Source organism: Chaetodon trifascialis, chromosome 11, assembly GCF_039877785.1.
Source record: "Chaetodon trifascialis isolate fChaTrf1 chromosome 11, fChaTrf1.hap1, whole genome shotgun sequence".
Taxonomy (NCBI): Eukaryota; Metazoa; Chordata; class Actinopteri; order Chaetodontiformes; family Chaetodontidae; genus Chaetodon; species Chaetodon trifascialis.
In genome coordinates, this window is record NC_092066.1 from 11,410,745 (window position 1) to 11,645,592 (window position 234,848).

Genomic DNA, 234,848 nt, shown 5'->3' on the forward strand with positions numbered 1-234,848 from the left:
ACAAATAAGTGTCTGACATTATTATGGAAAGAATCCATACAGAGATACTTCTTTGTTGATGAGTAAGATCTGTTTTGCGTAAGCAGAAACAGCTGTTGTAGCGCTGTTGCCAAAGCCACCAGACTCCATTCAAAAAAACAGTAATTTTAGCATTTTTAAAAAAAACTTCTTCAAATGCATCAAAAACAAAATAAAACTCGACAAAAACCTTCTTGGATCACCTTTTTAATGTTTCGGCAACAATTACTAACTCTGGATTGGTTGAAATAAACTTTCAATTCACCGAATGGTTGAGAGGAGCGAGAGCGCTGGCTGACGTCAGAGAAGCAGAGGGGGAAACAGCACATTGAGTCGGAATGTTTAATATTTTTACACTTAGACTGACACTACTACGTAGACATAAACATGTCGGACTTCGTTCTTGGTAAAAATAAATAAATAAATAAATAATAGTAACGTACAGCACAATGGAAAATGATTGTGTGGCTCCTGTCCATCATGAAGTTCTTTCAGCAGGCACCAAAACAATGCTGCTTTTTTCCCCCACAATCCAGTAGTCATTTACATATTCGAATGTATGGGTTTTTCAACAATTTGAATATAAATTAGAATTTAGGATATTAATTGACAGCCCTACTCCTGATTTTGATGATCCCCTAGTTTTTTGTCTGGCGCCATAAGATGATTTGTAATAACTTTTATTAGCCCTTTTTATTTAGTGCTATCATCTGGTCAAAAACTTAATATATGGTGCATGTCCATATATCTCAGAAAAATATCCCCATCAGCTTTGACTTAAGTTAAATGCTAAGTAGCAAGTGTTGGCACACTAACATGTTGACCATTATGCATACTATTAACATCACACTTACTAAACATTAGCACATTAGCATTGCCACTGTGAACATGTTAGCATGCACACGTTAGCATTTAGCTAGTGCTACTGTGCCCAAGTACAGCCTCAAAAATTTGTTAGAAGGGCTGTACACTCATATTAGAATATAAACTGTATAATGTGTCATATACTTCAGTTATCAACAACAATGCAGCTACCAATGTTTTACGGTCTATTCGAGTCTTAGTCTCATTAAATTATTGCTGTTATTTATTTTTATTGTTAGCTCTTTTTAGGATGCCAGGTTGGTTCAAGGCTGAAATCTTACGTATGATTAATGAATTTATTAATTCATCAAAACCAAACCACCACCTGGTTGTCACTGCAGCGCCATTTTGCCAGCCTCCTCATTTCTAGTCACACCAGTTTGTGTTGTTATTGGCTCGAGTAACACACACATCAATACAGTATGTTCCAGCGGAGTGCTTACCTGTGTGGGGAAGTCGGATGAGGCGTGGAGATATGAAAAGAGGAATGGTAACTGTAGATTTATGGGTGGCTGTGCACTGTTCTCAAATATTTTCTATACTCTTAGTCAGGTTTTCCTGTTATTCGCCTGAATTCAAAGGAATTAAAGCTGAAGAAGTTACAAAATAGAAGAACTGGGTGGCGATGTCATTTGATAGATATGAAATTTTTAAGTACTTCAGTATTTTGAGGTTATGCGTCTTTACAGGGGCTTTATTAGCACTTAAAAATCTCCTTAATCTCACACGTACATCTCATTTTTTGGCTGCAGACCAAGCTTTGATGCCTCATTACGGTAAAGCTTTAAGGGAGAGGCGATTTCCTCAGGATACAGTTGCTTATCTTCTCCTGAGTGTTTGGAGTTTACATATGCTGCATGCTTTTCACAGGCTGTGTGGATGCACAGGATTTCGCGGAGCCATTTTACAGCCCTTTGTTTTCTGTTCGCAGTCTGTGAACATAAGAGGGTGTTGGCTAGGTACACACTACAGAGACAAGGTGATTAAAAATGTCTATACCCTATTTTTAGGATGTGTGCATGTACAGTAAAATATCATCGATTTCCAATCAGTCAAATCTAATTGTTCCGCTCACAGTTCAGAAGCTAGCGGCATGGCATTCTTTCGTCTTTACCACCCAGGCCATATGATGTGAATCAGCCATTAAGCAAATTTTAGCAATGCTAGTATGCTAAACTAAGATGGAGAACATTGTAAACATTACACATGCTAAACATCAGGATGTTAACATTGTCATAGTAAGCATGTTATCATGCTAATGTTAGCATTTAGCTCAAAGCCTAAAATACCACCTCACAGAGCTGCGAGCACGCCTGTGGACTCTCAGTTGTGTTTCTGTTTCTGTTGGCCCTGTAGATACTGCTTGCTTGTCTGGCTCTTTTTACTTTTTTTACTTCTACTGTTTGTTTTACTTCCCTTCAGCGACTGATATCAGCAGCAACAAACAAACCGGGACACATTTAGACAGTTTATGTTTCAAAGTTTCATTTGGTTCTTATCAGGAAGTGATAATCTGCGTGCTTACCTGTGTGCAAATGCACAAATGTCAGGTTAACATTTGCCCGCCAGCTGCCAGCCGACACCGACGCCGGCGCCCGGTAGGGTTGCCACCTTTCAAAAATGAAAATAAGGGACGCCCACCACAGCTCCTCGGGACCATGACCACCACGTTTTATTTTGTGCCACTGTTTGTAGTAAAGGGGTGATCAAGAAAGCAATTAGTCATACTTAAAGCTTGAAATGCTTTATTACCACATTCTTTATTGTGCAACATTGTTGCATATAAAGTGCTGTTAATTAGTATTAGTAATGAAACATCAGGCTGAAGGAGATGGGAGATGTGAGGTCATTTCCTGTGGCGGGCAACTTGACCTTGTATTTCCCGAAGAGATCAGTCAGCTCCTGCTGGGTGTAGTTGTCCAACTGAAGGTTGTATCGGAGGGAAAATGAGAGCAGTGAATTATTTAAAACTCCAAAACAGCTTTTGCTCATAGTGACTCAAAAAGAAGCATTTTAATCTTATTTTGCTCACACCGACCTGAGTGATGACTTCCTCCATCTCAGCCTTCTTCTCTGCTGCGCACTTCTTATCGGACATCAGCTTCTGGAGATGGGCTGCAGAAACAAACAGCTGTGATAGTACGTGACACACCGAAGAGTTAAAGACAAGAGATGAACACTGATTTCATTCTACCCACATGTTCAACCCTGATTCCAAAAAAAGGAAAAACAGAACACAGTCATTCGCAAATGATCTGTGTTTACTGACATCAGTAGCACAAAGATCCCATGTAGTAATCTCCTTCATACAATCATGTGTTCACAAAGTGCTGAACCTTGCTCCATCCTTACTTGTGAACGACTGAGCCTTTCCAGGGCGCCTCTTTCATACCCAGCCATGACATTCTCACCTGTTACCAATGAACCTGTTTACCTGTGGGGTGTTTCAAACAGGTGTTTTTGGAGCATTCCACAATTTTCCCAGTCTTTAGTTGCTTTAGTTAGTTTAGTCCCAACTTGTTGAAATGTGTTGTCGCATCAAATTCAGATTCAAGCATATATTTACTAAAATCGATGAAGCTGAAGAGGTCAAAGCACAAAATTATTCAGCAGGATGACTTAATCGTCGTTACAGAGTCAGCTAAAGATGTCATTTGACATTCATAATCCCAAAGCATTACATAACATGACTCGGCATATTTTAGCAGATCCATTCCATTTTCAAGTTTGGTCATGTTATTTCTTTTCAGCATCTGAGCCAATTAGTCTCGGAGTCTTTCAGGAACTGACATTTGCTTCTTATATCTCAGATTTCCCTCCAGCTCTTTGGAAATGTATATATATATTAAAAATAAACATTTTCTCTTAACAATATTTATCGATTAACTGTTAATCCATTAGTGTGATTTGTTCGTTAAATGGCCATTTATATTGGCTGATACTGCTGTATATTAAATAAATGATCATTCATCCAACTTTAAAAGCTCAACATCCTAAACAATCAATCAAACCACAATAGTCTAATAGTAATCATCAGAAATATGTCAGCTAAGACGCTACATTGTTGATCCGTTAATGTCAGGAAGCACCCAACAAGCCATAGCTTCGATGAGCCATAGACGAACGCAGTCAATTCGCCTGGTCTAACAAGCAATTGATGAAGCACTGAAAAAACACTTTAAAAACCTTCTCATGGTCAATTCTTTAAGCCGAATTACTCAGCAGAGCATACTGATTACTTTCCCAGATGTACACTATTACTTTCCTTTGCTATGGGTGAGATGGCAGGTTGTCATCAATAGAACTGCTGATTGTGGAGAATCTGCAGCCTGATGAATGTGGATAAGTGGGTTTGTCATTGAGGTACAAACCAGTTCCACGTCGTTTCACATTTTTAAAGAACCCAAAGCTAAAGGAATAAGTTGAAGTTTTTGTTTTTATATTCATTCCTGCTGTTTCACACCAAAACACTGCTGAATTTGAAGACCTGAGTTTGCACGTTCTTTCATCTTTAGGAGTTTCCTTAGTTTCCTCCTTCAATCCAGAGACCTGCAGGTTTCCATCCATCCATTTTCTATGCCGCTTATCCCTTTCAGGGGGGGGCCGGAGCCTATCTCGGCTGTCAATGGGCGAGAGGCGGGGTACACCCTGGACCGGTCGCCAGCCGATCGCAGGGCACATACACACAACCACTCACACTCACACCTAGGGGCAATTTAGAGTCACCAATCAACCTAATGAGCATGTTTTTGGTCTGTGGGAGGAAGCCGGAGAACCCACGCATGCACGGGAAGAACATGCAAACTTCACACAGAAAGGCCCGACCCAGGAATCGAACCTGCGACCTTCTTGCTGTGAGGCACGCACACTACCTGCCGCCCTACCGTGCAGCCCGACCTGCAGGTTTGAAGAATTAGAGACTTTCAGTATCCAATAGATGTCCAGGGTGCATGCTGTGCAACCCTAGTGCATGTTGGGATAGGCTGCAGCCGCCCTAAGCTCTGCAAAGAATAACCAGTGTAAAAAATGGATAGATGCATGTTCATTATGGACATTATGGACATTATGGACATTATGGACGTGTTTGCATTGTCCTCAAACCACTGTGGCCGCTAAACTGCAATGAAGGGTTTTGCCTGTGGCTCAAGATGTCTGTTCATCATCAGTGGAAATGCCACTGGTGGATTGTAACTACTGAAGTATATTTACTCAAGAGCTGGACTTTAGATGAAGTTTGAGGTAATTTCTACTCCACTACAGTTCAGAGATAAATCTTTTGCTCTCTGCTCTGACAGCTTTAGTTACTAGTTATATTTATACCTTTTCGTTTTAACAGTGTTATCATTTGAATTCATTTTAAATCATTTTGAAGTTTGGACTATTGGTTGGACAAGACAAGCATTGGGAAGGTATCACTCCGGCCTCTGGGTAAGTGCGATGACATTTCTCTCTATTTTCGGGTTTTTTACAAATCAGTCAATTAATAGAGAAAATAATCAGCAGATTAATGCATAATGAAAATAATCATTATGTGCAGTCCTGTAGAATATAGTTAGCATGACTGATAATAACCTAATGATATAATTTATAATAGTGTAGCAGTCACAGGGGACATTTTTCTGCATTGAGTACTAACAAACAAACAAACAAAAACTTTAAGTATATTTTCTTAATTATACTTACATATTTTTACCCAAGCAACCTTTTCAATACAAGACTTTTACTTGTAACAGAGTATTTTAAAGCCTGGTATTTGTACTTTTACTTAATTAAAGGATCTGAATTCTTCCTCCACCATTAGAAAACACTGCTGCCAGACCATATTATGCTCCACACCAGGCGTCAAGTGATCAGTAGCTTTAAAAATTCTGTGGAAAAATTTGCACGAGCTACATGGAAATATAGTGTAGCTGCAAAAAAAATAATGAACCACCTGGAGTGGATCCACTGTATGTCACAGCATATATGTAGACAACACCAAAGGGACTCTCTGTCAGCAGGAAATTGCTTGGAGTAGGTACAGTGATGGGGGTGACTGTTTTGATGTAATTCTTTTGTGTTTCTCTGGAGGTTTATATGGATTGGAGCATCCCAGTCTGTCGACATTCAAAAATCGATGTGGCACAAATAAGAAATTGAAAATAGAAAAATTTAAAGAGTAACATCGTCACAATCCTGGAACTGTTGGAGGGCAAAGCACAGCGTGGAGGAAAATGACAAATGTATGTTTTTTGGAATTTGGAAGCTGCATTTTCCTTTATTCAGTATACGATTACTGTGAGGGGGAAAAAAAACAGCCTTGATCTATTTTGGATCAATACAAGTGGTCGTTTGGTGAAAAAAAAAAAAAAAAAAAAAAAGTACAGTACATTTCCATTGCTTTATCATGTATCAGCATGAACCAAAGGTGCCAACTGTATATTACTAACAGCTACAATTTATCACCGAGTTAGCATTTTTTTACAGACTGTAAGAGGTTTATAAAAACAAAGCCTTACGTTGCTGATACAGTACATTACTACCCTCAAACCTGTTCCACACTCACTAAACGCATAAAGGTGTGTGAGCAGATAACAGAGTAGACTGAAGCTGTTGCATAAACCAGACCCTTTGCAGCTCTGTCAATTATCAGCTTGTAATCACATGTTTTTCATTTTATTCCCTGCATGCTCTTCTCTACCTTCCACTATTTCTGTCCGAGCTCAGTATCTTGCACTTGCACTGTCCCATGCAGAGGGACTCTTTAGGACAATGGCAAGACCTACAATTGCACTTGTTCTTCACGTTGTTTGCCTCTTATGTGGCATTTCCCTTTGCTTGGTGAGAAACTGCTTTATTTTGTTAAGATACTGCTGCATGATAAGAAGAAATTTGATTTTAATGCACTTGAAAATGAATAACATTTACCTTTCAATTCTCTTTTGTTCAGCCCACAGCAAAAATATTAGGTCAGTGGTCCTTTTTTTTAAAGCAATGCACAGACTTTTCTGTCGCTTTCATTTGAAGTTTCTTCACCTTTATTTGTGTCATATCCACGTACACAGACTATGATGTAGACGGTGGTCGGGACCTTGACATTTTTGACATCAATGAAGGTATGCAAAAAGAAAGATGAAAAGACCTTTTTCTTCCTCCTGTTTCCAGATTAAGATTCAAGTAAGTGCTGTAAACCACTTGTCTTTGTGTTGGTCTCCACAGAGGCAGGACTGAATCTTATAGAGGGAGACATTGTGCTTGATGGGGTATGTTATTTTAACTGTTTAAATTTTCAACCTGCACAGCTGAAATTTGTTAAATGAAGCCTAACTCTGACTCTTTCCTGGTTGCTTTTATTGTCCGCCACAGAGGCAAACTCGAAATTCCATCATAGGGGATGAGTTCAGGTGGCCAAGGACGATCCCATATGTATTGGAAGATGACTTAGGTAAGAGTGCCTAAATAGTGACTTCCCAAGAGCTGCCGAAGTTCACAGACACTTCGAAACACTACATTCAAATGAAGTTTTACATACAGAAAATATGATCAGTTTATAAAATATGTGGTATTGTTAATGAGTAAACTACCTAACACTATATAAACCAGTTATAGTCGCTCCGACTTTACCAGCTTTAGTATTAAAGTACTGCTTACATATTAATACATAAAAAAAATATAAAGTTATATCATTATCGAATAACAGGATGAGTAGTTTTAAGTTTAAGTTTAATTGAGTGCATCTGACTCCAGACAAATATACATAACATAGAAAACATTAAATATTTCTTCATGTCTTGTTATGACGATGCTTTATGGTTATTTCCACATTTTGACACCTTGATAGGAATGTTAAGATAAAATAAGATATGATAAGATAAGGTAAGATAAGACTTTATGAGTCATTACAGCCAGCAAGAAGCATTAACAACAACACAAAAGGATCAAGATAAAAAGTGTACACGATAGAGAATAGAAAAACAACTATGTATATGTACATTATGAACAGATTCTAAAAATACCAAATGCCATAAAAAAATCATACTGTCCATAAAAAGTACTATTACCAATATTCTTATGGGGAAAAAAAAGGTGTGATTTCAGAACAGAGATAGAGCATGTACACCACCGGGTCTGTACTGTATGTATGATGTGACACGTGAGCCTCATGGGAGTAATCTTGAACCTTTAGTCGGTCTGTATAAATTTATACTGCATTATGGTCAATCTTAAAGGGGAGCATGGAAAACCTATTTTTCCATCTTTGATTTATCATCTTCTCTGCAGAGATCAATGCAAAAGGTGTGATTCTGAAGGCCTTTGAGCAGTACCGGCTCAAGACCTGCATCGACTTCAAGCCTTGGACCGGAGAAGCAAACTACATTTCCGTCTTTAAAGGCGACGGGTGAGGCAGGAAGAACTTTTACACCTATATGGTCTGTTTAGATGGAAAGACAAGCTGTTTTGTGTCACAAATTGTGCATTGTATATATTAAGTCATTAAAAAAGACATTTTGGATTGTACCGGATGTTCGTAAAAGCAAAGTTGTTGTTTTTTCCAAAAGCTGCTTCTCCTCCGTGGGAAACCGGAAACTTGGGAAACAGAGGTTGTCAATAGGAGCGAACTGTGACCGCATCGCCACCATCGAACATGAGTTCCTTCATGCTCTGGGTTTCTGGCATGAGCAGTCCAGGGCAGACCGCGATGATTATGTGGAAATAATTTGGGACCAAATCGTAGAAGGTATTGAACCCCTCACTACTACGCAGCCAACACAATTAAGATTGACCGCTGCCCATTCATGTTCCCCCCATTCATCCCTTTATGACATGCTTACTTCATGATTTCCTTTGGCATGCGCATGATTATATCTGTGTCAGAAGGAGAACGAGAGTAAAGGAGCTTTAATACATTACATTTATACAAGCTTATCACAAAGTTCGTATTCTAATGAGTTGGAAAAATCACTTCAGTTCATGAAGTGTTCAAGAGGTTTGTTATGCAGGAAAGCACTTCATGCTACAGATGATTTATTGCTTGTGTGATAATCATGTGTATGCCTTGTTTTCTTGGCTGCATAGTAACAAAAAGATATTATCAGCTAATATAACTGATGTCAACAAGGTCTAATATCAGACTTTGTATCATAGCTGGTAAATCAAAACTACTTTTAAAGACTGAGAGTACCTTATGTCAGCAGTCTTTTATCAAGGCTTTAAACAACTCTCAGATGTTGATAATCAACTTTTATGAGAGATCCTAAACATCTCTGATATCCACCCGTGCATTTGGAGAACAGAATAAGACATTGTGATAATGAGTTTAACAGCACTGAACCCTTTATTTCTATGTGATCTACAGGTAGACAGCACAACTTTAACACCTACAATGACACCACCTCCAGCTCTCTGGGCGTACCCTACGACTATGGCTCCATGATGCACTATAGTAAAACTGCCTTCCGCAAAGGCACTGAGCCCACCATCGTCACCAAGATCCCCGCTTTCAGTGATGTCATTGGCCAGCGTATGGAGTTCAGTGACAGTGACCTGCTCAAGCTGCACCGCCTCTATCATTGCAGTAAGAATCAACAAGAAACATGTGTTGTGTTTTATGATCTGCATAACAAGAGTAGCATCATCTTGCACTGCCATTATGCTATCGAATGTGAATGAGTCAAACATTCTCTTTATTGCATGATCAATGAGTTTATAGCAGCTCAAAGTCCTACACCTCTGTTTGCGTGTTCATGAAATGTCTTCTAGCCACAGCCTCCACGTTCCTGGATTCATGTGACTTTGAACGTGAGAACATCTGTGGTATGATCCAGGGACAGGGGGATAAGGCAGACTGGGACAGGGTCACTGAAGCTGCTGGAGGTCCAAACAGTGACTACTCCAACATGGGCAAATGCACTGGTGAGAGCGATCTTGCAGGAATATACATGTTTACATACATGTACGAGGAGTAACATGTTTCAACGTGCAGAAAGGCACACAAGGGCTGTTTCAAGATAGACTTGAATCACTGCTCTGTGATGCGTTGGCCCGTATAATCATTCTCTGGGCAAAGTGCGTTGAAATAATGCCTCGGTACTGACTTAATTAATCAAGTGAAATTCTAATCTTTAGGCTCGGGGTATTTCATGCACTTCAACACCGGCAAAGCCAACACTGGGGATACAGCGCTGCTGGAGAGCAGGCTCCTTTACCCCAAAAGAGGACACCAGTGTCTGCAGTTCTTCTACTACAACAGCGCCGGCCCCAGTGACACGCTGAAGATCTATGTCCGAGAATACAACAAAGCTAACCCCACGGGAAAACTGCGCATGATATCAACCATAGATGGTGAATGTGACTAAATTCCTCTAAAGCTCAAAATATACTATAACAACTCTGTTTATGCAACGCAGCGTTAACTTGCCATTCAATAAATTCTGTGTTTTTACCTCCTGTGCCGTAACAGGGGCCCCTCAGGAGCTGTGGCAACTGCACCACGTGAGTCTAGACGTCAAGACAAAATTCCGGGTTGTCTTTGAAGGGGCCAAGGTGGGTTCTGAGTCCTCAGCAGGAGGACTCTCACTGGATGATATCAACCTCTCTGAGACCACCTGCCCAGAGTTTGTATGGCGAGTGAAAAATTTCAGTCAAGTTATGAACAACACGCCAGCAAACACACCAATCTACAGCCCAACATTCACCTCTAAGGAGGGTTACACCTTCCAAATGAGACTGTTCCCTAGTGGTAAGGGAGACAACCCTGGTCAGTTGTCAGCTTATGCTCATCTGGTGGCCCGTGAAGGGGACACTGGACAAAAATGGCCATGCCCCTGGAAACAGATGACCATGATGCTGATGGACCAGCACCCACACATCCAAAAGCGCATGTCCAATCAGCGCAGTGTCACCACTGACCCCAGCAAGAACATAACAGGTGCAGTTACTTTCAAAAACATTCAAATTACTTTTTCTTTTTACGCAACAACAAATCATGAAAATAGTGTTTTTGCTGAGATACTGTAATTATACACCCATTCTTTTCGATCAGACTCAGACCAGCCTTTCTGGGACGACCCTCGCAAGGTGGGCGTCGAGGTCAGGGACACAGACGGGTCTACATATTTCCGAGGGCCAGGCGCCGGCACTTCAGTGTATCTCACCCACCTCAGAGCCAGGAGCAGGGATTTTATTAAGGGAGGAGACGCCATCTTTCTCCTCACTATGGAGGGTAAAACCACCAGATTACAGTATAAATTCAATAGATTGCAACATAAGAAAGATTGTGTGTTCAAAGATGTCAAAGATATAAGAAGTGTGCTGCCCTAAGATTTAATTTTTTTCATGAAGCCACATCCATCCTGTCATACATTAGATTAATTACTCATTCATTAGTATGCTACATACTCATCCCTGCCATCCACACAAACACTATATTTGTGGGGTCATGTATACCAGTGATTCTTGATTACATCCATGATTCATATGGCCACTTGTAAGAAAAACACTACAGTCAATCATGTGATCCAATCATTGCTTCATTTCATGTTCTTTATATGCTTCCTCACATGGATCCAATTAGCTGCTTTCTCATTTGCTGTCCCTCTTCAGATGTGTCTCATCTGCTACAGACCGTGCCGACAACAATTCCCCCACCCACACCAAACACAGCCGTCAATCTCTGCAATAACATTGAATGTCTGAATGAAGGAGTCTGCGTGGTGGACGAAGGGAAGGCTGTTTGCAGGTGGCAAAATTCCATAATTCTGTCCAAAACTACATTATGTGCAATGAACAACCTGTCATATGTTTATGTACTGCTCATAAATGATAAACAGTAGGGTTAAAGTGAAGCTTAGCTCTGTCCAAAAGTAGTGCAGTAATGCCTTCAGTTATTCAGTTATATAATGTTATTATTTTATTATATGTGATAGTTGTCCTTGGACAGGGTTTAGACCTTCAGACAGAGCCAGGCTAATCACTCCCCAGCGTTTCCAGTCTTTGTGCTAAGCTAGGCTAACTGCCCGCTGTGGGTCTTCTCGTCTCTCTTATGGAGAGATGAGAGATTTCATCTCATCTTGTTCCATTAATTTGAGTTCTTCTTCCAGCAGTTTCACCCTGTGTACATGCTGTATGGGAATGCCTTCTGATTTGTCCCTCTCCTCCTCATCCTTTTTCTCTGCTCTCCAGGTGTGCTGTGGGCGATGACTGGTGGTACTATGGGGACAACTGTCAGCACAAAGGCTCCACCGAGGATAAAACCATCCTTGCAGTCGCCTCGTCTCTGTCTGTGCTGGCAGCAATGCTTGTGATTTTAATAGTCACTGTCATCTGTGTGAAGAGGAAGTACAAGAAGCGCAGCGTGGACAAAAGTATCGTCATGGGAAATCAGGGTGTGACTGCTTAAGATTTTGACTTTTGAGATTCCAAACTTTCCAATCACAACAAGAAGACAGACTTTAAGTGAAACAAATCAGTGTCTTCCAGTTGAATGCTCATGCTAAATATCTTGTCTAACAGACTTTGGAATTTTAGATTTATTGCTTTTGGCTCAAAGGTAAAGCTGTTGCATGCCGCAGATCATAACATTGTATGATATTGCCCCCTTCTGGTTATTTAATGTAAATGTGAAGTCTTTCATGTCAAACATCAAAACCATTCGTGATTAAAAAACAAATCCAAGACTGCACTTATACTCACAAATTTAAAATTTATTATACCAAAGACAGGAACATCTGTGTTGTCTCTTTTCCATGTGGATATATTTGTTTGTATTACTGAACTTGACACAGTCATGCCGGTGATAACAGTTACTGTAGGAGGGAGGTGGGACTAATATTTCGTGTGAGTGTGCATGTATGTGTGCATGTATGTGTGTGTGTGTGCAAATGTGTATATGCGTGCATGCAAGTGTGCATGTAAAAGATCTGTTTATTAGTGTTCATTAGATACAGTGATGACGACAGGACATCACAATCAAACAAAGTGGAGCAAACCATAGCAACTCTGTGTTACACTGCATGGAATGTTGGGGCTTCCGATCTGCAATTGCACATATACAATTGTGTGTGTGTGTGTGTGTGTGTGTGTGTGTGTGTGTGTGTGTGTGTGTGTGTGTATTTTTGGGTCTATGTTGTAAGATAAAGGGGTCGGGGGGTGTGACACCTCCATAACAGCAAAGTCTTGGTGAACCTCACATCCTTCCCACCACTAAAACCTTCACCGACATACAGGTACGCAGTTCCTTTAAAAAGCATCAGTATACAACATTTCTCTTATTTACAATCATTGGAAAAAAAAAAAAAAAAAATCACCATTTCTCTCAGAGAAGATTAGTAAAAGTGACTGAGTCACCATAAAGAGTATGCAACTCCTAGGAGTTAGTATTTAAAATTTCTACAAAAAATTTCTATGCCATTTTACAGGCCAAGAGTCATGATTTACTGAAGAAATACAGTATTTTAAGTGCCATATCTACAACAGTTAAGTGTGGTATTACTGGTGTACCATCCGACATAGTTCACTGATAATAAAAAGATTATGTGTCTGTTTTTAAAAAGTTCTTTCAGCAACTTCACTGCTTTCACATTAAAAGATATGGTAAGTTCTTACAAAACAAACAAACAAACAAACCATGGAATTGTTATCCATATTAACAAGTGTTGTGGCGAGCTAATGCTATTGCAAAGAGACTAGTGTTGATTACATACTCAGCTGGTTGTCTAATGTAAAAACAACGCTCCGAAGTCTGTGAGAAGGGCACAACCACGGACACCGGGAGCTGTGTCCACGAGAGGGTTGAGGGTCATTAAAGGGCTCATTTGCTTGTTTCATTCTATGAGTTGAAAGGGTAAAAAAAGGGTGGAGCAGATTACAGTGCATGGTTCTTCAATGATGAGGCTGTGTAGTGCGAGGAAGGCTGTTTTGAAAAAGCATGGTCAAACTTTTTCATGTGCATTTCACAGCCTCCTGCTGAAAAGATCAATGGCAGGCTTCTGTGCATGCTGTAGCTGGGAGGGAGAGTAGGCTGTGGTTGGTGGTGTTGCTGTTCAGAGAGGGGTGTCATAGTAGTCCGTGGGCTGATCGGTCCCGGGCGGCTTCTGCTGTCTCTGCTGATGCTGCTTCATGATTTCCTTCACCTCCTCCTCCAGCTCAGGCGGGATGATGAACTGGTCGTCTGGGTCCGGCTGGGCCGGAGCCGTGAAGTAACCCCCGGGCTTCTTAGAGGGAGCATCAGCAGCCACCTCAATGAGGTTGTGACTCTTTTCCTGGCGTGCCACCGACCCATTAACCCTCCTCTTGCCAGCCAACTTTCCTCCATCCCCACCTCCTGCTCCAACTCCCTGCCATGATTCGTCTCTCTCCAGCCCGTTCTCAGCGTCCCCGAGGCTCATGTCGACGCCTTCCTCCAGGGGCTCTGGGGTGCATGGCGGTGGAGGAGGTGGGGGAAGCGTCAGCAGGGCGCGCTCCTGGCTGGAGGACAAGGGTAATGATGTTTGAGGTGACAAGGAGGAGGAGGAGGATTCTGCTTTGAGGCAGTGGACATCTGCCTCTACTTCCACGCGGCTCCCGTTGGAGAAAACACCAGCGATGGGTTCCTCGTCCTCGCTGTCCAGCCCGTTGTCAGACAGGGCGCTGGAGAAAGTGGCACTAGACAGCTGCCTCTGGAAGGAGCCGGCCAAGCAGGCAGGATGGAGGGCACAGCAGCTGCGAGTGGAGGGCAGCTCTGAACCTGGGAACAGGTAGTGGCAGGGCTGGGTGGTTGTGTGGGCCTGCTGGTGCTGTAGGGACAGCGGGTGTGCCTGATGGTGCAGGTGAAGGTGAGGATGGTGGGGCTGGTCGTGCAGAAGCACCAGGGAGCTCTGCGGTGGCTCATCCGACGAGGCCGTGGAGCCCACTTCGCTGCTCATCTCGCTGGTACTGATCTCGCTGCTGATTTCGCTGCAGGAGGAAGGCGGCACTGGGAGGGAGCCATCTGAGGGCCGCTCCTTGATGGCAGAGGATGATGGGGGATAGGGGCCCAAGCCGGGGCTAGGGGGAGGCTGCGGCGCCTCGGAACAGCAGCAGGAGCAGCAGTCTTCGCTCACACTGAGCTGGACCACAACAGCGCTGAGGCTGTCCGTGCAGCCGTAGCCCTGCGCCAGCGTGCACAGCTTCTTAGCAGCAGCAAGGCCATCGGGGACGTTTCGAACAGCCTCCACAGCCTCGGTGGGTGACACAGCATCCCACAGGCCCCGGCTACCCAGAATGAAGAACTCATCCTGGGGGGTGAGAGTGACTGTCTGCACGTAGGGGCAAGGGATGACGGATGGGTAAAGGAAGGAGTAGCCCATGATTCGTGTAGAATCGGTGACGCCGTTCACCTTGTTGTCCTGTGGAAACAACGACAATTCAGTGCTCGTGTGGTGCACATTTAAAATCATTTGATTTAATGTAATCGATTTCAATGTACTTTCAAGGATCTCTACCTCAGTGATGATAGCCCTGTGCTGCCTGATCCTGCGGTACTCCTCCTCAAGCCCCACGTTGTGAAGCAGTGACAGCGACAGGGGCTTTCCATCGCGGCACAGGATGGCTTGGCACTTGCCCACATTGGCAGCGGTGAGGGTGAAGCAGCCGCCGGGGTCGGTGGGGTCATGGCGAATGTGACAGAGAGCTGCTGAGCCACCCAATTTCTGCCCTGCGGTTCCCAGTTTTCTGTGGCGGCAAAAGAAGAGGAGGGCAGAGGGAGTATTTAACATTTCTACTCTCCATCAACCAAATTGTGCAGGTTGTAGTTTCTGCCGAGGAGTAAAAAAATGCAACGTAATGAGCCCGCCGTGTACCTTTGCATGACGAGGAAGGTGTTGGTCATGTAGTCCTCTTCGCTTTTGGTCTTGTGCAGTTCTTCAGCCAACACGTCGTTCATCGTGCACTGCAGAAGGTAGGGCACTTCCACATTCCTGTCCCCATCAAACACGCCGTACAGAGCCTCACGACTCCCGCAGAAACTGTTCACAGAGAGGGCCGCGACACACAGCCTGAGAAGGAAACAACAGACGGGCATCTATGAACATGTGACTGCACGAACTGGCCTACTGAGCATTACTTGTGGATATGGGTATGAGGAATTGCTTGAATCTCTTCCTCAGCATTCACATGTTTAATGAAGTTTATAATCCAGCCCATACTGAGATGTGACTACACATTCATGATTTCAATAAGCTCTGCTTCAACGCGTCCTTCATTTGAGTCATCTGGTTTTCACCACGCATACTCAAGAGGTCTGGATTAGTGAAGCTTCACTGGAAGAGTGTGATACTGGTTGTTTTTCCATTATTGACTGAACTGAACTCACTTGTTCTTGACGCCCGAGGCCTCTGTGTAACCATGACTCCACACAGCAGGCCCACCAGATGTCTCATTCGACGAAAAGGTTGGAGGCGGATCAATACGGAAGCAGCGAATATTACTGAAAAACAACAAAACATGAAATAGATTAAATTCACCGTGACATTTAGAGGAATAAAGATCCATGATACACGACTGACAGTCTTTTATTTAGGATATTTACTAACAGGTGGTTTCTATTGTAAAAGGTCACTTTTTATTATGGAAACTGCAATCATAACAATAAGTGATGTCATAGAAAAACAGCATATAAATGCAAAGAAATTCAAATCAAAGCATGAAAAAAGAATAAAATACTCCCTGTGCAAAATGTAGGCTATATCACAGTCAGATATAGATGCAGGATGGCACTGTGACTACAGCAAACAGACCTACAGAGAAATAATGACATACTTGAGCTGCTCGAGGGTCTTGTGGTCCAGGTTGAGACGAGGGTTTCCGGTCAGGTCCAGCTCCTGAAGCTTGGGAGGCAGATTCTCCGGCAGAGTGATCTCAGTCAGCTCGTTACAGCCCAGATCCACGCACTGACGACAGAGAAGATGTGAATGCTCGTGAGCATGCACGTGCAGCACGAGCTCGGGGGCTCGTACATAACACTGAACACGCAGAGGTGCGCTACTGTCTTACTTTCATCTCCATCAGCTGCATGACCTCAGGAAAGACCTCGATGGAGTTGGAGTGGGCGATGAGTGTGTGCATTCGCCGGCAGTTCATGATGGTGGTGGGCACAGTCTTCAGCATGTTTCCGCTCAGGTCCACCTCCTCCAGCTCCTCCAACTTGGCCATTTTGCTGAAGAATGAGGAATGAGGCATTGGGTGAGTTGAGCACGTAGAATGATTATTAATTAGTCAATAACAGCTTATTTATTTAGGAAGGAAAATTTGCCAGTCAATGGTTCCTCCAGGACAGGGAGAATCGCAGCCTATTTAATGTTTTCTATCCTTGTAAAGTGAATCTCTTAAAAAGAAAGTATATTAGTATCTATGTATATGTTGGCCAGTAAGTACAAAAATACCACAGTATGTAAAACACAGGCGAGTGAGCAGAGCAGATCTTCACCTGGCCGGGAAGGTCTGGAGATGGTTGTAGGCCATGTGCAGAACACGAAGGTGCGTGTGGCCCGTTAGCATGGGCACACACTTATCTGTCAGCCGATTATTGGTCAGGTAGAGTTCCTGCAGGATGCTGTGGCTCTCCTCTGATAAGCTGGATGGCGGCAGGTGCTCCATCTTATTGGCTGATGCATTTACGCATCGTAAGCTGAAAGTAAATATGAAAACACTGACTTCAGATGGGAAAATGAAAAACAGTGAGCAGTCACTTTAATCACAAACTTCTGCATGAATTCCTGCTCCTGTGACCCCCATTAAAACCCGCTCCCTCTCCCATCCCCGTGCAGCCTGTTTTTTATTCGCCTGTCATCCTTGCCCTTGGATATCTTGTCCTCGGTTAAAATCCTATTCATAATTTCTGCCATTCACATTCATACACCTGCATTATTCCTTACGCTTAATGCTTTTGTCAAATGTTGGCTGCATTATCTCATAGAAAAAACAAATCACTTCCAGCAGATGATTAATGCTACCTGTCAGATTTGAGGAACAGGTTGCATGGCAGCTCCACCAGTTGATTGTGCTGTACGTCTAAAACCTCCAGCAGAGGGCGCTCCACTCTTTCAGGCAGCTTCTGCAACTGGTTATGTCCCGCACTCAGCTTCCTCAGACTGCTGCTGCATAACAACCTGTGGCATGAAGAGCATACAGACAGCTGGGTAAGAGCTACAGCATCAAGGATACTGGTCTCTGAACCTGCAATGATGTATAAGTAGACAGTGATATGATTGGTGAGCAGGTGACACGCGATTCTTCCACGCAACTGGCTTGTGAATGCATGGACTGTAAGAGACGGAACTGAAACAGTTATGGAAATGATAATGCAGGAGGAGGAGAGGGGCGAGGATGAGGATGTGAAAACAGAAAATAGCAGTGCCTCTAGCGGAGCCTGCAGCTGGAATTCATCATCCTGACACTTAACGGGTAAAAAATAAATCTGCAGACAATGAGGGGGGCAGAGGAAGAGAGAGAGAGAAACGAAAAGAGAGAAGCAGAGGGAGGACAGTTGACAGAGATGACGCGAGACAGAGAGAAGAGGAGGAAGTGAGCAGCATCTGAGCTGACCTTCCAAAAGGCTATATAAAGAGGGAGAGAATGGACCAAGGATGTGGAGGTTACAGGCTATCTGTGTGATTTATGAGGCCCTATGGGGGATAGATGAGTGGCCAGCAAAAGGGCAGGAAGTATAATGCAGCACAGTACGCCATTTACAGGCTTATGGACGCGTTCTCTGAGAGGGAGAGACTCACCGCGCCGGGAGCTCAGTGATGAGGTTGTGGCTCACGTCCAGTACTTCCAGTTTCTTAGCTTCACACAGCCAGTCTGGCAGGGACTCCATATGGTTCCTACAGGAGGGGGGGGGGGTTAATGATGATGATAAATGACGTGCAGTTTATAAAGCGAGATACCGAACGTGGATTATAATGCACCAGAATACTGCATGTGTTGGAATTCCCATCAGTCCCGCTCTAGAAAAGACAAATTAGCAACTTCAGCTCTGGTTAAAAAAAATTGGCTCCCCCCTGCAATATTTTGTAATATTTCTGATTCACTTTGTCAGATAACTGAGGCATCAGCTGTGTTATATTTCAGACAAAAAAAGGCATTAACAATTACGACTATAAACAGATTTTCCGAGCCGGGACGCTCTCTCAGAGGTTAAGTAGAAAAACTAGATTCAGCACTTAAAAGCAGACTTTTTTTTCCATTCCTTTTTACTGACCACAAAGAAGCTGTACAGTAGCTATCTTTCACTTAACAACCAGAGGTGAAGGGTCAGGGCTGACACGGTTAAAGCATGACAGCCCTCTAACATCAGCTCTGATAGTTCACCACACTTTCAAAGAGCCGTGCGCAAGAGCGGTTACAAGGTCGCGGTTACAGCGCTTTGCCCTGTTTCTTGGGCAGAGAGGATCTACTGTAAATGAGCCATATTCTCAAATGCTTTTTCCAATCGGAGCCGCTTTCCTGTGTGTGTGCTGTGTGGGATTTTTCTCACCTCGAGATGTCCATGTAGCTCAGATTAGAGGGCACGGGGCTGACATCTAGCCGTCGCAGCTCTGTATGGAGAAATCAAAACACATTAACCTACAGCAAGGACAGACGCGGTGCACTACAAGAGCAGGTAGATGGGAAATGGAGGGGAGCATTTGGGACGAGGAGGAGGAGGAGGAGTAGGGGGGGTTGTGATGACAAGTTGGAGAGGGATGATGGAGAGGGACAATGAGACTGCAGCACTGATGAGAAAAATGAATGCATGGGAGGAAATGATGTTATATGGGAAAAAGGCGAGGTGAGATATATGTTACAGACTCACAGAAGCAGACACACATCAGCAATTTCAGGCTAGAAACCAGTCAGGTGGGGGTGGTGATGTGAGAGGGAAGGGGATCTGTCATTTCTAACCACAAACGATAGCCCCAGCGGAGAACGGCAAGTCCCGCGTGCCAAAACCCACCGTTGTTGGAGGCGTAGATGCCTTTGAGCAAACAACCCTTGGCCTTGAGGCTGGCGATGCGGTTCCTCTCGCAGTGGAGCACCTCCAGCCTGGGGAAGACCGAGGCGTCCAGGTCCGTCAGCCTGTTGTCCCTCACGTCCAGCTGGGTCACGTGTCTCAGCAGGTCAGGCTCATCTGGCACCATGCTGGAGATCTTATTCAACCTGACAGGGGGAGCAGGGAGGAGGCAAAGGTTCAGCTCCAGCTGGATCAGGTTGAACTGCGCAGGCTGCGGCCTTTCTTGCGAGGCAGGGAACAAGCCTCGGGTGGTGGCTGATATATTGCACGGCTTCTCGAGCTCTGTTTAGCACTCAACACTGGTGGAAGTGGGTTTTGATTTACAAAGTGACTGGTCAATTTAAATGATTACCATTCTGTCACCTACTGATTACATCCACCAGTGTTTAAGCATTCAATGACTAGAAAGCATCAATGCCACAAACACATAGGACTTAGGAGACGTTAATACATTATTCTGTAAAAACATCCAATCACATCTGTTTGCCTTGATGGACGGGCACAGAGCGTGATGAAAAGAGGCATCATGAAGTGAAACTGTGATAAAAAAAAATGCTGTTGTGAAACAAAAAAAGGAATTTTAAACTAAAAACTACCGGAATGAAACTGATGTGATTTCCTGCTGATCTTCATCTTATGTGACAGTAACTAATATCTGTGGGTTTACAATCATTCCCACGTGCTGAGCATGTTAAACTATTCTTTAGTCAGATTGATCGATAATGAAAACGTGAGTTAACTGCAACCCTAAACTCATCCCAACACCACTGACGCATTTCCCGGATCAGCAGAAACAAACAGCTGCAGCACTGACAAAAAGAACACATCCTCATCAGAGATACCACGTGATCTTTGGCCACGCAGGTGAGAACGCTGGAAAACGTATTTACTAACCTTGTCCAAGCAAAGTCAGAAGGAGTGAACTATTAACTGGAAATAGTGCAAGTCACTGCAGCTCTGTGCTTTAGCAAACAATGGGAAGACACCTGACGGAGCCACTACAGGCAAATGATTTCCTGATTCCGTGCCGTCTGCCTGTCTGCTCGTGTTTTGGCTCCTCTTTGTGTTTTTGTTTCTATCATTAGGAGGATAACATGTATCATTGAGCGCACTGCTTTGGCCAAGCATGACTGAGGACGCAACATGACGCCTGCTCTTGACAAAGTTGTCAAACTTGATCTTTTGAAACATTCGGAATAATCTGCCTGCATTGTCTCACCTCAGATCGACGTGTTTGACGCGGAGCAGCCTGAAATTCTGCAGGACGAGTGTTTCTAGATTGTTTCCAGCCATGCACAGCTTCTCCATGGAGGTCAGCTGCTCCAGCACCTGGGGCACATGGTTGAACTGGTTGAAGGAAAGGCCTACGTAGCTTAGCCTCTGGAGAGATCCCAGCTCACTGGGCAGCTCATCTAGACTGTTGCCGTCCAACAGGAACGTCTGCAAACTGAGAGAGGAACGCCAGATTAGACGATTGACCCTGTTTGTGAAAGCGGGGACAGGCGGGGTGGCATTTTATCAAAGAATTATCTTTATCTGGGCTGATATCGTAGCTCAGGATCAATGCCGTTGTGCCAATCGGGACTTTCAGCATCCATAATCAGGACACTTTGTGTCCAGCAGATGGCAGTAGCAGCTTGAATGCCCTACTGGCCACTTCTGGAATTTACAGGCATACCAGATCATTCCTGCAGATTAACTTCTCATGTAGCCCACATACCTGTGAGCTACATTTTGAATGCATTTAAAACACACGTAGTCTCCACATGTCAGTACAGAACCAGCCATTAAATGACTCCCTTCATCTATCGTATTCCCTGCTGTCGCGGTGGGGTAAATGGGACAGAATAATGTTTCCACATTTCATTTAATCTGATATATTTTTACATTTTGCTGACATTCCTTTAAAGAGTGAGTCAAACGGGGCTGAACTTGGATCTCAACCAAATCTCTAAACCGCTCTGAGCATTCCCATGAGGCCAAAGATGGTTTCCAGCCAGAAGAATCAGATTTGCTGCATCCTCTTAAAACATTTTGGCTCAGAATTCCAAAAAAAAAGTCTAGGGGACAGAATAACAATGTCACGAACTAATTCATTTCAAAAATGCAATTCAGTAATTCATCAAAAAAAAACCATCAATATCTTACTGGCAATAGAGTCCTCAAGAAAAATATGAGATTGAACTGTCAAGATTGCAAAGAAAAGCTAATGTGATGAGCAAAACTGGATTCCCGACAACAGACCGGCTCAATAACACGCTGAAAAAACTTTTAAAATAACAAAGAATATAGAAATGAATGTTTTTAAGTAACAACAAGACCAGCAGTTAGAGACGAGGGCCAGGCCATGATCCAAAAGGTCACAGGCCAGCACCACAGATGATCAGCCCAACTTGTGTCGCTGTTTGCTCACATAGCAAAGTACACCGCCGTGGTTGTTATGCCACGTGCTTGTTGCCAGGTAACTCCCACATTTGGCTATGTAAAGTTTTGAAACCCAAAGCGGATAAAATGCGGCCGGTTTGTGAAAGAGTTGACCGGTTTCCAGCCCTGAGATGGCATTACTCGACAGTAAAGAGCCTGGACAAGAGGTGGATGATTACCAACATTATGAGCCAATAGTAAGGAGAGGTGAGGTAAACAATGTAAACAGAAACATAATCATCAAGTAGGAACAATGAGACTTTAAGATTAGGATCTTGTGACATAAATACAACTGGTTCTCATCATAGTTCACATCAGGTCCGTCTCTGCCATTATCTTCCTGCTGTTACTTACTTGGCCATGGCTCCCACAGAGCAGGGGACAGAAACCAGGTAGTTACAGCTGAGGTTGACCTCCGTCAGCGTGGGGATGTCGCAGATGGCCAGGGGGAACTGACCGAGGTGGTTGTTGGACAAGTTGAGGCTCCGCAGACGGGAAAACCTGGAAACAGAAGGATAAAACTATGAATTCGGAGAACGTGGAGAAGAGAAGAGAAGAGAAGAGAAGAGAAGAGAAGAGAAGAGAAGAGAAGAGAAGAGAAGGAGTATGAGCGAGTGACTGGAGATGTAGTTGTGTCTTGTCAGCATGAATATTGAAAGAGAGTAGAAGATATTCATAAATACATTAATGAATATGTCCATGGTCAATGTAGCAAAGTATAGCTTACGCTGAATTTGTTTAGGTGAAAAACACACGGCTTGAACACGGCCGTAAAGGAAGCCTTCCTCAGCATCGGGACTAAACCTTCACGTTTTATTGTTGAGCAAACAAGTGCAGCTTTGACATCTGTGTTGTTCATTCAAACACCAGTGACCAGTGGCATTTGGAGTCCTATGGCAGAGTGGTGACCTTCAGAGGGGTTGCAGGGGAAAGGACTCTCTGGACTTGTCTTTATTTATCCACCTACACACACACAGACACACACATGCAACCTGCTATCGCCTATCATGTGCACAGAGAGAGCAGCTATGGCACGGCGGCGATGGGCAGCGCGCCAATCGAGCACCGCAGGCTGGAGCAGCTGCTTCAACTGGCACGACTTGATTTCCCTCGCTATGTACACACACTGGTTAAACACACATGCACGCAGTGTATCATGGTGATGAGGAAAAAGGCAACTGAGACAGACGTCAGGGATATTGATCAGGGTGGCCAAGTAATTCCAGCTGAGGGTGACTCCTGCAGGCGGTGGGTGGGGGGTGGGGGGTGGGGGGTGTGTGTATTGGGGGGGGGATGTCATTCCACCATTTAATCAACCTCTGCAATCTGCTGAGTAACGCTCATGCCCCCTCCTCACAGTCTCTCCTTGTCTGTGTCGTGCTGTCCCGTCACGCCATTCTCTTCCCTCATTTCTAATACTGTGTTTGTGTATTTAAAGCCGCGCTAATCTTTATTAACAACGGATCAAATGACAAGGTGTTGCTCACAGAGAATTATCACCCAAATATGCAGTTCCGCTTAGATCTACGGAGCATTTGTTGCTAATGTTGTCTCTCATCAACTTCAAATCTTTCTGATAAACCTAATGTACACAAACTACACCAAATCAAAGGCAACCTCAGCGACGACATGCTGAACGTAACGGAGCTTATAGCAACTTAAAGATACGTTTCAAAAAGACCGGAGACAATATGTTTCTGTTGTGTTGACGTTTCGACTTGTTGCACTGCCCCCAAATAGCCCAAAAGCCCCGTTAATGTAGGTTTAAAGCTGCTAATCAGTCGTCAAGTAACCCTGTGGTTCCCATCAGCTCTGTGGAGCCTTTTAGCCTTTTTTAGCTCATTGCGTTGGTCTTCTGGTTGGTTTCCAGACATTGTGAAAGTTTTTCAGCTGAATAGCACTGTATGGCTTCCCAGCATTGAACAGCAGGCCTGGCACAGTCAGCAACGAGCTGGAGAACGTAATGGAGCATTTAGAGGCTAAAAATATGGATCTGTTTCTGAAGAGTAGGTGAATGCTGCTGTTGCTCTGTGTCTGCTGAACGTGTAAATAAGCAAATGTAAGCGAATACTTTCACCATATTAACTTTAGCAGGTGACAATATGTCGATATTGTGTTTTTAGCTTCTTCTGCTGCCCCCAAATGACCAAAAAGCTCAATGAATTTATCTTCAATCTCCCCATCCCCCCCTTTAACCTCACATTCTGCCACTAATCTGTCCGACTTTCCTTCCTCTCCATTTCCCTCTCCCTTCATTTCCATTACGGTTGCGTCCTTCAGAACCTGCTAAACTATCATACATATGTAAATAAACAGGCCAAAAGTTCAATCATATTCATGGAACGTGGAACACAAGCGGCGACCTCTGTCTCACAGAGAGAAGCATGCTGGGAAGAAAGTCCCATGCCAAAGTAAAGAGCTAGTATCCCAGAGAACTGATTATGCATATCTGATTGGCAAATCACCCACCAGTTAGTATTTGGCCGGAGAGAAAAGAGAGAGTGAAGGGGAGAGGCATGTGGCAGGTTCACACATTCCATTCCTCTTGGAAAAATACAAAGCACTATGACCCCATGTTAGATGTCGGAGAAAGCCAGTGTTTATACTGCAACAAAAACAGACTCTCACACAACTGTCCACACCAAAACACATACACCCACATTGACGGAGGCTGCATACACAGTATTATTGTTCTTGACTGCAGCTCCTTTGACTCCAGTCTCTCAGGGGCAAAGCGAGTACTCAAGTATCTCCGCTACATGTTTTTTGTCAAAACGCCTCTATTTTCAGCTAACTATTCATCTCTTTCTCATTACTGACCTCTTTTTCTGTCGTGCTGGGTCAAACGCGGATGAGCCTACTTAGGTTTGGCAAAGCTAAATGGATGTTATCTCGCTTGACCAGCAGGGGAGCTGTGCGTCGCTCACTCTGATTTAAAAACTAGTTACTTCCCTCGTGTCGTTTGTCTTTTTTAATGCCACTCATTATTCTGAGGATTAAAAAAAAAAAAAAAAAGATGATTGGGAAAATGTGGCAGAGCGACATGAAATCCTGACCTCCGACTCATTCAGAATTTTCTCTCAGGAAGATGCAAGGTGTGCAAGATTATACATGTGCAGCCACGCGCACGCACACTCCTATTGGTGAAGTCATCTTTTAAAAAAAAAAAAAACCCAACAACAAATGCCATACTGTATCAAGACTCTGTATGCACTGACCTCAAATCTGTAGCCTGCAGCCACGTTTCCTGTTGCAAGCAGCTCTCTCTCCCTCGCACACATACAGACGCTCCGTTCTGCAAACGCTGCTAACATACTCAGATTCACGCAACTTACTCACTTAAATAGCAATAATCTTGAAGTAAAGGCTGTGACAGGCGTGCACATGCAGCACTGTGTGTATGAATGCACACACACACGCACAGAACACACACATACGTCTTGGCTGTGGGCTTTAATCTGGGACCATGATAAGCATGCAGCAGATGGTGCCCACAGAGAGAGAGAGTGAGGGAGGCCAGGCACATTAAAAGCTTCCCTGCAGACCCATCTACCCTTCTGGGCTCTGGGCTCGTTTGGCCTAGCCTGGTACAGTACAGCCCTGGCTAGCCTCTTTGGTCCCTGCATGCCAATGGCCCCGGTCCTAGACTGCTCAGGTCGATGGCTTGCAAATTGTAGGCAAAAGCTAAAGCTGTCCAAACCAGCCAGCCATGACCCGCTGTGTCCACTGTGTAAGTGTCTCATCTCTCCCCTCCTTGTGCAACAGCGCAGCTCCTGTTGTGCCCAAATTATTCTAAGCTTAGCTAAACCTTCTCAAGTCTCATCTTGCTCATCCAAACCACCCTCGACCTGTGACGCCTCCTCAAGTCTGTCCACTCCTTTCTTTTCTTTCGCTCCTTCCTGCCTCCTTACAGTTTTGCCTCAGGTGTGTTTACTGTAGATTTATGATGCCACCGTACCTCTGCAGCTGCTGCAGCCGCTGGTCTGCGGGCAGGAAGTTGTGTTTGAGGTTGAGGTGGGTGAGGTCCTGGCTGTAAAAGAGGTTGGGAGGAAGCTGCTCCAGGCTGCAGCAGGACAGATCGACCGAGTTGATTCTCTGGGACACCATCTAGATGGAGGTGGGGAGGAGAGGTAACAAGAGACAAAGAGGAACGTAGAGTTAAACCAGATTATCTCTACCGCACAAGACTTTACTGCTTTACTGTGTGTGGAGCTCGCTGCTAAGGGGTCAAATGTCATTCAATAGCCAATCTTCTTAGGATTAGAGAGTCAGGAGAAGTCGAGGGAAAGTCCAGCAGGTTAGTGAGCTAACATCACACATTACATCACTGTGTAATCTAGTTAGCCGCCAGTGCACATGTGACCATTTGTAGTCAAATTTGCGGAAACATACAAGCGGCCATCTAAAATGAAAATGGCAGCATAGGCGTCTGCATCGTCTGAAAGGAGAAACTCTACAGTCCGTGAACTCGAGCTGTTCAGAGCGGAGGCTCAGCAGTCGTCACTGGGGCACGTGCTGCCTCGTTCCAGGCTTCTATTCTGAGTGGCCCTCTGGGTGCTGGTGACATGCGTGTCCCTGTTAATATTTAGAAAAGAGGTTTTCTGGCTATGGCCTACTTGAGTTCAAATGAGAGAAAGGAGAGAGGGCCATGAGTGGTGTTTATGCGTCTGAGTGCACCCAGAGACACTTTGGTTACATACTACAGAGCAGACAGCAGTGAAATATGTGCAGTCGTCTCCCCGCTCAGCTCAAACGGGCAGAGGGATCATGCAGCGCCGCATTTTCATACTTCCAACTTGCAGTCACGCATGTTCTGATATACAGTACAACGCAGCTGACCCGTAAGTAGCGCCTGGGAGCATATGCTTGTGTTCTCCTTCTTCTTTCTCATGCACACACAGATGCACACACAGTACCTTGGCGGCGTGTCTGTGCCAGCGCAGGTGCTCCGTGAAGCTGTCGAAGCTGACGTAGTAGGTTTGACTCTGAGGCCCCGCCGAGCTGAAGGCCAAGCAGTGATTGTGCTTCTTCACCTCCTCCACCTGCAGCAGGACACACACGGGAGTGATACTACAGTCTGAGACACTGACCGCTCACTCGTCTGTAGAGTCAGAGTCAGAAAATAAAAGGAGTAGCTGACACATGTCTCCACAGATGTTAAGTGCTTCCGTTGAAGGAAATAAGCTTAATGGCTGCAGGGTAGACAAATCCAGTGAACCAGAAGCCCACTCATGAAAATATATGAGGCACGCATGATCATATAATGAACACGTGCGGGATATGACCCAGAGTAAATGTATGTGAAATTGCTTTTTGAGACACGCAGAGTCACCCACACTCAAGCACGTGGTCTCTGTGAATGAGTGGCTGACTAGTTAGGGTGTTTGAATAGAACACTGGCACGCACCAACTCGCCGCACACAGGCATATGCAGAGGCAGTGTTTGGATGAATGGCTGACTCGAGGTCATGTGCTGTGTGTGAAATGTTGATAAACTGGGTGTGTCAGGCAGACGGCTAGAGAGGGCTTTCGGGAGAGCACTTGGAGCTTATTCGCTGCAGATTCACAGATCCATAAACCAATAAACGGATCAAGGTCATTTTTCAGGGAGGCACTTTGAAAAAGTACAGAGAGAAATGAGGCTGCTTGAATGTTATGGCGCTCCATTACACTAAAACATTACAGCATGTCTCGATTCTGGATTAGAAATGGACAAAAACACCCCTGCAGAGCGCTGGAAACATTTTGAATACTAAAAAGCAGCCCGGCACCATTTCTGTCCAACCTTGAGCTAAACCGAACAGGAAGCCGCGCTGGAGGTCGCACTGAAGGACAAACAGTTGCTGAGGGTGAAATGTCATCGAGACCAAACTTCATTTGCAGAGAGAAATAAGACTTTATCAGGTCGCTCTCTCGTGATAGGACATCGTGAATTTATGATCCAAAGCGTAAATGACACACAGTAACATCGCCATAAAAGACCAGGATGAGAAAATAAAAGGTGACGTGATGCCGGCAGTGCCCTGCTGTGGCGTGACTGAGACGTACTTTTCCTCCAATGAGCGGCAGGATGTGCATCTTCCCTGTCTGGCTCTCTTTGACAGAGGAGACGATGAGGCAGGTGCCGCACAGGATGACCTGCCGCCTGGTCCAGCGGTTGACCGGCAGCTGGAGCTTCCCTTTCCGAACGTTGTATGTCCCTGATAGCTGGACCCGCTCTGAGCTCTCGATGCTTTGGGGCTTCCCTGAAACAGAAAAAGAGAGATTATATGCAGTTATAGAAAAGTCAGGGGATCACCAAAGTCAGCGGGCGTCACCCTCTGGAGAAAATGCATGTGTGTGCATAGTTTCATGACAATCCAGCCAATAGCTGTTGAGATATTTCCCTATGGATGGCTGCTAGCATGGCTAAAAGCTAATATTATGTGTACCTTCCTAATAAATGATGCCACAAAATGAGAAATAAACCTGCAGCGTTTAGCAGGAGGGATCTCACCGCAACACCATCACAAAGCAGGGTTAGCATAAGATCTAAATGCATTCGGCACGACTGTCAGTCTTGGATGTCCTGCTTTGCACACGCAATTGAATGGTCTGGACTTGCATTCGGCGCGGCTTTACGTTAATAGAGTCTGAAATTCAATACCAGGTGCATCTCTTCTAAATTACGCTCTTACAATTTCTGAGCTGCCTTTATTCAGTTCTGCCCATCTGTCTACCTCTCTTCCATGCACTGTCCTCCTGCTTCACTGCCAGCCTGCCAAACCTGACAGTCAGGCTGCTTATCAGGCGTTGTGTCAGCCAGGCTGTCTTATCGTTCTGTCTAAACATCCACCTGCTTTCTGTCTACCTCCACCTCCGCAAAAACCTCCCCAGGCTGGCTTGCTCTGTCCTCCTCCCCTCCCTATCGTCTCTCCTCTATCAGTCCAGCTGCCTGGCCTTCGGGTTCCCCATTCTATCTTTACGTTTTGGTTTTTTTTTTTGCTCGCAGCATGTTCAACCTCACTGTTTTCCCATTCGGCCAAGATTCATGGAAGCTTTCCTTTCCAGGCGACAGATGGCCTTCGAAAATGTCTCACATCCCGTGGCCTACTGTAAACTAGCTGCATCCATCTTGAACTGTCTCTTTCACACATTTTTCACTTCACTCCAAACACACAGACCGTAGCGGAGGGTGGCGGTGGAGGTGAGCTAAAAAGAGGAAAAAAGAGTCAGTAGGGTAAGCAAGTGCAAACTTGCACACGGTCTCATGGCTTTAAATAATTCAGGCCTTTTGCATGCCGACTGTAACGCAGTGGATTACTGTACTGCACATTGCTCACACTCAGCAGAGTTTAATAATGTTCTGATCAGAGGTCTGCTTCCTTGGGCTGGTGTGGCTAAACCTGAGGTCGTGACAGTACATAGATATCTTATTCCACAGACTGTCACTAGCTTACGACCCACTGAATTCACCCTCTTCAAGATACTGAGTTTTATACAAGCTGAAATGTTCATTTTGAGCCCGGACCATCCCTCTGTGCGACAAGCTAATCTCCCCTTCACAGCAGAATCAATGGATATTTGCTTTGACTAAATGCTGAGTGTGTAACATGACCACACTATTGCTAAATGCTGATCATGAGTCACGCCTGACTACAGGGGAGAGCTGTCTTGGTCCGCTTCAACAGCAGAGACGATCATACATAAGCAGACATAAGAGCCTGTGAACAACTGTACAACGTGCACAGACGCAGAGGTCTTGCTAATTCAATTTTCTGAGGAAAAGTGAGAATGCTACAAACTCACATGTTAGGCACACGTGTCAGGCCTTCCCAACAGCATGCATAACATAACACAGCTATGCTGCATTAATATTTATTCTATAACGAATGGCAAACTCCAGAAATTACACGTCCTATTTTGAAAAAAAAAACAACAAAAAACAAAAAAAAACAATAAAGCAAAAGTAAAATCCATTTGTGTTTAAACTGCTGCAACACCAGTGGGTGGTTCTGGGGAAAAAAGATATGTGTCTTACTCCATTAAGTGAAGGACTATTTATAAACCTGCCTCCAGGCAATGCCAACTTAAATATGGTCCTACAACAGCAAAAGCAGTTCACACTGTGCACAAAGCAGTGAAGCTATCTATAATATACTGTTTAGGGCAATTTAAGTCACAGAAAAGCACACCAATGTTCCTAATTTCTCTCTGTGCTCTGGCAGTCTGCCTTGACTTCACAGCAGTGATCAAAAGCTGGCAATCATAAGGTAGAGATAAATATGTTTTAATGAGCAATCGGGACATGAGGGACGTCTGTAATAGTCCGAATACTCAATCATGTGATGTGCTTACAGGTTAGCGTTTAAAAGTTCTGCTGAAATTCAGTTTGGTGTTATTGTACATTATTAGCAAGTGCACTGTTTTACCTATAAAAATGTTGAGCTAACATTGACAACAGCTTAAATGTTGTCATTTGTACCAAATCCCACAAGAAAGGCGTGGAGTGATAATTGTGGCATTTCCAAATCACAACTTTAAGGAGGAAATATCAAAATTGATGGCGCGACATTTAAACAGCCATGAACAGTCGTCAACACGTCATCTCCACCAATGAGTCAATCTGTTGAACCGCCAAAGTTCCCGCCACTTTCTGAGCATCAGACAAGTGAAAGTCACTTTGTTTTGTCTTACTTCGGCTGCACCCAACACCTCTCGACGCTCCCTCCCCTGTCCCCCTCCCGTCCGCTGCTGAGCTCCACGCTCATTTAACTGCGCTCCAGAAACGAGAGGAGTGCGCAGGGAGCAAAGTGACCTGCAGGTTTTATCTCTCTTCAAAGGGTCATTATTACTGTTCACTCCACATGAAATGCTATTAAATGACCGGCCATTTCCTGCTGTTAATTTGAACCAGGGCACGTAGCTGTACAACAAACAACAAACAGTTCTGCAAGACAGCGGACGAATGTAACAGGTGTCCTCTTTCATTTTCACTTCCAAATAAGTGGTTTAGATAAGTGAGTTAAATTGGGAGTCTGAGGACGGAAAGATAAGGAAGACAAGATAAGAAATACTTGCCAGCACGCCCCTAAAAAACACAACACATGAAGTCTCTTTGTCACTTAGCCTGTGGATTATTTTCTCAATCAATCGGTTAGTCATTTGATTGATAAAATGTCAGAAAATAGTGATAAAGATGGTCCTTCCCAGAGCCCATGATGGCGTCCTCAAATGTCTTGTTTCGTCCTCGACCCAAAGATATTCAGTTTACTGTTGCAGCAGAGTGAGGAAACCAGAAAATGTTTACATTTTCTGAGGCTGGAATCAAAGAATTTGGACTTTTTCCAGAAAAAACGACTCAATTAATCAATTATCAGAATAGTTGACAACTAATCAATCAATGCAGCTCTAGTATCTGCTCCAAACCTAAAGAAAAGAATTGGAAAATGAACGCAGCGTGGTTCACCTAAATCTTAAAATCCAGGATAGAGCCATCGTCAACCAAATTTCATTCAAGTCCACGTGCCGTCTCGCTAACAGAGAGGCAAACTGAGCGGTGCGACTCGAACAGACGGGTTACCCCCTTTCAACTTCGCCAGCTGGCCGAGGTAACCGGCAGGCGCATATTTTCATGACTGAGCTTAGGAAGGGGGGTATGTGTTGCATTAGACAAATTATTCACAAGCTTTTAGCCTCAATATGTCACATGGGCATATTCCTACTATTTTTAGGCCCTTTGTTGGAATGTGCTCTCTCCCACACAAGCATATGCACAAACACACGCACCCTACTCCTCCTCCTACTCTTCCCCTTGCTGACATGCACACACTGACACAGTGACAATGATTAACCATCTCCATATGTGCATCCATCTAATTGCCCCCCCCCACCCCCGAATGTTGATGGACCAGAACTGTGCAGAGGGAGAACAATACAGACAGATTGAGTGGGCTGCTATTGTGATGAGAGAAGTTTGAGAGCCTCTTCGCCGTTTTACAACTGCCTCACGTGGACGTGGGACGGCTCGGATGGAGGCGAGCGTTGCAGTCTGGCCATGGGAATGCACGGTGGAGGAAGCAGGGAGATGGGTGGGACTCCCACGTGAGCATCCTGTTTACGGGGGTGGGCCAGAGGAAAGCAGGAGCTCTTGGTCGCCCTCCAGTAGGGGAAGGAAATTATAAGAGACAGTCGCTAAATTGCAAATACATGGAGCACAGGCCACCTACACTAGAAATATTATGAGCAGCGGTGATATTAGTCATGCTGGTCATCCCATAATCTATCTGGGTGATGCATAAGATTTGAGTTTAAAAATAACAGACAGGCCCTGCAAGGTGGGTGTGTGCAGAAGTCATAATCTATTCCTAGACCTACTGTATGTGGGAGCAGGAGTACTACAGTGTGTGTGTGTGTGTGTGTGTGTGTGTGTGTGTGTGTGTGTGTGTGTGTGTGTGTGTGTGTGTGTGTGTGTGTGTGTGTGTGTTACTGGAGATGGCTTCCTTCCTTTTCCCCGTGCTCAGGAAAAGAGTGCTTCCCTGTTCGCTATTCCTGTAGAAACTTCAAGGCGCAATCAGTGAATCGAATGTAAACAAACAGGGAGCCCCATCGCCAAAAATACATGGGCTCAAAATTAGAACCCGCTCTAAAAGGTGTGTTCACATCACTGATGTTTGTAATGTTTAAGAGAAACACGATAAGCTGTAAATTGAATTTATTTCACTATTCAATCCACTGAATGCAGCTTTGCGGGGACTCCTTGGTCTAGATATTAAAAACAAACAATAAATCAATAAATCATTCTATAGTATCTCACGTTCTCGGTAGATTAAGTGTACAAGTGTCCAGATTTCAGCTCATATTTGAAAGTCTGGTTCGTTCCTGCGTAGTCTGATTCTACATCGTGGCGCCATAATGCTTGAAGATGCAGCATTTCTAGCTGCACCCATGTGGCCTTTAAACACATCATGTCTTATCTTCAGAGCAAGCGTTTGCATGCAAAGGCGACTTATTTGAATTCATGCCACAATGAGCTTTGCTTCCTACTGATAGACTACGATCATTTGCATTGAGAGGGAAACTTTCAAGATGATACATCCTAGAAACTATTTACTGCTGTGACAGTTTATCTTATGGTAACACACTGGCACTGCGCAGCTCAATCCAGCACGTCAAGCCTGTGAAACACACATTATAGATGCAGAATGAGCATGCAGATGTGTTAACAGCTTCAACCTCAACTCAGAATATTGGTACAGTCTGTATTTATATTGTATATATGGTGTATTTTCCAAGTCAACCGCATCAAAAAAACAACTCCTGGTTGCTTAATGTCAGTAATGTTTCCACTGACAGGCTACAAAGCTGCCTCCCAGATGCCCTGCTGCCCTCGTTATCCATCACAGTTAGCGATCAGCACCCAAGGCCGACCTCTCTCCATCCATCTCCCACTTAACAGATCAACACTTCTTTCTTCTGGCTCTTCTCGGTAATAACAAGGACACATCCCTGGTTAATCATCCTTCCCCGCTAAATGCAAACCGACATAAGCACACCTCCACTGCAGGACTGGGCATGCCGTACCGTAGGGCATCGATGACCCACATCTGTCACAGCGGAGCACAAGCATGCGTACACACACACACTTGTTTATTCTATAGGCGGCGACAGATGTGATGTACCGGATGGCAAGACTCTGGGACTTATAATATAAATACTTCTAAGCCTACACCGGGCTCCTATATCTCCAGAATCTTTTTTTTTCTGCTTCTTTTGAAATGTATCTCCACTGAAGCATCTCACTATTAGGCCGCATGTATAAAAAAATGCATATAGGACAGAGTTATTAACTCATAGAGAGCGAAGCAGAGTTGAGGAAAGTTGGGGAAGACAGGATATAGAACTTGGTGTAAGACAGAGCGATGCCAGCTGTTACTCTGCGACACAAATAGCTGCACTGTCCTCCTGTTACAAAACACATGCTCACACGCAACGTCAAAATACATCTCCTTAAAGGTGTGTTTGCAGGCGAGGGAAGTATGCGCTACCCACATCTGATCTGCTGTGCCTCTTTGGCCAAATCGCTCCACCTCTTTATTTGTTTCTCCGCCTCTCCTCCCTCTCTCTCTCCCTCATTCTCCGTGAGGTGATTACTCAGATCCAAAGCGACAGGCCGTGTTAAGCCAACTGCCTGCTCGGGCAGCAGTCGACGAGCCTCGCCGGAAGGTGGCAAAGGCCATCGCGGGTGATGGGCTGCTCGCTGCACTCGCCTCCATGCTCCACATCTTTCTTGGCATCACGCTCTCCCTCTCTGCACCTTTCGCAATGATGCACGTGTTGAAATGTGAACGTGCAGGTGGCGAAAAAACACAGAGCGGAGATTTTGGTGGAGGGCCATTTAAAACCCCAAAAGTTTCACAGTTTCTGAGATGAGTGATCCTTAATTAGGAGCTTCTTAATCCTACAAACACTTTGAAAGACCCCAGATGTTCTCACCCAAACGGTCCATAGAGATAGAGATAGCAGGGGCTGCCTCCCCCTCCGGGACTGAGGAGGTGTTGATGTGTGAAATGTGTCAAGCTGTCCTTTGTGTAAAAGTGATAAGAAGATGAGGTACGTGTTTGCATGGGAAATAAGTGAGATGTTCATGCATTATCGCCGTGCAGCACAGCGTTTGCGCATGCCTATATATGCCCTTACTTTGAATCATGTTCAGTATAATTATGCTGTGTTTGCGGAGTTCACTTTTTAAAAAGCTCAGATGCAGCATTTTGTTTAGGGTTTTGAATATTTTGAGTGTTAGGGAGGCAAGGGTCCAACACAGCGTCCAGCAGTCAAAACATCGAAACACGTTGTTTTTAGCCAAGCAGCACGGCTTTAAGGATGGCAGCGTCAGTCTGTTCAGCTGGTTCACCACTTTGGCCCTTGGTCAACTATTTGATGGGCGGCCATGAGATTTCATCCATTTATGACTTTTCCTGTATCGTCACAATGAGATTGACATCTGTGGCTTTGAGTAAAATGTCTCAACACAACAAACAGGCTAAACAGCATTTTAGCATTTAGCTCAAGAGCACTGCTGCGCCTCAAAGAGCCTCTGGACTCTTAGTCTTGTTTGAGTGGCATTTATCGTTGAAGTCTTGTCCAAAGGTGCTTTATTGATCGACATAGGCAGCAGAAATGTGCCTATAATCTAGCGCATCAATAGTCTTTTTTTTTTTTTTAATTTAGATTATTCTGTTGGCTGACTTTCTGGGTTTTACTTTGCTGTTTTGCAGCATCCAGACAAAATAACCTTGATCAGACTGCTGTTGAGTTTAGAATATGTACAGCATAATAACGCAAACTCAACTCAAGAGTGCAGTCAACAGTAAAATCCTGATAAACAACTGTAAACTCTACAGTGTTTGGACAGCACCACAAGCAGCTGATTAGCTGGATGAGTATTTATTTAATCATCCATGTTGCAGCTTGCTTTCATTATCTCTTTAATTAATAAAACAATTAAACGTGATTAAACTGGTATGCGTTGTAGATGGGTTCAGACACGTGCTTGTGAATGTAAGGGATTTTAAAAAAGGGGGGGTGTTACACTACAGAATATTAATTATCTGGAATGTATTAAAACAACATCTAGCACATAATTCAGGATAGCTCTGTGTGTGTGTGTGTGTGTGTGTGTGTGTGTGTGTGTGTGTGTGTGTGTGTGTGTGTGTGTGTGTGTGTGTGTGTGTGCGCACATTTATTTTTTTTCGTTCTCAAGAGAGTGCCTGCGATCCCTCTCGGAAAAGCTGAGTGACACTGCTTTGTGCTCCTGTCTATTGTCAGACACTGAACATCCTTCAGCCTAAACAGTTCGGTCGAGGTGACGTTTCGCCTTCTTCTCTTTCCCTCCCCTTTCCGCCCCCCTCTCGGCGGGTGAAGCAGCATTAGCGAGCGGGGCCAACGAGACAAGGGGCTCAGGGAAAATACGCTGCCGGGGCGCAGATGACCATGAGATGCCCCTCCATCCCCGGAGAGAGGGCGGAGTGGATAATTAATAGTTTGATGGATGCCCTCAAATTGTGATAGCTCATCTCTCTTCAGCGTGTCATCAGGAAGGACACAATCAGACAGCAACACACATGCATACACACAGACACAAGGCAAAACCTCCTCTTTCAGTCCAGTGAAACACATCCTGAATCCAAATGAGGTCACAGCCTGCAATATCTTCCCCATCAAACCATTATTACCCTTTGCCCCTGGGGAGAAGGGAACTAAACAGCCCTCTGCTATTAAAGGCATTGTACAACTCCAGTTATCAGGTCAACGCATTACCACCCACCACCTGCGGGGGCAGTGTGGGGATTCATTATGACAGGGGGACGACTTGAGGGAGGATTTGTAGTGTGCTCTGTAATGCTGAATTATCTTTTCCTTTTTTTTCTCTCTTTTTACTTGACCCACTTGCACACTCGGTTGCACTTCTGCATTTTTAATTTCAAACATTTTCTCCACGCGCAGCAGAAAATGCCCACTACACTTCAGCTCCTCACAGATCGGCTCACGTTAACCTGATGCAAATCCGCGTTTATGGGCAGAAGCCGAAACAGATGCAAACGATGTGTAAATGTGCAATCATAACTCACGCGCCTGACAGCTGGAATGAGGAACTACAATAAGAGAGAGCGCCCCCCTAAGAGGTTAATAAATCACGTTTGTGCAGCTATGAATTTTTAAATGAATGACTTATGTGCCCTTAAGTGAAAGAAATAACAGCATTTTCCATCAGCTGCACCGTCCTTCACACCACCCGCTGCACTAAGAACATGCTTCATCATGTAATTCAATCAATACCCACTATAAATAGACCCATATGCAGAGGATGGGGGGGGGGGGGGATTACGTTATGGATGCTTCGGATGGCAGGTGTTGGCATCAGTGTGTGAAAAAAGAAGAATTCCCCCAGTGATTCCCTCTGTCAGAAGAAGGGTTGGATGCTGACGTACATACAGTAGATGTGTGCTCCCTCTCTGCTCTCTCCCCCTCTTCCCAGCTCCACTCCTGCTGCTGTTATGTAATGAGTGTGTGTTACGAAACCTTACATCGGAAAACACGAGCCCACTGATCAGCTAGTTCAGAGCACACACACACACACATATACACACACACACACACACACACACACACACACACACACACACACACACACACACACACACACACACACACACACACACACACACACACACACACACACACACACGAGCTCTGGGGATTGTTTTCACCCCCTTGTCTGTGTGAGCGAATGCAAATGTTGTCACCATAGTGGACAAAAGCGTCTGCGTTTGCTCATGCATACAATGTGTGTGTGTGCTTTTGTGCGCACGTGTGTGTGCATAAGAAATTAATTGAATATATGGGTTTAAATCTGAGTGCGACTGCGAGGCTGCGAAAGTGTGCAGTGCTCCCAAATGAATTATTTAGTGTTTTTCGTGGGTGAGCCTGTATATAAAATACATAAATAAAAGCAAAGAAAAATGAGGGTCCTTACAGGAGATTGTGATGCAGTACATGCGTAAATACTGGGAGCAACGCCGGTGGAGAAAGGAGAGGGGTAAGAGAGAGAGTGGGATGGATACAGAGAGAGAGGTGCATAGGATGGAAAGAAATGAGGAAGTAAGATGAGGCCATACAGGGATGGCAAAGATGGAGAAAAGGAAAAAATCCTGTACACACACATAAATACATGGATAAACAGACAGAAAAGAAATTGGCTACAGGCATATCCTGTCACCTCAGGCAGGGAGACTGACGAGAGGACGAGCTGTAAGGCGAGGTGAGCAAGTCAGCTGTAAAAAGCCTGATTCCAAAAAAATAAGGACGCTGTGTAAAACAGATAAAGTACGATGTGATAAATTGATACTTTTTTGACATGCACTGAAACAAAAACAGTACAGAGACAATATATTTAATGTTTCACCTCATCAGTGTCATTGATTTTAGTAAATATCTGCTTATTCTGAATTTGATGCAGCAACATGTTTCAAACAAGTTGGGACAGGAGCAACAAAAGACTCCAAAATCACCTGTTTGGAACCTTCCACAGGTGAACGGGTTCATTGGGAACAGGTCCTCTGTCCGCAAATGATTGCCTTCCGTCATTTATTGATTTTACACAGCGTCCTAACTTTTTTGGATTTGGGATTGTAAATTAAGACTGCCACAAAATAAAACCCTCCCTCCCAGACACTACATCCTCTTGCGCTGACAAAATCAAATATTTTGAATTGTATTAAATCACGCATGAACATTAAAGGATAATTACAGGCCATCATGTTCTCCAATTATGATAATGTATGTAATCTGTGTGAATGCACAGTCGCAGCGTAAACAGCAGGTCAAAGATGAACCAAGAAGGCAGTATGTGAACTTCGATGGACGAATAAAACCGACAGCTCGGGTGTCTTTGTTTCTCTCCCAAATAAATCTAACCTGTAGGTGTGCTTAAAGTTGAAACCCTTAAAATTCCCATCATATCAAACCCAATGCTTGATTCTATGCCTGGCTTTCACGTATTCTGTTACAGCCATTAAATGTATTTCAACTTATTATTTACCTCTACATATAGTAGATTACGCTATCAGTGGCGGGGTCCGCCATCGCCATGCTGGGTTCAAATGGTGCACACATGCGAAAGGGATACACAGGAAATGGTACATAATTGGTGGTCTTATATGTCACATAAGCATGTAATTAGGAAGAGAATACGTTTCTAGCAGGAAAAAAATTAATGTAAAACAATTACAATATAAATCTTGTTTTATGCCATTTCATTTTTGTCAGGTAAAAATTACCTTTAAATCCCTAATTATCAGTTGTTTTTCAGAATCTGAGCACAGCAGGCGGTCACACGTTGCACAGTACTTCAGTTAATTAAGGGAACTTGGGATCCCAGAACCATTTTAGATCTTCACAATACAATCCACACAGTCCTACAGCGGCAGATTCCTTTAAACAGAACAAAGGCATTTGTTCATCAGCACAGATGCTACAAGAGAAGCGGTAAGGTCTATTTACTGAGGACGGGGAAACAAGCAAGCTAACAATAGATAGCATCACACAGAGCCAGGCTGATTTAAAGCAATGATCATGCTCTTCCCTTTCTTTAAGGTTAACAGCTCTGACGCCTCTCTCACTTCCAGCGAGCGTCTAATATCTTGCCAGCGAAAGGTCTGATGCATTCTCCGTCAAGCCCTGCTGGTGTTTATGTAACGCTGTTTCATGTAGATTGACTTAAAATGCATGATAAACGTGTTCATCGGGGTGAAAGAGGACGGCTATTCCATGATGGGGAAAAATGAATTACCGGCAGGTCATGAATGCGTGAGAAACAAACGGGAGGCTGCGCTTTCACACACAAGATGAAGCGAGCCCGCACACGTGTGAACAGAGTTAATGTTGTGTGATAGTAAACTGGCAGGAGGGCCAGCGTTACGCAGTTATGTAATGCGTCTCTGTCTTGCTTGCGCACACGCACGCACACACTCACACAAACACACACATAACACAGGTTATGACCGATAAGGTTTCAATTATGTGTGCATATTTTAATGTTTCAGAGGGCAAAGAAGGTCTCAGCCGAACTGAAATGTATTGTTTTTCCTACTTATCGTCCTCCTGAAAGTATATAATGTCAGGCTTCAATATCTCCGACTGCCACTCTAACTCTCCTCTGCCCACTTTCTTCTGCTCAGATTTAAATTGCAAGTGGTTTAAGTGTCGGCCCTGGCGAGGAATCACCATTTCTAGCTCAGCTTACTCAGGACCTGACCTCTCTTTCTTCACACCACAGAGCCTCAGCCCTCTTCTGAAATATGTCAGCACGGGGTCCATCCTGCTTAACTGTCCTCAGGCAGCGCACGGAGGCTCGGGGTTGCTGATAATTCTCTCTGGCCTGCCCAAAGAGGAGGAGAAGTGAAACGAGAACTTCCAGAAAAAGACAGATAATGTAGTGCATTAATATTAGAGTCCTGTTCAGGCCTCCTCTGCGTTCAGAGCTTCCTCTCCCGGCCCCCGGACTGGCACACCCATGCCCTGGCCCCACCCACAGCCCATGCACATGCCAGCGGTCCCTGCAGTGTGTCCTCGGCACAGCCTGCGCCATCACGCTCAAGGATACGCTGTTGACAGCTACGGGTCACTGCAGCCCAGGCACAGGGTGGCACACACTCATGAATGATGCAGCACTCGCCGTCAGTCCTACAGCTCTCTCACCAGCTCATGAGGACACATAATCAGGCAATGCATGCACAATGGCACAAAGGCGGGCCGCAGCGCGTAGTGGAGACGCGATTAAGGCAAATCTAAGACGCCAACCGAGTGTCTCACAATGCTGTGCTCGCTTTCTGCCCGGTGGAGCTTTTGAAAAGGTACAAACTGAGACATATACAATATATCCCCACTATGAGCTCATTTATGCCGAGCGTCATTCTAGTTTTCATTCCCATTAAGCTGGAGCACTTGCGAGAAAAGAATAGGCCCAGATATCTTCACTTTCAGTTCCTCCTATGGATCAAGTTCCAAACTGCTCTATCCCGCTCTACCAATAATGCAACCTGATAGCATTAGCACTTCCTGCCTGGTACATTCCCGTACCTATCAAAGCCCACAGATCCAGCCTGTGAAGATGCATTAATACATATAATGCAGCATTTCTTTTATAACATTGCTGACTCAATGCCAAAGACAACACAACCCCGATGATGTCCCAAGGGTTATTTCACCAGACCATGGAAATTCAACCGTTTTCACACTGACTACCACTTGTCAAGACAAGTAAACCGAAATTCGTTTGCAAACTAGGTTGAGAAATACCAAACATGTTGGCTCCAGCCTCTGAAATGTGATGATTTGCTAAATCACTGTAATACTGAGACATCACCTCATGTCTGGGACACAGTGACTAGCGTTTTTCTCAAATTTTTTTTGGTCTGATTAGTCAATTAATCTAGAAAACAGTGATTAAACTCCAGTAAAATAGTCTAGCCTTCTCTAGTTTGAGCAAATATTATACATTCTGCCACAGCAGGAAGAAGAAGTGGATAAATCCATCCGACTGGCGAGATCAGAAAAGGGTGATTATAAGGCTGCACACTTTTTTTTTTTTTAAGATTTACCCACATCGTGTGAGAAGTTTCTCAAACACGCATATTATCTCATAATTTGGGCCACCGGTTGCTCATCAGCACTGTGTCACTTCAGCCTCCGCATTCTGTCACTCAGCAGTTGCTAATGGCCTGTATACAGCAGCAGCCTGTCTCTGCAGCACTCTATACAGCCTTGATAAAAGTGCAGCGCCTTGTGCTGTATGGAGGGCTTAAAGAAAGCGAGAAAGAGAGGGGAGAGAGGCATTGTCATCTTAAGCACCAGCACAATAACCCCCTTCCCAGACGCAGAGGTTTAGGCTTACCCACCTCGCATTCAACCCCCCTGGGAAGTGCATCAGGGGAGGGTGAAACGTGAGAGCCGGGCATGAAGGGAGAGTCGTGATAGAGGAGCGAGCTGACAACACCTCCCTCTGATACCGAGGCTAAAGAGGCGAGATGAGAACACTAATTGGCGAGCCGGTGGAGGTTTGATGTCGCGCAAAAAGGTTACAGCTGAATGTGGCGGAGCGCGCATGCATAAGTTTATGTGAGTGTGCGCGTTCGACTGTGTTTATGTGCATGTCAGTGATTAATTAGCTTGCAGGGACTCCCGCCTGTTTGTCGCCCTGGGTTTCCCTGTTCATTTGTACCACTGCATTAATAATGCCCGTCGTTGACAGAAAAGGAGCGGGGACATTTTACATTCTGAACTCGCCGCTCTCAATCCCTCACTCTTCCTCTCCTCGTCATTCTCACGGCCCTTTTTGACAAGATCATCATCGTGGTCAGTATTGTCTTTAACCAAAAGCGCTTCCCAGAGTGTCTCCAGCATCATAAATTCTCTTTCTGTAAACCTGACAGACTACTGAAGCTGTTCAGGAACAATGTCCACAGTCACATAAGAGAGGGACAAGCCCATAATGCTCATATACTGAGGACAATGAGCTTTACAATATCCCAGCATCCACAGTTAAACATAAGAGCCCAGTATGCTATAAGCACAGTGGAGTCACCAGAACCAGCTATGCTAACAAAGTTATACCTGACTGGGAAGTAAAAAACTGTGACCTGAATTACCTTCTGCATTTCAGCAAGGCACTCCACCAACACTAATTCAATTAAAATTTAACTTCCAAAATTAAAATTTTAAGTAACGAAACTCAACGGTTGATCTTCTTTTCTCTCCAAAACGGAGGCGATAAGGGAGACTTTTCCAGCCTGAAGGCCGGCATGTGTGACCATTAGGAGGAGAAAATTTAAAAGGTCACAAAAGAGCAAAACTGCTAAAAGATAATCAGGTGGATCCCTTGTGTCGCAGCGCTGGGTGAGGCCGTTGCTATGACATTTAACGATATTCAGCATCGCATAAATAAGCTACTTGCTAATTTATGAGTTTCAAGTGTGCATTACATGGGCATAAAGACCCTGACACTGAAAACTCAGAGGGATTCAAGCGTCAGTTCTGAGGGGATTCACACTGTGTCGGTGTCTCCTTATTCTTCATGTTACAGTGACAGTTGTGATGTTCCAAATCTGTGACAACTGCCCTTTTTTTCCCTGCGTATGTGCACAAAACAAACGCTAATCGGCTTTTAATACACATTCATTATATAGTGGAATTAGAAGCACGGTAACGCGCAGCCAAGCGTGCAAGTACAAATTCACATGTTCCAGAAGATAAACCAGTCCGTGCTTTGAAAGGATGACAAGTTCCGAGTGAGCAGATGTGATTTTATGTCCCGTGTATGCACTGAGCATGTGCTACCAATCAACCGAGTAGACAGATTCCTGAGCAGAGAAAAGCAGATTTAAGTAGGCGGCAGCAACATTTTCATGGATACAGTACGAGAATAGCAGTGGAGTGAGCAAGAGACAGGGTGAATACCAGAGCAGCGTACTGTACTGTAATATCATGAGGAGTGTGTATGCGTGTGATTGGTGGGATGAATATTCTGCTGCACGGACCGAAAACCGCAGTCTGCTCCAGGCTCCTGTCTGAACTTGTTTTGCTCAACAACACGGATCTGAAAATGAAGTATTTGACAGCATCTGATATGACAAATACACCAAAAGCTGATACGCTTTTTAACCGTTTACTGAGAGAGGAACGCACTGCAGCTTTAATCAGTTAGCTCAATTGAAAGTGACTCAATCGCTGTAAACAACACAAAACGGCGGCTGTGGGACAACGTGCGCCGTTTGTTGCAGTTTTGCTAACAAATTTGACCCAGCTGATTCCAGCTTCTCATCCATCATAATGCATTATGCATGATGCCAGGAAACTGTCTTTATGGGAGCAGCGCCTGGCGACAATGACATAATTTGTAGCGCTGATTGTAATTATTAACCGCTAATCCACAGTGAAAGGCAGTCGGGCCATTTTCAGTTCCTGAGATTTTCCCTGAGGGTAGACCACTGACACACAGATAGGCACATCGCTGTTATTGTTTGTACTTAACCTCTAATGCCATTCATTATCAGAAGCTATGAAGGACTTGTAGCTTAGCTAAAGCTGGCGGCGAGCCACCGGGATGTTGCAGGCATCCAAGATGGTCTGAGACACTCTGTATTAAAAGCTGTGGCCTGCCTTTGGTCTTGAAAAAGAGGAGTTATACAAGCAATAATAAAAGGTAAGTAACAGCGCTGGTGTATTTCTAGTACAGCATTTCTTCCTTTTCTGTATCAAGAATGCATCTGATGGGCAGCAGCAGCCTTGTGGTCACTGAGAGGGAGGTTGTCCGTGAAGACAGCAGCTACAGAGTCAGTTGTTCTCTAATCCCGCAGAAGGACAGGCCACAAAGTAATCAGACCCCAGATCTGTGGTTAAAGCTACAATCAGTCCAGCTCAGGAGCAGAGAGAAAGGAGGGAGAGACAGAGAAGGAGGCTTTCACACAGGAAGAGTGAAGGTGAAGGGGGAGCGAGAGAGAGGCCGACGGGGACGGCATCGAGTGAATGAATGAGATTGTGATGTTGTTGCACATTCCCCTGGTCCCACGTGCTCACTTTTCTGTTTCTCACCCCCCCTCCCCTCTTTCCTTTTGTTTTGTTTTGTTTAAAATTTAACAAGGTCTGGAACAGCGGAGGGCTGAAACGGGCATCCGGGGTGTTTTGGCTCAGCTTCATGTCACATGCAGGGGCCATGTGAACACAGTGGCACCGAGGGGGGGGGGGGTTGAGGGGGTGCCCGGGGACGTGAGGGCAGTGAGAGAGTGAGAGGGATAGTGAGAAAAAAAAAAAAAAAGAACTAAAGAGGGGAAGTCTTTAAGCGGAGGGACTGGGAAGCAGTGAGAGCTGGGTAGTGTCAAGATAACAGCGTTTATGAGACAGACGCCACAAATGAAACAGGAACTACAGACAAAATAAGACTCGCCAGCAAAGGGTGAGCACGTGCAACAGAAAACACAATCAATGCAAAGGTGAAGGACATGGCAGAGAAAGTGAGAGGCGGCTTCCTGGTGCAGAAGGTGACAGCTCCGCCTTTTTTTTTTTTCTTTCCCAGGGTCTGGGTGATAATCAAACTGCACAGCTAACAGCAACACACAAGCAAGTTGCCATGTTAATGACTGAGATGGGCACGTGCAGAGATGTCTGCCCCAAGTCTCTCTGCACTGGAAAATGGACTTTTAGTTTCACCTGTCTCAGCACTTACTGGCCCACCAGTGTAATAGATACACCTGTGCAATGTAATACAACCCGGTACAATAATCCCGCAGAAATCCTGTTTATGAAGCATATAATGCTTTGCTTTGGGACATTTGTTCAGCTTCTGGAGAAGATAAATAATAAAGAACTTTGAGGTACTTGCACCTGAGTATTTGCATTCATTCTTCATATTCAAGAGAAATAATATGATGCATTGTTATAGATTAAACTAACCAGCAGTAGATAAAGCAGATAAAATGAGCTCCAATCTGACCCGCAACAATAAAAGCTGCTTATACATTAACGCATCTGTTCTAGTGATCCATTTGTAATAAAAGAACTTTCTGAAAGGTTGTTCCCTGTTTTTATGTGTGATACTTTAAACCTTCCGGTCCTGACTGTGAGGCCACTGATTGTGAGGTCGGTGAAAAAGAGCTGTGACTGACAAATGAACATTTTGGGCTGACCTGTCTTACCTACAGTTTTCTATTTACACGTCCAGCAGGTACGGGGCAGCATCAGCATTCATTGGGAGTTGTGCTTCTGGCCACCTGATGAAGTTTAATCCCAGTATTCACTCTTATTCTGGCTCTGTTTTTGGTCAACTCCTGTGGGAAATATCTAGCTCTCAGCTGCTAAATGCTCCACTATGTTCACTAGCAGGTAGCATACAGAGGGTTTTTGCCTGCTGTGGTGGGTTGGAAAACCAAGACAATGAGCTTACATGAAGTGTGCATTTCTTATATACTGCAGATGAACTGATTAGCTCTTTAAACACTGCCAATGCAGCACCACAGGTCTACTGTAGTACATCATAGAGTTGGGCGGTATCCAAATTTTGATACCGTCAAACTTGCCCCACATTTTCCCGGGGTATACGGTATTACCGTGACTAATTAAAAATCACTTTGCAGGGCAGCGTGACATGCGCGCAGTTCAGACGGTCAATGCTCACGCAAAGAAGCACCAGTCCTAACTTGTAGCATACCAGAATGACGGGGAGATACTCAGTTAAAAGCCTCTACCAAGCATTGTCACCCAAACGAAACATAATTCATACCCCACAAAATTATATGCGCATTTAACGACAAACACGAAAACAGCGCACATCAATGGCACTGCATCTGCTGATTTCACCACTTCACGCAAACCACCAAAGCCCGGTATCATATGAAAGCAGAGAGTCTGATGACCACGAGGATGTCTGCCTCCTCACTGTGCGACGGAAACTCGGCGAGCTAGCAGCCAAAGAGTACCAGAAAAAAAACTTCGCTAAATCATAAAGTATGTTTTACCTTTGCTGTTTTGTGGTCAAAAGTTATATTCCAGCCCGAAAAAACGCTGCTATGTCTCCTCCTATGACTCTGCGTTAGTTTGAGATCAATCATGAAGGGTCTGCTTGTTTACATAAAGAGGAGGAGGTTTCTAGAGTGGAGGGAGCGCTCTTCATGCAATAACCTATCTCTGGGGTTGCTTCGTTCTGGATCGTCATTGGTGTTTCTATGGTGAATGTGGGCGGGTCGCTGAGCTATTGACCAGCGCTCCGTCTCATGAATGAGCAGAGCGCTCACAGAGGACTCTGCTGAGCAGCCCGAAGTGTTATTTTACTGTTTTATTTGCATTTCGTCCTTTTACAAGAGCTAAGAACAATAGCAAGCAGAAAAAAGGCTGAAAAACTGTTTTCAACAGAGGAGTTTCTCCGTATGCTTGGACGAGACAACGGTACTCTGCCCAGACGCGCCCATATGAGCGCCTGGACATACCTGTGTTAAAACATCTGTAAAACTGCTCAGGTTCATTTTTTTTAGCATGTAATTTTGCACAGTCACCTTTTCATTGAGTAAAAATTCAACCAGATACACTGAAAGGAGTGGACTTCATTTTTGTTATGACGATGCTACAATTATGTTAGACCCCTATAGACCTATATGCGCAGCATTTTTTTTAATGACGGTAATGAAACTGATACCGTTGCTTTTTTTAGATACCGCAGGATACTTTATATCCGGATTACCACCCAACCCTAGTACATCAGACTGCACAGGTGTACCTGGTGACTCAGCGTCAGTACTGCAGAAAAGGTAGTAAAACACTGGAAGTGCATTATCTACAAGACTGCTGTGCTGTGGATGTACCTCCAGGATCAAAGTGTGGTAACTGAGCACTTTGTTAAGTTGCTCCTGCGCATTTCTGGAGCTGGACCTGCGTCCTTCCGCTCGCTTTCAAAGCCTCTCCCTTACGAGACAAACTTGCCAATGAGGAAGTATCATTCCTGTGCTTCAGCATTTTTTGATAGAGATGAACTTTAAACTAGGTCATTTCATATCAACAACTGCTAGAGCAGAGTCCACAGACAGCTCAGCTCCACCCAAACACAACTGATCTAGCTGCGTCCAGAGGACACAAACAAAGATTCGGGGACAGTTAGGTCACGCTTGGTCTGTTTCCGCGATGCATGAGGACAGGTGACCCAAAAACAAGCCGATTCTGTCCTTTCTTAAATACTAAATGTGTGTTAAAGAAAATGGAGCACTAACAAATTGAACTTTCAAACGTAATTCAAAAGAACCTCTCCGGAGACCGTGGCTTTGTAAGACAGATCAGTGCGAGCGCCACTGAAGCGGTGGTATTTAAAAACCTCCCGTTCAGGAACTGACACAGTTCTGTCCTGTACACTCACAGGCGAGCAGGCCCTGCGCTCCCTAATCGGAATTTTTGGGCCTCTTTAATGCTGAGGGTTGCAGATGTTGCCTGGTATTAGTCCGTGCTGCTGCTGATCAAAGCTGTGGAGAGTGAGCCCCCGCTGGCCTGCCTCTAATCCCCCCCACCCCCCACTCGCCACCCCCCTCGCACATGCGGTCGGGGCAGGGGCTGGTGTTCCACTCGGGGGACAGTCAGCCTTACTCCGTGACCCCGCTGAAGGGAAGACCTTTTCACTGCCCCTGCTAGTGGAGAACACCACCTACTCCACAACCCTCCGAGGTTTCCGGGGAGCATTCGGCACGGGCAGTCTGACAGACAGCCGAGGGGCCGGGCTGCTCCCATGAGGCAGGAAACGCTGCTGCCCTTCCCTGCCCCCCCCCCCACTTCCCTATCTCAGAATGTGCCAGCAGGCAGACAGGAGTGACATATCAGCATGACATTGTTCAGCCTACATTTCGCCGCTTACCACAACGAGAATCTTAATAGCGTGCCCCTCTGTCTCTTTTACCGCTTTCACTTCCACGAGCGGCACGGTCTAAACACCAAAGCACGCACGCACGTTCACTCAGAGACCGTGAGAACGGGTGATTTTAAAAACTTACAAAAATACTTACCTGAGCCTTTTATTAACATTTTTTTAAAGGCAAGCAATAAGCTGGGGAGAGATGAAGAGATACGGGAAGATAAATGGAAACTGTCAGATGGTGTGAGGGAGGAGGAGATGCAAGGAAAGATAGCGAGAGGGAAAGGGAGGGGGATCGATCATGAGAGAAATTGAGAGAGGGAGGAAGATTCGGCGCGAGAGGAGGGTGGGAGGATGTCAGCCAAGAAGGCAATCTATATTAGACGGAAAACAGTTCCCTTGGCTTTAACGGCTACAAGCTGACACCGTCATCCTCTCCGTGTCTGCCTCAGTAGACACACACGTGTGAACCGTCGGAGACCCGCACATCCAGCTCCACGCTGAGGCTGTGCGGCCAGCATTTCATTTAAGACCACTTCTACACGTGTGGCTCGCACGTGAAGAGACATGAAATACATAAATCTATTCGTTGATTTTTTTTCTACATATATCCTGGGCACATGCATACACTGCCGGTGAACGCAAAAACCTCAGCACACACCGACACATGCGTACTGGATTTGAGCTCTGGAACGTGTGAAATCTGATTACACAATTACATAATGACTCAGCAATAGGCCATTTAGAAAGACCATTAGCTGTCAGGCCAGGCCATGGATGTGCAAAAGGCTGAGGCAGGAGTGTTTGCATACATGGAGATGATGCAGTTTTGGTAATCAAAGCCACATTTTATCCATTTAAGCGACGCTGGAATGGTGCGATTCACAAATCCCCACTGACCAGTAATGCATCATTTGAATAGCAAAATTCATTCAAACTAAATCACCACGAGGGATTTCTCATATTGTTATCAGGATAACCGGTGGCCGATGATAAACAAAAAAAAAACAATGATAAAATCGGTGCAGACTGGTCTCCTTCTGCCTTTGAAAATGTTTTCATAGAGATGCAAGTGTGAGCGTGGGAGCAAGCTGGCGAGTTGACTGTACGCAGAGAGCGACGTGGCACGGACAAGACAGAGAGAGCGCTCCTCTGCTTAATAGCTGCCACAGCCCGCTGGAGAAAGCTGGGAGCTTCATTAAGCCTTTAAACCCTGCAGAGTCCTTTAAGTCATCACGTCAGCAGCCGCTGCCTCCTCAGAGAAGGGCCTGAGGTTAGAGAGGAGGGACGCAGGCCCGAACCGAGATTCCTCCGAGCTTTCAGACAAACTGAAGCATCACTGTAGGCTAAAAATGTTAACATCTTGAGTCGACACGCTTCCATTTCTGACGCACCCGCTCGAAGTTGAAGGCTTTTTTTAATTGCTTCTAATATTGATTAAAACTTTAGAGTAAAAGCCAGATATTGTGTTTATCTATTATTAACTCCACTGACAGTAGGGTGCGCATGTCTGCTGAACGTGACCAAAAATTACATTTGGAAGAAGCAGAAGAATCAAAAGAAAACTGCTAAAAAAAAAAAAAGCGGGCAGGAAGTGAAAAAGGAAGCGTAAATACGAGTCCGCATTTAAGGGATATTTTACCGTCTAAGTCTCATATTAACACAGTGTTCTTGTCCTTAAAAATATGATAATCTGTCATTTAAAGAGGTTGTAGAGTTAAACCAAGGGATGACAAAGATGCAGAATCTGTGCAATGTTAGCCTTACAGCTGTAACGGGGCCCCAAAGCAATAAAATAGTATGTGAATTTTGTAAATAAGCACCTCAATAACAGCAAGGCAACAAGCATGGAATCAAAATTTGCTGTGAGAATTATTGCAGAGAACACTTTATATTAAAAACATGCAATAAAAACGGTGCACCCACCTCTCAATGCTATTTTGAGAAAGCAAGAAATCACAACTTCCTGTGAAATGACAACTTTTACCTTTTTCTTCTATAAATGTGCAAACCTATAAAAACGTGTAAGCAGGTACGCTTTTGTTTTGTAAAAGCAGAGCCATTATCTGCAGCATTCAATTAGAAATCTCCTCTTTTATTAGTTCTGCACGAACAATCCTTCCCGCCAAGTTCACCTTGCTGGCAGACACTGAGAAAACAACAAGGGATTATTACCTGAAAATTGGGTGCAGCATGTTGAAACTGTTATCGAGCCCGACTTTGTTTCACAGGAGCCCGAGCCATAAACCTGGCGGAATTAATACCTTGATAGTTTCTAGGCCAGTGTATGCCAGTGGTCATTAATTTCGCTCGTAAAGCAGGCCAAATCTTGACACCACTTTGGATTTACAAGAAACTGCTTTTAAAAAAGCAAGCATCTCAACTTTAATAGGGTAAGTAGAAAGCTCACTAAAACGCAGTGGGTATGCTGAAGTGCATGGATGAGAGTGTTTGCAGAGCTGAGTAGCCTAATGAATCTAAATAATTTAGTGTGCTGCTTTGGTTTGGTTAAGAACTGCGGGCCCTCCGCCTCCAGGGAAACCCTGTGCCAGTGTGTGTTAGGGTTCAGTATGCCATTTCCTTTTCTTGTGAGTGTACACAGACACATAAACACTACTACCTCTGGGTAAGGGACCAGAGACACCCAGGCAGGGGGCAGCTTCATTACCTGCTGAGCTGAGGATCTCCTGTCCTCAGAGCAGAAGCCCTATTAACTGAGCAACACTGAGCTGAACCCAGTACTTCTACGAGAGCGGGCAATTAAATCAGGCCTATGCCTCCAAATGTCGGGTTGAACAATATGCAAAACATAAATATATATTACAATTATTTTGACAATTTGTGATAGGAGTCACGATTTTTATGGGAGTCTGTCTCCACAATATGATTTGCAAGCTGGGGCATCTCTGCAGCACCACAATGCTTCATATATAACGGCACACTGTGAGACATTTTACCTTTATCATAAACTTGCAGCTCCTGCGAGTAGGATATTGCACTTGGCCACACTGCGATAATATTTCAATTAATTCTTCAGGCGTACTCAAATGTACGGTTAGAAAAACCTGTTTAACAACCTCTCTTGAGGAAGTGGACTTTTTTATTTAAAGCTATGGCATCTCGGGCCTCTCAGCAACAGAGTGTGGATGTATTGACTGCATGAGTCTGTGTATGTTTTAAAAAAAAAAAAAAAAAAAAAAAAAAACCTCTTTACCCTTGTACTCAAAACTCTAATAAAGCTGGCTTGGCATTACAAGAGGCTCCTGTGTGGGCAGTTCTGAAAGGATCACTCGTCAGCCTGCCAAAGAGGACAGCGGCCCTTTGATCTAGGCGGACTTCTGTACATGTGTATGTGTGTGTGTGTGTGTGTGTGTGTGTGTGTGTGTGTGTGTCTAGCAGGGCAAAGTGAGTTCTCTCATCTGGCCACTGCAGAGCCTGTGCACTCAAAGCATGACCTGAACCCTTCAAAGTCAAACTGGCCTCTGCATTGTCCAAAGGATCTGGCAAGACGCGCCATGGCAACTCCTCAACTTAACAGCCTCTTCCCATCATCCTCCTCTGCTTCCCTAATCACGCTGAAGGCTGAACACCTCATCCGCCGCTCTTCTTAAAGATCCAGCACAGTCATACGCTTAATATCTGTGTCACATCTTGCATTAAGGCTGCACAGTGCTCTTACTGAGCGACTGAATAATAAAAGAGTTTAGATACTGGACTTCCTGTATCAAAGGCCACTCTGCATGCATGCATGCACAAGCAATGCAGACAAAAAGGCCCTCAGTGGGACTGAGGTCTACAGTTGTGGCAGCTGCGCCTCAGAGTCGGCCAGCAAGTCAGCTGAGACCGGCCCTATCTCCCCTATCTGAGCAGGACAACCAGTCAGTCAGTTCAACATGTGTCAGCATGGCATCCCCTTGTACACCCCACCCCACCCCACACCCGCTCCACTTCCTCCTCAGCAGACGTGCCTGACATTCTAGACGAGCCAGCGTACATTCCTCGCATGCTTCCATCGCGTAAGGAAACAGCGTTAGAGCAGGCCAGACATGTCACAAGAGCATCGCCTCTCTCTTTACAGTGAATGCATCTGTGTGGCTGGAGGAGAATTAGGCCTTTTGTGCAGACTGCAGCCTGGGTGTTGCATGGTGTTATTGGCTGTTGGCGGGGGCGGCCTGAGAGGGAGCTCAGGTGACCACAGTTAAGCTGTCTCACATGGGATGTGGAGGCGTCGCCCTCGGAGGGGCATCAGGGATACTTTGGCGGCTGCTGCTACTGCTGGTTGAGCTCAGCTGACTGCACAGGCTCGTCAAGGATTCAGTTGGGGGGGTTTTGTTTTTCTTCCCTAAATGCACATCCATCCACATGAGCCCCAGTGTGCCTGCTCACGCAGCCTGCCATATGATGCTATCTAAATGAAATCATTCTACCTCAAGCAAGCCAGGATTCAAGAGCACGATAGGTCATGAAAGGCATGTGACTGTGAACCGCAGCACATGTGACCATTCGCAGCTTCGCATTGAGTGACCTCTAGTCCAACAGCCTCTCAGGACAGGAAGCCAGGGAGTGTTAGTGGCTCTCTTGTCCATACTACAGACCCCAAAAACGGTTTATCCTCAACTGTCCTCACCAGCGGCAGCGGTGGAGGCAGTGGCGTGGTGAAGAAAAGGGCTTCCTGAGCTTTGGAGGAGCACGTTAACCCAGCTTGGCAGGCAGTTAGTTAGTGTGACAGTAGCCACGCTGGATGCCAATAGGACAGGCGCTGTGCAGCATCTCAATGACCAGAATTCACTGGGTCCACAGAGAGGGTTTATGGTCCTCCAAGCCATACCGCTCCCACCCCTACTCTCCATCCAACCACAAAGGCATTCAGCCTTTTCATTAGGATGATAATGGGGCAAAAGCCGGAAAGGGCCCCATGTCTGAGCACCATAAGTTGTGGCGATGGCTTTGTGGCGATGTCATGCGTGTCCATGGGAGCACAGTGTGCCGCTACGGTCCGACAAAGACAATCCCGAACGGGTGAAACAAAATAAAACAAAAAAAGACCTGATAATTTAAAGGAAGCCCCTGAGGTAAAGGTAGATCTGGCAAACCTGCAGCCTTTGGACCATGACCTCACTGTGACCCACTCAGGCCACCACACAGTTAAACCTGATGGAAAGCATGCTTAGGCTAGACTTTTAATAATAACCCTCTGAATGTGCTGCCACAGTTATCAGCAAAGGTCCTGCGCTACACTCACCTTGCCCGACAGCATTTGCAAACAATGTGTGACAGTAATATCAGCAACATGTGGGCCTGGTCTTGTCAGTCCTGCAAACTCTGAGCTCATGCTACTAACTTTTCTGCACCCAGAGCTGTTCAAACTGAGAAACATGCATTATCCTCCTGTCTCAACAAAAAAGGAAATAAATTGTCGCTTTGCTTCATTTGTGCTCTGTCCTGACGTACACCTGCATGAATGCACCTGCTTCACTGAGTGATACAGGTTGACCACCTGTTATAAACACCACAACCTAAAGATCGCAGTCCAAAATCTGCAGCGTGCCACAGGGCAAGGCCTCAACACGTCCCTGAAAGAGCAGAAACAAGATCACGAGACAATGATATCATATCTGAGTGCATCATTGAACTTACCTGCATAGAAACGCAACAAGGAGCCAATTTCTGTGTTAAGGCCTTCCTCTTGAACTCTCCACGGGTCCTTAAATCCAAGCTTAAAGAGAAAGTCATTCTGGATCTGCAGAGGCCTCTCATCTGGGCTAAGCCTCCTGACAGCCTCGCCATGCAGCTGAACATACAGCGTGGGGCTGGAATCACAGGGATCCCCATTGTGATCTGCTGATTTTAGAGCACTTTGGCCACAGTCCGGATCTTGGATGTCAGGTGTATTACCTGTAGTGCAGGCCCTCGACAATGAGCCGGCACTGCTGCTGGGTGGCAGGCTGCCCAGACTGTTTGGATTGAGTCTGCTCTCCGGGTCCATATTGTTTGCCATGTTGTTTAAGTGTTCCATGTTGCACTGCTTGTAGCTGGCAGCGACAGCACCGATCCCATTGGTGTGATGTTGGGAGATGGGCTCCAGGCTCGAGCTGGATGCAGGACAGTCCAGCTCCAGTTCGTCCGAGGAGCTGCCGTACATGTCGTGGCCCTCTGTGGCGCTATCGAACGAGGGGCTGAGGATGGACGCCTCCGTGCCCAGGACCATGTCATCGCTGAGGGAGTCCCTGTGCTCGCTGAGCCGGGCCCCGGAGCTCAGGTCATCAAACGCGCTGCTCTCCACATCTGAGCCAGAATTTAATCCATAGCTGTCCACACCATTCCTGTGCTCTGAGTCATCGTCATTGGGGGTATCCATGTTAGAGTTAGAATTTAAATCTGACAGCGAGCAGGCTATGTTGTCTTGTGACTCTGATTCGGGGGTGAAAAGTTTTCCATCAACGTCCTGTTGCTTTTGCCTCTCATCTGCATTCTCCATGAGCAGCAGTCTCAACCTGTCACTCGGAGGGCCCCTTAATTCTGTGGATTCCAGGGGAGTCAGGTGGTTGCATTTCATACTAGAGTCTTCGTTCACCTTGCATGGATTATCATTATATTCGTACTTCACATTGCAGTTGCCATTTTGGTCAGTCTTGGGGTTATCTTTACAAAAAATGCGCATAACGGAGCTCGACTTACTGCAGAGTTTACTCAGACGGAGCGCCACCTCGCCGGCTGTCGTGTCCATAGTGCAAAGGACCGGTCTGGGATATGAGGGCGTCAGTCTGTCGTGGACATGTATGGAGCCCCGGTGGAGATCTGCTCTCACCCACTCGCGATCCGCGGGCTGCAGCTGCATGTTCTGTCGGTGCTTCAGCAGAGTCTTCCTGTCCAGACTCCGAGTGTGTAAAGACGCAGAGGACAGGGCCGAGTTCATCTTGGCGCCGCAGGCGGCGGTGACAGCTGAGGTGGCGGTGGCTGCAGCTGCGGCGGAGAGGTTCCTCTTCAAGCGCCTCCGTCTCAACAGGAGAGAGCTGGAGTTGCTGGATGAGCCCCGGCCATTAGACGCCACGGCTCGGTTTGACGCACTAGATCCCCCGGCAGAGGCGGAATGAGAGAGTCTATTCCCGTTCTTCGCATCTACGCGGGAGGGTGCCAAATGTCCACCGCCATCATCCGCTGGAGTCCCCCGGGCGACAGACAGTCCGCTGGGCTTCTTCATTAACTTGGTCGCGCCTCCATCCGACGCGCCATCCTCAGCGACAGCCTGCACACTTTCCATCTCTGCCAATGAAAAGTCCCCCCACTCTAAATAAATAACGGTGCGCACTTGGTTACACCTCTACATTTAAAAGCCTGAGTACGTGCCCGACGTGGTAAATGTCCGCCGACTGGGCGGTGTTGCCGACTTATTCCGCTGGCAGTCATTCACTTCTTGCCTTCCTCTCCCTGTCGGGGTCTCCTCCGCCGCTCCAGAACAAACATTTTACCGATTCAATCCGCTGGAAAGAGGCTGGGCGCGCAGGGACAGATCAGGGCGGAGACGTGACTGTGCGTCCCATTTAGACCAAAATACAGGGCTGGAATATGAAATGAACGTCGGCCGACCTCCTACGCAAATGCTCACTGATATATATTCATGAGGAGGACACAAGATGGGGTCGCCAACAACAACGCGGTGGATTGTGGGAAGTGGATTGTGCCGGTTGGCGTCCCGCTGACGCCGCCGTCGGGGAGGACGTGGTGGCACGAATACATTTCCCAGGGAGCTTTTCTTCACTTCGGTCAAGTGAGGCGGCGAACAGATGAGAGGCGTAAACATAGCTCGTATAAAATGTTTGGTGCGCGGCTGCAGAAGTGCGGCCGATTATCTGCTGCGGCGTTTTCTCCGCCGACGGATGATCCGCGTGTGCGCACAGGAGGAAAAGCAGCGCATCGCTCAGTGGAGTGAAGTCAGTGCGCGCATGGAGGCGAAACTTATCAGCTGTCAACTGTTGAATATCAGAGAAACTTTCATTATGAGGCCCCACAGGAAGGTGCGCACAGTGCAGTTAACGCGCTTCCATTAAAGTCCGAACAGAAGCGGCGCCGCAGGTCTGTTTGTTGTAGACTGGCTGTGACTCGGCAAACAACTGGAGCACCATCTCATCAGGACGCCATTTCACAAGGCCATCCAGCCCGGATCATCCACAGGCTCTCATTCTGTTGTGTTTCTCGCCATCTAGTGGGGCAAACCGCAATGTTTGACCATAAACTTTTTTTTTGTTTTGTTTTTCCTGTTGAGGGCGCAGCCGCTCTGAGCAACAGGAAGCCGCTGCGCTCCGTTTTTTCAGGTCAACTTTTCTTTTTAAAATTAGTTTAAGATCAACGGGTTTGTGCTATTTATTTATTGTCAGATTGCATAAAGACATGACTTTTGTGACAACCAGTGTGGAATTTACTTCAGTATATTTACTCAAGTATTGTGCTTAAGTTCAAATCGAGTATTTTCACGTTATGCAACTTCATGTTTCTGCTCCTCCACAGCGCAAATATTGGACTTTTTACTCCACTGCATTTGTCCGACAGCTGTAGAGGAAGATTTTGGGTGATTTTGAAATTTTCTGATAGAGTGAAGGATTCAGTGTTCCTTCAGGGGTCAAGAAAATTCTTTGTAATTAAGTAAACTTCGAAGAGTTGGCTGGAAAATGCATTGTCACAAAGCTGAAAAGTGGACTTTTTAGAGATGTGTGGTTCTTATAGGACAGCGACAAGCAGACAGTCATTTAGATTATGATGCATTTCTGCACATTAAACTACCCAACAGTACATAAAGGAATTAACATTAGCTCAACCTTCAACACAGTATATTAACCCAAAATCACATTAATAGTAAAACACTGACGGGGAGTGTTTGTCTGTAATTAGTACTTTTACTTGTGGTACTTTAAGCACATTTTGGTGATAATATTTGCATAACGTTGTGAATGCAGGACATTGTGGTGTGGCATTTTCAAAGTTTGGTGTTCAATTATACTTTTACTTAAGTAAAAGATCTTTGTACATCATCTGTGTCCCACGTTACATAGTGGATGCTCAGGGAGGATGTACTTTGTTTGCTTTTCAGGATTAAGTAAATTCTACTGCTTTACCTAAAGAAAGAAAAGAAAATATTAATAAAAAAAATTGGATTGACTGGAAAGTGCATTGTCACAAAGCTGAAAACAAGGATCATTTATAGACTTCCATAAAAGTAGAAGCAAATGTTTTGTGATACTGTGAAAGGTTTGCTCATATCCGCAATGCTTATAAGAAATAAATAAACAGTCCAGGGACACCTTGTCAAGCCCTTTGAATCATATGGACTGTTGAGTCTTATTCCCTAACTTCAATAAACTTAATGTTCCAATTTCAAACCCAGATCAGCCTCAGTTACTGCATGTGAATTCAGGAGAAGTCTATTATGGTTATAAAGTGACTTTTTAGGTAGAGGAAGGCCTGGAGAAAGTACATGGAACCGTTATGTTCAGTGTTTACTTCACAGCTCCCATTGTGGAAAGTGCTCCTTTGGGGGTAAATCATAGGGATTCATTTCAAAGTTTATGACATTCAGGTCTCAACACAATACTCACATAGTTTTTTTCCTCACTGTAATCAGTCCTCTGTTTATATGGTCATTTAAAGGTCCAATGGCAAAAAATCCTTCACTGCACATATGGGCACCTGACAATTGTTTGACTGGACTTTTATAAAGTAGGTACAGACCAGGTCCTTCTCTAGTGGTTATATTTAACCATGCAAGGTCTGTTTTCATAGTGTGAAGTTTACATTTTTAGAGTCACATGAGCAGATTTGTGTCAGATCCCCCTCAGTTGAAAGTGAGACAGCTGTTCATTCAAGGTCCAACCTCTTACACATGTGTATGTGTGCCACAATACTACATTCACGAGGAATTCTGAACTACCTGAACATGCACTTAATACAAATTTGTTATGAAGTGCAGTATAATACAGGCTTTACAGAAGAATAGGAGTAAAATGGGGAGTTAAGTCTAGAAGAAATGCGTGACGCAGGATTGGCTGATTGCAAATACCTGAGAAAATTATAATTTGGATGCAGAGGAGTGTTAGAAAATTTAACACTGGCAAAAGAGCCTGCTGTCATAAATACCACGAACTCACAGGAATGTGTCAGTATCAGGAAAAATGCTCAAAATTGTGAGACGTGAACTGTGGTGATTTTTCTTTTAGCTCAAAAATGATCATTCGAACAGTGCAAATGCATTCAGAAATGGAATTTAATTGTCATGACGTATCCTCTACATGGTATTCTGTATTTCAAAAATGAAAAAAAGGAACACTTTTAAATTGGTTGAGTTGCTCCACCGACATGTAAAAGGAAACAGATTATTGCTGAATTCATGTTCCTTGATTCCAGCAAAATGGAAAAAACCTCATGCTCGGCCCAGCGGCTCAGGTTTGTTTCTTAGAGCTGAAATGAGAACTGGAGCGTATTTGTACAAATTCATTCCTACTTATGCTCTACTGTACTGAACCTATGGACGGAAAATTTCAAACGATGGCATGATGCTGGAATCACACAGAAGCTGGTTCTAACACAAAAATACCTCATATTTCAAAGTCTGTGAGATTAGATGACCCAGTGACACTTTGATTCTAAAAAAGGAGCGATGTGACATGATCTGTGTACTGATTCTGAGCTGAAACTGCTCCAAACTCTAACAAAACCTCTATTGTTTCACACAGAAACCATAAAGTGCACAACAATTTTCTTTATGTTCTCGGTTCCCGGGTTTTATTGGGTCATCTAATCGTCACCTTGAAAATAAGAGAGAACACGTTTTCCTTTGCAGACAGATGCATTATAGTAGGCGGCCGACAGCCTTTCACCTTTTCTTCATGTGACATGAATTTCATATTGCGACTTTAAAAGTAATACAGTAAAAAATAATAAAAATAGTCTGTGTACATAAAGCTTATGGGCGTTGGAATACTGGTGTAGGATCAGTGGTCAGGTAACAAGAACGTTAAAGTGAAGAAACAGAATGGTCACAGATCAGAAACCTAACAATATTTTACACACTTGAGTCCTGACCTTAAAACAGTGACCATTGTAAAGCCAAACTCTTAACAGTGCAAAGAACTTTAGCAAAAAACACTTTAAAATCCTGACTCAATGCATCCACTGAAATCCTGCTTCAAAACTGAGAATGCGTCATCCCGCTCGACCCGAGACTTGAGACTGAATCACATCTTGTCCGACTGTGTTCGTAAGCTGCGAGAGCTGCTTTTGGTGGCTCCGTCGAGAAAAATTCTGAAAAAGTCCTCCTGAATAAAGCCTTCTTAAAGTAAAGTAGAAAAGAAAATTAAAACCCTGAAGTGAGGCGTAGTGTATAAGCATAGTAAAAAAAAAAAATGGTGGGGAGTACACCTGTAGTTTAATCTTTTCTCTACAAACAACGGATATTGCTTGGTCAAAAGCTTATGAGTAGAAAAGTAAAGTGTATAATACAATGCACATTATGAGCGAAGATCATTAAACACACTGCTGCAAACACAAAAAAAAATGGCAGATAACAACGCGGTGAGCCAGCTGTGGCGCTGGGACATGTAAAAACATGTCAATTAATCACTTATTATTTAAGTGCCTCTATCAAAAAACAAAGAAAAAACTAGAAAACCTTACTGTGGCAACACACTGGAGTCAGACTAAATCTGCCAGCTGCAATTTTCACAATAAAATTCCTAAGATTGTGACATGAATGAACCCCAGTCAAGCATGATTCTTCTTTAAACTTTCCTTCCTCAGTATAAACAAAATGTACATTTGGAGAGAGCGCGGGCTTTGGCCCAATCTCTCAAATTCACAGTTAGCAATTAGATGTTCAACATTGTCGGTACAGTGGGAATTGCACGTTCGAGGGAAGGAGAAGGACTACATAGTAATGACACAGAGAAGACTCCAGGGGGTGCTATAGCCTAGGTAAAGCAGAAGAAAAAAAAAATATTGCACATGATTCTAATGTTGGACCCCTCCCTCCCCTCCTGTGTGTCTTTCTGAGCCGTTTCCAGTCCCAGCAGGTGGAGTGAAGATGGATCTCCTGCTGATGTATTGAGCTCAGAACAGTCTCCTCCCTGCATCCTTGCACAGAGATGTCCATGCGGGCTAGAGGAGTCCGGAGTGACGGCATAATAAAGAAGAGGGATAAAAACACGTCCACTGAGACAAGTCCACTGGTGTTATTGATGAGCCAAGGTACAGTTGCCCTCAGTTAGGCTGTCGGAGGTGGCGATCAATTGCAAACAAAAACCCTCCCGCTGTCCATTCGCCGCAGAACTGAGCGCCTGCCTGAGAGCTCAGCCGAGAGGTTTCAGAGACAGTCAGGCAAATTCCATAAAGAGGTGATGTGAATCAACTGGAGTCATTTATGTGCTACTACAGTGGATGGAGTAGTGGGTGTCTGCATCTTGGAGCGTAGTACCGACTCAGTTGTGTGGGTCTTGAAAAGGCATTTCAGAAGACATGGCCTTATTGTAGAAACGGGCACCATTTTACTGTCCAGCACTTAAGGTTCTCAGTGGGGGAGAGCGCCGGTCCGGCACTGCTCGAGACAGTGAGTGGTGGTCTACTATGGTCTGTGAAACCTGAAAAGATGGACGGAAAAAGTATTGTTTCAAACATTTCATCGCGTTTCATCACCCCAGCCAGAGCTCGTGGCACTGTACGGCCAACGCCTCCGGAATACAAATGTCCGCAGCCGTGCACAAGCTGATCTTAAGGTATGCAGGGTCACGTGGGTGTTGCACATTACCTGGTTAAATGGCGACTCGACTCGTGCACTTCCATCTCATTGCTCTTAAAATCATTGAGTTCCTTCCGTATAGCTGCCTGCAGAGGACAAACAAGAAGGAAATTTGAGAAAAGCTGCAGAGGCTTAGTGCACAAACGGCAGCCTCGGAGCCCTGACTCTACCTCCTTTTAGCATGCTTCATGCATCATTTAGGCTTATCTCAAGGCCATGAATGATTCTGCTGAATTCTCTTCCCACATCACAAGAGCCCTCAATTTCCTCCTCTTTAGACATCTAAGAGCATGAACAATAATATACAATCAGCTGCTGGTCTACTTGGGCCATCAGCTGGTGTTTTTACCTGCAATGAACTGGTGATGGCAGGGATTTACATATGTGAAAATACACATAGAAAAAAGCATCGAGATATCATTTTTAGTTTCGACCAGTACAGGTTTATTTTTAGAACGCCGAAGCTGCACAGTATAACGCGGTGATGCAGGCTGAGAACGTACACATTTCCAGCACGAAAAATCATAGAAAACCCTGGAAATAAAGCAAGCAGCGCTCCGATTGTTTCAGTAAGGAGACACTGAGGGATGATTTTTTTTTGAAACCCTTGAACCACTGCGTACCTCAGGTCTTTAGTGACCCAGCACTTAGAGAATGCAGATTAAACCAAGTATTAAAATCACATTTTTAATATGTGTAGTGAAGACTTTGATTATTAAAAAAAAGGGTGTTCAGTGTATTATTTTGGTGAAATGGAAGTTGTCACTGTAATGACATTTATGAGTCCAGTGACTATTTTCCCGTGAGAACACTTAGAGGCTATTTTTAGAGAGGAGCACAGAGGACTGATAGAGAGCTTCATCACATGGTGCGACGACAATCACCTGAAGCTCAATATCAGCACAGATTCAGCATCTGACCTTGACGTTTGACCATCAAAATCTGATCAGTTCATCCTTGAGTCCCCGGGGACATTTGTGCCAAATTTGAAGGAATTCTGTTCCTGAGCTATTCGCGAGAATGGGACAGATGGACATACGTACGGATGGACGGACGGACAGCCTGAAAACATCATCCCTCTGGCCATGGCTGGCGCCGACGTGGTGTCAAAAAAAAGGGTTTTGAGCACAAACCAAAGCTGTTTCCCACTGATGTAGTTATACACAGTCACATTTGCCACGATGCCCAATGAACCATGGCCTCTAAGTAGCACTGCTGGAGCAGAGGAGGGCTGAGTGCCTTGCCCGAGGGCAGTATGACTGCAAAGTGTGGATGAGTCAAAGTTCCAGGAAAAAAAAAAAAACCTGTGTTCTGTGTCTTTCTTAATAACCACACATCCCCTCTAAAATGTTATGTGTCACAGTAATCCCAGCCAGGTGATGTCACTGCTTTTGCTATTCAGCATGACTCAAGGGGACGTGTCTCCGGCCTTGGGCAGGATGCTTCTGCGACAGGAGAGCGAACAATATTCAAATCTGTGCTGGATGGTAGAAGCAGGAAAAAAAAAATAAGTCAGCAGAGCAGCGCTGCGGCTGAGGGGTCCTGAGGCTCTGCTTGTCCGATTACTCTCTTATGTAAGGGGAGCTGTTGCATAATCAAAACACTGAATCCCTGTGATTTCCACATGAGTGGTCCTCAGGTGTGACCTGGCGTGCTCAGAGCTGCGTATCGTCAAAGCAAAGGAGACAGCTTCGTTGTTCCGTTAAAATAAATAAATAAATAAATCAAGAACTCATTAAAAGTCAGAAGCATAGACCGCTGGGCAGTGAGCAGCAGGACTGCTCCGGGGTGTTTACTCACAAAGGGGAACCGAACAGCTGAGGAAGAGCTTGCCGGAACACAAGAGGAGGAACACATCCTCCTGCCGTTACTCTCCTGCGTCGCGGGTTGCATCATTTGAGATGCGGGCGGGGCGTGACGGTGAAATTTGAAAGCAGGGGAGGAGGGATTCTTGAGATTATTTAAAGATTATCTCCATTTAATTGTAAGATTAGTGTAAGTGATACTGGCCTTGTCAGCTGCTGTGAGCCGGGTCCAGGGCTTATCTGCCCGCCTGTCATAGTCCTGGGCATCTGACACCTCCACATAGTCACTGAATCGGATGAGAATTTTGGCCTGTCTCAGCTCCTCTACAGTGGGCCTCTGGCTCAGCTGGAACAAAAGCAAACAAAGAGTTGGAGAACAGAAAGCTCATCGCTGCCACGATTAGCAGCTTTTCAGCATTTGCATATATTCCAAGTCGTTATGGAAAGACTGGACTTGCACATGCAGTATTTCTTATGCAGGTGCGTCAGAGAGGAGAGGGGTTATATCGCACTGCTGCACACTGCACGCAAACTGCTCCGGCAGTCAGGACATTTATTGAATCAGTGCATCAAATTAACATTTCAGCTCCTGCAGATCTTCTTCAGAGTAGGAGTTCTTTACTAACATCACAAAGGACAGACTAGTTTATCACTTAAGCCCCTTCAGCTGTGCACCTCATGCCTGCAGCTGAATTCACTGATAAGTGTCACAGTGTCCAGCTGACAGCGCTGATTACACTCTGATACGACTCATGATCTGGATGAAAATATGATGTGAAGCCCACGAAACATTTGCTCATTACTAAGAATCTTAAAACAGGCTAATAAATGCATCAGAAAGAATATGCATCAAAAACAACACATCAATCGATAATTAAAGTATCATAAATGTGCCAACATCAGGTCGCTACATCGACCAATCACAGTAATCGGTGGCAGCTATTCAGATGGTTGGAAAACAACAAACTGCAGCACATAAATGGCAGATGCAGAAGCAGTGGTGCTATTAGATTATCTGCTCATCAGAGAATAAACTGACACGTTTGTTTTTCCACATTAAAATGATCCATTCGGGAGAAATCCTGATGCATTCTTTTGTTAAATCTTAATTTAAGGGATCCTGTGTTTTGTTAGCAGATATTCAAAATACAAGTCGGTCGCTTACATGTGCAATGTTCTATGCATGTGCAGTTAGTGTGATATACAGTATAGGATGAGCATTTTGTTTCAAACACAAGGCACCCATGATTGGAGGGCTGTAAAGTTTCCACACTGTAAACAAAAAGCATGTGATGCATACAGCCAATGCCTCCATCAGCTGTGAGATTGTTGTTTGGTGCAGCGTGTCCGCAGGTGAGCTGAAAGTGCTATAATCTAATTGAAAGTGATGGGAGCGTGCTCAACACCTCCCTATGGGGTTGAAGGATTTGGCAGGCAACATGCTAAAGGGCCAAGGGCAACAAGGACACCGGTGTCTCCTGGGGAGACCTGAGAACTACAATAACAGGCCTGCAACAAACAAGACTTCTCACTACAGATGAGTCACTGTCACAGTGTTAGTTTATCCCAGCCAACGATGTGCCCCCTCCAAATGCTTAGACATCAAGTCAGGGTTCGCACCTTTGCGGCTATTTTGGACTCACCTTTCGCGTTAGCCTTCGTTTTATCTCCCTCTTCTCCTCCATCTCCTCTTGCTCATTGCGAGCTGCAGAGAATGAAAGGGTGAGTGTTACACCGCGAGTACAGTCACACGCAAACAGTGTGTACGAACAGTTTGGAAATTACTGAAAGGGGAACAAACACGTCATTTGCATAATATGGCTCATTAGATTCACACTAAACTGGATAAGTTTCTTAAAGCCGAAAATAGCTTCCATCATTGGGTGTTTAATACTATTAGGGATGGGTATCAGGGGACAATGATTGCTTTGTTCCTTTCAACTTGTCTCAGGGCTTTTCAGGCCATGTTTATGATCAAGCGATTGACCTATTTAAGGATGTTACAAGGAGAATATGCTGATCTCTTCAAGTGCTTACATCTCCCTAAAATTCACCCATGTGTTTTCCTATATATTCAAAGTCAGTTACAGAGACACAAAGGCTCAGAGGAGCGAGTTAAAAGGAGAGACGAGAGTAAACAGGAAGCATTCTGGGACACTGCTCCTGTTTGCAAAAGCACCAGCAGTCAAGCTGCATTTGTGCTAGCGCTGAAAACTCACTGTGTCGATAGTACTACTCAAAATTTTGGATTCCAGACGGTGCCTCTCCTGATAATAAGGCCTGTTTGTTTAACCTTGCTACTGTATGTGTGAGAGTGATGAGGAGGACATGACTTGTCACTCATGACTCCTTCCACTTTTTATTTTCCTCCTGCACTCTGCCAATCATGCAGCAGCCTCTAGGAGAGCAGGAACTGCTGGCGAATCAGTCTTTGATGTGAGAGCCGCAGAGTCCCAGGCAGCAGAACTGCCTCTCTCTGATACTGCATGTGTTTGAGCTAAGAAACCAGTCTTCCTGGACATGAGTCCTCGGGGAGCCCTGCTGCCTGCATGCCTCAGATGAAAAGGCAGACCAAGGAGGAATAAAAGGGAGAGATGTATGCCACTAGCTTTCACATAACTAGGCCTCTCGATTCACCAGGCTGCACTATACAAAGCCTGCATGCAAATAAAGGCTGCTACAAATATGGAGGCATGCTTCCCTGCAATGTGTTGATTTTACAGTTAGAGAGGGCTTTTTTTGTCACTGTGATAAATTGACAATTGACTTCAGCAGCTTAGAGATAATGTTAAATATAGACGTTTGAGACACTCACGTTTGAGGATGTTCCTCTGTTCCAGCTCCTCCGCAGTGGGTCTCTGACTCAAGCGCCTGGTTAGAAACATGCATCCATGGTCAGCACATAATCACAGGCACTAGGTCAGCAAGGCAACACTGAACCGACATGAGAGGAAACGCTCGTGTAAACCTACTTTACATGTAATATCGTCATCAACAACGTTGTTCAAAGGATAATCTGTGTAAATACCTCACCGGTTCTTCTTCTGGGATACACAGAAAGCTGCTCAGTTTAGCTTTTTCTTCCCGACATTTTGCCCAGTATTCACTTCAATGCTTTGACAGCAACTCCCAGCAAGGTCATCTCATTGACATTTTGACTCACAGCATGAGTACTTTCACAAGTTGCACCTTGGGCATTAGAGTAAAAAGCGTCCCAAACTGAATTAAATATACATCAAGCCAGCGTTTCCTCACTGTGAGGACAACTTATTTATGAGCAACGAGATTCCATGTTGTTGTTTTGCACCGTTAAAAGATTTGCATCTTACGTAAGCCCTTCATAACAGCTTGACAGGTGCACCAAAACTCAGTCAGCCATGATCACAAATCCCTCTCCTCCAACTGAATGACTGTATGATGATATGCTGGTGCAATGCAGGGAAGACGACCAGTAAAAGCCAGGTATTTGTGGAGACTCAGCTCTCATGTGATGCTGAATAAGGGCGAATGGGACGATGACGTGGTCACACGGCCACTGAAAGGTTTCAACGCTCAAGACGGCTACAATAAACCTACAACACACATTTACACGTGGACCAATGCAGTCCTTTCTACAACACCTGAACAGATACGTTTTGCACAGATTATCTCCAATTTTCTCAATTTGTAAGCGGTTGAAATGACTAGGACACCCAAAGGCAATCACTGAAAGGTCATGCTAGGTGCTTTCAACTGGGGACTCTTATTATAGCACTGTGTCAGGACCCTGCCGCAGTAGACCTAAGTGCGGGCACTGGATCAATGATTGTCTCCATCTCGTTAGATCTGACAGCCATCTGGAGCCGCTCAGCCCTGTGAGCTGCAGTATGCAGGGTTAGGTCTGTGCTCAGACCGGCTTGTCTCATCTCATCTCGTGTCATTTCTTCTCCCACTAGAGGGAAAAGTCAAGACACAGAATCTCAGACTGGAGCTCTCCGCCTCTCAGTATGGCCTGAGCTTTATATCAGCCTCACAGCAGCAAAAATGCGGCTGCTGTAAGTAAACACATGCAGATTAGTCAACAAACATCTGTACGGAGGCTCCTTCCAAAATGATTTCTCTCACAAATGGGTTTATTTCAGGCATTGTCATTATCAGCTAAGTGCCTGCCTGCCTGATCTGTGCAATATGAAGACTAGAGACATGAGTATAATGAGATTATATAAGGAGTTACACAAGGTTTTATAAAGTGACCAATATGAAGAACAATTTGCTTAAAGCTGCACTAATCAATATTTTTTGATTAACAATGAATCAAATGACTAATATAATGTGAAAGGGGTCACTCATGACAAATTCACAAAGAATTAGCATCAAATTCTGTAGTTTCCCACAGCTCTACAGAGCAGTTTAGCATCTTTAAGCTCATTGTTTTGCTTTTATGTAACATCTCCCTACTTTCACCAATCTCACTTTCACAGTTTAAACAAATGAGATTTAGCCTGCTCATTTATGAGCTTTAGAGGTGCTGGCAGGCAGATGTTTTCTGTCTCATCCTTCCTCAAGCCTTTATGCGAAGCTAAGCTAACCCTCTGCTGCTGTAGCTTCATATTGAAATGACAGACACGAGAGTGGTATAAATCTTCTCATCTTAAGGCCTTGACACCACGTATATGGATATTTTTTATGGCAGATATCTTCTCCTGCACAGCCTTCGTTTCACAAGACATGTCCGTACACACGGGGATGAAAAGATATTTCCAAACCCTCAAACAAGCATGCCGGGCCAGTAGGTGGCGATAAAGTCTACATCAAGTACAAGAGAAGAGCGTTCTGAGCTTCAAGAATGAGCGACTGTACCTCTGGCAGTGATAATTTAAAAAAACAAACAATAGCATTTGATTATTTATTTATCAGTAGTGATTGAACACCTTTCTGGCACACGGTGTAACATAAACTAACCAGTAATCTCCGTTTTAATGACCAAAACGGTGTTTACATGTGAATGAGAGGCCCAAACACAGGTGTGGCTCAACTCTCAGAAAGCAAATACTTCCCAAAATGTCAAACTACTCCTTTAAGAGACATAAACTACATAATACATAAAAAAAGAACACACTAAAGCAAGCAAGGATCCCGGTAAGAATCAGCCAGTGTCACAGCATTGTTTACCAACTGTCTCAAGGGCAGAAGCAGAACTCTTCCGTTCAGTTTTCACCCTTGAGATAAAGGGTCTCGAGGGTTTCTCCAGCAAATCAGGTCAACAGAAGTGAGTTGAGGTCAGCGTGTCCTTGAACAGCATTATCATAATCAATTGTGATTGGCCTAGCAGAAGCGACAACATCGCAGGACACAATGCTGTTGGCAAAAAGCATGAAATTAGGAATTGTGCATCAGACGACACTGTGCAAAGGACACTGTGACAGAGCTTTTTGGGAACATGACAACCAAGCAGGCAGCCCTTCTGGGAACATGCGCTGTGTTCCAATCGCAGTGGGGAATAGCGACTTGCGTGCCAACGTCTCTAGATGATACTCCATCCCTCCCTTGCAACCATATTTCCCATGAATCTTATTATACTATCGCATACTAACGCATCATTACATCCCCTTCACTCAGGCAACTCATGTTCAAAGAGAAGAGTGAAATCAAATGAGGCCTGTGAGCCGTTGGGGAAAAAACATTATGTTGTTTGATCTGTTCAATTTCTAGAACTCACATTTATGATCTGAACATATGTACACAAATTCCCGTGATTTGTACGCACTGCACCAGTGTAGAGTGTGTGTGTGTGCGTGCGTGTGTAAACTGCTGGTATGAAGTGGCTTGCGTGGTGCTGCTGTGTGGAGGAGTCGGGTGGAGATAGTTTGGCACATGCATCACCGTGGTGATTCAATCAGCGAGGGAGGAAGTCAGGCAGGAGGAAGAAAGAGGAGAGAGAGAGAGTGAGTGAGAGTGTGCTGGAGAGAAGAAAAGAGAAGAAAAACGAGGGGGGGGTGATGCATCGCTGAAATTAGGTCAGCTCCATTTTCAGAGCCTCATTTTAACAAGATAAAGCGTTTATCCTTATCGGATGTAAGAAATGAAAAGATTGAGGGGAAAAATGAAAGGATACAAAAGTGTTTCGACAGAAAAAAAGGCTCATATTTGCATCAGTTTTGGACTGAGTCACGGTTCCATCAGCCAGGATATCGGGCCGTCGGCAGCCCAAAGTAAGACAAAATGCTCGATTTGGCTAAGAGGAGTCGGTGCCGTTTTCAGGCAGCTGCTGTCAAGTTGGCAGCGAAATCAACCTGGTTTACTGAAAATATTTGGCCCATGAATTGTGCATGTCTGTAAATGCATGTGTGCGACGTGCCTCACCTTGTGAGTTTGGTGCCTATCTGCTGCCTAGACTCCAGTCTCTCCTCATCCGTCTGCATTGGCAGGATGTTTTTCTCCTCCAGCTCTCTTTTGGATGGACGGTTACTCAGCTTGATGGCCAGAGAGTCTTTCCTCAGCACCTTCTGAGCCAGGGTACCTAAACCCAAACAGCAGTGTCAAACATGAGAGGAGCTGCAGGCATGAAGCATCGACCTGTCGCCTCATTTACCAACATTACTTTTTTCTTCATTCTACTGTCTGTTTCAGTTGTTTCATATAGATTATGGCTTACATTCAGATGACACAGGTTAAAATAAAAATGATCGATGACACTCAAAACTGAACTTGTACATAAACAGGTATAAAATCTTGCCATTGCTGCCTTTTTACTTCAAACGCTGGCATCTTTATTTGACAGTTTTTGATGCTGACGCTCGAAAAACGTCAAAATGAATACTCCCCGGCATTTATCATCTAAACTCCAGCGATTTGCTGTTTTGTGCAACTTCAGATGCCTTCACAACACATGAAATATTTACCTATAATGTTTCCTGCACCCTTAAGTAGCCCTCATATTTTCAACGCCCCCTTTAATTCACGACGATTCCGTCACGCACGGCCAATCACAACCTTTAAAAACTCCAGCATGCTCTCATGTGGAAACCGGGATACAGTGTCAAAGATGCGAACGGCTTTGCACAGTTCAGCAGTTTTGCAAAGAGCGTTTCCATGGATGACAGCATGATGCTGGATACACTTCTGTGAACCTAATTTTGGCCCTGCTTTGAAGGTCAAACAGCATCTGAGTTCCAGGAGCCTTCGGGTGAAGCTAGCAGTAGTGTCGATCAGGATTAGTCAAGCAAATGTGTCATCATGTCTGTAAACAAAACCAACAAAATCGACAAAGACTGTTCTCCTACCAAGGCATGTTTTTTTTTGGCGCTCTCCACAACCTGCCTTTTTCTTTATCTTTAGCAACAAATAGATGAAGAAAGTCCCTAATAGACAGATTCTAGGTGTCTGCTGGTACATTTAAAGCATCTCAGAGAAAAACAATATCGATCCACCGACTTTGCAATCAACTTCATTTGCGCAACTTAAACATCCAGGGTCCCTCAAGGTCACCATCACTGCTGCCACTCACTTGTAAATATGGAGTCGTCGTCTTCATCGTCGTCCTCGTCCTCGTCATCATCCACATCGTCGTCCTCGTCCTTATACATGCTGGGCAGATCTTCGTAGTCGGACTCGTTGGGCATGTTCTCCTTGTCGTCCTCGTAGTCGATGATCACGGACGGCGGTTCTCTTCTGTCCAGGGGAGCACACTGAGCAACGCCGTGCAGAGCAGAGCTAGCAGAGTGAAAGGCACCAAATCTGGGCATTAATGTAATTTGCCAGTTCTTATGGCCAGTTCATTTGGATATGCTGGGGATGAGTTTGCCCATCCCCCTGACAGTGACATACCAGCTCATCTTGGTATTACTGAAACAATAACCCTCATAAACCTCTTCAATCCAGAAAAAGCAAGTGATTCAAAACAATAAAAGGGGCTTCTGGTGCATGATAACTTAGTGGGATTTTAATCCAGATATGGCGGACGAGGAGATGTTTACCTCCACATGAATGAAACTGGAGTAGAAAGAAAACACACCGAGTACAATTCTGTGCAGACCTACGCAATCCCATGCAGAGGAAAAGACTCACTGCTTGTATAATTTAAAACAGGGTGATAGAAACGAACTTCACTTTCAGGAGCACACACACTCGCATGCAGGCGCTGACCAGTGACAAATCAGATTGATTAATCACAGTCTAGTTGGGGCTTCTTATGATGAGCCACTGTTGCGTAACCATTTTTCAAGCTTTCAGACTAATTGCAAGCAATGTCAGGACCGTTGCTTCCTTATCCCCTCCCAAATGGCTTCGGTGAAAAGAGATCCTAATGTAAGAGGTTACATAATGTCCAATCCGCTATCCTGTCCCTTTTCTCCAAACATGAAGAAACGCAGCTCTTGTAAAGAGCAGCTGGTCATGTTATGTCAGGCCAACTGCTGGAGGGACGCCTACTCCATGAGCCTGTGCCCACACATACACACATTTACTTCAAAATTAGGCCATGTTGCCCTGTGAGGCAGTGTGCTGATTTAGACCTGTACGCCAGCACTACACGGCAGCATGCGACCTCAATAACACCAGGATATGTTCGAGAGTAGCGGACAAGTCGCCACAAAAATAAAACCTAACAAACAGAACGCTTTAAGCTAATTGTAGTGCTTTTTTCCCCAGTAATTACTCTGATTAGGGCTGTTTGGGCTGTAGCCTCATCAAATGAAGGACAGTCATTCTTTATAATGGAAACATGTTGTCAAAGGCAACATTTCTACACGGCCAATCAGCATGCAGCTTTAACTTACACTGGGGAAATCTTTTATATTTCGGCAAGAAACACTGACATCGTTCCTCAGATCCTCCCAAGACATTATGTGTGATGCACAGACAGAAAGACAAATAAAAGCTGATCCATAATCCCTTCCTGCCGTCACTGGCGTACAATCAGATTTGACGACCTGAGCCCTGACGGCTACTAACCTTTCAAACCTCTGCATGGAGAGCGCCAGGGTTTTATTGAGCTCCTCAATGATGCGGCTGGGCGCGTGCAAGCTGCCGTACTGGAGCTGGAGTGGGTGACCGTGGCTCTGGTGGAGACTGGATAGGCCGGCGAGCTGAGAGGGCAGCAGGGTGCCGTGGTGGAGGGTCATGCCCTGGGATGGGACGCACTTTTGGGAGAGAGCGCTGAGGGGATTGGGGGACGGAGAAGGGGACGAGTCCAGCCCCCCTTGAGGCACACATATCATCACTTTCTTGGGAGGCAGGGGTGGAGAGTGCTTCCCCCCGGGCATACAGGGCAACTTCATTGGCTGGCAAGAATCTAGAGAGAAAAGAAATCGTGTATAGCAGGACAGAAAGGCCGACTGTGGAACATTTCTACTGGGTTAACTTATCGCATCCACGACACTTTGCTAGTGCAGACAGATAAACAGAGTTCATGGACGATCAGATGAGGCTCAGACCTCAGTGCAGAGTGGTGGGAATTAGGCCAGGGTAATGCCACTTCCCTCTGACTGACAGATTGACTGTGACAGAGAGAGTCCAGCTGCCCTGACCACAGGGGAATTTAATGAGACTACTATAATCCTGTGCACATGTATGGCAACGCAGGTAGGGTTTAGAGCAGCAGCGGTCATGGCTCATTTATCAAAACAAGTACCCGGTGTTCACTGTGAGAGGTTTCCTGGGGTAGTGAAATTAATAGCAGTGGGGTCCAACAAATACTGTATACTGGTTTGGAAAAAAGGATAAACTAAACCACTGACCTGTGCTATGGTTTGGGATCCTAGAGAAAGGCTTTGGAGGGAGAGCAGGAGGCTGTTTGTGGTACAGAGGCGGCTTGGCGGGGGTATCCTGAAGGTCACCTGGGTAGGTGACAGATTTCTTGGTGGACAGGACCATAGAGGATTTAAGAGAGGGCTCCTGAGTGTAGATTCCGCCGTCCATCGAGGATCGGAACTCAACGGTCGCTAAACACAAAAGAAGTTAACAGTCTGTCAGGTATCGAAAGCGTGTTCGACTGCAGCAGAAAAACACTGCGCAACAAGACTGTTCAAACAAAGTTTCAAATGAGCTTGGAGACAGTGTGTGGGGGGGGGGATTCGGGAGGCTAAGACTGTTTAGAGGCTTTTATCGGCACAAACCAGACCAAGGAACGGTGTCAGAACTTTGGTTTTTGCGTGATCACATTTTAAAGCCGACAGTGTAATTCACAGTGCTGCTCACAGATTCTGACAAACGCTGCATTTATACTGGGAGCTCTCGCCCAGAAGTCATCTTTACCGAGCAGTCTTTTAAACAGAATGACTGATTGTATGATTCGAGGTGCGAGGTTAGTCTCCAGATATTTGAACGTTCAGAAAGTCTTTCAGGGGATGTTTTTTGGCCGTTTTTTCTGCCATTAGCTGAGACGTTCAAGTGAAAAGTCGCTATTGTGACCAGCTGTCAGTCAGCTCGACCTCAAAAGACCCTCGTTTTGAAGCACCTCCATTAGGAAACATCAGCCATTGAGATGGTGACTAGACTAGTGTTAGGGTTTGGCTGGTGTGTGCCACGTTAAATCCAGGCACACGCAGTGCCAGTCAAAGACGGCGTCCAATCAAAGCCGATTACAATCCAGCAGCCAGTCAGATGAAAGGTTAACACGTTTTTGCCAATACGGGATTTTGTTTCTTTTTAATATATTTCTATTTTTGCCTCTAAGGATCTGTTTCTATTTTGAGTATAGCAGAGCAGAATGAGTTTAGTCTTATATCTATGCATCAGAGGGATGTCAGCGCCACTAAAATAATACAGCTTTCATCGCTGTATAGTAAAAGTAAAAATAACCACGGCTGATCTATCAAGCTGTGCGCACAAGCTTTTTTTTTTTGATTATGGAAATTAGGTTGTCACTGGGCAGCAGAACTGAGCACACCAGGCCCCATTAATATGCATTCCAAGGAGTGGCACAGTTATTATGCAAAAACAAGGGAGGTAGCTATTCAATTTATCAGTTTTGGTCAATTTACTGAACTGAACAGTGTCTATTAGCGTAATGTGCACATAATAAGAAAGTACTTGATTTAGTTCGCAAGACATTTGTTCTCGCTTCCATATCAAAGAGTGTTCTTATTTCTGAACACCGTCCAAAAAGCTCAATTTCTAAAACAATGAAATATAAAAAAGGGCCTCATATTTCCTCACTGGCGCTCACGTCTTGGTGAGAGTCAGTGGACTTTCTCAGCTTCAGCAACTTTGTTTTTGATGTCCTGAGGCACGGAGCACCCTGCCGTCAGACTCAAATATACTGCCTGGCTGAGGATAAGGGGCGTCTAAGGCACATCAAATCAAGATCAAAGACTTTAGAAAAACCCTACAAAATTTCTATAATGAAAGATTATATCTCTAGATGCCCTGTGCCAAATATTGAAGAGTACACTTCACAGACGACTGATTAATGAGGAGATGAATAACTGAAGACCTTCCAATTTAACACGTCTACCCCTCTTGCGGCTTCTGCTTTAAACCGAGACAGTTTCCAGCTCTGTTAAATCAGACTGTAACTGCGTAACATCAGCTCACCTTTTTCAAAGATCTCTTTCAGCACTCCTCTCTTGATCAACTCATCTCTGCTCTGTCGCATGGACATCTTCCTCTCCAAAGCTGAGGGGGGAAAGAGAATAATGTTTTAAGTTATTTGAACATTGGTCTAACCTTTCAGCAACACAGCATGAAACTGAAGAAGATTTCCAGACATCTAGAGGTCCCCAGGCAAAATAGTTTGCTATCACGAGCCACGGCTTTTAGTAGATTTTCACCAGTGATACTGCAAGATAGCAGGGCATGGCTGTCAGAAAAATATCCATGCATTGAAAGATCTTTTCCCAGTTGTCCTGGTAATATTAATATAACGTTTCTGTTGAAAGCATGAGAACTGGTTGATAAAACTTGGAAGATAAGGAAGGCATCATTTCAGATTTTTCTTACTGTCAACAAATCCCATGAAAAAACTAACCGTGTGTTAGTCTTTCCCTGCGGCACTCAAACCAAACCAGTTTGTTCCAACTGAAGCCATAAACCTTTTAAGAAGGTATTGAGCAATTTCTAAAAAAAAATATTAAATATCTGGGACCTGCTGGGACCTTTTTAAAGCAGCTGGGAAGTATAGTTTTTATCCAAATAAAGAAGAAGAAGAAGAAGAAGAAGAAGAAGAAGAAGAAGAAGAAGAAGAAATAAATGCATTAAATACATTTTTACTGATCTACCTTTACTGTATACATCTTTTGATCTTTTATCATTTGACAGCAGCATCAAAAGCCTGGATTTTGTTGTAAAGATAATTTGTGAAAGTGTGACTTCTCCTCAGAAGACCTAAAGCTGGAAAAAAAAAAAAACTGGGCGTTGATTAACAAAGGAGATGAAAGTAGGGGGAAGATATTCCAACAACACCTCTCATAGTAATGCATTATGCACAAGAAAGCATGTCCCATAGCTATTGCTTCTATTTTTAGCTTCAAAAGTTAACATCTTCTATCAGCACGCTGAATAAAAGCGGCTAAAAACCATGCTAGCACTTTCCACCCCTGCATAGAAACCAATTAAGAATGTGAAATGAGGATCAGCAGCAACACTTGAGCACACTGCGCGGTAATGTCCCTGCAGGCCTCCGTAGCTCCTGCTTAAGAGGGAGATCACAGATTGCGCCATGTGTGCTTTACATATGACCCAGGAGTCGTGTCCCAGCTCGATCAGAGGGCGGTGCGTTCGATGCTAATACGCCGTCGCTGTGGATTCGTGAAAATACTGACAGCTTGACCTCTCTTTTCCTTGCTCTTAGTCACATCACAGCGGATTCAAAACCAACTGCTGAGAGTCCAAAATTAAAAACACAAATGAGAGTCACACAAATGTCAGACGGGCAGGCCTGCGGGGCAGAAATTCGGATACTCTGCGCTTCAGTGTTCGAAATTCCCCTAGCAGAGCAAGTTATCACCAAACAGTACGCTCCATTATGAGCTCCTTCAGGATACCAGATGTTCAATATCACTCCATACTTCAAAAGTTTCCGAGCAGAAGCCTGTTTAAGCCAGCTCCAAGCCAGGAATTATTTAAGCAGCGAGAAATTTGGAGGGGAAAAAATACGTGACCAAAATACCACCAATGTGTCACACAAAGAGTGGTCTCCACTGGAGCTCTACGACGTGGTGAATTGAAGGGTGTGAAATGAAAAGAAATTGTGCCATTTTGTAGATGCTGCTTGGGATGCTAATGCTGGCAGCTCCATCAAAAAGTCACTTTTCCCACAGAGGCTGCAAATTTAACATTATAGGTCAAGTATATCAAGGGGATAATATACGTATCAAAGAGTTGACCCAGAATCAACAGAGAGGACATTTTCTCGCTGAGAGTGGCCGCAGCCAGTTCACCAGATTGTTTCCCCAAAAACACTGCAGGCATGAAGAGGCAGCCAGACATCACAGGTTTCACTCCTCTGTACCTGTGCATTCTCAAACTTCATTAAAATTTACAACAGCTCGCAAACTGAAGAGGTTTCTATTAATGATGTCTGCCAGTTGAGCGGCGTCTAGATAACAAAAAAAGCAAACCTTACTCTGAAAATTTCATCAAAAATAGGAATGTCTGCACCTCTGCAGCAGATTTCCATAGAACTCCCACAACCCTCTTTAACTGAGAAGCAACCAATGCGCTTTTGACTACAAATGTCAATGGCTCAGGATTTGTTTTGATCTTTTTTTGGGACGTGCTATATGAAAATACTGTTACAATAAAGCTAATATTTGCAGACTCCATCCATCATTAAAAACCTGCATGAAGTCATCTTCAATCAGACTTTGACGTTCCTGTTGTGGGTTATTAAAAAAATTATTTGTCAGTCTTTTTCTTGAGACACGGTGTTCATCAAAATCATCAGCAGCAGCTCTTTACTGGAGAGGGAAAACCCAGGGTTAAAGGCTGACGCGAGGCTGGCAGTGCTGTAATATGTTCAGGGATTATACTGCTGTTTCATCCAAAGTGAAAAATAATTACTCAAAGCTTTATGACATAACTGCTGTACAACGGGATGCGCACAGTTACGTAATACAATTAACTCAAAAGCCTTTGCGAAGATGCGTCTTCAGATTTGACAGATATTGTGCGGCCATGAAACAAAAGAGGAAGGAACTGTTAGATTTCACTAGATTTCACTTGCACTAGGCAGACAGGGAGTCAGGAGTTGAAACACTGGCTGGTCTTGTGAAAAAAACAACATCTTATTTAATATTTAATGAAGTGCAAGAAGTAGAATTTCATGTTCATTTCATCAGGAAGGTCCCGTGAGAGCCATGAATAAAAACAGTCAGCGTGGATAAAAAGCTGCCAGTCACACCAAATATTTCATACCGAACTTTGATCGTGAATATGACAAACTGGATCACCACAATCTAAATCTATTGTGTATGTACATTCAGTGTACAGCTGAGGTACACCACTTGAAACATTAAACTAATGCTTTTACAGGCCTATCCACTAGGCAACTTGAGGGGTATGAGGGGGGATGTTGTCCCGTTTGCTAGCAAAGTGACCAAACTGCATCCCCCTTCTCCCTCCCCTGGTAGCAGAGAGAGCGTAGGGTTGTTAAGTTGAATATGTTAGTGTAATCTGCCTGAGTAACTGATCCATTTTCTGACTGAGCTTCGTCTAAGTTAGCATCACTCACTACATTTATATGCAGTCAAGTAACCCTTTCACCGGAATATCAGCAATAACCTGGCAGGCGCACAGCCATGTAAACGCTTGAAAAATCGGAATATGCTCATATTCCGGTTTTTAAAAACCCGAATGTGACCCCTGGGTTACTCCTTTTCTAACCCGAATATTTGGTCACGTATACGCCTATCGGAATATCCCCATCGAACGGTATATTAAGCATGGATATGGATGGCACAGCTCCGGCTCCATTTCCTATTTCTTTACGTTCTCGCCTTCCATGAATAAAGAAAGTGAGACAGAATAGCGTCAAGTACTACTGGTGGGTCAGAACCAGCACCAAAGCGCAAACGAAGGCGACTGCTACCGGCACCGGGCTGTTCATTATCCGCAGTGCGGCTGCTGTTGTTGTTGTTTTTGAAATGACGCGCGTTGCCTCATGACGTTCTCCGTGCGTCGACACGTTGTCCGTGCGTCGCTGTTTTGAATGGAATATCCCAATTGATTAGCCCTGTTTGCTCACACGTGTAAACAGGTTATTCCGAATGTTTCAGAAACCGGAATATTGACCATAACCCGAATATTGACTGCATGTAAACGTAGTGTATGGCTCATCTACGTATTGATAAATCCGCAGAGCTGTCCGTGATGCTCAAGTCGCAGATGGATTTGTAATTGCATTCTCTCAGTCCTGCTCTTTTGTCAGTTTCATCATGACTCTATAATATTCCGTAAACTATATACTATCAATATGCTGTATGATCAAAGTGACAAGTCGCAACATATGGAAGAGCGAGAGGATCATAGAGACACGCTGCTGCCTGCAGTATTCCTATAATATTCTAATAATATTTATGGTCGTTCAACAGCATCTGTACTGCTGAAAATACACCCCCAGACCAAACCACAGCGAAATATTTTAGGTGAGCATGACTACAAATGTAGTTTTTACAATCGGGTTTCAAGTTGAGTTCCAGCCCTGGCCATCCCCCCTGTTACAAATAAACAAATCACTGACTGGCGTTCCAATACCAATGAACACAATGCAATCATTCATATCCGAGTATGAAAAGCAGAGGCCGTCCTCTAAATCACCTTGATTATCAACCAAGTTCTATTTTGGACAGTCCACCACGGCCAAAGTGGCGTCCAACACTGCAGCCACTCAGTCTGCACCACGATGAGAAGATTAGACACTCATCAGGGAGACTCAGCTGAGAGCATATTAAATCAAACTGGCATATCTGAGCATAGCCTGTATTGATCTGAGAACACTACACTTAGTTTTTTAGAGAGAATATATTCCACTGTGAAGTGACCCAGATAGTCAGAACACATCCTACCAACCCCGAGGCTTAGTAGCTCAAAGTGGAGGCTTTTACTGAGGCAATTCTCTCAGCCTGAGCCTCACAAAAACTGTATTAAAACTTTCATGGAGTCTTTTATCAATGAGAGGCTCAAGCGTTAGGGCTCACGCGTCAGAAGCCGGGATACGGCTAAACGAGACCTTGACAGTTGCGAAGGATACGGCAAGTTTGGAATGTGTTTGTTTTTACTCTGCACGCAGGATATAATTAGCAGGCAGGGAGGAAAATCTGTGATTCGTTTTATTTTTAAAAATATGCTAATAAACAGCGAGAGCAGCGCATTAGACGACTGCTGATCATGAGGAAATCTGCTAACTAACTGGATTAGAAATGAAAGTGAAGATAACATCAGACTACCACATGCGCGTTCTTTTGATGAATCTCCACCTAGCGCGATCTCTTTGTGATACAAGCTTGCTGGAAGCATATACTGCGCATGATAAGACATCCAACTGTCAGGCCCTCCCTCCTTCCTTCCTTCCTTCCTGAGGTGAAGAGTACAGTCCCCAGAGCTGGCCTTCATCTGCTTAATATCGCGACACATTCATAATCCTCCACTGTGCTCAGTGTCCAATTATCTATGACAACATCTGCATGCCCAGTGGCTAGTCTGCTCCCTACTGACACAGGAAACATAATCAACAGTGAGACAACTGCAGAGACAAGAAGACAGCACGCAGGGACAGGAAAGTCCGAGATCACAGCAGCGCAGCAGGAGTCGCAACTATGCCCTTAACATCAACTGTGCCTCTAATGAGATAACCATAAAGTGCTACTGTACAGCACATCGTCCCTGTTTGCTTAAGCAACAGGTTGACAAATGACCAACAACCTCTGGAGATTTCAAGCAAAAGCTCAAGCTGCCAGCTGACAAAGCATTAGTACATTAAATTAAGTATAGGTCATAGTTACACGGCAGCAGATTTCCCGCATCTGTTAAAATAAGGTCATCCCATTCCAGGCTTTAAGGGCTGGCATTGACGGTTTAAACGAGGGCAAATGCACAGCAGTGTGTGCACAATGTTCCATTTCAAAGACACAAATCACTACCGGGGCTGCAGGTCAGCCAAAGTCGATACCGTTTCCCAGATTAAGTAAGATGAGTTTTGTTCCTCTCAGCACAGCTCGGATCACAACAAAACGCTCATTACAAGAGGACTGAAAGTATGCGAATAATTACTCTGAGCTATCTTTCTGGGATTAGGTGTGATAATGAGCAACAGCACTTTTTTTTTTCTTCCATTTTTACTCTGATATACGATTTTGTTAGTAAATGGCATCAAGAACGCCTGCTCAAAATCCACTCCATGCTTCAGTCCGTTGTTCGCTATTCATACATACCACTGGATTCAGGCCTTGCGCTGCTCAAACCGATGAATGGAATATATTATCTGACACTTAGCCAGCTGACAACAAAGTGCATTAGACATTCAAGCAGGTGAACATCATCATGTATACCAGCACAGAGTAGCCTCCATTTTGCAGATACTGCGACTGTGAGGCTAAAAAAAAATGACATCTGAAGCTTTCAAAACACAGATGTTTTAAAGTTTTTTTATATTACTTGCTCATACAAGATACGGTTTCATACATTTTGATTTAATGAGTTGTGGCACAATTACAGTGAAGGGTCTTTAAAGTGGCGTTAATCCATTTTTGGCCACTAGGAAACCCTAAAGATGAGCATCACAAATTGGCAGGAATTTGAGCCATTGTTTAAAGAAAAGTATTTTTTAGTGCAGCTTTAAATCTCCATTTAAGTGCAATGGTCCATGTGTTGACCGCTATGGTTCAAAAGTCCCTGAGCCACTTCCTGTCATTCCGATTTACTGCACCGGCTCATGCTCGTCTGACCTCCACTCTCCCACTGCCTGCTGCACGGATGCAGGGCACATTCCTTTTATTTAAGACTTCATGCGTCTTGTTGAAATTGATGCGACAGTGTGCGTGTGCTTGTGCGTGTGTGTGCGTGTGTGTGTGTGTGTGTGTGTGTGCGTGTGTGTGTGTGTGTGTGTGTGTGTGTGTGTGTGTGTGTGTGTGTGTGCAGTTGCAGTGGCGTCACTGTGGCTGAAGCACCTGCCTGATCTTTGGAGCTGCTCGCAAGATTGTGCATCAGCTACTGCTTGAAGCAAGGCACAAATTCCACTTAGAGGCCACTCCAGTGAGATATGCTGGTGGGGCATTATCCACCATGATGCTGCTATCAAAAGGGACTGAATAGAACAATGACAGCAAAAGAATTATTTGGAGACAGCAGCGTTATGCATACAAAACAAGTGGATAACAAAAGCGATGGAGAGAGCCGTTTCGCTCAACTCCACTGTGCATTAACACCATTGTAACAGAAAAAAAGGCCTTTTGTTGCTCAGCTCTTGATTACTGTCCTTCACCAGAACTGGGGAGATGCTGTTATCATAGAGCGTACATGACTGTGCCAATGAACAGACAGCATCTCTATGAGCGTTTCATCGAGCACACGTTCTCTATTAAATACAGTAAAACGTCAAGAAATCGAGCATTTAGCCCTAAAAATATAGATTTCGTCAGCACTTTTGTGCCTTTCTAACACCACTTAGTCCAGAGAGACTGCTGAAGAGCCGGGGGGACCAGTGTCTGAGCAGAAATGCTAACTACAGCCAAACAGCACTCTGGGAACAATAACAGTCAGAGTCTAGCTGAAAGGTGACACCGACTGAAAAGTCAAATGTTTTGTGCTTCTGCGAAGTGATGACAACACATCACATTAACCCCTGTGATCACATAAGAGGCTGACCGGCAGCGAGCGAGGAATGAGGCAGTCACAGCACAACATGATCGAATCAGACAGAGACTGATTCATTCATCAAATTCACACCTGGAAGATGCTAATTCAATAATGTCGCCAAATGCGAACATCCAGCCCTGTTCAGACCGGATTCAGGCCGACGAAAACAAGAATTCAGCTTCCAACCCGCGAGACGCCGTCTGACAAAGCGCCTCCTCCTGTCCAGTGGGCTGACGGCAGGATTCAGGATGTGTCAGCCAAGGAAAATAAATACAGCCACATCTGAAGAGAGCATGTCCTTCGCTCGCCTCTGACAACACTAGGCTGCGAGATCAAAGGAACTCTAAAGAGGCCTCAAAACATAAAACTCCAACGCTGCACTTTTGCTGAATCAATTTGCTGCATTTTCAATCACCCTGGAGACTGAAACTTAATATTTTTTTTCTTTTGGCCATAGGACATATAAATGAATTTCTTTCCTCAACTAGACAGGGTATAAAACAGCAGGAACCGCAGTTGTTTATGATGCATGCGGCACCTGCGTGTGTGTTTTTTGTGCATATATTAACATAGAATTAAGAACAAAATGTCACACACCAGCGGAGGTCTGCTTGAACTTCTCGCTCTTCTTCTTCCTCCATTTCCACGGCTTGAGGAGGCGTCCCAGAGTGGCAAACTTGCTCCGACGTCGGATGGGTGGAGTGTGGGTGCCAGAGATCGCGGACTCGGAACGCATGGCGGCCAGCCTCTCTACCTCCTCAGCTGTAAGGGAACAGAAATAAATAAATAAGACAGGGTCTACTTCAGGTGAGGATGCAGAGGTGGGGATATTTTTGGTGATTGTGCAGGAGGGTTTGCAGTGAATGCAGCAGACACTTTTGATTACAAAGATCCAAGCAGGAAGGATCTGTGCCAAGTGGCCTCCTGAATTCCCTCGTAACTGGATGGGGCTGGGAGAGGATAAACAAACCTGCATATCAGATAGCATTACGGAGGATACGCTCCGAGTCTAAACAGTTTGAGGCTGCATCACACTGAGCTGTTGGCATTAGTTTGCCAAAACACTCTAAACAGACTGATAAGCACCTCATTAAGAGGAAATCTTTCTACTCCTCATCAAATATTCAGAAGGCCCAGCCCTTCAGAGTTTTATGCACCGTCGGACATCAAAAGCGAGCGCGTTTATTCCAACACAAAATATTAAATGAATGGTGAGGACATGCCATGTTTGAAAGATGCTGGCTACAAACAGCCCCGCTTACAAAAATCTAGACAGCACACGCACAAAATGTGCCCGATGTGATTAGAAAACAAAATCTGAGGTTTTAGCTCCAGGGGCAGAATCACAAAGAGGCATTCAAACTGAAATCTCTGACTCAGTGCAGACTCACCCGCTTGTGAACAGATCTGAAAACTGTGAGCAATGCTAGCAGCAAATAAAGATGCACCTTTAGATATGGAGCTGTTTATACGCTGCTTTCCAGTCTGCTTACTACAAAACTAATTGAACAGACCTTTAAGAGATATTAAAGTAGTCTTTCAAAAGCAGTGTAAGTCAAGTCAAGTCAGTCTTATTTATATAGGCCAGACTCACAAATCAGTTTGCCTCAAGAGGCTTTACAAAGTGTCCAGCATACAGCACAAGCTGCCCTTAGATCCTCGATTCGGATAAGGAAAAACCCCCCAGAAAAAGCCTTTAACAGGGAAAAAAACTGGAGGAGTAACAGAGGAAGGGTTCCTCTCCCAGAATTTGGCCAAAATAACATGCCCGGACTCTAACAGTCAAACAGCTGAGGACAATCATCTTGTAAGAACAGACCAGCAAGCTATTCACTGAAACGACAACTTGATTCTCCTCACCTAAACTGCAGCAGCACTCACTGGCTCATACAAACGTTTCAGATTTCTGAGAGTAATCTATCATCCGTACCAACTTGCAGAGACTTAACACTTGCCTGAGATGGGTAATCCATCATGTCTGCTTTCATTTTCATCAAACTTACATCATCATTTGCACGGTGCCTCGGTAACATAGTCTTGCACTGTCAGACGTCAGGATTTCTGGCCCTGTGGGAGCAACGATAACCCAACTTTGTCACCAATGAAAGCAGACGTGTCAGCTCACTTAGATGGATTCAAGTGTCTGCAGGGAGGACGGACACCAATGGCTGCCTATGAGGTAGGAAAAACCAGACAGCCAAAGCACAGAAACACCGAAAAGGCCATCTGGATGTGTGACCTCAGTTATCAGAGACACCTCATTGCATCAGATCATCACCCATGACGTGCCGTCAGGGAACGTACTGGTTGTTTGTTTTGCATCGCATTCATGATGTTTGCCAACACGGACACATCACTTTGCAGGCAAGCCACCTCCCCAGGGGCAGCATGATAAATAATGTGACAGTAATGCAGCGGAAATCAGTCCCACGGAGCGTCACTCGAACGCCCCGGTGCCTCAGAGCCAACCGTCTGGCAACCCTGCCACCACACCACTCTATAAATAGCTCTACAGTCAGTGCTGATCGAATCCAGCAGAGGTTCAAATGACTTCATTAGAGGTCCAAAAGCCAGATAAAGACAGGAAGTCACATCCAGCAGCCAAACCACAAGCAGCTCTGTGGGCTGTACACACCTTTAGCAAGTTAAGAAGGAAGAAATGCTCACAAATCAGTTGACAACATCAAACAATAATGCAGCCAGTGCTTTTGGTGCATCGTGTGAAGATGAACCCTCTGCGTCCTCTCTACACAAAGGGTTTGTGTCTATTTGGTGCAAAGGACTGACCAACCAGAACGTCTTGATGATGTCATTAATTACAATCTCTTGACTGGCAGAGGAGGAGAGGTGCTCAATCTGCAAAGTAAAGAGGAGAAACTCATCTTCAAAGAGTCCAAACAGCCTCTGCCAAATTCACCGCGCTGCATGTAACCTACATCCTCCACCACTGTAGCACAACACGCGAGCTGCTTTTAATTAAAAACACTTGTTTGCATACCAAGATGGCAGAGTGATGATGTAATGACACTGAACTGGAAATGGCTTTGTGCAAACAGCCTGCACACCCAAACAGCCTGCACACTTCCATGCCATTTTGAATGCATCTCTAAGCTAAATAGGTCAGCTGAAGAAATGCAGAAGTTTCCCACATTATAAAACCAATTCCTCCGTATTATATACATTCTGCAGACGCAAACCAACAAGTAGCGATTCCAGCCAGAGCCTGAGCCTATAATAAGAAGTTCTGATCCAGTCAGGCAGTTTCACAGCAGCTGCGTTCACAGGTAGGCACCGACCCACTTCAGGTTACACATGTCGGGCACGCAAAGCGCAGTTAATGATCGGAGCCCTGAGGCATGGCAATGGCCACATAATGAGAGCACATCCTGCACGGCAGTACCGCAGGGCTACTATGGGCGAAACCATACACGGCTTAAGAGCCTACTCACCGTCCTGCGTGTCGTTCCCGCGACTGCAATTGCTGCAAATGTGCTTTATCTCTTTCCCGATGTGACAGTGGATCGTAAAGGGTATGTTGTTGTTGTGGTGCGGATGCTGGCCGTGCCCTTTCTTGTTGCCGAGAGACATTATTTTGACCAGGCTGAACGCCTTTTTCTTAGGCTTCTCCACCGCCACGGGCGTGTTTTCTCGGCAGCCCGTGGTGAGCCAAGTGCCGTGCATGATGGTGGGCGCAGGATCCACCGTCGGGTAATTGGCCGTCTTGAACATTGGGGACGCGAAAACGAGAGCTTGTTACGACGGCGTGGATTTAAATTAAAGGGCCCATCAGCTGAGTCCTACCTGACCTACTGTAGCAGCTTCCATCTACCCCAAACCAGGCGTTTCTCTCTGCCGTGTCCCCACACCTTTACCTGAGATGCCGATACGAGCAGCCGCTCGGCTGCGCAATGAAAAAATCGCCGCTGCTGAGGGGAAAAAAGCACTACTGCTACATCCAAGTCAGCTAATAATAAAATAGAGGGTGAGTAGTGAATAGCAGTGACTACCTCTCCCTCCCTGAGCTGTAGACTGCAGTCAGTTGTAGCTAATCCACGATTAGTGGAGCTGAGCAGTGCGCGCCTGTGATTGGCTGCACGGTGCGCTCCTCTATAGGCCAGCGCGGACGGGGAAAAGTTGCTGGTCTGATAATAGGATCACAGTTTTTTTGTTTTTTTGTTTTTTGTTTTTTTTAGCAAGTGACATTATATGAAAGAGCCTGTCTGTATTTAACAGCTAAGCAGTTAAAGCTAAAATCATCACTGGGTATGTCGTAAGCATAATATTGGCTGAAACAGTGAGTTATGATATGATTTGGTCTAATCAACATATGCAGGCCTATTATTTATTCAGAGGAGTTAAATAATTAATAGAATCTTTACTTGTGAGCTCAGTCTAGGTTCATAAGGACATAAAAAAACGGGAATGGAGCTAAAAAGAAGTTAGTGGTTGAACTGATTTCCTTCAGCAGATTGTTAGTAGTGAGTCTTGACTTCACACCTGTGTGATCATAGGTGACTGGAGCCAAAACAGTCCTGTGGTATCTCAAAGCTGTTATGAGGGTTTTGAGTTGCCAATAATCATGTACAGTTGTCTGTACGAGACACTTAATTAAGATTGAGATGTATACTGTAATAAAATCCATACTGAGGTCTATTATTGTTAAAACTGTTGCTGTAAATTTTAGCAGTTTCCTCTTGGATCTGCTTTTTTTTTTTTTTTGTCAAAATGGCTGAACTTCTCTTGAAATAGTGAACGCTCACTGTGCTATTTAAAACCCTAAACCAAGGCTGTATAGACAAGTTGACAATAAGTTTATTTGAAAAACTGCCTTTTTTGATCTATGGCCAGTGAGAGTTGATTCATCAAGGCTGAGTGTCTGAGGAGGACCAGCTGGAGCTGAGTGTCCTCTGTGAGCAACTCATATACACCTTCTAAAGGTCGAGTAGATGACTGAATTATGTTTAAATCCTCACCAGGACGGCAGGTTGAATCACACAATGCTTACTTTTGCGTGAAATGCGAGCATATGAAACAGCTGCAGGTTAGAAACAATGACCTGCTGGTATGTGGGGTCACATACACATCAATTAGGATTGGTGAGCAGGATTTAGTGGCCTCTAGTGGTGAGGTTGCAGAATGCATCAACTGAGTTGTTTGGTGGCTGCTAAAACATGAAAAAAAAAAAAAAAAAAAAAGCGAAAGGGCTCTCATTGTTTGGTTTGTCAGTTCCAGGATACTGTAGAAAGACTGCAAATAGGAGAAGCTGCTGCCTGTGTAGGTATAAAGAGTTCATTCTGAGGTAACAAAAACACAATTATTCTCATTTTCAGGTGATCATGCACTAATGAAAACACAATTATGAATATTACATTCCATTTCTGTCAATAGATCCTCCTAAATCCTATACTGGACCTTTGATTTATCCAGAAATGACATCAGTGGATAGCAAATTAGATGTATGTCCACATTTGTCCACCCTGTCACTAATGAAAAACTCACTGCAAAGACTAAAACATAAAGTGAGATTTCGAAAGTCAGTTTTAATTTCTGGGACGACTGAGGTGAACGTGAAAAAATCTAATTTGGGCGTAACAACACACAAGCGTTAAGAGAATTAAAATCAAAGAAAAGAAACGCAGCAGAGGGACCATAATCAGTGATCAGAAAGCTTAATACTTCAAATGAAAGAGCTCAGCTGAAAGTATTAAATATTCTTTCTTTGCAACACAATTTCCAAATAGCCACTCGCTTGATCCCTGAGCACATTTTGGGGTAATTGATAACATTAACAGCCGGTTAATGAGGCGTTAATCGTGGAAAAGATATCGGACCCCACGGCATTTCCAATCACGTTTCCTACAGAGCAGTGAATGGTCTTGGGCCGGGGGTGAGTATCTTTGATGTTCCTTCAATGAGCTGCAGCTTATTCCAGTGACATCAAAGCCCTCTCTGAAATGAGGGACAGAGGAACTTGATTTATTCCCACTGTGGTGCAATGCAGCAGCTGCCCTCAGTTGCCACTTTCCGCTGCAAAGTTTCACTCTCTTGCGCTCATATGCGTTAAAAGTTTAGGAACACTTTGCAGCAAAGAGTCAGAGGTTAACGGATAAAGGGGAGAAAGTGTTTGCCACTCATGAGGAAGACAACACTGCAGCGAAGTGTGACTCTCTTCAGTGCATACTGTTCTGCCTATAGGCCTTGAATTATCCTAAAATGTACCGCAAACGCAGGCATTGGCCTCAAAAGCATGTTGGCCTCTAGTACATTAGCCGACTTCTTATTGAGCTTGAGGCCCCTTCGACCTCACTTTCCTATTAGATCATTCTTACAATGATCAGATAATTAAAGCTACAAGACAGGTCATTTGTTGGCTGCGAGGAAGAACGGTCACATGTGGCAGTGTGGTTATGTAACTGCTGTGTCAGGCAGTGCTGATCAGTGCTCCGACATCACTTTGGTTAATTCATTAGAGAAGAAGGGGTGAACATGCATAACTTGATGAAAAAGACTTAAAAGTGATTATTTTAAATGACACTAATAGAGAAAACTCATTGTTCATGACTGACAGTCCCTGGATTTGCACTGGAATTTCAAGCTTTGTTTAACTTAAAGATGCCCCCCAGACATTTTTTAAGATGTCTATAAAATAGTCTGAATAATAATGTGTGTCTGATGTTTGTTTCCACATCAAACTTGAGTAAGCTGAATATTGAACCAGGATCGACTTTGGGAAACTCCACTTCCACTTTCAGCAGACGAACGTAAAAACTGACTTCTAGTGTTGATCTGTGCACATGTGTCATTCTGCACAGTGAAGCTCAAACATTCAACTGTGAGGAGAAGAAGAAGAAGAAGAAGAAGAAGAAGAAGAAGAAAAACACATTTCTGAGTGGAGGGGACTTTAAATATTAACACGCTTTAAGAACAAGAATCAGTCTACTTAAGGTCAGACCTGCTAAGATTCAATTTGCAATTAGCTCTCACCCCTTCCTGACCACAGAAATCATTACCTGCCTCCCTCTTCCTGCCTAAGAAAAAGCTAATTTGATCAGACTCATTGGAGAGTTTGTGGCCATGTGGTCATCTTAAGTCTGTTTCAGAGGCGCTTACATTGATTTTTTTTGTTGTTTTGTTTTGCGTGTGTGTGTGAAACTTTGACCAATTCAGCATAAAATCCCGGGGACTCGGCACTGGTCTTCAGAAACTTAATATATTTTCCTGTGGTTGACAACATACCTGACACTTGTCAAGAACTGTCACAATAAACTTAAACTGACACAGTAAGCTGATCCAAAGCTGCTAAGAAGTATTTGCCAATCCTCTCTGACTCACATCTGATGGATATGTTGGCTCACAGTGTCGATGCCATGTAGCCTCAGTGAATGTTAGTTATTATGTACCAATAAAAAGCAGGGAAAGCGTGATTTCATCAACACTGATTAGAATAAAATTAAAATACACTGCAAAATGGGTGGTCATTTTCCTTTCTTTCTGGGTTCTGCTTTGAACTGGTTTCCATGGATGTGGCGCAGGTTTAAGGCTAAACAATCTTACAACTTCCGACTGAGCAGCCTGTCACTACAAATCTGCTGTTCCCGTTCTCCCTGTATCTCTCTGTCTCTTCCCATCTGTCATTCTCTCTCTGCATTATTATCTGCCTTGCTCTCCCATAGTTACACACACACACACAAACAGTACCACACTTCCCTGACACAATCTAAAAGAGAATTAATTAGATGGTAAATGTGCGGTGCCTCGCCTTTCCCCCCTTTTCTTATTTCCTGCAGGGAAACGTGAATGATAGTTACGCAATTGTAATCTGTGAGGAGAATGATTCCTCGCAAATCTTTTATGCAGTTCTTGGCTCCACCTTCAGCGCTGAGCTCAATCTTCCTCCTGACAGGCAGCAGAGTAATGTGACATGATTATGTAAAGTCCACAGAGTGAGTGCAACACGTCAGGAGTGAAACAGTGAGGTGCTCCTTTGGAAAAGGAATCAAACACGGACACAGAGCAAGAGACAGACAAATGTCAAATGGAGATGGAAATGCATCCACTTGTTTGTCTTTTTTTCCACAAACACTCGTGGAATTTGACAACTTTCCCTCTTGACATTAATAGTCACTGTGAATATAATTCTGCTCTGCCTCTGAAGCCAACAGAAATGTTCATAGAGGACTGTCACAGACTGTCAGGGATTGTGGTAAGATGCTTGGGACTGCAGTTGCAGAAAACTGTAAACGGATGACTGCTCGCTTGTCATCTCTGTTATAATTCACTTCTGTCTGTCTTTGCCTCCTCTCCTCCTGTCTCTCTTGCCCTGTCTCAGTATGTTTTCTGCATTGCTGGACGCATTGTACAACTTTGGAATTTCAAGTTAACAGGTGTTAACATAAACCTGGTGCTACCTGATATGTTGTGCACCTCATATGTTTTTCATCTATAGATTTTTTAAAATATCCTCCTGTTTTTGCATTTTAAATTGCATTGCATTTTTGCAGCAGGAAGGTAACATAAAAAGCTTATGATATGTGAATAAAATTGACTGAGCTAAATTGGGCAAAAGTGTGCATGCAATAATTTGGTTTTACAAAAAACTCATCTACAAAACACTTGACTTGTATGTAGACATTGTATGTTATTGCTCATTATTCCTTCATATATATATTTATGTATACACCCACCTTTTCTGCACTACTTTACAGTACATAATAGTTATTTATTGTGTTCTGCTGTCCTTTGCTTTGGCTGTATATCTTCCTGTATTTTGTTTTTTGTGTTAGAACATTAAAAGGAACTTAAAAACAGGAGTTGAATTCCTTGTATATGTAATAACATGTTTAAAACGTTGCAATAATGGCTAGAAATAAAATACATGCAGGCATCACATTAGTATTTATATTATAAGTTGCTGCAAAAGTCCCCAATAGCAAATAAATGCTGGGCTTGCTGCAGGGCCAGCTGAAGGAGGCTTCTTCAGAGGTGCCAAGCTTCGCCCATGTTGCAATGCTGCCATCTAGTGGGCTACTTTGGTAATTTAGTGACAAATTTATAACACTGGACAGTAAACGTGCCTCTTTCTTCACAAAACCGAATGTGAATGTTACCTATGGAGACAAAATAAGGACAAAATTGTGTCCACGACCCTGCCTTTGTTGCTGTAAAAATGCCATGAATATTATTAAGAGAACCGTACGTTATTTAAAAAAAAAAAAAAAGCCTTATGAAACATGCCGCTGCCTGGCACGTTTGTGCGTAACGACGTAACGCGTCGTTTGGAAAAAAAATATCCCAAAGAGAAGCGCGATACGTCGCACGTAGCTTCCATGTTCCACAGTCGGATGTTGTCGTGTTGCTGTGATTGTAGCGAATAGCCTGCTTCAAATGCTAAAATGATGGTGTCCATAACGCCAAAATGAGCACGATGTCAATGGACCATGGTGAGTGTTTGACACTCAACTAAACCGACCTCCATTCAGCCCAAACTTGTCCTAACGGTTGATAAGATTGCGTTATGTGATGTTTAGGGTAACTTAAGGCTAATGTTAACGCAAAATGTGCAGCACTATTAAATGGTCATTTATTGTAACTCAAAGACAAAAACAGCCGTCTCTGTGCTGAAACCTGACAGTGTTAACATTTGTCTCCCTCAGGCTTCCTTCCCCTTTCCTCTCTCCGTCTTATCGTCCCCCCTCTGCAGCTTGTGTCTGCGGCTTTGTGGGGAATCGTGAAGCAGGGGGCTGTGATGTACTATGGTCTGCTGGAGGAGTTCGTTAGCACGGTGCTGGAAACGGTCCCTGAACTACTCACGTACACAGAGAGAGTCCAGCTAGTGATGGGTCTACGTGCAAAGGTAACAGTCAGGTAGTGGATGACTTAATAAGTCTGCTAAAAACTTCTGCAATCTACCAGATATGCTAGTGATGGAATGTAACTAAGTACATTACTCCAGTACAGTACTTTGGGAAATTGGACTTTATAGTTGTTATACTTGTGCATACAGGGAAACAAGGAATTCAAAAGGTAGGGTCTGAACACAGGCGCTAGAGGCAGAGTAGAAACAGATCAATGAATTTATTATCACCAGTGTCCAAAAGTTTAAAGAGGCCTGCAGGATGATGAGGAAGACACAGGTCAAAACCAGGTAAGGCAGCCCAAACAGACATACGAACACGAAAGAGAGCAGGCAAGAACAAAGTCCAATAAAGAGTCCAGTGGAAGTAAATCCCCAAATCAATGGGGAATAAACACCAGGAAATTCACGAGGTGCTAACAACACAAGGAAGCAGCTACAAGGCTAGACACACAAGGAACTAAGATAAACTGGGAAGAAGTGAGGGGGAAAACACAGGATTAAATACACAAGGGAGGGAAGGCTAATGAGCGTCAGGTGAAACTGAACAATCACAAAGGCGTGAAAACACACAAACACAGGAAGTGAAGCCAAACATGTCCCATGAGGAGAGTAAGCATCAAAATAAAGCAGGAAACAGACTCAACTCAGCCCCAAAACCAGAACAATACGTCTGTGACCTCGCTACATTTTAAAGGGAAATATTGTTTTTGTTTTTTACTCCACTTAATTGATCTGACAGCTACAGTTACTGCAGGAAAAGACAATTAAAATAAAAACTTAAAATAAGGTGAATTGTATCAAAGTTGCTAAAATTAGCTCCACCTCCACCAGCTATAACAATAAAATGCTGTACAGTATGCTTTAGTCATGGTAAAATACTGCTATTACACAGACAGGGGTCATTCTGTATAAGAGGTACTTTTACTACTGATAGTACTGTTACTCATAATGAAGATAATTACAATTTTTCTACTTTTAGGCTAATGATCTGAATGCTTTGTCCAGCGCTGCTTGTCTGACAGCTGTTTTGAGTTCTAAACCAAAACTAAAACTTAATGTGATCATTTTTGTTTAGTTTGTGTTGAGTATTTCAAGGCAAACTGCTGCATTTATGCTGACTACCACTTATGTTGTTGCAATTGGGTGTTCTTGAAATTAGTATTGAAATATTTTTCAGTATTTTGTCATATCGAGAATTTATTCACTGCAGAAATACCCTGAAATGTCGTGGTATTATTTTAGGGCCATATCACTCACCTCTAATATTTTGTGTTATGCACATTTGGAATATATGAGGAAATGAAACTGGGGCTAAGTGTTAATTTCAGACCATTCAGTTCAATAAATCAGGTGAGTTTAAGCATGTTGACCTCACCACGCACAGACTCCTCTTCTGCCCATGCATTCTTTATGTATGGTACTATTGGTCAGATGATGCCACTTGGAACCACACCTCCACCTCACAAAAGTTGACAAAACCACCAAATGGTTCCATCTCGTTTCGCCACCAGGTGGTGCTAGAGTTGTGCCGCAATGATGGTTTTGCCAGCCCACAGGCCGTCCAGCCTCATCTGAGCAGAATAAACGCCTACATTACAAACCAGGATAAGGAGGTTGGTGCTCTTGTTAAACCTCCATCGCTCTTTGTGTCATTCTCATTTGATTCATTCTTTTTTTTATTCGCTTTTGTAAGACTTCCAGTTCTGAGGTAGAAGCATCAGTGACAAACTTCCTGGAGCTTGTTCACACTCTAGTGGATGATCAGTGCCAGAGGGATATCTTTTATCAGGTGAGTTGGTTTTTTTCTATATCCTATGTTGTTGTTATACATGCTTTGATTGTATTTTTTGTTGGTTAAATGTCTTTTTATTGACCTGTGCTGGCCTCTCAGTGCTTTGTAATGAATACCTTTCTTGTTATCTTAGAAAATCTTCCCAACAGTGTTTGGTCCTAAATATGACGCAGCCCTACAGGCTCTAATGAGAAAGTTCCTCTTCAATCTGCAGAATCTGCTGCCCGTTCCAAACCTTGAACAAGTACGTGCACTGCAAAAAATAATCCTGGGATAAGTATAAGAAATAAAGAAATGATCATTTTTTAACAGCTTCAGGTGTACAACTGCATCTATGAAATATTCAGTATGTCAGCAGTGTGTTTGTTGTTTCGCACAGACGTAATTAAATGTTCATGCTGTTATTCCGGCCTACCTATTCTCTACAGAGCATGTTCGTTGTAGCTTTACACTCCTCTGATATGCTCTGCTCATACGTAGAAAATTCAACAAAACTCCAGTGCTTTCAAGGGTTGCAAGTTAGTTTTATAAGCTGCAAAACCCGTAAAACCGTGTGTGGAATCAGCTTTATATTAGATGTGAGATATCCAGTGGCTATTAGTTTTCCTGCCTTCAGTTATTTGTTATCACATGTGCATCAATGCATTTATCTGTGGTTTCCACTAGTTTTCCCTTCTTTTTGAGATGTCGACAGACATGCATGGATATTTAGAAAAGCATTAACTGATGCAAAAGCACACAAGGAAATGAACAAAATGTATGATTCCTGAAATGCGCAGCGGAGTTTGAATGTGATAATATCTGATATTAATTTGAACTGCTCTGCTCCATTTCAAGACTTCCCTTTGGCTCAGTCTCTCCCCTTCTGTCTTGAAAGAGTGTGTGGACTTCATGAATCAACCTGAGCCCCTGCATACACTCATTCAGCATCACAAACATCATGGGCTCAATGTACCACAAGGTAGCACGCAAGGGAGTTTTCACACTATTCCTGATTGACTGTTGTATTGTTCATTTTTCTTCAGTGTTGGTGTCTGAAAACACAGTTTGTGTCTCTTTTTTCTAGTTTTGTCTCCCACTGCTGCTGATTGCATCCTTTCCAGTCTGTCCTATCACCTACCACATATGGACAGTGAAGAAGGAGATGCACTTATCAAATCTGGATCCCCGTGTGTCTCAGAGGATTGGCACGGAGACAGCTTAGCTGACATTGAGTCAATAAAGGAGGAAGAGGAAAACTTTAAGGAGACAAATTCAGAATTGTTGAGGAATGTAGGAAGAAATGGGGAGCAGCATCACGACGATCTGACCGAAGACCAGGGAGCCTCTGTTGAAGTGATCCTTCAACCTTTTGACGAAAGTGAGTCTACTGATGACGATGGCGTGGGCAACAAGTGGTTTCGCCATTTGAAAACTGACAGTAGGACATCCTCAAAAATCTTCAAGTGTCTTATTTGCGGCCAAGATTTTGGTTCCCTAAACAAACTGAAGAAGCATAAGACTACCCATAGTGTTTGCTTTACAAACAGAACGAGTCAGTCAAACCCTGTGAGCCAGAGTAGCTTCTTTGAGATGATACATCTACATCCTAGACCAAAGACTAATGCTTCTAGAAATGCAGCTGAGCTTCCGCCATCGCCAAGTGTCACAACACATAACCCGTCAAATTTGAGCCGTCTTCCGAACTTGAATTGGTCTAATGACGATTATAGTCTTGTTTGTCATGTTTGCGGCAGGGTTTTCACTTACCAAAAGAACTTTGACAAACACCAGAGGACTTGCATGGTCAGAAGTAAACGACAAGCAAAGACAGACCAACAGTGTTCCACAAGCTTAGCTCATCACTCCACACCAAACCCTGTTGATAAGACCAAAGAGTCTCCTACCGGTGATCCTGAAACTGGGCCTTCAAATGTTCCTGTACCCCAGGAATCAGCGTCTTCGCCCTCACCTCAAAAGCAATCATGTAAAAGAAGCAGTCGTGCCAAACAGTGCTCCATATGTCGGAAGATATTCACCCGATCGACTGACTTGATGAGGCACATGAGATGCCACGCTGAGCAGGGTCCTTACCTTTGTTCTTATTGTGGGAAAGACTTTGACAGCCATGAAGACTGTGAGACACATCAGGAGGGTAAATGCAGAGCTTCAAGCAAGCTTTCACAGGACAATTCCTTGAGCAGCGTAAAGGAAAGTAATCAGGAGAATCCTGTCATTTCAGGTGATACAGATCAGGTCCCAGCAATCACAGATGCACCTGCTATGCAGCCGTGTAAGTCAAATCTGATGTGTCAGGAATGTGGCCAGGGTTTTACTTATTACAAGAGCTTCGAGAAGCACCAGAGCAAATGTGCCAAAGGAGCTCCTCGAAGGAAAAAGCGAACAAGCATGAAGCATTTCGTCATCAGTGGGTGTAATTTCCGGTCAGCTGACAATACCAGTTCTGAAAGTGTAAAAACTCCAGTGTCTGCAAACCATGCAGATGGACCCCAGACAAAAGCTCGCGCCATCAAGTGCACCATGTGTGAGAAGAACTTTTCCAAAATCGTCCTCATGAAAAGACATTATTCCAAGTCACACAAAGTTCGAGGCTCATACCCCTGTCCTTTGTGCAAGAGAACATTTGTGAGGCTGTGCGAGTTGGTTCGACATCAGCAAAACAAAAAATTATACCAGTGCGCTGCCTGCAACAAATGTTACACAAAGCCAGGACTAGATTATCACGAGAAAGTACATACTGCGAGTGCAACACCGCATATTTGTGAAACGTGCGGGAAGAGCTTCAAATGTGTCGCTCATCTGATTATGCACCAGAGCAAGCACAAAGAACGGCAGCCTAGTGTTTGTTCCTTCTGTGGGAAACAGTTCAGTACAAGAGACTGTCTGAAAGCGCATATGGTGAGGCACACAGGTGGTTACCCGTGCCCAGTGTGTGGGAAGAAATTCTATCAGAAAACCTACCTGAAGTGGCATTTGTACAAGCACTCGGGGCAAGAGCCGTACCTCTGCGACACCTGCGGGAAAGGCTGGCCGAGTGCAGCTCAGCTCAAGCTTCACATGGTTCAACATACAGAGGAAAGGCCGTTCAAGTGTGACGACTGCGGTGTGTGTTACAAGAGGAGGTCCCATTTGATGGCCCACCGCAGAGCCAAACATATCCGGCTGCGGCCGTTCGTGTGCGAGGTTTGCAGCAAGGCCTTTAGATTAAACAATGAGCTGTTAAGGCACATGATGGTTCACACGGGAGAGCGGCCCTTCACGTGTCCGAGGTGCGGCAAGACGTTCACGAGAAAAACTCGCCTTCGAGAGCACAGAGAAAAGGCTTGTCTGTGACCCCATGCTGTTAGTGCATTAAAACTGCTCTTCATTTATGTGTCGTACTTCAATCTGCCACTGCACAGTGCATATTATAAGTTCTGTCATCAGGTGTGTCTCAATGCTGCATATTCATGATGGCTTTTATAATTAAAATATGCAAATAACTCACAACATTTTGTCTGATATGTTGAATGATTTTCATTCACTGAGATTAGAAGCAGTCCCCGGTCCTCACGGAGTGTGTCAAATCAAAGTCTTCTCTAAAGTCTGCTCATGTCTACAAGGTTTCCCTGAAGGCTACAAGAAGCTCAAGGCTGTCTGATAGAAGTAGGAGGAGGCAGACTCCACAATTTGGGTAATTTTGGGTTAATCCAATCTGACAGTTATAGCGCAGACTGTTAGAACAACTGCTGAAACACTCAAAGGGCTATATAATGCTGTGACGTCTGCTGTGACTTGCTTAAATAAACCCGGGAGACACAAAATGAGTGCTTTTCTTATAATCTCTGAACAGGGGCTTGGCTTTGCACGCATGTGAGTGGAGCTGAAACAATTTGTCAACGGGGAATTAATAGACAATTATTCTGATAATTGATTAATTTTATTTTATTTTTTTTTTCAAGCAAAAATGTACATTCATACAGTGTGTGGGGTTAGCTTCTTAACTGTGAGGATTTTCTGATCATTGTGGTTCTCTATTTTTCTAAACTGAATCTTTGGGTTTGGACTGTTTGTCAGACAAAATGTCATCATGGAAAAACATTTCTTCATTGCGTCCTGATGCTTATAGACCATGCAAACAATTGATGAAATGAAAAAATAATGGTTAGATTATTGGAAAATGGAAATAAGAAGTAATTGCAGCCCTACATGGGAGTATCAGCCTGCCAGAAAAAAAGCCTTTAAGTGTTGCAAACAATTTGATTAAGGAGATTCAAGTTTCTGAAATGGGCTCCATGCACGATCAAGTTTTTATTTAGGACCACATGGTACATAACTCATAGTACATCTTACATTCGAAGGAGGGTCAGACTTCAAAGTAACAAATTGGTTAGGTGTTCAAAGAAAAAGAAAAGTACAGAGGCTCCTTAGTAAGAGATTTACATTTAGCCCACTCGTTAGCAGTCAAATAGTCCATAAAATAATTCCAGCTTGCCCCTTGTCAACATAATCTCACATGATGCTGTTTCACTCATCACAGCTTTCCACTTATTAAATGTTGGGATAGTAGGTGCCTTCCAGTATCTCAGAATAATTGTGGCAGCTGAGGTTGTCCCAACCATCAGAACTGAATGAACGCTTCTGATCAGTTTTGGAGTTTTTGTTTTATCTCCAAAAGGCATAAACGTGGAGATACTGGCAGGGATATTCCTACCCGTGCCTCCAAGAATTTCATTACACTTTGCCAAAATGGGTTGACCATAGGACATTCCCATACGAGATGTATGAATGTGCCCACCTCTGTCTTGCATTTCCAGCATGTGTAGGCACTTATTAGTCCTACCCTGAAAAGCCTACATGGTGTCCAGTAGTACCGGTGTAGAATTTTATATTGAATGAATTTACCCCTGATATCCTTAATATATTTACCATTGTCAGTTACAGTCCGTCTCCATGTATCTTCATCAATCTGACAGTCAGGGTCTCTCTGCCAAATTATCCTCAAATTGTCACATGAGCTGCTGGTTAAATAAATTGAATTAGTATAAAATGTTGATGCTTTATGGTTACGTGGACTTTGGATATAATCAACTATTGGATTGTTGGTATTATTTGGCTGACACTTCTTCATTAAGCGATGTCTAATCTGCAGGTACCTCCAAAAATCACCCTTGTCATGCAAATTGTATTCCTGGGCTAATTCAGCAAATGATTAAATGTGCCATCTTTATAGAGATTGCTTATTGTGTGTGTTCCATTGTCTAACCATCTTCTCCAAAATACTGTTTGTTTCCCTATTTTTACTTCTGGGTTTAACCCAGTGAGGCATATTGCCGTCTGTAATGTGAGATCTTGTGGATTTTATGAACCTTTGCCCATACCTCCCTAGAGTGTTTCATGCACAATCAAGTTTAATGCTTTTCCATTGAAATTTCAGACTGCATGTGAACTTCTGCCAATCCCTGAAGCAGCTTTAAGCTAGATGGAAGATACCAATCCTTTAAGTAAGTAAACCACAATGTAAACATATTCCATTGCAGGTAAAAGTCCTGCATTCAAGTCTTTACATATTATTACTGATAAATTGTACATACACATCTCAGAGTCCAAACAAGTTGGGATGCTACGTAAAACAGAAATAAAACAGAATGAAATATTTTGCTAAACCTTTTTGACAGATACTCAATTGAAAACAGTACAAAGACAATATATTTATTGTTTTACCTCATCGACTTCATTGATTTTTGTAAATATCAGCTTATTCTGAATTAGATGCAGCAGCATGTGTCAAAGAAGTTGTGACAGGAGCAACTAACTAACTACTAACTATGTGGAATGCTCCAAAAACACCTGTTTGGAACATTCCACAGGTAAACAGGTTCATTGGTAACAGGTGATCGTATCCCAATGTGTGGAATCAGGGTTGTACAATCATAAACGATGCACATTTCTTTCTTAAATGACTTCAGTTTCTCGGTTCAATGGTCACTTTTCTGTTTATCAACTAATCGATCGTCCAGTAAATCGTTTCAGTGCCACACACTTGTGCAGCAGAACACTGCTGCAGAAAAAGCATTGCTCCACCAGGGAGCAGTGGTGCTCCAGGGGCTGCCTCAGCTTCATCAGCCAGAGTCAAACTGCATTACATGTACTGGGCCTGTAAATGGACTCACTTGTAATATCTCAGACCAGATCCTATGACATGGTGACATGCAACAAATGTGTCTGTGAATTTCCTGCTGTCAAAATCAAAGTGTCTTTTGGACTACAGAACATTTTTACATTGGACATTGCTCTGTATGACTGTAATCTTGTAATGTCTCAAGCATCAGACTGATTTTCAGCAGAACATAGAGGAACCGTCAGTTTGGGATTTTCCACTTCCACTTCGTCTGCTAATTAAGAAACAGTGTTGCAGGCAAGGTGACAGCAGCTTTTGGGGGGGAAACGAACATTTCTGTAATAAGCGCACAGTAGGGATGCAAGGACATTTTTATCAGTCCTGCTTAATGAAAGGTGCTTTGAGGGAAAAGGGAACACTCTATACTTTCCTATTTCAAGTCTTTTGACAGGGCTGTGGACAGGACGTGCTACACAACCCAAATTATGAGGCAATAAGGGTTGGTTATGTGCTCATAAAATTACACTACTTGACAGCAAGCTTGTGAAAATCCGAAGAGAAGAAAGTCCCACTAAATGAAAGCAATCTTCACCAGGCTCTGCAGCACTTCCTGCTAGGCAGACTGTGCCACTCCTCTGGGATCTTCTGGCTGTCTCCGTCTGCAGAGACACTCGGCTTTTTCTCAGACTGAGGCCTCCAACAGTCCTGCTCGCTCCCGATGAACACCACTGTATGAAGTGGACTATCAACTAAAGAGCTTTGGTCCGCTCTGGCCTCTTCTGGCTCTGCTGAAGTTAAGACTAATATCTCCTGGTCTCAGGCACAGGTAGCTCAGCATTATATAACATGTCACATTATAGAGTTTTCTAGTTACTTATAAGCCATGACTGCTGTCATAATGGCAAGTGTTACTAGCGAATAATTCTCCGCAGACAATGATACAACAAACCACACAGTATGAGTCATTTTAACTGTGTAACAGCTTCTGGTACTGATACAGTAATGGCTCTTGATGTGACCCCATGCAATCCCTAGTTTTCTCTCAGAACATGGACAGAAATGCCAGCATCATGTTCCAGCTTTTTAGAAATATTAATAAAAGTATTTTACCTTCTATGAGAAAATAAAAACTGCCTGGTTGAGGTTAAAGAAGCCTTTTTGCTCAAAAGCTGGCGGCCCAGGTGTCAAGGTGACAACCATGAACCGCTATGTCTCTTGTGTTGGTCCAGCCACAGACCTTAGCTTCCTTAGACATTGCCCTTATCTCTCTCCAATCCTTTCCTGTATCTATATAAACATCACAACACTGACACTTAATATACTAATAATTAGCGACTCAAGACTAAATTCTGCAACTCAAACTTAATTCTGATGAAAATAAGCTCTCAATTCTTGTCCTCTTAGTCTTAGAGATCATGTGTCTGAGAAACATGACATCTTTTTTGGGGTTGCACATGGAGCTGCCTCGGTCCATTACTGTTCTCACTGTACATGCTGCCACTTGGTGACATCATCAGAGAGCACAATGTATGTCTCTATATTTACGCAGATGACACACAACTGTACATGTCTGCTGAACCAAACACGCTGCAGCCATAGACTCCATCACTGACTGTCTTTTGGCAATAAATACATGGATGAGCAGTAATTTCAAAAGGACAAAACTGAAATCCTACTTGTCAGCCCTAAAACAAGAAGAGAAATGCTGTTAAATAATCTGGGGAAATTAACTTCCCGGATTAAACCTGAAGTTACAAGTCTCAACGTCACCCTGGATTCAGATCTAAGCTTCAAGTCCCACATCAACAAGGTGAAGAAAACTTCATTTTTCCAACATAGAAACAAGTCAAAGTACAACCATTTATAAATCAAGCTGACTTGATTACTGTAACACACTATATACTGGCCTCCTGACAAAAAAAAAACAACAACACTGAGACTTCAGCTCATTCAAAACTCTGCAGCTCAGATATTAACCAAAACCAAGCGAGGAGAAAGCACATTAGTCCAGTTTTAGCTGCTCTGTCCTGCCTTCCTGTAACATTCAGAATTGATTTTAAGATCCTCCTCCTTGTATACAAAGCCCTTAATGGACCTGGACCAAAATACATTGCTAACTCCTTTTTTCACTATTTGCCTTTAAGAACACTGTGATCATCTGCTACTGGTCTATTGGAGATTTCCAGCAACAGCTGAGAGAAAATTGGGGATGCAGCCTTTATACATTATGCCCCAAAGCTCTGGAACTCTGCCTATAGATATCAGCAAAACAGCTTGTTGAATATTTAAAAAAAAAAAAAAAAAAAGCTAAAAACTTACCTCTTCACTTTAGCTCTTAACTAGCTACGACCTCCTGATACAGGCCTGAAACGTCTGTGCTTTGCCTCTCGCTTGTGCACTGCTGCACTTCTTTAACTTTATTTTATTACTGTTTTTCTGTTTTATTTTCCATCTTGTGTTATGCATTGTCTTTATTGTCATCCTTATTTTATCTTATTTTTACTGTTTTGATCAAGTGGATTTTATTCTCCCATCTTATTTTACATTAATTTTCTAACCCCATTTTAAGTCTTTTTTATGGGAATCACTTGTGATTTACTTGTTGTAAAACACTTTCAACTGCATTTCTTGTATGAAAGGCGCTATACAAATTAAGTTTATTATAAAATTCTACAACTAAACGTTTGCCTTTAGATTTTTTTGTGTAGTTAGTTTGAAAGCACATATGTGTCACAGAATGTTCTTTTGACATGCTTTGCTGCATTGCATGTCTGTCAGAGTGTATAGGACATTTAATTAACTTTTATATGTGCAGATTGTAATATTTACTGATTTGTAATGCAAAAATAACTACAATATATGGTGGTTACTGTTACCACCAAGATGTTAAAACAGATTCAGATCTTCTGAGAATGAACATTTGCAGATGTTGCCACAAAATGTATATAAAGAGACATACAGTACTGTATTTAACTGACTGCATCCTTAAATATGTGCTGGCAGTAGACTGTTAAGTGTTATTCTAGTTTCTAAGAACATTTTCCTTCTTTACAGTTTTAAAAAGCTGTAATTTAAAAAGTCAACATTTTAGTCATTATATGATGTGATTACAAAATCAGTACTAGGATCGAAGCAAAATGTCCTTTTGGTTCAATCACTTAATTCCGCAGAATTATTCATTTATTCTGTAGACTGTTAGTCTGTTTTTATACAGGCTTATATAACTGTCTGAAAAGTGCAGGCATAATTAACCATAATGTTCAATGTAGAGCATACACAGTACATCTCTGTTCCTATTTGAAGAGCTTCACTCCAAAATAAGGTTTATACTATAACATAAAGAGCAATTTTTATTCCATATTGATTATTCATGTATGACAACATGTGAACTCATTCTGGATATCTTAATATTGTACAAATAAATATGGCAATGCTTTTCTATACTGGGAGTTGAAATGTTATCAATTTGTGGTTCATATAGTGACAAAACATTTGAGGATTGACAAAGACTGAGGGGTGTCAATAGTCAAATATGGAATACCACGTCAGCTGTTAATATAAAGGGTTTCTTTACAGAAATACTGACCAGGTTTAGAAGCGTAAGGGAGGAAATTTTGAAGGACTGCTGAGTGGTGCAATGCAGCTTTGATTGAATTGAGTCCCAGGTTTGCAGCAGCATGGAAGGGATTCTGACTCTGTAAAGTCTCTTACTCAGCAGAAATGTCCTTAAGAGCTGGTGCACTATGGGAGCTGCACTGGTGATGCCAGCAACAAATACTGTTCTGTAGACATTCATCATATCCACTTGATGGATGTCCATCGTTTGTCTCCCACCTGCCTGGCATTATCTCCCTGGGAATATACATTTTGTTGTCACTGTAGATATCACCCGCCTATCCTTCACACAACAGACTGGGTACAGCATGCTGCCTCCTTTGTTTTATTTCCTCAACAACCCCACAGAATTCATTGAATGTTGCTTTAAATTCAGGCAAACCAGCATTAAAGAGTAACAGCGATTCAGGCAGAGCTCTCTCCTCCAAGCATAATTGGTCCTTTACCCCTCTCTGCCCAGTGTGCTGCCACACTTACTATAAATATGGCCCATAAGCACATCGTCATGCAGCTTTCTTCAGCTTGGGAGGCTTTTGAAAAAGGCGTTATTTCTCAGCTGGCGTGTGGAAAAGCACATCACAGCCAAGTGCTTTTCCCGCACTTCCAAGTGTGGCAAAGAGAGAGAGAGAGAGAGAGTGAGGGAGATGAAAAGAAAGCAGAGAGAAAGAAGGAGGGAGAGATTTTGGGAAGATGCAGCTTCCTGCGGGCTCTCATAGAAGACACCTGCCTGTCGTTTCCTTTGAACCGTCTTGCTACAGAGGTTGGCAGGTTTTCTGGCCTGGCGACACTGATGGTTGATTGAACATTCATGCAGCAGGAGCATCCAGTAAAGGTCCTGGATATAGCACTGCTATTCTTGCTCTGATTTTCCCACTCATGTTTTATTCAGACCTGGGATGCTTCGGCACAAGAGGGCCTATGTGCAACCAAGTAGGGAAGATGGATGCTTGGTTGTCTTTTGAGATGCAGGGGTGTTAGTGCATCATGTGATGGTGTGAGACGTCAGTCGTGTGATGTGCGTGTGTGCGTTTGGGAGAGAGAGGGCTGGTGGAAATCTCCTGCCACTAATTATCAGCACTTTGTTAAACATTTGTGCTAATAGCCTCTAGTGTTGCTACAAACAACTAAAAACATTACAAATTCACCAGCCGCTGCACTGGCGCCGGTCCATCTAGTTAATCTGAAATTCTCTTTCCCTTTGAAAAAACAACTGACGGCTCGAATTTGTGATTGCAAATTCTGCTTGTTCTTGACCTTGTAGTCACATTTAACTGCTTTTTGAATTCCAACAAAAACTGAATCATATGACCAGACTTTCTTCCACAAGAGCGTACATGCAAATCATTGCCCAAATGATTAACGGAGTAGTGAGACACAACACAGAATATCTGCACACATTGAGGCTACAGTGAAATCTGTCCCAGTGCCTGTGTGAAGTGTTTCTCCGACGTACTGTAAATCCTCTGGTAAACCCTGCTGGCACACAGAGCTCTGCAGCAGAAATTTGTCCCATCCCACCATGCATCTGGGGTGTATTGATCGTACTCTTTCGGACAGCGGTGCTTACTGTACACAGGGATTGCAACACAGAGCAGCAGCAGCAGAGAGAGAGAGTGAGAAAAACAGGGAGTGGTGGGTGGTGAATGAGTTGAGTTTAGCTTTATTTAGCTTAATGTGGCAGCAACACGCAGCCAGACTTGAACATTGGATGGTGATACAGGGAGGGCATGTACATGTCCATATACTGTGGGTTCCTGCTTGCATCTCTGTGCTCATTTAAATGTGTATTCCATCTAAACTTGCAGGCACATTTGAATTTTAACACACACGTATACACATCTGTTAGGGAAGTACCCCATATCATGTCTCTTCCAACAACTGCAATGCAGCCTTGTCTGGGCTTCAGCTTCATCTATTTGCATTCATGACAGGTATAATGGTGGGCACTCCAGCCATCGGTGTCCCCGCACCTCGACACTGCACATGGCATCCAGCTGTTCAGCACAATTAACATCTGTACAGTGGGTGTGCTGTGTTTAATATTTCATATTCCAGAGCAGACCTGAGAAGACCCTAAGCCTCTATGGACAGGCTGACCTGTGTGCTGAGGCTGCAAGGTGCATGGAAAAAACACAAGAAAACATATTAGCAGCATTCTAAAAATGCAATAGGTCACATGATTATAAACATTATATTCATGAGCTCTGCCTTCAAAATTCTGGCATGGCTAGAAGCAAGTTGTATTTACAGAACATCTACCTAGATTGCTGCTTTATTTATTCATTTGTTGCACAAATGAAAAAAGCAAAAAAGAAAAACTCCTGGTTATATCACAATATAAATGCCTGAATGTGCAGTATTCACAACTGCACTGTAAAACACGACTGTAATTGCACCAGACAGTCAGTCAGTCTCTTATATCAACAACAAAGGAGTATTACTAAAAGGAGAAGAATCAGAGAAAGAACGGATGGAGACAGAGTAAAAAGGGTTAGGCTGAGTGTGTGAGCAGAGATGTAAGGAAACTCAAAGATGTCTGGTCTCCTTGGTAGGAGGATGTTAGCGGAAAATCAAGAGCTAGCTCCTGTAATTGGGAGAGTTTCTTGCGTGTAGCAGCAGAGTGCAGACAGAAAGCAGATGGGGCTGTAGTTGAGCTGCTGAATGATGGGAAAATAAAAACAAGCAGACAACCTCTTCGAGTGAGACGGATGCTGTGTCAGCAGGCGACACACGCGCATCGCACTAACAAAGGGACCACTATGCATGCACACGTCATGCTCACAAACATGCACAATGACATGTGCACGCAAATACACATGCACACGTCTCTGCCTCTTGGCTAAAAAACCCATAGACAAGGTCCTTAGATAAACGATGATGGTTCGTGTTCCACTAACTGTAATCTCTCAGTGTGTGTGTGTGTGTGTGTGTGTGTGTGTGTGTGTGTGTGTGTGTGTGTGTGTGTGTGCGTGCGCGCGCAGAGGCAGTAATGACTGAAATCAAACTTGTGATGTAGGTCAACCATCCATCTGCACCTGCATCCTCTAATGTTTCATGACAGGTGACAGGACCGCTGATAGCTGCACAGTAACTGATGCCATCATGTTGTTACGTCTTTGTGACTGTGTGCAGGGCCATTTAACTGTGGGGCAAACTAGATTAGTGCAGATGCTAAACAGGTCAATGCAATAAAGCAATGTTTCATACATGCGCTCTGATTCCATTACAAGCCCGCAGAGTAGTTGCCATTTGTACGCTGCAAGCCTGGCTTCTGCAGACGTCAAACGTGCAGCAGAGACTGCATCTCCAAAGCCGCCACTGATCCATGTATGGGCCAATTAAGCGCAGTCTCAGCATCTGGGAATGAAGCGAGGCATCAGCTGTTTAAACACTGAGCAGTCGAGTTGGCTTCGAACCCTCGACTCGTCTCCAAATGATCACAAACTCACCGCACATCAAAACGAATTACACAATGGTCTTATTGAAGCAGGCGCCAGACTGGCTCTTGATTATAACGTGTTGGATATTAAAGTGTATTTTTCCTCCCTGTGAAGTAGCGGCTCATTGATAAAAAAAAACACGGATTCAGTTGTAAAAATGTTCAGTGGCTCTACAACGAATTAGTCTCCTCAAAAACATCGACTTTGTGTCACTCTGTGCACACTAAATGTTGTCATTTTTAGGATCTATGTAGAAAATTAGGCTGTGTTTTAAACCATTATAATGATGCTGGGAAAAAAATAACAGAACAAAGAGAAACCAAAGCCACTGTCTTGTCCAGAAGAGATAATTGCTTAGTTCTTGTTTCGCAGCCTTGGCAGCCCTGGTCATTTATCATTATTAAGCACCTGGGCACACAAGCACCAGACTTTTGGTTTCCTTGGCAATAAGCAAGCTAAATCCTGCTCCACTTCTTCAGGTGGAAGTGAGTCAACAGCGCTGTTGTACAAATCGCCCCCGTACCATCCTCATGCTTTGTATGAGCTTGTTGTAGAGTAGGGAATAAAAAAAAGAAGGTGCACAGAGACAAATGACAGTGTCCTGCCATTGACAACAAGCTTGTCTCCACAGGCCAAACACTCATTGGCAAGAGCAGCCTCGAACTACAGAGGCTTATCTGAGATAAACATGCTGGGAGTCGTTTTTATTCAACATTCACTCATGCAGGAAAACACAACCGAGCACTCTTGCTCTTTTCCAGCAGCACCCTGGCTCACACTGCACACCTGGGAGCTGTCAATACAGCAGCTACACAGTTTGGCCACTGAGCAGCTGCACTGGAGAGAGGCGCAGTCACTTTACAATTACACTGATGACCCTGTGATCACAGCCCCTAGAGTCTGGACTGCTGCTGTCCTGACATGAGATCACACAAACTCTGCATGCTGGCCTTCTACATTCAAACACATTAGCGCTGAAATGATTAGTTAATTCATTGATTTGCTGGCTGCTGTTCAAGCGTGATAAAGATCTGCTGCCTTCCTCTGTTTATATCTGTGGTAAACTGAATACGTTTGGGGTTTGTGATTGTTGGACGGACAAAACAAGTATTTAAAAGTGTTCCTTTGGTCTCATGCAGTGACAAAAGGACAACAGATATTGACTGATTAATCTATAAAATGATCTGTAGCTGCGGCCCTATGCACACACAGTTTTTTCCATTCAAAAAGCTCGGTCATTACAGCAGAAGACCCTAAACTTTAGTTAATTTTCCACAGAAAAATAAACATTCCTCCAAAAAATATTCAAATCACGTTCTTCACATCAGTACATTCGAGCTACCACAGCTATCTAAAGACATTATTTGACATAGTGTATCTCCCAAAACCTACATTACACGATCTGTAAAATCCCTTGGCCAACATCCACAGTAGACTATAGGCGCGGTTCTCATCTCACACATTCGGCTGAGTGGATAGATGGGTGTGACTCCAGCAAGCAGATGCTGGAGCAACGATACATAAATAAAGTTGCAACAGCTCTTGGGACTAATATGTTTGGTATCCTATATTTCAGAACATTGGCATCAAGGGAACAAACAGCGTAGGACTTGTGATGTCATTATAACACATGTGGGCAGACTCAAATCACCCCAGTGAATGAGCTTAATAGGGGAGAAGCAAATTTGTGACCGACACAAGCATCAAATATCCTTCAGAGATCAATAAAGGACATGACTGTCATTAGATCTGTTTTGTTTTCTCAGTGACACATTCTGCTGGATGCAGTGTGTGTCTTGATTACACTGGTGTGCAAAAAAGATCTGAATCCTGTTGACTCAGTCAGCATAAAATGCCAAGTCACCATGGTAACAGGGGATGCAACACGCTTTGCAAAGGGTGATGGAGCCAGAGGGCTATTCACCACGAGCATCATCGCGGGATCTATTACAACTGCTTAAAACGCGGTGATTAAAATCTACAAAACAACGCCGAACGAGCCGGATAGCTGCCCCATCTGATTCCGTGCGCCACAGCCAGAGCTCGAGCTACTACAGGTCACGTTGAAGCTTCTTCATATTATGTAACTGCGTTGAATTACAGTGGTAGCAATTACCAAGCGCTGCCGAAACCAGAATGCACACATGAAAGGCGTTTAAGGCTGTAACATTGCTGTCTCATATCTGAAGCCCCTCAATGTGTTTTTTGCGCCAGACGCGTCAGTAACCTCCAGCGTTGGTCCACAAAGTTGCATAACATTTCAGTCACATTTCCCGCTGCCTTACAAGAATATTCACAGACTGTCCATTAATACATTTTGGAGGGATGAATCTGACAGGAAACTATAACACCAGGATTATTAGCCTGTAGGGACATTGTTGTAATTTTTCATTCGCGTAAAGCCGGAGCGTATTTAGGCAATAATCCCCCCCTCGCCCTCCCACATAAAGACATCTGGCAAAACAAAAAGCATTTTTTGGGGGGGCAGGATGGATGGATGCGCGCCTACCTGTCCGCAGGTTGAAGGAGAGTCGGGCTTCAACAAGATATGGGGTGTCGCTCTTGGAGCGGAGTCTCCTTATCGGTCTGCGGTCTGTGCTGCTGTCTGGAGTGGTCGCCATCAATTTGAACCAGTGTCCGGGGATGACTGCTGGCCGACCGGGGGCAGGCGCGCAACCACGGCCACTCACACACTGAGAGGTAGCTATTGAGGGAGAGGAGGGAGAGTTCACACACACACACGCACACATACACACACACACACACACACAGAGAGAGAGAGAGAGAGAGAGAGAGAGAGAGAGAGAGAGAGAGAGAGAGAGAGAGAGAGAGAGAGAGAGGGAGGCGTCGGTGGAAATCTGGCATGGACACAGTGTGAGCAAAAAAATATAAAGATGGCAAAATATGAGATATGGAGGAAAAACAAAGGCAGTAGCCTACTAAACCAGGAAATCTCACTTTTTGAAAATCTAAATCAAATGTATATCTTGCAGCCAATATAATCTCAGGCTATACAGTATAAAGGCCTTCAGATTGAGACCTACCAACTAATCTGTGTTATTTTTCAAATTCAACATTTGCTTTAGCATAACTACTGCCAGTATTGTTTTACATGATTAGATACAAATTATATTGCCTCATATTTTTAATATAATTCATAATATGAATAAGCATGATTAGATATTATTTATCACAATTTCTATAACCAAGAGCATACTCTATACCATACCACATAATACTACAGGGTATACTATTAAAGATAAGCAAACACCAATAATAGCTATATTATATGTATGAGAAGATGATAGGGTTCAGTTTCATGTGATGTGTGATATGTTCAGTTATGTTCACTTCAAACCTTTAACTGTCACACAAGAAGAAACTATTTTTGCATCATAAAAGTAATAAATAGTAACACAATCAGACTTAAATGGTGTACCATGAATCGTTGCTTTGCCTCTATCTCGAGCAGGAGAATGAATGAATCATCCTGAATGAATCTCACTTACAGCAGTCTACCGCTAGATGGCTCTCCTGAGCTACACTTTTTTTTCTTCTTTTAATGTCAGTTTCTTTGCTTTTTTCCCCCCCAGGGCGCTTTACGACAGTGTGATGCGTTTACGGCCTGCCATGATAATTGCAGTGATAGAGGTAAACAAGCAAGCTCGGCGTGTCTCTCTGCTGCGGAAGGGGAAATTTCATAAAGCGAGGTAAAAACGATAAGGTTAGTAAGGCAAGTTGGTTTAAATAAACATGTTTCGATCCTGTTTTCAGCTGATATTATCTGTAAATACACGTTTGGATGCGCACGGTAACGTTAGCTCCAGTATGTGACAGAGAGCTAACTTTGTGTACAAGCAACGACATGCTAACGTAGCACATTGAGGATTTAGTAAAGGATTTAAAGTCGACTTCTGGTACTGTCAAGACATTATCTTACCAGAAGTAAAGTCGCCGGTTGGTTACCTTGGAAGAAATCAAAGATGAAAAACAGTCATAGCAGTGAGAGCAAAATAGCTGAAACTCGTGAAAACATGCAGAATGTCAGCAAATCTGACTCAAAGTAGGAGTGAAATGTAGTCTTTTATACTTCAGGCTGGTGAGTTGTAGTCTTTTATACTTCAGGCTGGTGAGTTGTAGTCTTTTATGCATTAGACTGGGTAGCCTGTAAAACCTGTTTCGACACACTTCAAGTTTATTCAGGCTTGCAGGACGCGCCCAATTGTCTGTTTTTATTGACTGTTTTATTGAGGTAAACTTTAAAAACAGCCTCTGACCTTTACTTCCATCCTGCTCGTTTTGACGCAGTTTCATGCACATCAGTTGCAGTGTCAGTGCCAGTTGTCAGGCTTCCTCAGCTTGCAGGGTACATTTAAGACAATAGTATCACTGCTCTGGTTGCACAATCAGATTACATGCATTCTTGCAGCTAACTGAGATAGACGCTTGCACATGCACATACTCACATCTATTCAGTTATCTACTTCAAATAATTTTTTCACATTCTGTACAACAGCATCACGTATTACCTGCTGTGCTTTTTCCTTGCAGTGACATAAACAAAACAAGACATGTTTTTGATGGCTGCTCCATTACACCCAGTAGTACATTTTGTGCACATTATACCCCAAATGTAGTGTGATGTATTTGGTATCTTTGCAAGCTTTGAGATCCCTGTTAAAGGTTTGGCTGCACAAAGTTTGTAAAGATCTACATTTGACTTTAGTAGAGTGCAGAGAAAATCTACACATCTGCACCACATACTGGAAATTAAAACAACCAATTGGTGAACATAAAGATAAGAGTAAATTGTGGGACTTAATGGTACTTTTTTTTTCATTGTGTCTTCTCTCACAACAGTGACAATGCTCCTCCAAAGTCGAGCTGCGTTTGCGCTTGGTCTGCGCATGTGCTCCACTAATGTGACGTCCAGAGGACCCTTGATAGACACAGCAAGGCCCAGCTCAGGTAAAAGGAAAGCAGTTAGGTTTCTGTAATGCGGGTAAAAACATGTTGAAATGAAATGATTGTAGTAACACGTCACAATGAGGACCCGAAATATCAGCATCTAGGAAATGAGTGAAAAGTCCATCAATTGTCCATTAATTAGAAACAATCATGTAGTTCCTGTGTAGTAGATATTGATAAGTTACAATTGATTCTATGATAGACTCTTTGTTAATGAACCTAATAATTACTTATCTGTAAATTTGCATACTGACCTCTTTCTCAATTCAGTTGTTCCTGACTCACTAATGAAAAATCTGTGGCCAGAACAAAACACTATAATATATGACTCAAATCTTGTAACGCTACCAGCTGTACTACAACTACAACTACAAATACCCAGACATAGTATTAGTGGACATTGTTGGGAGCACTGTTAGGCTTATCACAATTCAACTCTGACTGCAATCATTTTTCAGCATCATTAAATCATTTCCATTCACCAGTATAAAAACAGCTGGATAAATCTGACAGAGCTGTTATATTTCCATCTTTTTCAAGTCTTTTTCCAGCGTTTGAGGTTTGACTGGCGCTCTTTCAATGATGTCATCTTGCTGCTGTGGAGTGGAGAATTAGCACCACCACCTGTTTAAAAGGATTTAACTTCTAATATTTGCATAATATCAGTGAATGGAAATAGACATTATTTAGCTGCTTTTTTATAAATTTGGATAAAATCATCACTACATGTTGATGGAGACCTGGCTAATGTCAGAAATATTGCAACAAATAGTGAAGTAGGTGCATTTCCATCAGCTGGTTGAGGCAAATAAACTGTCAACCTGAGCACAAAGTTCCAGTGTGAGGTAAAACATGGAGGTGGTTTATAGCGGCAAAAAATGAACAGTAAAAGACAATTAAAGCAGTTATTTGTATGACAACTAATCATTTCATGATCGTGACAGACGTTGGAAATGATCATCTTAAGATATGTCTTCCCCTGTTTGATGGTAATAGATGTTATAGAATGATTTAAAAAGAATATCAAGACACTTAAAAAACACTTGAAACTTGATTACATGATGCTTTTCCTTTTACTTTCCCAGACATGTCTGAATTCCGCAAAGCCTTTTCCAAAGCCAAGCACATAGCAATCATCACGGGGGCAGGTGTGAGCGCAGAGAGCGGAGTACCAACCTTCAGGGGAGAAAATGAGAAGTGGAGGAAGTGGCAATCTCAGGTAATGTCTTAAAAAGCAAAACACACACGTGTACACGTCTGTATTATTATTGTTTATTTTTGTGATTTTTGGGGGTCTTTTTATTTCGGTCAAAGTTTTGTGTTTGCTCTAATTTCCAGCTGCGGTTCAGAGTTGTTGCTGTGGAGTGGGTGTATTTTATGTTTACATAATAGATCCTCACAGCTCAGTGGATTGATGTCAGCAGAAACAGCCAGAAAAGAGAGAAATGGTGTTTGTTGCATAATCTGGATTCTTGTCGTGGGCTGCAGCAAGATTTACCTTCAGGAAAGAATCATAAAATCATCTTTCTTACAAAAAATGATAATCTCGCTCCCTAATTTAGGTGTTTAAACTTTATCTGTGTTGTCATATTCTTGCCTATGAATGCTACAACTTCGATTATCACCTTTGTTAGCCCTTGATTTCTGACCTTAAACGTACCACCGCTGATGCTTCCCCAGGATCTGGCGACTCCAGAGGCCTTCTCTCGCGACCCGTCTCGGGTCTGGGAGTTCTACCATTACAGGAGGGAGATGGCTTTGAACAAGAAGCCCAGTGCTGCCCATGTGGCGATAGCGGAGTGCGAGGCCCGGCTGAAGAAGCAGGGACGCTCCGTGGTCGTCATCACCCAGTGCATAGACGACCTCCACCGGCAGGCGGGGTCCAAACATGTGCTCAAGGTTCATGGTGAGAGGCAGAGCTTGGCCAGACCGACAGACTACTAGGCATTAGACTAAAAAAAAGAGACATTTCACAGGACATAAAAGACGAGATCATAATAGTTGTGGAATGATTTAATTGAGAAAGGCTTTCTGTTGAACTGAATTCTAATCTTAAAGGAAAAATCTACCTCAAAATACAAATGACATGTTTTTCCATCTAGAAGCAAAAATGTAGATGATTAATTTCCCTGTGGGGATTAATAAAGTATAACTAGTTAAATAATAACAGAAATCCCGAAGCTGCTCCATAGTCAGTGATTACTGGAAACTATGACAGGGCTGTATTTTATCCCATGGTTTTACTGGGATATGGAAACATTTTGTGAGTCATAGTTGTTGGTTTGTCAAACAAACATCCCATGAGCCTGCAGAGTTGCTTATTTAATGTCAGTGGACCAAGAAAAAGAGTCTTGTGAAGACATGATATCAATTGTTGATTCTCTCATTTGAATTGGTAGTCTTTGTCTTTTCTAAGGTGGATTATGGCCAAAACGGTGCTGAAGCATTTGCTAAAATCTTGCTTTAATTAACTATGCGTGAGTCAAGATGCAAAACGATCATTGTCAACAAATTCTGTGGAGAGGGAGATGTTTTCTGTGACTCCGGTGGGCCGAAATGACAAACAGCTGTATGTTTTTTTTGTGTGTAACTGCAGGCAGTCTGATGGAGACGCGCTGTGTGAGCTGCGGAGAAGTGACCGTGAACAAACGAAGCCCCATATGTGCTGCCCTAAAGGACAAAGGGTAAAAGGTGGCACACACTGATAAACATGGAGGATTTGAAACCTGATCTCTTCAGTTTGACCTGTACGTTATGTGCTGTTTAACCCTCGGCGTCTCTTCGTGTACAGGGCACCTGACCCAGATGTTGCTGATGCCCAGATTCCTGTGGACAAACTGCCAAGGTGGGATTACTGTCACTTCATTTTAATGAGGGCCAAACAGGTGCACCAGCCTGAAAACTAACCCATGTTTCACGTCAAAGTGTGTAATAGACCTGCCGATCCAATAGACGCTGCAGCAGACACCGCAAACAAGGATTGATATTTGAATTATTCCATTAAACCAAAAGCAAAAAGACGTCAGGGAGCTGGTTTGGGCTCAGTAAACATTAACTTAGTGTTCAGTAAACTGTGGTGTCTCTGCATACTCCTGTTTGCACTCTTTAGATAAGAGAATTAAGTGCAATATTCTTGGGCTTTCTTATGAGACATGAGATGTATTAACCACCGTCTCCACCCTCCACCTGCTCCACTTTGAGCTTCTGTTGGACCTGCTGCTCCATCCTCCTCAGCGTCCTCTCTGTCCCAGCTCTCCCTCACCACCTGTTGCATTGGCTTACATATATATATTTTTCTTAAATTGTGCATGTCATCAAGTCGCCTCTATTTTTTTTCCTTAGAACTCAGTTGAATTGTTTAATAATACAGGTAGATACAGCAATAGGTCATTTTTCTTAGGTGGAGTGAAGCTCGTCTAGTTACATCATCATTTTTTGAGCTCGGTGGGAGCTCAGACAAAAGTGAACCGTGCCCTCTGACTCTCTTTCACTCACAGATTGCACTGATGTAGCAACAAGCTGCTGCCCTAGAAAATCAGTGTGAGAGCAACTTAAACAAAGAGCACAGTGCAAATTTACTCTCTGCAGCTCTGGCCCCCATGACTTGCTTTTATCATGCATTGAGGTAACCTGAGGGGGGTTGCACTCAGTTCCCCTGTTCCACTGTACCATTGACTGATGGTGAAGTCAAGGCTTCCACATGAGGTCAAATCTTGACTTACCTCTCAGAGCTTAGGCTGACAAGTGGGCCAAAGAGTTGCACGCTTAATGGAAATGCACACATTATGAACAGCAACACTGAGAGCATGAGTTCCACCACTGAACCATAAAGAACAATAGAAAAGCGAACAATCCTGCTTTAATTTCTCTCAGTTTTTTCTGTACGTGTGACCCTTGATCACTGAATTACAGAGGGCAGAAAATGTCCCTCTGGCCAAACGATCTGTGAACATACTGTACGTCTGTACAGACTTCTGCTTCTGTGTTCCGGCCAATTACTCCGTGATGAATGCAGAATGACACAGTTAATCGTCTAAGTGCTGTTTGGTGCTGCTATATCAAGGTGTGACGAAAGCGACTGCCACGGTCTGCTGAGGCCCAACGTCGTGTTTTTTGGAGAAACTCTGGATTCTCACATCCTTACCAAGGTGGAAAAGGAGATGGAAACCTGCGATCTCTGTCTAGTGGTGAGTGTTCCTTATGTTTACATCCAAGTCATGTTGTGTAATATTATTATGTAAACCAAATATTTGCTGAGAATCTGTCAAAGATTGGACCTGGAATAGGGTGACGCCGGTGTCATTGTTTCCTGTCGTTAACCTGTAGGTGGGCACGTCTTCAATCGTTTACCCCGCAGCCATGTTTGGCCCCCAGATAGCGTCCAGGGGCATCCCAGTGGCAGAATTCAATACACACACAACACCAAAGACTGAGTACTTCACGTAAGTCTGACAAGAAACTGAGTGCATGTTGAAAAATAGAAATCTGCACCGTCTATCTGGTTCTGTAACAAAGGAAGTTAGCCTGAAAATATATGAATTAAAAGTGAAACCAGACCAGTGAGTCATGATGCATGTGCACATTGATATTTACTGCCACCCACTGGCAGCACTGGCAACATCCCAGTTTTTTTTTTTACCTTCAATCAGTCGCCCACTTCAGGGCACTTTCAGCTCAATGAGTGACCTTCCACGTGTTAACCCAAAAGTCTGACCTCCGGTGTCTTCTTGTTTTTCCGCGTGTGATGTGGCGCAGGTACCATTTCCAGGGCCCGTGTGGGACTACGCTGCCTCCAGCTTTGGCGCGACATGAGTCAGAGGTTATTTAAGAGCCACAGGATTGACTTTCCAGACAGCAACCAGTGGCTTCTCCTGCAGACTAATGCTTTCCAAGGCTCGGGGTGCGGGGTTTCATAGCAGTTTTTCATTCCAAATATTTGCCTTAAAATCACTGTTGTGGATGCTTGGTAGAGGGGGAGTTGTACAGAATGAAGCTTTGAAACGGACCTCTTAATACTTGAATACATTTCTCGCTTAACTAGAAATGGAATATTGTATGTTTTTCTTATTGTCTGCTTAGAGTTACGTGAGAACTATGCAGCTTGGTGTAAGAAAGGAAATGCACTATGTATGTAGTTTATTCTCATAGGAAAATATCTCACATATCAGTGGGTATTGTTATTCTTTCTTTGGTATTAGATGCTGCTGAGGGGTTGTCACATTTTGGGTACACCATGCTCTGAAATGATGCTGTAGATTAGAACGGTGGTGAATGTTCCTCTTTTCTCTTTCCACCGAATGAACAGATGTACAGAGCGTCACGTAATCTTGTGCCTTTCAAAACTGTTTACACAACCTTGGCCAAATGCTCGCTTTAAACCTCAAGTGCAAGTCAACCAATGTTACAGAGATTTAGCAAAGTGTACAGATTTTGCTTTTGACCAAGGACCGGGGGGGGGGGGTTAATGTAGCCTGAATCAGCATTATTTCCCTCTCGTGAGGTTTGACTGTGTTTATTATGACATGAGTTGAGTTACATGTCATGGATTATTCATGATACAGTTGATACATTTTTACAAATTTCAATGTCTGTTAAGAAATGAATTTATATCAGTACATAAATAGAGATACTGTAGTACTATGGAAGCAATTATATAATGTGTTAAATAACATGATTTCCTTTTTTTAACAACTTTTTTGCCCATAAACCTCAATTTCTTATGATGTATCCTATGATTGCAATTATACAAACCATAATTATTAAAACACTAAATACACACTTTGCTGATTTTGTTCGTTACTGTCAAAAAAGCCACCCGAGGCTTTTTGTGAGACGGAGTGGAGTGTGCTGCAGTGTGTGTGCCCAGAATGAACAGTAGATGCCAGCATGTAGCTTCCTATCCAACCGTAGATTATGCAGCAACATATAACTGTGCTCTGAAAGGCGCACAGAAAGCAACCTTGTGTCCTCGTGGATTCTTCTCTTAGTATGCATGAGCGAGAGGAATCGCAGACTTCCGTACCTCGAGGCCATCGGCGAACTCAGAGTTGTTACAGCTGAGCCGAGCCGAGGAAACAGAATCAGCCTCAGTCGTGTGCTGCTGAAACTGGGCTCAGTTTGAAGTGGAAAACAGTCCATGACGGACATCTGTTGTCCCAACTGATCCCTTTCAGGGGTCTCGATTAATATTTTTTTCTAGTGTTAATATTTTTTAGTATTAATATGCCTGTGGACAAAATTCTCTTCACAGGTTTTATTCTTTCATCAGACTGTGGCCTGGCGCTGTGTTTCCCAACCTTTTTGCCTCGTGACTTCTTTAAAGGGCGGCTGTGGCACTCTCATTATGTGTGTGTGTGTGTGTGTGTGTGTGTGTGTGTGTGTGTGTGTGTGTGTGTGTGTGTGTGTGTGTGTGTGTGTGTGTGTGTGTGTGTGTGTGTGTGTGTGTGTGTGTGTGTGAATGAATGGGTGAATGGAGGCAAATAGTCAAGCGGTTTGGATAAAAACTCTGTATGAATACATTTTCCATTCAAAGCAATGTCAGATTGCAGTGTTACCAGTTACATATGTCTACCAGCTGTGGCCAGTTTTCTTTGTTTTATTAGATTTTTTTTTAATTCAGAAGGAAAATACAAAGATAAGGGGCTTAAAGGAAGGGACCCAGCTCCCCAGGTTTAGAAACACTGGCCTAGTGCATCCTATGGGCGAACAAATCAGCTCCTAAAAGTGTTTATCTTCATTGTCTGACTGCACTAACATGGTTAAGTCATTGAGTGGAAATGGGAGGGACAGAAGGTTAAGAGTCATTTAAATTAGCGGTGGAAGGTTATGTTCATTAGACAGTGTTGTGATAATGTAATGATGGTCATAAAGGAATTATCTCAAGGGAGCTAGGGAGAATAGTACAGGCACACACACATACTGGTAGGTAATGCAGAGGAGTCCCTCAGGGGGTAAGTTTGTGTCATGGCCACTGTACACAGTTCCTCCACATGCGTGAAATGCTATTTCCTCTCCATTATTATTCCACTGTGGCGCCTCACCACTTGCGTTCTTTGCTCAACAATTAGCATCCAAATCAAATCCTTCTGTCTACCATAAAGTATCTTCACCTGTTAATGTGTATCATCATCATCATCATCATTGCCGTGATTAGATTTCCTCATTTCCTCCTCCATGACCGCCGCTTCCCTTCAAGGGGAGTATGAGGCCAAGTCCCATTTGTCATCAGGAGAAAAAGTACATGGAGAGGCACTTAAGAGAAATCTCAGCCGTCTGATACAGTCGTTTCTGAGCTGATGTGAACAAGGCAGTCAGAGAGCTGACAACTCCGCTCTCAACTCCTGCAGCTCATTCATGAATGTAGTGGGGAGGGATGAAATAGTAGAAGTGAAAAGGTTCTCGTCTGACCCTTCGGGTTAATAGACTCATCATCACTGATGGCAGCTCTACAAATATCCCTCTGTCTCTTTGAACGAGGGGCTAGATTGACCGGGAGATGGCATCTGTGTGTGCTTTTAATGTGAGTGTCTGTGTGTGTGATTGACTCCGTGACTTATTTCGTTGGAGTCTCCGTGTTTAGGAAAAGCTCAGGGTGGTGTATGATGCCCAGCTGGATGGGTGTGTACATGTACATGTGTGTGTGTACATGTATTTGCACCGGGGGGGTGTTTGAGATTGTGCTGCATGTGTGCACTGGTGTGATTTTTCTTTCTGTATGCAGACTGGCAGGAGTGTCAGACCAAACCAGGTCAGGCTGGGTGAGGAGCCGTGAACATTACACAGATATGCATACTGTAGCTTTACAGTAACGCAGAGCGAGCCGATGTCCGTTAGGCACAGCTCGTGCTGCCACATCAGGACTACAGTATCTGTGTTTGGAAGCAGGAGTATTGTTCAAATGTCACACAAAAAAAAAAGTGTGAAAATAATGACCAGAACAAGTAAAAGACATAGCGGCATTTTAAAGCTATGGGGTCACTGTCACAACATTCGGACCCAAAGAGGGAGATATCATTTGCTCAAACACAATTTCTTAATGTCACAAGCAATGGAGTCACAAGAAAAGGCCACATTTCAGTAAAGCATTGAGGTGGTTCACTGGATCAGAGTATTAATGCTTAAAAAAACGTTTAACACTTGCTAAAAACAGTTTTAACTGAAAAAGGTTTCCTTATGTTCGTTCCATGGAAATACAAGCTGGAATACAATCAAGAATCGACTATGCATATAAATTCTATTATCATGCTCTTTCTAAGCGACAACCTTCCCACTTACAGATTGCACAAATCCATTTTTGATTTCAGTAAAAGTTTCAGCATAGCACAGTTTAAAACGCTGAAATGGTTAAACACTGCTAGCAGGGTGTAGATGTGTGCATTAATGCCGAAAAGGCACCAGACTATTTAGAGGAAAACATAACCAGAGGCTTATGAAAGCCTAGGTATTTTCTATTTATAGCAATTCACAACACTGGAGTGGAGACGAGGGCTCGTCTCACATGCAGACTCACACACACACACACACACACGCACACACACACAGAGCTAGCAACACATACTAATCTCTTCATGGTCTCCTCTTACTCACCTTTCCCTGACCTGTGTGTGTTTTTAACAGACTTGGCAGTGATAACAAAGGTTTACCGTTAATCCCTCCGTTGCCATGAGAACCATCATTATTTAAAACTATAACAGCGGCTCTAATCACCCTCCCCACACCCCTCTCTGAAAGACCCACCTGTCCCCCTCCCCACAGCGTCACTCTGGTCTTCTGGCCGATGAAAGCTTAATGTTCCCGCCATGAGATGAACGATAAGCAAGGTGTGAGGAGGAGATTTCGTACCCTGGCTGAGGTGTCGCTCCTCTACCCACAGCATATGTCTGAAATATGCTGATGCTTTTACTTCTAGGTAGTCTGATTGGGAGGGAGCTGTTGTTTGAGAAAGGTTTGATAGAGGCTCAGGTGCAAGCTAATCTGCTCTAACCCCGCGCTAATTAGTATCAAGGCCAGCGGCCACTTTCTCCTGGTTATTGATCACCGGCCCCGCCTCGCCCAGAGAAGTACTTGGATCTAGTGAGAGCAGCAGCACGGGGTACACACAAGAGGAAGCCGCCCCCTCCCCGCCTGCTGGATCTTGTTTGTGTCTTTGAAATTCAATATCCAGTCCTATTCAACATCAGTCCTCCCCAAGTGTCGCTGAGTCTCATCCGTTATACCTCCGGTCGACCTGCTCTGTTTTTTTTCTCTTTAACTGACTCGTTTTACCTGCCCAGTATTCATTGTATAGGTGTCTCTTAACCAGCGGGATCTCCACGTGTCTCGTTGTCTCTCTCTTGCTTTCCCTCTTTCTCAGCTCGCTTCTCTTTAAATTGAAATACGACATACGCTTTTTCTAATGCGTTTTAATAATTTCTACAGTGTACAGTCAGGATGCCTCCAGCTGGCCGAGAGGATTAGAGATTCTTTCGAAGGGCTTTACAGCCAATTTACTCTTAATCATCCAAATTTACATATGTCCAAAGTTAAACGATTGCGACTGAACGTTAGTGTGGAGGACAAACAGTCTCGTCTCTTTGCTGCTGGAAGCATATTTTTGAATGAAAGTTTATTCAGTCCAACATTTGTCGTAGGCTGCTCTCCAAATCTCACTTTGGAAGTAGATTTGAGGAAAATACACAAACCAAATTCTAACATGTTAGCAAACAACTGTTTATAGACACATCCAGCAGACATGCAGCAGCATTAGCATTCATCTCAAGTCCGTCTTGCTGCTTGATTCTTCGGCAAACTCCTGAGGGAAATATCTTCGCCAGCGAGTGTCTAATGTTGTCACACATGCAGTGGGTTTGTCAGAGCCTTCGCACTGAAAACTGTTGAAGCTGCAAACGAGCTGAAAGATGCTAAAACGCTCCATAGAGCTGAGCGGAACTGCAGACTGTGGTTAAACCGGGTCCTATGAGTGACACCTTACACATTACATTTGATCCATTATTAGTATAAAGATATTGATCAGAGCAGCTTATAGTTTCATACAACCTGTGTCATATTTGTAGTCAAAGTCACCGCTCACCAAGCAGATTGCTGAGGCAACTAAGAAGTCAGAAATACGAGCAGTCAGATAGAGATTTTACACAATCCCCCAAGTTTATACAGTATGTAATAATAAGTACACAATAAGTTGTAATTAATCGTAATGTCCTTTAAGTTCAAATCTTAATTTGGTAGTACTTCTTACTATTTTTCTGGTTTAATATTGTACTAGAGCTGGTAGTTGTCTCTGTCTGTCTGTCTGTCTGTCTGTCTGTCTGTCTGTCTGTCTGTCTGTCTGTCTGTCTGTCTGTCTGTCTGTCTGTCTGTCTGTCTCACCTCATGTGCTGCACAGTGAACACTTTGAGCACTGAAATTCAGTGCAGCACGTGATACTTTGGAAGCCAGCCTTTGTGGGAGGGGACAAGGCACATGGCCTGGACACAAACACACACACACACACACACACACACACACACACACACACACACACACACACTCACACATTGCCTCTCCCAGATTACTTGAACTATCAGAAGCTTTAAGAGGATTTCACAATGGGAGCGTGCCGCACTCGAATCTCATGCACCTGATGGCTATTGATCCATTATATGCTTGCGCACAGACACGCATGCAAAACAGGCACAGTTGTTGCTTGTTGTCACTATAAACAAGCTTGTGACCTTGCTTTTGCATTTTTCAGTGTTAAGTGTTGTTGGAGGTTCTACTCTGCAGTCGTGCGCTCCTCTGAATCCACGTCTGCAGTACAGTACTTTTAAATAGCCTCGCCCCAGTCTGTCTGCACCACAAGACTGAGTTGCTGAATTTCAAACAGCTGTCCACACCTTAATAAAGAGGAGTTAATATGCTAAGAAAAGGGAAATCCAGAGAATGCCACTTTCTTTACAATTTTCCCTCATAGTCTGCAGTCGAAATAGATGTGCCCATGAACAGTGTACTCTAGCTGTTGGGCTTATTAGCAATGCTGATGTGAGTGGAAGATTACAAGGGTTGTGCTGTCTGTAATAGTGGAGACGGAGATGTGTAGGTTGATAAGCAAAAGGTTGCAATCAGCAGGCTGTCATACGAGAAAGCGGGATGATATCATTTATAATGTTTAGGGAAATGCAGGTACTGCATCAGGATTACATTTGATAAAACTACCTCATGTCTTATTTCCTTGTCTCGCAACCCCTGCTTTGATTTATATTTCCCTCTCAGTCTGGTTTAAAACAGTGGTCAGTTTCAGGAAAAAATACCTTATCAAGATTTAACCCTAGAAGCAAAGTGTAAGATATTGACTTTTACCAAGGCTACATTAAATATTTAGTTGCGTTTCACACAGGATTTGCCTTCCAATAGACCTCTATAATTTAACCTATCACACATATTATTGGGTGGAAAGATTGCAGAATGTTTAGGCAGGAAAAAGGAAACTTAAGATCAGAAGCTGAATACTGCAATGTGTTTGTTAAACTCTATATTTGCAGAATTATCCCAAAATGATTTTTTAGTCCACTGGCTGGGGATGAGTGCACTGATCCCAAAATCAAGACTCACTTTGTGAATCACTGATGCTGATCGCACTTTTTCAAACAACACATGCTGCATGTGTCCAGTTATTATTGGCACTGTTGTTATGACACTAAAAGCAAAACACCAATAGCAATTAAAGTTATGTGCCATCATCTGTCTGCCTACCTGAGAATGCATTTGACAGACATGACATCTCTCTCTCTACAAACAGCTGAACCGTGTTAAAATACGGTCCAAACCTGTCCGACGACCTCGCTGTCACTGGACTGACAGGTGCATCAACAGATGAATTATGTTTGAATCATGTGGAGCAGCATCGCTTCTACATTTATCTGCTGTGACTGTGGTCGTGTTTTTAGAGAGGGGACAAATCACCCTCCGTGCTGAATGAAGGAAAAGCTCATGGATTCAGCCCCCCCACCCACCCCCCTCGAGTCCAGCTTTGATTTGGTAATTATGTGTATATTACGTTTTCAGCCTTGACAAATGGAGTTGTGCAGGTTCCTGCTCTAGGCTGGATTTGGACTCATTTCTTTTAAGTTTACGTGAAAAATAGCTGACTTGTGGCCATATTTGATTTATACTTTCCATTCTTTCTCATAAGTAAAGGAAAAGCATTAGATTTATCACCATACTGTAAACTCAATATCAAACAACATCATGCATATAAAGCTCATACTCTCCCATCTTCTGCCGTGTTCTTTTCCCTCCCAGATAAAGCCGTTTCTCAGAGGAAACCAGGAGCAGCACACCTGACTGACGATTGTGAGAAAGGTGTTTTCTCTTTTTCCTTAGCACATTTTAATTAAGGCTGACATTAGCTAATTCACAACATGCATTGCGGGGGCCTCTTGGGTCTGCCTTGGCTGTTTCATTTGCTGGTGTTGAGCCAATGTGTCTGTGATTATGAGACCAGCAATGCTTCAGCCACATCTGGACACTGGAGGGACTTGCCAGCTGCTGGGCTATCATTACAGATGATCACTTGATGACACCGAGTTTGCTATTTAGATGGAGGCAGCAGCTCTGAGCGTTCATTTTCATATGCTCTGCTTTCTTTAATTCGTCTGCTTTCTACCCTATTGTGTCCCTCTCCTGGTCCAAACCAGCGGTGTGCACGCACCATCTGTGTCCACATGCAGAAACATCCTGCTGGTTGGAGAATTAAAGGCTGTGCAAATCTTTCTGAAGCCTTTTTTTTGAGAGGGAAAGAGATATTTCTCGCTGCTTAGTCGACAGGAAAAGCCACATTTGAGGCATGACCAAAGGCCCAACATGAAACATTTGCGAAGATCTTTTATGTGCCATAGATCAGCTTTTGGAAAGAAGCTATACAACTGACATGTGGCGGAGAAGATTTTAATTGCTCCAGAGAGCTCAAGCTGTTGAGTCATCAAGCTGTTATTCAAATACTGATTTTTGCAATGTAAATATGTCAGATACATAATCAGCTGTTTTACATCATTTCAGATGCTCAGCTGTTTCATGTCTTTCAGTTTGAAATGTTTTTTTTTGTGTGATGAAAGAGCGAAAGACAGAAATAGAAAGACAGGCATAGGCGGAGGAAGTGAAGACGATTTTTAGTAGAGAGGCACACAGCAGGGAGCAGGCTGCTGTCTCCTTGTCCGATGCCCTTGGAGTGCAGCTTTGTGGTGTGAACTCCCATAAGGCCTCTTTTTGTTCTCAGAAGATGAGGGCTAGCAGAGTGCGACCGTGCACTTACACCTGAAGCCATCAGGAGCGGAGGGAATAACACTTTTATACCTTCTGCTTTCATCCCCCGATGTTCCCGGCCACAAACAGGCCAAGAGGTCCTCCTGGAAATACTGCACGCCTTCACTCAGATGCAAGGAAACCAACTGTCAACTGCGGTCAAAAAAACAAAACAAAACAAACAAACCTGCATGTGCAGATACACAAATGGCAGTTTGAATGCCAGATTTTCCTCTTGTTTGAATGCACAGACTGACATTTGCATCAAAGGAATATGTGATGGCTTGCAAAATTATAAAACAGCAGCTCTCATGATTGAGATTAGGTTAGGAGCTGCCACACAGGGAATATTGAAATATTGATCAGGGCGATGACAGGAAATCAATTCCAGATTAATTACACTCTGGCCGACAGACTATAAATGACGACACATTGTTTCATTTGCATATCACCTCTGTTACCGTATCCTGTTCACTGACAGCCACACTACACTAACACACCACTGTTCGTGTGTCACCTAATGAAGTCCAGAACAGTGACAAATAAAATGCTTGTAGATAAGACAGTTATGTGTCCTACATCCTGTGTCCCACATCTTTCTCTTTGAGGAGCAGGGACAGATAACGCAGAGGAGTGAGAGTGGCAGGCAGAAAACAGGGGACGGTAACGGCTGCTGCGGACACGAGCTGTATCCCGACAGATCACTGAGCGTGACAGCAAGTGTTTAGTCGTTTGTTTAGGATTTAAGAGTTTGTATGGAATCTCTTATTCTGGCAAGCTTAAAGCTCTCCCAACAAATTTGTTGCCAATTTTTCTTTCTTTCTTTTTCTTCTTCTTTTTTTCCCTTTACAGCATTCTTAGATATTAAATTTAGTTGACTAACTGTATTTCCTGTGTTTGCTGAATCTACAAGGTGACTTAATTTCTGTTGCACACACGTATACATACATTGTATTATCATTTATTCTTTTTTTATTTTACCTGTTTTGGATGGACATTTACTTTCCACTCTGAATATGTGTGTGCCACATGTCACAATTCAGAAGCCCAAGATGATCTTAAATGTCCAAAACTCACAGATAGTCAGTTTACAATGATATAAAACAGGAAAATCAGAGGGCTCTCACATTTGAGAAGCTGGGACCAGAGAATATTATACCAGAGAATAAACATTTTTCCTCTGATAATCAACTTGAACAGTCAACTGATTGTCAAAATTGATGCAGATTCATTTTGTGCCACTCGGCCCATTGATTGATCCACGAATCGTTTCAGCATCAAATGATCTTTTTGTCCTCACAGAAACTGTTCGAGGCTATCACACAGCATGCAAACGTCTTATTTCTCCTCATAAAACGATCACTTTGATGCTTCTCCATGCCCAGGCTGGTCTTTTACACAGCACCACTTCTCTTTTTTTCTTTCTTTTTTTTGTTTCTGAATTTGCTCGGCTGCCAAATACTTTATTCCTCTGTTTCTCTTTCCAGTACAGCCCATTTCTCTCTCACTTTCTTTACCTGCCACACTGTATACACTCATTCAATAGCTGAGTTAGATCAGTGAAAGCCAGAATACTAACAGCTGAGAGAAAGAAAGGGAGAGAGAGGGAGAAAGAGGGAGCTATGGGAGGGGAACAGAAGGCATGTTAGTGTCCTGGTAGAGTGCTGGACTTTGGCATCCATCTGTCACTTTCTTACACCCTCCCTGGCACTGACGGGTCATGGCAACGGCAGCCTGTGACGGATGACTAATCTTCCCCTGGTAATGAATGAGACACCACCCCCTGAATGCCAAGAGGGTGCTGATGGTGAGGGTGGCTGCCTCACTGGCAACACAGAAATCATATGATGAATGGTATGCAAGCATGATATCCCGTGCCCGTGCCAAGCATGTAGTAGCTGCCAGCTTAGGAGAATCTCTAGAGAGAATTTCATGAATCATGGTCTGCAAGCCCTCATATACAGTGCATCTGTTAATTCTGCTTCTTTCCTCTCCTCCTCTGTGTTAATGCACGGGAAGGAGACAGGAAAAGGGGGAGAGCATTAATGAATCAACACGTGAAAAAAAAGAGAAGAATTTGATTATGCAGGCTTTGCTGCGGGAAACATGTCATGTGTAGGTGGAACAGAAAAGGACGTTATGGATGATGTATGCACTGCCCTGTGAGGCTGGTGAGGGGAGCTCTGCAGCCGCGCCAGTCAAATCGTCTTGACTGTGTGTTGAGTAGCTGAGACCTGTCTTATCTTCACCTCATAATGCGCAGGCGTGATCCTATCTGAGCCCCGCAAAAAAAAAAGAAGAAAAAAAAAAAAGCTTTTACCATTTGAACTAGGCGTCGTGTGCGCTGCTCCTCATGTGGCGCTCAAACGAAAAAAACTGAGAGGTATTTTGCAGATCGCATGCAGATACAGCCGGACCATGAAGGTTTCTGTGACAGCGGATCTCTCCGAACAACACAATTCAACCTGTGGATAGTGTGGAGCGCGTCTTGTGGCCACCGGCCAGTCTCGGCTATCTGGGACGCTCAGCCTCCAGCCTGCTGTGCGCGTCTTCCGCCGTTGGCTCCGGTCTGTGTCGGCGTGGGATCCGGTGTTCCGTTTGACCTAAGCTGTGAGCAGGTATTCAGTTTATGAATGGCACTGACATGGAGGAAATACCGTTTCAGAAAGTCAAAACCAGGCGGAAGAGAAGTCACTGTCCACCGGGTGTCCCCTTGACCACCATCGTGTGTGAGGACGAGTTCGACTGCAAGGAGCTCGAGTCCCTCTTCCAAAACTACAACCTGAAGCTGGAGCAGACGTCCACTCTCAAAGCCCTGGCCGTCCTCATCTTCATGTCCTCGACGCTGGCCGTGGTGGAGTTGCTGTCCGGCCCCAGCCTCACCATCTCCAAGGGGTCCCATCCGGTCCACTGTGTCATCTTCGTCTCCCTGTTCATCGTAACTAATGTCAAGTACCTGCAAGTGACTCAGCTCCAACAGATTGTCAACCTGACGCTGCTCTTCGGCTTCACTTTCTCCTTCCTCTGCTGTCCCTTCTCGCTGGGCGCGATGGGGATGGAGCCCCCGACGTCCCCGGAGCAGGGCATGTGGCAGCTCATCCTGGTCACCTTCGTCGCCTATGCGCTCCTGCCCGTGCGGACACTCTTGGCGGTTGTGTTGGGAATAATGGTCTCCATCTCGCATTTGATTGTGACCGCCACCTCTGTCACAGTGAAAACGCAGAAACTGTGGAGAACGGTACGTGCATGCTTACACGTTCATTACTGCTTTGTATGTTGATGTTTTTACCATGAATAGTCATATAATCATCATCACTTCAGCTTCATCTGCATACATGTGCCGCATAATGAGATATGATATAGGCCCATGCGGTGGGACACACTATTTAGAGTTCAGTTCAGCACCAGGGACAGTTCCCTGGGGTTGGACTTGATGGGATTTGCTCAGGCTTTGATCAAATTGGACAAAACTGTAATTCGGTTATAAACAAGACCAGCTCATGTCGACCGCAAAGAAGAATTTCAGATGAGACGCATGACCTGAACTTTTGGTGGCATGCGGTGGATAAATGCAAAGTGAGACGGTGTGAATTTCTCCTCAAACACCTCTTTCCTCGCCCTCCCCAAACTACTAAAACATCACATCGCATCTACATCTTTACTGAGGTGAGGTAATAGTGGAATACTGTATAGGCCGTAGATGTGGCGATGCATACCTGCAGGCCCCTAAACTGAAAACACACACACACAAAATGAGTAAGCAAAGCAGTCTGTGCTGTATATACTCATGGCTGTTTCCCCTGGGATATGATTCAGTCCCAAAGGAGCTGGCTGGGAATGAAGCACCAGAGTGACATCCTGCTAGCACCAGAAGTAGGGCAAACAGAGGGGCACAGACACACACTCACACACACACTTTCACCACACTATATGCTTCAGTTATGAAAAAGAGGGCAAAGTCATGCATGCCATTTCCCGTGCTGAGATAGAAAGTGGTACACCACTCCCAGTACATTTATATCTTTGCACCTTTTTCTGTCACAATGGAACACACACACTCAGATTTCTTGACTGTCATCAGGTGTGTAAGGAAAGAAGATATGTCACATCGCTCAAACCCTCCAGGGGTAATGGAACATTTCTGCCTCCGTGCAGCATATGACATGAAGATTGTGCATTTCTTGGGCGACGGAAATTGAGACGTGATCAGTTCATCACGCCCTCGGATGATGACAGCGTATTCGCCGAGGAGATTGTTTTCCTGTATGTAGGCTATGAGATACCTGCATTGCCATGTGAAGGACAGTGTTAGCTGGACTACCGGAGATAGCTAATCCATTAAGCTTAGAGATGAGCTGTGTGGCATGACCCCGCACAGCCCCGGCTTGCACCAAACCACCCACCAAGGTCCCAGGCACTCAGCCTGTAGGACTGTCTGCTTTCATGGCTCTGTGTACCTGAAATATCTTATTACTGAAGCGAGTGTTGTAGAGAATATAACCTGAAGAATAGGTTATATCTTGCTGTGCGTCTTGATGTCATTACTGTCTAGAATATAGAGTCCATTCTTTTTAGTGCCACATTTTCTGGATACATCAAAGAGTTTTTAGTTATATATCAATATATAACCTTACATGTTGAGATAAAGCTTGGATTAGACAGAAAATAAAACTGAGCAATCATTGCATTAAATCCCAACGTAAAGCTCATTCACTCTATATTAACAATCATGAGTGATAATATGCAATGTTATAGTAAGATATCTTCTAAATGTTCTAGACATTGCAATGCTACAGGAAACAACTCTTTCACATTAAAGTTAATGTGAAGGTTGTAATTTCCTCACTGCATGAGACAATAGGGAGCTATATCTTACTAACAGTGAATGGATAAGAGTGAGTGCAGCGCTGTAAGGTGTATTATTGCCACCTGAAGGCAAATTAGGGTTATCACCACAGATAAGCAGAGAAGCGAGTGTTGTACTCCACTCAACTCAGATGTCCTCGTTGACTTACTCCAGGCTGTAAAGTATCGTTTGAGCATGTTGACACTCGCCAGCGCTGCTGCCAAGCACAAAGACAGACTGCTGTTGCCAAAAACAGTCTTTTCAAGGCAATCCATTATTCATCGGGCTGGGAAACATGCCTGTCTGCGGCGATAGAAGTTTGTTAAATCGGAGAAGTTGTGTGTGTGTGTGTGTGTATCATGTGAAGCTTTGACAGTGTGTTCATGGTGCTCAATGAAAAATAAATACCCAGATTTTTTTCTTTTTACAAGTGAAGTGCAGTGTAATTTGTAATAGTATTTCTTGAGGTCAAGCATGCGCTATCATTGACTCCAGCTGCAGAAAACACTCATGATGAACGACCAAAGATACGACGAGAATGAATTCTTTTATTCGCACAAATATATAATTACTGCCCAGGGTGACAGCTTGCTACTCCGCAGTCTAGAGGTGAACATAGGACGTTGTTTGGCTTGTGTACAAAGTCATAGTCAGCCGACCTCAGTCAAGTAGAAAAAAAACGCTCTTTTACTGTGTGTCCTGCACAAGGTTGAAGCAGTCATGCTGCTGTGCATCTGCTGTGATGGATGAGCCACAGCACGGATTCTCAAATGTTTTAATGTTACAGACTCCAAAATAGAGAAATGTTAGGCCCTGTCACCCTCTCACCTACCCCTCGCTTAGGACGATGTTTGTTCTTCTGGATTTAGTTTTCAATCATTTCACATTATACATGCAGGAATCAAAGTTGTAAAAGTGCAATCTATTATTGGACAGTGTATACTCCAAACCAAAGAGGTGAAAATGGGAGAGTTTATTGGGATTATATATAATTCTGTAAGGGTAATTCTGAATTCTGTGCAGGAGCTTCCCAGATTAATGAATACATACACAACAGATATGAAAAGAAAGAAAAACACTGAGCAACAACCAAAGCTTAAAATTCATTAAAAATATGTGCAACTGATAATGAATACAAAATAGACATAGTGACAAAGTTGTGCAAAAGGCATAAAAAATACTATATTACATACAAATACCCCATTTGGGGTACCTGAACCCTGGTTTCAGTGAATGCAAACACACAGATTCACAGCATCTCCTTATGGTGTCCTAACACTGTATGAATTTAACTAAAGAATTAAAAGTGTGACTTTCATGTTTTCTGTTTGCAGTTGGTTGCCAACACAGTGCTGTTCACCAGTGTCAACCTGTCAGGGCTGTTTGTGCGCATCCTGACAGAACGAGCCCAGAGGAAGGCCTTCCTGCAGGCTCGCAACTGCATTGAGGAGAAACTCCGCATGGAGGACGAGAACGAGAAACAGGTACAGGCACCTGTACACTGCTGGAACTGCTGGTAAAATTAGATGTTTTTTTCCTGTCCCACCCCACCGCCACCACCTCTCTCTCTCTTGTGCCGTGAGTCATTTCGACACATTATTCATTTCTGTTAGATTTCATGCCTTTATGTCTGGCACATTTCTTATCTCTACTAACACTCTGTCCTATGATAACTTTGTATAAATGTATACTTAAACTTACTTTATCTTTTCTCTCTTTCACACACATACACACACACACACACTCATACGCACAGGAGCGCCTGCTAATGAGTCTGTTGCCCAGGAACGTAGCTATGGAGATGAAAGAGGATTTCCTGAAGCCCCCAGAAAGGATCTTTCACAAAATCTACATCCAGCGCCATGACAATGTCAGGTAGGATTCTCACATCAGCACAGCACAACTGCAGACTAATCCCATTGATATATAAACCCCTCTCTGCCGTGAGTGAACTGAACTAATGCAGCTTTTAACAGTGGTATTTGGAGAAACTATATACTCCTCATGGGAGAATTTCCAGCTGAAATAGTGGCATTAACACTGTCTTTATGCATTATGGTGCTAAAACGAAATAAAAGTGAATAACTTGACCAAACATGTCCTTTGGAAAGAACACTGAGCTACACAGTGTAGTGTGATCTGACCCAACAGTGTCTGGAAACATTAACACCGCCCCAGGCTGCAAAGACTGAAATTCTTCACATTGAATACCAAGGGTTAGCCAGAGCCTCACTTATTATTAGTCCTGAAAAGTCCAAAGACATTAGGTTGCACTTTCCATTTGTTTAATATTGGCGGCAAATTTTTTGAGTTCTTTGCTGTATGGGCAACAAGAACTAACCCAAATCTGGGCATATTTTTGCTGGGCTAAGGCTAATGCCAGTGGTGCGTATGCCAACTTCTGGGTCGTCATATCTCTGTAGCCCCCAGGGAAACAAGGCGTTTAGAGTTAGATTGTTGGATCCCACTGGGGAATAGAAAGGCAGCTTAAGCCATGCTTAGTCAGGAGGAGATTCCTCTGGCACTTGCACTATGTCCTGCACACTCGCCAAGCTCCCAACAGTTTGGAAAACCGTGACGGTTCAGTAAATCTCCACCTTCTTACCGTTCTTTCATCCTCTTTCCCCCCAGCCGGCCATTTTTTACTTCACCCTCCGTCCTTCCAGGAAACAAACCAGCTGCAAAATGTTGCATCTTTGCAAGAAGGAGATAATTTAGGGTAGTATAACCTAAAGCAGCCAATCAGATTTTTCCTGAACTGATTCTATGTTTTCTTGATGTTTGTTTGTAAATACTATAATATATACTCAGGTAAAGTATCCCCTAATCATACTTAAGAGAAGCACTTAAGTAGATGCACTTAGTTACAATCCACCACTGACACTTGCATCTGGGGTCGGCTGTGATTGACCTTTTGACCCTTCGTCGCTAACGGGTCAACAGCACGTTTGAAAATGTGACGTTCACTGCTTCATCCTCTGCAATTCATAAACCAGATTTTCTCACTTCTCCTTTACATCACCTACTTCAATCAGCATTTCTTACCGTATTGCTAAATCTCCTTTCTCATGCTCCGATTCTTCCTTATTTCCTTTCCTCATCTCCTCCTCTTCCTCCCTTCCTCTGTGTTCTCAGAGCAGCAGCAAGGCTTGAGGAGGAGAGTTTGCTTAGCCCCGGGATTAAGTTGCTACAGGGGATTAAATGCAATGGAGACTAAATTCTTGTTGCATAACGCTGTGTGTGCGCCTGCATGCATGTGTGTGTGTGTGTGTGTGTGTGTGTGTGTGTGTGTGTGTGTGTGTGCGCGCACACAGTGGTTAAATATGGGCACATCTCAGCGGAGCTCTGCTGATTGCTTTTGTGCCTTGAACTCCTTCAGATAGCGCCACCCTTTGAGAGCGATCTAGACTGGATGCAGACATGATTTATGTGATTTGGGTGGACTGTAATTAGAAAGTAAACACTGTGCAGCACAATGTACTCGGAGTTTTCTTCATTATGTTCTGAGACTGTGGGCAGTGTTTGATCTGATTAAAATCCAGCCTAGGGGATATTGTAGTAATCACTCACTAAAAGAAAAAAAAAAAAAGTGACTCCAAAGTAACAAACCTGAAGTTTATTTAACAGGGTATGTGGGATATTATAGCCCAATATTGACATAAGCTTTAATTATTTTTAGGGTTTGTAATATAGCAACTGATATATTTAAAAAAGGCATTATAAAACAAGCTGAAAACAACAGTGATTCCTATAAGGAAAGGACATCTTTAAACCACCAGTAATTCGTTCAGAATTGTTTCTTAATTTATCAAATCGCCTCTCATAAATTGCATTTTTATTGTTTACGTGATTAATTATGTGAAAACAGTGCTAAATTATGAACAAGCACTGTTTAATATCACATCGCTCTTTTAATGAAAGAGCTTTCCGATTCATCATCACTTTATAATTTAGAATCTGCTTTAATCCAGCGTGCATATTCACCACTCTTTGTTTTTTTAATTCACATTTCCTGCATGTCTATTTATAACTTTTCATTCCACCGTCACGCATACAGCAAACACACAGAAAAGGCTCGTTAATGGCAAATTTCCGGCAGTGAACATATTCACTTTACAAAATAAATGTAATGTTGCTCAGTTGGAAGGAAGCTTTTAAAGACTTTTATTAAAAGGTTGCATTAAATCATTCCTAGAAAAAACAAATGAGTTCACTGAGAGAACGATCAGAAGACTCGAAATGATGCCACTCTGTCTCCAAGATGACCTACTTGGGTCACTGACAGGAGGTTTTGTAATGTTTGCAGATGCGATCGCCAACAGTTTCTCCTTCTAAAATGTGCAGTAAGCACCTTACACACTCTTCTGCCTTACACCATTTATTGGCCTGACGTCAGCACACACACACTGCCCACACACTGTCGCTCCCGAGGGGCCCGTCCATAGTTATCCCTTGAGTTGGCACGTGGCCTGTGCCGTCTGCTGTGTCATTAAATTGAAATCACATCAGCAAAAATTGCTATAGTAACGCCTCCCACAGAGAGAAAATTCAGATTAGCATAATTGGGGGAATAACTTTGCTTGAATATGTGCCATTGGAGAGAAAATAATGGGTGAGGGTGTGAGGGGGGGGTCGAATTAGACAATATTGGATATTAGACAAGTTCTAGTTACCAAGGGGAAAATCATGTTTGTATTACGTGGCTTAATTGTTTGAATTGTAGCGCTTTGCATGCTGCAGATGAGTTTACCGAGTCAGAAACTTGAGTCTGGGACGAGGTTTTGACCTTGAGCAGAGAATATGGTGCGGTACAGTCCAGCAGGTTTGGTGGTAGGCAATGGCTGGAGCTGGAACAACTTATCATTCAAAATCAGACACAGACGTTCACAGTCTGCCATCTCTGTGGTCCGACTCATAAAAATTACTCAGTGAAGCTCAATGCAGCGGCGAATATGTCAAATATCTAATGCTGTGCAGTTAAAAATAAGCCCCAGATGTTTGTGGTATTAGCTGCATGCTCAGCACACATTCATATTTGTCTGTATGATTTAGTGTCCGTGCCGTAGCACACGTAGATACAGATACTAATAAGTATTCTTGGTTGTTTTAATATATATCCCTGGGTTTTTATACCTTTATGATGAGCCAAGCGGAACAAGCTGCTCGTGTTGGGAAGGTACTTAATCATGAGCATTTTTATGAGCTGATTATGCAGTTACTAATACAAACATTTGTGCCTTTTTGGGAACGTAGCAGGATCTTCTGACCCGCATTGCATGCCGATGGCAATACTTGATGATGGCATGACACTAGATGTCTGTATCTTTGTGAACGAGGGACTGAAAAGCCTGGTTCAAGTTTTCTGCTGAGCACCATTTGAAGGGTTCCTCTGGTGCGTAAATCTTCAGTGGCGCAGCGTTGTGATTCCCGTCCTGGACTTTGAATGGAACACAGGCCTCGTGCTGCATGCATGGAGAAAGCGGTGTGCATGTGGTTTAAATGAGGCCAAAAATAACTGAGTGTGGTGAAGTTCACACGAGGTCATGAGACACTGTGACCATGCACTCGACGGGATGGTCTCTGCAGCACGTTATGGCTGGTTTATGCTTCATGCACAGCCGCACTTACGAGCCTCAGCCGTTCTATCTCCTGTCCAGAAAAATGCAAAATATGTGTTTGACCTTATGAAAATGCTCCAACAAAAAACATAACCAACTATTTATTGAAGGAAAGCAGTTGCAGCCTGTAGTTTGGCTGCAATGATGCACATTTCACTTGAGTTACAGAACAAATTTATCAGCTGTTAGTCCAGTACCGACTGAGAAAATAAGGGCCATTTTTAAGCGACATGGACATGAAACCATTTCTACGATATTGTCTCATAAAAGAACACTGGAACGTAAGGCCTACTCATCGTGATAATTGCAGAACCGCCACAGTCTGCTGTTTCCACCTGTCGAGCAGCCAAACGGACATTAGACACCAAACATGAACCGAGACACGTGTCACTTCGCAGGAGTCTGTCAGCAAGCAGACGGGGATCCTCCTAAACTGTGCGTGGAAGGAAATTCTCGCCTGTTTAATGTGAGCACATCAGAAAGACAGAGTTGCAGTATAGGTTTTTCAAAGTGAATTAGCAATTTTTAAACAAAGCACTGACAGTTCATTGACTCTCTTCGCATCTATTACCAGTACCCTCATCTCCTTATTTAAGCCCCATCCACATATCCAACTGGTTTTTGAATGATTTCTGCAGGTGTGACTGTGAAATGATGACTCATTGTACAAACTGCTTGTCTGAGTTTACACCTCAGTCCTTTGAAGAGAATGACAGGAGCCTGGAGACATTTGGGTGAAAGTTATAATCTGCACTGTTAACTTTTTAAAATTGATCTTTCAAGACAATTCATGAGAAAATGTTTCAGCTTTGAGTCTGGATCGAGCATGAAATGGAATTTATTGTGATGAGGGGTTTGAGGGATTAAATAAGTGGACATACTGTATGTCGTGTGAGCTGATCAAAATGTATTTATCCAGCTTTTTGCTCTATTGTTGAGTAATTAAGTATGAACACTAAAGATGCTTCGACTGCATCCTTACGCTCTTAGATGTTTTATTTATCCACTGATATGAAATGCGTTATAGCATCAGTTCAGTTCTTTTAAGAGGTTCAGTGAATTAAACTTTAAGTGCTGACATTAGCGCGGTATTTAACGTTTCAATTTCTTGTCAGCCACAGATGGTTGCCAATTAAAACATTCGAGCAAATTGAATCCATTGCCCCTCATTACCGTGGCATCTGTCAGACAACTAAATGACATTTAGCTGCTCCCTCTTAGAGATCCAGCACTCTGTCATATTGTGAAAACTCCAGCCCACATGCAGACAGCAGTCAGCCGTCAGTGCGAGAGCCGCAGACATGCAAGTTGTTCAAGACAGTCAGAGTTTGATGACTAATCCCCTTCACACCCTCCACTGCCGCCCAGCACTCAGGGCAAATCCTTCACGGTGAAAGTTCCTGCTCTGCTCTGATGCAGATTGATAATGAGTCGTCTCTCAGGCGCAGGAGGACCATATTAAGACAAGAGTTTTCAACACAAGTAACCTTTCCTTCAGGGCCTGTCAGGTGCAAAGTGTTGCTGAGCCCATGTAGTAACATCCTTTATACAATCATGTGTTCACAAAGTGGTGAACCTCGCTCCATCCTTGCTTGTGAATGACTGAGCCTTCGAGGATGCCCCTTTCATACCCAATCATGGTACTTGTCAGTGTCCAGGCTGAGGGTTCTGTGGTTGGAGACGGAGGATGGCAGTGTTGAACTGATGTCTATGAATGTTGACATAAGATGTTTTTCACCTTTTTCTACAAAGCCACGTGATTTTAGACATCTGAATTCATATTCAACTCAGAAAGTTGAAGCCAACAAGCCAGGCTAACTCACTTCCTCTCAGACAGTGGAACTAGACTTTAGTTTTGGTTCATGTTATCTCAATACCTGCTGAGTCATCAGCAACTCTCACACACTCACTCAACATTTTTTTTCTGTGTGATGACGTTATTACAATTCTGACCACATCAGCGCACAAGTAAGAAAAATGCTCTAAATATAAAAAAGATTTTTAATTTCGGTTCAGCTTTAAACCTCAAGCACTTTCAGCCAAATATACCAACTGTCAAAAGGGAATACAAGTTGACCTGGAGACAGTGACAGTGCCTTGATGGTTGCATTATATCCCAGAACAGCTCCCCACCAGCTCCTAACAGGACATGTCTCCACCTTGATCCCCACGAGAATGCTCTTGCTTCTATTTTGAGTCGCTCTGCTTGACTGCGCCGCCAGTCATTTAGAGAAAGGGGCAGGCTCTCTCTCTCTCTCTCTCTCTCTCTCTCTCTCTCTCCCTCTCTCCCTCTCTCTCTCTCTCTCTCTCTCTCTCTCTCTCTCTCTCGTATTTTTTAGGTTTTGCTGCTTCAGGTCATTAATTTGAATGTTCAATTAATTTGCTGTAATCATTTTTTCCAAAGAGAACGTCCAAGCTGACTTTGGCTCAGGCTTCCCAAATGTCATTTTAAACAAATTCCTGGGAGCTAATCTGATCAGGCGCACAACGACGCTGTTTCCCGCATACAGTAGAACACGTGATGAATAACCTGCACCGACTCAAACACTTCTTTCTCCCTCTCTCTGTTGCAGCATCCTGTTTGCAGATATAGTCGGCTTCACTAGCCTGGCCTCCCAGTGCACAGCGCAGGAGCTGGTTAAACTGCTAAATGAACTGTTTGGAAAGTTTGATGAGCTTGCCACGGTGAGTCTGTTACCCTTCCTTGAACACTTATGCATCAGTTGGTCACTTTTGGCATAGAAAGCTGCTCTTTTTCTCTGAGTGTACACAAGGACGTCTATGTGTGTGTGCATGCGTGTACTGCTTTGGCCACAGGATGTTGGCACATGCCACTATTGTACCAGCTTAGCATGATGTCAGAGTGAATACTGGAAGCCCATATGATGCTTAATATGATTATCCAGTGCTTTATTTGAGGAAGAGTTGACAGACCTTTTTAATCTAGGCCAGATTTACCCGGGGCTAAACCTCGCCTCCGCTCTGGTTGTGTGAATGAACTGAAAGAAGGGGCTGCTGTTGTGCTTGTCCCAATCTCTCTAGGTTTGCATGTGGGAAAGATTTCAGCTCTCCCATCTGTCAATATTTCACTCTTTGTGATTTTGGTGCTGAAAATCCGCTCAACTTTTACTGTAAAATTTGATAGTCGCTTTTAAATATGTGAGGCTATATACTATAAGCTTTTACTTTACATTCAGTTTTATGGGAATCAAAGCACGTCTGCAGAACATCGCTCCCTCTCCACTACTTTCAGTTTGGCTGACACGTACAGTATCTTTGTTTGGTGAGAAGGTTGAGCCCCTGAGCCCCTGCAGATCGCCCTGCCACAGCCTTATCTACATGTAATCTGGCCTCTATTACTTACACTAGGCACATGCCCTTGTCAAATCCATTAATCCACGGGATTACAACTAACCCTTTTTTTGCTTTCATAGAAGGTTTTACTTGGCCGTGTTGAAGGCTTCTATTTTTAACTTGTTTGTTTACAGGCACAAATTTAGAACTGACTAAAAACAGAGCGCCTCCTGTTTGGCTTGTTATTATCAAATAATTGTCAATGTCTTTCCAACTAATCTTGGATCAGTTGCTTTACCTGGTTCTTACTGTTTTGTATGTCAGCCACGCTCTGTCTTTATCCTACAGAAAGTTGCGGTTCCCCCTGAGATGCTATGAGCCCAAACGTGATGAGTCCCTGCGTCACACACATACACACACAGATGCACTCTCATTTATAAGTCATGTCAACAAGTCAATGCACTTTAATTCAAGCTTTTTTTCCTCTTCGTTTCAAAAATGCTTCAATGAATTTAGCTTCAAATGATGCATCACAAGCAAGTTGGGCTAGAAGAAATGCTATCTTGAGCCACGTCAGTTTTCTTGCTGTTGTGACTGGAGCTGTCTCAGTCTTCTGGTTACAACTGAATAGATCGGCCTGATCTCCGCTTGGCTGCTAGCTGGGAGCCTCGTGTTACGCTGAAAGGCTGTCCCCGGCCATGAAACTTGTCGTCAAATGTTCTAGCCTTGCCCTGACCCAAAGCCCCACTCATTCTGATCCACTTTGGCAGGAAGTGGCAGTGCCAGTGACTCATAGCTGTGGTCACTGTGGGCACTCAGACTCTTCTCGTTCCATACGAAGAGCGGGCGATGCCACATGGCCACTGGGCATCATCTCCTAATACCATTCCAGCACCATCCCCACACCACCTGTCCACTCTTTGGACTTGTCAAGCTGCATGGGACGTGGGCCAGGAACGCAGTGTTCTCCTAAAGTGCTATTGATGTAGTAGTCCAAGTCTCCTCTCCTCTCCTCTCCTCTCCTCTCCTCTCCTCTCCTCTCCTCTCCTCTCCTCTCCTCTCCTCTCCTCAAGCCATCCAGCTATTTTTTTTCTAACAGAAATGAAGATAAGGCTGCAAATATGAACCAAGTTTTATCAGAAAGCTTCCACTCACTCATGCTGTCTGCAGTCACACCTCATTTTAACCTCAGGTGGCTAACAAACACTTAGACATAAGCTCAAAAATAGACATTTTAGGAACAGTTTGCTTTTCCATCTTACACAGCTGCGTATTGGAGGGAATTTCAAACTAATGTAAACCATCACAATCTTTCTCCTCCTCCGTTCTCAGTTGTATGAAGCTGAGAATAAGCTGGAAATTAGCTTACCTTATTAAGTTGATGTGCCAGCATGTTAGCATATGTGCACATCCAGCAGACAGGGAGCAACATTAGCATTCATTCAGCGTCATGTTGTTGGCCTCTTGGCAAAATAAAGTTAAATATTGGCTCTGGTTTTGGCTCTGTTTTTGGTCTCTACCAGCTCTTGAGGGAAGAAGGTGGCTCGCTTTCCCTGGCTGCCATTTGGTGCTGGTCAGGATTGCTAAGAGTGGTTAGAGTGAACAAAATCAGTGAAGTTGCAGGCTATATGACCAAGACAAACCAAAGCAATGAGCTGAAGACTCTGCAGATTCGGTCGATAATTCGCTGCGTTACTGCAAGCGCCAACTGTCGCAGTAAATATAGCAATATGACACATTGTTACTATCAAAATAGTGCAAGTCTAAGAAGTTCTTTCTCTGACTGAGTGTACCAATAATTTGTCCCCTTGTGTGTCATGTATTTCAAGTGCAATGCCCGGAGAGAAAGACATTGTATCCAATGACTTGCATTAGCCTGGAAAGCTAACAGTCTGTAATGGATGGAATAAAGCAAAAACCCTCGGGTCTTGCATCACGTTTGGATTTTAAAATTTGTTGCACTAGTAAGAGGTTCAGCCAGCCTGGATTCAGGTCTGAATTTTAGCCCAGCAGAACTCTACTCCTGGAGTAGACTCCTGCCATTATTTCCAATGACTTTCACTGCGCTGAGCAAAGCCTTGCTTGTGCCCAAAGTTCAATTAGGTAGAGCTCGCCGATGAACTGCTGAGCACAGATCATACAGTAGATAGAGAGAGACAAAAAAAACAATAGTCTTTCTTTGCTGTACCCTGCCATATTAAGTAAGGGGCTAGCTTGAAAGTTGAAGTTTACAGGAAACCCACTCAGTGATCAGTATCAGCTGTTTGATTCCCACCACCCACAAGAACACAAGCTGGGAGTAATTATAACTCTTCACCGCCAGGCTGAGAATCTGCAGACTACCGCTGAGACCCAAGAGAAGGCGCAAACATCTCAGGAAAGAAATCTTCTCACTGCTCAAACTTGGTCTTTGTTGAAGTAGTGAAAATCTAACAGCAAGACTGGCACACAAAACAGGCACATTATTATTCCATACCTGGTGGAAGAGATAGAGATAGCTGCACTGTAGAACTGGTCTTTACAGAGAAATGGCATTTTCTCTGTCAGTTGTCGTATTTCTTTGTGAAAGTTTTAGTACAAGCAACATGAAAGATTTACGCAGCCTTCGCAATGATAATGGGAATGTTTGTTTTTCAAGAAAACTAACAAAAGAGGGAGATTTATTTCAAAGAGGGATAACAAGAATGTAAATTGACACACCAACTGGTCCCCCCTCGCACTCGATAAACACTTCCTCTCCCTGGCTGAGTTTCCAACAGTCTGTCCGGCACCCGAAACAACAGTTTCTGTTGTGAGAGGGACTCTGTGATTAATTTATGGTTGTTGTGATGCTATATAACATTAATAGCTCTGAACAGGATGTGCTTTTGTGTCCATATGCATATGTGTGTGTGCGTTGTAGCTGTTTCCATGGCAGAGTTTCACAAAGCTTTTTCATTCTTGTCTCTCCTCTTTTCTCTCCTCTCGCAACACCTCCCTGCATCACAGCTTTAAGACTCCTCCGCTCCTTGTTTCTCAGCTTCTTGATTGACATGCAGCAGCCTACTTCCCTCAACTGTGTCTTTTATGCCCCGTGGTTCTCTGCACTCTCTCTCATGTTTCCATTTTTAGGATGGCTCAATGATGTATCTATCTGCTGCCTCTTCCTTCCTCGACAAGTCAGAGTTCCCGTTTTCATTCACACATATATGACTGTGAAAGCCGACAAAATCGCCTGCATCACATGTGCAGTGCATGAATGCGGGCTGAAGCTGACATAAATCACCGCCATATTTGTATTCCTGAATTGCTTTTTTTCCCCACTGTTCTTAAGAGACTAATCCACCCAAGGAGCATGTGTGAGATTCAGTACAATTATTCCCTGTTTAAACACTATACTGTAAGTAATTCATTAACCGGAACAAAGACTCATCTAGTCATGAGTAATCTGATGACATGCAATTTCAATTATAATCTCTGTGAAGAAACAACAATGGAAGAAAATTGTACTACAACCAATTATATTTCCAAGAAATTCTGCAAAAAGTTAACTTTAAAAAGATGCCTCCAAATGTAGACGTGATAATTTGTACATCTGCTGGTTTATATAACGCAAAATTCAGTGCCAAGAGAAGTTTAACAAATACAACTGGTTAGGACGCCAGTAAAGAAATGTCTTATTTTTAAATGAAGCACAAGGAATGTTCACTGCCCACACTATGACAGCTGCCTGCCGAAAGCCAAAGTCTGGGTATAAATACAACTCAAATAACCCTGTTTGGGTTTCTCTCACGAGCAGGTGCAAGGATCACTGTCAAGTCCTGCAGCCTGCATGTGAAAAACTGTGGACTGAAGCAAAACCCAAACCAAACAAGCCAGCTTTGAGCTCTCGGTGGAGGAGTAAGGGAGAATAAAAGCTTCCGTTTCTAGATGATGATGACTGTCATTGCAGTGACCATAAAGACACTTGCATTTCCATAAGCTGGGAGACTCACATGAGGCAGATTTTAAAAAGCACTGTCTAAACTGAAGCAGCAGAGGCCAAGATATACTGACCGTCAGTGACCAATGCAGGTCAAGCTCCAAATGCATTGGGTCCTACACTTCCCATAATACATCTATTTTCTTGTCAGACCCTATCTGACTAGTAAACACACATAGAGCCTAGGCTTTTTTCCATTTGCTAGAATAAATGTTGGCATTGCACATTTCTCAGTTTCATGTTGTGACTGCTGTGGTTAAGGTCTGGTTAGCTTTAGGTATAAAACTCTCTTGTTGAGGGTTAGCAAAAGATCATGTTGCGACTTAAAATATGCGGTTTTGTCGCTACAAACATGGCTGGAAAATGTCCAGATGTCTTGTTGAAAATGCCCTGTTTTGTTGCCACAAACATGACTGGAAAATATCCAGACTTCCTATTAAAAATACCCAGTTTTGTTGGCACAAACACAGCTGGAAAATGTCCCGATGTCTCCTTAAAAATAATTGTTTTTGTAGCCACAAACATGACTTGAACAGCGGCCTGCTGCCTGGCAGTCACTGTTCTTAGCTGTTGCTGAGCTGTTTGCATTTTTATTGGGAAATAATCTGCATATTTTGCATTTGTCATATTGGATTAAAATCTGACTGAATCTTTTAATTATCATTAGCTTGTTAGTTTCATTACAGCTCCTAAGCATGGCTCTGCTTAATGCTGATTTCAAGGGAAGGCTGTTCCCAACAAGTCAAGAACACTTGCGTAGTGTTTTTTAATATTGTGACAGAAAAACACTGACGAAGAATAAAATCACAGCGTGTTCGTCTCACTGTAATCTTGAATCACAGATCAAGCGTCAGTTTAGTCTCATAGAGAGAGACGTTGTTTGTGTAATGAGATTAAGCTTCACAAATTCTGTTAACCATTTACTTATTAAGGCTTTATTTTGCTTCATTATGGTTAATGTTAGATTGTCATGCTGCATTACAATTATTCACTCCAGATTATGATTGAAGATAGAACCTCAGAGCTATTTCAGTGTGTGTGTGTGTGTGTGTGTGTGTGTGTGTGTGTGTGTTTGCAGTATTTCTCACAAACGTGGGGATATTTTTTATATCATACCAAGAAAACAGAGCTCCTCAGTTCCAGTGCTGATCAAGTGTTCAGAAAAACAGTGCCATCTTTGTAAATAAAACAGTCTTGGAACACTGAACATTTGTTATTTGTCATATCCGTCATATCTGTTAAATATATCTATAGGTTTACTTCACAGATCTCCAACAGCCGCTCGCTGCAGCCCACCAGGTTGTGGTGGGAGGAGGAAGCGTTGATACATTATTCATTTGCTGGTGCACATAAATGATTGTATATGAATGCAGATCAATAAGAGAGCTGGTGACAAAGAGGTAAATGGGTTAAGACGAGAGGAAATGTCGAGAGAACTTCTGGAGTACTCTTAAAGATTTTACAGAACAGAGGGCCTTTGCAATGCATCATTGTCAAGCTTTATTGATGAAATGTTGGCATGAAATAATTCAACAAACCAAGGTAGATTAAAAAAATGTGGGTTTTTTGTATAAAACAGTGTAATCGTTTCAAAATAGAATTAAGAAAAGTGTTAAAATTGCTGTAACCACACGGTGAAACAGCTGAAGACAGACAGCAGCAAACAGACTGTCTGTCTCGTGTCCTTTCCACCCCCCACCCCTCCCACCCACCGAGCTACAGGAGTGGAAACCCTAATCTTTGGTCTCATCAATAATGTGGACACAGCACTGATCTTTGTCTCTGTACGACAGACAAAGCGCGGTGTGTTCTGCTCTCTCCTTTGAGGACCTGTAGGAAATGAACTGCTGCTTCTCTCAGCTGGCTCATCTTTTCCTTCATAATCATTTTCTGAATGCTCCCCTTCCTCTGTCCCTTTTTGTCTCCCTCTCTTTGTCTGTGCACACTGAAGTGTTTGCCAATTTGCATCTCTGCAAGCGTACGGGTATAGTGTATGTAAGGTGCCAGGTAAAACAACTATACCTGCCATCAGTGCATTCTGACCTCACTGAAAACACAATATGAAAAACTGAAAATCTTAAAAATATCATTGCTTGTGTTTCCTTTCTAATGGAAATTGTGCCTATAATACACTGTACCCATCTTTCCTCTATGCTGATGACCACCCAGATTGGCCACAATACTTCAGTCACGTGACGGTGGTAATCCAGCTTGTGACTGAATCAGCTCCTAAACCCTCCCAGTGCAGATTAGCACAGGAAAAGTACAGAGTAGGAGACTCTGTAAGCACCAGGGCTTTCCCTGCTTCCTGTAGCTTCAGCTATGCCTCCCTGTAGCGCCATCTGCTACTGCTCCACTATGACCTGAGTTACCCCGAAGAGACCTCATCGGCTCTGTCATAATAAAAAAAAAAAGTTTTAATGTCAGATGAAGAATTTCACTCGCTAGCTTTATAAGTGAATAGATTAAGACCCAGTTCACAGGATATTAAATTTTAATTTTTAAGTATCGTCTTTTTCATCCTGCGACTCTGTCTTTTGACATCTGTTCAGAGGTGAAATGTACAGAGTGAACAGAAGTGAGTTCAAAAAGAAGCTCGGTATTTTCAGCTGTCAATTAGAGGAAAAGAAACACAAACTTTGAAGCTGAGATATTTTGCTGTTAATTATAGCACTGATCTTATTCCACTGACCATAAAAAATTAAATTAAATTAAATTTTGTTTTTCAAGAAGAGATCAAATAAGATCCCCAGGAAAGAAATTAAGAATAAGGGCAGGACAAGCAAGAAACCAGGGAGGCTGATAAGAATATGCGAGTAATAATATAGCAAATTTAGAAAGGTATACACTACAGAGGATGCTCAAGATCAGTGTGTGTTTCATCGTATTACAGACCAAAATCAATATACTGTCAATATATATGAAATATAGATGCATATTCCTTGACTATATATTATATTTTTGCATGATAAATCTAGTAAACATTGTGCAGAAATAACGCAAGTTAATATGAAATGAATGACCAGCGTATTAATGTGTGTAATTATATGTTATATATTGACGTGATGATATCTCAGATAATTATGAATTCCCATTTGAGATCGATAGTTATTATTCCAATTTTAAATTCAATATTTTAACAGAAAATGCAAAACTACAGATGGACGCTCAACAATCTACAACTTAGTGCTGCTGAGTGTTCCTTCCTTTGCACCTTTGAGTCGAACAATATATTCAACACGAGCAGCACGCGTGGGTCCGTGCCGCTGAGCACTCAGAAAGCATGACCGCAGCATGGAAAACTCCACGAGGCAAATAGTTGCCGCCGACGAGCCCCAGCTATCTGTCTTTTCTGCAGCTCACATGGCTCGCATGTTAAAAATAGAGCATCCGTCTCGTCATGTGCCCACCAATGTGCATAATTATGAGTCTTTGTGCTCTTCACATGCATGGCCAGTGATCCCATTACTTCCATGGAAACAATAAAGGGTTATGAGAAGGCGTCCGCGGTAACCCAGTCTCCCTGGTAAAATGAATGTCTGTTGCTTACATCGTCTAATAATGGGTTATATTTGTAAGCTGCCTTTTCACGCCACTGCACATTGTCGCCTAAGTGAGAGTGACTCACCTTATTCCCTGATTTGGAGCTGCATTGTGGGAACCGTCTCGGTGCTGGAGTAAGTTCAAAGTCTTAAGAGTCGGCATGGGATGATGAACATGCACTACATATATCAGCGCATGTGTCCATGGCATCGTGATGTGTTGTACTCTGCCTTATTTACCTTATTGACTGCCTCTGCATGTATTTATTCATTCATTTGACCACATTAGTTTCTCCTATACATGGAGTCTTTGGGTTGGGTGCCTCCAACTGTCTTCGTCATTTTAAACTACACAGCAGGTGTTGCCAGTGGCGTATCTTTATGTGTACGTTGTCAAACATCCACACTGGCATAAAGCACTAATTGAATCCAGGGGTCATTTAAGAGTATCAGGCCATTTCAACAATTTATGCATTAAACATCACTTCCTAACCAGCCAAGCGGTGAAATGCACAATCATGGTTTGCTGACTCTAAAGAACAACAAAATAAACAACGTAATTTGCCTGAAAAACTTGAGGGATGGCATATTTTTACATATAATAAACATTACAGTGTTATGTTGAGGAGGTTAAATTGAAGGTGAAGCTCATTTTGAAAGGCAATAACTCCTGCACCATAAACTCAATCAACCTTGGAACTTGCAGCAACAGATAGCTTGAAGCAAAACTTACAAATTACTCCGATGGATACGGATCAGCGTAATCAGTGTAATGGATAAACTATAATTAAATGTCAGAATTGTAAACTCAAACGCCACCAGTGCAGTTCTGATGAAACTGAAAGATTTTTGGTTTGATGACTGTTGCTGCTCTGTTGCAGTGGTTTAAACACTAACTAAGCTGACGATCAAAGGTTAATTTCTAATCCTATGAAAGGCCATAGGTGCTGCAGCACGACGGGATGATCTCGTTAACTGACTGGGCCCTATAGGCGCCGAATCACGATTTCACTCTACTTTGATTGGCAGGAGAACCACTGTCGCAGGATTAAGATCCTGGGGGATTGTTATTACTGTGTGTCTGGACTGACCCAACCCAAGACTGACCACGCCCACTGCTGCGTAGAGATGGGACTGGACATGATTGACACCATAACGTGAGTGTTATGCAACTTTTGGTATTATTTCATTAGTGTCAACATCATCATCTGTCCATACATTCAGTAGAATATGCTGCCACGCCGCAACCTTCCCTTTAATCTTTATTTTATTCTAAATACCTTGTTGACCGAGTACATGTTGAGAGATTTCCTTCAAGCAGGGCGAACTGCGGCCTGATTAGCCATGTGTGCTGTGAGTGAATTCTAACACTGAACACTCGAGCGAGCAGAACCACAGTTGGCGGGGAGAAAAGGCTGTAGGAGAAAGAAAATAAGCTATTTTACTGAGCTTGAAAGAGCTTGTTTTCCCCACCTTTCCTACAGAAAGTGAGAAGTTGAGATGCAGCAGCAGATTAAATGAGATACTTTCATGACTTGACTGGAAGACTGCTAATTAAGATTAGGCTTTTTGCTCAACACTGATTAAATGGATATGCTCAACTTAGCAGTCTGTTTTGTTCTTTAGTCTATTTTGGTATGTGAGAGCAATGGAGGGCATTTTTGAACACTGCTTGTTCTTGACAGATTTCAATACAGTATTTACACAGAGTGCTTACAGTTACAGATTGTAAATTATTCTCAATTTAGGATGTGCGTGATGCCTTTATCTGACCTCAGCTATTATATGTAAAGATTACTTTTCAATATTTTGCACAAATTGCAGCTCTTGAAAGACAATATTCTCATTTTGACAGACATATTTATTATTAGTATATGTATAAGTCTTATTCAATAACTGTGTTAATGTCACATTGTGTTTAATTTCTATGCTCCTCCCTAATTATATATGTACCATAGATACGGATACAGATTTAATCTTACAACCTCACTCCAACCCTGCATGTGCTCTGCCCCTGCAGGTCAGTAGCCGAGGCCACAGAAGTCAACCTAAACATGCGCGTGGGCTTGCACACAGGTCGGGTCCTGTGTGGAGTGCTGGGCCTCAGGAAATGGCAATATGATGTGTGGTCCAATGATGTGACCCTAGCCAATGTGATGGAGGCTGGAGGACTACCTGGGTCAGTAATGGACACTTTACATGGGCCTCTACAGCTATGGACATCAGTTTTCTTTTACTGTTCTATTTTGGTGCTCTGGAAAAAGTATCTTGACTGACAAGATCACCCAGATTTGACTCTTGAAGTGTAATTGTACAGTGAGGTGTGCATATTTCTGATATTGCCCTGTACTTCTTTTCAAATAAGAGTCTGCAGTAATGCTTGTGCTTTAAGAATAATGGTTATAGTTTTAAGACAAATCAGGAAAAAGGCACACTGTCAAGGAAACAAGTGCACTAACCTCAAGCATGTGTACATAAGAGTATAATTAAAAGACTTGAGCATAAGCAAAATGACCTTTGTGCAGCATTTTAAAGGAAGTTTCATCTTCACAAAATGCCTGCAGGAGCATGTCTCCTGTAACATCCTCCTGCAGACGACCTACTCAGAACTGTTTGTGCCAAATGCACCTAATTTCTGCAGCTTGCGGTGGCTGCGAGACTGCTCGATAATGTTGTGTATTATCCTGTCCTGCCTGTCCTTGTGTTCCACAGTAAAGTCCACATCACCAGATCTACGCTGGAGTGCCTAAATGGAGATTATGAGGTGGAGCCTGGAAACGGACACGAAAGGAACGCCTTCCTCCAAAAACATGAAATTGAAACCTTCTTTATAGTGCCATCTCACCGACGGAAGGTATCGTATTGTAATTCTGTGCTGAGGAATCTGTATTCAAAATACTACACATTTCTATGAGCCTTTAGCAGAGGAGAATGATGACAGCATCACTTGTGTCTTCAGATTACACTTCCTATCAGACGCTGGCCTTAGCTGAACCTTTTATTACCTAGACAGTGTACTGTACACATTAGCAAAGCTTCTGCAGGTCGTATGCTAATCCATATTAACCTCGTCTACTGCACGTGGTAAGTCAGAGTAGGCTAGCTTGAAAAAGCAGGCTTATCTTGAACAGTCTTTATTTCTATGCCAAGATCTGCACTCAACCCATCCTTCAAACAGAAAAGCGGTGTTGACTCGAAGCATCCAGCATCACATGATGAAGCTCTCGCATATTTGTTGTTGAGCTGATTTCACTTCCAGCCTGTAATGGATTGGACTGGGGCTATAAAGAAGAAGAAAACAGCCAGCGGCGTCTATCATCTCAAATCTGCACATTTTCCTCCAAACTTACAGAGATATGTGTGTGTCAGTGCATACACATTAACACGCGCATCTCCAACAGATGTGCCACAAGCAGCTGGAGAGGGAATTTCAGTCTTGTCTCTGTATTACTCCATCAGGCCTCCTCTCCTCTCCTCTCCTCTCCTCTCCTCTCCTCTCCTCTCCCTCATCATTTCTTGCAGCAGGTTCCACGTTATGCAAGATAAGGCTTGCACATAGGTTACATGGATCCTTATATGAACCTGTAACATCTCAGTTGCGTGTATTTTTCTTTGATATGCGGGAGACTTCGCTAATCCTCTTAATATAGCTGATGGTTAGACTTCATCGGAGGCATGGCTCAGAGAAAAATGTGGCCTAGCTGAGCTGTATATTTTACTTGTTTAGCTATTGTGCCGTTAATCACTCCTCCTTAGGGACACATTTCCAACTTTGTGTATCGAACGAAGCACGAGTTTCTTGCTACAAATGACAGATATTTCCTCAGCGTCTCTAACGTATGCTTAATCTTTATCGCTGTCTCTAAAATAGCTTTGTGAGAGAGAGAAATGAGGGCAGCAAAGTCCTAAAACTAATAAAATCACCTAAGGGATTGACCTTATTTAAACCACCTTCTAGTTAAATTCCTGAGCCTGATGATAATGATTGCATGCGTGTGTGTGCATGAGCGTGTGTGCACGTGCATACTGTCCAGTGCCTGTGCATGATTTATAGGCCCTTACATAATATATATCACTGTGTGGGTTATCATGACTAAATCCTTGTTCCCGTTTCTTATCTGGTGACAGATATTCCCAGGATTGATTCTTTCGGATATAAAGCCCGCCAAAAAGATGAAGTTCAAAACTGTGTGCTACTTACTAGTGCAGCTTATGCACTGCAGGAAGATGTTCAAGGCTGAGATTCCCTTCTCCAATGTCATGAACTGCGAGGACGGTGATAAGGTATAAACTCTCAGTGTCTGTGTTGACGTTTCTGTGTTTGTTCGTGCTGTGATTTACTGAAATAGAGACAGAGATCTAGAGTCTGAATGTCTAGAGTTTGCTGCAATAGTGAAAAATGTTAGGTAAATGCTTGTTTGTGGCCTGATTTCTCTATTTAAGACCACAATTCTTTACTGTCTTTATGGCTTTGTTTTAGCATTACAGTGTAAGTATAAGACATCTTCAGCAACAGTATTTTTCAGGCATATGCTTTCTGTAGAAATATGTAGAAATTAAGAGGCATTTTAAACTAATCTTCTTTATATTAAACTTGGGTGTCTTGTAAAAAAGACACTTCAGGTCATACATTTCAATGTCCTGAACATCTGGACTTGGCAGATCCACAATGCAAATTTGTATGGGCTTAAGAGTTGAGCTGTGGATCATCCAGTGGGTCATGGACAAACATTAGAGAAGCAACAGTGAGTGATCGTGGATTCCTTCATGGTTTAGTGGCTTTCTTAATGTGAAATCTTGGACACACAGGAAGACATTAGCATGTGCAACGGATGCTCCCGTATCCATGTTGCTTTGTCAGCTCATTGAACATTGCACTCATGCAGAGATATTTGCACTGCAGCCAGTGTCGAGTCCAATAGTGCTGTTTGATCATTCCCAAGAAGTCATCCAGTAACGTTTCCCTTCGACGGATGCAGACTCTGAATTATGTCTGAAACAATTGAAAGATCAGTCCAAAATGAATCACTAGATATTTTGATAATCAGTTAATCATTCAAGTAATTTTTTTAGCAATCATGCCACGCAGTCACCCTCTCAGTTGTGAACATTGGCTACTTATTCCTTGTCTTAAGTTATAATGAACTGCATACTTTTGGGCCGTCAGCTGGGTAAAACAAGCAGTTTGGTGGTGTCACCTTGTGCTTTAGGAGATTGTGGCATTCGCTATTTTCTGACATCTTATAGATCGAATGATTAATCGAGAATATAATTAGCAGATTACTCGTAATGAAACGAATCATTAGTTTTAGCCCTGCTATGAATCACAAACTCTCTGACAGTTGACTCTGTTAGTGACATTGAGGTTACTGGTTGGAAATTATGACACCCAAAATTCCACTTCATCGATGTCACTATCCAAGTTTATACATCTTTCCATGCTTGCACTTAATGCTTCAGTAATTTTTTGTTATATAAGAGAATGTTTGACTGTGTGCAACTGAATAGCTGAGGTAGCAAACTACAGTTTAGGAGAAAATAATTCAGGATTGCAGGTTATTCAAAGCTGCATTCAGAAACTTATTGTTGCAACTGTACATCTTAGTCAGAAAATAGATATATGGCTTTCACAGGATGTGTTCTTTATTGTAAGAGGAAAGGGAGTGAGGCTATAATGACCTCAGCATGTTGCTCCTGTCGGGCACAACGCAGCATTTCCCCCACATATACAACCAGTGACACTGGCAATCTGGCCAAATGTCAAAGCGCTTACTTGACCTTGTGTGTCTGAAGAGAAATCCTGTGACCTGGCAGCTGTACAGTTCTTACACCAGCTGTTTTAATCCAGATTTTCAGGTGTGTGTGTGTGTGTGTGTGTGTATTTGTGTCTGTCTGTCTGTCTGTCTGTCTGTCTGTCTGTCTGTCTGTCTGTCTGTCTGTCTGTCTGTCTGTCTGTCTGTCTGTCTGTCTGTCTGTCTGTCTGTGTGTATCCTTTGTATTTTTCTTCTGGTCTGGACAAACAGCCGATCACATCATCAAATGTAGGCACTCACTTCCCCCAGAAATGGTCCCCATAAGGTTAATGATTCATTTTATGGTTAAGACTGAGATCGGGCTGGTAAGGCATGCAGCAGTTATGGTCACAAGCATCAGGTCATTAATTATGTCCAAACATCGTCTTCACAAGCATAGCATCTCTGTGTAGCACACCCAATATGTCATAAGTTTGCAAGATGTAAAGCATTTAATATAAAAGTTTGACAACTTCCCACTTTTATAATCCAGTGAATCCAGTAGATCTTGGCCCCACACTACACAACGTCTCCTCTTGAATCTTTATTACCAGTAATGGTGACACCCTCAGCTCATAGACAAAAGGCAGAATAGCATAAAACAGACAAATGAAAAAGGAAAAAGTGGTGATAAGTGAAGTCATACATGCACCTTCTGCTGAATGGTGATTTCATATTCAGACCACACACACTTGAATTGTGTGCAATGACATATGCATTCAAGGCACGGAGGGGAGTGATGTGAGGGACAAGGGATGAATGAATAGGAGTTTTGGTGCAGCAGACATGGCTGCATGATGTGTCCTGTGCTACACTGAGCACAGTATGGAACATAAGGAGAAGTCAGCATCTGCAGGTCACAGTTCTACCGCCTCATAAATAACAAAAGAAGAGCATGAGGGAGGCACAGATAAATAAGGGAATGAAATGGGGGAAGAGAAAGAAGAAAGGCTGGATGGAAGGAGGGAAGGATAAACAGAAACAGGAGACCCAGTGAGGAAGATTAAGCAAGGATGTGAAGAAGGATGTAAGGATGAATAGACTGGAGAAGGGGAGATAAGAAGGAAGTACAGAAAAATAGACAAAACTAAGCAAGAAAAAAGGTGGAACAGACAGACATGGAAGGGAAGACGGAGGTGAGGAAGACTATACAGAACCAGGGAAGGTAGAAAAGAAGCAAGAATATATGGAAGCAAAGGGGGGGAACTGAGAAATAATAGATGGAAACAAGGGAGGAAAAAAGAAGCAAAGAGTATATGAAAGCAATGAAATAAGTTAAGAGAAATATACGGAAGCAAGTAGAAGAAGAATAGACAGAGGGAGGGAAGGACAGGAAGAAGGACGAAAAAAAAGAAAACAAGGAAATAAAGGAAGTCCGTGAGCTGTACGCATTCATGTCATGTAATGATCTCATGAACACTCTTGCTCACTCTTTGCTCCCCTACTGTGCCACTGAGTTACACAATCCATCCAGCATGTTCATGTACACACACCTACAACCACACACACACACACACACACACACACACACACACACACACACACACACACACACACACACACACACACACGAACATCCACTCTGCCATGTTAACTATCTGGCTTTGCTCCAATACCCAATGTTTTGCAAAGCTGCTCACTTTGGCTGCTGAAGACACTCAGACACAGCGGGGTGCATTCAGTAATGAAGTTAAGTGTGAAGGCAATGTCCTAATTTGAAAGTATAATCCGCTGCCCGTGTTTATTGTTGACTCTTACTCACCCTTGTTCCTGATATGATAATACTCCAGTATTGCAGAGAATACAGGGCGCTTCATTGCAGCCATTTATCTCACTGTTGTTTTCCAAGTTCTGCATTTTCAGTGAAGATTTCTTTCTCTAATCCCACCAGCGGAGAGCTATGCGCACGGCTCCACAGAAGCTGAGGAACCGTACCAACACAAACCAGGCTAATCTGATCCAGAGCAGCCCCAGAACCCGGGTCAACCGCTACATCGGCCGGCTGATCGAGGCCCGCCAGACCGAGTCCGACACGGCAGACCTCAACTTCCTCACACTCATGTATAAGTGCTCTGAGCGCGAGCAGAGGGTGAGGCATACACGCTGTACCTGTGCAGTGAGCTGTTGTGGATGAAGCCTGTGAATGAATACTCACTCTTCTCTGCTCTCTGGCGTTACACAGTACCACCAGGTTCCTGATGAGTACTTCACCAGCGCAGTGGTCCTCTCTCTGATCCTAGCTGCCTTGTTTGGCCTTGTCTATCTTCTCATCATACCACAGTACGTACAGCTGTCCTTCTTCTTCTCTCTATTGCTGTTTCGCTGCATTTATCTCTTTCAGTCGCTTAACTAACCCTGCCGTCTTCCTCTCTCTCTTCTCTTTCCACTCAGGGGCACAGTGGTGCTAGTCCTTCTCGTCTTCTGCATCTGTTTCCTTGTAGCTTGTATCATGTACCTGCATATCACTAGAGTACAGGTAAATACAGCTGCTTTCTCATCCTCAGCCAACCTGAGCAGAGATCTTCCTTTTCATTTGTTTGTTATGCACATGTCATCTTCTACTACTGACAGACTAGTCCGACAAATCCAGCAAGTTTAACTTTTCCTCATTTTAATTTTTTTCTGTTATGATTCTTCTTTTTTTGCTGACTAAAGAGAAATATGTAAATGTGTTTTATAAAATCTTGTAATAATGATTCGGTATTCAGTGGCTTCATGATTACTTTTTAAGCCGCTCTGCTGTATTTAAAATCAGGTGGTTAGCTTAGTCATTTCAGCTTTTGTCATCCTCAAACCTCCTGACTGCGAGGGCTACACTTTGGGGGCTTTTTCCGTTCTTTACTCACTGACATAGAACAGTTCGTACAGCGACTAACACACTTTGTCCTACTGTAATGCCAAGCATTAACTCATATAGAATACGTACAATGTAAATGGTGTGTTTCATCACTTGATGTTGCTCCCACGATCTCCTTCGTCTGACTTTTCTTTGTTTTTGTCTCTCAGTGTTTTCCAGGGTGCCTGACCATTCAGATCCGCACTGCTCTCTGCATTCTCATAGTGCTCTTAATCTACGCTGTGGCCCAGGCCTGTGTGGTAAGTGGGAAATGCAAAAATGTCTTCCACACAGAAAAATGTTTTGAGATATAACTGCTTTAAAAAGCATATGCCTGGGTGCTTGACTGAAATGCTTTATTGTTGTTGTAGATACTGTAAAATTGAATAGTCCATCCTCTAATTTATTTGCGATGGACTGATATTAAAACAGCTTATACTCTCTGATATGCAATCCTGCTAAACTTTTTTTGGAAATGGGCAGACTGTTAGAGCAGGCTACCATGAAGCTTCTCTCTCTTTAAATAGCCCATCACCTTGATGCACATGTGTCTTCCTGTTCCTCTGTCAGGTGGGCTGCATGCCCTGGTTGTGGGGTAGTGCCAACACCAACAGCTCCATCGTCATCATTGATGTGGACAGCGGCGCCAACCACACCATGGCCGAGCTGCCTTGTGACGGTGCCCGCTACGCCTTCCTGTCCTGTGTGGTGGGCACACTCACCCTGGCACTTTTCCTGCGGGTCTCCTGGCTGCCAAAGATGGCGCTAATGCTCCTTCTGGGGGTGCTGTATGTCACCGTGCTGGAGCTCAGCGGCTTTCGCAAGACCGCAGGGTGAGGCTCACAGCGCAGCATGACCACAAAACACCACACAGACACACACGGTGATGCATGAACACTTCAGTTCGTCTGCACTTTTTATTTCTGTCATTTCCTGGAGTTGCATGAACACACATCCCTTTGGAGTTTGAAGTGAGAGTCCCCGATCTAGTTATGATTGCGTGTCATAAGAGTATCAGAGGCAAAGATTGGCTGTGAATGACTGTTTGTTTGATCCAGAGAAGGAACAGATAACCAGGAGTTAAGAAGAACATTTACAGTGCCGAGATGTATGTGTGTGGAGGAGTCTTTGCTTGTCTGCAGCCCACACACTCTTTCATTTACCACCCTTTGATGCAGCACATGTGCTCATTAGTTCCAAATCAGAAGGCTGAAAGGACAATGTGGGCTGGATGATGGGAGCCCGTTAGCTGTTTCAACCCAGCACCGAGGGGCCCGGCCAATTTTGTTGGAGCTCAAATCATAAATGCGCCCCTGAAAAGTGATTACGTGGAATTTGTTAAGCTTATTAGGATAAAAAATCTCTTTTGAACAACTCATTTTCTTTAAACGAAGTCACGCTTCAGTAAATAATATGATATTGTATGGTTTGAAATTTCAAGCATATTTAAGATCTTTCATTTACACATTTTCTTTTATCTCATGTTTTGTTTTTTAGAAATCTATTTTCATTATTTATTTAGGAAAACTTCACTCATGATTGCTCTCCACTCTGTGGGGGGTCCATCCAACCCTAATGTGTAGTTTTCTGTGTGGTCCAGTCCAGTGCTGACTTGTGTGTTGGTCTCTTCCACAGTGGGGGGTCCTTCCACATCCGGGGCTATGAGCCCATCCTGTCTCTGTTGCTCTTTGTCAGTGCCCTGGCCCTCCACTCCCGGCAACTTGACCTCAAACTACGTTTGGACTTCCTATGGGCTGTGCAGGTCAGGGAGTGTGTATGTGTGTGCTAATGTGGCCATACATGTGAAAGAGGCAGTATTCAGATCCTTTACTTCAGTAAACATACTAGTACCACGCTGTGAAAACACAAGTTAATGTCCTGCACCTAAAATATTACTGAAAAGGAAAATGTACTTAAAGTATTAAAGTAAAAGTACTTAATGCAGAAAGATTTTCCCTGCTACTGTTGCACTATTTTGTATTATATTATTAGGTTATTATTACACATGCATTAATGTAAAAGCAGCATTTTGCTGTTATAGTTGATTGAGGGGGAGCTGATTTTAAATTGTTAGAATTGCAAATAATAATTTTCTTCATCTTGGATTCATCTGCTGATTATTTGCTTTGTAAATTGTCGCCTTCAAACTCCTTATTTTTTACAGCCAACAGTCCAAACCGCAAAATTATTAAACATACATTACAAGTATATAAAACATACAACACATTTTCACTTATCTGAAGCTGGAAACATGAAGCGGTTTTGCATGAAAAATTAATTAAACGATCAGCAAAATTGTTGCAAATTAATTTTCTGTCAATCAACTAATTGATTAATGGACTGATCATTTAAAAAAATGAGGGTAAGATGCTTGTTTTGGCTTGGATTCACTGGACATCAAGAGGTTAAAAAGAAGGAACATTGTGCTTAGCAGGACTGAAGTGCTGAAGCTGAATTTTAAACAATTTAATCATTTAACAAGAAGCATTAGTGGTGCAATGTACCCATTAAAAATCCAACTGTAAGACACCTAGTCCACGTTATAAGGCTCAAAAGGGTTTTTACTGACCCCATGTGGTGAAAATGTGGAACAAGCTCCAGTCCTCACTGCTGTGTGTTCTGTGTGTGTGTGCTGCACTTACTGTCAGGCGGAAGAGGAAAGAGATGGCATGGAGAAAGTCAAGCTGGACAACAGGAGGATCCTCTTCAATCTCCTGCCAGCACACGTGGCTCAACACTTCCTAATGTCGAACCCCAGGAACATGGTGAGCCTCGCTAATAGGCAATCAGACAGACAGACAGACAAACAGGTAGATAAACAGACAGAAGAGAGAAAAATGATGGACGTCTTGAGATTTGTTTCTATTCTTTATTCTGTGGTCTTCCTTTTTGCATTAGGATCTCTACTATCAGTCCTACGCACAAGTTGGTGTCCTGTTTGCCTCCATCCCAAACTTCAATGATTTCTACATCGAGCTGGACGGCAACAACATGGGAGTGGAGTGCCTGAGACTGCTGAATGAGATCATCGCCGACTTTGACGAAGTGGGAACGGTCACTTGCTTATTTTAACTGTGAACACAGGCCTCTGGGAGCTTTTAACTGTGTTGCATTGTGTTTATTTGAATGTGTGTTTTGCAGCTCATGGATAAGGAGTGCTACAAAGACATCGAGAAAATCAAAACCATTGGCAGTACATACATGGCAGCTGTGGGCCTCGTCCCCACCATTGGTACCAAGGTGGCATGTCATTTTGTGTTCCCGTGTGTGTTTGCGCATTATAATGAAGACAATACGAACAATCATATCGTGCATGCATCCAAACTGCTCTGTTTCCTCTGCAGGCCAAAAAATCTGTTTACGACCACCTGAGCACAATCGCGGACTACGCCATTGAGATGTTTGACGTTTTGGATGAAATCAACTATCAGTCATACAATGAGTTTGTCTTGAGAGTGGGTACGTCTGCCCTTGTACTGAACAATTAATTCAGTCACAAAGAAAATCACAGTGTGACTATGAGAAACCTCAGTTCAGCATCGATTTGTGCTGACATTTCCTCATGTTTGCGCAGGTATTAATGTGGGTCCAGTGGTTGCAGGCGTGATTGGGGCACGGCGACCTCAGTATGACATCTGGGGCAACACGGTCAATGTGGCCAGCAGGATGGACAGCACTGGAGTACCGGGCAAGATACAGGTATCCAGTGCATGTTAAATCACAATATTTATCTAAAAGCGATTTAGCGATTTTTGATCAACAAGACACCTTTTGACTGTCTCCTCTTTGCTTTGCATCAATAGTTGCACTGCAGCTGAATTTGCAGCTTGTAGCTTTATAACAGAGGTGGGCAGCTGGATCATGAATCAGGACCTCAAGTTTAAAGTATTTTGATACAATAAAACTTATGAAGTTCATATGTTATCATATAATGATAAAGCAATAAAAATAAAAGCAATAAAATTGTGGCATTAAACATAGTTTGAGGCCCAGTAGCTATCCATAGAATATCAGGAAAATAGTTTTACTGCAAGTTCATCAGTTTTATTTTGATATTAGATTGAGCTTTGTGTTTTCTTACAGTCATTTTATCATAGGTGCATATATTTCCTTGTTTTTATGATAAAGGTGACTGAAGAGGTGTACCGCCTGCTAAATACCAACTATGACCTGGTGTGTCGTGGCAAAGTCAGCGTCAAAGGTAAAGGTGAGATGCTGACCTACTTCCTGGAGGGGAAGGTTCAGGGCGTGGGCACTGTGACCACTTCTTCAGTGGTGCGTTCCGCCAGCCTGGCGCGCCGGATCCACTCCTGTGGCAAGACCAGCGTGCCGACCAATCTGGGCAGCGTCTCCTCCACCGCCAGCCTGACTGCTTTTGCCAGCATGGGCAGCAACATGCAGATGAACACCGCCAACAGCAGCAACAGCCAAGCAACATGCCTGCCCTCCCCCTGCGTGCCCACAGTGGGTGAGGAGGACGAGGAGGATGTAGAGGTGACAGAGATTCAGATAGAGGCTGTGGCAGCTGTTGCAGACATAGCAGTGTAGGATGAAAGACGGCAAAGTTGAACTTGAATGAAACATGGAAAGAAAACCCTGGTTGGAGGCCTGAAGAAGACAGGGCTGTCCAGGTATTTCCTATAAATCCTGAGGTACTGGCACACCCCAGAGTATGCTCATTCAGGATACAAACATCCAGAGAAATGGCACGGTGATACGGACAATCACACTTGCTTTTAGGGATTTTTAACTGCTTGCCACTCTTGGAAGACAAACATGAAGTGAAGAAGAAAGAAACCCGGAATCCTCTTTTCTCTATTCCAGATGATTAGATTTGTGGTGTTGCTGGGTTCCCTCAGATCCAGGTATAATGTGCATCTTTGTTTCATATGTACGACATATTCCGCCTACAAGGAATATGTGCATTGATATCCAGAAAAGGACTGATCATGCTATTGCTTTTGCACTGTCTTTCTGATTATGCCAAGGATACATTGCATTATTTACAGTGTAAAACTGTGTTGTTTCTGTTTTTGGTGTATGTAAGCATGCATGTGTGTACTTGTGAGTGTGCGTATGCATGTGTGGTTAATTCTGAATTGTAATGAAACAGCACAAAATACTTTTTATACTCGGAGCTCACTGGATGAAATAAGCATCTTTTTGTTTTGTTTTTTTAGACATATTTACAGTCAATAGTGCATGACTTTTTAAGAGTTGACAGCCATAGTAACAGTCCTCCTGTTGAAAGAAAACCAAAGTATTGAGCTTTCCATGGAGCTTTAGTTTTACTGCTTCTATTGCCTCACCGCACATGAGAGAACATGTTGCAGTGGGTTCAACATATTTGGCGCACAGGACTTTGTCAGACAGCATCGGTAGACTTAAAAAGTGTCTTTTCGAGCACCGGGAGAGACAAAATAAGGGTTCCTCAATACCCACTTATATTGCCCTGATTCACAGTTTAATGTAATGTGGTATACATGCTGAATGGCACTGATGAGGCAGTCAAGGTGTGTACACTTGAAGAGCAGTTCTACTGAGATGGACGTGTCCTTCTATGGAAACTAGTGAATGCCAAAACGACGATCAACATCACAGGAAGGACCAGTACACCCTTATGCATGGTGCAAACATACATGTCCATTACAGCATTCATCCACACAGCAGACAGTACATGCAGTACATGAGCACACACAATAAGCACACAACTTCTGCAAATGCACAACTTAGTCCTTTAGCGTACGCCTTTCCAACGCTCCATTCACACTGACGGCAACTTTGATGCCATGTCTGTCATACTGTCGTATTTCAGACATGCTACATGTACTCCACCTTCTTTTCGCTCTATCTTTAAGCTACATTTTGAGTTTTCCTCAACAAATATGAGCTTTAGCACGTCTCTCAGATGCAGTCTCAGACATACGGGGCGCTTCAGATATCTTTCTAGCCTATATCTTCGTCAACGTAGAACTTTCACTTGATCTGCAAAAGTGTAAATACATCATGTTTCAAGTTTTTGCCTTATTCAATAAGCTTACAGTGATTGCAACCTGCCTTTTTAGATATATTCACTTTGATATGCAGATCATACTTTTTGTAAATAGCCAAAAGCTGTAAACTATGTTGTATCTTGTACAGTGTAAAGTTGGGTAATTGAATATTTTGTAATAAAGACAATATTGGTGTATAAAATATCAAATGAGTACGGCTATGAATGTCTAGAAGTGTTGCTGCTGAGACATAAAGCAAGTAGGTGTTTGGGATTGTGGTGCAGGGTGCAGACGAAGGTCTTCTTGTTGATTTTTAGGCATGAGCCATATGATAATTTTCAATCTGAAACACAATATTTGTCCCTCAAACCTCAAACATAGCATGCAGCACAGCAAACGATCAGTGGGTAACAAATATAACTTTTATGGGCAGTTTTCCTGTTAGTTCCACTCTGTAAAATTTCATTTCTCACACCTTAGTTTATGGCTCTTAAAATAACAGCTTTCACTCTGCACAGCAAAATATGGCTGACAGTGACACATTTATTATGCCAATCAGTGTCCTTCCACAGCCCGCAGCCAGATGAATGTTACTATGTCCCAAACACTGAGCGGCCGCCAAAATTGTTTTCCCAGCGTTGGGGTTCACTCAGTGCAGCAGTTAAGTCAACAAACGCCTGGCTTGCTTCACCATTTTCAGTATAGTACAGCCTAGGAAGCATTTTGCTTTTTCTAAATTCTGCTCAGTTATTCACAATTTGAGATGAATTATAATGATGTAGCCTGAAGGAGGTCTGCCTCTACGGAGAAAAAAAAACCTTAAAGAAAGTTCAGCTGCTGTTATTACCGGCATGGTCCAGTTCCCTGACTCCAGGCCGAAGTTGACATTAAGCAATAAAGGGAATCCAAGGTAAATGATGGGTCACAAACAACCCTCCCCCTGGTGTCATCAGGGCTAAAAGAGGTCATGATGAGTAAATTAGGTTGTGGCGTACATTAATGATTACATTTCATTCGGTTGCATTTCAGCAACCAAGAAAGGAGTAGAAATGAATGATCATGCAGGATCTGTAATTGTATAATAACTTGTAAGAAGCCTCACTGTCTGTAATTTTGAACTAATGTCCATCCTCATAGAATGTCTGCAAAGACTATTTATTTATTTATTTTTATACATATTTTAGCATCTCCATCCACATTTGTGAGTGTGCAGTGTGCTTCTTCATTGCCTTTTTATTTCCCTACACTTCTTTGCATGTTCAGTTAATGGGATACTGTGTCGGCAGCAGATAAACAAAAACAAACAAACAAACAAAAGGTTAAGATATCCTGAACTTTTCTAGAATGACAACAACACAGAGCAAGTTATGAAACTGTATTAGTACTCTCTGTGATGAGTAAACTGGAGTTGATGGAGTGTCCCATTAAAAAAATAGTTATACAAAATCTATTACAACACATTGATTTTACTATATTGAACCTTTGGCTCAGGTTATGTTGCTTTATTTTTCATTTTCACATAGCCTAGTCCACACATATATGGGTACTTCCCATAATAGATCTTTTTCATCCAACAAAATGCATTTCAGGTCACCAAAAACACAGCTTTTAGAAAACTTCTTCCAAGGTGAAGATGTTCAGAAATTCCTTCTGCAGTGTTGATGAGTAGACAGGGAAGGGAAGTGTGCACCGTTAACCTCCTTCGTTTAACTTACGTGAGGCGACATTTCGTACAATGAAAGCAAAAGAGCTAGGATGCTGAGTGGAAAAGAGTCCCAGTTCATGGTTTCCTAACTTTGGCTAACTTTGCCCAAGTCCACACGTTGGCGGATATTTCTTAAAACTGGGGTTTTTCCTCATCCAAAAAACTCAAGAACTGTTTTAAAAAAATTTCTGCCTATACGAAAGCACAAAACACAAATGAATTACTGTCAAGAGCATGCCAGTCAGAAGCCTGAGGTAGAAGTAGTCAGATTAGTAATTGTGTGACCGGGGCTTGTCCAAAGGCAGTGACGATGGCGGAGGAGTGTGTGCCGTGGGAGAGGTGGACTGTTTATCACATTATGTAGCATTTACGTGTAAACATGCAAAAAGTCCTGTTATCAAGGTTAGCAGCAGAACTACGTGGCCATGTCCTCCATTACACAAAATCATCTCATGTAAACAAATAGAGAGATAACAGCACACACTCTGACGTCACAAGCCGAAACTCTTGTCTGCTCCTCAACACTGCAAAAGGAATTTGCAGGAGCTTCGTAAAAGCTCTGGTTTCACTGACCTACAGCTGCTGCTGTGTGTGGACAAAAGGCCAAAATACATGAAAAAAAAATCTACATTTGACAAATATCAGCGTATGCGTGGACTAGGCCTTTATTTTTAGGTATAACTCCACTTCACTATCAGTCCACACATACAGTTTGATCCCTCTCTTCTTACAATGGGCAATAGCTTTTATCAGGCTGCTGATTGGTCGGGCTTTAGAGTTAAGGTTATATCGCCACCTGTGTGTCTGGCCTGCTCTTAACAACACTTCTTTTTTTTTTAGAAGTATATAGGGAAAAAGCCTATTTAAAAAAAACTACCTGCGAGGTGTGGACAAGCCCAAAAAAAAGGTCATTAATTTTCACCTGTCACCTGCCTGTAGTTAAGATTCCACACCTGATTTGAATAATCCACTAATGAAGACCTGAAACTGCAGGATTGCTCCATATCCACAAACCTCAGTCATCAAGCTAAATGGACATTCAGCAGCAAAATGTGAGTTTTAATGAGTTTTTTAGTGAGTTTTTTTGCTTTTTTGCACAGTTCAAAAATCCAACAAAATTCACCGTTAAAGGATTTCTAATATCCTCTTTGTTTGTAAAAAATAACAACAGAGGACAGATCTGGAGCCGATACAGGAGGAATCAGAGGAGGATGAAACTGAAGGAAGTAAAAGAGGAGAAGAGGAGGAGGAGGAGGACAGTTTTCAAATTCAAGACGGTGTGGAGACAGTGGAGATGATGGCAACAGACGATGATGATGCTCCTGCACTGAGGGTTATGAGACCAAGGCGACTGTGTCGTTCCCACAGCCAGGAGAGTTTTCCTCGAATGCGGCCTACCAGGCATCGCAAGGAGGAAATGAGTTATTTCTCTGTGTCAGATCGGAGCTCACGTGGAGTGGATTTAAGTGATGAAGGTACTACACCTAAACAGGTGAGGTTAGGAAACAAAAAGTGGTCCAGCAGTGGTGAGCTGAGAAGAAAGGTGAGTATTTTGGCGTGGTTTACATTAAAATTAAATATCTGGCAACACACAGCTTGAATGGAAAAAGAGGTGGCTCTCTGTTGTTCTAAGACCTCCACGATCAGACTGCAAAGACTCACACCACCTACACCGTCAGCGCAGGAGAAGACGAGCAGGAAAAGGCACAAGAAGGAGCCTCTGGATGTGAGTGTTTATTTGAAGTTTTCATTTTAACTTCTAAAAGTGCAGTCTCTGCTATAATGTTGTTTTTTTCATCAATGTCCTTTGAAGAAGGGTCTGTTTCCTGAGTGGGTGGTGAAGCTGATGAGAGGCATTGAAGAGGCAACCACTCACCAACTGCTGGTTGAGTAACACTCTTCACAGGCCTCAAGGTCAGCGCGGAGCACGTCGGGCACATCAACCGATGACCCCGCTCATCACGGTTAACATGCCATGATGAGGGCTGGCACTACTGAAGAGTAAAGTCCATGTGAAATGTGCAAGAAACTGTTTCTTTTTTATCATTATCAGTGAATAAACAAACATAAAAAAACAAAACAAAGTACAATAATAAAGCTGCGTGACGAAGGCATTTGTTCTACTAGAGATGTTTTTGTTGTACTTAATTTTTTGTGTATTTTGTATATTCTCTGCAAACACTCCCACACATAGTGGGTTGAGGTTTATTTAAGTTTAAAGGACATTTTGGAAAAGGTTATCTTTCAGATCGTTGACTGTTTGATTTGACTGCTATTTATTTAAATACGATTCATTTTCAGTTAGGTTTGAAATACTGGAGAGGTGAAAGTATTAAACCTTGGAAACACTTATGCAACACAGATCTGATACTGTTTGTCTCATGATACATGACTGTACATGTAACAGCAAAGAAAAAGGAGACCAAGGACATTTCTATATGCACATACTGTAAAGTAGCTCTTTTTGTGAGTAAGGCCTCATCCACACTGAATGTTTTCCATAAGGTGTAAGAAGTACTCAGATCCTTAAGTCAAAGATGATTACATAAGAAAATATATAAAAATATAATACATTACAAGTAAATGTCCCTTTTTTAAGCAAAGGCAGTAAAAGCAAAATGTACTTGTATCAAGTATTATGCAGAAAAATGACCCCTGTGAGCACTGTACTTTGTATATTACTGGATTTATTTTTTAATGATGCATTCACAGAAAGCAGCATATTTTAACTCTAATTTCCCTTATTTAAATTCAAAACCAATTATAACTTTAAATAACCATCAAATACGTACACGCCGCCCATCTTCTCATCATTTAAGTGTTTTTCATTGCACTGAAACTCTCACTGCCACCAGCATCCAGGACCCTGACTGACCATAAATGAAGAGTCACAGCTGAATATTCATCTCCACCATCTCATCAACATGAACATGCAGGAGTTTATGGGAAGTTATGCTGTCGTAAATAATAATAGAAAATACTTTGGTAAATAATCCTCATTACTTTTTTGGTCTTTCCTGGTTGAATCTTTGTAAGAACACACAGTCTGTAGTTCAGCACAAGACATTTAGAGATCAGCTCTCTATTCAAAAAACAAAAATGAAAAGTTCAGGGTCACAGAGTACACAGAAATGGTGGTGCTGGTGTGTACATCACACAGAGCAAATCCAGGTATGTGGCATTTGCCATACATATAGTTATGACAAATACTACACTAAAGAACCAAGCAATTACTACCAGCTTTCTTCAGACAAACATGTTGTGATTCTGGCAGAGCGATCCATAATGTTAGGGTTATGCAATGCTAAAGGGGAATGATCTTGTTTATCTGTCTGCCTGATAAGAGGAACCTTCACCAAAGACACGAAAGGGACAAATAGGGTTTTAGCGTGAAAACAGTGTCAAAGCAAAATCTGTCAGCATTACTTCACAAACTAAGTGTTGGTCAACACCACAGCTTTTACAGTACATTCACCAGGCATTATCTCATAGCCTGCAGCTCCTTAGATTATGTATTCCTTGTTGTTGGTTCATAATGGCTTTATTGGTTCATTTCTTCAAAAAGCGGCGTTCATGTGATTGTTGTCATGACCTCAAAGGTAAAGGCACAGATCAGTAATTTGGTCATCCGAAAACAGGGTTGTTTTGATGTACAATCACTTTATGTTCCAAAGTCAATGTTGACAACAGACCTTGTGAACCTGGATCTACGCACGTCAAACAGGGTCATCCACCGTTTACGGCAGCTTTTTTAAAAAAAATTTATATCTGTGGTCAGTGTCAATCATTAACACCTCTGGAGGCCAGATCTCTATATAAATACTGCAGGTTCAAAGAAATGAGTTTAAGGAAAAGTACAGTCGCACTGAGCAGTTTGCAGGCACAAGTCCAAAAGGAAAAACCTATTTATCTGAAGAGTGGAGATGCCCGGATTATACGAGAAGCTTATATTGGCAGCAGCAGTGTCCTTTCTGGCTGTCTGGGCCGCGGCGAGGGCGTCCCCAGTGGTGGGGCCGGAGCCCATCCGCTGCGTCCCCTGCACGCAGGAGAAACTGAACAGCTGTCCTGCCATCCCGGCAGACTGCCAGCAGGTGCTGAGGGAGCCTGGCTGTGGTTGCTGCATGGCCTGCGCTCTGCAGAGAGGAGCGTCCTGCGGGGTTCACACAGCCCACTGTGGCGAGGGTCTCCGCTGCACTCCCAGGCCTGGTGAGGCCAGGCCGCTCCACGCTCTGACCAGAGGACAGGGCGTCTGCACTGAAGATCTGGGCCAAGGTAGTCTCAGAGTTTCATAGTTGTCTATTTTCACTGTGAAAATTTGACCTCAAAGCAACACAGGAACCTGAAAATGTTCAAATTTTCTGATTAAAAACAGTATTCTCAAGTCATTGTTTTTGTTAAAACCTGTACAGAGGAAGCTGATGGAGTGACTGGCCATGGCTCCCTGCAATACCTTTTGGGTGTCAATGGCCCTGTTGACCCCCAAGACACTGCCGAGGGCCAGGAAAGTATCAAGGCCAAGCTCAACGCGATCCGCAACAAACTGGCACATGAGGTGAGGAAAAAACATCAATCTAATGAAGATGATTCAAAGTAGTTCACCTTCCTTCCACTGGAGGGAGCACTTGGTTTTGCAGACCTTTGGATTTTTGACAGAGATAACTTGTGCAGTATTTGTTTATATGCAGTTGTAGTTCTCACTGTTTGTCTTTTTTTCTGCACAGGGTCCCTGTCACATTGACCTGCATGCAGCGCTGGACATGATAACCACCTCACAGCAGAAACTGGGAGAGAAGTTCACAACTTTCTACCTCCCCAACTGTGACAAGCACGGCTTCTACAAGGCCAAGCAGGTGAGGCTTTTAGGGTTTCAGAAAATGAGATGAACTCCACCTGTTGGAAGAGATTCATCTGTAAACTAGTGGGTGATTTACTCATGCGGTTTCCCATCTCTGTTTCTCCTGCAGTGTGAGTCATCTTTGGTCGGGCCGCCCGCTCGCTGCTGGTGTGTCTCTTCCTGGAATGGGAAGAGGATCCCGGGATCGAGCGACCTGCTCAGTGACTCAGAGTGTCAGCAAGAAGTCACTCACTGAAGGATGGACTCTGTTATCACACACACACACACAGAGACATGCACAAACACACACAGACACAAACACAAACAAACGTGTCAGGAAATGGTGTAAATCAACTTGCAACCACCTCATGAACTGACTTCCTTTTACAAAAACACACTCATTCACATAAAATGCAACATCCTATTTCAGAGGAGGAAATTTCCTCTCATTTTATTTACATGATGTATGTATCAAGACTTATTTATTCAGTGCCTGTATATTCTTACTATCATTAACCATTTGTCATTTTTAGATTTTTTATATGTTTGCCTATTTTTTTGTAAATAGGGCAACACTGTATACATTTGTGTTTCTGACTAAATAACTCCATTGCTCAAAACCACAGGTCCACAGCTCTGCCAAAACCTCTTCAGGTTTTTTTTTTTTTTCTTTTTTTTTTAAATTCATTCAAAAATGGAGCTGGGCACGGCACGAAACAACACAGCCGCTCATTCATTCGACATGTTGACATTGTCTGAATGTATCTCCATTGGCGTTTCCTCAATGGGTATTGGGGGAAATACTTAAAGTGCCGCAAGTATGTGCATGGTGGCCAAGCACAAACATATCAGGACTCATCCAAGCCACTGTGAGGTTTGGGATGGGATGTTCTGCATTTGTCTACCTCTACTGGTCTCTGCGGGTCCACAGGTTTAGCAGAGGATTGCCGAGGGCTCGTCTCAGCTACATCTTTCTCACATTTGGGACTTTTGTCTTTTTTTTGACCTCTTCTTGCATATATTCACGTATTTATTATGATTCACTCGTGTGTTTATGCTTTTGCTTGGTGCTGACCTTTTGTGCAGTGAAGCAAATTATTTGTGAACGCTACTTGCAAGGAATGCTGCTCTTCCATTATTCGTTTTGTTGTACATATTCCTCTAATTCTGTGGATATGCATCTAATTAAAATGTTATTTCAACCTGATGGGCTCCTGATTGCATGTGTTTTTCCACAGTTTCGCACACACTCAAGGCAAGAAAGGGCAAGATGAAGAGGAAATAAAATTAAAATGCAATACCTGGATAATTTTATACTGCCTTTATTAAGTAAAAATAGACCTCTGAGGGTTGCATTGTACATGCAAACAGCGTATTTACTCAAACCAAGGCAAGTGATGAACATTATCACCGGCTACACAGAGATCAGAGATAACGGTCTGTGGCCTTTATCCCGAAAATTCAGCTTATGCAAAGTGACAACAAAACAGTAACAACCACAGCACAGATGAAAGGAAATGTCTCTCTTTCTGTGGCTTGAGATCAAGCATAAAAAAACTTAAAACGCACTGTAGTGTTTGAGCTGCACAGTCCAGCATTCCAGCTCCCCGAGGGGCAGGAAGCAACCGGAAAAACGGAATTCATAGGAACAGGAATTCATAGTAAGGCACCACATGCTTACTCTGAAAGACATTGGCTATTCATACATACAGTACATACATTTTATGGTTGTGGTGACCACACACAATGTCTTTATAACAAATCACGAGCATACAAACTACGATTACACATCACAAGCATGTACACATGTGCAATGCCACTTAGTTGTGCGTAAATGAAGAGCGCTCTCATCAATGTTTGTGACAAGTACAGAATGTCTTAGAATCAGAATAAGGCTTCTGAGGTCAATTCTTGACGTGTCCTCCTCTCAAAAGTTGCCCTGCATGGGTCAGAGACAAACAGCTTATGAAGAATCCGTCCATCGACACGGAGGCTTTTTTTTTCCTCCCGGTACCTCTTCCTCTGCTCCCTTTGCCTCAGAAAAGGTCCCACAGGCAACAGATAGAAATAGCAAACATCCATATATCGGCTGAGCCATCTCTTGACCTCTCTCCCAATATCCTCAGTGTCTCCATTTGTTTACAATTCTTCTTGCGCTCACTCCCACCCTCCCTCCCTCTGTCCTGCTCTGCTCCTATTGGCTCTCGGAGTTGTAGTACTGGGCGTCTCCTCGCTCCTTTCCATCAAAACCTGGCAAAGGCTGCCCGTATTTGTCCACACACCAACAGAAGCCTCGCTTTCTGCCTTTGGATGGACGGCACTGAAAATGAAGGAAGGGACAAGGTGAAGGGAGGGAAGAGAAATACGGGGCGGGGGGGGGGGGGGGGAGCAGCTAAATGTGCAAATCCAGATGAATATGCAGCATTATGGGTAACAAGCCACTTTACTCAATGAAGTAGAACAGCGATCGTTAAGAGGCATTAATGGTCAGACTGTGCTGAGTCGACGCAGCCTTGGTTATCCAACACGCTGTGGTATTTTGAGCTGCTTTTATGGTCTACCTCCTGTTACACACACATATAGAGACCTTTAAGGTAAACAGAAACCTGGTAAAATATTTGCTTAGTCCCGTTTGTGAACAACTGAGAACCAAGATCTATTTTCAGAAGCTGGTGGCCAGTACGAATCATCTGTTGCTGATTATACCCCACAGCTCCAAATTATGGGTACTACAAATGACTTACAGAGTCTGTGGAGCTACCCAAGGGCTGTTATTTTACTGCCAATTTTACTAAAGGTCAACCTCCACTCTAGTAAAACATGCAGCCATTCATTTCAAGAGCTAAAGCAACTATGCTGCTGCTCCACAGAGGAGACAGAGCTGATCAGGAAGGAAGCCATCCTTATTTATTTCAATATTTCTGTGGAGTTTGACTGGGAGGCTGATCCGAGCTGAACTGGGACTCTCTCGTTGTCAGACCACTGTTGCATAGGAGGTATAGCAGGAGGTGATGTGTTCAATTTAGCTGCAATTCAAAAGTAGGAGAGTAATTCAGTAATCAAAATTGTAAGCACAGTTTCCTGAAAAAAGTGCTTCTGCTTCCAGCACTAAATGCGTCCAGGTAGTTTTTCTCCGTAGAGACATTTACTGTTATTAAGAGCTGTAATAAGACATGTTTTTGCTCAAAATCATGCAAACATCCAAATTAAACTGGCCAACGTGAAATGTCTGCCACTCCTTCAGCACCTCGGGGCTCAGCGTGGTACACTAGGTCCATTCTACATAAACAGAGACAATGAGCCTGGCGCTGTGAGGCTGGTTATGAGACGATTGCAGGTCAAGGAGAACACTTCCATTAAGCAGGAGGGACCACTGTGTTACAAGAAAAGCTGCCTCACTGATGCAGTGGCCCAGGAGCCCTAAGTGCCTCCATATGAATGCATCAGAACCACTCATTTATTACAACCCGATCGTGGGTGAACCATGTGAGCGTGGGGATGGCTGCAGCTCTATTTCTGTGCATGCCTCTCAAAAGTCCAGCAATTATGAGGGGAGCGCATCGGGTGCCGGTGGCCACCTTGACGTCTGTCTCCCTGGGAGGGTTCCTGTTAAACGGCCATCGTCCCAGCCGTCAACCCCGCTGGGGTTTGGCCCCTGCGGTTCCTGTCTCCAGAGGCAGCGGCTAGGGTCTACCTCACTGGTGTGGTGGTGCAATGATGAGGCTCTAATAACTACCGATGAATACAGGAGGACAGCTACAAATCTGTAATTGGGCTGCAGGAGACCTAAAGTTTGAGTCACTCGACTTCAGCATTGAATCTTTATTAATGCAGCATGTAGAAAAGGAAATGTGGGTTTCCTTTTTGCAGCCTTTCAAAGTTGTAAACAAGTTTTTTATCAAGTAGATGTTTAAATAAGGTGCAGCTTCTCATGAAACTGATGGATAAATCTATGTTTTTAGCATATAGTTAGTATCAAATGTTTGTTTTTTTTACCTGCTTTTTCTTATAGAAGCCCTTCTTGTCACAGTTTGGTATGCGGAAACCTCTGGGGTTGAGAATGTCTGTAATCTTGAGGCTGCTGAGAATGCTCTCAATCTCTCTCCGACAGGGACCCTACAGATGAGGGAACACATAAGCAGTTACTTTCTCCAATACTTCAACATCTCCAGCTCAAACTTGTAGAAATCTGAGAGTGCAGCTGATGTCGTTAGCGTGTGCTCATTTCGCTGGGTGATTTTGACATGAAGTCGTGCTTTTGTTTTGTTTTTTAAGATAAAGACGTTAACAAAGCTGCATCACACACCGCTCTGCTGTAATACCTAAACAATGGTGGCTGCAAAATGAAAGAGGTGATGGATGAGAAATTAATTCATCTCACCGACTTGTAGCAGCTTAACAGTTTGCCAAAGCTGCTTAGAACTCTTACACTTTACACAAAGGATGGGGGATAAAGTGAATTCAAAAAGCTCAAAGAAGGAGCCAAAAGGCTTGTCCTCAAGTCCAAGTACTCCAGTCACTAATCAAAGCAGCCAGTCAGAGCCCATTACTAGTGTGTGCTCACTTCTCTGGCCAAAGAGGAGATCAAAATAGCAGCAGGGCTTCCCAACAGGCACTCACATAGGCCAATCCATCATTCATTGGCTCCCAGTACACCCGGCACGCGGACGCCTTGTGGCCAAACAACCGCCTGACCCAGGTCAGCCGCAGGGCCATCGTACCCGCTCACTGCTATGCCATTCTACTGCTCACGCTGCCTGCCAACCATCAGCACCGCTACCCAAAACATTTCATCACCCGCAGGGGGAGAAAAACACCAAAACACAGAGGAAGAGGAGAAAAACATTCCTCCAGTATGCTCTGAAGACAGAAAAATATTGGTTGTGGTACTTACATACTCAGGCTCCTGTTTGGTCTCCAGAGAGAAGTTTTGTTGGTCTGTGATGAGTGGTCCCGGCAGCTCTTCCATTTTAAAGCTCTGGGTTCGCTTCTGCTGCTCCCGTCTGAGGACGTCTGACTTGGCAGAGGGGAAGAAGGGGTGAAGCGGAGGTCTCAGGGGCCCCGCGGGTCTGTGGGTGCTGTACGAGATCTGAGGGCCTGAACCGGTGGAATTCCTCTCCTCGTCCTGAGTCTCAATAGTCTCTGCTAAAGTTTGAGAACGACACGCTTTTTTTCACATAACAGCACATAAGGATATACAATCTTCCATTTTAGGAAGCATCTTAATGCTGATTCAGACATACTGATTTGATTTTAGGAAAATGGATGTCACTTTGAGTGATCCATTTTTCAGAAGCAGTACTTGAGATGATGTGTATCTTCAGATTTTGGCAGGAAATGAACAGAAATATGAAAGATGGCTGCCACCACTTGAACCACTTGATTCCACATGTGTTTCTAGCCTTAAACCTTCAATCCCTGAAGCTGAAGGTCAGACGGAACTCAAAATCATCCTGACCTGAAAATCAACATCTAGCCTTTGCTAATGGATTCGGGGAGGTTCAGGTCTTTGCACTGAGCTGCAGAAGGAAACATCTTCCTGATAGTGAGTTGCACCTCTCTTTTGCACCATCAGATTCTAGCTCCGATGCTTCAACCTGCCTCATCCTCCGCTCTCTCTTTCCATGAATGAAGAGAATCTGTTAACTAAAACCATCAGTAGTTGTTGCTTTCAGCTGGATTTCTACTCTAATTGCATGTCAAGGAATTAAAAGTTGATTATCAATTGCAAACTGACCGTACGTCATTATAGAAACATCTTCCCCAAAATGACAATTAATTCTGTAACTGTATCAGCACATCTGTCATCAAAAGCTCGTAGATCCAGTGAAGGTGATAAATAAACAGTATGAACAGTTGTTGCACATTAATATGCACGTACACGTTTGAATAGATCTTATACCTTCAACAGCGCTAAAGTATCTGGAGCGCGCACGGGACGCACAAGGCAAAGGTGCACGCATTTGCAAGACTTACCTGGCAGCTCATTAACCGGAGGTGTTGGTCTGGCGGGGGGTCGTTTATTAGTAGCGTTTGCACAGATCCCCCGTCCCTCCAGCAGAGCCTGCAGAGGTTTCGTCTCACCGGGCTGATGCTGACAAGTCAGTCCGGAGCCACATCTCCCGGTGTACACGCCGCACGGCTGGCCGAAGCTCAGCGCGCAAGTCATGCAACAGCCGCAGCCCGGTTCGCGGACTTTCTCGGCGCAGTCTTTAGGTAAAGGTTTGCACAAAAGCCGCGCTCCAACATCACATGGCTCGCATTTGATAACCGGTCCGACCGCACTTGACCTCCGGGTGAACGATGCCAGCACAAAAGTCATGCAAAGTGCGCGAAAACAGGAATCCATTGTGGCGTCTGAGCGCGTATGTGTGGTGTCGAAGTGAGGAAGTGCAGTGTCCCACTGTGGTGACTATTCACTGGGCAGCTTCCCTCTCATTCACATAAAGCCACCGGACAAAACATCTCAATATATAGACCCCAGTGACTGTAGTCACACCCCCGAATAGCTTGCGGTCTACTGATGAATTGCCTCGGCTCCGTTATTCCTTTAAAGCCGTCAGAGCTTCAGCATGCCGGGGTTTGCGCAGACCGGGAGAATAACATTTACGGTATGTCTCTGTAAAATTAATTTTGAATCAATTAAAATTAAAAAAAGATTAAAAAAACAATAAATTGACAACTTTGTAACCTTAGATGTGGGATTTAGTGTATCTGAATAAATTCCAAAATATAATGCAGTTGTCAGGCTGTTGGAAATATTTACTTACTCGAGAGAAAAATACGCACAAAAGTTTCTAATGTGCATTAATTGTCAGTTTGAAAAGCTCACTCACAGGAGAGGTTAAAGCATCTGCCATGCTAAGATTCATTCATAGGGGGCGCCAATAGTGTGTATGTGTGTATGCGTGTATGTGTGTGTGTGGATGTCAGGCATTTACAGCTGTGGTGCAGCTCTGATTTTTCAGCCATTCAGTAACACTTAAGAGGTTTGAATGTCCTCATCTGCTATATGTCTCTGTGTTTTGTTTTTTTTTCTTTGCTTGTGTGTGTTTTTGCCTTGCAGCGAGCAAGCTATGTCCAGTGCCTTTGCATGTGTGTGTGTGTGTGTGTGTGTGTGTGTGTGTGTGTGTGTGTGTGTGTGTGTGTGTGTGTGTGTGTGTGTGTGTGTGTGTGTGTCCACTGCTCTGCAGGCTGCTGTACATGACCCTGCCTGATCTGTATATGGTTTAAGCTCATAAACCGTGACCAATCCAAGCATAAGGTGATTATTTCAAGCTTTGATACTGTGGTAGCAACAAGAGTGCAGCCCTCCAACAGATGACATATAAAAGAATGGAAACAAAGCCAGTGGTGGCATGTAACTAAGTACAGTTACTTGAGTACCACAGTGCATTCATAGCTATATGTATTGCTTTGCAGAATAATACTTTACATACAAAAATCTTGTAAAATGTTATATATTTTTTGAGCCAAAAAAATCACCACTTTGACCATCTAGAATATTAAAATGCTTTTTATAAAATAATTTATCAGTACATCATCATGTATAATAATAAAACACTAGAAGGGATCGGTCCCCATGATGAGTACTTTTAAAACTCCCACGACCGTACAAAACATGATTTTATGTACTTTATTACTCATGACCTTATTAACTGTGGGACAACATGAACCTAATTTATGCTTGTATGCAGGTCATATGATGAACATATAGTTTACCTTTATTTACCTCAAATCTTGGCATTTTCACGTCATTCTGCAGAACCGTGGCTTCAAAAGGCTGCAAATAAGTAACATCAATCTGAGTTGCATATTTGATGTTTGCTGAGTTTTATAAATGGACAGTAATCAAAGGGATGGAATACTATAGTAAACAGGTTTCATGCAGGCCAGATGAAAGTCAGAGTGAAATTCAGCCGCAAGATCTGCTGCTATCAGTCCATGCAATCAGCCTTGCTCAAAACATGGAGGAAATCCACCAGCTGAACATAATTCAAGGTGACCTGCCCATATGTTATTCAGCGTGTACAGAAAAAAATGCACCTCATGTACCTGTTCCTCACACATACAGTAAAGCAGCGGCCTCTGAACTCATTGTTAGGACGTGTGACATAGTTGGGCCTGTTCTAGTCGTTTGTCAGTGCTACAAAGCAGACCTTAAAATAAGGACACATACCGCACATGTAAGTGAGAAAATTCCTGAGTAATTACATCTGTAGTGTTTTTAGCTCCACTATTAATTGGTTACAGATGAGAGAGGGAATACAGGCACAAAATGTCCAAAATACCTCAAAAGAATAACAGCAGGAGAGGTGAGGTGTACAGTTCCTCTTTGCTGTTGAAATTTCTTGGAAGCCAGTGTCAAATTGGTTGCCAACAAGCCCTGGCGTACTGCCGCCTGTTAACAGACAGGTCTACAGCAGAGCAGCGCACAGTGGAATGCCAAACATTTGTTTCATAAGCTGAAAAAAACCCTACTGATTTTCCTCCCTCTCCTCCGCTAAGACCTCTTCGGAAGGGGGTCTCTCAGCCACCTGTGCATATTCAGCATAGCAGAGGAGAGCGTCGGGCACAGGGAGTAATGTACTGAAGGAATGTCGTCCCGCCGAGCAGCCACTCAATAAAGAGGGAGTGTGAAGAATTTGCCTTTACACACACAGGATATTACTGTACATGTGTTTAACATAACCTGCTGTCAAAGACTACACTGGCCAACCGCAATTGTCAAGTCCTAATCCAGGGCAATTTTCCACTGTTTTAAGATGATTAGGACAAATCGGATACACTGGCTTGAAGCTCTAGGAGTGCTCAGCATTGGCTCCAGCAGTTGAGCTATAGCTTACTGCAGGCTAAATATAAAATAGCTACTGAGTGTCTGCTTCTGGGTGTCACACATGTTCTCAGTTTCATCTTGTAAAAGCCATTGGTTACTATTATTATTATATTTCTATCCCCGTATTTAGCATCATAACAAAGCAACTTTACTTATTTAAGACAGTCAAGTTCTCACCTCTAGTGGTACGTTTTAGCCACGCAGATAGTTTTGGCTAAGTTCCTCACAGCTCTGAAAAATATAACTTCAGAAAATGAACGCCAGCATATCAGTTGCGTGTGATATATCAAGTTCAAAGCGAAAAACTTGAATCATGAGCAGGAAGAAAATAATATAGTTTGTATGATTGACGTATGACCAGAACTGCTTTTGTTAAAAAGTACTGATGTGTCGCATGTAATAATGCTTCTTTCCAAACTTCTGGCTCTGTTAGCGGGGTCTTGCCCGTGTTGAGTGTAGATAGAGGGGATTGTGTTACTGTAGTGATAGAGAAAATCACAAGAATCTGCAACAAGGGCCAAAGCTCACAGATTGAAAAGCACAGTTTAATCAGCTGGAGGTCTGCAGAACATGTCCGGGTCAACCCAGGAGAAGGATGTGTGTGTGCCTGTGTGTGTGTGTGCCCCTCACTTGCAAACACCAACCAACTCTTTCCCCATCCTCACCTGGAATTTGGGATGGCAGTGGGGGTCTGCTGTGTCTGGGGAGAGCGTGTGTGTGGATACATATCGTGTGGAGGTGTGTTGGAGTAAGAAGGGAGGGGTGGGACTGTTTAGGAATGAGGCTGCTGCAGATCACATGACACGTCTGGTACGGTCACTGCTATTCTTTTTTCCCCCATAGTCTCATGACTGTCTCTCATATAATTGCCCGTCTGAGGGCCTTTCGAGCAGACTGCCATTGCAGATGAATTGGACGCAAAGGTCTCTATTATGATTAATATGATCATCTTTTCCCTTTGATTCTGTGCTGGCTGGCACCCACGCGGAGCTTCGGCAATTATCCGATTATTAGATGTGGTTTGAATGGTGGACAAAATAAAGAGCCAAAAGGGCAAAGGCCACCTTTCATCTAATTCCAGGGTCGGTTAATTATTTTTTTGGAGTGGTCTGTTCGTGGAGCTGTCACGGTCCCCACTTCTGGAGGCTTGGCCCCCGAGGCAGTCCAAGGCTGTAATTAGGTCTGAGCAAAGTGGAGGATGGAGAGAGAGGAACTCTCAGCACTCAGCCTGACGGATTGCAGAGTGCTCGGAAGTGGGCTGAGAGTGGCGCCGTTCACTTCGGGCCCCGAATCCCCCCCAGACAGTATCACTTCCTATGTCTGTATTTCTCTGTCTCGTATAGGCACATTAGGACTTTTGAACATGTATGTACATTCACTCACATGTGCAAAGCATATTGACTCTTTCATTCGCTCTGTCACTGAGCCTTGTTATTCAAAGAGCTATAGTAAATTAATTCTATGGAAAGCATGATTGTCATGTGTGCGCTGCCCTTAAAACTGTTTCTAATTGAGTACAAAGTACTTTTTCATTCATGCTTCATTTATCATTTTTTTTCTTCCAGCGTTTGAGGCCCACAATCAAATGATTTAAATACAAATGAAACCAACAGCTACATGTAATTTATTCCTGCACGGTGATGTGTCATTTTCTCACTGACACCAACACACCATTACTCATTGTAAACAAAGACAAAATTATAGCTGGCGGAGGAGGGAATATCTCTTGCAGATGCAGGGCCTTCAATGCTCCATTTATTTCATAACTGATGGAGGTCTGTGGCTGCAACACGTGGTTTGATGCAGAAATGAAGAGAACAGACGTTGTTAGCATGTAAAAAGTTTCACCCAGTTCATCTAATTTACTTTCTACGGTATCAGCATGCAAGTCTGATAAGCTTTAGTATTTTCTATCTATCTCCTTCTCCTCTATCTCCCTCTACTTCTTCTCCCCCTGTTTCTTCATCTCCTCCTCCTCCTTCATCTTCCTCTTTTCTCTGTAGTCAGGGAGTATCTGGAAACATCATGGGACTCCCTCAACTAATTTGACCCACATACCAGCAGCTATGGTGGGTTGACTGCACAGGACACCTCCCACCAACCTATGGTGTTTGTACCATGTGTGAGTTGTGTCAGCATCCACTTTTATATCATTAGCATTTGGAGCATGTTGGCTTGCATTAATGAACGACTCATTAATGACAGTTTTACATAATTTTGAAACGATTCTAAAACAAAATCAAAGTCCATACTGCATTTCTCATTAGCGATTAATGATCCATTGATGGTGTTGGGCATCTTCTTAACCTGACCTCAACTATGGCGTGGCCTATTATGAAAGCCCGCAATTAATCCTGCAGTGCGTTTTGAGGTTTCAGCGTCTGCTGAAAACCAAACAGGGGCCTCAAATTGTGCAGCCATCCCAGAATGCACTTTCTATTTTTGCTCCCCAACCTTTATTCTGCCTCAGAGGAAAAGAGATGAGCCCTGCCCCTCTAATTAAGTGGCCGTAAAAATGCTGCAGAGCTGGGGTGCCGGAGGAATGAGAATGAGCTCTGTCAGCCTGATAAACAGGGCCTTTCACCTCTGCATTATCTGCAACGGGAAACTTGATTGGCTTCAGCCAGCTAGTGTAAATCTGTGAAGTTTATTGGAAAGCTGCTATTTGTTGAGACAGGCATACTGTGACAGCCTTAATCAGTGTCCGTTACGGGTTCTTGCTCAGGTCAGGAATGTCAACACAATAGCAGTGATTATATTGCAGACACTCATCAGCGGCTGCCATGTGCAGGTTAAGGGTTCGAAAATAAGCTCTAGTCTCAGGCAATTTCTTGTCTGTTCTTCTAAGTGCATCCTCCTACATCATTAATTATCTTGCTAATAGTAAATATTAAGACATATAAATCAAGTTTGATGGGGAGTCATTGCAATACAGAGTTAGACCTACATAGCTCTCATGCAAACTGTTATTACCCATGTGAAATACTGTCTCTCCTGACAGGTTCCTCTGTAGTCTAACGTTGCTCTGTTTTCTGGACTTTCCCCGTCTTCTTTTATTTTGAGACCACTCTGCACTAAATAACAGAGGAAGACGGGCTCTGGGCTCTCTGCAGTCGCCACACCTGGGCCCTCACTTCCTTCCTGCCCTCCCCGGGAATTCTTCACTTTCACCACCTGCAGAGGGACAGTAGTGAGGGGGGAGGAGGGAGGGTCTAACCCATTACACCTTTCCTCCCTCCTTGGCCAAGCTCTGCAATTTTATTCCCTCTCAGCACCATTGGAGCAACTTGTCCAGGCTTGTGTGGAGGTAAAATCCTCTTTTACTGCACCTTACAAATGAGACAGCGGGCATGTGTGTGCTGGAATCTGTGCATATGCACTAAGTGTGTGTCTATGCATGTGTGTGTCAGCCTTATTTAAAGATATGGCAGTGGCCCACTCAAGTCTGTCACCATTACTATTGCACCTTTAAGCTACTGCCAAGTAAGTTAATTTTGACTGGGATAAATAAGCCACGTCACAAAACAGCTCCACTCATGTGCAGGTTCAAAAGTGTTGTGTTGCTAGTGTCCTCTGCTGGCTGCAAGTTGAACTGAAGCTATTCACTTTTCTACAATAACACTAAAGCAGAGTTTCCTCATCACTGACCCCTGGGCAGTAGTGTCATGATATTGTATTGGGAGATTAGCTACTGAAGACACTGAAGCTAGAAACCAGCCTGTGACTGATACTCCAGTTGTTGTGGCTTGCATGGTGCCTTTGGTTCAGCTCAGTGTGCTTAACCCCTTAAACAGCAGCCTGCTGGTGAGTCATTAAACACACTTGGTGTGCAGCCAAACATTATAAAAACCCACAGAACTGTATTTAAAATCCTATTAGAGACCAAGAGTTTCCAAAATGTAGCAGATATGATCCTGATGCACAAGACATCTACAATATTTCCACATATTTCCACCCAGTGTGTCAGAGAGCTTCAGTACAGAGCTGGAACATACTCATACAGAATACAGAGGCCTGCGTGATGCTGCAGAGAGAGTGGAATAGGATGATTTTAGCAATTAAAAAAACTAAGAAACAAATGTATAAAACTGTATGTTAACAGATACGTTCAGCATGATCTACACATTCACTTTCTTGGTAATTAACGTTAGCGAGATTATTGGTTCCCAACCTAGAGTTGCCAAAACTTCAGAGGGGGCTTATTGATTTTAAGGGGTGTGAGAAAACACATTCAAAATATACATACACTAGGACTAAATCTCATCAACTCTGAGGAAAACAAAGCAAAACTGTTCTTTCTAAAGTTTAGATTGCCCCCTAAGATACAAATAGTGAACTAATAGAACAACGGGCAATCTCTGATGCAATGGTTAGAGGAGACACACTTTCTACAGTTATTCCAATCACTATTTGGGTTAATTGGACAGTTATCAGTTGTTTTGTACTGTTGTTATGCATTAAATAAAAAATAATATCTATAAAATACGTCACTTAGTCAGGTCGGGAGCCACTGAGCTAGATGAAGGTTGATGCCACGCTAATGTCTGTATGCCAGCTAAACATGAAGCTACCGCCAGCAGCCAGCTCATTTAGCTGAATAAATTATAATAAAGGTTTCCTTTTGTTTTATTTACAGAACACATCAAAACAATGCAATATCAATATACAAATAAACTGTTCACATGTAGCATGTTATACACAGAGGCACAGTATGACATATGAGGTACAGATAATAGGTCACGATAACAAGATAACAAATGTGTACATAATCAATGTAAGAATAGCAACAGAGCTGTATTGTGGTGGTAGGTCCCTCTCTGGATAAAATGGCGAGTTTTACTGTCTCAGCTTGAGAAAGCACATTTTATATGTAACTGACAGACGACGAATGGAAGATGTGTCAAATCTTAAAATTTCCATGTGCGACACTGAGTACTTCTCTCTTCTAAGAACTTGTAACACAATTACAGCATTTGCTCTCTCCATATAGCAGCTTGTGCCTTTTTTATTATTATTAAAATGTACAAAAGTGAGGATACTGGAACACTTTTGATACTGAAACACTGCAGTGCTGTTTGTGGCCATGAGCCCCCTAAAAGAAGACAAAACAAAGCCAGAGTTTGGCAGCTGAGCCGTTCGCCACGTGTTCTATCTTCTATGCAAAGCACTGACATGTTTTTAACAAGTCAATATATATATTAGGGTTTAATTAAAATATTTTCTATGGTTTCTCTCATTTCAACACACACGCTTGCACACTTTCATCAAAATGTTACCGACAGCTATAAAAGTGGTCATAGGCTATTCACATACATCTTAAGAAGGAAGTTATATTCAACAGGTTCAGAGAAGCCTCATACATGCTGCACATGTACAGACGGCCATGGTTTAAAAAAATAAAATTTTACATTGCATAGATAAAATAAGATAATCCTGTATGTGTCGTTGCCTATTTCCAAAATCCAAATTATACATATTTTCTGCACTGCTTTTACACATTTTTAGCTCCACCACAAAATACTGCATGGTGAACAGATGCAGCACTACATCCACTACAACTTTACAGACTGTTAATAGCTTGAATAAAGTTTGTTTCGGCTAAAAATAAGGAAAAAAATTACATGCAACAAAGTAGGGTTTTCTTGATTTGTCCATAAAACTGCTATGCAGGAACAAGAAAAGCAGCTTTTGTGTTATGTATTAAAATATGTTGAGATTATATTGAACTGTATAAGACATTACAGTTGTAAACCAGTAAAAAGGGATTACACATTTCTTAATATTTAGTTGTTTTCTTACTTGGCTACTTTACAGTTCATTTTACAACAAAAGAGAAATGAGAGGGAATTTAAATTTTTATATTAGAAGAAGTCATTAAAAATGCCCTGGTGCTGCTCAGTGGTCATTATGTATGTAACATCCAGTTAATATCCAGGGTTAATGTCCAGGTTATCACCATCCTCAGTCCTTACATTTTGTCCTTTTTCAGCCTTTCAGTCTTTATTTCTTGTGTCTGCTCTCAGTAAAAGTCTGTCCATGTGATCAGCTCAGCCCGTAGCGGGCCTACTTACTCTTCTGTGAGCCAATCATCACCTTGGAAACAAAGTTGACAATGGCGCTCGCTGGCTGCTCGGGGTCATGCTCCGCAAACAGGTGACACACATTGTCCATGGAAGTGCCAGTTTTCCTCGCCACAAAGCCAAAGATCCTGCAGAGGTGGAGTAAAGTGCTTAACAACAGCGCTGTTATCTGCCTCAAACAGAGCACGTCACTTTCAAAATCACTGCTGGTAAAATAATAATAATTTACTTACTTTGCTGAAGGGCAGCCGTCTTTCTTCCACCTGTAAGCAGCGCAAAGAGGATAATTGTGTTATTGGTCTGTTAAAGACACTGAAGCTTGTTTTCCACATTCAAAATTAGCACTTAAATTGACAGTTGGTTGGAGTAATGACAGATTTTCACAACAATAGCCATGACCAGCACTCTGGAAACTGTCAAATGACAACTTCAAATCAGCAATACTCACTTTCTATCTTGAGGGTCCAATGCACAAAATATGACCGTGTTGACATTGTAATGCCTCCTGAAGAAGAGCCTAAGGAGAAAAAAAAGACAGAGGGGTTAGTTATTGTGAGGACAGGGTCTCTATGCATGTGTGTATGGTGTGAATATGCCTGTGTGGTACTCACTTCCTCTGGTTGTCAGTGAGGGTGATTCCCTGGGAGGACACCTTGAAGTGGACAACAGTGGAGGCTGGTGGAGGGTTGGAGCTCAGAGTCATGCTGGTGGCTTTCTGCACCGCCTGGACGCCTGTTAGCGACTCCATCTCCACGGAGCACAGGTACCACACGTTACAGGCTGCAGGGACGCACAGATTGAAATCACACTCGGATCACAACTGAGTCTAAATTACTGCAGAGCAACTGACTCAGCCCCACGGTCCATAATAACAGGACAAGGAAAATGTGTGCATAAGCAGGGATGCACTCATTTCCAAAAGTGTCACAGAAATGCCAGTGTTTATGTACGGTGGCATCATTGCTTTGTCATAATGTCTATTTAAAGCACGTGATCTTAGATGCCTGATTACCTGCACCCTGTTTTAGCAGCTCAGCAGCAGAGTTGGTGACTGATTGTGAGGTAGTCTCCACAACATCTTCAAGAGGATCTAGGGGCGAGAAAAGCAAAAACGTCAGTGAGATTATTTAGGAAAAACCCTCAACAGCTACATCAACAAATGATGGCCTGACAGCTGAGCAGACAGGCTGGCAGATAGGGGCAGCCGCAAAACCTAAATAGTGTTCATTTTCTATTCTGAGCATAATCTTCCTCTACTGTGTGTCGAACATTTACCTCTGTCGGGAATGATGAGCTTGCAGGGCAGGGCCAAGGGAGTGATTGAATGTTGGCAGACCAGCGCAGTTAAGCTTCCTGTCAAAGAGTAGGATATGAAATCAATATTACAATGGGATTTGATGCTTTATTACCACATTAGTGTCTTGTTTTTAATACTTTAAGATGCAGCCACAACAACAACAGCTTCAACACTTGCTGAGAGTTTCTTGTAGTGCACTTAACAGCATAAAAACATGAAACTACAGGTCAGAGGAGAGGAAAATGTCATGACTGTGCATTAAAGGGCAGGCTATGGATAAACTGCCCTGTGCATTAATCGGTCATCTGTCTGCAGACAAAATGACCCATCAGCAGCCAGTGGTACCATGCATCAGGGACCAATAGAGGGCAGTGTGGTGCATGGAGTCTTTCACATTTGTGCAGTACAGCCAAACAGCCAGGAAGTGTCACTCTTGTCAACCAGTGATTGGAGAGGTTAGGTACTCACCAAAATAAGGCTCGTTGGGGCAACCCTTCAACCGCACTCCTTTCTGTGTGCACTCAATGAGGAAGTGGCGAACTAATTCATTGGATAGATCGCCTCCTGGACACAGAAGATACAGAAAGAGATAAGAGACGTGATTTATTCCCCATAAGAGTCTGTGATCTATCTGAGCAAAACCATCCCGTACTTGACAACCAAGATGTACTCTGACCTAAATAATAACTCCCGAGCATTTATCTCAGCACAACACGTAGTTTCCCAGCCGTGAGGAGTTACATAAAACATATTAAATCGCTACATCCAATCTCTCCAGAGATTAATGGGATTATGATTGAACAGAAGCGCCTCTGAGGGGGCAGGAGGAGTCTGTGTGAGGAATGTCTTCACACAAAGACTTGGAGAAAGGCTCGCTCCTTAAGGTGGGTTGGGTTTCACACTTAGAAGGAGCCACAATGCCTTAAGCTGAAAGTGCGGAGAGGGACCGTGTCATGATGTCACCACAGGTGCTGTTGGACTGCAAAGGGGTGACGGCCAACAAAAGGACAGGTGTGAGCGGGGGATACAATGAAAGGGTTGAACGCTGTGTGGTGGGTTGATGCAGGAAGGGCATAAGGGCATCATTTCAGTCCTCATGTGCTGCTTTTGCCAGAAAATAAACCTTATAAATAGTCCAACTGGTTTCTGATACTCATTGCGTGGCATTTAATGTCCCCTGGCCCTGTTTTGAATCCGAAAATGTGATGGCTGACTCTCTATCATCACTCAATCAGCCTTTGTTTTCATGTTGAAACGTGGCCAGAGAATGTTTGGCCAGATTCCTCTAGAGACTTTGTTTTGTTTCCAAAGAATCCTTCCCTGTAATTCCTGAATATGCTAAACAAACACACTCGGAAGTAAATAACCGAGCTGCCTGTTTTGACCCCAGTTGCTGGATATTACATCTACAATGCTGATGCCAAAAAAGTTGAAACGCTGCGTAAAATGTAAATAAAAACAGAATGCAGTCATGGACCTCACTCCATCCTCGCTCATGAACGACTGAGCCTTCCAAAGAAGGTCCTTTCATACCCAATCATGTTACTATCACCTGTGAAACATTGTACTGCTTTCAATTGAGTATATGTCACATTCTGCTTTATTTCTGTTATACACAACGTCCAAGTTTTTTTGGATTCAGGGTTGTATATCAGACAGAGCTATGTGGGGCAGAGAGCTTCCCAGGAGAAGGCTGTGGGATCAGAGGAGGCTTATGGACCTGCCATACCCTTTGTTAAGGGTTGAAACACTAGCTGTACAACTAAGACTATCAAGCAAAAGGGGTCTGTTTGGCTTCGTCATGATGATGCCCAGGAGAGAAACACAGAGTGAGCAGCTCTCACACACAAACAGAGGGAGGGACTCATGTTCCAGCGTGAAGGTGTGTACAGTGGGCTGTAACTGTAGATGGCTTTGTGTGTGAATGTGTGATTCCCAGGATGTCTGTACTACTGAACCAATGTCTGATCGCATCACTGTAATAACTGAAAGAATAATTTAACTTTGCGAAAAATACACTTATTTGCTTTCTGTCCAGTACTAAGCAGAGGAGGTTGGTTTAATCGTAAAAAACAACTTGTTGTTTAAGAGTAGAAGAAGAGAAGAAGAAGAAATCTTAAATAACAAACTGCTGCTTTTACATTTACGCTCCTGAGAATGTTAAACAAACAAGACACTCAGAGCGAGGTTAGCTGTTTCCCCCAGCTTCCAGGCTCTGTGCTAAGCTATGCTAACCACATCGTGACTTCAGCTCTGTATTTAACCCACAGACACGAGAGCGGTATCAATACGCTCACTGAAAGACACATGCACTTTGCAACCTTACCTTTCTTGGTCTGTTGGAGAACTGAGGGTGGAGGAGTAGCCACCTTCATTGCCAGTCCATACGCCCCTCTGAAGGAATGGCTGTCCCGCACGATGAAGCAGCCAGGATCCTTGTCCTTCAAGACTGAAATGGCTGCATGAAGGTAAACATAACTGTGAGGCAGCTCTGTAGTAGAGAAAAAGTTTCCTTTTCTTAGAATGAAAGTGGACACTGGAAGCCTACCTTGATCCCTTGAGATATCTGGCTTGTACCAGAACTTTGATGTATCCTGCACAAATTTGACAGTAACCTGCTTGCTGGAGAGCACATCTGGAAAACACATCGGACATTGTTTATATGTGTGCAATTATCAAACCATGTGACACCAATGGGGACTGTAGCTCACCTGGCAGAGGTGAGGCTGTGCCGGGCATCTGAGCCGAGAGGTCAGGCAAAATGTTGGGGAAGGGAATACTCAGGGAGCTCCCACTGTGGGGACTCGAGAACCCGCTGAGGGCCGGAGACGCCGTTCCCAGCGAATGCTCCCCATCTGACGCCCTCTTCTTCTCAGGCAGAAGTGGGGGCTGCATCTGGGGCAGCTGCAACTGATTCTGCCCATCCACGGTGGTCAAATGTTCCCTGTCCACGCCTCCATTTCCCAGCAGAGACGAGGTGGAGTTCGGACAGTCCGTGCCATAGCCGAGACCCGAGTCCTCCTGCTCGTCAAAGCTTTGAGCGGGACTGCGGTTGAGAGCGTATCGAGCCATACGGCTTCGCTGGATGCTGCGAGGAGAGCTGTGGGCGTTGGGGGCAGGGTGGATGTGGGGGTGGTGCAGGGGAGGAGAGTGGTGGCCGTATTCCAGTGACATGGAGTGCTGCGCTGGTTGTCTGGCAGAGGGGTAGCTGCTCAGAGAGGAGTGGCGGCTCAGGACGGGATGCTCTGGCCAGGACTGACTGATGGAAGAACTTCATGAAAAAGAAAACAAAAGTCATAAGCAAACAGTAAATAAAAATTCACCATTTTTTGCCTCTTCTGGGACAAGTGACCTTGCTTCACGCATGTCATTACTTGTTTGCTAAATCAGTTTCCTTTGTTGCCTTTTTGTTTATAATCAATGCACACCTCAGCCAAGTGTAAAAAGTGGCCATATTTCAATTTTTTTTTTTTTCAATTTTAGGTGTTTACACTCTATTTTTTATTGCCAAATTGAAAATGTGCATCCAAACAGACGTACTGTTCCTATTCCTGGTGTTACCACTGAAGCAGAGGACTCATTAATCAACAAATCAACACCTCAGATTGGGGTTTGTTTTGGAAATCCTGCCCTCCGCTTAGGTCAGATCTGTACCTGTCTGTCCTCTGAAGGGTCCCAACAATAGAGGCAGAGTGTGTGGCACTTAGCGTCCTGTGGCAGTTGATGGAGGAGTCTGGTAAACCGTCAACTCCAACATGACTGATCATCTCTGGATATCCCCGGGGTTCTGTTTGACAGCAGGGAAACAAATATTTCAAGCTCATTTATTGATCACACTTCAGAGTCAGGTGCTGTTTTTGTTTTAAATGTTAAATGGACAACAAATATATTGCATTTAAAACTGTTTTACAAGAATTACTGTGAGAAAATCTGCACAAAACAAACTTAAAGTTAAAATAAGAGAAAATAAACTGGTACTGTATGATACAGAAAATAAATGGTAATGGAGTGTGTGTGTGTGTGTGGGGGGGGGGGGGACCCTTGGGAAAGGGCTCTGGGTTCTTTCCAGAAACAAACAATCAATATTGCAGTTGAAATGAAATGGAAACTGTCCACATGGCCTTCAACCCAGCATAAATCAATCTATATAAAACGAATCACCAATTACCCCTGCCGCAACCGGCGAAGTCAACAAATCAGACTCTATTACGGCTGGAAATGAAAAGCCTTCTGCCACAATCATCTAAAAGCTTTAATCAGTCATCGCCTGGAGCCACTGACAGCCCTGAATCTAAAAGCTCGAGTTCCACGCCAGGCTTTCCACACAGGTCTTCTCCGGCTCACTCTCACAGGAACGAGAGGTGCGAAGCTGAAAGAGCTGCCGGTCTCTTCTCGTCCCTGTTTCCCCTCTGTGTACACAGAGACACTTTTCATGGGAGAAGAAAAGTTTTTGTGTCATGCTTCCTGACCCACAGTAACCATGGAGATGTGGCAAGAGTGAATGCGGTGATTCTCGCCTGGGTGTCTGAGGTAGTCAGAGGCACAGCAGGGGCAGCGATCTGCTCCCAGGCCCTACGACCATTTATCTTACTGTAGATGACTATGGGAACAAGCCCCTGTGAGGTCAAAGTAGGATGAAAATGAAAGTAAGGGTTAGGTTTACTGAGACATCATCCATCTGTGTGTAGTTCCTCGCATGTGCAGCCTTGTGGAAAAAAACAAGGCACATAAAAGACAGCTAGCTTCATGTAAACAGCTTATATAGACGAGACAGGTGCGAAACCAGCTTCATAATTTTTGCGCGACAGTTCTATGATCATGAAACCAGTTTGGAATTTACATCAAAGTGCAAAAATGCAGCTGCTACAAAGCGCTATAAATGCACATCTCCTTTCATCTGTGGGAATCTTACAGCTAGGGTGTGTTTCACCTCAGATAAACACCACAGAGAAAAAAAAAAAACATGCAAACAGAAAGAAACAAAAGAGGCTCAGTTTGAATCTAAAGAACAATCACGCTGTTATGTCTAAAAAAAGTGCTCACGACCACGCAGACATTCTCCAAAAACCAAGCACGAAGGGCAGAGACTGGTTAGGAATGCCCCTGCTTTAGCGCTGGTGAGACGTCTTTGTTTTCAGCCGCCCGTCTCACAACTGCTCAAATTCCACCGACGACGGCGTCGCCATTATTAGATAAGCAAGGGGGACCTGAAATAGCTCTGTTCTAACGAGGTAGTGGATCCAAACAAGCAGTCACAGGGCAGACATGAAAGAGGACTCTCTCAATTACCGACCGCTCACTGATAGTCTTTCTGCCACTGCCAGGGGAAAAACACAAGTCTCAATGGGGTTTTTTGTCTGCTCTTCACAGAAACTTGCTCAACTTTAATTTTCTGTAGTGAGGGCCTTTGTTCTTTTTGGTTCACAGTGAGAGCAACATTTCAATAACACTTTATATTAAGGTACAAATATTTACCATTAATTTGGTGCTTATTAGCATCCAGATTAGTAGCACGAAGGCTGTTACCGACATTTCTGCATTGTAAATAAAGATTGTTATTTCCAGTGTGTGCTCTAACTTGCTGCTGTGAAGTTCACTAAGAAAGACTTCTTTCTTCCCTGGGACTGAGAGATTTTCATAACAGCTTAATTTGACGCTCCATTTTCTCAAAACAATGCTTTCCACCTGCGTTTTGAAGCGGTTTGAACCTACCGTGGTCTGTTCTGTAGCCTCCATAAGACTGCATGCTCGGAGACGGTGTTTGCCTGAGCTGGGTCAATTCGGACATATTTTTCACTGAGAAGGCAAAGGAAGGGGGGACGGGGGTGTTTAATTCAACCTAACAAACAACGCCGGTGACAAATATATGCAAAATCAAATGCTCAGATAAAAGAAGCCTGTTTACAATGACAAAGGAAACATGCAGTAACTTACCATAAGGTGTTGGCGGAGAGATGGGGAAGGCGGGTGTGGGTGGAGTCATGTCACTCCCAGCCTCGACCCCACTGTCCACGTCTGGGCCCTGAGCCCTGTAGTCAGCACTGTCACTCCTGTACAGCATGTGATGCTGTAACAAACAACACACATGCATGCATGTGACCGACCATACATGAACATATCCATACAATATAATGCATACACATGCTGTATTTACCTGGGACTGCGGCACACAGGGGGAGTACGTCCGCTGGACCCTGTACTCCTCTGTCCCACCCCACCCTGAGGTGCAGAAGCCTGGGTGATCGGTGACATCACTTCCTTGGCGACTCAGACTCCTTGTGACACCCACCCGGCCGTCACTGGACTGGACAGCTGGATACACACAGACAGACAACAGCAAGCAGATGAAGACATGTTACAGATTTGCAGGCATCGCTGAGTTCAAGGAAGTAATATTAAAATCAAACACTGAAAGGAAAAACAGCAGTGACCTTTGACACCTTTTAGAAAACACTGTATCTTCATCTAGTCAAGGCACTTCGTCTACTGCGAAATTAAGGCATAATAGACTAGAGTTGGTAAATATGGGTGAAAAAATTAGCACAGTGTAATGATGTTTTTTTCTATATATATATCAGTGTATCACAATGACAAATTTATTTAAAGTGTGTCATTTTGTTAAGATTTAAATTACAGCTTGCTCTGATTGCTCCTTTTTCACTTTGCATGTTGACGACATTTTAATTTAGCCAGGCATTAAATTGAAAGCGCCACCCTGCTAACCCCGGGGTACCGCCCACCGCCATGTTTTCAGAGGACAGCTGAGGAATGCCAGGGGTCTGCGCTGGTGGGCTGGAAGGTGTGGAGTGTGTGTGGGGGGTTCAATGTTGTGACTACTCTGAAGAGCGCTGCCACTCAGCACCAGGGTGTTAATTTGAGGCCTCCCAGCGAGCTCCGACCTCTCAGCCCTGAAGAATGCTAATGGTGCAGAAGCGCTAATGCCGGGGATCATTACTCACTTTGTCTGGGGCGAGTTTGGATGACACACACACACACACACACACACACGCACACACACGCACACACACGCACACACACACACACACACACACACACACACACACACACACACACACACACACACACACACACAGTGTCATGCACACTTGGCAGCATTTCTTCATGCATGTACCACACTGATACAAGTTTTTTTTCTCTTCATTATATACATTCAGAGGCTTTTACATATGAGTCCACCACTGATACACAGAATGTGTACTCTTTGGGCTCAAACATTCGGTCGCAATCACACAACAGAGACAAACTCTCTCCAGTGACTCATTTTCAGCATCATCATTTCCGTAACCTAATATACCCTCAAGAGTAGGTTTGGGCAATATGAGGATAAATACAGTGTTATGTGGCAACAGAGGTTTGGCAATTAAAGGTCTGCAGTTGTGTCAGGCCATTGCGAATCAATGAGTAGGACTCCTTTAAGGCATCATTGGCTTTACAAGACTTTAGCATCAATGTGACTAAGTTCCTTGATCTGCTTGGTATTTCAGTCATTACATACTCATCTGGTTATTTTAGCTTTAACTGATTTGTCACTTGAGTTTTCTGAAAGTGGACTTTACCATGAAGCAGCGATGTAAATAGCAGATTTTATCCATATCATCTTATACTGAGACACTACTTTTATTTAAAAATTATATCAAAATTCAATAATTCCTCAAGTGAATACTGATACGAACATTGGCAAAGGCTGCAGATGCATTTTACAAACACATTGTATCTTTGAGTCTTGTGCCATAAGGTAGTTTGATAAAATGCATGGCAAAAAAAAGATAAAGATAAAAAGATAAAAGAATATGAAGAATTATGCGATCAAATCTTTCTTGCAAGCTTCATCCTTAGGTGAACAACTCCCCCCAACACCTTCCTGAGTTTTTGTCACCTCTCATCAGCTGCTGAGTGTCAGCCCCAGTTCCTTTAACACAACGTAAATACTCTAACCTCCCTCCTCCATCTCCCTCTCCCATGTTCCTTCACCTCATTGGTACAACATGAAGAAAAGTTTGGAAAAACAACAACAACATGGAGGCTTGGTGCAATGATGTGATGGGCACAAGCAGGGAAAGCATGACTGGTCTAGTTAGATGCACACTGGATGCAAAAAGTAAGCGAATTATTCATAAAATCAACACAATTTAACAAGCCTTCTTTTATGACAAATAGCTTTTCCTTCAAATTCATGTCAAAACACAGCTGGGCAGAATGACTCAGAGCTATGACCCCTGTTACCAGTGCAAACATTAAAAACTAACAACCCGTTATTTCCTACAGGTTATTTGCAAATGAGCAAAGTTACAGCCTTCAGCGTTTGTTTCTTGGAATGATGCTTCTGTGTAGTTGATACGCACAGACAGGTATGCTTTTGGAATCAAATGGGAAAAACATTGCCTCCAGGCTCACTTGTTCCTCCCTTGGAAATTCCTCAGGCCTCCCCATCTTGTGGCCCCCTGCAACCACACGAACATGCTGGAGTGTGATTCAACAGCCAGACAGCTTTCTGCATTTTCTCTGCCTCACTGATTTCCAGCTTATCAAATCCGCTGAGTGCCATTGTACCTGGCGTTAATATTCTACTGAACTTGATAACCTGTAAGGCTGAGCCAAATCTGAAGTAAAAAAAAAAAAAAGGCCAAATCTTTGCAGCGTGGAAGAGAGATATCAAAATCTGTTTGCTAAAATACTGGAAAAAGCCACTACGTTTTTCCAATTATGTTTATCATCACTGTAGGGCTGCAGAGGAAGCCTGCTCAGATAGAAAGAAGAAAATCGTAATCTTGCAATTTCTATGTAATTTCACGGCAAGAAGCAGATATACAGTAAGTGAAAAACATTCTGTGAATTCTTGTGCAGTGTTTGATCATACACTGCATCCTTGAATGTGGCTCTGGGATCCGTTTCAACATGAACAAAGTGGAAATAACTTTAGTGGCTATCTACCATAGATACAAGAGTCATTGCGTTGCATAACTTCTGTCTGCACAACAAACTGAACACCAAAGGAGGTATTTTCAGATTACAGCACCAAATCACTGATAGGAACTCAAAAGAAAAGAGGCTGGACAGATGGAGGTGTGATGAAGATGAGACTACAATGAGGAGAGCATCTATTAGAGATGACATTTAAGGACAGAGATTGTGTGACTGTGTTTTACATATGGCTCAAAATGTCTTCTACACACAAGGACTTTGATTTTAGAAATATCTGTATTCCTCAGTATGCAACATCGATAGCCAAACACTGAAAGACGGCAATGCTCAGAAAGGTCGATGACAGCTGCTCTCCCTCTCTTCATGTACTGTACTGATCCTCTAGTCAGATAGGTATACAGGCAAGTCTGGACGGCGCTCTTTCCTCACAAACCTACTGAAAACATCTGAAAACCTGGCAACAACCCTGCTATTTCTGCCACTAAAGCACGCCAGGTGGGAGAGGGAGAGAAGGCGTGCTTTGTTAACTCTGTAGCGAAGGAGGAGAAAAGCTTGATGCTGCTGCAGAGGAGCTGCTTTCAAAATATTCCTATCATTTAATCGAAGTTCAACGGCATCTCTGGCAAAACAACTCTGGCTTCATAATGACTGTCACGCATTGCTTTTCTCGAGCACACTTGCAGACCACACCACACCATCACCAACACACCCAGACTGTCTGGCTATCTTACCTGACTGCTGTGTGTTTTTCAGGGTCGCTGCGTTATTATCGTTGAATCTGAGACTGAGGCCGTTTGAGCATTTGGGGGCCGAGCCGTTCACGTGAGTCTCGCCGTTCCTCTTGATGGAGCTGCCGTGGCTCGACACTGGCACAAATGTGGGATCCAGGTCCATGATCAGCTGGTTGAGCTGGTCGATGGAGTTGTCGATGTCCATGGTTAGAGATTTGAACTCCTCGTCACGTTTGTTGTTGTTGTTGTTGTTTAGCGTTGCCTGCTCCTTGTGTGGCGCAGTGTTTCTCAGAGCATCTGCTGTCATGTCCCTGGTAGGGCCCTGGGGTTCCGTGGGCAGGCCTGTTTTGGGTGAGCTGCTCCCTTGCTTGTTCCCTGGGTATCTTTCTGTTTCGTTTCCATCCTCGGGCATGTAGACAAACTGTTGTGCAGCAACCATCTGCTGCTGGCGAACCCAGGACTGTGTCGAATAGCTTCCCTGTCTGTAGACATGCTGCTTGGGCATGGGAGCACTGCTGGGATTAGAGGAGGCCACAGAGTTGCTCCTGGAGTTCATATAGCCCCTTCTAGCCTCAGCGTAGGCTCTCTCATACTCCTCCATGGCAGGGGGTGCAGGGTGGTGGAGGTGGTGCTGGCTTTGGCTTTGCTGCTCCTCTCCTCCAGGACTCCCAAAACCATCAGACAGCAGGGAGTTCTGGCTGCTCTTGTGGCAGGAGGACGACAAGGTCCCTAAACTGTCCACACTGTGCAGATCATGACCTGTAATGACCTCATCATCCAGGATGTCCGTTTCCCTCTCTCGGGGTCTGGGGTCTCCATTGATGTGAACTTGCGCTGGGACAATCTGCTGGATGCCCACTCTGGGGCCTTGATCATCCATCTCCTCTGCTGAGGGGTCCTCAAGACCAAAGCCGCTAAGAAGACGCTTCAGCTGAACCTTTTCCTGCTGGCTGGGGCCCTGGTTAGGCTTAGTGGTGGTGGCAGTGGTGGTGATGGTGGTGGTGGTGACGACAGGTGTGGGTCTGTCCGCCCACAGAGAAGTGCTAGACAGGCCCGAGTCACTGCTGACTGAGAGGGCGTGGTCGCTGTGGTCCGGGCTGGAGGTGGCGGAGGTCGTGCGGGCCCCTCGGCCCAGCGTGGCCTCTCCTCCGTTGGGGCTCCTCTTGTTAGCCGCTTTGTCCTGGGTTAGGCCTTGAGAGCGTGGCGCTGCAAAATAGAAGAGATGCAGCGCTTCATACAGTCAGCTGGTATGGGCACACGTACACACAGAGACACACGCAGACGAACACAAACGGCACAAAACCACAGACAAAACAAGACTCTGTTAACATGCACAGTCATGTCATCCCCACAAACTCCATCATTCAGAATCTGTTAATGACAAAGCTCAACACTTACAATCACACCTCACCTGACAGAGACAATATATTCCAGACAATACAGAGCAAACATCACACTACAAATAACTCGGGCATTAATGCATTGACAGGGAAAAAACATGTGAATCGTGGCACTGAAGTGAGACAAATCCCCTAATTAGATGTGTCAGGACATAAAAAGATGCCCAGTAGAATCATCCAAACTATTCAAATCCCCCTCTTTTTGATAGTCTAATCTCAAGCAAAGATATTCCAACAATTTCCAACTCCCACCTGGCCACCCAGTCAACTGCCAAGGTGCTGGCATGCGCAGCAGACAAAGGTGTTCCTCACGCTCAGGTTATATAAAAGATGCTAAGACCACTACAAGAGTCAGACGGCTGTGAATCTTCAGAGTCTGACCCCTGCATTCCTCTCCCTGCTGTTATTAAGCCACCCTACTCCCTCTCGCCTGCCCCTTGACCCCCAGCATATGTCCAAACAACCTCCTTAATCCTCTGGAAGTAAAACCACAGAAGTCAGTCATTTTGCGAGGCAGAGTCAAATCCATCGCGGCGGAAAACGATTCAAGTTAAGTTAAGCCTTTCTGGACTTACTCAAAATGAGGCCTGGAGAAGAAATGCATGTGCGGTGATGCCAAGTGAGTAAAACTTGCTGTTTCACTGTAACTCTCCCTCTTCCTCAACAAAAGAGAGCTGGAACATGATTCCAATGCTTCTCCCTCAGACTACCTACCGCCTTAAGTACTTGCCTTTCAGTCAAACCATGACTGGAGGATCTGAATACCAGACACGCATGATAAAAGCTCCCCCTCCTCCTCACTCTTCAAAAGCTCCTGTATGTATGGCTTTGCCCCCCCTGCTCACACAAACACACTAATTGAACCTGCATCCGGCCTTGAGCTGCCTCGGCTCAGGCCTCCACGCAGGTCAGCTCCGCCAGGAGTTTTCCCAACAAATCCCACTTGTAACATTTCTTCTTGCAAGGTGCAAACAGGTTTCAAGACAGATGTTTCCTCTTTCCCTCAATACTGGCCATCTTTCCGTCACCCCCTGTCATCGTCCTGCCTCTCTTTTCTTTACCCCTCCCCCTCATGACCACTCATCTGTCTCAAGAAAAAAAAAAAAGCTCTTACCTTCACAACCAATGCCAGGTAAGCACACAAAGCAATCCTAGTCTCCGGTAACACAGAGCTTGAAGAGGAGAAGAGGCACGGCGGACACACAAGAGCGAACATGGCTTTCAACCAGCGGATAATGGTCAGGGTCAAATCAAGAGAGTTCCAATAAGTTGTCCCTGCTTTCTTTCTCCGCTGAGAAGGTGAGAGTGTTTGCACTCCACACAAGGGGGGACCTTGAGATCTCCAAATAAGGACAGAGGAATGTAAACAAGTGAGGCGGAGCTTAGGGGTGGAGGTGGGACGAGGAAAGTAGTAACCCGACCTCTGGCCCCACATTAGGGGACTACCCCACTGGGGAGAGAAGGGGAGAAAGAAAACGAGGGAAAGAAAGAAAGAAAGAAAGAAAGAAAGAAAGAAAGAAAGAAAGAAAGAAAGAAAGAAAGAAAGAAAGAGCGAGGGCGGCCCAGAGCGGATCAGAGAATGAAAACAACATTCCTGCAGCTCCAGACTTTTTCACTCTGTAAAAAGACACTTTTTAATTAAAGCAATCCTTGCCTTCTACTTGAAGCTCTGGGCAATTTTCATGAAAAGCGGCAGTTGTTTTTCTCTCACTCGTGTGTCATGAAATTGCATGCCTGCAGTCCTCATGTACAATATCAGCAAAGAAACAGATGTGCCCTGAACTCAATTATGGGGTTTGACAATTGTTTTAAAAACTGTTTTACCTATTGGGATTACGCTGACATTAACAAACCCATGACTGGTTAACCGAGTATGTTCTTAGCTTGGGAAAATCAGTCAAGCCTTTTATATCGAGCATTCATCACGCCGGTTGTTGTGGTATGGTCAGTCCCTGAATAATCCAGCGATTACAGTGCAGAGAGCGACGAAACCAGAACTGTTACCCAAGCTGTCGCCATATCGCAGGAGGAGGTCTGCTTGTGTTTGGCCATGCAATTACCCAACCTTTCCATTCCTTCTCAGTTACTACCATCCTGCACCTCCTGGATGCCAAAACCGTGAGTCGAAAGCATAATGATGATGATCATCCTCGTTTTCTTCCGCCCAAAGTTCTACGTGTGCCCGTGATGTGCACATGACAGCCCTCTGGGAAATGTCTCTTAAAAAATCTGTACAATTTCTACAGGACATACCGTGCACACAGAAAGAGGAGAGAGGAACAAACTATTGAGGGCAAACTCCATTATGAAAGGGTTAAACGTCATAAAACATCCTCTCACACACCCCTTGTGGTATCTTGTCACGCAGACCGTTTTATTTGCTCAGGTTTAAAGATGTTTTCTTCCTCTACTTCAATACCATGAGGGTGAGTAATATTTTGTTAGCGGTGCTGGAAACATTGAAAACTACATTTTTAAAAAATTCAAAAGCAACATTTGCTACCAGAAACAACACTTCAGTTATTCTGGATAAGTTTTCTCTCTGTTTGCAACTTTTATTGTGTTGTCCAGGACTTTCAATTGATGGTCTTTGTCTGAATACCAGTGTATTCCCAGTAATGGAATGTAGCTAAGAACATTTACTCAAGTATTGTACTCAAGTAGTTCCATTTTACACTACTTTATACTTTTTACTCCACTACATTTGCAAATTGAGATTAACACAAAACATATCAATCAATACATTATTATTATAAATTACTATAAACTATCCAGTAATCAGTTATAATTAGCACAATCTTTGCCAGCTGCAACATTAAACCAGTGCTTTGATATAATGAATCACAATTTATAACCCAATGATATAATACATATTATTAAAATGGTCCATTCTGCATAATGAGTACTTTCAGTACATTTGAATGCTAATACTTTTGTTCTTTCACTTAAGGAACATTTAATCAATGAAGGACTTTTTCTTCTATTAATGGAATTCTAGAGAAACACATCACAAAACTATCTGCATGGCAATACACCACAAGAGGTAAGCAGAATATACATATACTTTGTAATCTGGCCCTTACGGAGACACACTACACAAAGGCAGAAAACTATTTTGACAGTAAACTTAAGAAAACAACCTTCCCGGAAAAAAAAAACAGCCTGTTGAAATTCAACTCTGAATTCACACTTGGAGATAAGCACACACTCTCACTGAAAAGCCAATGAAGTAAATGAGGTTTTCTTTTCTCACAACCTTCGCACTACAGTGGCAAACGTTTTTGAGACTTCCTCCTCCTGACCAAGCCCTGACTGACAGCCTCTCAGAGGCGAACTGAGCCTGCCAGAGGACTGGTGGTAAGTACATGTAGAATTCCAGCAGAGCTTCCCTCTCAGATGTAGTGTTTATATGAGAAAACAAGGCTGTAAATATCCCACATGAATGCTTTGGAATCAAGGCAAGAGAAAAAATTGCTCCTTTGTTTCTCTCTCGGCTTTGATGAATTCTTAAATTTGAGTGTTTTGCTCTTTCATTGCATTCCCAGAGGTGTGTGTAAATGTCTATATGGCCGAGTTGGGGTATTTTAAACGAAAATAAAAACGAGGCAGCTCATTTTCATCAAGCTGAACTTAGCTTATAAAAACACTCAATGAATACTGGGAAAGGGCGGATCTGTGTTTTAATGCTACCACCACGTCGCTCTATTCTGGGAGGTTGTTGTGAATTCTGTGGTTGAGTGGAGAGCAACAACCGCAGCTAGGACGGGACGCCCCGACAGGGTGGCTCTGAGTGTGAGTCTATGTGTGTTTGTGCAGGCGCTGGTGAGATGTGTGCGTGTGTGTGTGCATGTGTGGGATGGTTAAAGCGTGCCTATTCATTTGATGAAACAACAAAATAGAAATCTCTTGAGAACTGACTGCTCTTCCTCTGAACCCAGCATTCCCCACATACATCAACTCTCCTCCCTGTCCTTCACACAGAAACAACACTGTTTGTCATGCCCATCATACTGCAGCCTTAAAGCACATTTTAGCTTTCATTTCCTTTCCTCGCCATAATAGAAGTCTTGTTTCCATGGGGCCTGACTGCCTGGGATTTAAGGCCCACTCATGAGTAATAACCGACGTTAGCAACGACTGAAACATAAACCAAGCCAGTGGTGACTGCGAGTGCATGTTAATGCAATCACACTGCAGTCCCTCCACAACGGGGGGCATAGAACCTGTCACGCTGTGTTAATTCCTTGAGAGAAAAAGAGTTTGCATGTGTGTTTGTGGAGGTGAGAAACAGAGAGAACACACTCACATAAGAGCTGGATAAACATCACTTCATGCCTAAATATGTGCATCCTTCTTCCATTGAGAAAACTGCCACTGCCACTGATATTTCCACTCAGATAGTCTGATTCATTAGGCAGACCACGGCACTGTTATAAGTCCGGTGAGTCATGTAGTGACTAATGCAGCGTAGTAACAGTACCTTCACCATCACAGATGTTCTGGTAGGAGTCCCAGCGGATAAGAGGATCTGCTGTGTTGTAGTCCACAGTAACATCCGCCCCATTTTGCCACCTGTCTGCACCTGGACCCAAAAATAACATTATTGTAGATACCGTTTATACTGTAGGCGTTTGGTTTCCATTAAACACAGGGAGTGGCAAAAGTACTATTACCATTATGCTATTGTAAAACACAAAATACAAGGCTCGAGGGAGATGGGAAAGAGGGAAACAGCTAGCTTGGCTCTGTCCAAAATTAAAAAAAAAAAAAAAAAAAGGAATTAGTTGTTTTTCCATTTGGTTTTTGTAAAAATTTAACAATGTGTTTTTAAGTGAGCTTTAGATGTGGCAGTTATTGTTGTTGTTGTTTTTTTTTACTTTTTGGGGTCCAGCTGTTTCTCCCCGCCTCCAGTCTTTATGCTGAGTTGAGCTAACTGCCTCCTGGCTGTACCTTCATATTTAAGGTACAGAGAAAAGAGTGGTATCAAGCTTTTCATCTAAGTCCTGGCAAGAAAGCCTAATTCCCAACTACTCCTTTAAAAATAGCCCCAGCATACCATGCGAAAATAACAACTGAAGTCCAAAAAGGTTTTATTAAAAGTTTGACTTCACCCCTGATGCTGCAGATTGTAATCTACATCATATTGCTGAGGGACAATGACTGGCAATGTCACATTTTTGATCTAAAGACCAACACAACCTTAGCCAAAATATTTCAACCTTGCTGCACAAATTGTGCTTAATGAACACTTAAGCTACTATATCACACACAACACACAGTACAACGGACACACATGCGCAGACCCACACAACATAATTTCACTCCCGTGGGGCTCTGGAGGAGCACATGCTGTGCTTCTTTACATCTCTGTCAGCACACACTTCACACTACATTTCCCCTCTGCAGCATTCCACATCCCTCCTCACCAGGGGGCTGCGGGGGCGGAACAGAGCAGAGGACGGCACGAAGGGAGAAACGGAGAGACTAACTCTGAGTCTGCTTTTCCAGCTACCTCTCCCTGTAGCATTCTCTGTAAGGAAAACAAAGAGTTTGGGATCTACCTGGGATCTTCTCTGGTCCCTCAGAGAACACCAGCTCCACTTTACCATAATCTGCAAATCGGGGATCTGGAATGTAAGCACACAGGAATGCATTTAGCACTCAGAAATGGAAATATGAATGGTGTCGTCTGCGAATAGGATTCTCTCAGTACGCGTAACATGTTTGGGAAAACAAGATTATTGGTCTCAAAGTGCCAAGTCTAAATTAAGTCCAGACCGAGCCCTGCAGATGCGGCGCGGAGCAGAGGAGTTTCTGTAAACTAGCGGCGGCACGTTGAGGCCTGCTCTCAGGGCTTTTTCCAAATGTACCTTTGTTGGCAGTCTCCATGTCCTCTTTTTCAAACATCAGGTTGTAGCCCTGCACTGCTCCCGTGTGGAACTGCAGCCGGAAAATAACCTCACGCTCTGAAGTCACGTCGCTCTTGTGATAGCATTTAATCTAGAAAAGAACAAACATAAATATCATGATTGCTGCAGTCAATATTGATATTAGAAACCCTAAAAAAGGTATCTTTTGATTTTCCTACCATGATGTCTCCTTTTAGAAGCTGGGCAGGCTCCAGGGTGATGCATACACGATCTCTGTGGCCTGGACCAATGTGACTGAAACACAAACAACAGAGGAGGCAGACAGAGTGAGCCAGAGTTTGGAAGCAATCACAAATATTTACTGAAATAAAATAAAATGTCATTAAAATCAAAATTGAACTAAGTCAAACAGAAAATCGCTTTGAAGTGTTCTGACATTCTTTGCAGTAAACAGCAATAATAAGCTTCTTACTAGATTCCAGACGAATACACTGCTTGCATTCCCTGGTAAACCTTGATATATGGACGACAAACTGAAAAGAGAGAAAAAAGCATTAATTCTCAAATAAACGCATCGATAACATGACCTTCAGTAGCCTGCTTGGTAAGATATCCATGAGTAGCTTCTCAGATTGTTTTGCTCACAGCTAAAGTGTGATAAGCTGTTGTTGTGAGAAAGGGATTTCAGCTCCACGATGTGACGAAGATATCTGTTGTTCCAGTGAAATTAGCGCAAACAGCAGTTTACATGCAAACACTGGTGTGAATTCCCATGGATTTACTGGGAGCCCATAAAGAAGTTCTTCTTTCTAGTTTTGTTTGTGTTAAGTGCCTCTATCTGCCTGAGCATGCATGTGTGTTGGAAAAAGAGAAAGATATAAAGCACAGATAAGTCTCCATCTTGTTTACTGCTCCAACTGTGATGTGGTTGTGTCTGGATTCTTTATGCTGTCCTGGTAGCAGCAACTGTAGTTTCATTGGGTGTTGTGAAGTGGTAAACAATATGAGTTTAACCTCCAGTGGCGTCGAAGTTTGGTATCCCGTGAAGGATGACGCAGTGCAGGAATAAGGGTGAGGCATTGATCTTCATGGAGCCACTGAGAAGACTGTTGAGGATCCAAACATACCTGATGTGATAGCACAGAGCTGGATGTTAATAACATGCAGGACTATTGTAAATACAACCAAAACCTGAAAAGTGGTCTTGCGCTTTAAAAAAAAAAAAAAAAATCAGATATTTATGAACCAAACATTACAAAGTTTAGACTGTATTTCACTTACAAAAAAAGGGAAGAGACTGAAAATCAATGCATCCTGGGTCAAAGTGCACAGGTATTTAATCCCTAGAATGGGCCAAGCTCCACAAACACTGGATCCTACATTTCCCAGAATGCAACACAATGGTAATTTTTCATTTGCTTGCCTGGCAAATGTCCTTGTCTTTCAAACTGAAGCTCTTAGTTTGTAACACAGGCCTTTCATTAGAAAATCTGTAATCTCCAAGACAAAACTGACATAACCCTGGTGACCTCACTACAACGTCATCAGGGTTATTTTCTCAGACGCGACAGTAGTTAAACGTTTTTGAAAATATGCCTACTCACTTTAGTGTTGGATGGGAAGATCAACACCACTGTCTTGTCTTTACGTTAAATATCAAGCTAGGCAGGAGTCTGTTAGCTTAGCTTAGCACAAAGACTGGAAATGAGGAGAAACAGCTAGCCCGGCTCTGTCCAAAGACTGCCTTCAAGCACATCTAGAGCTCACTAACTAACATGTAATATGTCGTTGTTTAATCTGTACAAGAACCGAAGTGTGAAAACAACAATTAGTGGTTTTGGGGAGTTTATGTGGCGAACAATTTCTGGGTTGATTGTAGTGGCTTCTCGCAGGTTGCCTGGCAACCTCATGGATTTAACAAGACTCCAAGAGACTCCAGGATAGAAGATATAACGTGTTAATCCATAAGCTGTAGAGGCATTGGTAAGTGGATATTTTACCTTTGGACACAGCCAGGCTAGCTGTTTCTAATCTAGCTGTAGCTTCATATTTAATGCACTGACATGGGAGTGGTATCAATCTTGCAATGAAGGCGAATGAGCACATTTCTCAAAATGTCAAATTATACTTTTAAGACAACATCTGACATTTGAGAATTCTGGTTTCTGTTGTTGTTTGTCAAATGTGTGTTATATATGATTATACTTCTTATAGTAAAACACTGCAAAAAGTATTGTCAATTCTCACTAGTGTCAAAACGGCCATAGTAAAATAGGCTCATTTGCCTATGCTGTAGCTGCTAAATGCTTATCTCACATAAACCTGGGGACAGGACAGCTCAGAGAAACTGCAACAACACTGCGAAAAGTGAAATCTATGTAAGATGAAATATCTTAAATGGAGGCAATATATGCTTGTTTTTTTGTCTGACAAGACAAAGATCTTCTTACTGGGCAGTTTTTATGTGAGAGCATTTCCCTTGTTTCAAGCTTTTTTGCCCTTAATCATCTTAATTCGATAGTATGACTTGTTAATGAGATTTTATGACCAGTTCTGAGTAACTTCATGTTTGAAACTAGAATTGCCATAATTCTAAAGCTGTTTGGTCAACACTGACAAGTACAAAACAAAGCTTTGTCGAAGTCAGAATTTCTTTGTATCCAGACAAGTGTACTTGTTTTTAGTCTAACTGCATCACTTTTCTAAATAACTGTGGGTTCTTTGAGACTAGATACTTTAACTTGTTTTAGAAATCTTGGTAAATGAAATTTTCCTGTTCTGTTAGCAGGTAATTTTTCTAATTCTAAGTAACATTCCCTCTATGTTATTGCTTTTTTTCTTGTTTTAGAGAGCTGAGTTTCTGCAGTGGAGATCAGTGTGAGCGCTGATGATTCACAGTGATCCACACGGTAAGGATTACACCGGATCACCATGGGGTCCCATTCTCATTACAAAGATAAACAATGTTGGGCAGACAAACAGCATCGAGACATGCAGAGTTTTGTATTGGATCAGGTGGCCTGGGACGTGAATGTGTTTGGATGCGGGTCAACAAAGCACCAGTCAAACAGCACATGGATAGACGCGTGCTGCTAGACAGACGGGCGTGCTTGAGTTTTGGGTCTTACCGTTTCTGCGAAGGTGTCATCAGAGCTGAGACCTTATCATCATAGTATTTCCTCATCGCGAAGCGGTCCAACGCCTGATCAGCACTTTGAGGGAGACAGAGGGACACATTAAACACTTAAGGTAATTATGACTCCAGAGAGAGATTACACTCCGCTGCTCTATAATTGAATGGTGTTAACCCCAACTTAAATTAGAGTAACACACACACACACACACACACACACACACACACACACACACACACACACACACACACACACATGCATACACATGCATAATGGACAGCAGTGAAAGTAACCGGAGAGACAGGGGATTCCAGCAGAGAGGAAGAGACTGCCAGCCTTAAGTAAACACAGAGGGGGGAGAGGAGGACAGAGAGAGGCCAGAGTGTGTGCACAGCTCTGCTGTTCAGACAGACCTAAAACCAACAGGCGCTGGAGCCTTTTCAGCACAGCTCTCTCTCCCTCTGCCTCCCTCCCCCCAAATCTATTCCATTGTAAAACTGCTTCATTGTTTTCCTATCTCTTCCTCTACCTCTTTTTGCCCTCTGTCTTTCACATTCGCCTTACCAGCCCGGTCCTCCTCAGCGGGACACAGACACAGAGGGAAGCTAATCGAAGGCCAATGTGTGTTCATGCCACAATGACTGCTGTGTGCAGAGAGGATCTACATAGTGGCATAACACCAGGCCGCCTCTCCTAGTGTTTGCTGCATTTCTTTACTTTAGGGCTAAGTAAATCTCCAGCCTTGCTGAATTTGTGTGGCTGACAATGAAGAAAATTCGGTTTTCTTCACAATGAATAGATTTCATGAAACTGACACTGTGGCCAGGAGCTATTACAGTAACTAGCATTTTTCCAAGTTGATTCATGCAATTCAATACGGGGTGATTCATGGCTGAAATTGTGCGGTTTTTCTTTGAATGTGGAAGAGGTGACTTTTGTTTGACTCACTATCTGAATCACCTTGACCCTAACTTCAAGTAAGTAAATAAATCAGCTGTGGTTACTTGATGACATTGCTTGTGGTCTACAGAATGAGTCTTCATCAACTGTTGTGGGTTGTTGTTGATGGCGTTTGCCGTCAGCAGTGAGTGGGCACTCGCATATTATGAGAAATCCTGACTTCAGAGTAAACAACAGCATTTAAAGCAACATTATGTAACTTTTTTGCCTAAAAATAACAGCTTCAAAATCATTTTGATGGTACAATGACTTATAAAAGGGAGAATGGTGCCTCATTCATTCTCACTCTGTTCTTGTGAAAGGTCATTTGGATTGCCAGGTTGGACATGTGAGCTAAAACTACGGCACACACCGTCACCACTGATTTTGGTGAAACTGGATCATATTTTATGGAGAAAATGTCCAGCTGCTCTGCTTCATCTCTCTGTGGGTTTCCTGGTGAACAGATGGCTTTACTTGTTGCTAAAGTAACCGCTACCTGCTGCTAGAAGGAGGTTTTAAGGCCAGAGGCTGGGAAAAAAAATACACATTTTTGCATAATGTTGCTTTAAAGTACCATGAAAAACATGACACATAGTAGTAGTTACCTGGCAGACACGTCAGTGAAATGCACAAAGGATGAAATGACGACTCCGATTCGACCCTTGCCACCCTAAAGAAACAGGAGAGGACAGGAGGTGATTCACCACACATGCAGCACTTGTGGTTTTACTCTGTTTTAAAGGACCCAAATACTTCCTTTCTCAATCATCTCCCTACTGTGAGTGATGGGATCGTGCATAAACACACCATTTTCTGCCAAAGTTAGAACAGCATTGGTTATTTCCCATGACACAAATCTGAGTTTAATTTTTTCTCCTCTCGCTGGTTTGAAGCGGGCATGGATAGTTTAGAAAAGGGTGGTGTCACATAGCCTATTTCCGTGCACCAATCAGGATTGAGCAACTTTTGAATTAGATTATGATGACGGCTGGTGGGTTGCTTGGTCGCTGTCAATCACAGATTTGAGCTTTTGCGAGTTAAAACTTACAATACAGTAAGATTAAATCAGGAGCAATTGCTAAATCATTAAAGCAAAACTGACATACAGACGCTAAATGGGGATGCTCACCCTGCAGTGTATAACCACCACATGAAGAGGGTCAGCATTGAGCCAGCTTTCCATGGCCTTACAGATGGTGCAGATCTTATCCAGGGGTGGAGCGTGCATGTCTGGCCAGCCTGTATCCAGGGTCTGAAAACACAATACAACGCATTTCCAATCAATACTTTACTGTTAACTGTAGCTGTTTAGACACACTTAATAAAAGAGGATGAACAGAGATCTAATTTGCCATGGAAATGCTTTGTATTTCCAAACTTACCTTGGGGTTCATTCTAGAGAGATCGTGTCTTTTCTCTGACAGGTTGATAATCTAAAGGGAACATACAACAAAGCACATGACTTCAAATGTCCCTAAGATCACTGCATGCTGCTTTAACAATGCTTCTTACATGAGTGAAAGATGGGTGAAAGATGAACTGTGCAATCAATACTCTCATGTCAACATCCCATGAAAGCCCATCAGCCCTGACATCAATACTGTTTGCACTTTGACACTGGGCTCACTTCAAGGTGAGACGGCACACAGATGAGCACTGACCAGGTAATTATCTGCATGCTTGGACTTGAGCATCCGCGTGACGTCCTTCAGGTTGTGAGAGTAGATCTCCTCCGAGCACCCCCGGGGGAAGGACACAGCGATGATACGCTCCGTGATGTACGTCAGGTCGAGTTCATATCCCTCCTCCATCTTGACTGTTGGGACTTCCTGTTAAAAATAAGGAAGCAGAGACGCAGGTGGCTTAGGCCGTTCAAATACCTCACACCATCCACACTTTAAGCAGGTGACTTTGCTGGAGTCAATATTTGATGGTCAAAGTCCTCAGCGTTAGTCATTGTGTGCGAGTTTCCCGCAGATATCTTTAGACAATGACCTCAATTCCAGATTGCATGACAGAGGTTGTCTTGTTTGCACAGAAACGGTCAACAGTTTGCATCAGAAAAGCTGTGCTGGTTTGAAACGAAACAATATATCAAGGGCTTTGAAACGTGTGAGAGATGATTGTTACTTATCTCTGCTGGCTGCAAAAAGAGATACAGGGCAGCGGTATCAAAGGAATGAACACCAGCAATTTAGAATCCACTGCCAGTCAAAGCAACAGTGACAAAGACAAAAAAAAAAAACTTTTCAAAGAACTCCGGCTGAAACCAGTTACTGTAAATCCCTGAGTGATGGCGTGTCCCTGTGACCTCATGGCCATGCACTTCCTGCAGCAGCGGTCTGGAGAGAGCCTGCCTCACCCCACCACATCCACAGACACATCACTTACTCTCTTATCTAGTCATCTCCGCATGCTGGTTGTCAGCCAGAGACTAGCAAAGACACAATCAGTCAATGAAGCAATCGACAACTAATCATTTTCTATCAAGAGAGCATGAACATCTGTTGTTTCAGGTTAATAACTGCGAGGATTTGCCGCTTCTCTGTTGTTTTATATGATTTTCAAATTAATAAATTCATGTTTTTGAGTCGGAAAAAACTATTCAAAGTGGTCATCTTGACATTTTCTGAGGATTAAACAAAACAATGACTCTAAGAACAAGCTGCAGATGTTCTGTACGGGGGAAAAAAATAGTGGTGAGTTGCAGCTACAGCAAAATATGTTCTGTATGCTGTCCTCTCTGCCCTGAACTGTCTGCACCTTCTTAGATCAAATATTGCAAAGTTTGGTCTCTCTGTAAACATCAACACTTCAGAAACTGGGCGCTCTCTCTTCTGCCTGCCAATGGTTTGGGGTATTTTAAAATATAGATGGTTTTTGTGGCCTTTTTTGTGCCCTTATGCTGTTTCATTTTAATCTCTTTGGGGCGTTCCTTGTTAACAAGAGGTTAAATAATCCAATAAAATAAATAAAAATGCAGTTTTGGATTGATGTTGTGAAAGCTCTGATTGAAGATTTTACATGGAAGTGTTCCCTGCTGTTTTTCCAATTATTTCAAGGAAGCTGGCGGAAGCTAATAGTCATAACACCAGAACCAGTGTGGCAAACTTAAATCTTTATAGATTCAAGTCGAAATTTGGAAAATTGGATAGGGATGGGTAGTAATTGTTGATAGAATGTGAAAATCTTTTTTAAGTTTTACCTTTTAATTTACTGATATTTACATTTGAACTATGTCATACAATTGTTGATTTAGGTTTCAGGTGGCTTTGACACCTTTTTATGTTGTTGGCTTCCTGAAAAATATGTATTGTTTGTTTGTTATGTCAGATATTAAATGCATGTCTCCATCTTGAAAAAAGATGGACTGCGAAAAAAGTTTCAGACTTTGTAGTTCTGTCTTCCTGTGTATCTATTTCTTCCATTAACTGATCATGCATGTACGAAAAGGTCATAAAATAATCAAAAACGTCCATCACAATGTTCCAGAGCCCAAAGAGAACTCTTAAGGTTGCTTTTATTGTCTGAACAACAGTCCAAAACAAAGCAAATTCTCGCATTTGAAAAAACTGGAAAAAGCAAATATTTGTCATTTTTTACTCAAATAATTTCTTCAACTATCAATCATTTATCAATGTAGTTGCCATTTCGATTCCTGTCTATCTACTAATTGATTAATCTTTTCATCTCTAGCTCAAAATCTAATATATTCCATTTCAGAAATATATTAGAATATTGCCAATAAAGCAAACCAAATTATGAAACAGCATAACTGACCATTAGAGCCTGATAAAAGTTTCAAATTTCACACAAACACAAGCACACACTCTCACAAACAGAAACATTCCTAAAGCTGCCAAAGATACCATCGTCCTCCTTGAGTGACTCCAATTGTTTGTTGTGATTAAAACGATCCATAGTCAAGAATGTGTCCATCAATTAAGTTTGCAATGACTGCAGGCTACAGCCCAACACTTTGAAGGGGGCCAGAGAGGGAACCATAAACCAGGGACAGTGTAGCCACAGCTTAAACCACCCCTCGAAGCGGAATGAAAGAGGCCATGTGTATGAAGAGGTCATCCCTCGGGGAAACCGGGCTGGGTGTTTTGTGAGTGCGTGTGTGTTGGTGGAGGCGGTGGGAGCGCGGGGGAAGAGGTCCTCGCGTATTGTTGGAACTAATGGTGGGGTTAGTCTATTTCCCCTGAGACTCTGAGGAAAAACTGTTGACTAATGGGAAATTAATGAACAGGTCGACCAGTACTTAGGCTCTGTGTATCTTGAGGGCAGGGGAATGAGAAGAGGACTTAGAAATGTTTTTGAAGTAACAAAGTACCGTGCTAACCGGAGATGGGAAGAGTATCTAACCAACATTTAACCTCCACATGACCCAGGAGTGTGAAAGCATGTCATTTAATTAATTTGGTGCTGCAATCATGAGTATAAAGATCTGTTTTAAAGGAGTTTTCAAACATTTTGGCATTTTGGGACACAGAGAATTAGATGAAACAAGTGCCACCACCCTCATGTCTGCACGGTAAAAATCAAGCTAATGTTATGGGTGAACAGCTAGCCCGACTCCTTCCATAGCTAATCAAATCCGCCTACAAGCACATCCAAAGCTTCCAGTCTTAATGCTAAGCTGGCTAACAGCAGCTGGTATTAGCTTCAAATTTAACTGACAGACATGAGAGTGATATCAATCTTCTCATTTAACTTCCCGCAAGAAAGCAAGCAAGCATATTTCTCAGAAAGTCAAACTATTGAACAATTGATTAAATAACAAATTTCAAGGTAACTAAGAGGAAATAAAGGTTCAGACCAATTCATGCAATTCAAATGTAAAGTAGCTAATATATCACATCATAAAACAAATCATAAAACGTCTGAACTTGAGGCTTATTAATAATGTCACATGAATCATTCATGTGCACCGCTGCAGCAACCAACATCCTTTTCCTACTAGACCTCTCACTTCTCCCACTCATCATTCAAGCTAACATGAGCGACTTGCCCCAGCACGCACTAAAGATAATTGGTCTTTAATTTGCACTGACTGCTTTTGTTCCTGGTTTGAGGTGCAGCATTAGCTCACAAAGGCAGAATAAGCAGTGCCAAGGAACTCAAATCCCGAGCCCACCCATGGCACTGTGAGAGCAAGGCTGTTAGAGGAGTGGGGTAGGCGAGGAGAGATTCGAGAAAACGGGTTGCCAGGTCTGCTGTGGGCAAGCTGCAACAGGTTTACTAAGGTCAGGATGTTGGGGGATTAGGGTGTGTCTGGCTCCCCCAGCTCCAACCCCTGCAGGTAAGAGCTTGACTAGGGCTGCGTGGGTGCTGTCAGCCACGTTCACACATGCGTGACCATCACTTGGGACCGGCTCCAAATGCCTTTCTTTCAATTATCCAGAACAACGCTGAAAATAAATTAATCAAACATTCCACTTATGAGAAAAGAAACGCATGGCAAACAGAGTGCAGAGGCATATTAAAGTGCTGGGATGAAGCCTGTTTCTATTTCAGCAGCCACACCCTTCACCTGGCCCGCGCTGTACGGAATCTTCCATTTTGTACAGCAGGTGAACAACGAGATGAAAGAAGACGGCATCATGTAATAGGGCATAAACTTCAAAGAGGACTGTCTCAAAATCCAGACATGGGTTAGTCAGACCCTAAGGGTTAAAAACCATGGCCTAATCACGTGAACAGTGACCTCACGGTTGTTTTCACTTTTGAGTCCACTGTGGTGACAGAATAGTTGGCAAAAACGTTGCATGCTTGACTGTCGCAAATTGTCTGCCGAGCCTGGGGTTGAGCCGCAGGGACCAAATCCATTTACGCGAAAGTTTGTTTGTGTGTGATTAGGCTGGTCGCTGCATGTCTACAGACTCCCCGACTGTATTTTCCACGAGCGATTCCAGAGTGGACATCACCATGCAGATTGCTTTTACATATATGTACAAACCAGCGGCAGAGGGAAATACAGTTATAGAGGGTCGAATGAGGGAAGGAAAAAAATGTATTTAACAAGTTTAAAGATAAAAGACAGCATCATTCAGGAGACAGGAATATAAGCAGAGCGGTAATAAGCATGAAAGAAAGAAGCTTGAATTACCACTTTTATTTTGGTTATCAATCAAAGCGTCAATTCCCTTTAGATTTAATATTAAGTCTCTACGTAACTGATAAATCCAAATTAGTAAATGCTGCAAAGTCTTTTTAAACCAATTTAAGAAACCTAAAAAAAACCATGATGCTTGCACACATATGAAAGCAATCAAGGCGCCCCTTCCCCCTCCTATTCACGCTCCAAAATCACGCCGAATTGCTTCTGTTGGCTCCAGCTTCTACTTTATGATTGACATGTTGTGGCAACAGCCTCCATTTTATGACGGCTTAAATATCATTACAGGACCACTAAACTGAAATGATGTGCGTGGAATGAAAAATGGGTGCGCTGATATCCCTCACTAATAGGAGAAAAAAAAAAGAAGCACCAAATCCCTTGTTACATATCAACTCAAACTTTATCTGGTGCAGACTGCGGTGCTGCTCCAGCTCTAATTCAAAGCGGGGTGATAAAATTCATCCAACCCAGCGTGTAGGAACTGGCTCTGTTCAGCGCCTATGGAAAAAGCAGCTACACATACATTACACTGCTGTCTCTTGTCTCTTTGGGAGACTCTGGACAGATTAATGATCTCCTAAGCTGTTTGTCTGCAAACCTGAGTAACACCTAAAGTGCCATAAATGCTTCAGGAAGTCTGTCTGCCTGCGGGGGGACTGCTGAACTGATTTTTTTTTTAACACTACATTTACCTCCTTTTTTTCCTATCGGTTTCATTTCTTTGTTTGTCCAGCTCATGAAAAGACCTATTCATGCCTGTTTACCACTGCATCTGATGACAGGAGTCGTACACCCAGAACAGATTTCTTTGCCCTGGTTGGTATTTAGCATTCACGTCTAATAGCCACGTAATAACTTTGATACCATCAGCTTCACTTTTCCAAACTGCCTTGTATTCACACTTGGCACCGGCGCGTGCCTCATACTGGAGGACAACATGTCCACAGTGGCATAACGGGCTGGTTGAATGGCTCAGAGAGAGACAAGGCCACAGTTTATTCTGGCCTTTTCCTGTCAGGGGCTCTACATGTTTACGCTGTGGCTTTGACACCCTTTCACTGCTGAAGAACTGAAATAAAAAAGAGCTATTGGGAAAAAAAAAAGCCATGGTATTTTTAGCAAGTTTATTTAGTAACCCTGGAACTCTAACGTGTATTTGTCCCACATTTTCACGAGATATAATGACGGGAATAAAAATGACAGCCCTGGATCTGAGCAAATCTGTGCACCCTTAAGGCTCCTAAAGTACTCCCTAATTACCGTTTTCTATCCCAAGGTCATAGTGGAATGTGTTCCAAAATGGACTGCGTTCCCACTCTCTCTCATTCCCTCATCTCTCTTTTTCTTTCCCCTCTTTTTTGCCATTCTTCCCCCCTTTATTGCTTTCATTCTCCTTCCTTCTCCAGGTCTCCTTCTCTCTGTTTAATGGCTTACACATGTCAGCCAAGCGGCCGTGGCACCACTGTGACAAAGTGAAATGCCCCGGTGCTCAGACCCATGCTGTTCCGCCAAGGGTTAGATCACAGTGTTCTGCTTACAGTACACAACGCTAACCTTCTGCCAACCCACCTGTCCAAACCACAATATCAGGATTTCCATTCATCACTCGCTCTGCCAGCCCTTTGTAACTTCCGCCTGTTATATCAGTGAGAAAAATCTGACACTTTGGGTTCCTGACGCGCATTTCTTTCGCCTTGAGGGGCAGATATTGTTCATACGTCTCTGACCTCAAAATAGAACCACCAACAAAAGCTATAATTGCCAGTTCAAAAATGTTTCTCCTGTCTCGCTGGGTCTGTAATTAAAGCTAATCTTGAAAGAGTTTAGCCTGCAAAATGTTCGGAACAACCTGCATGGTTTATGCTGCTTGAACGGAAGGTGCGCAGGCGGGTGTAAATGCAGGTGTGTGTCTGATTTCCAAGCAGGGAAAGGGAGGGACTGGTGCTCAGGTGAAGAGGGCTGTAGCTGCTGTGATGTAAGGACAGCTTGTACATGTCATCAACAATGGCTGCCTGAAGAAACAGAGCCCTGAGGCCGCAAATACCATGCAGCAGCTGTAGCTCAAAGAAAAAAGCCAAACTCTGCCGTTCCTTCATTTATCCACCAACAGACAACTCTGAACAGTCAACAAAAGACAAAAAAGGCTTGTTTCTTTTGGAGCTCTACAGACCACTAGGTACAAGTCTTCCACAAGAATGGCCCCATATGTTTCACATTATAAAAAGGTCTCCAGTACACCATAGCCCACAGCAGCAAGGAACCCCAAATTATAGCCACTGCAAAACACAATTCATTGAGGAAAACATTTAAAAGCTAAAAAGACTCAAAGGAGTCAAGCCAAGCTTCAGGGACTTCAATTCAAAGGCCGTAAATAATACTCTTTCACATGAAAAAGGAAAACAAAACACAAGTTCAGTGCTTGCTCAGTTTGAATGACTCTCTCCTCTGTCGTCAGTGGTGCTACAAGAGCTGAAGTGCGCACACATAAACACACACAGACCCGCGCACACACACACACACACACACACACACACACACACACACACACACACACACACACACACACACACACAAACACACACCCCTGGTTTTAGCAAGACTCAGAGCCAAAGTAAATACAGAGAGCAATGCCCTGTTTTGCACTTTGAATAAATGAGCAGACTCAATGAAATGAGGCTGGGCAAAGGGCTAAAGAGACGGGGAAAAGGCTGAGGGGTCCTGCACTGTGTGGAAGTCTAATCCTGCTTTTAAAGTACTGACCAGCCCGACTTTAAAACCCTCCCAGCTAATGATTGACCGTGGAAAAGTTCAGACACCGTGCCTTACCTTTTCAAACTAAGAGCCAGTACTTTGATTATTCTTCTTTCCCCCCCTTCTGTTTCTCTTTGTCAGTCAGAGCTGCTGAAAGAGAAAGAGTGGGGGTAAAGTCCTGATCAAAGAGCCCTCAGCCCGTCATACAGGCTTAATGCAGGCTGAGAGGCTCATTTTCCTCTGCCGGAATCTGCTCTCAGGTTGATCGCAATAAGCGGCCGAGCTCACTTCGTCCCAGCTGGACCCGGTGCTTTCCTCCTCGGCCTTTTCCGTGGCTGCCGGTGCTATAAACGGGAGCCTTTTGCTCGGTTCCAGAGCGGCTGTTGCTGCTGCTTCTGCTCAGCCCCTCCAGCACACTTCCTGCAGTCCAGGCTGCCGCCGAAGCCGCCACAAGTCCTGGCATGGGATAGTCCTCCCACTGCGCCGCCAGGGCTGTCTCCCCTTGTTCCCTCCCCCTTCCACTCCACCTCCCCTCCCCGTGGCCTCCTCCCTCTGCCTCTCTCTCCCTCCATTTGTTCTCACCCTTTACCCCTCACAGACGGAGACTTCCTCCAGCCGGCCCCCGAGAGGACCCCCCCCAGTAAAAGCCCTCACATGTGAGAAGCGCACGGTGAGATAGGTAAAAGAAATACACTTGGCTTTTTTTGTGTGTGTACGTCTCATTATATCATAGAATATACACGTATAAGGCATCTAAACACCAAGAGATCTCACCAAAGTGTAATTCTACTGGTTGAACCGCTGCTAGGCGCAGAAAAAGGCGCACAGGCGCAATAAATTTGTGGCGTTTGCAAATCCTTGAGTGCATCACCTCAAATATTTACGTTATACATGTCTTTAGTTTTATGAATCTATCTAAAAAATCACACACTTGCCTCACAGGGCTTCATTATTGTTGTTGTTGTTGTTGTTGTTGTTGTAATCATTAGCATTATGTTAAGGCTATGTCCAAAACTCTGTAAATATGTCAAAATATTTTACTGGCAACTGCAGAGTTGGGTTTACCCTGTTCAACCAAATACACTCTAAAAGAATAATGACCTAGTTCAAATGATTAATTCATTATCATAAACCTCTGTGTGTGTGAGTGGTCTATGTACTGAGCTAAAATGTCCAAATCCCCAGTGGTGCCTGGACAGTCACATTATCTTTGGTCCATTTGTCCACATATTATACACTGTAGGTAGATAGGGACCATGATTATTATATTTCTAATAAATCAGCTCATGCACTGCCAAGGACATTCCCTTTCAGTCACAATAGTCCTGCTAATATCACAGAATAACCAAATTGTCTATTTTTGTTTCCCACCTCTGGTAAGACTGTAAAATGTGCTGTTATGGCCAAACAGGCTGACAGGCATGCAACAGTTTAAGCATGGCAATTAGCGCCATCCATAGGTTACAATGGATACTGCTTTTGATACAAGGACGTACATCAGCCTCTCCACAAACAGTGAACTTTTTCTGCTTTTAATGCACAAAACAAATAGTGAATGAATGAATGAGTAAATGAATGAATCTAAATAGTTATGACAACTTTATTTTGAATCAATTGAGAATAACATTGTAGTTGAAAAGAATTTTCATAGTTGATCATTATTACTTTATATTTCAAACTAAACCTCAGCATTTGCAAATGACAAGAAATGGTTTTTTTTTCTAAAAAATAAAACACGCACAAGCTGCAAAAAACAAAGAATAAAAAACAGTAAAATTCTGACTGCATGCTAGAGCTGAGGTCAACAAACACATTTTTCAAATTCTAAAAAAGCCTTATATTAAAAATTAGCTATGACAAATATATTTATTCAACATTTATGTGTTAGAATAAGAAAATTGATCAATAATACTCTGCATCAAATTTAATATTGAAACACCAAATCACCAAAAACTACAAACATTCAACAACTGGTTATACTTAAATGAATTCAGAATAATATTCAGTATTTAAACAAACTTCCCCAAATCTCATAGGTAGAAGAAAAACAGTTAGAAAAGCAAACTGCATAGGAACTACTGGTGATAAGTAGTCTAGTTTCATAATTTTTCTTTGCTATGTATTAAAAGTGAGAATTGGAGCCATAGGTGGTACTGCTGGAGGAGAAGTTGTAGGTGTAAGTAGAGGAGTAATCCACACTGCCTCTACGAGATCCACTCCTGGAGCCGGCAAGGGAACCAGCCCTAGAGCCAGAGCGAGATCCTGGGTTAGAGACATTGTAAGGGCTGCTGATTCCCTTGGAGGAAACCGAAGAGGCCTGCAGCATCTTCATACCATTGCTTTCCTCCACCATGCAACTGTCCATGGCTTCCTTGTAGGAGATCTTCAGTTTTGTCTTCGGACAGGTGAGATTCTTCTGGTGGCTCCGTGTGTCCTGAAGCTTCTGGGCTCCCTGACCATCTAGCCAACTTTTGCGGATAGCCTCTTCAATGCTGATACGACGTCCAGTCCCAGGCTCTATCAGGCCTCCTGTCAGGTACTGAAACTCCAAAAATCTTTGGCCAGCTTCATAAGGCAGCCACGTCTCCTTCACTGCCTCTGCTGCAGACATCTTTCTTTTAGTCTTCACATCCTCAAAACCAAGAAAGGCTTTCTGGGCAGCTTTCAGTTTAGTGGACATGCTTTCATCAATGATTCCCTGATGGACAGCATCCTGCAGCGACAGTCTCTCACCAGTGGCAGGGTTGATAATACCACCTGTGGATGCCTGGGCCTCCAGCAGTCTCTGTGCCGTAAGAGTGTCAACTATGCCTCTTCGGAGCCCTTCAGAGATAGTTATTTTCTCCAAGGTCTCTGTGTCAAATATAGCTGCCACAGGGCTCTGGTCATCGAACATTTCAGGGGGAGAAACAGTAATAGAAATACTGCTGAAGCGTTTACGGACGGTAGGAGAGGATGGTGCGGCAAGGGTGGGACTGCTACAGGTGACCATGTCATCAACATTGCTGGCTGCAATGCTCATCTCAGTGCTGCTGGTTTTGTTGGCAATTTGGTCAGCAAACTGGGTCAAGGTTAGCGTTCCAGCACGATACTGATCGAAAGACTTCTGGTCAATGATACCATGCTCCAGGCAGTCCTTTATGTCATACTGGGTTCCTGTTTTTCTATCCACTATCACCAAACGTGAGCTGCCATCAGACCCCTTGATAGTTATTTCCTCCCACTCGCACTCCTGCTCTGACAAGTCCAGGAAAGTGTCAAAGTCAATTAGTTCCCGGTGATAGGCCTCCCTCACTGACATCTCCAGCCCAGTGTCTGGGTCAACAATCACAACCCGCCTCTTGCGAAGGACGTTGGTACGGCTCTCCTGTGACTTCTGGGGCTTTTTCTTGTCTTTGAGTGGCAGGAGTATTAGGCCTGTTTTGCTATCTGTGATGCACCTCTCCTTCAGCTGAAGATATGTCAGGTTGTCCTTAGTATTTGGGTCAAAGAAACCCTTTGTGTCATCTCCTTCGTAAGATAGGATCTCATTCATCTCCTTATCAAAATATCCCCTTTTATAGGCAACAGAGACATCAATACGGTGGCTCTCTTTGGGGTCAATAATCCCACCACTGGCAATTTGGGCCTCAAGAAGACGGATTCCATGACCTCTCTCAATAAGATCTTTCTCAATAGCCTGGAAGAGGGAGATTGTGTTTCCTGTGGCTGGGTCTTTGTATCCAGTTACTGCCTTCTCTGCAGACAACAGCTTATTCTTAAACTCTTTTCCTACCAGACCTCTCTTTGTAGCCTCTTCTACTGGCAAAAAGACATTGTTGACTGGATCAACAATGAAGCCAGTAGCAGCTTGGGCCTCAAGAAGCTCCAGGGTGGTTCCTCTCATGAGCAGACCTTCCTTCAATGCCTGATAGAAAGGCAGTACTCGATCATTGGCCTCATCATAGAGACCTGCAATGCAAGTACTGCCGTAGAGATAGGACTTTAGCCTGTCTTCAATTTCTTTGGTGGTGAGCTTGCCCTGGTTGAGTTTCTGCAAATCAGTTTCATCTAGCAGTTCAGAATTGACAAGCTCTGTAACAGTGACTTGACCACGGATACCCTTCACTGTCATTGGCTTTTCTGGACCACGGAGCAGAAGCAAGCCAGCAACTGGTTCCACTGTACACTTCTTTCTAAGGTCATTATAGCTTATCTTCTCCCCTGTCGCTGGATCCAGGTAGCAGGCGGGTTTTTTGTTCAAAGCCCTGTAAAGCTCCTCATCAATAAGATTGCGATCCAAGGCTAAGTCTTTTGGAAGGAACACACTCAGAACTGGGTCCAATATGCCTCCAACAGACTCCTGAGCCTGAAGCAAACGGATGGCAGTGTCTTTGTCTATGCGGCCCTGTTTGCAAGCCTGACCCACAGATAACACTTTGCCAGTGTACGGATCTTTGAAGCCAGTGCTAGCTGCTTCAGCTTTCACCAACCTGTCTCTGTCTTCTGTGTCTACAATCCCCCTTGAACAGGCAGTATCCACAGGCATCTTCTCATTAAACGTGGGGTCCACTATGTAGCCTGTTGCTGCCTGAGCTTCGAGGAGCATGAGGGCACTCTCTGGGCTGAGAAGGTTCTTGTTTTTGGCTTCAGTGAATGGCATTTTCCCTTGAGAATCTGTTATCATGCCAGCAATGATGCCGGTACCCTTTAGACTAAGCTGGATGTCCACAGCTACCTCATCCACTGTCTTTCTTCCATTTAGGAGCTGGTCTAGAGTGGCTTTACTGATTATACCACAGTCACAAAGCTGGTGGGCTGTGACTTTGCGGCGCACCCCATCAAATATCAGCCTGGATGGATCAATTGATGGGACCTTCTCATCTGTCTGGGTCTGCCTGCACACACAGCCGGGTTTCTTCTGCAGCCTCTGTATTTCTCTCTCAAGGGCATCTCTCTTGAGAGCCAGATCTGATGCTTCCTTTTCAGAGAGCAACAGACGGCTCTTGTACCTCTCCTCTACGCTCTTAAGCTCCCTCGTGAGCCTCTCAATCTCATTCTTCAGGGAGAGCCTCTCTCGGTCACCCTTGTCTCTGTCTGATTCACACTGCCTGATCTGGGAGTCCCTCAGCTCATACTGGCTCTTCATGTAGTTGAAATCCTTGAGGATGGTATCCTTTTCATCCTGCAGCCGCTGTTTGTTGCGGAGCTCAGTCTCCAGTGAGATCTTGATGCGGGTGAACTCGTCTTCTAGGCGCTGATGACGGGTCTTGTCCTGCTCCAGCAATTTAAGCTTGGTTAGCAAACTGTCCCTCTCCAGCAGCAGTTCACTGTACTGACTTTGGGACTCTTGCACCACCATGGATGTCTGGTGAGAGATAAAGAAAAAACAAATTATGTCCATGCAGAAATGGCAATAAGTGATGCACAGAGTAGAGCTTGAACTTAAATTAATTAATCATTCAGAGGAGTACACATGGCTTTCCTTAGCAGCATGTTGTTCAAACCTCTCAGTCTATACAATGATTCATCAATATCTATTTAATTTGTGATCCATTTGATTTGAGGCCAATCAAACGCTCTTTAGAAATGTCAGTCAAGTTGTAAGTAGATAATGAACCAATTTCTAATCTACATATGTAAAGAGACATCGTGTGTTGTATTTACTACATCAGTTAGCATGCAGTGATTAATGAAGGGAGTGTTATTGTATGCGCTATAAGTTCATTCACATTATGTGCCAATTAAAAGGACAAACAACATGATTATTAAGCAAACACATCTGTAAGCAAATTCCATGCAAAATATTTTCATGCTAAAATATTTCATCAGCACTGATGTGACATTGCTACTTTTAAATCAGGGTGAGTCTTATTGCAGCTATAACAATTCATGCAAAAGCTGGAAAAGAACCTATTAGTTGAATTATGTGAAGATGATCCTTCAATGCAACCAAAAATACCTCAAATGATTGCTTTTGGAATTTGTCTATTTCCAATTTAAGCTTTTCCCTCTCCTTGGTAAGGTCACTGATGAGAGCCTGGAGCTCCGATGTCCTCTTGGTGCTACTCTGAAGCTGGACATGCAAGGCTGAGATCTGAGTAGCGGTTTCTTCATCAATAGTATTTTTGCTAAGCTTAAGGGTATCTCTCTCCTGTCTAACTGCCCTCAGCTCCTCCTCCAACCGCAGTCTCTCCTTTGTCAGGTTCTGTGTCAGAGTCTTAAGCTTTTCAATCTCTGTGGTGTACTCATTAAGTTGGCGGCTCTTCTCCTCAATGGTCTTATACAGGCTCTCATTACGCTGGTTGAGCTCAAGAATTCGAGCCTGCTCCTGCTGGAGTTTCTGTTTAAGTGCCTTCAGTTCAGCTGAAACAGCTGCCAGCTCCTGCTTGGTGACTTTATGCTCCCTCAAGCTCTTGTCCAGAGCCTCCTGGAGGGCATTAAGGTCGTGCTCATACTTCTTTCCGGAGTTGGAAGCCTCTACTTGGATAGATTTCAGTGTGCTAATTGTGGTGGTGTGCTCTCTGCAAGTATGTGTCATCCTCTCCAACTCTGCCTCGATTCTCTTTCGACGTGTGAATTCCTCCTGGGTTGCCTTCTTTTGCTTTTCCAACTCAGCTTCCATTCCATCCAGAGAGCACTGAAGTTCCCGGATGCGGCTCTGCAGCCTGGCAGAACTGTGCTCAGCCTTGGTTTTCTCACTGGTCTGCTTCTCCAGCTCTGTTCGAGTGATGCGGATCTCCTGCTCAGACACTTTCAGCTTGTTGACTGCCTCCAGATAGGAGGTGTTCTTTGATTTGAACTCTGCCTCAACCTGCTTCAGGTGACTGATTTCCAATTCTAGAGCTCTCCTCTTCTTCTCCTCCCCCTCCAGATTAAATTTTAGCTTGCTGATCTCCCTGGACAATTCCTGGTTGTCTTTGGTAGCCTCCTTTAGTTTGAGCTCATCGTCTCCTCTCTGCTGCACAAGTGCTCTCAGCTGAACCTCCAATTCACTGCGAATCCTTGTCTCTTGTGTCACTGAGGCCCTCTGCTGGCTGGCCTCCTGCTCTGCTCTGCTTCTCTGCTCTTCTGTGTGAGCAATGGACTGCCTCAGCCTCCTCAGCTCCTCCTCCATATCTCTCTTCTCGGCAGTGAGTCTGTCAACTTGCAGGCGCAGTTCTGCCACATCCTCTTCTTTCTGTTGTGAGGCCTTCAGGACCGTGGTCTTGGTAACGTGGATCTCTGTTTCATAAGTCTGCTTAAGTTGATTAACCTCCTGGGTACACTGTGTTCTTACCTTTGAAATCTCTGCTTCAGCGTTTCGTCGACGTGTGGCTTCCTCCTCTAGCAGTATCTTCATCCTCTCCAGTTCACGTTCCTTGTCCTTCACACTCTTTTCCAGGTCAATCTTGGTCCAGTTGAGTTCTTCCAGTTCCTTCTGTCTGCGACGAACAGCAGCCTCATACTCTTCTTGCTGGCTGTTGTAGCGTTCCTCTGCCAACCTTCTCTTCCTCTTTTCCTCATCCAGCTGGTATTTAATGCGCGTCAGCTGGTCATTAAGATCTTGAAGCTGGTTGTGTGTGCTGTCCAGGCTCTCCTTTGTAGCGTGAACTTGCATTACTGTGGTTCTTTTCACTTCTTCCATTGAAAGGAGCTGCTCTTTTGATTGCGAAAGCTCCAATTTGTAGCGAGACAACTCATCCTCCAGACACTTATTTTTGTGGTTGCAATCCTGGATGTCCTCCTTCAGACGCCTCAGTTCCTCCTCCAGCATCTCAATTTTGGTGTTCCTGATCTGAAGAGCGCAATGACAACAGAAAGAAAGAAAGAAACTGTCAAACAAACCCATTTGTTTATTAATCTAATGTTTACTTTAAATGGCATTATACAAATCCAATACTTACCTTAAGCTCTTCCATGTTCTTCAGTAGCTCCCCTAGGAACTTGTAGTAGTCACTAGAGCGGGTAAGTAGCTCAATGTAGCGGGACTGGAGGTCAGCCGCCTGATGGAGTTAAAATTAGAGGATGAGCGCTGATGTCAAACGTTCATGTGTTAATTACATACAAGTGAGGTCTCTAAATGGAGCATGCAATTAAGGGCTTAACCTTTAAATTGATTGTATTACATGACCTCATAATAGCATAGAGTAATTACCATAGTTTAATTGATACTGATCAAACAGAAGATAAACATGTAAAAGAAATTGACGGTATGATAACTAAATTGTATTAACTAATTGAAAATAGGTTGAGTGTGACTTAATGGAGAGACAGCACTCATACCTCTTGTCTGATCACAGAAGCAGGGGATTGGAGCATTGTTCTCATGATAGGTATGTTAAGCAGAGTTTCCAGGCCTGAAGTGTAGGAAGCCAGCTGCAGCTCATAGTCCTGAAAACACACAGCACAATATGTCATTGTTTTGTACCATACTTGCTTGTGCTCATCAACCTGGTAATACGTATGAAAATATGTTAGACTTAAAGACAACAGTGCACATTAATTGACGACCCACCTTTATGGAGGCGGCGCAGGTGTTTGCGTCTTTCTGCACATCCTCTACTTTCTCTTTCTTTCCTTTAATTTCAGTGTGAAGAGCCTGTGTAGTCAGCAAAAGTTGGGCATTCAATTCACTGATTTAATCTGATGTCAGATTGTCAGGCCTGTGCTTCTTCTAAGACATCCATCACTTTATTACACAGGAATTTTAATGGAATTGTTATAAGCAGTTACTCAGCAGAAAACATTTCAATTAAAGTGTAAAAATCTAAATATTAGTCCAATTCATATATTATTATTGGTAATAATACGTTGAAGTAAAGAAGGAAAGACGTGCCTTCTGTTGGTTGAGGTGATCCATTAGAGTCTGGATGTCAGTGAGCCTGGCCGACTGAAGCATGTCCTGGCGCTTCCTGGCATTGTCTATCCACTGTTCCAGGGAGGTGCTGGTCTGCTGATAATGATTCAGCTGTTTCTCCTGCTTCTCCAGGTCCCACACTCTGAAGAGGAAAGAGTGGGAGAAAGAGGACGGGATGAAAGGATTATTTTTAGTGTTGTTCCCAGCAATGACAAATGGAGGATATGGAGAAATATTCACCGGTGTGGGAGAAGTGTGTGCACATGTACAGAGTATCCTACCTGCTATCAATCTGGGTTTGGATGCGGCGCCAGCGATCAGACATCTGGCCCACCAGCTCTGAGTACTTGGACAAGTCCATGTCACACTTGTGGTAGGGCTCAGAGATTTGATTATTCCAGTGCACTGCTTTAGTCAAGTCCGACTCCATAGCCGTCAGCAGGTCTCTTTTTTGCTCCAGATCAAATTTCATTTGCTGTGATAGAGAATGACAAAGTAAATTTGCATTTTAAATGTACTCAAATTTATAACCACACATCCTATTGAAATCTCATTTACATCTAGAGTTGGTTTTTGCATGAATGTACAAAAATCATACTTTGATTTATCATGCAAGTAATCAAAAAAATAAAAATCCTATTTGGTTATTTTTATCAATACGCATTGACTATTTCCATTTAATCACTTTGTCGAATTTCATAATGAACCAAAAAAGGTTTACACTTACACTTCTGATGATAACATAAAATATCTCTAACATCGTGTTGTTCGCTGTTGCTTCAGCATAGCATCTCATTCTCAGTCAGTCAATGTTATACTTTGTTTTGTGGTTTGTTGGTGTTTGGTTGTGTTTTTTCTGTGTCTGTTTTCCACAGGGGAGGGGTGACCGGACTGAGCAGAGGGCTGACGGTGCACCTGCTGCTCATCACTTAATTCTCCCCTGCATTTAAGCAGCGTGGTGGCTCTGCCTCACTGCCAGATTGTTTTGAGCCAATGCGATAAACTTTCCAGCCTTGTACCTTGCCTCATCTAACTACCTTGTTCTCGTGTAATTTTCCTGCCGCTGTAGAGCGAGTCTTGTTGTGTTTTTTGCTAGATTTATCTTGTGCTTTAGTTCCTTGATTCTTCTCTAGTGTTATTATTCCTACCCGCTCGCCACGGTGTAGTTGATTTTGTGTTTTTGGCTGAATTTACGTTATTCGTTCCTGGCTTTGATTTCTCGAGTATTTGTACCCGCTGTTTGGTAAATAAACTGATGTCTTTTGTAAACAGCTCCTTGTGTTCTGTGCCTTTTTGTCTGCCCAGGGGATCCAGCTGAAATTTACTCGATCTTTAGATCGTAACAGTCAACATTCCTGGCTGCATCTCAGACACTGAGGCATTTTGAGGACACATTGTTTGCAGTTAAGTAACGCTATCATTCCAGTTTTCACTGCAGTTATCAGCTAGTCCAAACCCAGTTTTATTACCTATCAATGTACAACACCAAACAGAGATACTCTCAGAATAAAAAAAAAAAAAAAGAATTTTCCCTCACAGGACTAATAAAGGACTACTGCATAAAGCTACTGCAGAAGTTATGATTGTTAATTAGCGTTAATCTTATGTTTGCTAAGTTAGGTAACGTTAACGAGGCCATTTATGAACTGGACTTTGCTTTGTGGGTGTGACTTTTTTTTTACTGTGTCATCACAATTCATATCTGCACAACCAATTTGATCTGATTTTTAAGTAAAGCAATAGCACAAAATTAAAAAACAACATTACAAGTGCAAGTCCTGCATTGATAAGTATTACTAAAGAGAAACTGCAAAACATAATAAAAGTGAAAGTACTCATAACACAGAAAAAGGCCCCTCTGTTCCCTCTGAACTATAGTGAAGCAGAAGTATAAAATAGGATAAAATACAAATACTTACAAGTACCTCAAACTTGTACTCAAATAATTAATTATAGGTATCATTGATCTACACTGGTATACATCTATTTTCAAATTAATTAAGGACAGTGTGTCAAACCTTAAGTGTGCTCCGATAGTTCTGCAACTCTCGCAGGTCCAGAGAGGAGGTATCCTTCTCCGTCAGCCGGGCCTCGTGGACTTTAATGATATCTTCAACCTGCATAAGGCTCTGAAGCAAACCCTGAAGAGCTGACAGCCTGTTAAAGACACACAGCCATTACATTTCATGGGAAAAGGTGATTTTACTCAACAATCAGTAATACTGCATGTTGCTTCTTGTCCCAGTGCTTGCTTTATTTTGCGCAGTACTTACTCAAACATAGTGGGATGAATAACAAGAGGATGTGCCCAGATAAAAATAATGTACCTGTGAGTGTAGGCTGAGTAGAGACCCTGCAGGCCTCCCAGTTTTTGGTTGATGATTTCCAGTTCAGAGTGGAGGAACTTGGCTTGCTCGGAGTCTGGAGGTATCCCTTCCAGCTGCTTTATGATCTTTTCTCTTAGTCGCAGGTACTCATCATGAATCGAATCCAGATCTTGGTGCACAGCCTAAATATAAATGTGATAATTAGTTACATTTAGCACATTTAGTTGTATCTCGTTGTGTTTTAATGCTCTCTATGAAATGCAGTAGTACTTTTCTTGTGGTAAGCTGTACACAGAGGAATTCTGTATATTTACATTGTATTCTATCTATATTTTGTGAATTCTGAGTTTGTAGCAAAGAACCTCATTTTTAGTAAGAAAAAGTCACAGAAATTGGCGTACCTGCAGCCTCTGGATGTGCACGGAGCACTCGTACACACTGTTCTCCCCCAGGGGAATGTGGAGATGACTGGCGAGACCGGACTCAGCCAGCTCCAGCCTGCGTCGAATTTCCTGCAGACTACTGAGCAGGTTTAGGCTGAGGGTAGAAGTGGGTGGCTTGGAAGGCTTGGTGGTGCACGGTTTTGCGGGCTCAGGCTTAACCTCTTCAGTCCCTACTGCTGCAAAATTTTGGAGAATATTAATTTATAGTGGGGAAAAAACAGCACTATACTTGCATATTTAATGGGCAAACAATTTAGGGGTAAGGTAGAGAAGTTGTACACTCACTGTAAGTAGGCAGCTGGATGATCAGGGTGTCATAGTGGTTCTGAGCTTTATCAAAGTGGCCCTGGATAATTTTCTTGTCCTCATCTCCAAACAGCTCAGAACCTTGGCTGTTACGCTGGAACTCTAAGTAGTGAGTCTCCAGTCTTTTGATGATACTGCGGTACTCCTCAGGACGCATCTTAGACAGCTGCAAGACAGCGGAGAGGAGAGTCAGGTTAGATGAAAGACGCAAACTCTTTCAGATAGGATGGAAACTGAATCAAATTCAGGCATGAAAACAGTAAAACTAATAAGTGAATTGCAATTGCTGTGATATCTCACCATGCTGAGGGTGAGGGAGTTGATGTAATTGATGTCTTTGAGGCAATATTGCCAGGAGATGAGACTCTTGATATTGATGTAGAGCTGGTTCCAGATGCTCATGATGGCTTCGTAATACTGCTCATTCCTAGGTAACAACACAAGCCATTAATCACTCAAAAAGTGCAATTATATCGTACTTTGCTTTAATATGCAAACACTAAATGATAAATAGGGGGGTTTATCAAACACACAAAAATTAGATTTACATGGTGTTTTAACAGAATGATTCTCCTTTTTGGGTTTAAGAATATATAAAAACCTTTTGGAATACAGGAAAGCTGTTTTCCAGTGTTTCTTACTTGCTGGCGAGGCCGATACTGAGCGGGTTCGGTGGGGGGATCAGCAGACACACAGAGGGAATCAGCATGTCCAGACCTCCAGGACCCGTCACAAGCCACTTGCTGCGCTGCGAGTTATCCTTCAGGATACCCTCATTCCCTTTCAAGATTCCTTTCTGAAGCACGAAATGGAGGATAAAACAGAGGAGTGAATTATATCAGTGATATTTCACTTCATACTTTGTGCCTGTCTGTATGTGTGTGAGAGAGAGAGAGAGAGAGAGAGAGAGAGAGCATATATCCCACCTGCTCTTGTTTAAAGTCACATAAAGCCTGGACCATTATGGGGCTGCTGCTCTTCTCCTCAGGGTTGCGAGGCTTCAGTCGGACGATGGTTTTAGATTTGTTGACCAGACTCTGGACCTGCCTCTTATTCTCCACAATTCGCTCCTTCTCTTTCTGTGAACATGCAAAAATCACTGTTTTTACCTCAACCTGTGTACACTGCAAGTATCATTTAAAGTTCAAGACTCTGCACTGATCAGCTGGCGGGCTGTGGGTCACATTAGGCCGGTCAAAGCTTCCCATCGGGCTTGCAGAATATTTAGGAATTTAGAGAATTCGCACACGTAATGTTGCTCATCAGTTTAAGAGGCCCAGTCCATCCTGAGAGGGAAGATTGATTAGTTTGCCAGCCCCCGGCAATGAGCCACAAACACAGCTGATGACCCCTGACCTACACCACTCATGCGTTCCACTTAGTCTCTTAAAAACTGGCCTAACCCGTTCACCAAACAAGTAAACTGTTGACACCCTTGTCAGTCAACAAAAACTTAGGCGCTAGACTTAACAGACTATAATGATACCTCCAGATTCTTCAGGAGTTCAGTGAGGCTTTCCAGTGGGGTGTTCTTGTCGCAGGTGAACTTGCTCCGGATAGTCTCATGCTCCTTCTGCAGCTTCGTGTAAGTCTCATTGGCCTCTTTGAAAAACTGATGATGGCAGCAAAAAAAAAAAAAAACCTTGATCAGCGTTCACATGAATACATACAGGGCTCTATTTTCACTGAGAGCAGCAGTGAGCTCTAACCTGGCTGTAGGCAGCATTCTCCTTCAAATGAACATGGATACACTTGGTGATCTGGAGAAGCCAGCTCCACTGGGTCTGCAAGGTGTCCATGTAGGCCTGTGGGCGCACATAGAGGCATCAGCACAAACCCACTGAATACTTTGCTATATAAGTCAGGTAAAACACCCAGGAAATGCCTTACCTGAATCTTATCTGAGGCAGGATGGTTGTTGTTCACGAGGCCATCTGCTTTCACCTTCAGCTTGTTCAGCTCCTTCTCTTTCTCCTCCAGGTCTCTCATCATCCCCTATTAGGAGAACACATCGTAAGGAACTCAAAAAGCTAGGCTGTGGACTCTGAGAGCCAGCACACCAAACGTAAGATTTTAACGGTAACAGAAATAAAAACACATCAAGTCTTAAAGGTACAGTCACAACAACTGACTAAGACAGAAACATCCAACCAGGAGAGGAGTTCAGCCTTACTGAGTAGCTCTCTTGCTTCCTTGGGATATAGTGATCGATGTTCTTGTCTCCCCAGTCGAACACAAGTTCCTCCTCCTCCCTCTCATTCACCCACATGATGGCTCGGGAGATCTCCTCGATGATGCTCTGAAGCTCACGCAGCTGACTCACGCGGCTGTGGGACATTTTCTGCGACAGACACAAGGTAAATCAATTAAAATCATACAAAATTACAAAAAGGGCAAGACACGAGGCTGCTGGTTTTGACAAACTTGGAAACGTTTTTGTAAAATAGCTCTACCTGCAGACTGTCCCACTCCTGATCCAGGATGGAGAGGTTGTACCTGTCGCCTTTGGAGTTCTAAAAATAAAAGAGATTTTTTAGGCTTTTTGTACACATGATGCATAGGTAACCACCTTCCTTACCAAGCACACTATTTAAAGAATAAACATTAGGCTAAAAACAGCCCAAGACCACTTACCAGTTCATCTCTGGCACGGTCTACTTCCTGGCTCCTCTGGAGAGAGCTGTGGGTTTTGCTGTGGGTCATGATTTGTTTTTCTATGGTGGCCGAGTCATCTCCCCATGGAGCTGTCTCAATCATGCGCTACAAGATGCAGAATCACAGTTAATTAATTGCTACATGCAATTACAACTTCAAAATCAAGCACAGTTAAAGGAACATCACATATTTTACGGAAAATTTCTGCAAATGTACAAATTTGAAAGAATGAGCTGGCATTATTCCTTATACGGACAGACCGAAACCGACGCTGCCTAATCCGTCTCTCCTAAGCTTTCAGCCCCCCCCGTCTTGTCTGTGGTATTAGAGCCCAAGCACAGAAGACGTAAATCTTAAAAAACAGGTCACAAACGTATTGTTTCATTTTAAAAATTAAGCTGTAGCATTGGGTGTTTTATTATTATGTGGAGTTAAATCAAAATAGCCCATGTTCATTGTAAAGAAGGAACGTGTCAACCAGTGGCTCATCAAAAAAATAAATAAATAAATACTCCCTCATTCATCGATCTTTTCATTGTTTTTTGACAGTAAGACAAAAAAATAGAGTGAGCCATCTTTGTTCCTGTCTATTCTTCCTGCTATTACAATTCCTCGACCTTAACTCTATGTCCTTCCCCTCTTTGCCCTCTAGGTGTCAGCCCATCATCATTAAGTGCATTGTTAAACAGGAAACTATCCCAACTATTCCCCCCCTGTTCGCAGCCCTCAGCTTTGATAAGAGCCCTGCCAGTAAACCGACTTCAGCCAGTCCCTGCTCATTACTTGCATTTTTGTCCCTCCCTCCTCCCTCTGGGCCTTTGTTCTCTCACCACTCCCTTTTCCTTCAAGATTACTTGGCTGATGTTTCACACAACACAAGTGACTGTACGGCTTATGTCCAGAGTAGAAAGGTCAAAAAGTTACACATTGGACTGGAGGTGAAAGGGCTAAAAGCATGACCTTAAAGTAGCACAAAGCAGACATAGACAGAAGGTAAAAATGGCAACAGGTGATCTGTTCCCAGTTTGGAGTTTGACAGAAGGCAATAAAAAAAACAAAGATTGAGACACAAAAACATGTGAAGAAATGTTTCTGTGTTTGATGACGTGGGGAAAACGAATGACGGAATATAGAGGGTGAGGCTTGAAGCGCTGACAGAAAGACAGGGTGTGTTTTTAGGTTGGGTGGGAGGATCGGGGAGGAAGAGAGTCGAAGGGCGTTTTCCCATGAGCGTGTTAGAGAACTGCCCTGTCCTGAAACAACTGACTCAGTGGAGAGTGTCAGATTTCACACTCCTTTACTTTACTTTTCTTTCTGCCTCCACAGCGTCTTTATCTGCCTCCCTCTCCCCTGCTCTACCTCCCCTGCTCTCCCCTCCCTCACCGGCTTCTTTCTCAAATGGCCGATCTCTCTCCTCTTCTTTGTTTCAAACCCCCTGCACCTCTCCTGGCCTCTTCCACTCCTATCGGGTTCTGGCAGCGTGTCCAGATGGTTTTAGTTACAGCAGGTCAGAATAAGTGATAGGGTAAGTGCATCCCCTCCTCCCTCCCTCCCTCCCTCCCTCCTTCCACTTAAAATACGGTGCACACTCATGCACACACACGCAGGTGCAGCTTTTCTCACCGCTCAAACCACTGTGGATGACATTATCACAGAACGCGTCAGATGAGCACAATGATGCTGGTAACAATTCCCTATTATCACGTCATGATTGTCCCAATTTGTATTTACAATGACAGATATAAAGAAAATGAACAATTTATTTACCATATTTGGATGCATGTCAACAAAGGGAAAAGATTCTCATATTGATTTCAAGCTAATCACCGGTCTTCTAGCTCACCTTCTGCTGGGCAATCCAGGCCATGGCATCGTTAAAGAACCTGCCCCCGTCAAGGGAGCCCACACTGCCCCTATTCCGTCTTGTGGTCATTCCACCGAGTAATTGTTGTTGTATGGCAGCGTGCATGTGCTGGCACTGGTCTAAACTGTAGAGTTAGACAAAAAAGGAGATACTTGGTGAATCATGTGAGGGCACGCTCAGCACTCAACTTCAAAGAGCTCAGCTGGACAAATACAGCTCAGTGAGAAGGAGGTTCAGAGGGTATTTTATGCCTTCTCTGCACAAGGTTTACTTAAGCTATAAAATGAAATTCAGATGTTGCTCAAATACTAGCATATTTTACTCATTTATCGCCAGCTATCTATGTTAAGCCACAGGCGGGATTACTTAAATGCGTACACACAGTCATAAGTGAAAATGCAAACAAGCAAAGACGGCACTCAAACTCACACATCCGCACTTTGCAAAGGCGCACACACACCTACACACACCATACGTTGTCTTACGTTCTGAAGATGTCAGTAGGTACGCGCATTTGCTGCAGCTCTCTGCCACAGAGGCTCATCTGATCCATGGTTTCTGCAGCCATGGCCAACAGCTTGTCTGCCTCCATGGCTGGACCGCCCTGTAAAAATCACACAGTGCCGAATTCTACTTCACTCTGCCGATGACATTATGTGCTTTTTCAGTCACATCCTGCCACATATCTCATACAGCATCATCAGCATGTTGATGTGCAAACAGAAAAAAGGTCAACAAAATGGCAGCCCTGTTCGGTCTAATCCGTGCGCTTCACTTACGCTGTGGAGAATCATCTTCGCTCGCTGCAGGTAGTCTTGACACTGGCTCGTCAGGAACATGGATTTTTGCTGGATAGCCTGCACACTACACATGAGAGAAGACAAACAACACACTTTCAGACCTTGTAATGCAGCTTTGAATAATATCAATGTGAAAGGCATAATAAAAAGATACAGAGCCAATGGTGTATTTTCAGTGGCGGGACACTGATTAATCTGATTATTCAAGTCCATGTCTGGCATTTTGAGAAAATACACATTGGTCTGCAGACTGACAGACAATACACACTTTTTATTTTCAAATATGTTTCTGTGGTCTGTGGGTGCGACTGGGTGCACCTCCATTGTCGATTTTTTATGTATTTAAGAAGATTTTTCTCTCTCAGACCAACGAGACGCTGCTGTCTGCTGATAAATGATGTTGAGTGCACTGAGACTCTTTCATTCATTCAAATGGTTTAGTTTTTATTGGCTCTCTGTGGACACTTGTTTTATTTAGATGAAGTGCACTGCAGTGAGTGCACATCTGCTCAAGCAAACAGAGACGATGCCGACAGCAACATTAGTGTTAAATAAATACTTGCAATTGTGTGTCATTTATTATTATAATGTAATTCTTGTAATACATTGGTCATCAGCTGCCCTGCTGTGTAACAGCAATGAAACTGGTCATTGCTGAAACATTTTCAATGAAGCAGGTCATCAATGGAGTATGCAAGCCTGCACGGTGGCGCAGCAGGTTGTGCGCGTGCCGCACAGTAAGAAGGTCGCTGGTTCGATTCCCGGGTCGGGCCTTTCTGTGAGAAGTTTGCATGTTCTTCCTGTGCATGCGTGGGTTCTCCGGCTTCCTCCCACAGACCAAAAACATGCTCATTAGGTTGATTGGTGACTCTAAATTGCCCGTAGGTGTGAGTGTGAATGATTGTGTGTATGTGCCCTGCGATCGGCTGGCGACTGGTCTAGGGTGTACCCCGCCTCCCGCCCGTTGACAGCCGAGATAGGCTCCGGCCCCCCCCGCGACCCCGAAAGGGATAAGCGGCATAGAAAATGGATGGATGGATTTTTTAAGATCTTAAGAAGCGATGCTGTTAATACAGTTAACAGGTTGCGAAACTGTACTAACGTCAACAATCACTGATTTTCATAGAAACTGAAACGAAAACAGAAAATATCAGATGCAGCTTTCAACAACAATGTGCAAAAATCAAAGAACAATGAAGCAGAATAATCCTTCGAAAAGGATCAACTTGTGTTCTTCTCCAACACACACACACACACACACACACACACACACACACACACACACACACACACACTCCCATTCATTGTTTTTATGAGTCTGGCTGTGCAGGACATAGAAATGAGTCACCAAAGGGTCACAGATACAAAACAAACTGACCAACTGCTGTCTGCTCCCCCGTCCCCTGAAAAATACCCTGCATTTTTACTTTCAGCTTTGTTCACCAGGAGTTAAGCATTCATAGTGAAACTGTAAAAGCGGGGACAGTTGGACAAGCTCTGGCACAGACATCATGATGTCTGATGGTGGTGGGAGGACATTCAAGAGGCGTGTGTGTGTGTGTGTGTGTGTGTGTGTGTGTGTGTGTGTGTGTGTGTGTGTGTGTGTGTGTGTGTGTGTGTGTGTTGTAATTTATTATAACAGGCAGCACAGAGAAATGAGATTATTTACAAACACAAGCTGCACAAACAAATCAAACAATGTTGCTTTTGACAGAGATGTCACAACCTGGGCCCCATGTGAGCTGATGAGGGGAGTAACGATCATTCATACACTTTATGTTAAGTGCTTGACGGCATTTTTCTTATTTGTGCTGTTAATAAAACTCCTCTAAAACATCTCCAAATGCCTCCTTATGGCTTTTGCTCGAGCCCCCCTGACATAATCCTCCTCACAGTCCCTCATAAATTGCACTTCGCGGTCTGAACCTCGGCCAGCACACCGCCCTCCTCCTTCGCTTTGCTGCCTTCCCTGCGGACATTTTGTACAGGTACATTTCAAGGCTAATTGAGTTTAAAGCAACAGGTGATGTCAAAGTTCTTACCTTATTCCACCACCTCCACCTCCGCCTCCGCCCATGCTAACTTGGATTTTCTGTCCCCCGAGCCCCCCGCCGTGCATGGACGACCTGGAGAAGCTGGAGCTGTAGGTGAACCCTCCGCCGTCTCCTGCTTGGTAATCCCCCGGGAAGCCGCCGACGTACGGGTCGTTCCTGAAGCCCAAATTCACCAAATCCTGTCGCGAAGTACTTCTCTGGCCAATGGTGGCCAGCTTTGAAGTGGAACCGTGCATACTCATGTTTGCGCACTTGTTTTGTGTTTGAAAAAGCGGGTTTTGATCGCTCCTCCGCTCGGCAGGCCGGACAGAGGACACACTCTCCCTTTGCCGTCCCCTGTTGCGCAGATAATGGACTGCTGTGAATAGACGGAAGCTGGCCGCTTTTGGACAGAAACCACACCTTGCTGTGTTTATGAAACACTCCTGCACTCGCTCGCCTGAGTGGGAAGATTAGCTCTGGCTCTGTCGTTTGGTTGTGCTGAATTCATGAAGAACTTATGATGCAATCTTCATTTTGAATTATGACGAATCACAGAATGTGTTTAACCTGCTATGATAGACAGCGCCGGGGAAGATTGAGGTGCTTGGTACAAATAAACAGCAGTGGGTGAAGGATTCAGATCCTTTACTCATTGAAAAAGTTGTAATACCAGTGTAAAAATACTACAATGTGGGTAAAAGTACTGCATTCAAAACTTAACTTCAGTAAAAGTAATCATTCAGCAGTCAAATGCTCCCTGTCAGTGTTTCACTCTTATCCGCATTCATGAGTATGTTGCATTTTACTGCTCTGTGTGTTTATGGTTGAGCTCATTTTAACTACATTGTTGGGTAGTTTAATCTGCAGTAATCATACTCTGTATAATCAACAAATGTCACTCCCCTGTAAGAAAAACATTTTTCTAACTTTTCATGAGTTCAGACAAAGAGCCCGCTGTCAGCTTTGTGACAAGATAATCCAAGAAGGATTTTAAATTGTAGGAACAAGTAGGAACATTTTCTCAGCCCGTAAAGGAACACACAACATTTTGTTGGTTTTCACTGGACGAGAAAGATATGAAAAATGTAATCTGTAAAGCAAGTCGTGGAGTAAAAAGTGGAATATTTGCCTCTGAGATGTAGTGGAGCTGAAAGCAAAGTACAAATATGTACGTAAATACAGCTTGTGAGTAAATGTACTTAGTTACATTTCACCAGTGCAAATGAAGGCAAGCCTCTGCCATCATGGAAAGTACACAGTTTGTAATGTCTGAGATGTTGACTCATCTCTGTGGTAAATTGGAGACCAGCTGTGTTATTGCACTGGGTTGATTTTTATTGTAAGGTGTCCCTCATATTTTGTGAAATCTATAATCGGAGTGAATTGATTTATAGCCTACAGTGTTTGGAATAACTGCACAATTATGCATTTTTCTGTTATGATTTTCCATTGATTGATTCTGCTTTATATTTTAATAGCTACTTTGACAACTGGCAAAGGGACAAAATAAAACACGTTGCTAATTCAGCTGACATCCCCCTGTCGTTTCAGGGATCCGTCGGACACACTGAAGACAGCACACTGATACGCAGCATGATTTCTTTTTAGATTTGGGTTGCATGTACGTTTCTGGTTCATTTGCTCGCTCCTTTACCCCCTCTGTCATAACATCAGGATCTGGAGGTGTTTAAGGCCTGGCAAGTCATAGTGTCATATATCTAGTTGACAAGAATGAAACAAACAACACATTTAATTCCCAGAAGAGTGAGCAGAGATAGTGGTTGTGCAAAGAATTTGTCGTCCCGGGGTCAACATTCTTGTGGTCAAAAGGATCCCATTTGAGAGCAGTTGTGTGTAGCCGCTCATAGCCAAGCTCGCAGGGTGCATTTTGTATGTTTTATTTGCCTCACTGTCTCTACTGCTCTGCTATCTCACCATTCCTCTGCACGCACAGCACGCCACAGGTAGGCGTGGCTGAGCTCTGAAAAGTGAAAGGGTGTGAAAATGGTGAGGAGTCAGCAGGGAGGGTCGCATACCAGGGGTCAGCGTGAGGCAGTGTTGAAAAAAAAAATGTGAAAAGTAGAAGAGTAAACAGTTCACCTGGGAGTGATTTCATTTCCTTGTGTTAAATGAGAAAAGTGGCGAAGACAGATGATTTAAATGAGGGAAAGATATAAAAGATATAGCCACAGAAATGACCATAAAAGGCCTGAAGTGCTTCTCTCCCATAATAAAGACTTACAGCCTTTGTGACTGAGAAAACATAGTTGGCTTTCTGACAGCCATATTGTGCCCTCTGGTGTTTTCACCCTGTGCTATAGCCATTGAACACACACAAGACTTATGAGTGAGGCAGGAGGAGAGGGAGGCACCAACTGATCTGATCATTGTGAAACCAACGCCCCAAACTGGGATCTTCAAACCCTTTCTTTTTCACATTCAGACTTCTTGAATG

The 234,848-nt window shown here is 43.5% G+C and overlaps 10 protein-coding genes across 25 annotated transcripts; 5 read left to right on the forward strand and 5 right to left on the reverse strand.

The window, feature by feature from the left end:
- Positions 1-4,214: 4,214 nt before the first annotated feature.
- LOC139338788 (meprin A subunit beta-like) lies at positions 4,215-12,259 on the forward strand. Its single transcript, XM_070974056.1, has 15 exons — positions 4,215-4,228; positions 4,398-4,437; positions 6,812-6,830; positions 6,927-6,977; positions 7,081-7,124; positions 7,228-7,306; positions 8,143-8,260; positions 8,421-8,599; positions 9,218-9,436; positions 9,622-9,774; positions 9,988-10,203; positions 10,322-10,789; positions 10,904-11,083; positions 11,464-11,599; positions 12,043-12,259. Exons 1-15 carry the CDS (start codon positions 4,215-4,217, stop codon positions 12,257-12,259), a joined length of 2,133 nt encoding a protein of 710 aa, XP_070830157.1.
- A 291-nt stretch (positions 12,260-12,550) lies between these two features.
- phlpp1 (PH domain and leucine rich repeat protein phosphatase 1) lies at positions 12,551-55,751 on the reverse strand. Its single transcript, XM_070974493.1, has 17 exons — positions 53,850-55,751; positions 28,343-28,539; positions 27,211-27,336; positions 26,253-26,401; positions 22,649-22,795; positions 21,090-21,317; positions 19,814-20,016; positions 19,355-19,415; positions 18,606-18,701; positions 17,829-17,984; positions 17,303-17,503; positions 16,870-17,032; positions 16,636-16,766; positions 16,190-16,303; positions 15,678-15,872; positions 15,321-15,549; positions 12,551-15,224 (listed from the first exon to the last, which is right to left on the reverse strand). The coding sequence occupies exons 1-17, from the start codon at positions 55,471-55,473 to the stop codon at positions 13,902-13,904; spliced, it is 5,343 nt and encodes a 1,780-aa protein (XP_070830594.1). The 5' UTR covers positions 55,474-55,751; the 3' UTR covers positions 12,551-13,901.
- Positions 55,752-58,449: 2,698 nt separating this feature from the next.
- On the reverse strand, positions 58,450-109,134 carry LOC139338370 (phosphatase and actin regulator 1-like). Of its 9 annotated transcripts, none has more exons than XM_070973306.1 (12): positions 108,882-109,134; positions 82,167-82,331; positions 74,313-74,393; positions 72,515-72,718; positions 71,730-72,069; positions 70,285-70,490; positions 69,141-69,297; positions 65,614-65,669; positions 64,442-64,503; positions 63,004-63,144; positions 61,003-61,079; positions 58,450-60,835 (listed from the first exon to the last, which is right to left on the reverse strand). In XM_070973306.1, the coding sequence occupies exons 1-12, from the start codon at positions 109,120-109,122 to the stop codon at positions 60,820-60,822; spliced, it is 1,746 nt and encodes a 581-aa protein (XP_070829407.1). In that variant the 5' UTR covers positions 109,123-109,134; the 3' UTR covers positions 58,450-60,819. The 9 variants fall into 9 exon arrangements, with proteins under 9 accessions (XP_070829407.1, XP_070829406.1, XP_070829405.1 ...); XM_070973305.1 differs by having other exon boundaries at positions 70,285-70,514; positions 108,882-109,091; XM_070973304.1 differs by having other exon boundaries at positions 61,003-61,075; positions 63,000-63,144; positions 70,285-70,514; positions 108,882-109,091.
- Positions 90,863-96,704, forward strand: LOC139339040 (zinc finger protein 665-like). 3 transcript variants are annotated; one of them, XM_070974470.1, is made up of 7 exons: positions 90,863-91,009; positions 91,223-91,422; positions 92,937-93,038; positions 93,119-93,214; positions 93,351-93,461; positions 94,055-94,178; positions 94,284-96,704. In XM_070974470.1, the coding sequence occupies exons 1-7, from the start codon at positions 90,985-90,987 to the stop codon at positions 96,548-96,550; spliced, it is 2,925 nt and encodes a 974-aa protein (XP_070830571.1). In that variant the 5' UTR covers positions 90,863-90,984; the 3' UTR covers positions 96,551-96,704. The 3 variants fall into 3 exon arrangements, with proteins under 3 accessions (XP_070830571.1, XP_070830572.1, XP_070830573.1); XM_070974471.1 differs by lacking the exon at positions 93,351-93,461 and having other exon boundaries at positions 90,896-91,009; positions 94,284-96,697; XM_070974472.1 differs by lacking the exons at positions 94,055-94,178; positions 94,284-96,704 and having other exon boundaries at positions 90,896-91,009; positions 93,351-93,582.
- Positions 108,763-117,117, forward strand: LOC139338372 (NAD-dependent protein deacylase sirtuin-5, mitochondrial-like). 2 transcript variants are annotated; one of them, XM_070973309.1, is made up of 10 exons: positions 108,763-109,072; positions 109,966-110,082; positions 111,233-111,340; positions 112,426-112,559; positions 113,021-113,246; positions 113,937-114,024; positions 114,132-114,185; positions 115,404-115,527; positions 115,667-115,782; positions 116,096-117,117. In XM_070973309.1, exons 3-10 carry the CDS (start codon positions 111,238-111,240, stop codon positions 116,166-116,168), a joined length of 918 nt encoding a protein of 305 aa, XP_070829410.1. In that variant the 5' UTR covers positions 108,763-109,072; positions 109,966-110,082; positions 111,233-111,237; the 3' UTR covers positions 116,169-117,117. The 2 variants fall into 2 exon arrangements, with proteins under 2 accessions (XP_070829410.1, XP_070829411.1); XM_070973310.1 differs by lacking the exon at positions 108,763-109,072 and having other exon boundaries at positions 110,000-110,096.
- An 8,941-nt stretch (positions 117,118-126,058) lies between these two features.
- Positions 126,059-160,703, forward strand: LOC139339514 (adenylate cyclase type 1-like). 2 transcript variants are annotated; one of them, XM_070975175.1, is made up of 20 exons: positions 126,059-127,853; positions 130,796-130,945; positions 131,218-131,336; positions 137,653-137,764; positions 146,906-147,033; positions 147,897-148,055; positions 148,589-148,730; positions 150,005-150,160; positions 153,560-153,757; positions 153,851-153,948; positions 154,060-154,144; positions 154,675-154,764; positions 155,075-155,337; positions 156,140-156,266; positions 157,153-157,314; positions 157,403-157,549; positions 157,646-157,744; positions 157,849-157,963; positions 158,079-158,203; positions 158,633-160,703. In XM_070975175.1, exons 1-20 carry the CDS (start codon positions 127,245-127,247, stop codon positions 159,050-159,052), a joined length of 3,504 nt encoding a protein of 1,167 aa, XP_070831276.1. In that variant the 5' UTR covers positions 126,059-127,244; the 3' UTR covers positions 159,053-160,703. The 2 variants fall into 2 exon arrangements, with proteins under 2 accessions (XP_070831276.1, XP_070831278.1); XM_070975177.1 differs by having other exon boundaries at positions 157,153-157,269.
- A 5,422-nt stretch (positions 160,704-166,125) lies between these two features.
- LOC139339518 (insulin-like growth factor-binding protein 1) lies at positions 166,126-167,292 on the forward strand. The gene is made up of 4 exons (XM_070975181.1): positions 166,126-166,474; positions 166,612-166,754; positions 166,924-167,052; positions 167,167-167,292. The coding sequence occupies exons 1-4, from the start codon at positions 166,126-166,128 to the stop codon at positions 167,290-167,292; spliced, it is 747 nt and encodes a 248-aa protein (XP_070831282.1).
- A 1,938-nt stretch (positions 167,293-169,230) lies between these two features.
- LOC139339078 (insulin-like growth factor-binding protein 3) lies at positions 169,231-173,391 on the reverse strand. Its single transcript, XM_070974527.1, has 4 exons — positions 173,013-173,391; positions 171,931-172,181; positions 171,033-171,152; positions 169,231-169,356 (listed from the first exon to the last, which is right to left on the reverse strand). Exons 1-4 carry the CDS (start codon positions 173,383-173,385, stop codon positions 169,231-169,233), a joined length of 870 nt encoding a protein of 289 aa, XP_070830628.1. The 5' UTR covers positions 173,386-173,391.
- Positions 173,392-180,482: 7,091 nt separating this feature from the next.
- On the reverse strand, positions 180,483-213,569 carry LOC139338768 (tensin-3-like). Of its 2 annotated transcripts, XM_070974029.1 has the most exons (27): positions 213,220-213,569; positions 205,931-206,098; positions 205,652-205,702; positions 205,399-205,521; positions 204,875-204,939; positions 203,322-203,405; positions 201,208-201,320; positions 200,666-200,726; positions 200,412-200,487; positions 200,194-200,323; positions 199,885-199,950; positions 198,804-198,905; positions 192,924-194,129; positions 189,404-189,561; positions 189,184-189,316; positions 188,962-189,045; positions 186,904-187,036; positions 185,961-186,520; positions 185,798-185,884; positions 185,576-185,707; positions 183,718-183,813; positions 183,228-183,305; positions 182,965-183,042; positions 182,564-182,732; positions 182,401-182,469; positions 182,186-182,215; positions 180,483-182,080 (listed from the first exon to the last, which is right to left on the reverse strand). In XM_070974029.1, the coding sequence occupies exons 2-27, from the start codon at positions 206,078-206,080 to the stop codon at positions 181,936-181,938; spliced, it is 4,179 nt and encodes a 1,392-aa protein (XP_070830130.1). In that variant the 5' UTR covers positions 206,081-206,098; positions 213,220-213,569; the 3' UTR covers positions 180,483-181,935. The 2 variants fall into 2 exon arrangements, with proteins under 2 accessions (XP_070830130.1, XP_070830131.1); XM_070974030.1 differs by lacking the exon at positions 192,924-194,129 and having other exon boundaries at positions 180,490-182,080.
- Positions 213,570-214,734: 1,165 nt separating this feature from the next.
- Positions 214,735-232,832, reverse strand: dspa (desmoplakin a). Of its 3 annotated transcripts, none has more exons than XM_070974027.1 (24): positions 232,400-232,832; positions 230,337-230,421; positions 230,043-230,161; positions 229,537-229,681; positions 227,673-227,798; positions 227,492-227,551; positions 227,212-227,379; positions 226,929-227,033; positions 226,748-226,843; positions 226,525-226,650; positions 225,965-226,117; positions 225,680-225,834; positions 225,339-225,465; positions 225,018-225,204; positions 224,691-224,905; positions 224,290-224,471; positions 223,981-224,119; positions 222,244-222,437; positions 221,942-222,104; positions 221,621-221,704; positions 221,389-221,496; positions 221,010-221,108; positions 219,086-220,900; positions 214,735-218,491 (listed from the first exon to the last, which is right to left on the reverse strand). In XM_070974027.1, the coding sequence occupies exons 1-24, from the start codon at positions 232,651-232,653 to the stop codon at positions 215,267-215,269; spliced, it is 8,130 nt and encodes a 2,709-aa protein (XP_070830128.1). In that variant the 5' UTR covers positions 232,654-232,832; the 3' UTR covers positions 214,735-215,266. The 3 variants fall into 3 exon arrangements, with proteins under 3 accessions (XP_070830128.1, XP_070830127.1, XP_070830129.1); XM_070974026.1 differs by having other exon boundaries at positions 224,691-224,908; XM_070974028.1 differs by having other exon boundaries at positions 220,403-220,900; positions 224,691-224,908; positions 232,400-232,830.
- Positions 232,833-234,848: the final 2,016 nt, after the last annotated feature.

Coding starts and splice junctions, on each gene's coding strand:
- LOC139339518 (XM_070975181.1), top strand. CDS start 166,126: ATGCCCGGATTATACGAGAAGCTTATATTGGCAGCAGCAGTGTCCTTT. Junction 166,475..166,611: donor CACTGAAGATCTGGGCCAAG/GTAGTCTCAGAG, acceptor AAACCTGTACAG/AGGAAGCTGATGGAGTGACT. Junction 166,755..166,923: donor GCAACAAACTGGCACATGAG/GTGAGGAAAAAA, acceptor TTTTCTGCACAG/GGTCCCTGTCACATTGACCT.
- LOC139338788 (XM_070974056.1), top strand. Junction 6,978..7,080: donor CATTTTTGACATCAATGAAG/GTATGCAAAAAG, acceptor TGGTCTCCACAG/AGGCAGGACTGAATCTTATA. Junction 11,084..11,463: donor CTTTCTCCTCACTATGGAGG/GTAAAACCACCA, acceptor GTCCCTCTTCAG/ATGTGTCTCATCTGCTACAG.
- LOC139338372 (XM_070973309.1), top strand. CDS start 111,238: ATGCTCCTCCAAAGTCGAGCTGCGTTTGCGCTTGGTCTGCGCATGTGC. Junction 112,560..113,020: donor GGAGGAAGTGGCAATCTCAG/GTAATGTCTTAA, acceptor ATGCTTCCCCAG/GATCTGGCGACTCCAGAGGC. Junction 115,528..115,666: donor CCTGCGATCTCTGTCTAGTG/GTGAGTGTTCCT, acceptor GTTAACCTGTAG/GTGGGCACGTCTTCAATCGT.
- dspa (XM_070974026.1), bottom strand. CDS start 232,653: ATGAGTATGCACGGTTCCACTTCAAAGCTGGCCACCATTGGCCAGAGA. Junction 224,120..224,289: donor TACTCAGCCTACACTCACAG/GTACATTATTTT, acceptor TGTCTTTAACAG/GCTGTCAGCTCTTCAGGGTT. Junction 218,492..219,085: donor TCCAAAAGCAATCATTTGAG/GTATTTTTGGTT, acceptor ATCTCTCACCAG/ACATCCATGGTGGTGCAAGA.
- LOC139338768 (XM_070974029.1), bottom strand. CDS start 206,080: ATGGAGGAGGGATATGAACTCGACCTGACGTACATCACGGAGCGTATC. Junction 204,940..205,398: donor TGGTGGTTATACACTGCAGG/GTGAGCATCCCC, acceptor CTGTTTCTTTAG/GGTGGCAAGGGTCGAATCGG. Junction 200,727..201,207: donor AAACTTCGACGCCACTGGAG/GTTAAACTCATA, acceptor CTCTCTTTTCAG/TTTGTCGTCCATATATCAAG.
- LOC139339514 (XM_070975175.1), top strand. CDS start 127,245: ATGAATGGCACTGACATGGAGGAAATACCGTTTCAGAAAGTCAAAACC. Junction 127,854..130,795: donor CGCAGAAACTGTGGAGAACG/GTACGTGCATGC, acceptor TTCTGTTTGCAG/TTGGTTGCCAACACAGTGCT. Junction 158,204..158,632: donor GAGTACCGGGCAAGATACAG/GTATCCAGTGCA, acceptor TTTATGATAAAG/GTGACTGAAGAGGTGTACCG.
- LOC139339040 (XM_070974470.1), top strand. CDS start 90,985: ATGAGCACGATGTCAATGGACCATG. Junction 93,215..93,350: donor AGAGGGATATCTTTTATCAG/GTGAGTTGGTTT, acceptor TTGTTATCTTAG/AAAATCTTCCCAACAGTGTT. Junction 93,462..94,054: donor CCGTTCCAAACCTTGAACAA/GTACGTGCACTG, acceptor CTCCATTTCAAG/ACTTCCCTTTGGCTCAGTCT.
- phlpp1 (XM_070974493.1), bottom strand. CDS start 55,473: ATGGAAAGTGTGCAGGCTGTCGCTGAGGATGGCGCGTCGGATGGAGGC. Junction 16,767..16,869: donor TGCAGCTGATGGAGATGAAA/GTAAGACAGTAG, acceptor CTCTGTCGTCAG/TGCGTGGATCTGGGCTGTAA. Junction 15,225..15,320: donor ACAGGGCTATCATCACTGAG/GTAGAGATCCTT, acceptor TTGTTTCCACAG/GACAACAAGGTGAACGGCGT.
- LOC139339078 (XM_070974527.1), bottom strand. CDS start 173,385: ATGGATTCCTGTTTTCGCGCACTTTGCATGACTTTTGTGCTGGCATCG. Junction 172,182..173,012: donor TCCGGTTAATGAGCTGCCAG/GTAAGTCTTGCA, acceptor CTCAAACTTTAG/CAGAGACTATTGAGACTCAG. Junction 169,357..171,032: donor GCTTCTATAAGAAAAAGCAG/GTAAAAAAAACA, acceptor CTTCATTTTCAG/TGCCGTCCATCCAAAGGCAG.
- LOC139338370 (XM_070973301.1), bottom strand. CDS start 85,298: ATGTTCAAGACGGCCAATTACCCGACGGTGGATCCTGCGCCCACCATC. Junction 82,332..85,018: donor CGGGAACGACACGCAGGACG/GTGAGTAGGCTC, acceptor GTTCCCTTACAG/CTGAGGAGGTAGAGAGGCTG. Junction 63,145..64,441: donor AACGAAGGCTAACGCGAAAG/GTGAGTCCAAAA, acceptor CTTTTGTTCCAG/CTGAGCCAGAGGCCCACTGT.